The 204,977-nt window shown below is 39.6% G+C and overlaps 1 protein-coding gene and 1 pseudogene across 3 annotated transcripts; both read right to left on the bottom strand.

The window, feature by feature from the left end:
* Positions 1-1,513: 1,513 nt before the first annotated feature.
* CCDC141 (coiled-coil domain containing 141) lies at positions 1,514-184,407 on the bottom strand. 2 transcript variants are annotated; one of them, XM_080669118.1, is made up of 24 exons: positions 184,175-184,407; positions 181,416-181,538; positions 149,849-150,040; positions 146,013-146,121; positions 134,794-135,047; positions 121,959-122,075; positions 89,661-89,855; positions 74,623-74,795; positions 60,415-60,559; positions 58,678-58,797; positions 56,219-56,410; positions 52,449-52,628; positions 47,247-47,426; positions 46,544-46,669; positions 44,322-44,510; positions 43,077-43,253; positions 38,817-38,966; positions 30,299-30,439; positions 29,325-29,519; positions 27,542-27,725; positions 24,041-24,153; positions 19,749-19,865; positions 5,560-6,413; positions 1,514-2,220 (listed from the first exon to the last, which is right to left on the bottom strand). In XM_080669118.1, exons 1-24 carry the CDS (start codon positions 184,274-184,276, stop codon positions 1,953-1,955), a joined length of 4,596 nt encoding a protein of 1,531 aa, XP_080525244.1. In that variant the 5' UTR covers positions 184,277-184,407; the 3' UTR covers positions 1,514-1,952. The 2 variants fall into 2 exon arrangements, with proteins under 2 accessions (XP_080525244.1, XP_080525245.1); XM_080669119.1 differs by having other exon boundaries at positions 1,527-2,220; positions 6,186-6,413; positions 19,749-19,862.
* LOC308249518 (thiosulfate:glutathione sulfurtransferase-like) lies at positions 95,084-98,602 on the bottom strand (annotated as a pseudogene). The gene is made up of 2 exons: positions 98,298-98,602; positions 95,084-95,319 (listed from the first exon to the last, which is right to left on the bottom strand). The product of its transcript is annotated as a thiosulfate:glutathione sulfurtransferase-like (transcript).
* Positions 184,408-204,977: the final 20,570 nt, after the last annotated feature.

The raw sequence follows: 204,977 nt of genomic DNA, 5'->3' as shown, positions 1-204,977 counted from the left end.
CCAAAGGATTAATATTAACACGCATGCAACAGGTGAAGCAAATCGGCAAGTCCCCATCCCCTAAATACCACAGATTCAAACAAGCTGACAAAATGGGAAAGGAGATCCCACTAAAGTATCAAGACAGAGATAGAGGGTGGGGCAAGAATTTGTTCCCTGGTCCTGCCTATCTGCTTTGGACATGAATAGATTTCACTCTTTAGTTTCAACATGGGAATAGCAGCTAGGCGAGATATGCAAAATACTTGGAGCTGGACCAAAAGGATAGGAGAGTTAAGAGACCATGTATTTCCTGAGATGCTGTGTATATAAGCTTTTAATAGGTTTATGTCAAAAATTAAAAGGAAATTAAGAGATTTAATATTTTAATTAAACTAAATATGGAGTACAAGAAAACAAATGCAACTTCTTACTCAACCACACACTTTGCATCTTCAGTTAACATTCAGTAACTTTTAAATATCAACTTGAATATATTACATTTAAATATTTTATTATTTGTAGACAGTGGTATAGCAACATGATTAATTCCTTCCCTTCTTCAAAAAAACTATAATGAATTATTCTTTCAACTCAAGATTTTACCCTAGCATGACAAGACTATTTTTAAAATCTAAAAAATAAATGCATCTCTTATTTATGTCTATTTTTAAAGGAGCTAAAATGATGACCCTCTTTTCTAAGTAATATATTTCAGAAAGCCATAAAACATTCTTCAATATCACAGTGATAATTATAAGAAAGAATAGAATTCATCTTATGTAATTTACTACACACTGTTCCCCCGCCCCCAGATCATACTAAATGCATCCTCCTGAATTTAATTTCAAGTCTCTGCAAAGGATATAGTCTTAAGAAATCAGAAAGGAATTAAAGCTCCAATTCATAGAACATTTTCTCATATGTGAACAGTTGGAGATCACATACTAATACCACTTCTTTAATTTAATATTCTGAAGAAACAACATCTGAAAGAGAATTAGTAGACAGGAGGCAGTGTGATAACGAATTACATTAAACAATATAATTACCCTTTGTCTTCATAGCATGCATTTTTTAATTTTATAGATTTTTTTAAGATATGAAATGAAAACTCTCAATTATCCAAGAGGTAGATGATGACCTTATTTTCCAAATGGAAAACTGAGGCACTGATATGCCTTAGCATAGGCTGCAAACATGGTCAGCAGCAGAATCAAAACTAGAAGCAGGCGGAACATGGCTGCCTCACACCTGCCAATGGAATGACAGGAATAACGTTGGTCCCTCCGCATTGCCTGTGTTCCATCTTATTCTATGACAAGCATAGCTTTGGAACCTTGAAACTCCATTTAAAGTTGGAGTTGAACATCTATTCTCCAATGGCAAGCTTGTGAGATCAACATGAGGAACGGTTATTTATGGCAGCATCCTCAGACTCAGGAATGTGGACTATGTTGAAACATAGGATATATTTCAATAAATGAGGTCAAGAAATGAAAAACAAAATTAAAGGACACGTAACGCAATAATGAAAATTACAACTTCGGTTCAATATTTCTATTGTTATTCCACAAAGAGATGAATATGAGTACAATTAAAAATAATTTTTCAAACAATTGGATTTGAAATTTGACTCACATCTCTATGCTATGAGCCTTGATCTGCATGCTCCTAAATTAGGAAGGAACAAACATAGCATAATTTTGCTGTTTTATATTGAACACAACTCTCTCTAGAATACAAAAATGTACACTTATCCAAGGCAAATAATTTTCTAAGCTCCTCAAATAGATTAAAGCACTAAAGAAAACCTGATTATTTCACTGAACAGTGGTATTAGCCAAACAAGCAGTATGGCCGGAAAGGAGATACAGTTGGTGGGGGATGCTTTGTGGGAAATGTAGGAAAATAAACAGCAGTATTGTCCTCTGGGCTTGCGAGAATGACGTCCATGGGTGCCAACGCCACAGTTACTGTCTGAGCAGCCAGTACACGAGCGACACACTAACATAGATGACGCACAGCATGATCCAGTTTATCCTTGTGATTGGCGGCCTGCGGTTACCTGTCACGTGGAGGATGACATTGGAAGAGAGAATGCCACTAGCGTTTTGGGCCCGAGCCACATAGAGACCTGCGTCTGCCCGGCACACCTTCGGAATGAACACCGCATGTCTCGTCTCCTTGTGTGAAACCTGTAAGTGTCCATCTGCAGGCAATTTCTGGCCCTTCTTGTACCTGAAGCAGAGAGTCAGTTTTTAAAATCAGGATCACTGTTCATTCACATCATATCCAATTTCTAAAATCCATCACCACGGCAATGTTTTCTAGTAGGAGCAGGGGCTTTGCAGCTACCACAGATTCCAAAGGGGCTGTGGTAGCTGGTGGCCAGAGAAGTGCCTGATCGGCTCAGACCATGTTTTTAAAAACCAAATTTTTTGACAGCAGTTAACAATTGGAATGTTGCATATGAAAATTTAGATATCCAACTAATCCCAAAAAAGCAGACCATCTGGTCACACTGGGGCTCCATTTGCACATAGCAATTATCTAGAATGGGAAATGGTACCCTCCTGTTCAGCCCCCTCATTCTTTCAGCTGTGATAGAACAGCAGTTTGTGGGTCTGGAACCTGCATTTGAGTGACCCTCATCTGCCCCATTATATTCATCCCATATGATCCACATGAAAATACCAATGTGCTGTGTTAGAGGAAGGTACTTATACAACATTTCCTGGAGAAATGAGTTCATTTAATTAATGAATTAATCTCATTAGAAGAAAATTGTTTTTAATTATAAAAGGCATTTATGCAATTGGATTATTACTATTAATGACATATTTCTAAAAGTTTCCTATGAACATGAGCACTTAGAGGCATATTTTTTATAAAGCAAATAATTTATTTTGTATATTCTAGATTCTTTACTTATCAATACCCACATTTTTCTACACAAGAAGTGATGACAAACCTGAATCGTTTTCTGTTCTCATGGCTTAAGTGATAATTTTTCATTTTTCCAAGTATCCTAAGAATGTATGATAGCTCTCCAATTGTTAATGGAGTAAAATTGCAAATCTGAGGGTAAGATGTTTTCTCACAATAGTCCTTCAGTATTATACTAGGTGTACCAGTTAATAATGTGGATTTTTTCAATAGATGGAGTTACACATATGTTAATATATATGCAATTTGATATGTATGCTATTTGGTTGTATTGACAGCAAGCTTCAAAACTTCATATGTCAAATTTGCTGAAGATAGATATTTTTTACACTTAAAAATGTTGAATTTTCTTGCCAAAAAAAAAGAGCATTTGCGGGAAGTTTTAATTCATTACTTTATTTTGAAGAAAAAGTTAACATATACTTCGGGAAGCTTATGGTGAACATGCTTCATCTCAAGATACTTGTGAACGCTGGTTTAAATGCTTTAAAAGTGATGATTTCGATGTGAAAGACAAAGAACGTCCAGGTCAACTGAAAAAGTTTGAAGACCAACAATTACAAGCATTATTGGATGAAGATGTGTGTCAAACTCAAAAACAATTTCCGATCATTTACAACAATGGGAAAGATTTTAAAGGAAGGAAAATGGGTGCAACATCAACTGAACGAAAGACAAATGGAGAACCAAAAAGTCATCAGTAAAATGTTTCTTCAATGGCATGAAAGAAAGTCTTTTTTGCATCGAATTGTGACTGGCGATGAAAAGTGGATTTATATTGAGAATCCCAAATGCACAAAATCATGGGTTGATCCAGGTCAACCAACAACATCGACTGCAAGGCCAAATCGCTTCGGAAAGAAGACAATGCTCTGCATTTGGTGGGATCAGGAAGGTGTGGTGTATTATGAGCTTCTAAAACCAGGTGAAATAGTTAATACTGATTGCTACTGACAACAAATAATCAATTTGAACCATGCTTTGATTGTAAAACGAACAGAATGGGCCAGAAGAAATGGCAAAGTAATTTTGCTTCATGATAACGCACCATCACATACTTCAAAACCAGTTAAAGACACGTTAAAAGATCTTGCCTGGGAAGTATTAACCCACCCACCGTATTCACCAGACCTTACTCCTTCAGATTAACACTTGTTCTGATCAATGGCACACGCACTTTCTGAGCAACACTTCAAAACATACGAAGAAGTGGAAAATTGGGTCTCTGAATGGTTTGCCTCAAAACAAGAAAAGTTCTATTGGGATGGTATCCACAAATTACCTGAAAGATGGGGGAAATCTGTAGCTAGTGATGGACATTACTTTGAATAAAGCACTTTTGATGTTTCTCTTGAAATTATCTTGTCTTCTTTGATTACAAAATCCGCCATTATTAACTGGTACACCTAGTAGTTGCAATAGTTCTTCAAAAATATGTACTAACCAAGTTATTTGTTATGTGGACAAAAATAAGAAACACTTCAGACAACATTTTTCTTTGGGGTAAACTGATATTTAATGATGAATTAAATATCTTTTAAATTCATAAATATGAAATTCCTGTTCTGTAAAAAACCATGCAATTGTAAAAACAACAAAATAAAACAAAAAGCATAAATGCTGCACTGTAGCACAAGTGCAATTTCTTTTAATAATCCAAGAAACCAAAGTTTTCTCATAAATTCTTTAGATAACCAACTCACACTTCAAGTACCACCAGTGGGCACACACAATTACTGACACTGATCACTTAATATCGATTTAAACATTATGATAAATAAATGCTGTTTTAGTTATCATAGTTTAGAAACATGAACTCGTGCCCACAAATTTAAAACTTTGTCCTCAAATAAATCTGCTTAAGGTTGAAAATTTTCTAAAATGTTTAAAAGTAACCCAAGTATTGAGAAAGTTAAGAACTGCTTTCATAGCAACAGTATGTGATTCCAAACCTGTATTCTGCAGTTTACTCCTATTAAAACAAATAGGCTAAAAATAATAATGTCTCCAGAGTGAAATCATATTGTTTACAGCTCAGTTATTGCACCACCTTTCAAAAATGGGTTTATTGCCCGTCACTGCAAGTAACTGTGAAAGAAATATTTTTATTCCACATCTCACACTGAAGAAATGTATAAAAAGAAATCTTAGTGAAACTAACAAGGACTGCAAAAGTGACATGAGTGACTGCTGGGAAGAGAAAGAAGTTGAGATAGGCAAATGAAAGAAAGGGGGAAAACCAGGTTCTTATGTGTGTTTTTTAATTGAATAAGGGATGTTAAACCAAAAAAATGTCATGCTTATGCAAAAATAAACAATAGGAAAGCATTTCAACTCACCATCTTTAGAAATGTGGAATGTTAAATGGACACAAAAAGAGCACAACGAAGTCACAGTGCTTTAGGAGTTTGTTAAGTTATTATTTTATATGGCTACTTTTTTGCTTCAGGGGATTAGCCATGCTGCTCCTAAGATGAGAGTTGGGGGTTGGTGTGAGGGTGCATCATGCAGAGTTGCAGTGCTGGCGAGTATTAATCAGCTATCCCTGCACCTGTCAGTTAGTGCCCACGAATGATTCCCTCAGTGATTCAATTTGTTTCTGGTTAAGGCTCATCATTATAGGCTACCCACCATGTCAGTGTAGGCTCTGGAAATCCTGTTACTTCAACTTCCAAAGTCACTGGAGAACCTTCCACGACAGTGACATTAGACTGGAGCCTGGAGAAATTGGGTGCCTGGCCAGCTAGGCTGACCACGCTGTTCTTTGCTGATGTGCTTTTAATCTCTTCCTGGGAAACCACTTGCCTCTGATAGACCCGGCTGGGGCCTAATTGAAACCCGAGGCCCGAGAGCGTGTCCTGGGAAGCATGCAGCCTGTCTTGGTTTTTAGTGCCGTTATTAGCAGCATGCATTTCCTCCCGTGTTTCTAGCACACTTTCCCGAGCCCGTGGGTGCTGCTGGCAAGCTTGCTCATGCACTCCACTCGGCATGCTCCCAGGATGGTCAGCATGGGTTTTGCTGATGGCTGTACTCTGTTCCAGAAACCCTCTGGAGGTGAATGGGGGCTCAGCTTTGAACTGGGGGGAAGGCTTCTCAAAATGACTTGAAAATGTTTCTCTCTCATCATTGCAAGTATCAGCAAAAGCAGCAGGTGGAGGAAGGCCACACTCCTGGGCCTCCCCTGGACCACTGGCCCCCATCTGCATCCTGTCGCTGCTCATGTGAAGGCTGAGAGAGGGGCTGGCATGTTCTTCTACCTCCATGTCAGAGGGTGCGAAGGGGGAGCCGGGGCTCCCTGGCAGTGGAGGCAAGGAGATGTCATCGGGTGAGACACACTCATGTTCTTCTGCAGGAAGCGTGTCCGCAGGCAGGGGCAGGCCTTGGACACCACACTCTTGGCCAGAGGAGAGCCGCGGCAGGTCCCGAGGTAGCTGAGCCTCACCTGCTCCATCGATGGGCAAAATTCCTGCCTCCTGCACCTGCTCCTTCAAAACAGACAAGCCAAAGCTTTCGTTTAGTCATTGGTTTTCTTTTTCCAGGCCTCAAACTCAACTTCAGAGAGGCGACTTGAGAAAACCCACAGTGGGGTAAAGCGGGCCCTGGCTCAAGCATTAGAGCACTTAAAACCACTTGTCTATTTAAACTGGGCACAGTCCCCTCCCATGACTGAGGAATCATAAACTGACCTCCCATCTCCGAGTGAAACATGATAGACCTTTTGAAGAGAGAACAGCTTAGTTATCATCTCTAATGAAGCGCTTGGACTGGATAAATGTCTCTTCAAATCATAACCTGAGGAGCCTCCTTTCACCAGCAAATTGTGTGTCGGTTTATCTGTCTACACTCCACGTGAACCCCGCTCCTACACATCAGAAGCTCCCCTGTTAGGTCAGATCTGAGACTCCACTAGAATAGCCCCCCTCCTTCCTCAGGAAGTCATTCTTTTCATTTTATTTTTTTACTAGAGGCCCAGTGCACGAAATTCGTGCATGGGGGAGGGGTGTGTCCCTCAGCCCAGCCTGCACCCTCTCCAATCTGGGACCCCTCGAGGGATGTCTGGCTGCCCATTTAGGCCAGATCCCAGAGCCAGACATCCCTCTCACAATCCAGGACTGCTGACTCCCAACTGCTCGCCTGCCTGCCTTCCTGATTGCCCCTAACCGCTTCTGCCTGCCAGCCTGATCACTCCCTAACCACCCCCTGCCAACCTGATTGATGCCTAACTGCTCCCCTGCCAGCCTGTTTGGCCCTAACTGCCCTCCCCTGCAGGCCTGGTCACCCATAACTGCCCTCCCCTGCAGGCCTGGTCACCCCTAACTACTCTCCCCTGCAGGACTGGTCACCCCTAACTGCCTTCCCCTGCAGGCCTGGTCCCCCCCAACTGCTCTCCCCTGCAGGCCTGGTCCCCCCCAACTGCTCTCCCCTGCAGGCCTGGGTTCCCCCAACTGCCCTTCCCTGCAGGCCCAGTCGCCCCCAACTGCCCTCCTCTGCCAGCCTGGTCACCCCTAACTGCCCTCCCCTGCAGGCTCGATCACCCCCAACTGCCCTCCCTTGCAGGCCTGGTCCCTCCCAACTGCCCTCCCCTGCTGGCCTGATCGCCCACAACTGCCCTCCCTTGCAGGCCTGGTCTCTCCCAACTGCCCTCCCCTGCTGGCCATCTTGTGATTATGGCAAAATACACAGAACATAAAATTTACCATATTAACTATTTTTTAAGTGTACAGTTAAGTGGCAGTAAATACATTAAATATTATTGTGCAACCATCACACCAATCAGCTCTAGCACTTTTTCATCTTTCCAAAGTGAAACTCAGAACCCTTTAAACAGCAATCCTCCCTTTTCTCTCCCACCAGCCCCTTCCACTTTCTGTCTCTATGAATTTTACAACTCTAGATACTTAGTCATTTTTGATGACTGGTTTTATTTTCTTAAAGCCCCTTAGTTTTATTCTCACATTGAGAAATATCTACAGAGAGCCTGTGATATACTAGGTACTGTGCTAGGCACTGGAGAGATGAAATGGTGAGCAAAAGGAAATACAGCCTCTGCCCTCATGGAGATGATAGCCTAGTGGGGAATGTAGACATTAACGGAACCGTCGCACCTTATGACCTTTCACAATGAAACGCACAGAGATACAATAGAGGAACACCTGCCACTCATCTTTCTGTCCCAGGTGGGAACATAAGTTGTGCCAGTCATCACCTACTGCTCACATTGTCCTATTATTCCTCCCCGCGAATCCACATCTATCTCTGGTTTAAGAAGTCCTTTGGCACAGACGCAAAAGAGCAGTGAAGCTGAAAGGGATCCCACCTATCCCAAGCAGCTTGTACACAGGCTTCTTTCTTTGCCTTTCCTCAGCATTTTGGATGCATGTTTTACTTAATTAACAATGACTGGTTTTTGTTCCAATGCTCTGGCTTGCACATAAGAAACTTATGTCTTGCCTTGACCTTGAGTTCTTCGTTTTCACACATAGTCCTGCTCCTGATATACTTTATAAGTGATTTTTGAGAAATAAATGTGTTTTTAGGTTGAAGATTAGAAGTAAAAATAAAACAATGCTCCTCCTACTAGCCTACAGACATGACTTGTTTTCAGAGAAATCATAAACCCAGCTTAGAGAAAGTGGTTTTCTTCAGCCATTTAAGAGAAGTTTGCATTTTGGGTCTAAGTCCAAAGTTCTTAAAAGTCCCTCTAATTAAAAGAATAAATAAATAAACACATACCCAGTAGGTAATGCCTCTCCTTTTTTTGGTTTTCCTACTACACCTTAGCTCTGCCTCTTTTTATCTTTTCCTGAAAGTAGGTTTTTTTCACCCTTTTCTTAGGGACATTGATCTAACTTCCCATTCAGTCTAAAAATCTTCTCTATGCCATCTGGCAGCCTCTGTTTGCACACTTTTCCTGAATGGTGCTTTCTTTGAAGATAATTCTGTGCTTTACTTGTCTTAAGAATCTCTTTCTATACTTAGCAAAGAGCTGCCTTCTCTCAGTACCCACCAATGGATCTGCATGGCCTCCTGGAAGAACAGAGATGTCCATCTGTTCTTCTCTTAAAACAGCCCTTTGCTATTGGGAGAACTGGTCCCACAGCCCTCCAGTCTCTGTCTTTGTACTAAAAAAAACCCAAGTCTTCTTCTACCTTGACTCCTGGAACTCTCATCATCCTGACCGCCTTCTGGAGGTCCTGGTCCTACGGCTATGACCTGTTTCACAGGGAAGCAGAGACATTTGTTGATCTAAGCATCACCCATGGGCAGGCAGCTCTTTAATGACTCCTTTGAGTAACCTATGGCTCTCCAGAAACAAATAATGTTTTTAAAATGTGTGAAAATTTTCAAAAAATTTAGGAGAGAAACTAGAATAAAAGTCCAGGCCAGTCTCCCCACTCCTCACTCCCTCCTGGAGAGGAACTGACTTACCTAATTGCGGGTTTAGTAGAAGGGACCCAACAATCGCAGCTCTCTCTTTGATGTTCTTTATTTTAGATCTGCATTCCACCAAATGGGTGCATTTACATTGGCTATGAGGCATGAAAAACCCCTGGACAGGAAGCCTGTGGTTGTCTAGCTATGCACCCAAGTGTCTGGGTAGACAAAAATGTCTAAATCAGAGATGAAGTTTTGGGAAACCCTCTAGATAAGTCCCAGTTGTGTCCTCCAATCCAGCTTTTACTGGTTACTGATTCCTGACTGCTGAGTCTCACTTTCAGACTGTGCCAAACTCAAAAAGGCAATCCAAGAATATTATTTTTCACTCCCTACAACTCCTAAAGCATAAAAAATACTTTCTGCAGAAAATAAAACTACCTGATAACTTCCGGCAATAAGAGAGTTTTCTCAAATCTTTTTAAAGGAACTTCTCAACTGATTAATATTCCCTCTAAATATGTTTATTTCCAGGATTCATTTACTTTCCAGAATGGGAAGCAACCAGATTATCTCTTTGATCTATATATGTTTTTATTAAAGTGATTGTACTTTTTTTTGTTTTTATAAGAACCACATGGGACTATGAATTTATACCGAGTTTTTATTTTATTTTTTAAATTTTATTTTATTGTTTAAAGTATTACATATAGTTGTACATATATCTCCTATTTTTCCCCATTGACCTTCCCCAGCCTCTCCTACCCCCTGTCAGATGCCCTCAGCCCACCCCCACCCCCAGTGTCTTGTGTTCATTGGTTGTGCTTATATGCATGCATACAAGTCTATATTGAGTTTTTAAACAACTAAAATCTTGTACTTTCTCTGTCCATTAATATCATTGATAAAAATGTTGAACACTGCATAGGTTAGGACAAGGCCAGATGTCTCCCCCTGGCAAGGAAAGCTGTCTTCCAGGGTGACATTGATAAACTACTTGACACTCTTGGGTACAATTATCACCAGACCAAACTCTCATTCAGCTCACATTTTCCCACTTAAGAGAGATAACATGAGTGTGTTTATCAAATGACTTCCTAAAACCATAATAAATTTTGCCTATGGCACTAATCTAGAATTGCCCAGTAAATAATCATCTCAGAAAGCAAAATAAGATGAGTTTAATACAAGTTCTTCTGAGCAAATCATGTTGTCTTTTGGCATTTCTGCCTTAATTTCAAATACAAATAAGCTTTCAGTTTTAAATCATTATGGAATTTTATAAACATTCTTTCTAAATCTCACTGAGTTATACATTCCTGTATCTACTAGTTTTCCTTTATGATAATGGTTCCCCAACATTCACGTACACCAACTATTTTTTCATATTTCACCACCATGAAACTGTGTTTTTTTCTGTGGAAACAGTGTGTGTGAGGGTGTGTGTACGTGTGTGTATTTCTAGAAAAAGGAGGTTAATCTATATATTTCAGCACCGATAGGGCATATTTGCATCACTCTGATTAATTCTGGCAAAAAGGCTGGGCAATTGATCTAATTCACTATAAAACTTCCCATTCTCAATGTATTTCTCTTACAGCCTTGGTTGCTCTTTGTCTTTTTTGTTGATTTCTTTCTCTTTTCCCAACTTCTAAATATATGAATAACAAATGATCTTGTATTTATGTTCTGTAATATTCTCTATATACCTCCCCCTCAAAGATCTCATTCACTTTCACATCTAATGACCAGTTAACTTTTATTTAATAACCCTAAATCTATAGCCTCAGATCTTTTGTCAGCATTTCTGAACTTTCATTTCCATTGATGAACATAACCACTTGGATTTCTAATCATTGCCAAACAAAATGAACACATAATACATGATATTCTACACCCACCAAACTAAGAGTATAGCACCAATCCTCAAAGTACATGGAGTGGGAAGCCATCTCTGTGGTAAATTTAAGGAAACACCACAAGACTTTACCTTCCAAAATATCTTAATCTTATCTTAGGTTAAGTACAATTAAATGAAGCTAAGTATGAAGTGGTGAAAAAAAGACATTAAACATAGGGCTTGGTCTATGAAAGGCATTTCTAGGAATTTGGAAGGGGCTTTGAGCAGCCAAGGAGTTGAGTGGCACCTTTGGGCACTTGGAGTGAACAAGATAAAGGAGAACTGAAGGTGGTGAACAACAATTTGTCTTCTTCCCAAATTTTTCCAAAGCAAATGTCTCAAGATCATCTCCCTCTGCCCACCTAGAGATTAGGATTAGAGGAGGAAGGCCAGGGAATGTCCTCACCCAGGCTGATAAGAGCACTCCACTGAACTGTTTGCTATAAAAGTAATTCCATGGAGATGAAAAAATGGTGGCAGAATAGACAGATGTGTCCTGAGCCTTGTCCTGGAGCAGATAGAAAGAACAGCTGAGTATTGCACGGGGAGTGTTTGTTGGTGAGTCGAGGGACAGCTATACTCCAGGAGATGGTGGGGGACTGCTGCACGGGGCTCCCCTGACCGGGCAGCCCCCATTGCTGCTGGGTTCCCTCCTGGAGTGACCCACTTGGACTCGGAGACCGCGCCAATTTGAAAGGGAAAGTGTATGTTATCGGGAGCCTGAAAATCTACAACTGCGGCACCCACCGAACAGCTGCGAACCCCAGAGCACCGGTCTCCAGTTTGCGCAAACACACGGATTCAGAGGAGCTCTACACTCCACCACGGAAAGGAGAGAGAGAACTATATAACCAGACACCCAGAGAAGAGAGACCATGGGGACACAAAGAAACAGCCCGCATATGAAAGAAAAGCAGGCATCACCAGAAAAGGAAGTAAACGAAATGGAGGCAAGCAACCTGCCAGAGAAAGAATTCAGAGAAATGGTCATAAGGTGGCTGAAAAGAATGGAATACAAATTTGACAATATGTGTAAGACCAAGAGGAAATGAAGAAGAACCAAGAAGAATGAAAAATGACATCGTTGCTGTAAAGAACTCAATAGAAACCATCAAGAGTAGACTAGAAGAAGCAGAGGACTGCATCAGTGAGCTAGAAGACAAGGTAGGAAAAAACACCCAAGTAGAGCAGCTTCTAGAAAAAAAAAATTAAAAAGCAGGAGGAGAGCCTAAGGGAACTTTGGGACAACATGAAACAAAACAACATCCTCATAATAGGGGTTCCAGAAGGAGAGGAAACAGCAAAGAATAGAAAACCTGTTTGAAGAAATAATGACAGAAAACTTCCCTGATATAGGGAAGAAAAACCCCACACAAATCCAAGAAGCTCACAGAGTCCCAAGCAAAATGAATCCCAAAAGACCAACGCCAAGGCACATTATAATTAAATTGGCAAACACCAATGACAAAGTAAGAATCTTAAAAGAAGCCAGAGAGATACAGAAAGTTACCTACAAAGGAACCCCCACCAGACTAGTGACTGATTTCTCAACAAAAACTCATCAGGCTAGAAGGGAATGGAATGAAATATACAAAGTCATGCAAAGGAAGTGTCTGAATCCAAGAATACAGTACCCAGCAAGGCTATCAATCAAAATTGAAGGTGAAATCAGGAGCTTCACAGACAAAAAAAGGACTAAGGGAATTTATTACCACCAAACCAGCAATGCAAGAATTGCTAAAGGGTCTGCTGTAAAAAAAAGAAATAGGAAGCAAAGAAGGAATGCAGGGGTAAAGAATAAAAATGGTGACAAAAAAAGCACCTATCAATAATAACTTTAAATGTAAATGGATTAAATGCCCCAATCAAAAGACATAGGGTAATGGATTGGATAAGAAAACACGAGGCATCTATCTGCTGTCTACAAGAAACCCACCTCAGAAAAAAAGATGCACACAGACTGAGGGTGAAGGGATGGGAAAAGGTTTTTCAGGCGAATGGAAATGAAAAAAAGCTGGGGTAGCAATACTTATATCTGACAAATTAGATCTCAAAGTGAAGGACATAACAAGAGATAAGGAAGGCCACTTCATAATACTAAAGGGAGCAATCCAACAAGAAAAAATAACTGGTAAACTTATATGCACCCAATACAGGAGCACCCAAATACATAAAAAAAACTCCTGAAGGATATCAAGGGAGAGATTGACAGCAATACAATCATAGTAGGAGACTTTAATACCCCACTATCACCATTGGAAAAATCCTCTAAACAAAAAATCAGCAAAGAAACATCAATCCTAAATGACTCACTAGACCAGATGGAATTAATTGACATCTTCAGAACATTTCACCCCAAAGCCACAGAATATACATTCTTCTCAAGTGCACATGGGTCATTTTCAAAGATAGACCATATGTTGGGTCATAGGCAAAGTCTCTTCAAATTCAAGAAGATAGAAATCATATCAAGCACCTTCTCAGACCACAGTGGCATAAAACTGGAAATCAACTACAATAAAAACAATCCAAAAAAATCAAACACATGGAGACTAAACAGCATGCTATTAAACAATGACTGGCTGACCAGAGAGATTAAAAAAGAAATAAAAAACATCATGGCAACAAATGACAATGAAAACACAACAATCCAAAATCTATGGGACACAGCGAAAGAAGTCTTGAGAGGGAAGTTCATAGCTCTACAAGCCTACTGCAAAAAACAAGAAACAATGGTAATAAATTACCTAACCCTACAACTCAAAGAGTTAGAAAGAGAGCAACAAGAAAAGCCCAGTGTAAGCAGAAGGAAGGAAATAATAAAGATCAGAGTGGAGATAAATGGCATTGAGACCAAAAAAACAATACAAAAGATCAACAAAACCAAGAGCTGGTTCTTTGAAAGGATAAACAAGATTGATGAACCCTCTAGCCAGGCTCACCAAGAAGGAAAGAGAGAGAACCCAAATAAACAAACTCACAAATGAAAGAGGAGAAATAACAACAGACCCCACCAAAATACAAAGGATTGTTAAAAAATACTATGAACAACTCTATTCCAACAAACTGGACCACCTGGAGGAAATGGACATATTCCTAGAAAAATACAACTTTCCAAAACTCAATCAGGAAGAATCTAAACATCTCAATAGGCCAATAACTATGGAAGAATTTGAAACTGTCATCAAAAAGCTTCCAGCAAACAAAAGCCCAGGGCCAGACGGCTTCACAGGGGAGTTTTACCAAACATTCAAGGAAGAACTAAAACCTATCCTCCTCAGACTATTCCAAACAATTCAAGAGGAAGGAACACTTCCAAGCTCATTCTATGAAACCAGCATCACCCTAATACCAAAACCAGACAAAGACAACACAATGAAAGAGAATTACAGGCCAATATCCCTCATGAACATAGATGCCAAAATCCTCAACAAAATTCTAGCAAAATCGGATCCAGTAGTATATCAGAAAGATCATACACCATGACCAAGTAGGATTTATCCCAGGAATGCAAGGATGGTACAATATCCGCAAATCAATAAATGTGATACATCACATAAACAAACTGAGAGATAAAAATCACATAGTCATATCAATTGATGCAGAAAAAGCATTTGACAAAATCCAACACCCTTTCTTGATAAAAACTCTCAACAAGGTGGGAATAGAAGGATCATACCTCAACATAATAAAAGCCATATATGATAAACCCACAGCTAACATCATACTCAATGGACAAAAAACTAAAACCATTACCCCTAAGAGCAGGAACAAGACAGGGATGCCCACTCTCACCACTCCTGTTTGACATAGTACTGGAAGTATTAGCCATTGCAATTAGACAAGAAGAAGAAATAAAAGGCATCCAAATTGGAAAAGAAGTAAAGCTGTCCTTATTTGCAGATGACATGATATTGTACATAAAAAACCCGAAAGACTCCATCAAAAAACTAATAGACTTAATAAATGAATTCGGCAATGTAGCAGGATACAAAATTAACGCCAAGAAATCTATGGCATTTCTATACACCAATAGTGAACTTACAGAAAGAGAGACTTAAAAAGCAATCCCATTTACCATTGCACCAAAAAAATTAAGATACCTAGGAATAAACTTAACTAAGGAGGTAAAAGACCTATACGCAAAAAACTACAGGATATTGAAAAAAAAAGATAGAGGAAGACATAAACAGATGGAAGAACATACCATGTTCATGGACTGGTAGAATCAACATCATAAAAATGTCCATACTACCCAAAACAATCTATAGATTCAATGCACTACCCATTAAAATACCAACAGCATATTTCACAGACCTAGAAAGAACTCTCCAAAAATTCATCTGGAATAAAAAAAGACCCCGAATAGCCACAGCAATCCTGAGAAAGAAGAATAAAGTAGGAGGGATCTCTATACCAGATTTCAAGCTGCACTACAAAGCCACTGTTCTCAAAACAGCCTGGTACTGGCACAAGAACAGACATATAGACCAATGGAATAGAATAGAGAATCCAGATATTGAGCCAAACCACTATGCTCAATTGATATTTGACAAAGGAGGCATGAACATACAACGGAGTCAAGACAGTCTCTTCAATAAATGGTGTTGGGAAAATTGGACAGATACATGCAAAAAAATGAAACTAGACCACCAACTAGACCACCATACACAAAAATTAACTCAAAATGGATACAGTACTTAAACATAAGACGGGAAACCATAAAAATTCTAGAGGAATCTACAGGCAGAGAAATCTCAGACATATGCTGAAATAATTTCTTCACCGATACCGCTCCTAGGGCAATGGAAGCTAAAGAGAAAATAAACAAATGGGACTTCATCAAAATAAAAAGCTTTTGCACAGCAAAAGAAACCATCAACAAAACAACAAGAAAGCCCACTGTATGGGAGAATGTATTTGCAAATGTTATCACTGATAAAGGTTTAATCTCCAACATCTACAGGGAACTTAATAAAAGGAAAATAAATGATCCAATAAAAAAATGGGCAACGGACCTAAATAGAATCTTTTCGAAAGAAGACAGAAGGAAGGCCAAGAGACACATGAAAACATGCTCAAAGTCACTAATTATCCGAGAGATGCAAATCAAAACGGCAATGCAGTACCATCTCACACCTGTCAGAATGGCAACCATCAACAAATCAACAAACGACAAGTGCTGGCGAGGATGTGGAGAAAAAGGAACCCTCGTGCACTGCTGGTGGGAATGCAGACTGGTGCAGCCACTGTGGAGAACAGTATGGAGTTTCCTCAAAAAACTAAAAGTGGAGCTCCCATTTGACCCAGTAATCCCACTTCTAGGAATATATCCCAAGAAAGTAGAAACACCAATCAAAAAGGATATATGTACCTCTATGTTCATAGCAGCACAATTCACCATAGCTAAGATTTGGAAACAGCCTAAGTGCCCATCAGCAGATGAGTGGATTAAAAAACTATGGTACATCTACACAATGGAATGCTTCGCTGCAGTAAAAAAGAAGGAATTCTTACCATTTGCAGCAGCATGGATGGACCTGGAGAGCACAATGTTAAGTGAAATAAGCCAGGCAATGAAAGAAAAATACCACATGACCTCACTCATTCATGGAAAATAAAGAACATTATAACCTGATGAATAAAAAGATAGATACAGAGGCAGTAAAGCACCGAACAGACTGTCAAATTACAGCGGGAAGGCTGGGGAGTGTTGGGGGTGGCGGAGGCGGGAAAGAGATCAACCAAAGGACTTGTATGCATGCATATAAGCTCAACCAATGGACACAAGACACTGGGTGGGTGGGATGAGGGCATGTGAAAGGGGTAGGGGAGGTTGGGGGAAGGTCAATGGGGGAAAAAAGGAGATATATGTACTAATATATATAATATTTTAAACAATAAAAAAATAAAAATAATTAAAAAAAATAAAAGTAATTCCATGCTACTGTTTTATTAACCATCATGAAAACAGATGAATGCAAAGAGGGGAAAGGTTTGGCACAGGAATCTACAGTATCCTTACAAAACAGCTTATTTATATGCAGCAGTTCCTTGGAGCTTCCTCTGGCCTTGTGGAAAGAGTTACATGGCTGAAATTCAGAAGAACTGGGCTGCGTGCCCGGTTCTAACACTACTTTGCTGTGATTTTTGGAGGGCAAAATATATCATCTCTTTTGGCCTCAGTTTCCTCAACTGTAAAATGAGATTTGATCAGATGATTGTTAAATCCCTTCTAGCACTAGAATTCCATAACTCTAATTGCTGGCATCGCAAGCCTTCATCTTCTACTGAACAGTTCTGTGACTTTAGGCAAGTCTCTTAATACTCTGCATCTCCATTTAACCTTAGGAGTTTTCACATATTATTGTGGATTTAGCTTCGGTCTTCACCTTGGGGTTAAAATACCGTCACTAATCTGTTAGCAGTGCAATGAGCATTGCATTTACTGAATTGCCCAATTCCACCTGCTGCATTTTTTGGGTCAGAAAAATGAGAAGCACTTTACTATCTCCAGGAGAAAATCTTGTGATTAATACATTCTTGTAATATGTTGGTGGAATTGTTCTTTCTGACTTATATCATTTCCCAAGGAAGATCAACACAATGTAAGGGTATTAGAATTGAACTTAGTGATACCTCAACAACCTTTTTATGTGTTGCTTCTTATTATCTGCCCACATGGTGCTTTGGGGAATCATTACATCTGACCTATAATATAAGTGATAGAGATAGTCAGAGAGTAAATGTGATATGATATTTAGAAGTGAAGATTACTACTTCCTTTAATTTTGCTTTTACCAATTATACTGAATGTATACATGAAATCATGCCAATGAAGGTTCTTGACAGCTATAATTGTGGACCTTCACTTTCATCCTAAGTAACTGATGATCTATAGTATCTTTTACTTTATATGAAAATAAAAATGACTTTTGAATGAAGGTAAATCTCTTTTTTCTATTGAAAGGAATTTGTTCATTTAACTCTTCTTTCAAACAAAATAATAGCAAGAAAAAACCATTTTTTACTACGTTTTGATTTGGTAGCAATGACTTCCACTTCTAATCTTAGTAAATGTGTGTGGTTGACAATGTAAAAAAATGTGCAGAATTACAAAAAATACTATGGTGTTGGATTTAGTATGTTTTAGAAACTCAGTTAAGAAAATGTGATACATTTAATGTTGTTTATTTATTATTTTAAGTAGCAGATTTCAATCAAGAGTGATTTTGCTCCCCAGAAGATGTTTGGCAATTTCTATAGGCATTTTTGGTTGTCACAACTGGGGGGGGTTGGGGGACTACTACTGGCATCCAGAATAGAGGCCAGGAATGCTGCCAAACATCCTATAAGCAGAATGCTTTAGTCCAAAATATCTGTAGTACTGAGGGTTGAAAAACCCTGATTTAGACCAATCAGCGTAACCAAAGACTAAGATATAAGATTAGGGCCCAACAAGTTGTCCAAGGTTTGCCTCAGAGAACAACCAGGGTCACCGCACCAAAAACAAGGCAGCTTGCTTAATGATTCTTATTGTCTGAAGGTTATATAATTAGACTAGATCTTCACATACATTTAACCCATGGAAAAGGACATATAAACAAGCTCTGAGAACTGTATTAACTCCAAGGAAACATAATTGTTTGTTTGTTTTTTTTTCATGAAATGTGCACAACAATTGGGGAGATTTTTCTTTTTTTAAGTCTTGGGTCACACGAAATATATTTTATAAATTTGGGGTAGTTGAGAATAGTGTTGATTCTGCTTGTTACTTGAGTCTCTTGGGAGAGGGAGAACAGAGGGAGCAGGCAACTTGGCAAAGCAAAGAGTCCAGAGGTAATTATAGTCCAGCAGCTATGAATAGAGAGTGAGCAACTTATGCCGAAACCCATACTGATGTGATTTAAATAATATATTTGATATCATGATACATTTGTATTCTGTGGGTATTTGCAGTTTTTGCTACAGGCTTAATTTATCTGTGATGCATAGGACTTAACGTAATCTAAACATTTCTCTAAATAGTTTAGTATTCATGTTTCAGTTGGGTTCTATATTTTAGTGTCTGGAAATATCTTCAAGGCAGATTCTCTGGGAACAAGATACTGTCTGATTTCATATATTAAGGTTTTCTAATAGTACTGTAAACAATAAAATCATAGCTTGGTGAGATCATAAAGAGGGAGAAATAAAATCTGACTTTGGGATTGACGAGAAAGGACAATGGGAAAGGCAGCTAAAGATGGGAGAAATAGAAATGGTTTGGGGTGACAGTATGGTGTTTAAATGGCTGCCTCAGTGTCAATGTAAAATGCTGTGGTTCTAGTATTCATTGGGAGGGACGCAAGGAAAGAGCATTGAGCAAAAGGACTAAGTAGGGGATAGAAAGGCAGTAAGGGCACTTGCATTGCATTTATATTGGGAGACTTGATCCATATAGATAAGAAGGCTTCGATACACTTTTTTTTTTTTTTGCAATGGACAATGACTTGAACATCAAAACAGAAGTAATGAGTATCCAAGGCTATGTAGTTTTCTTTACCTTATTCATTTCTTCATTGAAAACTGTCTGCTTATTTCTCACTGGTTCTTTCAGGAGGTCAATGCAATCATCGTGGAAGTCTTCCGAATTCAGATTCATCTTTACAGCACCTCCCTGCTGTACAAAGTGATAGTTAGTGAGCGCCTGGGCCAGAAAAGTTGGAGGGACAGTGCCATATAATAATCACTTGGAAGAAAAAAGGCCACCTGCAATCTTTTAGTGAATATATTCCACACAAGACTGATGTCCTCCCATAAGATTTATGAAATTACCCCTCCAAGTTCACAGGTCCCCTCCTATCTCATTCCTTTGATAAAGTTCATTGCCAATAAAAATTGGTTGTTTAAAGGCCCAGAAGGAAAAAAAAAAGTCATTGTTACAATAGAATGCACCTGCAGGAGCATTCTTTAGAGAAAGGTGTGATTGTACCCTGCAATTTAAACCATTAGGAGAGTTTGGGGGAGCAGCAATGAGACAGAAATGACTAAGGGTGTCTGGTGTAGCAAAAAAGTAAGAAATACAGAGAACTTAAACAAGCAAAATGCTTGTGAGACTCATTAAAGGAGGGAGAAAATATCACTGAATGTTAAAAAACAACACACACAATTGAGAACAAAGGACGATATCTTGCTCCTGCATTTAATGGGGTTCTGTCTTAGTCATGGAGGTAGAGGGGGTTTGCAAACTGCTGTGGAGCCAGCGTGAGGGCTGAGAGGACTTGGTGAAGGTGAAAAAAGATACGGGTACACAAGTGACAACACCAGTTTAGAATGATGATTCTACTGCAACAGAAGGGTCTCTGTTCCACCTGGAACATGGTCCTTGCATGAGCCTTCAAGAAACAGGCATGCCCTTCAAAGTACACATTCTACACTGACTCAGAGGATTAGGGGGATACATTATGGGGGATATTCAGCTTTAGCCTTAATTCTAAAACCTAAACTAGTTTATATTACTGGTCACTCTGCATTAGTACACACTTGATACCTAATTCCAAATGGCAGCTGTTGTAGAAAGAATGTTAGATCTTAAATCATATCCAAGTTCAAATTCCAGGTCCACCACTACTGACTGGGAGCCCAGGAAAGCACTTTCACCCTCTCTGAACTTCCCTCTGAAACAAAGAAAACATTTGCCCTATCTCCATTGCAAGGTTATTTGGAAATCACTGATGTAATTATGTATGAGAATCCTTTGTAAATCTCAAATTGCTATACAAATAGAAAGGATTATTATCACTATTTCAGCCTCAACAGGGATGTCTGGGCCTACTTTTTAATAGCTCCTAAAATGAGCCAAAGTATCAAGCATAAAAACTAGTCACTTGGGCTTCTCCTACAAACATCTGTAAGTGCTAGAAAGCATTCTCTGACAAGCTTTTGTTCAGGCTCCAACTCCCAAGCGCAATACTGATGCCGGTTTCTCTTGCCAGAAAAGCCTCTCCTCATTTTTAGCACCTGATTCAACCTTTCTGAGCTATGGAATGATTCTTCTCTGTACTAATCCTTTGAGTTTGTACTATAAATATCAAAACCCTTTCTGGACAAGTTGCTTTAGGCAAAATATGGTGCAAATGTGTGGGTGCTATATTGAAGAGAGCCATGCGTTTCCTCAGATATAATCAGGCAGGCGACTTAGGGATGGTAATGGTAGTTATATTGATGATTGTGTCAGGAAAGAGCACAGTGTTAGGAGAGACCAGAGAGGAAGTGACACCTAAGGAAGGTGATGTGGAGGAGGCAGTGTTTGGCTTTGCCCATGAGAGATGGTAAGATTCGGAGAAACAGAGAAAGAAGGTCATGTGTTTGAAATAAAGATTTGGAAGCAGGAAACCTGGGAATGTGGGGGCAGCAGACCAGTGAGACAGAAACTTATAATGACTGTAGAACCACAGTGGTTTAGAAAGACCATCAGCCTCAGAATACCGGAAGGCTTTTAATATGAACTTTATTTGTAGTGAAGTGTTTTCAATGTAAAAATGACACCAGCAGGGGGTGGTTGGGGTGGTGATGGAGGGATTGAGCAAAAAAGAAAAAGAAAAAAAGAGAGAGAGAGAGAGAGAGAATTCATAGACATGGACAACAGTATGGTGATAGCAGGGTGAAGGGGGATTGAGGGGTGGTGAAGGTGGAAGAGAGCATAGAGGGGATAAATGGTGATGGAAAAACTAAAATAAAAAATTAATTAAAATAAATAAATAAATAAAAATGACACCAGAAAAACTGTATTCAGGAAGGACAATCTAGCTGGAATGTATAATTAAGAGGCTCCTGACTAGTACAAAAAAGAATCTAAGTGATGCATAGGAAATTAGAAAGAGAGGGTCTAATCCTTACTACAAAGGGTATAGAAGGCATAGGGAATGAGGAAGTGTAGACAGGGAACAGAAACAGCTTTCAGGAGGAATATCCATGAAGGTGAAAATCTGGAAAAGGCTATAACTTTAAGAGAATGGATTTTATTAAGTGGATCTCACTTGAAGATGCACAACATAATTGGGAGGGACATTGTAGACAACAGGGAGCAAAGCTTCAGAGAAGCAGTGATTTTCAGGCTGTGTATCAGAAGTCAGGAGAAGAGACAGATCCTCAAGGGGTGGCGTCGAGGTAGGGAGGAAATGATAACTGTTGTGAAAGATAATATATGATATATGGCACTTTCATACATTACTGGTGGCATTATAAGTATAAAACATTTATGGAATGCAATATAAATATACATATTAGAAACATTAACAATTAATATTATTTCATATACACATATGTGAAGCATTAATAATTTCATACCCATTTACCCAAACCTGGAGAATGTATGCATAAATAATAATACAAAAGAAAGAAGGGGCTATATGCATGAAAATGTTTGTTGTAGTGTTATTTAAAATGATAAAGAAGTTTTAAAAAAATCTAGATTCTTAACCAAAGGTAAAATGGTTGAATTAAAAGGTTGCAACCTATATTGAATGGAATTAGTATTCAAATTTATGAAATGGAAATTCAAACAGAAAGATATGTTTGCTAGAAATAACTATAATTCTGCTTTGAATTGTAAGAGCACCATTATGTCTCAATAAGAACAATGATCACAACAATAATCATGGGTGTCTTCCATAGTGTAAATGAATCACTGCCTTATATCCACTCATCTTCTGATGGGCACTTGGGCTGCTTCCAAATATTGGCTACTGCAAATAACACTGCAATAAATACAGGGAGCATATATTCCTTTGAATTATGTTCCAAGTTTCTTCGGATATATTCCCAGAAGTGAAATCACTGGGTCATAAAGCAGTTCCATTTTTAATTTTTTAAGGTAATTCCATATTGCTTTCCACAGTGGCTGCACCAATCTGCATTATCAGCTGCATTTTTATACACCAATAATGAACTATCCCCCTCAGAAAGGGAAATGAAGAAAACAATCCCATTTACTATTGCATCAAAAAATAAAATAAAATATCTAGGAATAAATTTAACTAAGGATGTAAAAGACCTGTACTCAGAAAATTATAAAACACTGAAGAAAGAAATTGAAGAAGATACAAATAAGTGGAAGCATATACAGTGTTCATGGATAGGAAGAACTAACATTAAAAAGTCCATACTACCCAAAGCAATCTATAGATTCAATGCAATTCCTATCAAGACACCAATGGCACATTTCCCAGAACTAGAACAAATATTCCAAAAATTTATATGGAACCACAAAAGACCCTGAATAGCCACAGCAATCTTGAGAAAAAAGAACATAGTTGGAGGGATCACGCTACCTGACACCAAACTATACTACAAGGCCATAGTAATCAAAATAGCATCGATTTTCTAGTCCATGAATAATGCTAATGATTAGTTTAATATTTCCATGAAGTTAATTGTTCAATGAACATAACACCTAAAACATAGTTTTATTTTCTCTTGGGCCACAATCTGGAGAGAAAATAAAAACTTACATTCATTATTTATGAATAAAAACATAAGGTTACTTAATTCAGACTTTAGTTTGATTTTAATGGTACACATTTATCCTTTAAAACATGATCCATGAAAATGTAAACGAGACACCTTAATTGTGTTTAGCCCTCATTCTCAGCAATGTGTTTTCTCTGCAGTGATGAAAAAGAAACAGAATTAATTATCAGAAATACCCAAATAATTATGTTAGAAAACTGTGAAACAAATGTGCACATTATGTCCCTTGAGAATTTCCTTTAGAACATCTTTGCACCAGAAGACACCTGATGAACACATTTTTATTTATACCACTTGAATGTACATATTCTGGGAAGACATTACCTTCAGCTTTTCTTCAAGCTCTGTGAGAGAGCCGCATAATTCAGTAATAGATTCAAGAACCTCTTTGTGTTTTGCCACAATTTTTTCAGTACATTTCTGCCCTTCTTCAAAACCTGGGAAGGAGAAGGAATAAAACTATCTTTAAAAGTCAAATCCTTGGCAGAAAAAACAAAACCGGTTTTAATTCATCTCCCCAGTGTCTGGTGTAAGGTCTGGTAGATAGTAAGTGCTTAATAAAATATGTGCTAAACAGATAAATAAATAGAAGCATTTTTGAGAACCAGGTATTCTAGAAAAATGCTTACATTTACTGTATCATGTCTCTTTTATGTAACCTAAATAATGTTGCTATATTAATATTCTTAAAGCTGAATTCCAATCAGTTTTACCCAATTCAGAAGGTTCAGTGGTTCTTTAGTACCTAGAGAGTATGTATTCAAGGCCCTCAATAATATGGGTTTAACTTGCCCCTCTCAAATGTTTATCACCCTAATTCTCTCACATATTTCATCTCTGGCCAAACTGAACAAGCAACTCTTCCCTCAAAATCCTCACAGCCACTGGGCATTCTTTCCTGTACTGCGAATGCCCTTCTTCCATTCCATTTCCGCTGTCAAAACCCTACCTACTTTTTCAAGCTCTACCTAAGTGCCAACATCTTTGTGAAAATGTTTTTAATCTTTCCCAAATGTATTTAATCTCTCCTGATTAGAATAATAATGAACATGTCTACCAAGTAGTGAGTGCATAGGCACTTCATATGCATTATCTAATGTAATCCCCCTCAAGTAGGTTCTCTTGTATTTTACAAATGAAGAATCTGAGGCTCTAAAGAGCCTCTTCAGGTAACCCCGAAAATAACTGGAGGACCAGGGATTCAAACCTGGTCTACTGGAATCCAAAGTTTAGGCTGAACTCCACTGCACATCATTATGGACTGAATTGTGTTTGTCCCCAAATTCATATGCTGTAGTTCCAATCCCCAGTATCTCCGAATGTAACCCTATTTGAAGATAAGGTTTTCAAAGTGGTAATTAAATTAAAAAGAGGCCATTAAGGTAAGGCCCTAAACAAATATGACTAGTGTCCTTATAAGAACAGGGAGAGACAGCAGGGGTGTGTGTGCACAGAGGGGTGTCCATGTGAAGAGGCAGCAAGGGGTGGCCATCTGCAAGCCAAGGAAAGAAGCCTGAGGAGAAACCAACCCTGTCAGTACCTTGATCTTACACTTCCAGCCACCAGAACTGGAGGAAATAAATTCCTGTTGTTTAAGCAACCCAGTCTATGGCATGTTGCTATGGCAGCCTGAGCTGACTCATACACACACTTTATACCTCTCTCACTGTATTTACCATATCATGATTTCTAAGCCTAGACCATGGATTCTTGAATGAAGGAACTAGATTTTATTTGTCTTTATATTGCTTAGAGCTCCTAGTACTTAATAGGTACTCAGAAATCTCTGTGATAAATTTACTTGCATTAAAATTCTGGGTTCAGTAATGTTTGGGTGACCTACAAGAATAGATGATTTAATATTCCTAAAGTATCTTACTTGATGAAAATTTTTTAAAATGCATAACTTCCATATTTAACAGGAAACGACTCATACTGTTCTTTCTTTTTTTAAATTTCTTTACTGATTAAGGTATTACATATGTGTCTTTATTCCCCCATTACCTCCCACCCCCCCCATGCTGTTCTTTCAATGATTCATTTATTCATCAAATATTTGTTAAGCACTTAGTATGTACCATGAAGCAGTGAACTAACGGGCAAAATCCCTTCTCTCATAAAGTTTATACTCTGGTAAGGGAAGGGAGAAAACATATAAATAACTGTATAAATGTCAGTTTGTAATAAGGGTCAGGAATATAAAACAAAGCAGGATACAGAATCATGCATTCTGTGTACTAAATTTGAATAGGCACTGAAATACAGTGATAAAATATACTTTCCATGCCCTCAATGAGCTTATGGTCAGTAGAAAAGACAAATAAAAAGGCAATTATGCTACAGTGTAAAAAATATAATACTAGAAGAAAACATATACAATGCTATGAGGACAGAGTGCCTCCAAAATTTTTGTTGCAACTCATAGAATAACAACAGTAAGGATGTGACATCATATTAGTTTTCATTAACTTTTCAATCTGTATTTTATTATTTTGATGTTTCTACTCTTTTCCTTTGGAAAATCATTAACAATTCAGTCACAACAATTTAATATTAGTTATTGCAGTATTTATTGTTCTACAAATTTTTAGGTCAATCCATGGACAGTGTGCTCCATGTAATAAGAGAAAATCCCCATCTGTCATCAGCTTTGGGCATCCAAATGAAGCATTTTGTACCACCTGTTGCTATCTTCTTTTGGGGATGAATTTGCCTGGTCACTGGGAGTAAGTCTTGGTCTCATAGTTAATAACGTCTGGGAATTGATGAAACATTCCTCACTGCTCTCAAGGACTGTCATTATCCAGGGGGCATCTTAAATGGGAGCCCCCTTTAGCTAGAAGGACTTCTCAGATAGTAAAGCTAACAACTTAACCTCTGCTAGTCATGGAGAAGAGGAAAGAACCCATGAGATGATAATCTTAGTTTTCCCATTTACTCCACAAGTGAGAGGAAGGCAAGAGAAAATTTTCCATCTTTCTTATGTCCACAAACCATAACCATGATAGAAATGAGAAGGCTATAGACTTCAGACTTCAGTCTTAGCTTGATACTTACTTAAAGTATCATGGGAAATTTGTATGTTTTTCAAGGAATCACACTAGTGGAAATTATATATATATATATATATATATATATATATATATATATATATATATATATATATTTGGTCTACAAAAGCTGAGTATTGTCCTACTTTTATTACCCTGGAATTACCCTGGAGATGGGCAACAAGAATGAGGGAGAGAGGAGGACAGAGAAGGAAGTTTACATAAGGTAGTTAAAAATCTGCAGACTGAAGTTTCATCCTCTATTCCCCAGTGTTTACTTTTGCAGGTTTTGAGCTCTTATCTTGAGCCTTTTCCCTGAATAGGTTGGTGTAGAGAGGACCGTGAGGACTTGTGACCCTCTACTTTCTGCTAGATTAGATTCAGCATAGGTTTGTTTCATGGGAAATCATGGCATATTTTAAAAGAGATCTCACCAATTAACCAAAGAACTGGTATGGATATATGCACAACCCATGGACACAGACAATAGTGTGGTGAAAGGCCTGGGGCTGGAGGAGGGTGCAGGCTAAAAAAACTCACTGGTGAAAAGAAGGAGACATCTGTAACACTTTCAACAATAAAGATAAAAAATATTTCATGTAAAACCACGTGAAATACATTAAAAAATATCTATTCACACTTATGCCTTTAGCTAGTCATGGCCTTAAATAAGTTTTCTATTTCATGTATGAGGGGGGGAAAGCTTTATGGAATTATTAAAACACCTTTGAAATCCTAAGAGAGAGAGAGAGAGAGAGAGAGAGAGAGCGCTCACCATATAATCGCTGAGCAAGGTCACTGATCTCCTGAATCCTTTCTTCTTGCTGAGGCACTGAAGGCGTGATAAACTTATTGAACTGCTGGTGGAGAATTTCCACAGCCTCCTTTGTCTGGCATTCTGTGGAATATTTTCCAACTCTTACAACTGTGGCACTTGCATCTTCACACCAAAAATGACACTAAATTAAAACAGAACAAAGCATAGATTAAAGAGACACCATCATTCTAATGTTCTTTGCTTTGGTCACTGAAATATCAAATTTAAATTTCCTCAAACTTTATGTTCAAATTAGTTTGAATTCTCTAAGTCTTAATTTAAAAAATCAAAACATGATCATATACTTTGTACTGGGATATTAGAATCAGATAAGAAAAAGTATGAAAATTCATTTGATTTTCTTGCCTTCTTAAATTTGTCTGAAGCATAATTCCTAAGAGGAATGTTGCATATTTGCAAGAACAGGCAATATAAAAAGTGTATGGCACTAAAAAAATCCAAACATAACCTAAAAGGAAATTAAAAAGCCCAAACACAAAATCCAGCCCAATTTACTGAAACCATTAACAATAAAAGAATAAAGTATTGCCTGATTATCACTCAAATAACTTCTCTTTTAAGAATGAGATGTAGTCTATGGATTAAGGAAATATTATCTAAGGAATAGCATTTGACCTTTTTTGTAATAGAAGATAGTCATATTTTCAAAGCACACTGGAGAACTGAGTTTCTTCACTAAAAATAACCATGATGGAAGGAACATGTCTGACCAAGGCCACAAGCTCTTACACTGAGTGGGAAATAGAAACACATGACTTTGTTAGGAGCCAGCTTTGAATAAGTGCCACAGAGCTACAGCAAACCTATGTGTTATAGAAGAGTGATCATCTGGATCCTTCTTAATTTGGTGTTAAATCTAAAAACTCTACTGCATCAGTGGTAAATAGAGGTGTTTGCTGTTTTATTTTAAATCTCAGAATAATAGGCTACAAAGAACACTCAAGAACTTCGAGTGCAGAGTTTCTTCAATGTAAGTGTGCTGCCCCACTGGTGTGGCTCAGTGTTTGAGCGTCGACCTTTGAACCAGGAGATCATGGTTCAATTCCCGGTCAGGGCACATGCCTGGTTGTGTGTTTGATCCCCAGGAGAGGGCATGCAGGAGGAAGCCCATCAATGATTCTCATCATTGATGTTTCTATCTCTCTCTCCCTCTCGCTTCCTCTCTGAAATCAATAAAATATATTTAAATATGTGTGTGAAAATAATAACTTTAACTTGTCAAATTTTATATATTTTATGTATACTCTTCCATTTTATCCTTTTGACAAAACAAAAATAACACCAATAATAATTTTTATACCTGAAAAATCCAAGTATCACCCTTTCTTTCTAAAAACTTTCATATTCTGTGAAGTAAATAAGTCATTTTGAGTATTTTAAACAGATATCCAGCAGTGAACATAATTTCGTGATTATTAAACATCTTGAGTTGACAAGGTTATGGAGAAATGAGAAAGAAACTCTCATATGTTGCTAGTAAGAGAAAGTTAGTCAAGTCTTTCTGAAGGGCAATTGGACAATACAATCAAAATGTTGTAACATTTACCCCCTTTGGTTCAGCAATTCTACTTTAGGAAATTGTCCTAAACAAATAATCATGGAAAGAAGAATGATGCATGGGCTTAATGACAATAATAGCTACTACAGCATTGTTATAAAGTATCAGAGTGATTTTCTAGGACAGCATTACAGTATGGACACCACGACAGGAAGCAGGTACCTCTTCTATCATCTCGTGGAGGTGCTCGGTCAGGTCCAAATTCTTCTTGTAATCTGTTACAACTTTATCAAACTCATCCACATGTCTTTGCAAATCCTTCATGGCTTCCAAAAGGACAGTAACTTTACTATTTGGGTAATTTAAGAAAGATTCAGGAGTCTTGTTCTCAACTTTTTCCATTTTCCTTTTCAAAACCTGTGCCAAAAAATAAAATTTTTTAAATAAAATTTAATTTTTATTTAAGAAGCTAGCTAGTGATTAAATATTGGAGAAACACTTGGGAAAACTGTTTGAAGCTTCCTCCATTGTAATATATTAAAACTATAATTTATTAAAATGAATTTTGGAAAGAATGGACTTTCTTCTAGATAGTATATTGATTCAGCACTCAGCAAACATATAGAAAATTAACTACAGGCCAGGGTCTATTCCAGATTTTGAGAATGATACTATGATTAAAAAAATAAGACAATGATCATAAAATCAGATATTTTATTGTCTTTAGTAAGTTCACTGTCTCCTGGAAAAGGCATTCAAATAATCTAGTCTATAGATGTGATAATCAAGGTAGGTGTACCGAACTATAGAAGCAGTGGAGAAAGGTCCTTACACAAGCAGGTGTGAGGGGGAAAAAGAGGATGTACAAAAGGTATATGCATGTATGCATATGTGTGTATGTGTGTGCATGTGTGTGAGTGTGTATGTTTGTGTGTGTTGGGGGCAAGAATGGAAGCAGAGAGGCTAGGTAGGTTTGGTAGAAACCATTCTGGAGCTGCTTTCAAAGATAAATCAATTTATTATATATTTTACATAAAAAACTTAAATTTCTATAAAAATGAATAACTGTCTTTTCAGTCCCAATGCTGTAAAAAAAAAAAAAAGCCCAAGGATTAGGCATCTAGAATTGAAATGAAAAATAATTTTGCAATAACTGTAGTAGTGCATGCAAACACACACACACTTTTTTTCATTACCTGTATTTTCTCAGCATACATATCAACTTGTTGAATTTGATATTTCAGAGCCTTCAGATTCTTAGCTTTTTCATTTTTCTTAGTGTAATTAAACTTCAAATTGTTAAATTTCTTTTTGATATCCTTGAATGATTCTCTGAGCTGCAGGTCAATAAAAAGAAAGAGGTGATTTCCTTAAAATGAGAACAGTAATATTCACTTGTAATAAATGAAAATATCTAAACACTTAAAAATATTCATAACCTTTAAAATGTGTTCAGTGATTTTCAATAGAAAACATGTCTGCTAAGTGAACATATAATATGAATTTAAACATATACCCAAAATATAAGTAATTATAAATTTGTCTTAGTACTTTTAGAGTTTAATTTATAATTAGCCTTACTGTTATAGAACATCCTTTGGCCTCCAACCAATAAAGTTTTTAAGATATCATGAACTTTAGACAACTCTAATTTTCCTATTTGTACTTATTTGGTATCATTTTTCCATTCATTCCATTCTCTCTGTGTTAATATTAATATTTCTAGCTCCCAGAGCTCTCTTACAGTCACCAGGTAGAAATTGATTAAGGCTCCAAGGAGCTGTTCATGTTGCAGAGGTCAATGGAGTTTTGACATTGGGACTATCGGATATTGGTGAGATTAAAGAAGATACCCACTTTGAGATTTAGTAGGAAAAGGACTTATTTGCCCCAAACAATAAAAAATTATTTCTCCTGAGCAGTTTCCAGAAGAGACTCAATTCTTAGATATAGGCCATTAACTTCAGAGGTCCTTCCCAAATGGAAGAGTAACAGATGTCACCACTTATAAAATGCTAACTTGTATAAACAAATATATGGTTGGAAGAGAACTAAGGCACCACGGCAGGGGAGAGACGTAGGTCTCAGGCCGCCTCCAGTAGGCTCCCAATAACCAACCATTATCAACTTGTCTTAAGATGTGAGGGCATTTTAAACCTGCTAGCCTTCATCACTCAACACTAGGGAAAGCAGAAAAACTACCAAATCAACTGACAATTGCGAGAAGTAAGCTGTTAGTTTTCAAGTAACTTTTTAGGCAACGATAGAAAATAATAACACAAATTGGTACCTATAAAAACAAAGTATTTGGCTAAACACTGAGAAACAAGGCATACATTGTGACAGTCTTAAGAACAAACAGTTCAACTTTACCAGTGAAGCAAAATTTTAAGCAGTCCAGTTCCCTTGAACAAACTGCTTTCTGGGCCCCTCGTTATATTCAGGAAGAGTAAACATGTGGACAGACCACTCTGTTTTTATATTATCAGCAAAGAAAAGTACAGAGAAAAGGTAAACCTTAGATTACATGTAAGCATTTTAACATCAAGAATGAACAACGTCATGGTTGGTAAATTTGAGCTATGATAAGGAAAGTCAAGAAAACATTAAAATTCTCTTCAATGACAGCAAATAAATTATTTGGGAGGGAATAAAGGCTGTCTACTTGCTAGATTTTAAACTTGTAACATAGAAAGAAACACCTGCCTTAGAAAATGCTTGCTTTCTCAAAATGCTTACTTCAAATTGTGCATACTATAAAAACAAAATTTTGACCTTACCTTTAACATGTTTTGGAGACAATGATCTATAAAGCTCTAGCAGAACTACATACATGGAAATTATACTGATGGAAGTTTTTCATCTGACACACCTCTATTTAATCAGCATTGTTTTTTTATATGGTAAATTAAAGTGTTGAACATTAGTTTTAAGCTACAAACTAAACCAAGCACATTTAAACATTTAAACTGATAAATCAGTAATATTCTAAAGGAGCAGAAAGAACTATAGCTTCAAAATTTGAAAATGATTTCTCTATTAGAACTCAGGAAAATATTTAAAAGATCATACTCAGTATATTTATAAAATAACCAATTAATATTTAAATTATTTGACATTTGATGTTTTAAAATGTATATTTAATTTTAGAGAGAAAAGACATATGAGATTAATTTTATGGGGCTGAGACATAAAGAGACTATATCCTGAATTACTCACATAAAACTTTGAAAGGAACTTTTTTCTGTGAAGTAAAAATCAGCAACTATTGGTATATTAACTACCACACTCAAAGAAACCAAAACCCTTGTATCTTTAAGGAAACATGGTCTCAATGGGGAGTTAGTTTTTAATGAATACAGAGTGTCCTGTTAAGATGATGAAAAAGTTCTGGAGGTGTACAGGGGGATGGTTGTACAACAATGTGAATATACTAATATAACTGATCTATATCCTTAATATGGTTGATAGTAAATTTATGTTTATTTTTTATCACAATTAAAAATAAAATTTTTGTTTTTAATAAATTTAAAAATAAAGTAAAAATAACATTTTCTATTTCTAATATATTCCATTAAAAAATAAATTACGTTATTCTTATTTTTTCCCTTACTGGGACATGACATATACAGTGTGGGGCAAAAGTACAGTTGTGAGTACATGAAATAGTTTATCCTTGTGTTTTTATTTATCAAATTATTTTATTTCCATATGAAATAAATAAACCTACTTTTGCCCTAGCCTGTGTCATGAACTTCAGTCCAGGAAAAGGAAGAGGGGCCCTGCCATCCCTGGGTTACATCTGCTGTTTAGATGGGAAAGATCAACATCTATTTGAAAATAAGTGATGAATGGAGAAAGGCTTAATCCTAACCCTTTAATTCTAAGCCATGAAATTTTAAGTCTATTCTGGATGAATAAATTGAAGACTGATAAACAATGAGTGCAATTTCATTTACATTGGTTTCAGAATGTAAGCACTTGCACTGAAAATGACCTAAAGGCCAAAGAATGTTCATGGCACTGTGGGCATGTGACATGGGATCGGCTTCTCTCTGACACATGAGCTCCTCTGGCACTTTTCTCTTTGGGTCCCACTGGAAATCCATCTTAAATCTTGTGCCTTTCCCAGCTGGGATTCAGGACCGCTGCAGATACAAGTGGGAGGCAGCTTGCATGAACCACCTTTCAGCAAAAAGAAATCTAGTCATGCTTACTTTTCTTACCTGCACCTTTCAATCTAAAAACTTAACTTCCCATCTAATCCCCACGTAACCTGTGATCATATTTTTAAAGGAATTGAGAGCCATGGTCACTTCACTGTGGTATCATTGTTCATGCAGCTGTTTCTAACTTTAGCTAGCTTGTCAACAATGGGGAATGGTGGCGATGGCTAAGACAACTACTGCTCAACTGGAACACATAAGCCACAGAAAACACCAAAGCTTGGGGCAAGATGAAATCTACCCAGAAATATTTAAATGTTGTTACAATTCATATTCATAAAAATTTATGAAAGTCCTAAGTAAATCAGAGGGATATTTTTTTTTCCTAGTGAATAGTATGATTTCCCTACCTTCCCACTTGCTCATCTTTGCTATAGAGTAAGCAGACTAAGTTAATATAGCTATAACTAAGGGGGGAATAGGAAGACTTTAAAACTGTAGGTCTTTTGACACTAGCAGAATGAGCATCTCCACCAAATGTCCCAGGGAGCAGTAAGCCTCTCTCAGGGTTAGGAATGAACAAAGCTTCGTTGAGAAGAAACAGCAGGGAAAGAGGCTGACGACAACGAGACCGGCTTGCTATTCTTAGTGCTGGTTGAGGCAGTGTTGGCACAAGAATGTATTATTAGTGAGCCTGTTGCTGACAAGGCCAATTTATGTAGGGGACAAGGGACATTTTAAAACTAAGGAAATACATTTCACAAAAGCCTTTCATTAGAACTATGGCACATGTTTGGCCAGAAGTAAAAACACAGAACAAGTAGTCCATTTTTTTAATGTCCATTTCATGAGCTTCATTTCTTGCCCACCATTGTGCCCAATCCAGACAAAAGCTTTCTGATTGATGCTCATTTTAGAAAGAGAAAGCTGCAATGTTGTCATCTCCCAGGGATGCTTGGATTTGACATGAAGGGACCCAAAGACTCACAATTTAACCGGAATGATTTGTTATACAATTAGTAATGGCAGATTATTAAGCCTTAGCACTGGGGAGATTTTGGGATAAGACCTTTTTCCCTCCTTCCATAAAGCAACTACACCGCTGTCTTGCTGACGGCCAGTCTTGTACCGGCAGAAAGTAGAGGGCTTGGAACGAGAAGACAGTTGCTTCATTTTAAATTATAGGTGGCAGCATGTCTCAGTAGTGCCCATTTTATCCACCCTGCAAGATTTGTGTCCATAATGTATTTAAATTTTATTTTCTGAATATAACTATGATGTTACAGTTTAGCTCTCTATATCCTTTAGAAAGAAGAGGCATTTTGCAGATGTAAAACACCAAACTTTAACAGATTTTAACCATATGAGATGGACATTTCAGAACAAATCACAATAGTTCCTATTCTCTTACACATATTATTGAATGGACCCAGGGTGGGGCCTGACTACTGGTGGCCGTGACTGAAGTCTCAGGGGCTTTAAGCTGCCCTGGGCTCTGATTCCTGAGCACTTCTACATTCTTATGACCCTCCTGCCACCACAGGTAGCCATGCTGATATTTACTGAATGACAATAATTTAGGTTTTTCTCTTAAAATGGTGAACTAAGGCTATCAATCTACAAAAATAATAATTTTCTGTGCTGTCCCCATCAGGTGTTTTACTCATCTGTACATACATTTTCTGCTTCTTTTCTTGCTACAGAGTGACTGTCCATGGTCATTTTGTCAATGGCAAATCACCATGCAATGTCAGGAGGCTTAATAATTGTATATGTGTCTATAGCTGCACTATTTCCCTATTCTAATTTATCATTTCTAATCATTATATATATATATATAGTCATTTTCTGTTTCCTTTCTGATGGTTAGATGTTGCTACAGTGCAAAAAAAATTTCAGGCTAAGTAATATAATTATATGAAAGCTTCTGATTGCAAATTTGAGAAAATGGATAGCAACCCAATTCTGTCATTACTATTCTTTTCAGCAAAGTAATTGTTTGTGGTCTACAATGAGACTCTAGCTACAAATTTCCATTAACATCATGTAAATGTAGAGGTAATTTTTTGATCAGATTGCAAGAAGAAAACATGCTCAATATTAACTTATTACATTTCTAAATGAAGATGGTAAAGAATGAGTAATGGTGTTCTGTCATGTAATATGGCAGAGAATGTCTATAATGCTTTGTGTATTAATAGCTTATTTATAGTGTCAGGCGATAAAACATAATGAAATTCAACATTCATGCATACAAACATATCTTTGTGGGAAATGGGTGAGAAAAAAATCACAAAATATGTCAGTCTGAAGGCTGTGTTTTCTAGTAGGAAGACATGGAGAAAATGAATTTTCATAATTACCCATGTCATTTCGTATATGAAATTTAAAAACTAATATTTTAACCAAAGATAATCAAGGCACAAAACCATGATCCTTTGTCTTTAAGAAATTATCACATCACATTTTTAAAAATCACATTTTACTTTATTTTGCCTTGAGATACCACATCCTTTTCTAAGGGCCTTTCATGTAGTTAAAACCATATAAGTTAGTTACGGCAACATCAAGAAAGTAATTTTGGTTGAAATGACCAAATTAACTGCTATTGTATCAGATCATACAAATAGCCTATGTCATATATGCCACCGAGTAAAGATAGGAAAGGAAAGTATAGAAAAGAGGTACATTTGATATCAGATGTGCAGTGATTGAATGAACTAAAACATTAACTGAAAGGTGAAGTCTGAGTTTAGCAAATGACAAGTGTGCCAGTAAATGAGCCTCTGGCCCAAAGCTGACTCCTGACATTCTCTGAGCTGAAACTGCAGTCCTATGGCACAATGTCAGGTGAAAACTATCATATGCACCTCAGTTTTCTCATCTGAGGAATGAAGATGTTAAACCAGACATCCTTCAAAATTCATTTCAACTCAGAGTCTGTGAACTTGCAAGAAGCCCTTTAAGAAAACAATGAAATATTAGAAGAAAAACATGTTTTCAAATCAACTTAAAAAATCAAATGCTATGTATGGTCTAGTTCCCTGTTAAGGTACCCAACTTTATTTTTTTATACAAAAAAAAAAGAAACAAAGTAGTGGAACATGTTGCTTTTAGTTTTACAAAATGTTTGAAGTATCTATACCAAAATTTTAATGATGATAAAAATAATAAAACTGTCTAGGTGTCAAATATTCACTTGGAATCAGCCACCTGTTTGCACTCTGATATTCATAATACAAACTAGAACACACATATCTTTATTTTACTAAAGGGCACTGAAAATATTACTTCTAATTACTTTCCCTTTTAGGCTTATGCTTGGAAAGGCCAAGGTAGACAACTACCCTGTGGCATGCCTAATATATCTCTACAAGAAAGGAAAGGGGATAGAGGACCAACAATGTTCAAAGACCCTTTAAATGTGAAAGTATAACCTACATCAAAGATTAGTTGGGTCTGAAGTAGAAGCAAAGGGGAAGAACAGGTCTCTTAATATTTAAGATCATGTTAGAGTGACATCTGATTCCTAAATCAAGCTTGCACATATCTGGTTGCTCATTCCTGGGAAGGTACAGACAATCCTGGGGCATCCCTACTATGACTGGAAGAGTGATCTGTTGTCCTTGCCAGCTGGCTCCCAGCACGGGCTCATCACAAGGCAGCCGTATAAACAGAACCCACTGTGGGAAGGGCCTAACCAGGGAGACCCAGCACCACAAATGCCACAGCGCTTCAGGGAGGTGGACACTGAGCAGTAAGGGACTGGGAATAAGCCTTAGCCAGCTCCACTTGTGGTTTTCCGTAGAGGCTGAATATCACAGCAGGAAGAGCAATTTTCAGCAAGATAAAAACGCGTTACCACGAAGAAGAAGGAGGAGAAAGAGGAGGAGGAGGAGGAGGAGGAGGAGGAGGAGGAGGAAGAGGAGGAGGAGAAGGAGGAGAAGGAGGAAGGAAGAAAAGAAAGATGGGGAGAAGGAAGAAGAAGAAAAAAAGAAAACTTTGGGGAAAGATAGTAAACACATTGTTTTCATGGCTGCGAATCTAAATTATATAGCCTTGGAGAGAATAATGCTCTCCTAAGGTTGCTTTCCTTATTAACGGCAGTACAGAAAGCAGAAGAGGCAATTCTACTACCTAGTGGGCAGGATACACTATGAGTTTAACCCTGAATGAATCTTTAGCCCCAAATGACTGCCTGGAACAGCCTCTGAGTAGAAACTACAGTCCTGCAGCACATTGCTAAAATGAACGTCATTATTGATTTAGTTGTTGCTTCCCTCCTGTTGAATGGGATCTAAGTGGCCTCTCCTGCTCTGTTCCCTCTTACTTTCCCTCTAGGGGTGCTTGCCTCTGCCCTTACCTGTGGTTTATGAAAGTGTGGCCTGCGGGAAAGGGCTCTTCAAGTTCAGTTACAAATACTCTAATGTTTGATACATTTTGGGCCTACAGCCTATAAACTGGCCATGAACAGAACCTTCAAGTAGGTTCACTTCCTTCTCCCTCACCCTGTTTCCTAATAGATTGGTGACTAATGGACTCAGAGACAATTTGCTTAAAATGGGGATAGATCTGAAATCATGGAACCTTGTGTTCTGTCAATCCCCAGTCGAGAATTGGGACCCTTGCTATTCTGAACAAGAAGGGCTTTGAATGGAAAGTTTAATTAGGGAAGGGTAGTGGTTATGGTCCAGTATGTATCTGGGGATTGTGGGGTCAAGTAGAATTGAGGGAGAGGAGGTCGAATTATGTGATAGAGGAGTGCATTGATGTGAAAGACAATTTTCATCTGTTCATTATTTTTCTCTAGGAGTTGTTTTGCCAGAAAAGCCATTCTGAATAAATAAAAAATAAGATATTTGACATTATAGCCTCTGAGGCGAAGAGCCCACTCTCCTGGCCCTTAGCATCTGCTCCACCATGAGTCAATGGCACTTAAATAGAACCTCAGCAGGCGGACAGTGTCACCCTTCCTGCCCCGACAGGCTGCATGCACTCAACAGATATGTGCCATAAGGGTTTGAGGGTGGTAGAAAAAAGCATACAATAAACTGTAACATTAAATTCTAGGTTTTCAATGCATTGACAATGTACTGATTTCAACAGTTTGGAAGCTTGAAGTTTACTCAACGTTGAGTTCTGAGACCATTGCTCCGTGGATTAAAAGTCAAGACTGTGCCCTGGCTGGTGTTCCTCAGTGGTTAGAATGTTGGCTCATGCACCTAAAGGTTGAAGGTTCAATTCCCAGTCAAAGGGCATGTACCTGGGTTGCAGGTACCCAGTTAGGGCATGTGCAGGAGGCAGCCAGTTGATGTGTCTCTTTCAGCAATGTTTCTCTCTCTCTCTCTCTCCCCCCCCCCTCCCCCTTCAACTCTCTGAAAAGCAATGGAAAAAATATCCTTTGGTGAGGGGAAAAAAATTTTTTTAAATGTCAAGAGTGAAAAGAAAGTCTCCTGATTCTATGTGTGTGTATACGTGTAAAACATGGAGACAAGTGTTGGCTCAGAGAGGCTTTTGGTAGTGTGTCGGTCTGACCCCTGCCACCAACCTCGTTTATCTCATCCCTCGTGGCGCAGTACTGCAAGCTGCCGGCCAGGGTCCGCCCATGCTCCTCAGCTCTGGCTCGCCAGTTCATGCTCTCCCCCTCAAGGATGTCCAGCTGCCGCTGCAGGTTCTTTGCAGACACGTTAGTGCAGCTCTGAAAGCGAAAGAGAAATAGCAATAACAAAGGGAAAAGGCAAAGCAGCAGGGAGTCAAGTAGGCTATTTACCTGCATTAGGAAACTCATGAATGACATTTTAAAAAACAGGCTCCTGAAATACCTCCAGCATATTTGAACATAAGGCTTTCAGAAAGAAGCCAGACACCCACCATGGTGGGAAAGGCAAACTGTTCGACTTCAAGTCTTGAAACCAGTTTTGAAGCCTGCTCATCACACTAGCTCCTCAGAGACACCACTCATTACAAGGTGTAATTTTTACCTCAAAAGGCAGAAATCAAGCATTAGGAACATTTGGCTTCTGCGCAGTAATTTTCCTGTCAACTGGAGCTTCAACTCAGGTTCATTATGCAAGTGCTCCCTCCAATCTCCACTCAGCAGAGGGCTGCCAGGGACAAAGCCAGAGGTGACTGAAGAACAATTTGCATTATTTGTGCAAAGTGAGGCGTCTTACTTCTTTCTTTTTAAAGTAAATTTACTAATAAAATAAAACTCTTTTTTTAAAAAAGCCCCTTCTTGGTAAAAATAGATTGCATTAACAGATATTTTTATTCCTAGATCTTTTAATTAAAAAAATACTTTAGGTTCAGTGCATTCCATAGAGTTTAGTGGATACTTAAATGAACTTTAAAATAAAATTGTCCATTATTTTGATTAATATTCTACAGAATAAACATAATCTTCTTTTCCTTAAATTGGGAGTTTAGAGGATATATATATATATATATATATATATATATATATATTAATAATAGAGGAATATGCAAATTGTCCAGGACTCATCACAGTAACAGTAACGACTGAACAGCAGGCTGCATGGGGCAACCAGACCGGCAGGGGGGTTAGTGAGGGACAACCAAATGACTGAATAGCAGGCTGTGGATGGGCGTGGGGGCAGTTGGGAGTGATCAGGTCATCAGGCAGAGACAGTTAGGGGTGATCAGGCTGGCAGGGGGGAAGTTAGGGGTGATCAGGTAGGCAGGCAGGTGAGCAGTTAGGATCCAGTGGTCCCAGATTGTGATAGGGATGTCTGACTGCCGGTTTAGGCCCCATCCCCAGGATCGGGCCTAAACTGGCAGTCAGACATCCCCTGAGGGGTCCTGGATTGGAGAGATTGCAGGCTGAGCTAAGGAGAACCCCCCCGCCCTGTGCACAAATTTCATGCACCAGGCCTCTAGTGTGTGTGTGTGTATACACACACACACACACACACACACACTGAGTGGCCAGATTATTATGATCTCTGAATGCCCAGAGATCATATATATAGATCATATATATTAGAGGCCTGGTGCATTAATTAGTGCATGGGTGGGGTCCGGCCAGCCTGGCCAGGGGGAGGGGACATGGGTGGTTGGCCGGCCTGCCTGCTAGTTGAACTCCTGATTGAGGAGACAATTTGCATATTAGCCTTTTATTATATAGGATATACACTGAGTGGCCAGATTATTATGCGTTCAGAGGGCATAATAATCTAGCCACTCAGTGTGTGTGTGTGTGTGTGTGTGTGTGTGTATATATATACATATATATACATATATATATATATCCTATATAATAAAAGAGTAATATGCAAATTAACCATCACTCCGCTACCCCCACAACCCACGCCCACCAGCCACGCCCACCAGCCAATCAGGAACAAATATGCAAATAAACCCAACCAAGATGGCTGCAGCCACAGAGAGCAGGAGGGAGGCATGGGTTTCCCTGGCAATGGAGGAAGCCAAGCTTTCCCCCTGCCCTTGCCGGCCTAGGCCTCCACTCAAGGCTACAAAGTTTCAATGATAGAAGATACATAAACCCAAACAGAAATGGTGGCAGCCACAGAGCTAGAAAGAGCAGGAGGCTAGGGTTGCCCCAGGTGATGGAGGAAGCCAAGCTTTCCGCAGACCCTGGCCGGCCCAGGCCTCTGCTTAAGGCTACAAAGTTTCAATTATAGAAGATACATAAATCCCCCAAAAAATGGCTGCCACCACGGAGCAAGCAGAAGCCTTGGCTCCGCTCCAGGCTACAAAGTTTCAATTGTAGAAGATAAATAAACCCCAGATACCAGGGCCTCTGCTTGGGTCGCCAGGGGGCGTGGCCGGCCTGCAAACCACCACAGGCCCCTCGCCCAGGCCACCTCACACCCCAAGGGAACCCCCACCCTGATCTGGGACACCATTCAGGGCAAACCAGCTGGCCCCCACCCATGCACCAGGCCTCTATCCTATCTAATAAAAGAGTAATATGCAGATTGACCATCACTCCAACACACAAGATGGCTGCCCCCATATGGTCAAAGATCCTGCCCCCATGTGGACACAAGATGGCCACCACAAGATGGCCAGCAAGGGAGGGCAGTTGGAAGGGACCAGGCCTGCAAGGGAGGGCAGTTGTGGGCGATCAAGCCTGCAGGGGAGGGCAGTTAGGGGTGACCAAGCTGGCAGAGGAGGGAAGTTGGGGGTGACCAAGCCTGCAGGGAAAGGCAGTTGGGAGGGACCCAGGCCTGCAGGGGAGAGCAGTTGGGGGGGACAAGGCCTGCAGGTGAGGGCAGTTAGGGGTGACCAGGCCTGCAGGGGAGGGCAGTTTGGGGCAAACAGGCTGGCAGGGGAGCAGTTAGGCCTCAATCAGGCTGTCAGGAGAGTGGTTAGGGCAGCCGTGGGCAAACTACGGCCCGTGGGCCGGATCCGGCCCGTTCGGCTGTTCTATCCGGCCTGCGGAGCCGAAAGAGTGGAGGGTTCTCTTGCTCTCCCCTCCGCTCCTTTACTTTGAATTTATATTAGTTCACACAAACACTCCATCCATGCTTTTGTTCCGGCCCTCCAGTCCAGTTTAAGAACCCATTGTGGCCCTCGAGTCAAAAAGTTTGCCCACCCCTGGGTTAGGGGGTGATCAGGATGGCAGGCAGAAGCGGTTAGGGGCAATCAGGAAGGCAGGCAGGCGAGCAGTGGGAGCCAGCATTCCTGGATTGTGATAGGGATGTCTGACTGCCCGTTTAGGCCCAATCCCAGGGATCGGGCTTAAACGGGCAGTCAGACATCCCTTGAGGGGTCCCAGATTGGAGAGGGTGCAGGCTGGGCTGAGGGACACTCCCCTCCCCCATGCACGAATTTCATGCACTGGGCCTCTAGTATATATATAATTTGAACTTAAAATATACATATATTTTGCATCAGAGCCCAATGTGCTGTGTATGAAAATTTGGTCCGGAATGATTTCCTTGTCTTTAGACACCTCTGTAAGGTTCACCCATCCTGTGGAATCAAGCAGTGCAACGATAGTGCCCAGAGCCCTTGGTCTCCACCCGGGGGCTCTTTCATGAGGGTTTTTATGGCTAAAGCAGCTTCTCTGGGCCTCAGGTTCTTCATCCATAAAGTGAGTGTCCTGGGCCGGGTGAGCTCTAGGATACCTTCCAGATCTGCAGTGCTAACACAGCATATTGTCCAAGAAATAAAACAGGAGCCACATGAATAATTTTAAATTTTCTAGTAGTCATATTAAAAAGTAAAAAAAAGGTGAAATTAATATTCAAAATAGAGTTTAATCAACTAGATCCAAATGTCAACATTTTACCACATAACCAAATATAAAGATATTAATAAGGTTTTTTGATACTAAGTGCTTAAAATCTGGCATGCATTTCACACTCACAGCACATCTCAATTTTTGCTACATTTCTATCAGAAATACTTTATCTGTATTTAATTTTCATACTCTCTGGTTTTAAATGGGAATATCCAAGTTATTCCAAACATATTTAAAAGTCTTCCAATAACTACATTGTAAACTTTTAAAATAAAATTAAAAGTTTAGTTCCTTAGTTGCACTGAGCACATTTCAAATGCAAATAAAAAACTAACTGCTGTATTAGAAAACACATCTCTACAATTTTTTAAATTAGCATGAGAATAGATGTGTTAAACAAGACTTTTATAATCAGATTTTTCTTCTTTTGTTATAGATGGTAGAAACTCACCACTGATAACTGCCCCCGTGTTTTAATGCATTTTTAAATGTGACATACACCAGGCAGTCTGCCTGGCTTCTCCGCTATGACACCCCAGCTATAATTAGGGATGAGTGATGGTGTTCTAAGTGGCTTACCGGCCGCTGCGCTGATGAGATGATGTCCACTCCCAGGCAAAGGGCCAATTTGTGGAGACGGTCTATATGTGCCTGCTTTTCCTGAGAGCGGCGGAGGCGAACCTGGGCATCGTGTGCGTTATCCAGTTCCTTTGGCCGCTCTAGAAACTCCAATTCTCTTGATTTGAGATGTTCAAGCTGGAATACAGAGCATTTACAATTAACTTTGTTTCATTTTGATGGAGACAGATTTTTAAAGCCTATTTCCTATTACATATTTTCCTAGCTGGTCAAATGCTGTCAAGTCCATCTATAATTATTAGTGGTATAACCAAATAAGAGTGACAATGCTGCAAACCTATAAGGTAAAGCTGAGGGGCTAAAGTTGTCATTTCTATTAAAGAAGAAAACACTCTTTTTTGGTTATAGTCTAAAACCTTAGAAACATCTAGGTCTATGACCTGAGTAAATTCAGAGGCTGTTTTAAAGAGATATCAATACATCTCTATTTTCTGTTAATAAAGGCTATTAACACATTGCGGACCAGTAGTTTTATTGCTAGCTTTACCCAGTGGCCAGATAAGTTTCTATTGAACGAGTACAAAAATGTTTTACATAAATGTTAAAGGCACACTTTAAAATTAAATAACCATTGCATTTTTAAGTTATTTATTACATGTTCTTACAAGCTAATATCTTTTTAAAGTATGATACTGTGTAAAACACTGTGTAATATGAAGCGAGAATTCTCGTGATCCGTCTGCAATGAATTTTACTGCATACTCTATGATGTCAGGTACCTGAGATACAAAAAAAAAAAAAAATCGAATTTGTTTTCTTGCCTCAAAGAGCTTACACTTGAGTTTGGGTTAAAAAATTATTAAAAATCAAGATGCTACAATGACAGATAAGTGGAGTAACTAATGAGAGTTCTAGAAATTTAGAAGAGAGGAAAGTCAGTCCAAGCAAGGTAAGATCATTGGCAGGAGCGGCAGGGTTTAGAGAGTCGGGAAGAGAGAAAAACGCCTGTCAGATAATGGCAGCCTGGGAGTCAAAGAGTTGGAGACATGTGCACTGTCTTTGAGGGACAGAGAGGAGCTATTTGGCTGAAATGTAAGGGAGGATAGAGGTACAGTGAGAGAGACCTTGGAGGCCAGATGTGGAAAGCTGCTAATATCAGAGTAAGCAATGTGGCTTTTACTTATATAATAATTTATATTTCACTTTAGAATGGAGGGTCTTGCAGACATCTATGACAATTCTCACCTCTTCCTTGATTTGGTGGAACTGGACTGTCTTATACAGTATGTCCTCGTAGTCCTGGATCCTCTCTTTCTGTTTTTGATGGAGTTGAATGAGGTCCTTCAGCTGTTGGTACTTCTCTTTCACAGGGGCTCCTTTGCCATTTAACTCTTCTGATTCTTTTACAATGTATTGAACCTCATCATTCAGTTGCTAAAATGTTGACAACCATAAAAGAAATCCAGCTTTCAGAGAGCTCTTTACTTAATAATGGACTATATGAAGATCTAAATAATCAACCATTCTCTCATTTGTTAACAAAAACTTCTTGTGGGCCTCACCCCCTCTCCTGCAAATTCAGGTATTGTGCTTGATGATAGGGGTATATTATTTCATCCCTATCTTCTCAGATTTTTTTTTTATAATTGTGAGCAATGAAAAAAAAAGTATATCAAAGTTAGGTGGTGAAATGAAAGGTCATGTGTTTCTATAGCTCACCAAATATTGTAGTTGTCTGCTAAGTAAATGTGTTTCAGATATAGTTCTTAAACATATTTTTATTGATTTCAGAGAGGAAGGGAGAGAGAGAGCGATAGAAACATCAATGATGAAAGAGAATCATTGATCTGCTGCCTCCTGCATGCCCCCTATTGGGGATTGAGCCCGCAACCCAGGCATGTGCCCTTGACTGGAATAGGACCTGGGACCCCTCAGTCCACAAGCCGACGCTCTATCCATTGAGCCAAACCAGCCATGGCCAGATATTTTATGAAGCCATGAGCCTCTCTGATATTTAGAATCAGGTGGTTTGGTAATAACACCAAAAGAAACGAAGTATAAAAATATATTAGGGGAATTGCTTGTCCTCGTGATAAAAGAATGATCAGAATGAACCACAGCTGAGTAGCACAGTAGATATGCTGCTTCAAAAGTGGCCGCCCCTGAATCCACAAATAGCCACCTCAATTAGGGAGGGATAAACTGCCTTCCCTTTTACCCAGCACTACTCATACATCCCTCATAGAGTTCCAGATCCTGGGGTAGAATTTGCAAAGCGTGGACAACTCAGAGAGCAAGCCACTATAATTTTGGATTTTTCAGCAAAGATAAAAATAATGGAAATGATTTAGGCTAAGGAAATAATTTGCAGAAGAGTGACCTAATAAGGGTCTTCAAGTTTAAATCAAGCAGGTGGGCATTAAATAATACGCATATCACAGAGACAGAGCTAAAGAAGCTAGACAGTAGCTAATGTAGAGGAGTTTGCACATACGCACACTCTTGCATGTGTAGGGCATGTGCACACAAGCACACACAAAATGCAAATAAGCGTACAACACAGGGCACATCAATAAACCTCACATATAGGCTAATTGGATTTTCTAAGAGTTCACTGTGGGCTACAATGTTTTGTGTGTGTGTGGGGGGGGTTGATTATATACTATATGGGTTTGTGGGAAATGAATGTAAATTAGATATTCTGTAGAAGAATCTTCAGTCTTCTAATTCTGGAGTTCTTTATAGCCAACACTTAGAAAGTTTTAACAAACAGAAACACAGGTATCTTAACTTTGCAGCAAAGAACAAGAACCCAGTCCGGAGGATTACATGACTGGTGACCATTTTTGGCAGTTGTGTTGAGTTTAGGAGTGGCAGCAGGTGGGGTATGGAATGCATTAGCAGTCAGGGTCTGGGAGCATGACTCATGGTTTTATCTCTCACATCCTGAGGGCTCTCTGAGAGGGAAAATAGGTGAGCACAGCAAAATTCCTGGGAAAGTGATAGGAGCCTGGGGTGCCAGAGAGTGGAAACAGTGACATCACTTTGGACATTTCAGGGGCAGAGGCAGCTTAGCCTCTGTGTCATAGGGTGCTCATCCTTGTTCTGAGATGACTCAATCTAAAACATGGCTATACCCCTTAGAAAATGACTACAGTGCATATATGTATGATGAATACATTAATAAGAAAATAATTTAATGTAAATTAAAATAATCTAAGATAAGACTACGATTAGGACATTTTACAGCCCAAATATTTGTGTATCATCAAATACAGAATAGTGCAAAAAAAAAAAACAAAACAACAACATAGTAAGAAAAGTGTGTTTTTAAATGGATTTTTAGACAAGCAATGCTTTTTTTTTTTTTAAAGTAATTCACCAGTCAAAATTAATTAGGTAAACTGAAATTGAATGGTTAAAAAAATGTTTTCCATTCACCCAAGTCTATCAGTTTGTTGCTTTACCTGGAACTGAGGCTTCATTGCCTTCCAGTTTTTCCTTAGACCTAAAATGGTCTGGAGGCTCCCTCCAAGGTCAAGTGCAGACACAGGCATGAGTGCTTCCTGAAGAAGTTTTAAGTTGTGAGTAGTCTGAAATAAACATGGGATGGTTAAGCATGTGTTTTCTTTGCCACCATCAGCAAATACATTATGATCATCCTGGTGATGACATGGTGTGTCGTCAAACTTTTCAATCGCATGAAAGTACTCATGACCTCGAGTGAGCTCCTGGTTCTAAACCACATTAATGAAGAAAAGCATAAGCCCTCTGTTTCCCTTCCTTCATTTGGTCTTATTGTGGTAAAATATACATAACACAGTTGAGCATTTTAACCATTTCTAAGTGTGCAGTTCAGTGGCATTAACATTCACATGGGTGTGCAACCATCACCACCGTCCATCCCAGAACTTCTTCATCATCCCTAATGCAGCTCTGTACCCATCGGACACTAACTCTCTTTCCTGCCCTCATCTCAGCCCCTGGTGACTTCTAGTCTAAATTTGACTACTCTAGGTACTTCACATAAGTGGAATCATATCATATTCATCCCTTTGTATCTGACTAATTTCACTTAGTATAATGTTTTCAAGGTTCCTCCACGCTGTACCATGTGTCAGAATTTCATTTCTTTTGAAGACTGAATGTCCCCACTGCGTGTTCCCTCACCTTTCTAAGTTGCTCTTTGAACGCTCCCCACTGCTGTTTCACAGGCTTGCTTGCTGCAGCTGTAAGTCGCCATGCCATCCGAAGGTGGCCGAGTTCTTCCCTTTCAGCCTTCTGACTTTCCATAGTGTTCTCCATAATGTGCACTTTATTTTTCACATTTAATATTTCATCCTCTTTTGCCTGTTAAATTAATAATCCATATAATGGCTTTTCTTTCCCAAGAAATACAACATTTTTTCATATACCTACTCTAGGAGGCAGACAGGATCACAACCAAAGCAGAGCACGGACGGTTCTAATAGAAAGACAAGACAGGAGCGCGCCTGCTCAGGGGCATGGCTAGGCTCTCAGAACCCATGTTGCCTGCTTGGGCCCCAGGCCCTGAGTTCTCCAAGCACCCAGTGCTGCTGGAGTCACCTGCTAAAGTCTATTTCCTGGGGTTCAAGAGGGTGACTGGATGAGCTCCTGGATACAGAAATATTAAAGTGAAGATTACTTTAGTGCATATGTTTTAAAGTGCATTCTACCTTTCATTTTAACACTCTCAATAGCAGATGTCACAACCGCAGTATCAGGGAATGGGAGGGGGCAAGTTGCTCTGGGCCATCTTTTCTTAAACTACTCCATTGTATATATTACAACGATTTTAAGTTTCCCAGTTCCTCAAGTTACTTCCTTTTGTGAGAACTGAAATGTGCATCTGTATCTTTATTTTTGTATGTCTATCGTGCAACCAGAAGCACAGTATCTAAGTTTAAAGACTTCCCTTCCCAACTTCTAGATGCTCTGGCTGACTGATTTGAAATCCTTTAAACAATGGTTTAAAAAAGGGGGAAATTTAATTGGAGGAAGAAAGATAAGAGAGGCAAAGAGTAAGATCATGTGCTATTTTACGTACAAACATCAAAAAATGCAGAAGAATATTTGTTTGGCAAAACCATGATTTTTACTTTGATGACCAGCTGTTCTCAATAAATCCTTGACTTTCTAAGGAGCAAATGTACATGGATTTCTATAATGACAATGATAACTAAGTATCTAAAAAGTCAAGGGACCTCTTAGATTGTAGTTAGAAAATGGTGTCATAAAACTGTAACAGGATATTTTAACAGGATATTTTAAAATAATAAACCATCTTATTTTCAAATTAATTTAAATGGCATTAACATTGCATATTTATATTCCTATATTAATTTAGACATTATAAAAAGCCAATTAATTGCAAAAAAAGATAATTGCAGGTCCTAAAGAGATTTTTGGCCATGAATTTGGGGATCTAGGAATCAAATGATACATTCTGTAATTATGATTAACAAGATGCTAAATATTATGAAAGATATTTGATAACTTCAGCCAGATCCAACCCAAATCATAATTTTAATCTATGCTATAAATAAAGTTAGGGTATCTTTCACCTTTTATTAAGAAATTACTAATCAAAATGTAATGTAATACAGAGTTTAATGTAAATTTGGCCCTTGCAGCATGCCAACGACAGCGGTACTCAGCAGGGAGTGATGTCTGAGTGAGGTCTGGAAGAAGGAGAGGTATGGCAGCATTTGTTGATGTCTGGCTGGCAGGATCCAAAAACAGTGATCATGTACTTGGCAGACTTAAGTGCTTTGACCTCTCAGGAAGATTAATCTACTGGAGGTCTAGTTAGTAAACATACTATTCACTCTACTTCTGTGGAAGGGCATGGAAAACTTTGCCATAACCTAGCCAACAGGGCACTCAATTCTCAATTTTCCATTTATATGCAGGCACAATAAATGGTTTTCTGATATCTTGCTTTTTAGATACCTTGATAACAGGAAGGCGGTACCCCAAATAACATCTTGGCGTTCACCACTATGAATTTGTAAATTGGCACTTTTATCAAGATGTCTGCCAGATTTCTCACTTAAATCGGCTTCTCTAATCTTGATGATTTTTAGATGAACTGAAAATTTTTTAATTTCCAGCTTGAAAATAAGAGCCACGGCAACCCAATCAAAAGTGCAACACTCAGCGGAAAATGCCAGCTGGCATTCTCCCTTCTTAACAGCCAAACTGGTTACCACATTTCAACAATAATGTTTGTTTAAAAGCTGAGCGCTCCAAAAGATATGGGAATAAAAAATGTGTTTCACTTGCTTTACCAACAATTCCCTACCTCAGAATGATGCTGAAACAATGAAGTTAACTATTATGTGGACCATAATTCTTATCAATAAGGAGGAATTTATTTATCATATGACAGTGGTAAGGAGCTTAGGGTAAAGGATTCATTTTTTTAAACATAACACCTGACATTTGATAAATTTTCACTAGTCCTACCAAGATAGGACTACATAACTGGAAAGCAAGAGAAAAGGTAGACAACTCCAGATCCAGATGTAGGAATTAGCTGACACACACTCTAAATGCCCATGATTAATATAGTTTAAAAAGTGTCCAACTGGTGTTGCTCAGTGGTTGAGCATCGACCTATGAATCAGGAGGTCACTGTTCAATTCCCGGTCAGGGCACATGGCCCGGGTTGTGGGCTCAGTCCCCACTAGGGGGTGTGCAGGAGGCAGCTGATCAATGATTATCTCTCATCATTGAAGTTTCTGTCTCTCTCTCTCCCTCTCCCTTCTTCTCCCTTTGTTATATATAACAAAGGTGGAGAATGAGAATGAGAGGATAGGAAAGATAATTTAATCAGCAATTGAAATCCAATGAGAGAGAGAGAAGAGAAAGACAAAAGACTCATGGACACAGACAACAGATAGTGATTGCCAGAGGGAAGTTGGGGAGGTAGAAGAAGATAATGGGGACTAAATGGTGATGGAAGGAGACTTGACTTGAGGTGGTAAACACAATACAACATACAGATGATGTATTGTAGAATTGCATACCTGAAACCTGTATAATTTTATTAACTAATGCCACCCAATAAATTAAAAAATCAAATGGAAACTACAGAACTAAAAAGTAAAATGTCTGAAATGAAGTTAGTAATAATTAAGCAAAAAATGCAATTTGCAAATATTTGAATTCTCTTAAGAGTGCAAATTAGAGAAGTACACAATCGAGAGATGGAAGAATATATACTGAACAAAGTAAAAATGTAAAAGATAAATAAATGGTAGATAGATAGATAGGTAGATAATATGTGTTCTCAATATTCCAACTGAAAAATAACAATTGTTTTTACAAAAAGCACCTGGATAACATGGGCAAATTGCTTAGCAAGTTTCCTCTGATGCTTAAAGATAGTATAAGATATGTTAGAACTGTTTCGTGTATATTTTGTTTCCACACAAATTGAACGAGAATGGCTTTCAAACAACAAAGGTTGAAACAAAGAAGATAATGCCATTCTCGCATGATTTTTAAATTAAGGAACTCAAGCCTTAGGTCTTGAACTAAAAAACAAAGAAGAGAAAGAGAAAATTGCAGTTGAAAGTAGATGAGGGTAGTTAGACAAAACCTAACTCTTCCAAATGAATTCAGGCTCCAGACTGAGATTAATCACATTCCAGAGTACGGAGAAAATTGTAGATGTCAGTTATCTTTGCAAGTCTACAGAAAATAGGAGAAGGGCCAGACAATTAGGGAAAGAAAAATGCCTTGATTTTCAAAGGGAGGAAAGACTGGGCTACATAGTTTACAGATTGGAAAGCTTTACAGTGAAAACCATGCAATAAGTTCATCATTGAGCAAGCAGTTTGTGAGCACTTTGGAAATAATCTCCTGGTCACTATGAGCCAACCTGATTTCTGCCAAATTATTTTCATGCAATTGATAGGATGTTAGGTAGATATAGAATTAAACCCAGGAGAGAGAGCTAATGTAGTAGATAGCAGATGCAAAATTAGTTTGACAAGATGGAATCATGGGTAAAGATGAACAAGATGACATTGAATAGAAATAAATATAAAGACCCACATTTGTATGTAAAAGATAAATACCTGACACAGATATAAAATGGGAAAGACCTAGCTTGGCAGGAATTGTAATAAAAATTCATGGGAGTTTTATTCAATCACAAGTTTAATATGAACCAGCATAGTGAAATCATGGCTAAAAATTAATGAATAACCTTAGGTCTCATTAGTAAAGAATGATGTCCACTTTGTTGTACTCTGTGTTAAACTTGTACTTTACTTTTGGGTTATATTTTATGAATGACTTTAACAAACCATAAAAATTTGGGGGAGGGAGGATCAGGATGGAGAGAGAAATGAAGCTGCCTCATAAATGACAGAAAGGATTTGCATGTAGTTCGCTGCAGAAAGGACTCAGATTAGATATAGCAATTATTTTCAATGTTTGGAGGACTTTCACATGTAAGAGAAATCAAATAGGAATAGTCTCCCCTTACCTTGTGCAACTACAGAGGGTTAGAACCAGGTATGAAGTCAGATTTAACTTAACATTTTAAAAAAATGTTTTCTAGCAGCTCTTATTTTCTAACAATGGAATGAGCAGTTTCATTAGGAAGATACTTGAAGGAGAAGAGGATTAGTCATCTTTTAAGAATTCTGTAGAGAACTTTATATGGGTCAGAGGTTGATAAAAGGATTCTAGAGTATTTTACAGATATAAGTGGACAACTAAAGTTTAGGATACATTTGTAAATATGATGGAGCTTCACTATAGAAAGATAGGCTATAGGAAAAAATTCTTCAAAATGAAGATTCAGCCTAGATGTTAACGTGAGCCACTGGAAATGTTGTCAGGACTTCGTTGCAGGCTATCAACATAACTTAGAAATCTAGGGTGAACTTCCATGTAATAATAAAAATGTTGCGTTTGGATTATAGACAATCTTTCTTGTAGATAATTATAACTTATGAGAAGTATAGAACTAAATAAACACAGACATGCTAGGCTTTGGCACTGCTCTAGGTTGAATGAAGCTAAAAAGAACTTTCTAAACCAGCCTTGGGCAAACTACGGCCCGCGGGCCGGATCTGGCTGTTCTATCCGGTTCTCTTGCTCTCCCCTCCGCTCCTTTACTTTGAATTTATATTAGTTCACACAAACACTCCATCCATGCTTTTGTTCCGGCCCTCCGGTCCAGTTTAAGAACCCATTGTGGCCCTCGAGTCAAAAAGTTTGCCCACCCCTGAAACCCACCCTGCTGATTGATAGTTGAAGTTTTGAATTTATAATTTTGACTTTGACAAGTAATCCTTGCAGAAGGTGTGACTCACATAATGTTATTCTCACCATATTTATCAAATTAAGGAACTCAAGCCCTAGGTCTTGTACTAAAAAACTCCTTTTTAAAAAGAGCTGCCACTGCTTCTCAGCCGAGTCAGACCAGTGCGTGGCTTCTGCAGTACCCTCTTCCCTCCCCGGGCTTTCAGTTCGGTAAAACTCCTTCAGACGCTCACATTGCTCCTCTGCCTAAGAGAGAGAGAAAGAGAGAATATAAATGCAAGATAACACTTGCAAACATTTTTAAAGAAAATGACACAAGATTCCGATAAAAGCCTATGTAAAAATTAAATGGAAGCTACATTTCAGAACTTTTTTTCAGAGAAAGGAAGAGAGATAGGGATGGTGGGAGAGAAACATCAACCAGTTGCCAATCTTACATGCCCCAGCTGATAACTGAATCTCCAACTTAGGTATGTCCCTGACTGGAAATCAAACCCACATGACCTTTTGGTGTACAGGATGATGCTCCACCCAACTGAGCCACTGTGGCCAGGATTCTTTAAATAACTTAAGTATTGTCAATTTATTAAAACAATATGAAAATCTATCTAAGTTGTTTACAGACTGGACTACTACTGGGTAGTAAATAGAACTAACAAGTTTATTATCTATAAGACCTACTTACTGTGACCCAAATCAGATTTATATATTTTGTATAATGTATGTTTTGCAATTGGGGACAATTTATGTCAAATACTGGTGTGATAATATTTAAAGCTGAGTTTTATAATTCAGAAGAAAGCCAAAATCAATCTGAACAGGGTAGAAACTTCAGTTGATAGTTAGTCACTGTATTTTAAAAATTTTAACAACATTCTTAATTTAAATGAACTTAATAAGAGAGCCTGCAAATGGCCTCAGAAACAGAAGTGCTCTCTACATTTCCCATGTTCTATTTATTCATGACCCTGTTTTGCTGATTCTTGTCTCCTCAGCCCAGAATGATCTTTTCTCAATTTTGTGTTCCTACACATCCTTTATGAGCTAGTTGAATTGCTACCTCCTCCAAGGAGTCTGTCCTACTAAGAATTAGCATTTATTTCCTTGGATTCCCAAAGATAGTTCTGGAAGAAAGATAAACAAAAGCAAGTTATTACAACACAAGGACAATATACACACAATGTTATGGGCGTAGTAAGGAGGGACCATTTTTAAATTATTGGTGAACTGAAACCACAGGTGGGTGGGTGTGTAATTTTCATAGGAAAAAAATGTTCAAAAGTGAACACAGGCAAGGACTCTGGGACCCTCCATACTTCAGGAACAGGGAACCAAGTTAGGAAAAAGAAGAAGGGACAGATAAAGAAGCAGACACAGTGATTCCACTTATGTGAAGTATCCAAGTAAGGCAAGTCTATAGAGATAGAAAGCAGATCAGTCCTTGCCCAAGGCTGGGAGTGGAAACAAAGATTGACTAAAAAGTGCACTGGAGCTACTTTTGGGCTGATGGAACTATCCTAAAACTAGAATGCAGTGATTGTTGCACAACTCAATAAATATAATAAAAATCATTGTACTCTAAAATAGATGAATTGTATGCTGTGTAAATTATACTTAAATAAACCTGGGGGGGAGGGAGGGTTTAAGCCAAAGGAGGTAAGAATAACTGGATTAAATAAATGTGGCAGAGAGATTAAGCAAGATGAAGACTGAAAATAGAGATTTCATTTATCAATCAGTAAGTAACTTATAAGGACATTTTCAATGGAGTGAAGAGGTAGCAGATGGCTGGATTAAATTGCTGTGGGATGAGAACTGGGGAGAATGAGCAAGTAGAGACAAGAAATGTCATCTTCCCATTGTCAAGTCCAGATGTAAAGGGAAGGAAAGTATAGAGTGGTTGTCTTCATGAGGGCAAGACCATTTGGGCATAACTGTAGACCAAAAGCAAGGAAGTAATGGAAAAAGCAAATTTCAAACATTAGAGGAGGTTAGTAGAGCTAGATTCTGAAGAGTGTGGGAACATACAGGGAGGGACTAATTTTCTCTTAGTGCTGGACAGAACTAGAGACTTGACTTTATTGGCGACAGTGGAAGAGGGGTGAATAAATCAATTGGTTTGGAAGTCCAAGGAAGTCAAGGCAGTTAAGCTCAATGGATTCTTTTTTGTTGTTGTTATTACATATGAAGTAAAGGCACCAGCTGAGATTTAAGTATGGAAACTGGGATAAGATGTTTGAAAATTGCTACTGAATGGGTGCCAATAGGGAGCATATGGGAGACCCAGCTGAGGCAGAGACCCATAAATTTATAACAGCGCCAATCAGCACAATTGTACGATCAATTGTATGATTTTCTGCAGCAGTGTCTGGAAGCTTGGAAAGAAAAGTTGAGTAAACAGAGTGTTGGATTAATCTAGTATTGGGAATTGGCAGGGTTCTTCAGGGTGGAAGGCAGGAAGTTGAGGGCATGGAGAATGGAATGCAAATGAGTAACCATGAGCTGGTGAGGAAAGAAGGAAAACCTGAATGGGAAGGAGAGTGACAGAGTCAGAGCGCTGCCAAGATTAGGACAGAAGGCTCTGCCAGCTAGGAAAATCAATTAAGTGAAAGCTGGGAAGAGGAAAGAACATAGGTTCTTCTGAGGAAGTGGTGTTTGCAAAGCTAAGGGTTCAGCCCTAAACCCACAGCTCCAGGGGCCAGAGTAGGTCATGGAAGTAGAAACTGAACCAGAAATCAAGGAGGTATGTTTTTGGCAATAAAGATGCAGAAAACAAACACTTCTTTGTACCTTTTCCACCATTTCAAATCGTGAGTAAGAACATTCATCAACAGGATACTGCTGTTGGTTGTAATACCTCTGCTAAACCAAGAGAATTTGGAGTTAAATAATAGAAATGACAAAAGATGGAGTGAAGATGTGGAAAGGAGGCAGCAGTTACCCAAGATTTTCAGCGACTGGGCATGGCCTTCCTCCAGAGGAGCAAGAATTCAGAATATTATAGACCAAGAGCTGACAGAGGAAGGCGATGGCAGAGTGGGAGGTAGGGTGAGGGTGTTGACAGGGTGGGAGTGAGAAGATGGAAATCTAGCATTCTAACTAACTTTGGTTGGCTTTACCCCAGAGTGACCCTGCTGGCTCTACCTCCCACTAAACCAGTGCCTGCCACCCTGAAGAGAGGGGGATCCGCATAAGCCTGGTGCACTAGGACCAGAGTTAAATGAGGTGGGACCCTAGCATTATCTTCAAGCAACCGGGACCTCTGAGAGATGGAATCCTAGTCTAGTAGAGGGAATTTTACAGATTATCTAGTACAACCCTGTCAAAGAGTGCCTCAGAAGAAGCTCTCTGAAGCAACTTGTTAAAAGGCATCACACAAGATAGATCTAAGTTTGGACCCCAAAGCCCATAATTTCTGATTATGTGTATGTTAAATGAACCATGTGAATTGCTTAGGTATTTAAAGAAAACCATGCAGAAAACAAATACTTCTTTGTACCTTTTCCACCATGGTTTACAAGATGGCTTATTTTAAAATAATTTTATGCTATATTTAGGTTAGTGTAAATATTTATGGGCCAAAGTAAAAAGTATTCTAACACAACCACTTTGCTTATTTGCATGTATATCTACACATACATACTTGTATTGTGTTTTAGTAAAATGACTTACTGCTTTAGTTTTGTATGGTGCCTTGGTGAATCAAGGGCTTATAAGTGAGTACATGCACTGGGGTGGACTATATGGGACAACCCACCAGGGCTGCCATCCCCATAGGACGCAGGAAGCTGACAGGGGCCACCTTGTTGATAAAGGAGAGCACATAGGTACTGTACCTCCTCTGATGACTTTAGAAATGCCACATAGGTCTGCAAGACTTGGGACCTGGAGCCGATGCTTTGGCCAAGTATGTTTAATTCTTCCTCTAGCCATTTAGCTTTAGAAGAAAGTGATGCCACTTCATCAAGTTCAAATTCATTTTTCTCTGTCATAAGTTTTGTGGCTGCTTCTAATTCATGTGATGCTTCCTATGAAAGCAAAGCACAGAGGGTCAGAAGCTGACAGGGGAATCATGAACATTCACATTTCATTACCTTCTGCACATCCATCTATAACAGTTATTAATTGAACTTGTAACCAAGACTCTCCTCAATAAAAGGAAGGCACAACTTTCTAAAATTAAAAAAAAAAAAGGTGTCTTAAAATAAAAACCGTCTCAAAGTATTCTTTCAGTCTATCAGCTACACTTCTTATTTAGAGCATTCTAAATTCTGTTACAAATAAAAGTTGTTCAGTATGAAAGGTGGTAAAACAAAATGGCAAAAACATTTTAAATAATTTAAATAAAATAAGTATAGACCAGAATTGTTTTTGAAATTAACAATAGCTGTAGCAAATTCTTAAAGTAATTTTGTTATATACAAAATGGCAAGTTTATAGAAATTGTTTACTCATTTTTTAATTTATAAAAATGATATCGATTACACAGTCTTGTTTGAATTGCTATCTAGAAGGATTTTTAAACAAGTATAGGGAATTATTAGATATGGGGTCGAAAAAGCTTAAAGAGCCCTAACCGGTTTGGCTCAGTGGCTAGAGCGTCGGCCTGTGGACTGAAGGGTCCCAGGTTCGATTCCAGTCAAGGGCATGTACCCTGGTTGCGGGCACATCCCCAGTAGGGGGTGTGCAGGAGGCAGCTGATTGATGTTTCTCTCTCATCGATGTTTCTAACTCTCTATCCCTCTCCCTTCCTCTCTGTAAAAAAAAAAAAAAAAAAAAAAAAAAAAAAAAAAATATATATATATATATATATATATATATATATATATATATATTAAAAAGCCTAAAGAGTCAGTGAATTTGACTTGCTTAGGGTCGCTCTTCTGTGTTTTATTTTGAGTGCAATTTGTGGCATGTGGAATCTAACCACTGATGAAATGAAAGAGTAAGTATTATAGGCATTACAGATACAATTGCCATAGAAAGCCACATAAGATTTCATGTGATACCATGCTAGAAATCAAGCAAAAATGAAAGAAAAAGCTTCATTCTCATTTGCAGCAAGAAGGGATGGCTTCCCTACTTGTGTTTAATATGCTTCCCAAGTACTACACTGAATGATGGTAATTTTAATATACGAGTGCTGCTTCCAGACGGCACTCGGGGAAGGAGGAAGCAGGGGGAGTTTCTTCCTTAATTCTAAAAATTTTGGAATATATATATGAATTCAGACATACATTTTATTTTAAACATTCTAAATAATGAATTACAAACACTTCATTTAACAAATGGGCTTGTCTGTGAGTTGTGGGTGCGGGGTGCCTCTGTGAAGGAGGCTATGCTGCCGAGGACTGATGGGGAGGCACAGCCACCCCTGCTGACTTGGTGAGCCAGGGCCACAGGTGACTCACTTTCCTAAACACCTGGGGCAGGTCTGGAGCTACTAGCAGGAATGTTTGAACCTAAGTCCCATGGGAAAGGGGGGAAAGGGAGTTAGAGAAGGTGCTAAGAAGAGGAGGGCAATTTCTGTCTCCTAAGGCTTAGTGTGCAAACAAGATTTGCCTCCTGGAATCTTGCATTAACACATGTCGCTTCTGGTAATTTTCTTTTGTAACTTACTCTAGTAGAAAAATTACAAATAGTCTTATAAATGCACTCTCCCTGCATCTTCTGGACCCCCAAAAGGAGTGTCTAACATCTTCAGGCCAGGAAAAGGGGCTAAATGAGTGTTTAATACCAGGCTAAAATGCTGAGCTTCAATGAGCTCAAACTCCCTAGGACAGTGGTCGGCAAACCCATTAGTCAACAGAGAGGCAAACCGTGGCTCATGAGCCGCATGTGGCTCGCGAGCCACAGTTTGCCGACCACTGCCCTAGGAGGTGCATGTTTAAATATAGATAATTCAGGTACACTTAAGAGTAGGAGTTTTTAAGTCATTATTTACCACAATATTAATTTAGAATTACAGCCCTCATGAGAACTAGGACTTTTATAGCTACCAGATATAAAGAAATCATCTTGCCCTGGCTGGATTGGCTCAGTGGATAGAGCATCAGCCTGTGGACTGAAAGGTCCCAGGTTCGATTCCAGTCAAGGGCATGTACCTTGGTTGCGGGCACATCCCCAGTGGAAAGTGTGCAGGAGGCAGCTGATCGATGTTTCTCTCTCATTGATGTTTCTGACTCTCTATCCCTCTCCCTTTCTCTCTGTAAAAAATCAATAAAATATATTTTTTTAAAAAAAGAAATCATCTTTACAAAATCATAACCATGATAATGATTCTCGTTGTATTTACCTTAGCTTGGATATCTAGTTCCAAATATTTACGCAAAATCTTCTCTGACTCAGAAAGGCTGGAACCGACATCCATGGCATTGGAAACTACTAGACTGATTTCCTGAATTGACATTTCCACCTATAGGAAAAAAGAACATATTGTAGCCTTGTTAACATGTATTTGCATATGTATAGAGAAGGTAAATATTACTCTACACATTCCCATTATACTTTAATGTAAATCAACATTAAGCTAAAAAATTTTAAATATTTTAGAATTTCATATTTAAATTAGTAATGCTGCTCTTCATATGAGGTAATGCTGCTGACCTACCAATAGAGGGTGTATGTTTTAAAATATTTCATTATAGCAATGAGATAAAAAGCAATCATCCACACCCTCTAAGAATTTGTTATCTGTATTATCTAGACAGGATAATGTACTTGCCAACACATATGCAGAGATGAATGTATGTGGTTAATTAATTCACAAGCACTCACTATAAGTTAAATGGTGCCCAATTTACTGGCACATTTTGAGATAGAGGTCTAGAGCATGGGTATTAGATCATCTTATGGGTTACTATTTTTAGGGCTGGGGGATCCTGAGGCAGCACCAAACCCTGTAAACGTGATAATAAAACAGGAACAAACTTAGGCAATTTAATTGATGAATGTGAAGACTGTACACATGAAAAAATGAATAAAGTGACCTTTAAAGGTTCTATTCCATTCAAGTCACTGCCTTCATCTGGGCTCTCACTAGAGACCATACTTCCCAGATCAAATGGGTTCTGAACTGGCAGTAAGACAATAGCAACAGCTGTGTGAGTTCCTCTTGTTTTCCATCACCACCAACTTAGCTTGAGTCTCAAGCTCTAGGGAATGTGGCTCCACAGCTGCTGCCATATTTGGAATCTCCCTGGAACCCTGGCCTCAGAACTAGGCTCAAATTCCCAAGTTTCTGGACCAATAACAGGTGGGGTGACAATTTAAATAGGACATGGTTAACTAATGACCTCTCCTGTGAAGTCTAATTCTACTTGTTTAAGTCAGGCATATAAATCCATTGTATTATATGAAATTATCATAAAAAATTTGAGACATTAATATCATTGAGATATTATTAGTTTTTGCTATAATTCCACCTACAGGTAACTAACTTTTTATTTAGTCAAATAGTAGCTGCCTGGTTTCATTCCTCTTTGAAAATAGAAAATAAAATTCTCGCATACCAAGACATTCTATTCACTCTGCAGAAAGGATTTCCAAGTGTGAGCTTATATTCAGAATGACCATGTCCATTGCACTGGCCTAGTTCAATAAAATACGATAATGGCAATTTATTCCTGGAACTCCTACAACTCATCATTTTTGTTATGTATCGAATATCCTCATGTTCTATGGTTCCATGTTAACTAAAACTTACGCATGCAGAAAGTCATGTAAATCAAGGACACCATCAAAATATGCACATGGTTAGAACTGCTTTTGTGTATACGTGTTCATGGCTGGGTGGCAAGTAGGGTTACATATAGTTTTGGCACCCTGGGGCAGGGATGGATGATGAGCAATGGTAAATTGCAACTCTATTCTGTTCAATTGTAAAACCTAACATGGACCATGAGAGAAGCCTAAGGAGACATCCCCCTATTCTCCCTCAGGCCCACATGTGCAATTACCACACCATCTATTATCATCAAACAAGGGGTTCATCTAAATAGTATTTTAAGGAGGACATATTTTATGAAACTACCTTCCTCAGGTAGCCCTCCACTGAGGCTGCTAACTGTTGTTTCTTGAGAGCAAATTCCTTGTGCGCTGAACACTGTCCGGTCAGATGATCCACTCGTCTCTGGATGCATCCCATCATCTCATGGACGCCGGTCATCACCCGGGAGCTGAGTGGAATAGCCAGCTGTTAGTTCATTCCACCCCCATCTAGAAGCCCCAGGGTCAGGGAACATTTGAAAGTAGATTTGCTCTTTCATGAGAGGTACAAGTTGGTAAAAGTTATCAAACTCAGGCTTTAGGATAATCAAAATTTAAGTAGCGATGGTCCCAGTACAGAAAAGAACAAAACCAAATTATGTTCCTTTGTTTAAGTCAGTCAGTCCTGAGAAAAGATGAGTTGTGGGTTTTACAACCAGGTCTAATCTTCTCTAAAGGTTTACTCTTCATATTTCTCTGAGAGATTTTAAGGACCTTATGGCAAAAAGCACAGTGTGCTTGCCAAGACTTTTCCTGGGGGTGTTATTTTAAAGCTGTATTTATCTAAAGGAGCTCTTTGAATAGAAATGTGGATCAGCCAATTAACAAACATTGGCTAATCCAATAAGGTAAAATATTGATGTAACACTAAAGAACTTGTTCTCCACGATTATGAATGCTCAAGGCTGCATCCATTAGAAGAAAACCAAGTTATCGCCAACAATTAGGAATCTAATGTGCTTGTTCACAAAAAAGAAACCCAGCCTCACATTGTCATTTCTCACCTGTCCTGGCCTCATGAGAAACTGGAAAGTGACATGAGAGCTCATAAAATGAAAATGCCTTTAAAACAACACATGAACTTAGAGTTGGACCCCATTTGCTGCGTCTAAAGATAGATCAGCAAGTTTCCTCATCATTTCCAACGTGGGCCTGGCAGCAATGCAGGACAAGCAAAGAACACTGTGATGGAATGAGCACTCTGTACCTTTTCAACCTATTCCTAAGACAGAGCCTCTCCTACCATGCAAGAAGCTGAAGTCTTTAATTTCCTGTCAGTCATTTCCTTCAAATACTAATAAAGATGAACACGATAACTCTTAAATTTAATTACCCAAAGTTAAAAAGATCTTGGAATGAGGTACAGATTTCAGAAGTTTTACCTCAAATAATTAATTTATGACTCTGTAAAAATGAATTTAATTAGTAATGAAATGAGGGCAAGGACTGAGAGGTAAAGCAGCATCACAGGAATGGCAATGAGGCCGCTAAAGAAGTGAGAGAATCCAATCCAATGAATATGAGATTCAAGTGCATAATGTGGGTGTCACTGAGTCCCAGAGAAGTTTAATTGGGGGATCTTATTCCTGACACATAATGTTCCACAAATATTACACTTAAAACAATCAGTTTGTCGGTTAATAACTCAAAGATAGTGAAGAGTATAATCAAGAAATCAGGAGAGTTTTAGAAATAATTCTTATGATACTTAAGTCCACAAAATTCTGTAAAAGCAGTATACTGGTAATGCTAATCATATTTTAACTAGGTTTTAGACGTTGGGACATTATATGCTAAAAAAAAACAACAACACTTAAAAGTCCAATTGTCCTCTATCTTATAGGCTTCAAATTTTCTACAGTATATTCAAATCTGGAGTGAGAAAGATAAACAAAATAGTGAATAAGCGCTATGAGAAGACTGTACAGAGAATAAAGTTTGTGAAATAAATGGGTAAACATTTTCTAAACACAATGATCGAGTACTCACTGTGGCAAGTCACCATTTTTAATGTTTTGAGCCGTCTCTTTTCTAATTCTCATAACTGCCCTCTGATCTGGGTATAACTGTCATCTCCATTCTGCAGATGAGCAAACTGAGGAACAGAAAAGCTCGGTAGCTTTCCCAGGTCACAATTAAGTGGCCAAGATAAGATTTGAACCTGCTTATCTGATTTCAGAGTCCACACTCTTTACCACTTCATAGCGCCTTTTCTGGGTCTGTTACACATGATAGAAGGGTGAGGGTATTCTTCCTTTCAAATTTCACTTTCCCTGATGTTGAGTGTTGATGGAAAGAGGCTGGCATGTTTTGAAATTGGCTAGCTTCTCTTCGACTGTCTGTAGTTTCCAAAGTAGCCACTAGAGGGACACAGGACCAGCACAGAGGAAGGAAACGGAAACAAAACAAAACCAAGCATCCCCTCGGTAAAAATAATGCTCTTTAGCAACTTACAATTTGAATTTTGATAAATCAAAAAGGTATCCCTCCCTCTATCTTTGGAAGGACTATCCATTCTTGATTTTTCAATGACCCAGGAGATTTGGTCTCATTATGTGGAGATTTGTGCCTCATCGGGTGTATCAATCGCATTGTAAATTCTTTACAGAAAAGGACAGCATTCTTTTTCATTCACATATCTCTGCAGCCCTGAGCACATAGCCTTGTAAGTAGCAGGTTAATAAATGTTTTGAAAGGAAATAAAATACACTTTGATCAATATTTGAGGGAAGATAAAACAGATTTAAGGAACAAGAACACATGCATAGTCACTGTATAAAAATGTCACTAATAACCATTTTCAAACAATGACGACTTTGCCCTTTGCCCACTTACAGACGCTTTCGGCTATCCGAAGACTGCCCAATTTCTTCCTTGATGGTTTAGCATTTATAGTTAGGTGGACTGGTACTTCCTCGATTTCAGGGATGAAGAACCTTTTTCTGCCAAGGGCCATTTGGATATTTATAACATCATTTGCGGACCATGCAAAATTATCAACTTAAAAATTAGCCTTCTGTATTTGGTCAAACAGTTAATTAATTCACCCTTACTGCCTTGTCAGGGCCAGACCAAATGATTTTGTGAGCCTTATACAGCTCGTGGGCCGGACAGTTCCCACCCCTGCTATTTGAAACCTTAGGGTCAGACTGAATTGCCTTGGTTCTCTGTGCATTGCTGCCTGTCCACTGTGTACACCACTCTTTTTTTTAAAATATATTTTATTGATTTTTTACAGAGAGGAAGGAAGAGGGATAGATAGTCAGAAACATCGATGAGAGAGGAACATTGATCAGCTGCCTCTTGCACACCTACTACTGGTGATGTGCCCGCAACCAAGTTACATGCCCTTGACCGGAATCAAACCTGGGACCTTTCAGTCCGCAGGCTGACGCTCTATCCACTGAGCCAAACCGGTTTTGGCAGTACACCACTCTTACTTGGGGCTTAGACCGCTCCCTCAGTATGAGAAATTCCCCATTATCTTGCTTATCTTAGCCAGCTCCTATTTTCGTCTTTACATCCTCAGCTAGATCATCTCTGTCTGTTCTGGCATTAATCTCTTCCCTCTCCCTGAGTCCCAGCTGGAATATACTAGTATCTGTCACACTCCTAACCCCAGGGCTACCCCCCATCTATGCCTTCTTAGTGAAAACCTAATCTGCAGGTTACAAACTGCCCCAATTCCATCATGTTTAGTTAGAAACTTTATACACTTATCCCATACTTTTCCTTTGAACATTCCAAACATTTTAAAACATGTATAGCAGGCACATTGGTGATGTTCTCAGAGCCTGTAAAGCAGATGGTTTCATCAAAGGGCAAACATGACCTCACTCTGCCAGCAATTCTTACATGAGCTGAAAATAAATGAATAGATTTCCACCAGTCACCAAGGAACAATCCTGTGAAATAAAAGATGGGATAAGAACTAAGAGCAAGTGACAGAAACTTGTTGAAAGAAGGGCCCTGTCACTTTGTTCTGATTTGGGAGCAGTGTGGCTGCCTCTTTGGGTGGGAGAGTGGCTGACAGTAGACTAGACATCCAGGTCTAAGGATCTATGGCTCTGTGATTTCACTGGAAATACTGGCTGGTCTTTGAGCTTTCTCTATAAGGAGGGAGTAGATGGTACCTGTCTGTATGAGTGTGGGGTTCATCAGATTATTCCCGATGTTGATTTTGACTTCTTCAAGCATCACAGATACTCAGAAATAACAGACTGAGGTTTTTGCAGACATTTGTCAGAAACTGCATCATGGGAACTTTTTCTCCCTTGTTCATTGAGGCAGTAGAGGAGAGGGCAGAGGGAAGAAAAATGATTGATTTTTTTCCCACCAAAGAACAGAGACATATTGACTTCTGGCTCAAATAGACTATTCTATTTGCTGTATGGAAGCAGTTGCCCTGTCTTTGCGTCTGTCACAAATAGGGATTGGGGGAGGGGAGCAAATCCCAATGTTAATGTGTTCTAATGACTCTTTCCGGAGGACAACACGTTGCTTCTAAACCTTTCATAAATTACCATTGGCAGCCCATCTGGACGAGGAGCTGAACCAGATGGTAAGCGCTTGACAGCTCACTCTCTCTCATCAGAAGGAATCAGCTGATCACATTTTTCTTCTTGTCCATGGACAAATTATACTTTGAAAATGGAAAAAATATATATCTTCCTTAGCTTTTAGCTCACTGCTTCTCTTGGCAGGGACCCAAACAGTGTCCCCTCATGTTTATAATTTTCTGTATTTTGGAGGAAACAGCAGTCATCCTCTAGTTCTCATATCTACTTTGAAAAAGTGCCATTTGTTCTGTACAAGTGAAATGTCTGTTTTCCCTTTTTTTTCTGACTTAAGTTATGCATATTGAGAATCCCTCCCTACCGAGCAAATCTCTCTCTCTCTCTCTCTCTCTCTCTCTCACACACACACACACACACACACACACACACACACACACACACTATTTAACATACACACAATGATAAAGAAACTGAAAGCAGTGAGTGGGGCTGAAGCTGCAGCATGTCTGGTTCTGGTACAGATGCATCAGAGATGTCCACAAGAGGCCACAGAGACCTACAGGAAGGCTACCATAGCTTGGATTCTACCTGAAATAAGCAGCAGGGAAGGGATTCTCCCTCCTTGTAAAAGAAAGCTGAAAAATGTAGTTCGGTGAGCAAAGAAATCAGATACAGAGGGGCAGTCAGGAGCCACCTCTTGATCCCCTCGTGGTTTTCAGAAACACATCTCTGAGAGCCAGTGTGTCTCATTGGGAGCTAACGGGATGCCAATCAAACAACAGAAGACTGAGTCTGGACTGGGGACCCTATGAGTTCAGGTGGAAGTCACTGCAAAGCTGTAAAGGATGAAAGAACAAAAAGGAGAGAACAAAACCAAGGAAAATAAAGCAAAACAAACAAACACGTCCCACTCCAGATGAGAGTACAAACTAAAATTTCAGGACATATGAGAAAAAGACATCCTAAGAAAAGCCACTAACCAATTGAGAGATAAATGTACTCTATCTGAAATGAAAATAAGTAGAACAACCTGAAAATGACATTACCACAAATACAACTGAGCTCATCAGAGAGACAAAAGAAAACCCAACACCCATAATAACAGAACAAGAAACTCTGAAACAAAAACAGTCAGAAATAAACACAATATTGGATATGAAACAAATGAGTTAGAAATCCTGAAAATGAAAAAAAAAATGTAGTTATGAAAACTAAAAAAAATAAAATAAAATAAAATCACTGAATGAAAACAAAGGGGAAATTACAACAAAAGAGAAAATTAGTCTGAGGGATTCACAGAACACAGCATGAAGAGCTGAAGGAAAGAGAAATATGAAGGCGTTCGGAGACCTGAAAGACAGACTGAGGGGCTCCAACACTGCCTGGAGCTCCAGGAGAAGGGAAGGCACAGCGGAGAGTCAATATTCTAAGACATAAGGGCTAACAATGTCCCATGCTTGATGACATAAATCCTCAGATACAAAGGGCACAGCAAGAACTAAACAGGCAAATGTTCTCATTTGAGATAATTGGGAAAATATAAAAATAGATTTGAAAGCAGAGCCTTCCAAACAGTTTCTCTTTTTGCCATCCTTCCCTGCCTCTCCCCTCTGGAGTCAGTGTGATGCCAGATGCACAACTTGGATCTGACTTTCACTCACTTCACATTATGTGGTGAGGATTCTCTCTGTCTTTGAATATTCCTCAAAAAACACTGTGTTGATGTGGGCTTAGAATATTTCATGATGTGCTTGCCCTTAATATATTAAAACATTTCCCTATTTTCTGAAAATATTTAGGCGGTTTTTGATGCACACTATTGGAAAGAGAATGGTAATGAGCATTATATTCATAAACATGTCACTCATCTCTCTCTCTCTCTCCCTCTCTCTCTCTCTCTCTCTCTCTCTCTCATATTCTTTTCTTCTCAAACCCTCTAGTCTGAGACAGCTTCTCTGTAGTGACCCAAGGCAGATATTTCTGTGCTGCCCCTTGAGCCAGGCCTCCTCTGCCGGCACCATAGTTCCAGACCTTCTCACTCTGGGGTCCTGGCTACTTCACATCACATCATCACCTTCATAAATGAATAAGTTCATTTTGCAATGACGGGCTCCTAGATATTTTACAAGAACCTAATCTAGTTACTCCTAGATTTAATGGAAAAGGTGAACTTTGGGTGCCTTTCATACTAAGAGTTCCAGAATTCTGAAAGCCTGGACGATGTTACCAGGCCCAGATTTCAGTGATGACATTTACTCAACCTCTGAAAAGAATAACTTAATATAGACATGAAAATATTGGAAAGTGGCTGAGTTAACACTGTCATAAGAACTTTGTAATTTCCTAAATTTCAGTATGTGACATTTACCATCTAAATGCATCATCATCAAACTTTTTTAAAAACAGCTATTTTAAGTTCTTAAATGCTCAGCGGGATTCCTATAAAATGCAACTATAAATGACTCTATTACGCAAAGGAAACTTCTGCTTTTGTTTCTTTGTTTAGCTTTTTAGAGGATGGAGAATGTCTTTGTTTGTTTTCCACTTAAGATCTTTAAAAATATTTTTACTGTGATATAGGCTTTCCTTTGATGCCATATCAAGTCCCTTGACATTTCAAATCAAGTCACCTAATATGTAAATGCTAAGATGAGGAACGTAAGAGAAGTTTCCTCCATGGTTTCAGCCCCGCAAAGTGGTTCATGGTCTGGATAAGGAAAGGATACCATCACAAGTCAAACAACTGAGAAATGATTCAAACGTCGCAGAATGAAAAGTGAAGCCATGAGACAGCTGACCAACACAAAGGAACTAAGAAGGCATTGTGTGGTATGTGATTGTGCTCATCTTGGCTGGAGCATGTAGACCCTCTGCCCGTCTTAGACTATAAAACTCAGCAATGGCCCTCAAATCTCACTCCTTCACTTATCCTGTCCTGATCAGGTTAAGGATGAAAGAACAAAGAGGAGAGAACAAAACCAAGGAAAATAAAGCCAAAAACAAACAAAAGCAAACACTTTGTGTGTGAATGTGTCTCCCTTCTCTAAAAAAGGCATCCCCAGCACCCACTGTCCCCATGACTTCCTCATGCCTGGAGCACACTCCCTTGATGTAGGTATTATTCCCTGACTGGCTGTTAGTAAGGTTCTGGAGACTCGGCTTCAGGTTTGTATATGTATTTGACTGGCCTTGAAGCCTGGTGCTGGTCATATTAGATGCTTTACACACACACACACGAAGAATTTTCAAATAAACTGAAAGAAAGAAAACCTTTGGAAGGCGAAACTTAACTTGAAACTAGAAGATAGATGGCGTACGTACATTTCAATCACACTAGAATAAAAAAAGAACCCATGTTCACTAAGTGGTCAGGATGCCTGAAAGGAATAAACAGAGAACTAGCAGCCTAATTAGCATAGCGATTCAGACCTGCAGTCCAGGCCTCTCAGGTGACAGGTTGTAGGGCAAGTTACCACACCTCTCTGTGCCCTAGAGTCCTCATTGGCAAAGCAGGGACAATAATCACAGTGGTGCTGATACCACAGGGTGGTTCTGAGGATTTAATTTGTTAATGTCTAGATGTACTCACGTGTTTGCCACTCTTGCTAATCGTCATTTGAACAGTCTCACTTCCACCTAACTCTTTGACCCTGCCTTCACCCCACCCCCTTGTCCCCACTCCTCCAGCAACGTGGTCCTTTCTGTTACACCTTGGCTGTTGCTCTGCCAGGTGTGCTCACCCCCAGCTATCTGCATGGTAGCTCCTCTAAAGAATCCTTCCCTGACCAGTGTCCAAGGGGTCTCCTCCCCACAGGCACTCTCTGTCCCAGTTCACTTTTATATTTTTCCATAGTGCTGGCTGTGTAAGAGCATCTTATTTATTGATTTATTTGTTAGCTGGCTGCTTCTTCCTACCAGAATATAAGCAGCGTGAGGACAGACACTTTGTCTGTCATACGTCATACTTGGGAGCACTGATTTACAAAAGATGCTCAATAATATTTTTGGAATAAGCAAATAGACCATATCGTGTCTAAGTTCATAATCATCCACACTATCAACCAAGGGAAGTAGAGGGAACCAACATAGATGATAATTGTGGAAAGAGAAAGCAAAATCCCAATTACTAGTAAGTCCTATTTTTATTTCTCTGTAAAATTTGGAAGTATGAAGACTTAACATTAAGGAAGTAACACTAAATGCTAGATCAAAACAGACGACACTTAAAGTTATACCAAAACAAAATATTCCACAAGGATGAGGTATGTTATATACTTTGTAGACAAAACAAAGTGGTTCTATGGAAAGTAACCTCACAGGGTCAGCTGATCATAAATTCCTAACTGGGCAGATTGAGGTGGGTAGTCACACCCAGGCATCTAACTTCTTTAGTAAAAGGTTTATGTTGGCCTTATGCCTTATCATTGTTTCTGTGCATCTTTGAGATGCCTCTTTTCAGACCCCTCCTTCTAATTTGTGAGCCACCCTTTCAGACACCTTGTTCTAAGACATTACCACCCTCAAGAGAGCACATAATCTTAACCAATCTGTAATCCAACCCCTGCCTTGCTCTCTCGCACCTTCAAGCAATCTTCATTAAGTTCCCTCCTTAATTTCAAGTGCATAAAAAAAACTGCAAACTTTTATTCTCCAGGAGCATTTGAGATCTTGCTCCCCAGCATATGTCACCAGTTTGGCTCAAATAAACTCATAAAAATTTTCTACAGCAAGCATGTCAAACTCGCGGCCCACGGGTCGCATGCTTTCTTTATTTGGTTCATGTTAGCCTTTGAGTTGGATATGCTTGTTCTACATGTTTGGATGTTTTTAGGTTGACAGCTTAAATTCACCACCACAAGGTAGGATGAAAAATGGTACAGTCTTTTCTGCAGGGATAGAAATTGAGTTGATACTGAAGCAAGTTTACTTGTAAATCTTCAGTTAACTTTAGTACACAGAAAAAGGCAAGTGAATACTTCACCAGGTGGCCTGGTTTTGCTGGATGTTTGCATGTCTTAAGTTCTGAGGTGGAAGTTATACTAACAAAAAGGTTCTTCATTTTGTCCAATCATGGAAAACTTCACCCTCACACAAGGTCTCTGAACCAGCACTTCCAATCGCTGTAGCTTCCTGTGGCTTAATAAATGCAGAATTCTGCTTGGTAGCAGGCCACCTATGGTCTAGCTTTAGATTCAGTGCTCAAAGGTGATACTAAATGAGGCCTAGGAAGAGATGAGGAGGGCCAGAAGCCAGGAGCTTTCAACTCCACTGACAGTCTAAGTTTGACCATTACCACCTATTATTATAGGTAACTTGCATCCTAACTAAGAGCAAAGGAATGCACGAAAATGCCTTTCGAAGTAAAGGGTATTTGGATTGGGACAGATATTCCCTGTAAAGATTACAAACTATTTAAGGACTCAGAATTATCACCAGACTAGTGACCCTATGCATGGATTAGTGCACATTGAAAGGAAATTAATTAGAAGGTGGCCAGTGGGGCAGGACTGAGCGAGATGGTCGGACACACCCTGGAGCCAAGCTCCCATGGTTCCTCCCTGGCGTCTGTGGAGTGAGTGAGGTCTCTCTGGTAGGTGGGGTCCCTGGACCTGGCCTGCGGGGATTGGGCCAAAACCGGCTCTCTGACATCCCTCGAGGAGTCCCGGAGTGCAAGAGGGCACTCTGTAAAGTTGCTGCCGTACAGGGTGTGGAATGTAAACGCAAGTGTGCAGTAAACCAGATTCGGGACCGACAGTGCCCCAGCAACAACACAACGAAGGTGGAATCGCATGGGCCCGTGAGGAATCGGGCTCCCTCCTCTCTGGTTTCGGGGTGCATCACCTGAGAACCACTGCTGCCAAGTCACTGTAGCTGAGCAGCTCCTGCGTTGAGCGTCTGCCCTCTGGCGGTTGGATGGTTGTACATAGCATATTAGCCTTTTATATAGTATATGGATTATAGTGAGGAAATAGAAAAGGCAAGGAAACATTTAAGTAACCATTATTTCCCTTGTGAGGCTGCTCCAACTTCAAAGGTGTTTGATTCCAGGATAGGAAAGCAGTGTGGACCCATTCCAAATAAGATAGTAATTACAGAGCAAAAATGGCAAAGGTCTCAGATGTACTGGGAGGCCTAATCTCAGACAAATGTGAACTCAGATAAATGAGTCCTGCTTTGTTTTTTTTATTAAAAGGGGAAAAAAATCAGATCTAATGGTCTCTGAAATTTCTTTCTGTCCCAATGCTAAATTCTGCCTTTCATTGCATTAAGATAAATGTTTATCTGTCCTACTTCAAATATAACCTTCCCCAGTTACTAAAATGAATATGACTTGGTGAAGCTGACTCTATTGTAATCATTTGAAACAACCACGTGACTCAGTATTTATTAGCTTTTAAAACTCTTTGTATAGAAAGTAAAAAATATAAGTGAACCAATTATTTATTGGGTACTCTTCCTGTGCCAAGAGTGGGGTTATCTCATTTGATTTTAAAAACCAATGCCCTGGCCAGGTGGCTCCCTCGGTTGGAGAGTTATTCCCTACACCAAAAGGTTGCAGGTTTGAGTCCCAGTCAAGGCACATACCTAGGTTGTGGGTTCAATCCCTGTTTGGGGCACATACAGAAGGCAACCGATTGATGTTTCTCTCTCACATGGATGTTTCTCTCTCTCTCCTCCTCTCTCCCTTCTTCTCTCTCTAAAATCAATAAACATGTCCTCAGGTGAGGATAAAAACAAAACACCCAACCCTCTATGAAATGCATAGCTCCATTTTACAGATAAGGAAACTGGGGTTCACAGAAAACAAGTTTAAAAGTCATGACATGGTTTGGGCCCTCAAAATGCATGAAATAGAACTCTTTTGACACCAAAATAGAACTCTTATCCACGCCAGTTTTCAAACATCTGGTAATAGGAACCTCCGTGTTTTGTGTCCTAGCAGTGTGGCTGTCATTCAAAAGCCTAGGAAGTCACTGGAATGTTCAAAAACATGGACTTGGCACTGTTGAAACTGACACTTATCCCCATTGCCACCAATCAAAACTCCACTTCCCTCCAGCAGTGGCTGCAACTTGAAAACTCCTTCATAGGTTCTGCTTCTTTCCTGTGATGGTGACTCAGGTCATTGAACAGATAAATCATCAGATGAGGAAAGGAAGTAAGTCCCAAACGGAATGCATGGGGTCGAGGTCAGGAGCTGCATGTGGCTCTAGTTTGCAGCTGAGATTCTAATGTATTTCAATTCGATTTTTAATGGCTTTCTATTCTACATCTACCTTCTGAATCAAAAATGTCCTTTGCCAAGTAACAATTTTACTTTACCTTCAGTTCTTTCTGCAACAATGGAAATAGTATTTGTTTATAAAATATAGTGAAATCTCAGGGCAACCAATCACCTTGGAACAGCTATAGAAGCTCATATATCTAGGACATTGACAGAAACCATACTATGAATTATTTTTTAAATCCAGTTACCTAACCATTAATTAGAGTTTCGTGAAATGGTCCCTAATTATTGCTTTTTCTAGTAAGGCTCAGTCAGCAGTCTGAAGAATAGAACTATAAATGCCTCTTTAAAAAATATATAAATAAATTTAGACTAGCGCAAAAAAGAGGAAAAGAATGAGACCAGCTAAGTAAATATACATGGCCAAAAACAGTCACTAATACCCTAAAGATAGAATATAATATAAAAATATAAAATAAGAGTATTTCTCTTATGTTTAAGTATGAAAAATAAAGCATTACCGAGTAGATCAAACAGGATCAAGTTTAACAAACAGGATCATAACAAATTACGACCAACTTTCCAATGTTAGGAGTTAAGCATCAAATTGAATAGGGAATTTCAGTTTCTAGCCAAGAAGCAGTGACTGGACTTACCCTCACAACTTAAATGACCAGAAAATAAACAAAATATGTGAACCAATGGTTCTCATACATTGCACAACAGTGATCCCTGAGAGAAGGGAAATGAATGAGGTGGGCTTATACATGCATCAGTTTATTGGCTGGAAGGCAATTACCAGATCAAAGCTCAGGGAAGTAGAACCCAAATGGAGCCCAGAGGTCTTGCTGAGTTGAGGGGACAGAGATCAGACCTCGGGGAGGCCAAGGCACCTAGAAAAGCTGGAACACCAAACTACAGACAGATCTCCAGAGATCTGGGGAAGGGGCTTTGGCTACCTCCTGACCTACCCGTTGTGAAGAGACTGCCCACGCCCAGGGAAAGCCCTATAAGCAAAGAGTAGCCTGGATGGAGAAATAACATTGGTCTGTGCTTCAGACTCACCTGCTGAACTGACATGGGACCATTCCCCAGTTATAACTGGAGACCCCACTACTTAATACAGTCACACATGACTCAGGACTCAGATCATGTCCAACATGTCCCTGAGTCCAGGCACACGTGTCTGTGCCACCTCATAGGGCAGTGGTCGGCAAACTGCGGCTCTGTTGACTAATGAGTTTGCCGACCGCTGTCATAGGGTATCTTCTAATTTATACATTCTGGGAGGCTTCGCCGTTAGCAGGGGAGGGGAGGGAATCAGCTCCTGTATCACATTTTTGGGTCAGACATGGACACACTGGGGCTCCGGGGACCAAGTGTACGCTTTACTTGATGCATATGGCACGGAGCTAAAGAAAAGAAGCGTTACTGTCCTAAAACTCCTGCAGTAGCTATAACTGTTGGTAGCTTTCCAAAGGAGAGAACCATTTGCCCTTCTCATAGCCTCAGCTTCTTGGCTCCACCTGGAAGGCCTTGGATCATTTCTGACCTTGGCTTTGTATGGTCCCATAGCAACCACCACAAACCCTGGCTAAATATCTGTCTGGACTCACACTGTCTTCTGGAAGGAAAATTCCCTAAACCCAAACTTACCCAATCAATACTTTTAAACACGTCTAACAGAGCAGGACAAAGAAATAGAGTAACTTTACTATATTCCACCTGTCTCATTGTTCCTTAAATGGAATTTTTTTTTTCAGAGATTGTGGACATGGAAGATAAAAAACTGGACTTAACCCACTGGCACAAATCTTTTTGTCTCTCTGTCAAAATGTAAGCACGGCCTTCGTTTCATCCTAGCCAATATCTACACCTTCATCTCTTTTGTCAGCTAATCCCTGTTCTTCCTCATACATTCCCATTTCATTCTCTTTGTTTCTCACATTCCTTTTCTCTCCTCATTCCCACTCAACTCTAGACTCACAATGATACACTCACCAAATGTGCTCATAAAAATGACCAGCCCATGCATACTGGTGAAGAGCATGGGGTCTAGGGCCCATTAACATGGATTTAAATTCTGGATCTGCCACTAACTGGCTGTGTGTCCTTTTGCAAGCTTGTTAACTTCTCTGTATCTCAGTTACTTGTAAAAGCTGAACGTTAATAGTGTGTGCCTTGTAGAGTTGCTGTGAGGATTAATGAGGCTTTTGGCACAGTGCCTGGCACATGGTGGGCCCTTGATAAATATGAGCCATTGTTATTATTAACGATGTCTCCCTTTATTTGGGGATTTGCTTAGTGAGTTACAAAGTCATTGATGAAAGGGGATTCTGGTACTTTCGTTTTTTTCCAGAGAGGAAAAAAGAAACAGGGTAGATTTCAGGCCCGTGAATTAAAAGGGAAGAAACCCATGGAGGAAAGAAAAAGCAATGAGACCTAACGGCCTGTTTCTTCTTTTGCACTTTTGTTCTCCTCTCCTCAGAAACCCATAGAGGAAGCTTTAGCACCTTCAGATCCTCAGGCTCAAACTATGGCCTCACTTCTGGCTGAGCAATACTGTGTTCAGAATCACTGCTGACCAAAATCCAGTAGATCCTTCTAAGCCATGTCATAATATAACAAAGCATCAGAAGCAGAAAAAAATCATGCAACTTATTTTTTAACAAGTTGTGGAAACTGTGAAAAGGCTTGCTGCACAGACGAAGAAATAGCCTTTACTCACCTGCAGGAGTCCACTTGGCTGATTAAGGCTTGTCCCTTTTGCAAAGCATCAGCAGTGCAGCCTTTAATTTCTCCGTGTAATTCCTCATGCCTGGCTGCCAAGACAGGCGGACTTAAACCCTCTGACTTAAGGAGCTTAAGGTAAGCCTCGACTCTTCCAAGTACATCAAACGCCTGCCAAAGAAAGCAAACTTTCATTTTCTGCTTTTCTAGTTTAAAATCTACATTGATGTGTACATGAAATACTAGCGATTAAGCTAGCCTGTTTAATTTATTAGTTTAATCAAAACCAAAAACAACAAGTTTAGTCTTGGAAAAGAACTGCATAGTTTTAAGGCTCCATTTAGAGAAACTGATCACAGCTTAGTTCAGCATACATAAGTGTCAACACCTTAAAATCACCAAAATAGTTTACCTTGAGAACATACCTAGACAACAGTTATAACAGTGTAGAATTTATTATTTGCACATTCTGAACTGCATACAAATAATGAATGAAATAGTTTTTAAATATTATATAGACTTTCATAACCTGAATGTCTCTGTAATATTCTTAAAAGAAAATTTCCCAATAAATTGCACTTTCAAACTGAAACACTGCAGGGAAATAGCCCAAAACTTACTAATGTGCTTTTGCCCTTGGCTATCCAAGTAGAAGACCTTCTGCCTACTCCATCCATAGACATCCATCTCTCTACAGAGAAGATTAGAATTTGGATCTGAAGCAGTACAAAATTAAGAGCAAGGTAATATTTAGCTTCCAACATACAAATTGATTATGCAGAAAAAACATATTTTTGCAAACTAAGATATTGTCTTGCGAGAAGATTTTTGAATTCTTTGATTTTCTTCCTTTATTAGCAGATCAACGAACAAGCATGGGGGATTCAGTTTATAGAATTAACAGAAAGTAATGTTTTTGGGCATTATGAAAGAAGAGTATATGATAACAAGAAAATAAAAGAGGACTGTGGTAACATGAGGGAGAGAGAGAAAGAGAGCAGAGTACAGTGGTCTTCATGGGTCTCCTCATAGCCCATCTCTGAACTTGAGCCTGGAGAGCAGGAGGAGTTAGGTAAGGTGAAGAAAAGCTGAATCGCAAGGGAGCTCTTGCCGTGTTGCCCTCCGGCACTGCTGGAGGAAGCCGCCGTTCAGGATGCTTCATACCAGTCTGGAGAACCTACCCCAGTCAGCTTGACAGTGCCACTGACAGTTGGGGCGCTGAAGTCCACCCTCCCTGGATTGCTGAGCTGGAAGCCAGTGAGCTCAGCAGGGGCCTACCAGGTGGATGGAGTAGGGGGACCCCACAGGAGCAAGGAGAGCAGATTACCTTGTGAGTCTAGCACCACGGAGAGCTGAGAGAGAGCAGAGGAGCCGGCTGGGCTGATGGGGAGGGACACAGTTTAAGCCAAATGTAGGAGATACAGCTGTGGAGCACCCATGCCTGCCCTGGCCACCACCTTAGGAGTGAATTTTAATGGCAGAATTGGAACTGGAAAAAACTGCATTTACAAATGATATCTCTCAAGTACTGTTGTATTACATATACACTGAGTGGCCAGATTATTATGATCTCTGAACGCATAATAATCTGGCCACTCAGTGTATATCCTATATAATAAAAGGCTAATATGCAAATTGTCCCCTTGACCAGGAGTTCGACCAGCAGGCAGGCCGGCCAACCGCCCATGTCCCCTCCCCCTGGCCAGCTGGTCAGATCCCACCCATGCACAAATTCATGCACCGGGCCTCTAAAATATATATATATATATATATATATATATATATATATATATATATATACACACACACACACACACACACACACACACACACACACACACACTGAGTGGCCAGATTATTATGCGTTCAGAGATCATAATAATCTGGCCACTCAGTGTATGTTGATATTCTGTTCTCTCACCAATGTGCTCCTGTCTCATGAATCTGCTCTTTCTGTTTATTACTTAAAATGCTTAAAAATGAAATAATTTCTGCCAGCCAGTGTTGCTCAGTGATTAAGCATCAACCCATGAACAGGAGGTCAGGGTTCGTCCTGGTCAGGGCACATGCCCTGGTTGCAGGCTCAAGCTCCAGGAGGGGGCATGCAGGAGGCAGCCAATCAATGATTCTCTCTCATCATTGATGTTTTTCTCTCTCCCTCTCTCTGAAATCAATAGAAATATATTTTTAAAACAAAAAAAATTATTCTCATTTATTTAATAGATGATAGCAAGTAATAATAATAATAATTACAGTTTAATGCAAATTATGTGCTCCTTCTATACTGTTTGCTTCACAATTATTTTCCATCATTTGACAAATATTTTTTAAAGTCTGCTGAGTTTCAAGCACATTGTCCTTCACAGCCCAGGGAGGGAGTTGGAAAGTATCCCCATTATATGACTGGGGAAACTCAGTCCAGAGAGGTTAAATAAATCGCACAAAGTGACACTTCTACTAAGTGGCAGATTGGTATTTGCACTCAATTTGTCTGGCCCTGAGGGCCAGCTCTAAAACCAAGGGCTGTGGCAGCATGTGGCAAAGACTTACTATGGGAGGCTAAGAAAGAAGGGACATTTCCAAGAAGCCTGTTAATCTTAGGTTTAAAAGGTAGGATTTTTAAACTTACTTCTTATAAATAAGTGTCTACCCTTCCTTCTTACCTGTGAGGAAAGATACAGAGAAAGGTTGAGTGACGTCTCTTAGCTATATAGGACTTTATCTAAAAGAGAAATTGCTTTACTGAAGAAACTTTGAACCTAAAGAACTCTTCCTCATCTAATCCATTTTCCCCCTGCAGGTGGCAACAGAGCCAAGATGCTATTAGAAAAGATGATGTGAATTACTCTCTTGATGGTTCCATAACACATGGAAACACCACCTGGCAAAAACCACTGTTTCTGGAATGTTGTTTTATATTTTAAACTAGTGGCCTGGTTCATGAAATTCGTGCATGGGGGGGGGGCAGGTTGTCCCTCAGCCCAGCCTGCACCCTCTCCAATCTGGGACTCCTTGGGGGATGTCCAACTGCAGGTTTAGGCCCAATCTCTGTGGGACATCCCTCTCAAAAGCCAGGACTGCTGGCTCCTAACCTCTCACCTGCCTGCCTGCCTGATCGCCCCTAACCACTGGGCATACCGACCTGCTCACCCTCAACTGCCTCCCCCTGCCAGCCTGGTCTCGCCCCCAACTGCCCCCCCCTGCCGGCCTGATTGCCCCCAACTGCCCCCACCCTGCCGGCCTGCTCACCCCCAAATGCCCCCCCCTGCCAGCCTGATCTCATCCCCAACTGCCCCCCCGCTGGCCTGCTTGCCCCCAACTGCCCTCCCTGCTGGCCTGATTGCCCCCAATTACCCCCCACTACCGGCCCGCTCACCCCCAACTGCCCTCCCCCGCCGCCAGCCTGATTACCCCCAACTGCCCTCCCCTCCTGGCCTGATCACCCCTAACCGCCTCTGCCTCGGCCCTGACACCATGGCTTTGTCCGGAAGGTCTCCTGGTCTAATTAGCATATTACCCTTTTATTAGTATTGATTTTTATTGCTTAGTATGAATAAAGCAGAGTCTCTTATTAATCAAGGGTTAGTTTTAAAGTTAGTGCTTAAAGCAAAAATCTGTTGGATTCAAAATGACCACGGATTCCCTTAAATCACACTTAAAGTTGAGTATATATAAACTAGTGCTCATACTAATACATGGTCACATTTAGGACTGAGGGCCACTGAGCTACACAAAAGGAAAGAATAAAGGGAGAGTCTGTTGTATGCCATTGTCACAGCATTCCCTTTTGTCTTCCTTAAGATAATTGTCAACTTCCTAGGGTGAATGAAAAAGGACAGAGAATCCCAAAGTGCTTTTCCTTGCCTGCAAGTTTAACTCCACTCTGTTTTAATATTAAGCTGTTATGAACGTAATTAGGGTGTGATGGTGCACGTGTAGTAAGTACTCAGAAAATATTTGCTGGCTGTTACTCTAAATCTTGAGTGATGGCTCACATCTTTCAAAAGCCACCGAGAAGTGCATGGCCACCCACCTGGGTCTCTCCTCTGTGGCCCACTGAACAGCTGCTAGTCTCACTTCAGTGGGTTAGGCATTGGCCTCACCTTCACAGGAGTTAGATTCTGAAGCCACGTGCACATTCAATGTACGTGTGATGTGACTCCACCTCGTTTCTGAATACTATCGTGAAAGTACTCCTTCCTAATAGCATGGAAATAACTGGAATGGCTACACATTCACTGGAAGGAGAAGGTACTATATCAAATGCCAAGACAGTCCATAACTTAGAAAGAAAATAGCCAAATTTTCTTCCAGAGTTTCTCTCTCAGAAAGACCAAGTGTCAAAAGCATTTACTTATGAATTGCTCTATATATCACACTTACTGGAATGATGGCAGTAGAAAGGAGGTGAGGGATTTCATTCCTTCTTTAGCTCAACAAATACACATCTTTGCAAAATACTTCCTATTGGTAACATAGGCTAGAGTCTACAAGAGAGCTGATTCCTTATCCTTGATCCTCACCTAACCCTATTGGGAATAATCTATGAACACAGAATTAAACTTCTTCATTTTAAGAGGAGGCCTCCTTCAAGAAGGTTATACTGTCTGTGATTGTCACATGCAGAGCTCGCTTCTCATATTCCTATGTAAAACTTGATGAGGAATCCATGTGCCAATTCCAGAAATGATCTAAGTATCATTGCTCTCACTTAATCTGCTCCCAAAATAGAACTGAGCGCTTTCCTGTCCACCGTACCCATAAGGAACCTGACACACTGGGTCCAGACTCAAAGAATCCCTTTGTTGCACACACGGTACAGAGCAGCTTCTTCCTGGTAAGAACGCTGTGACCCCCACGTAAGCTCCTTTGCCATTAATGTTTCCCTTTAGTTTTTTTCTTCACACCCCCCTCTTCCTTCAAACCTCGTATGTGCTGGTCAAATAAAGGTTTTATGACTGGTTTAGAAGAGAAAGGATATGCACACAAGTATAACATTTCCTCCCTCTAGGGCCTAGCTCTTCTTGACTATTTTGTGCGGCACCAGTCAGTTCTCAGGCAGATAAAAAGGAGATGAACAAGCTCTTTTTGGCCCTGGTTTAGAAAAAAGCAAAAAACTAAGAAGTTGATTGGTTTCTCTTCCTTAAGATGCTAATAAAGATCTTTCTTTTTTCCCTTGTTAATATCCAAAGCAGGCTGCCCCAAATAAAATAGAGATGGTATCAGGACATGGCACATTTGTGTGTGTTTTTAAATATCTACGAGATTAGTAAGTTAAGCAAATCATTTAGCATATTTCTTATACCATGCTGTTTCACAAAGGTGTTTAATAAGTAATACTGTTTGCTTCTTGACTAATTTGAAGAGAATCAATATAGAAACATACACACACACACACACAAAAAAAAACAAACAAACAAACATTGCAGAACCTTGAAAATTTCTTTCAATGAGTCCAAAGGCCAGAAAATGAGTTTGGTTGGAAACTTTATAATTACTAAGGATACAAATTCAACTGAGCTTTTAATTAGAGCATGGGGTCAGTTTTTATGAAGACAAAAAGGTGCAGTGTTTTTCCTCAAGATCACCTGGGGTAACTTCTGATGGCTCCCACTATGGCAAGCGGATTCTTATTTCAGGCCTATCCAAATCCCCCCAAGCTTTTCAATGCCATGATGGTCAAGGGCAAAGGGGGATATGATTTTCAGCTCCCTATTTTTTTCTGCCCCTTACTGGTGCTCCGGCTCCTTCCTTGCCTCCCCAAGGTTGATGCTGCTGGGCCCAAGAATCCCTTCTGTGTTCTCAGTGTAACAAGGTAGATTAGAAATGCTAATGACAGGTGTCCAAAATTAAGAGTACCTAAAGCAGCTTTTGGCTTCACAGTCTGAAAAGCTGAAAAAAACATTGGAAGAGAGAGTCTGGGATTGAAAGTAGCATGTACCTGAGGCAGTTTATCAATAAGGAATGTAGGAAGTTTATGTATGGATTACCCCTTACTTACTCTGAGATAAATCCATCTTAGAAATTGATAAATTCGCCGAAACCGGTTTGGCTCAGTGGATAGAGCGTCGGCCTGCGGACTGAAGGGTCCCGGGTTTGATTCCGGTCAAGGGCATGTACCTTGGTTGCGGGCACATCCCCAGTGGGAGGTGTGCAGGAGGCAGCTGATCGATGTTTCTCTCTCATCGATGTTTCTAGCTTTCTATCCCTCTCCCTTCCTCTCTGCGAAATATCAACAAAATATATTAAAAAAAAAAAAGAAATTGATAAATTCAACCCGTAAGTAGAATTTTAGATGGCAAGTCCCTATTTATAATTTTTTAATTCTTTTATCTAAAATGACCTAAATGGTTTTAGGATGAACTTGGGAATAGTAACATGGGAAAATGTCCATTTACGATATGCAAAGCATTTTTTTTCATTTATTCAGCAAATATGTATTGAAGTCTATGGAGCATATACTCTGCTGTGTGCTGGGGATATGAAAATGAGCAAGAGCATTTAAGTCATGTTACAGGAGCTAATGCAGTATTAAATGAAAACATAATGACAAAACCATGTCTAGCACTTAGTGAGGGCTTAGCTCTTCTATGCACACTAGTCCTGTATTAATTCATCCAGACAACACAATGACTCTGTGAGGTACATATAATTATTATTTCTATTTTACAGATGAAGAATCCAGATGCACAGGGAAGTTAAATAACTGCCCAAGGCCAGAGAGCTAATCCATGTCTGAGACCAGATTCATACCCAGGCAGCCTGGCTCCAAACTCCACTCTGTCATTTCAGAAAAGTGTCACACTAGCAAACATTTCTGAGTTTTCACTTACTACTCCACCATTCCATTTATTTATACTTCAGTGCTGCCCTGAAAAGATTCTGTACATGTATCACCAATTATAAGAACTTTTATTTCTGAATGATATTCCCTGAAGGAGATAAGCATTGTTAGACCTATTTCAGAAAAGAGGAAATTCAAGCTCAAAATGTAAATTGATTTGTCACACAGTCATGCATTCAACAAATCTTTGAACACTAGGTGGCCCACGAAAGTGATTAAGACATAATCTCTTTGTAAAGAGCACAGAGAAATACTGAGGGAATGGTAAGAAATAAGCAATTAATGCTGCATGGAGAGTCTCAGAGGAAGCGATTTGTGTGATGACGAGTCGCCTTGAAATCTGAGTTCCTCATGTACTGATTAAGCTCCCCTTTTTCAAAGTGCTCTCATCCCAATTTCCTTGGATCGATATAATCTCTTATGATCAATGTAAGGTACTTGGCCTTGACACTCTATAGTTGCTAATATTTCACTGTTTTAATCATTCAAATAATTATTGAGAATCACTACCTGTAAGGCACTGCTCTAGGTGTTCTGGTGAAAATGAAGTGAAATGAACATGTTTCTTACCCTTGAGGAATTTTACTTTAGCAAAGGAAAATAAATCTACCTAAAATGGCTTTTATACAAGGGAGAAAATTGCCATGAAAGGGACACCAATTAACACACTCAAGACTTAGAAGTGAGTTTATAATTTTATTGTGAAAGATTCTCATGAATGAGTGATAATAAAATCGAGTGTCTTACCCCTCAGTGTGGCTCTGTTGGTTCAAGCATCATCCTCTACACCAAAAGGTGGCGGGTTTGATTCCTAGTCAGTACACATACCCAGGTTTGTAGGTTCAATCCCCAGTCAAGTTACATGCAGGAGGCAATCAATCAATTTTTCTCTCTCACATCGATGTTTCTCTCTCTCCCTTCCTCCCTCTCTCTCTCTCTCTCTCTCTCTCTCTCTCTCTCTCTCTCTTTCTCTCTCCCTTTCTCTAAAATAAATAAAAAGATAAAATTTTAAAAAATTAAGTGTCTTTATTATAAGACTATTAAATATGGACTGAGTTGTGGGCTCTCATGAGAAAGGTAAGATATTAAAGTATTCCTTGATTTCTATAATTGTTTCTATTAGATATGCTTTAATAATTCTATGCTAATAATTTAGCCATAGTTATCAAATATTTACTGTGGTTTAAAAAACTTGTCCCTGAGCTATAAAACCAAAAGTTTCTAAAACATTCTCTCAGAGGGAGGTAGGAGGGAGAGTAAGTCAAGATATCACTTGCTTCTACAGGAGGAGGTTTGTCTCATCACGCCTTTTTCAAATTCTTACTATCTCTGCCTATTTAAGGACATGTCCAGCATGAGACAGAAACTTCTTAGCATGCTATTCAAGACCCTTCCCGACAGACGCCTGCCTGCATCTACCACTTTGGTCTCCTATCACCCTGGGCTATACCATACACTCTTGGCAAAATGAATTACCTGAGATTCCCTATACATGGCATGGCTTTGGACCGTGCAGTCCCCCCCCAATGCCTTCTTGCCTCAGCCTTCCAAGTCTAACTCAGTGATCACCTCCTTGACACTGTTTCCCCTGGGCCAGGTGAAGGCCCTGTCTCTGTGTGGCCTAGTGCTCTGGGCTTACTCCATTGAAGCTTTTCCCACAGCACATGGCACTCTGGCCCTTGCATTTCCTTTAAACTAGGCACAGAGGGTCTTGAAGGCAAAGATGGTATTTCTGTTACTTTAGCTCAACTACCCATACAATGCATGAGAACAGCCGATACACAACATATTATCAGAATGCAAATGTGAAAGAAGGGAGGGAGTGAAAGCAAGTTGCTTTAATTTTTTCTAAGAAAAAGGGAAGTTATTCTGAAAATAAGAAATCTGAGGCTGCTTAAGAATTATGAAACTGACAGTAATGATACCTTCCTTGATGTCTAGTGACAATTAGCTTAATTTCTTGAATTCATTTATATCACTTCAAATTCCTTCTGGCTAATATTTTGCAGGTCCTTTATTTGGACAAGTTTCTTCTTTCACTCCACACAACAACTGGCCATTTTTAATGAATAGTTCCCTACATCTGAGCTAAAATGTATCTATTTTGGAAAAGGTAGAATAGTGTATACATAAATGAAAAAAAAATGTACTAAATTCCATGCTTAATTATTTTGTTTTCATCTGTAACTATAATGTTGCTGTAGACATTGCATCACTGTAAATATCTTGAAAAAGTAACATCATCTTTTTAAAAGACATTAACTTTCCAGTGGTGATTGCAGAAGCAGTGGAAGCCCGACAGCCATGACATTTCCCACTGCTTTTGGTGTGTTCCCGGGCTGCCACCGCTTCTGCTGCTCCTTTGCTGTTAGGCTGGCCACCCAAGAGTCAGGCCGTGTGGTTTTGGCCTCTCTCCTCTGATTGATTTCCCCAGTGAAATCATATGCCTGAGGATGGAAAGCGTGGGACATAAAACTTTATGACTAATCAGCCATGTTTTACAGCTTTGGGTTCAATCATCGTTGTTATATAAATAGAGACACTGTTCTGCTCTTGAAACCTATTATGCATTTTTATCTCTGTTTGATTCAAACCACATTCTCTAAACAATGATAAATACATTTGGGCAATCAACACATATTAACCAGCACTTCTTTTTTGTGAACATGCTAGAAATATAATAAACAATATATAATCATGAAAGATGAAAATATGGGGGAATCAAGATGAGTTACTATCATAGGTGCTATGATCCTATTTCATGACCATGTCCTCATAACTCTTAGCAAGATCTAGTAATTAGAGCCCTAGCTGATTTGGCTCAATGGATAGAGTGTCAGCCTGTGGCCTGAAGGGTCGTGGGTTCGATTCTGATCAAGGGTACATTCCTGGGGTGGCGGGCTCGATCCCCAGTAGGGGGAGTGCAGGAGCCAACTGATCAGTAATTCTCTCTCATCATTGATGTTTCTATCTTTCTCTCCCTCTCCCTTCCTCTCTGAAATCTATAAAAATTAAAAAAAAAATAGTAATTAGAGAAACTCTTTCTTCTCCAATCAGTTATCATCCAATATTGACAACCAACCCCTACTTGTATTTGTTGCTAAGTGATTTAGCAAATAGGTCCAGCAAATACAGCCGATGAAAGGATAAGGAAGTATCTCAGGTTCTTGAGCTCTATGGCCCAATCTCCACTTGAGTCCAACGGCTGGTTTATGGAAAACATACTTAGCAATACTCCCAAGATCCTGTGTGCTTACATTGCCACCTACTGCTCACTCCAGGTACACCTCAAGCCAAAGGCAGTGGACGCTCTGGGTAAGAAACAGACTTGATTTTGAGCCTTGGGTAATCATCAGTCCTTAGCAGGATTAAGAAGTAGTCAAAGGCAGTGAGTGGGTGCTGCTATCAATGTGGACAATTAGTGATAATCATATTTTATTGAATTTCACAAATTGTAAATATGTTAGCTTATAGATTTTTTAAGATGATTGTTATACCAAAAACTAGATAAAGTAGTGAGAATTTTGTAAAATTTGGAGATTCCATAATATAAATCAGAAATAAAAATACCATTTACAAGTTTTGAGAAGTTTCCTTCTTTAATTTAATGGATTTATCCACTGCTAATTTGTCATTTATTACTTCTTAATAATATAATAAGTAATTAATTTCAAGAGTCATAATTAAGCATCCCCGTTCCAAACTGCAGCTTCTATTTTTTGCTGAGGTAAAAGTACCCATCACCTTTCACATGGAATTCTTAGCTTTGGAGCTGGAAATTATTTCCTTGATGCTTAGAAAAGGGAGAAAGAATTCTACACCTTTATAAGTGCTCTCGACCATAAAGAATGACACAGTATGAATAACTTCCAACTGAACTTGTAATTTGAATGTCGGGGCATTCAAATGATGAAACGGGATCTAGAAATCAAGTCGGTAGGGTTGAGAAATATGAGCTTTCGAGATCTGAGCTGAATTACTATATGAGTTGGAGAAAGTAACCACTTAGTTCTTCATTTAAAAAAATTACTATTGCAAAATATATATATATCCTTCTTTCTTCTGCAAGCCCAGGAATAACATTAGGGTGGAAAAATTTCCCTGGAAAGGTAATGAATAGTACGAGCAGAGAAAGCAAGAGCCAGAGAGAGAGAGAGAGAGAGAGAGAGAGAGAGAGAATGAAAGAGAGAGAAGAAAAAGAACTCTCCATTTTGTAAGCCTATAAACTATAGGTCTGAACTAGAAGCATTGTTTTCCCATAGCAACAGGTTCTTTAACTGTTTTCCTTAGAAACAGAATTATTGATTGGCAGATGATCCCCTTATTTTGTAGAATGAGGGTGCAATGCAAGTTAAGAAGTCTTTTCTTCAGCCCTAATCTGTTTGTCTAATTGGTTAGGGCATCGATCCATGGACTGAAAGTTTGTGGGTTCGATTCTGGTCAAGGGCATGTACCTGGGTTGCAGGCTCAATTCCTGGCCCTGGTCGGGAGGCAACCAAACTATTTGACACTCTTATATCGATGTTTCTCTCTCTGTCTCTCCCTTCCACTCTAAAAAAAGAATCAGAACCAAGATGGCGGCATAAGGTATACACCTGTACGTGCTGCCTCTCACAACCACACCAAAACAACAACTAAAAGACAAAATGACTATCACCCAGAACCACGGGAAAGCTGGCTGAGGAGAAGTTCTACAATTAGAAGGAAAGAAAAAAGCACATTGAGACTGTAGGAGGTGCAGAGCTGCAGAAAAGCAGAGGTACGGAGGCACGCGAATCGCGCTGGCAACTGGGTGCACTGTTTTTTTCAATCGGGAAGGGAGATACAAGCTCCCTACTGCTCTGAACTCCAGTTTCCAGCAAGACTCTGGGAACCCAGACTCCTACAGGGAGAAGCTGGATTGTCTGGCAACAGGTTGTAAAGTGAGGGTGGCTTTCTCGCAGAGGTGCGTGCAGCAATCATTGTTTAATGCGCTGGGGCACGGGACGCAGGGCACGGGGACACAGAAACACGGAGACATGGAAACACAGAGACGCAGAGATGGCTGACTGGCAGCCAACGCTGGTTGCCATGCCCCAGTGATTCCCTGAGACCCCGCCACACCCAATTTACAAACCCACCCAAACTGTGCACAGTGGCTTTTGCATATGAATGGCCTGCCCTTTCGCAGCTTAACCTAACAAACTGCAGCTGGGTTAGACAGCTCCAAAACTTCCAAACCTCAAACAAAGAGGAGAAAAAGAGGAGAAATCTGCAGATCTCGCTGTAGCTCCTGCTGGGTGGCCTCAGGCAGTAGCTGACTTGCACTCCTTGGAGATTCAGGAACCAGTGTACCTTGAGACGATACCAGATTTCAACTCCTCACATCCATAAGTGACACACTCAAGAGGCAGACTCAGTGAGCACCAAAGCCCCACTGAAGCAAGTCCTGCCCCATAAGGGTGTCTCCAGCACAGCAGTTCTTCCATTATAGACACAGCGGGTCCTCACAGCCAATTGGCCTGGAGGTCAATTTCTCCTAGTGTTCCAACAGCAATCAAGGCTTAACCACAACAAGACTATGTACCCATCCCACAAAGGGGTGCACCAAGAGTGTTCACCTCAGGTGATTGGGGAGGCTGAGCCACTGGGCCCTATAGGTCACCTATCACACAAAGCCACTCCATCAACACAGGGAAGCAGCAAAAATGTGGAGACAAAGAAACATGTCACAAATGAAAGAAATGGAAGAAAGCAAACTACTGGATATAGAGTTCAAAACCACAGTTATAAGGTTACTCAAGAATTTTCTAGAAACCTCCGAGAAACTTAGTGAGACCTTCAAGGATCTTAATGAGAATGCCAAAAAAATGGAAAAGGACCAGTCAGAAATTAAGCATACACTGTCTAAAATAAAGAATAATATACAGAAATTCAACAGTAGACTAGAGGATCCCAAGAATCAAATCAAAGATTTGAAATATGAGGAAGCAAAAAATACCCAACCAGAAAAACAAAAAGAAAAAAGAATCCAAAAATATGAAGATAGTGTAAGGAGCCTCTGGGACAACTTCAAGCGTACCAACATCAGAATTATGGGGGTGCCAGAAGAAGAGAGAGAGCAAAATATTGAAAACCTATTAGAAGAAATAATGACATAAAACTTTCCCTACCTAGTGAAAGAAATAGATTTACAAGTCCAGGAAGTGCAGAAAACCCCAAACAAGAGGAACCCAAAGAGGACCACACCAAGACACATCATAATTAAAATGCCAAGGGCAAAAGACAAAGAGAGAATCTTGAAAGCAGCAAGAGAAAAACAGGTAGTTACCTACAAGGGAGCACCCTTACGAATGTCAGCTGATTTCTCAACAGAAACTATGCAGGCCAGAAGGGAGTGGCAAGAAATATTCAAAGTGATGAACAGCAAGAACCTACAACCAAGATTACTCTATCCAGCAAAGCTATCATTTAGAATTGAAAGTCACATAAAGAGCTTCACAGACAAGAAAAAGCTAAAGGAGTTCATCACCACCAAACCAGGATTATATGAAATGCTGAAGGGTATTCTTTAAGAAGAGAAAGAAGAAGAAAAAGGTAAAGATAAAAATTATGAACAACAAAGTGACAACAAATACATATCTATCAACAAGTGAATCTAAAAATCAAGTGAATAAAAAATCTGAAGAACAGAATGGACTGGTGAATATAATAGAATCAGGGGCATAGAAAGGGAGTGGACTGACAATTCTCAGGGGGGAAGGGAGTGTGAGGGGTGTGGGAAGAGACTGGATAAAAATCTTACACCTATGGATGAGGACAGTGGCGGGGGGTAAGGGCATGGGGTGGGGGGGTGAAGTGGGTGGAGGGGAGCTATGGGGGGAAAAAGAGGAACATCTGTAATAATCTGAACAATAAAGATTTATTTTTAAAAAATAAAAAAAGAATCAATGGAAAAATATCCTCAAGTGAGGATTCACAACAACAACAACACAAAAAAAGTCTCTTCTTCAGAATCAGGGCTGCTGAACAGAAACTTAGCACCTACCATCTGTTTAGTTAGCTCAGTGACTCCAGTAATATGCCATTTGTTTCTTCTCTTACAACAAACACATCCCAAGCCCAAGCAACAAATAATTTGGCAATAAATATCTCTTTAACTGTAACTCCAGCACCTCCATTTTGGAATTTTATTATTCATCCTTTTCAAAATGTTTCCTATTAGTAAAAGAGTTCACAATTAAGTAACTATGTTGATATATACCTGGATATTATATTCAGAGCATTGATGTTGTGACTTTAAATCACACTGTACAGAGCTTCTAAGGGCTCCCCATTCATTTCCTGCCACATTGTCCAGTTTTTAAAAATTCAGTGATACTTAAGGTATCAAAAAATTCCAATAAGGCAGTTTGAAGGGGTATATTCAAATTAGGACTGGTAGAAAAAAAATTTCAAATAAGGTCGCCAGCCCCAGATACTGAGCCCTATACAAGTGATGTGAACAAGTAGACATCACCATATAGCAGGAGCCACCCACCATAATCAACAGTAAATGAATCAGCCAGGAGAAGCAGAGCACTTCTCCATCAAGAAGACCTGGAGACGCCCAAAGAGAGCTCCCTTCAGCTGACTTCAAAAACCAAGACCCAGGCATGCAGGTCAAGTCAAATCTTTGTTTCTAGATTTAGGATTTGTGTGTAGAAGGTTTGCACTATTCATATTTTTTAACCTGATAACGGAAAGAAGATTTAAGAGTGAGAGCGAGAGCGAGAGCGAGAGCGAGAGCGAGAGAGAGAGAGAGAGAGAGAGAGAGAGACCTTTGAGTAAAAGCTTCAAGATATTTTTTGTGGTTTGTTTTTTTTTAACCTTGGAATATTTTATAATAATTCCCTTCCTCCATGAGAAGCACTACAGTGGTGGGCACAATTATCTCCCCTACCCCCAAACAGACCAACGACAGCTTTATAAAGTCCTATGAGGAATTTTTTAAAAGTGACTTTTTACATGTCAAAGCATTGAATCTCTTAGTTTTGAGAACCAGATAATGGCCCTGATAAGACTATAATTTAAAAGCTCTTCTTTGCTGTCGTCAGTTTTGCAGCTCTTCATGAAATCTCCGTTTCTGTGATGTGCTCCAGCCCATTGAAGTAATGGGTCTCTTACTGAACTGCCCCATTTACCTAAAATGACCACCTTGATCGCACACTGACCTCGTTGGCGCTGTTAAAGAAACCATTCGCCTTTTTTAACCAGGTTTTCCTCTCCGCCATGAGCTGACCAAATTCCTCTTGGAGCCGATTCAGCTTCTGGTTGGACAGCTGTAGGTGTTCTTTCTCCACGTGGTCCTCGGACAGCAGAATCTCAAGTGCCTCGCTCTTCAGCTTCTCAACAGCAGCATGCCATTCCTACGAGAGATCACTGTCTTCAGTCCATTTCACACTCCCTACCCTTTACCATCCCCGGCAAGAGTCAGAGAGCATTTAGATGTGTTGAACATATCATAACTTTGTCATTATACTTTCAAATCAAGAAGGAGTAAATGCTACATTTCAGCTACGAGTATCAACGTGTAGATTTAAAAGAGAGAGAGAGAGAGATTGAGAGAGAGAGAGATAACACAGAAAAGAGGCTAAAAAGGGAGAGGAGGTGCTAGTAGAAGGGGGCAGGTCATTTGGGATGTGTGACTGATGGAGTGTCTGGTTGCTCTTAACACGGGTCACTCCCATCCCCGTTAATGTGACCGGAAAACACACCGAAATGGAGTCAACAGCAATTCTCAATTTCTAACTCATTTTGACCTTTTACTCATTTAAATATAAAAAAGTCTCCCACGGTTCAGTCTCACTGCCAATGTGGGCAAATATGTACAAGAAAGGAAGGGACATCTCATTTTTTATGGCTGTTGTTTTTGCATCTGCCTACACTTAAAACTGACATTAACAGCTGTTATTCTCCACAAAATTAATCGTTGTAATTGTGCAGTACCCCCTCCTTCCTGGCCTGTTTCACCTCTCAATGCTTCACTCTTAATGACATATACACATTTCAGAAAATGAAAAGAGGCAGCTTTTTAGGTTCTGTTGCATGAAGATAAAAACAGTAAGGAGAGAAGAAAGAAAACAGGAGTTGGTGTCAACCGAACACATTAACAGTCAATTTATTTGAAGGGAGATTCAAATTTCTTGCCAAGAACTGAAGCCAGATCCATTCTCATCTGTGAATTTTCTGCCTTCCATCTTAGCTGAGATCCAGTGCTAACATAGGTTGTTTGTAAAGCATCTGAAATTTAGCACCAAATTTCAAAATGGCAGTCTGACTCCATCCTGGCTTGTTCCCTAGTGCAAAATATTCTATTATTAAGTTACGTTTATTATATTATATTGGATAAAATAAGTATAATTTTACTGCAATTTACCACTACTAGTTCGATTCATTCATTTCACAAGACATACCAAATACTATGTACCTGGCACTAGTCTAGAAGAGATGTCTTGGGGAATATAAATAAAGTATAAAACATAGCTCTTTCCTTTAACAATAAATACATAAATTGCTATTTTATCTAATTTTTATATATACTTACATTGCTAAATATATATATATATATATATATATATATATATATATATATATATATCTGTAATATATATATGTTGGTCCTACAAACATATACACAGAGACAATCTGGTAATAATTAAATGACAATTAGTGGGTCTTAAAAGTAGAAAGAGTACATATGATTTTATGGACTCCAAAGAACCTATTCCAGTATTTGTGCAAGAGAATGATATTTTGATCAATGGATACAAAAGTAAGGACAGTAGAACCCAGCCAGTGTGGCTCAGTGGTTGAGCATGGACCCATGCACCAAGAGGTTACCAGTTTGATTCCCAGTTAAGGCACATGCCCCGGTTGTGGGCTTGATCCCCGATAGGGGGTATGCTGGAGGCAGCCAATCAATGTTTCTCTTTCATCATTGATGTTTCTATCTCTTCCCCTCCCTTCCTCTTTCTGAAATCAATAAAAAAATAAATTTAAAAAATTTTTTAAAAAGAATTAATTGACATAAAAAAAGAGTAAGGACAGTAGATTAAGGGATTGGCATTTTTTTAGTATTTGTTATAAACCTGTGCCTTGTATGTATAAACCTCACAAACTTCAGTTAGATGTTATTATTTTTCCAGTATTTACATAGGCTCAGAGGAGTATGTTGCTCAAGGTTACATATACAACAAGAAGCAGAATCAGGACTAGTCCACAGGTGTGTATATAGTGCTATATTCCAGGGAAGTGAGGATAGAGAAACTCCAAAATCTCCCAGGTTCTTAGTGAGTACAAAAGCAATACTCTTAGGCATGAAGAGAGGCTGTGTGAGTTCTCAAGATCCTTAGTTAAAGTTATTTTGTCCCCACTGAAGGACAGCTAGTATGTGCCATGACGTTCTTTCATAAAGAACTTTGCAAATATCCCGCCAACTTAAAATCATTACCTTAACTTTTCTGAGAAAGAGCAAATATTTCCCAAGCAGTTAGCACACTCCTGGCACACATAATAGGCCCAATTAAATGTTAGTTAGTCCCACTTTTCTTCTCATCAGTGTTATCAAGGTTCATGAGTACCCTGACATTTGTTCTTTACTTATGGGTATTCTTGTTTCCAGTTATAAAATAACAACAGTGGGAAGAGTCTCCAAATGGTATTAATCAGTAGTAATCAAAATAAACAAAACAAAGCAGGTTTCTTTACTGCAGTACTTCTCAGAATCTTTAACATGTTCATGTACACTGAGACTCCTGGAGGGAAACGTGGTATGAAATACTTTGAACACATTTTTTTGACCAACAAACCATTTATTTGCTAATCATCTCGGGGGGCCAGTGCTGCAGTGGGAACAGTATTGGGAAACACATTGTTCTTGTGGCGAAGAGCAGCTGGATCACCTACCGGATCACCTCTTTCACAAGTCTTTCCGTTTCCTTTGTTTTGTCCCTATTCCTCCAACTCCTCAATCAGTCCATTTCCTGGCTTTTGTGTCCATTCTCTCCTTTTCTGTCAGTTCAGACTTGTGGGCATTAATCCCCAATGAACTCAGGTGAAGAGGTGCTTAATGTGTGATAACAGAATAAAGCAGGTAATTCTTTTTAAAAAGTTCCACATTGACCAGAACCTTCTGTGCTCATTAGAGGACTACCACATAAGAAATACAGAAACACTGGGGGAGGCTGGGAAAGCTAGGGGGAAGGCGAATGGAGACAAAATTAGGATGCGGAGAAATACGCTCAGCCTGGACAACACTAAGCTCTAGGGTGTTGGCTTAACTGTCTGCCAAACAGTAAGGGTTGATTTTCCTTTCTAAATGCCAGCACTGTGCCACATGATTTACATGCATTATCTCATGTAATCTTCACCACACCCTTACAAGGTAGGATCTAGCATTATCTTCATTTTACTGATGGGGTAACTGAGGCGGAACTTGCCCAAGGTCTCAATGACAGTAAGTGACAGAGTCACAACTCAAACTCAGGAGATTTGACCCTAGAATCTGCTCTCTCAACCAGTATCCTGCCTTAGCTCTTTATAGAGGTTACATACAGTGTGTTTTTTTAAACCACAGAAAGATTAAACATATTAGCTTAAAATTATAGAGGTGAAACTTCCAGAAGGTTTGGATAAGGCCATGAAAATGATCCAAGTCGTATATGGCCCTGGGATTTTCCGATTTGAAATCAGAAACCTCTTTGCTTCTAAATAAATGCAATGCTATTATAGATATAATTGAGAATTAACAGCTCAAATTCAAGCTTCATTTTGCTTAGCAACTGTACCAAAATAATAAAACTCTTTGCTATGCATCAGAAGAGACTATCTGTTCTCTAACAGTGTCATAAACCTGCCTGTAGCATACATTTTGCAAACAATATTAGAGAGACTTTTGGAGGAGAGCCACATCTGAAACCCCACTGTAACCTGGTGCTTCACGTTGTGCTATAAAAAGTGGGCTGTGACCTTCCAGGGACACAGTAAAGGACCATTTTGTGCTCCTTCTCTTTTCTTATTCACCATCCCCAGTCTTCTTAATTCCATTTCCACATGAACTCTGTGGGTATTAAATGAAGCTGGGTCTATTCTATATTTCTCTTCAATCTTCTAAGAAAAATTGGTTCTGTTTTCTTTGGGCAATCGATAGGCAGTTTCTGATGCATTTCTATACCATTTTGATGATGTATTTCTCCAGTCGTTTTTCTTAGGGGACACTTTTTTAAGATAAAACTTTCCAGAGTCATCTTAATTATCAGACTATTTTAAAACTGTCATTGTCATTGTTGTCGAGGCCGGAGGAACCCACTGGTGATAATCTTGGTCCGTTTTCTCTAAGCCTTGGCTGCCTGCCTGCTAAGTGTTCAACCTCTGACCGAGTTTCAGTCACTTTGCAATAAAAATATTTCCAGTACCTGTCCCCACCAAACACCTGCCATTTCCTTGGCTTTTCAGTGGGCCGGGGATGCATGCGTTTCTCTGGCCCAACAAAGCCGTGTGGCACAGTGTGCTCCTGGCCCGGGTGTGTCCACAGGTCATGCCGTTATTTTCCTTTCTCACTCACAGTAGTAACCCTTTTAAACTGTACATTTCAGTATTCTATTTGCTGAGAAAATTGAGCTTCTCTTGGAACTCTTGATTGAAAGGGCACTTTTAAGAGGATTAGTGCTGATAGACGAGAAGGTGAAAATAATTTCTTCTTTCCCTTGTTTTTTTTTTTTTAACAGTCCCAGGTTAGCTCTTCAAATGAAGTTATGGATTTACGGATTGGCATAAAAGTATCCAGAAAGTAGATTTTAAAAGGTAAAAAATATTAGCTATACCATTAGGAAAGACACAGTAGAATCACAGCATGTTTTTGAGCTTTTTGGGTTGTTTTTTTTTTTTCACTTGAGAACTTATCTGTACATGGGGAGATTTAATTAATGGTTCAACCCCATGCGGTGAATTATTTGCAGTATACAGTTGACTTTAGAATGTAACTTTTAAGTGGGAGAAAATGGACAAGGAGCAATAGAGAACATATTTGTAAACTACTAAGAAAATTTCAGTGGTGAAGAATACCAGCCAAAATCACATCTGGCAGAAGCACGTGTCAAGCTCACTGGCAGTTCCTGTTAGCAGGGCTCTGCCCTAGACCTTCGCATTAGGTACGGCCCAGTTCTTGTTTGCTCTCTAAGTATACAGTCCCATGTGGCTCAGCCCCCAGGAGAATCAGCTCCCTGACACAAAATCCTAGACTTTTACATGACTGCCTTAACAGATGGTACAAACAAATTAACCTGGCAATTTTCATCAGAGAACATTTGAAAGTGTGTTTTGAGCAGGGATTCTTTTAGAAGAACTGTGGATGCTTTTGGAGATTGGCAGCGAACCCTGGAAAAGCTGAAACTGATTGTGTTGAGTGGGATCACAAACTGGGCCACAGTTTCCTCTTATGCTCCCTTTCCCCGGGCATTTCTACTTTGACTCACACAAATCAAGGGCCATAAAAGAGAGATGGGCCTCATCCCGCCAGCCACTTGACCTTTGCCCTCACTGTGCTACATTTAGCAGAGGCTCAGATTGCAACAAGGAAGAACTGTAATACTGAGCATCACCTAGAGATGAAAGCAGTGTGGTGTTTCACCTCCTGGCCATAGGCAGGAAGCATAGCTACCCCTGAGGGTAGAGCTTTCCGGTAAGGGCAGAGAACTGCAGCTAGAAGTGCACTTTCCATCGCAAACTTCCTAAGTGGGCTCCCGCGGGGCACTTTGCTTTTCTGAGCCTTACCTCCCTGCAGTGCATGGCAGCCACCACCACTTTCCCGGGCTTCTGCTCCTAGTGAATCATCTGTAAATTCAATGTTGAATTGGCTATACTTCAAATTCCTGGATTTTAGGCCCGACCAAAATTTTAGTTTTTAGCTGTATTTTCCATAAATTAACCCTGTCAAGGATTGGGACTGACAGTGTATAACAGAAATGACGGATATCACCAAAGTAATTTTTGAGTAATAGTTGCTATTTTCTTTTTTTTTTTTTTTTCTCAGTCCATTCAACTATTCCTAAAGCCGCAATGTGGGGGCAGAAAAAGCTTGGAAGTTTGTTGTTTCCCTTATTCTATTCCATGCTTTGCCACTTTGGCTACACAAAGCAGGGTGCTTGTTGCTAATACTGAAGCAAATGGATGTGTGGCAGAACAAATTTTAAAATCCTAACAAATTGCACTCATGAGCAAGTCTTCGAAATGATTGGAGCAGCAATACATTTACTTTTTCCTTTCGCAAATAGTTCAACATAGTTTTTAGATAAAAATGTAATTACATGGGAGAAAGTTTCTCAAGAATTTGTGCTTTCCAAGAATCATTCATTTTTCTTTATCATCTGGTCCTTGTTTTTATTAAATTTCTTGTTTCTCTTCATCACATTTTCTCCAAGGTGATTAAGTAAGAAGCAGAGCCATATTGGGTGGGTTTGCATTTCCATTTTTAATCAAAATTAATAAAAGACTAGCTGACCAAATTATTTTTATCTAACAGAATTTATCTACAATCAGATGGTGCCACTGGCTGACTACATGGTCCCAGTTTATACTGATGTTCTCAAAGGACTTACTGCTGTTGGAGATATCTTCAGGAGCCCAACATGTAATTCAGTTGTGGAGAAATTAATAGGTATTAATGTTCACTTCTTGTGAATATTTCCCTAAATTAAATAGACTAAGTTGAGAAGGGAGGTGGAATCCACATATGTTTTACCCACATGAACATCAGATACAGACTAGAACAACACCTCTGAAATCTGGCTATTGGTATCTCCCTAGGAAATTTTAAAAACACATTATTTCCACGCTCACCCCACAACCCACTGATTCACAATTATTATTGGTACGGTGGAAGAGTGTGTATTTTTTAAAATATGAAGCATTTTATTTGAAATTAGAAAAAAACAATAATACCTATAATCAGTCAAATTTTGAAACCACTGTACTAGAATATTCTAAAATATTTAATGAATAAGTAGCGATAGACCTAGAATAGTTTCTGGGTGATTATACCAATAAGTGGAGGGGCTATATTATATAATAATAGTCTTAACCTTCAATTTTTAACTAATTTGACTCTGTGAAAATTACATTATTGTATTAATGACTCCCAAATCTAAAATTTAATTTCAGTTTTACAAATCAGTTCATTTGTTTAAAAAGTATTGTGTTGTGTTAAGCTGTGGCAAATAAACATTTTTACCCTTATATTCCTTAAGTGATTGATACATCATAAGTTTAAAATAGCCCTGGTGTGTCTATGGCATACCACCCTGAATGCACCCGATATCGTCTAAAACAGCCTTGGTGCAATGTCGGAGATCTTAGCCTTAATTCACAAAGAAACAGAAGAATTTCTACTTTGTACTTTCTTCACATTATTGTGTCAAAGAAACTGATGATTTTAAAAGGAAGCAGAAAGGTGTTGTTTTTTTTAAAGGCAGGAAGGTTCAAAACTGGTTAGATTTTGCTTTCCCAAACTTTTCTATATACCTATATGCCTATCATTAACTTTCTCTGCAAACATTTCATAACCACATTTATAATATTTGTGCTCTATACCTTTATTATAGGAAAAATCCTACTTCTAATGGTTTGAAAGAAATTGTCTTCTAACAAGATCCAGTCAAGGCTAGAATTTCTTCAACTCATCTCCCTTTGTATAGGCTCTGGTTTTTACCTAACCACTATGTACATGCACAGGACTCTTACTCCACGCTCAACGATCTGTGAACCAGCTGCAAATGACGATAGGATGGGCACTCTATAACTCTCCTACACTGAATGTGACACAATCTAAAAAGCATTATTTAAATTATTGAAGTAATACAAAGGAGACAATTGTAAGTTCAAATAGAAAACAAAACAAATATTGACTGGAAAGATAAATCAGTCCTGAGATGGGGAATCTTATAAGTCCTCTTATTGAATTTTAAGTATGGGCAGGAGTTTCAACTGGTGAGTCTAGAGTAGGGCTGGGGAGAAGGCAAGGTGGGACTAGAGATGAAAAAGAAATTTTTTTATTATAGGCCTTATGCACTTTTAATTTTTTAAAACCATGAAAATATATGGTCAAAAGGTAAATTAAATATATTGAGAAAGAAAGAAATGTAATTCACCAAATAAAATAGAAGAGAAAAACCATATGACCATTTCAATAGATGCAGAAAAAGTCATTAATAGAATTCAGTGTCTATTCATGGTTTCTTTTAATGCAAAATGAGAGGGGAAAAAAATAGTCAAAAAACAAAAAAAATATAAAAAAAACTAGATAAACATCATATTTAATGATGAAGTATTTGACACATTCTATTCAAAGTCAGCAACAAGACAGAGTGGTCACTATCACCACTGCTAGTCTTCATTTTACTGTATTTAAAGTAAATAAATGTATTATGAATAGCAACAATGAAACATCATTGCCATTATTTGTAGATGTGTGATTTTCTACATATACAAACCAAGAGAATCTAGAAAAATAATTTAAGTCAATAATAGAATTCACCAAAGTTGCTATATATGGGATCAATATAAGAAAATCTATAACATTCCTATATAGCAGCAATTTTCAACCTTTTTCAACTCATGGCCCACATAAACTAATTACTAAAATTCCGATCTGAAAAAAAATAGGTATAATTTTAATGATTTGCAAATAATAATAGTAATACCTACCTACCTCTTTTGCTCCAAAGTGACTTTTTTTTTTTTTTTTTTTAAGATTAAACACTCTTTATTTGGTGCTTTTGCGTGCACAGCATTACAAGGCTTTGGGGTGGGCTCACCTTCTCCCCAGCCTCCTTTCTGAAACCACTCCCTCTAGGCCCCAGCATAGTTGCGAGCCCTCTGTATCCAAGCCCCAGGGCCAGCTGTGTGGCCTGCAAGCCCCGCTTGCCCATCTGACAGAAGAAAACGAGGTTCGCATCTCCCAGCTTCAGCTTCTCCAAGGAGTACAGAGCCTGGGATGTTGAGTGCCACCGGGATGGTTCCCGCGCCGCCTCCTCCCAAGACCTCACATGGATGAGCCAGGCCTGGCTCTGGGCCAGGAGCGAGCAAGCTCTGGGAGCCGGACGGTGGGCCCTGCGGCCATAGCACACGCCCAGGCAGCCAGGCCCCAAAGTGACTTTTAAAACAGCCAGTTGTCGATACTTGTACATAAGGACTTCTGGTACCAGGAATCAACCAATCAGATGCAACCTTATGATGAGACGTTACCAATAAGATGTAACTCTGTTATATTACCTATATATTTATGGTTCAAAACAGGGCATTCACACTGGGTTATTGTGTTGGCTATTGTCATTTTTTAATTTGACAATCTAAGGGAAAAGAAGTTAGTGCCCTCGACTAAATAGCCATATATTGCATGTTTTAAAATTTCTTGCTGCCCACAGGTTGAAAATTGCTGCTATGGAGCAACAATAGCCGATCACACTTCCTAAAAAAGATCCATTTATAAGAGCAACAAAAACTATGAGATAGTAATTTGTTCGTTTAACAACAACTATTTATTGGGCAGGCCTACTCTATGCCAAACGTTCTTCTAAACAGGTCAATTAGTATGGTAGTGGGGTGAGGGGGAACTCCAATGTTAGTGATGGCGGTGGTGTATTTTATCATGTATTTCATTCTGTTTATCACCAATCGACAACAAATAGGCACATCATCTGGTTTGTTAGAAGGTGATAAAGCTGTCAAATAGAGACAAGAAGAAAAGGTTCGGGACTTGTGGGTTCCATGAAGGGCAGGAGTCCATGTGCAGTATTGAATGTGGTCTGGGTAGGCCTCCATGAGTATGAGATTTGAGCCAAGATGAGGAGGAAGTGAGGGGATGAGCCACTGGGCTCTCTGGAGAAAGTGCTTTCTCGGCAGAGGACACAGCTAGAGTGAAAGCCCTCAGATGAGAGTTTCCTTGCCTGGTTGGAGGAAGGGCCAGGACACCAGCTCTGGGGAGCCCAGCGAGGCAGGAGGAAGTAGGAGGAGCCGCAGTGGGAGAACCTCGGTGGGGGCAGCAGGAGGGCCATGTCAGCAGGGGCTTGTAAACACTGAAGTGTTTTATTCTGAGAGAAGTGGGAAGCTGCTGGAGTGACACGATGGTATTTAACTTTAAAATAAATAAATAAAATAAAGCCACTGGCTGTCATTTGAGAACACAGTGTGGGAGAGGGGTGCAGAGATGCAAGCACCATGATTCATGAAGGGGCTGTAGCAATTGGCCAGGCATGGCTGGAGGTGGCTCATCCCCCAGGGTAGTAGTGAGATCATGAGAAGCAACAGGATTCCAGGCTTATTTAGAAGATACAGCCAGGTGATTTCCTGTAAAAGGAAGGGGAGCCAAGACTCTTTGACCGGAGTAACTGGAAAGACTGAGTTGCCCTTAACTGAGTTGAGAAAAACTAGGAGGAAGAGATTTTGAGTGGGAAGATGAGGGATTCAGTTCATGACATCCTGTCTACACTGTGTCTGGGAAAACTGTGCTTAAGTTCCTGAAGTCAATACTCACCACCTGCATTCACACACGCACACACACACACACACACACACACGCACACGCACACACACACACATTCCATTAGCGAATGCTCCCATGGATTCCTCCCAAATACTCCCTAAGCCTCTTTAATGAGAACAGCCTATTCAAAAGGACTGTGAAGAAAAGAGGCTTCAAGTTGCCTACAAGGAAAATAAGATCACAAATCTAAAATAATTAGAACAAACAAAAGACCCAGTTGTTTTCAGATACATTTTAAAACATGCAGACGTGTGTGTAACAATAACAACCAGTGGTTCCTCTTATTCCTGGAACAGAATGCAAAAGCCAGCTACCTTGTAGGGTGAGGTGATGCTGCCCCAGGATCCCAGGTAGCAGGAATACCTCAAGGAAATGGGTTGCAGCCCTTAACATGTTTAACACAATCAGTTTTCCAAAGTACTGCATAGTCATAGATAAGAAGTGACAGTACTTTTCAGGATGGGCGGGCTTGGGTAGAAATACATCCATACCAGTTGTATCACGTTAACATAATTTCCCTTTACTGTTTCTTGTGACAATTCACTTCATTAGTCACCATGATTAATGATGTTCCCCCCCATATAACCCACCCCCTGGAAGCCATCAGGGAGCCAGGTCTTTGAGCATTAACTAACCTGTGACTGCAGGCAGATGTGGACCACTTCCTAAAAATAAACCCTTAATTTTTTTGCTGCACACTCCTGTTTGTCTTATTGGGTCTTGATGCTTACAAGCAAATAGACCCCTTGAGTCTGGTAATAGTTGGCAGACATTCACACATCAGTGTGAATCAGATTGTTTTCCTCCAAACACTTGAGAACTGTAACACTGCATCCATCTTTCATGAAGTTTTGCCCATCATTTCTCTGTTGCCTCAGAACCAGGAGTCTTCCCATAGAATTTCATTGAGTCTGTAGTCTTGAAGATGGTCACGCAGTAGAGAGTGACTCATGACTTCCCAGCCAATCTGCAAGTCACTTATAAACAACAGCAATTTAGAAGTCCAGCAAGGGCTGACACAGCGTAACATTTTGCTGCCAGCTTCTATTTAGTAGAGTCATCCATTGACCCAACAAACACTAGCTGCATTTATTTCCATTTTCCCAGAACCCTCTACTGGGTGCTGCAGGAAATCCAGAAATGAATATTTCATGGCCCCTGTTTTTGAGAAGTTCACAGCTGTGGGGAAATCAGGCATGTAGAGAAATCTGACATGTGAATGACTGAAATGCCAGGAAGGATGAGAGAGAAATCTGACATGTGAATGACTGAAATGCCAGGAAGGATGGGGAATATTCTTTAATTGAGCAATAAGCAATGCTCCACGAGAAAAGGAGAGAAAGGTAAGTGCTAAGAGGATCAAAAAGCTTCCTAGAGAAGGAATCTGTACTGATGCTGACACTCAAGGCTGTCAACTAAGATCTGCACAGGTTTGCCCTCAAGTCTAAAATGGAGACCTGGAGCTTTAGATGGACCCTCTCTGCCCAATGTACTGACCTCTGCTGAAAATAAGACAACAGGCCCCCAAATAGAGTCATTTATGCTAAGCCTCATGTCACCAAATCAAGACTAATCACAATTTCAACCTCTCCTAGAAAGGGAATCTTAACAGGAAGCACTTGGTCAACACTAGTGAGGCAATCTGCCCAAGAGACCCCTCCACCCCTAAAACAGTGACCATGCCATGAGTACCTGCTTTTGCTAGTGTAACTTCCTTGTCCCCACTCCCTTCTGCTTATGTAAGTCTTTCATTTTGTATAGATCATCAGAGCTCCTTTCTATCTGTTAAGGGAAGGTTCCTGATTCATGAATTGTTGAATAAAGCCTATAAGGTGTTTAATATATACTTAGTTGAATTTTGTTTGTTTTTTAACACTCAAAATATTATCCAAGCATCCTGATTGTGGGTGCTTTGTCTTGCTTCTTGGCCAATTTCTGTTGGGCCCAATCTCGAATTATATACCAAACTCTGTTTACAATTTCTGTTTCTGCTTAACTTTGCTGACTCACTTCCTGATACTTTGCCCCTGGTTCCACTTTGCTAGCACACTCTATTCCATTTGAGTCTCCTCCTTTTAGGTAACCAAATTGTGACTTCAGACTATTCTTGGTCTTTTGGCTTTTATCTTTTCATGTCAATTCTAACACTATAATTTATGATCAACGTTGAACAAGAAGAAAAAGAAAATAAGAGAAATTCAATGCTGAGGGGTCAGACTAAACAGAGACTCAGAGGTAAGAAAGTATGCGGTAAGCATGGGAATAATAAGCATCCAAGCTTGGAATCAGAGAGACTTACAGGTTGGGGAGCAGGCAAAGGGCAGATCAAGGTGGGATTTAAATGCCACGAGAATAGGTGAGGAGTGTATTTTTATTTTAGCTAACCCATGAAAGGCCTGTCAATCATAACATCTCAAGCTCAGAGTTTGGATTTGGGGTTAGGGAAGAGGAGAAATGGCCTCTGATCAGACTGAAGATCCAGCCAGGATATGAAGGTCCAAAAAGGCTGAAATTCTATTAGACAAAAAGTAAAGGAAGGAATGTTTGACTTAAACAAAGAGATAAAGCCTACCCACCCTAGCTGGCCTGCTCACAGCTATAAGGGGTGGTTTTGTGCTTGTGTGAGCCCGGAAGGCAATGACTTTCTTCATGGTTCCAGTGAGATTTAGTGAAACCACAAAATTAGGGAGCAATCAAGCCAGCTCTAAGAGCCTTATTTATTAGAGTAAGTCTGGGTGACTCAGTGGTAGGCAATGCACCCATGATCCTATGCTCTTTAAAACCACTTCTCTTCTTGTTTATAATAAACTTTGCTCTTCTGTTAACAAAGGTGGATATCCTAGCCGAGCAAAAAGCCGAGGTTTGGGAAAACTCTTGATTGGAATATCTTTCTCTTGTGAGGATATTCTCCTTTCCATTCTCACCATTAAATCCTAACAGTGTGGGGGGGCGGAAAATGCCATCAGAGTTTGTAGTGGAGATGCTTGAGAGAAAAATGGCTTAGTCTCAGCTTGCCCAAAGGCAACTTTGATGACATCATAAAGAATTAATTGCAGAGCATCAGCCTGCGGACTTAAGGGTCCCAGGTTTGATTCCAGTCAAAGGCACGAAACCTTGTTGCAGGCTCCTCCCCGACCTCGTGCTGGAGGCAGCCAATCAATGTGTTTCTCTCACACTAATATTTCTCTCTGTCTTTTCCTCTCTCTTCCACTCTCTAAAATTCAATGCAAAAATATCCTCAGGGGAGGATTAAAAAAAATAAATAATTAATTAATTTAAAAAGAATTAATTGCAAAATGGAAAGACCAGAGGCCAGAAGCCAGTTAGGCATGTGGCAGGATAATTTACTGTGTTATTCCTATATTGTGCTATCTGCCCTGTTTCAAGAAGATAGTCAATATTTTCTTTTTTTTTTCAATTCTTTATTGTTGAAAGTTTTACATTTGTCTCCTCCCCCCCGCCGCATTGACCTCTCCCTGACTGCTCCTGCCCCTCAGCACATGCCCCCATCCCCCTATTGTCTGTGTCCATTGGTCATGCTTATGTGCATGGATACAAGCCCTTTGATTGATCTCTTACCCCTCCCCACTATCCTCCCCTGCCTTCCCTCTAAGGTTTGACTATCTGTTCGATGCTTCTATGTCTCTGGATCTATTTTTTTTCATCAGTTTATGCTGTTCATTATATTCCACAAATGAGTTTCTTTTGCCTTGGTGAAGTTTATATTAAGGTCAAAGGCAGAAGTTACCTGCAAGTCATTTCCCCTCCTGTCTTTTGTAAAAAGACCAAGTCAAATGAAGACATATGATAGCTGTGGTGAAGGAGAAAAGGGTAAGTGTGAGGGGCCATTGAAAAACAGGGAGACCTGGCTAGCACGGGAGAGAAGGCTGGATGCAGGATGAGGCGTGTGGAGGTTTATGGTCTTCTCAGAGCATTGCCATGAGGCTCCCACGGGCATGGCTGTGTTTCCCCTAGGGAGACTGGCATTTGGGCCAGCCTGGGACCCCAGACAGGCACAGAAGCAGCAGAGCCGCTGAACTGCAGTCTCTATACAGGCTGACACAATGATTGTTTCAGAGGGAACCAGAGTAGACTGATGACTACAGTGCTGTGGTGCTGTATGGGCCCAGGAACCGCTGCAAACCCTGGGGGAAGGGGACTCCAATAACAACAGATATTGAATGTCCCACCAGTCAGAGGATGGGAGCTCAGAATAAGGCTTATATTGAATAAAAAACAAGTGACATTTCATGCAATTATTATAGTTTGTAGACTCAGATTCATAGTACTACACAACGTAATTGTAATAGTCTCTGTTAAGGATTCTGAGAGCCCAAACTAAAGTGGTGGTTCTGGGGTGAGAAGATGAGAAGGAGATAAAGAGGTAAGAACTGACTAAAACTGAGAGATGAGCAAAGTGAGGGGAGAGAAAGGATGAGGATCCTAATGTGACCCTGAAGTCTCTCTAACCTGAAGGACTGCAATGTCTTTAGCCAACAAGGAAAACAGGAGAAGGGTTGAAGGGGAAAAGAATGATTTTAGTTGAATTAGAAGTACCAGCAAGAAATCGATATGTAAATCTTCAACAGGAATTTCTAAAAAGAAGACTGGAGTTGAGAAAAGATATATGACTTGGAGATTTTTTTAAATACCTAGAAATTATCAAGATAAAAGTGCTATTGTTGTCCTGGGATTAGATAAATCCACGTGAAGAAGTGAGATGAAAAAGGAGCCAAAGATTAGACATTCCAAGCAAAACAAGAATGGGGGAGGAAACGGCATGGAAAGATTTGGAAGGAGCCATCCCAAAGATGAGAGAACTAGAGAAAGTAGTGCCTCAGAGGACAAATGCATCAAGACCTTCAAGTCATCAGTTATTAAGAAAGAACAGCTTCTCATAATGCAGTAAGCATGTGAGGGCGGCCTCGGAGGCCGAAAATGAAGCACTCATAGTAGTGTCTTAGGGCTGTTGTAACAAAGTACCACACACATGGGAGCCTGAACAACAGAAATTTTCTCTCTCATAGTTCTGGAGGCTGGAAGTTTGAAATCAGGGTGCCAACAGGATTGGCTCCTTCTGAGGGCTGTGAGGGAAGGACCTGTTCCAGGCCTCTCTTCTGGCCTCGCGGATGGCCAACTGCTCCCTGTGTCTCCACGTCTTCTCCCTTTATGCATGCCTGCCTGTGTGTTCAAATTTCTCCTTTTTAAAAGTATATTGAATTAGAGTCCACCCTAATGACCTCATCTTAACTAATTACATCTGCAGTAACCCTATTTCCAAATAAGATCACATTCTGAGATACATGAATGTTGGGGGACACATTTCAACCCATTACAATAGTTTAAAAAAAGATGGGTTAGTGTTTTAAGCAACATTTTTGTTTCCAATTTTGTGAGAGATCAAAATATAACTGAAGGAAGAAGAGGGTAACTGGAAATTGAGGTATTAAGAATGAAAAGAGGCAAAATATAGAGATGGGAAAGGAGGAGTTTAGAAAAGTGGATCAAGGCTTAAATTTGGAAAAAGAGGAGAATCGAAAGTAAACAAAAGACGAGTAGAAAAAAAGAGGAAAAAGGGCAGAGGGGAAAAAAAAAGTCAAGCAATTTCATTTTGTATGACTAAATGACTCTGAGGTTAAGTAAAGTCTGGGGAATTTTTAAAAAGCACGGAAGTTTTGGACTGATTGTTATGGGGAAAGGAGCAGAGAATTAACAGATGATAAAGAAAGGAATTTGTAAGGCTAACTGATAATGGATCATTTACTTTTTAAACAAGTAAAATCAGAAAAAGTATTCTAATTGATTCATCTTCTTTCAGATATAGGAAGAAACAGAGAAAATGGGTGATTGAGTTTCCTCACAAACAGCCTTGCCCATGCTGACCAGGATAAGGAGGGACCAGGAAATGATGAAAGGAAAGGGAGGTGAAGAGAGCAGGTTTGGGTGGTGCCATGGAACCAATATAGCCACATGGCTGGGAAACTGAAGTGAAGGCCTTTGCAGTAAAGAACATCAAGGAACTCTAAGGCCACAGCACTGAATATCTTGGGGTGGATACTGAAGTAGCACAAGAAGGTTGCAGGGATTTAGTCTGGTGTCTATGTTAAGCCATAAGAAAGTACCTTCTCAGGTGCCCACTTCAAGTAGAGTCAATTTCACTAGCACTATTATGATAGCAATATTACCTTGAGTTATAATAGTAACTATAAAGGGTTAGGCTTTGTGGGAATGTTTCTTTCAGGGCTATCAAATAATTGGAGGAGGAGGAGAAGGAGAAGAAATAATATATACAAAGAATTTTTTTTAAAGTCACAACTTAAAAAAACTAATGAAGAAAAAAAATTTTTCTAAGCATTTACACTTTTTAAAAAAACTTTAGGTGGTTTATTTATTTATCTTTAGTGTTGAAAGTATTACAGATGTCCTTCCCTTTTTTTTCTTTTGCATTGACCCCCTCTACCCTGCACCCGCCCCCCGAAACCTTCACCACACTATTGTCTGTGTCCATGGGCTATGCATAAATGCATGTAAGTTCCCTGGTTAATCTCTCCCCAACCACCCCACCCTCATCTTCCCTCTGAGATTTGTTATGCTTCTATGTCTCTGGATCTAGTTTGTTCATCAGTTTATTTTGTTCATTAGATTCCACATATGAGTAAGATCATGTGATACTTATCTTTCTCTGACTGGTTTATTTTGCTTAGCATAATACTCTCCAGATTCCTCTATGCTGTCTCAAACGGTAAGAGATCCTTCTTTTTTTACAGCTGCATAGTATTCCATGGTGTAAATGTACCATAGCATTTTTATCCACTCATCTACTGATGGGCATTTAGGCTGTTTCCAGATCTTAGCTACTGTAAATTGCACCACTATGAGCATAGGGGTTCATATATCCTTTCTGACTGGTGTTTCAGGTTTCTTAGGATATATCTCCAAGGGCAAAGGAAACTAAGGAGAAAATAAACAAATGGGACTACATCAAAATAAAAAGCTTCTGCGCAGCAAAAGAAACCATCAACAAAATGAAAAGGAGCCCACAGCATGGGAAAACATATTTGCCAATGATACATCTGATAAGGGGTTAATTTTCAAAATATATAAGAAACTCATACAACTTAACAAAAGGAAGACAATCCAATTACAAAATGGGCAAATGCTTTAAATAGACACTTCTCCAAAGTGGACATACAGAAGGCCAAGAGACATGAGAAAATGCTCAAAGTCACTAATCATCTGAGAGATGCAAATTAAAATGACAATGAGGTATCACCTGTCAGAATAGTTAATATTAACACATTAATATTAACAAACAACAAGTGTTGGCAAGGATGTGGAGAAAAGGGAACACTAGTGCACTGCTGGTGGGAATGCAGAATGGTACAGCTACTGTGGAAAGCAGTATGGTGATCCCTCAAAAAATTAAAAATGAAACTCCCATTTGACCCAGTGACCCCACTTCTAAGCATTTAAACTTAAAAGCTGTTGAGGATTCCATAAGCAAAGTGACAGCAGGTAGTTTTAAACCTAGTGATCATAAAATACAATACCCTTTATTTGCTCTCTTAACTCATTCTCTTCTTAGATGGGCTTAAGTATTTCCGAAGGACTTTCTAAATCAAAATTTCCTGCCCTAGCCAGTTTTGCTCAGTGGATATATCATTGGCCTGCAGACTGAAGGGTCCCAGGTTCGATTCCAGTCAAAGGCAAATGCCTGGGTTGCGGGCTAGATCCCCAGTGTGGAGCATGCAGGAGGCAGCCAATCGATGATTCTCTCTCATCATTGATGATATCTCTCTCTCCTTTTCTCTCCGAAATCAATAAAAATAAATAGATAAATCAATCAATCAAACAAAATTTCCTTGTAAATGAAAACATATGGTTCACTAAGCTTTACATTAACTCACAAGTTAAGGCTACAGTAGTTATCAATGTAAAACTCCCACTATTTTGTAGATTTTCCCAATGCTTGCAGACAAATTCAATACTATATATATACATATTTTGCCTGTTAGTAATAAAAGTATTTCTAATTTATGTTCTATGGGAAAAAAATGACATCTGCTCTTAATTGGGAAGTTCATTTAAAAATCAGACAAGTAAAACAAATTATTCACTAAAATGAAGACAGAGGCATTGAAATGCACTAATGCAGGTGTCTTTACTGTTTGGAAATTCATTTCATTTCTGCCTTTGGGCATTGCAAATTCAGACCCCACTTTATTTTTAAAATTAGATAAAACATTATAAAGAAACATACTCTGCTTCATTTTATAGGTTTTCCTTATAACCACCAGAGACTTGAGCAGATTTACTGAAGCAATATGTTTTAAAGCAGTTTTACCATTTTTTCACATCCCTTCAGTGAAGGAATTTGGAGAATGTAATGGAAGCTCAAATAGCAGAATAATCAGCTTCTGTACACAGGTTACTATGTGCCGCAATGAGAAAAAATAGCTCAACAATGTTTATAAAGCACTTGGAAAATATTTGGATAACCCAGAAACTGTTATAAGAACTCTAGATATCACTGTGCACTCCCCGAACCACTCAAAAACACTATAAGTAGCTCCTTTTGTACTAAATAGTTCATGTAAGTGCTATTTCTGAGGAAATATTTCTATTCTTAAAAAAAGGATTTTTGAAAAATTTATTTTTTTAAATGGCTGCTTAAAATTTTTTTTCATTGATTGATGTTATTTTTAATGGCTGCTTTTCTAATTTTTAAAAAATTAATTTTAAAAAGAGAGAGGAAGGGGAAGAGAGAGAGGGAGAAGGAGAGACAAGCATCAATTTGTTGTTCCACTTCTTTTTGCATTCATTGGTTGCTCCTTGTATGTGCCATGACCAAAGATCAAACCCACTGGCCCATTCCCTGCAGCTCCAACAGAGAGGAGATGGGTACAAGCGCAGTAAAGTCAGGGTGATGTAGGGAGGGTGTCAGTCAATCACACCCGAGAACAGAAAGGACTGGCCAGAATGGGCATGACCACTGCAAGCCTATTGGGAATACATAATCCCCTAAAAAAAGAGTTTGCTCTCTTGTGAGTTTTGGCTTGTGGAGCTCTCTTATCCCTGCTTCCTTGCATTCACCTGTATGGCCCATGCAATGGATTGATGAACTGCAGTGGGAAACACAGCCTCAGCTAGCCTCAGGTTGCTCCTACATGGAACAGAAACTCTGAACACTGGCTCTAAGTCTAGCCTTCTTAAAGCCACAGTTACACTTCTTTTATGGCAGGACTGAAGGAGGGGGGACCTTGGAAACTCAGAGACTTAATTCCACGCAAATAAAATCACTCCTTCTCCCATGTGAGTCTCAGAAAATTCTTTTTTGGGCCAAAACCGGTTTGGCTCAGTGGATGGAGCGTCGGCCTGCGGACTCAAGGGTCCCGGGTTCGATTCCGGTCAAGGGCATGTGCCTTGGTTGCGGGCACATCCCCAGTGGGGGGTGTGCAGGAGGCAGCTGATCGATGTTTCTCTCTCATCGATGTTTCTAGCTCTCTATCCCTCTCCCTTCCTCTCTGTAAAACAATCAATAAAATATATTTAAAAAAAAAAAAGAAAATTCTTTTTTGGGGGGGATGTTGCAAGAATTCCACTCCCATTAGCAACCGATGGGGACAAGGACCTCTCCCCACCAGTAACAAGAGAAGCCAGACACAAAGGCCACTCACTACATGACTCCATTTATATGACATATTCAGAAAAGGTAAATCCATAGAGACAGAGGGCAGATTAATGGTTGGGAGGAGGGAGGAAGGGATAAACTGTTTGATGAGTATGGTCTTCTTTTTTGGGGGGTCATAAAAATGTCCCAGAACTACATAGTGGTGATAGTTATACAACATTGTGAATACACTAAAAGTCTCTAAAGGTAAAATTTATGTTGTTTGTTTTACCACCATAAAAAAAAAAGCCCATATTATGTTGTGGTTGTATTGTGCAAGGCATTGTGCTAAGTACTATCGTATGAGCACATAATTAATCCTCACAACAACTCTATCAATTAGACACAATTATTACCCTCTTTTACAAAAGACAGAGACCAGGTTCAAATATGTAAGAAGTTTGCCCAAGAGTACATCAGATATAAGCAGAGGCCGGGACTTAACTTGAGGCCTTGGGAGTGTACCATGCACTCCACTGTCTGAAATACTATGTTGCTGCCTCAAATACTGTATGATATAGCTACATGGTTTAATAGCACCCAATCATTAAAAATATTTTAAATATGCATTTGAATAGAGAAATTCTTATGACATAATGATAACTGGAAAAATCACACTGCAAAAGAACACATACACATTTTGTATATAAACACATACACATATGGTGTATACATATACACAGATAGTTTTGGAATACTCAATATTATGTATGTTTTATATTTCCTTCTCATTTTCAGTCATAACTACATACTACGAGTGATTTTAATTTTCTTCAGTTTTTTATTTTAGAAAAACTAGAAAGTATTATGTAATCAGAAAAATAAACATATTTTAATATATTTTTATTGATTTCAGAGAGGAAGGGAGAGGGAGAGAAAGACAGAAACATCAATGATGAGAGAAAATCATTGATCGGCTGCCTCCTGCATGCCCCCTTAGGGATCGAGCCTGCAACCCAGGCATATGCCCTTGACTGGAATTGAACCTGCAACCCTTCAGTCTGCAGGCCAATGCTAGGGCAATAAACATATTTTTAAAGAGCCGCTTTTGATGAAAAATGTTGTAGGAACCTAGATGACAGCGTAGGTAAATGCCTGTACACTTCACCTCCCACAACCACATCAAAATTACAACTAAAACACAGAACAACCATCATACAGAACTGCCTGAAAGCTGGGAAGTCCGACAACTAGAGAAGTGAAAAAGAAAGCATGCTCACACTGGTAGGAGGGAAGGAGGCACAGAACCAGCTGGACCAGCACCCACATATAGCATGTTTTTAATCAGGAGAGAGATTGCATATGCAGAGGCTGCCCTTGAAGAGCAAGGGGTCTCAGCCCCACATCAGATCCCAAGCCCAGGGTCCCAGAACTGGGAAGAGAAGTTCCCATAACTATGGGCTGTAAAAAACAGTGGGGGTTGGGGTTCATTCACATGGAGGCTGCTGGACATCCAGTAGTTCCTTTTAAAGGGCCAACACACAAACGTAGACTCGCTTCCTCCCAGCTCCAGCACCAGGGAGAGGCTCTGAGGGACCAAGACACATACAGGGAGGAACTGGATTGTCTGGCATCGAGGCAGGTACGTGGGGAACAGCTTTCTCGCAGACAGCGGTGCTCACAAGGGTCATTGGGACCTCCCCCGTCGCAGGGCTGACTGGCAGCCATATCTGTTTCCATCAGCTTGGCCCACACTGTTTGCTCCACCCTGGTGATTCCCTGAGGCCCTGCCCATCCAATTTGAAGTCTCACCCAACCTGTATGCAGAAACTTGTCCATATGAATGGCCTGTCCTGGCTCAGGCTTCAGATTTTGCTAGAACCTCCCAAACAAGTTGCAGCTGAAGGAGAATGGCCCAAACCTACCAATAAAAGGCCCAACACCCTGCAAGAGCACGAGCCTGCCTTGCTTCACAGCTGGGCCTCACCTGGGCACCTCCAAGCCCAATATAAATATCTCCTGCGGGAGTCCCCAGGCAGTGGCTGACTCTGCACCTCCCTGGAGGCCCTAGAGCCAGTGCACCTGGTGGACTGCTTCAGAGCATAGCAGATTACAGCTCTACATATCCACTCAAGAGGCAGACTCAATGAGCACCAAAATCCTACTGAAGCAAGTCCTGCTCCATAGGGGTATCTCTTGCACAGCAGCTCTCCCACTTTTAGCCACAGCTGGTCCTCACAGCCAACTGGCCTGGAGGTCAATTCCCCCTAGAGATGCCGACAGCAATCAATGCTCAACTATAAGATTGTGCACACAGCCCACACAGGGGTGTACCTAGAGTGCCCAGCTCAGGTGACTGGGGAGGTTACTGGGCCCTACAGGACACCTACTACCCAAAGCCACTCTACCAACTCCAGGAGACATAGCAGCTCTATCTGATATATAAAAAGAAACACAGGAAAGCAGCCAAAATGGGGGGACAAAGAAACATGTCACAAATGAAAGAAATGAAACCAAGCAAATTACTGGACACAGAATTCAAAACCATGGTTATAAGGTTACTCAAGGATCCTCATAAGACCTTCAGGGGGCTTAGTGATATTTTCAAGAATCTTAGTGAGAATGTCAAAGACATGTCAAAGGACCAGTCTGAAATTAAGCATATATTAACGGAAATAAAGAATAATTTACAGGGATTCAACCATAGAGTAGAGGATTCTGAAAATCATATCAACAATTTGGAATATAAGGAAGCAAAACAAACAAACAAAAAAAAAAAGAAACACCCAATCAGAAAAGTAAAAAGAAAAAAAGAGTCCAAAAATATGACGATAGTGTAAGGAGCCTCTGGGGCAATTTCAAGGTACCAACATTCATATTTTGGGGATGCCAAAAGGAGAAGAGAGATAATAAAATATTGAAAACCTATTTGAAGAAATAATGACAGAAAACTTCCCCTACCTGGTGAAAGAAATGGACTTATAAGACCAGGAAGTGTAGAGAGTCCCAAACAGGAGGAACCCAAAGAGGCACACACCAAGACACCTAATAATTAAAATGCCAAGGGTTAAAGACAGAATCATAAAAGCAGCAAGAGAAAAGTAGTTACCTACAAGGGAGTACCCATACACCTGTCAGCTGATTTCTGAACAAAAACTTTTCAGGCCAGAAGGGAGTGGCAAGAAATAGTCAAAGTGATGAATGGCAAGAACCTACAATCAAGATTACTCTACCCAGCAAAGCTCTCATTTAGAATTGAGGGTCAGATAAAGAGTTGCACAGACAAGAAAATGCTAAAGGAGTTCACCACCAAACCAGGATTACATGAAATGTTGAGGGTTTTTCTTAAGAAGAGGAGGAGGAGGAGGAGGAGGAGGAGGAGGAGGAGGAGGAGGAGGAGGAAGAAGAAGAAGAAGAAGAAGAAGAAGAAGAAGAAGAAGAAGAAGAAGAAGAAGAAGAAGAGATAAAAATATGGACAATAAAATGGCTATAAATACATATCTATCAACAGTTGAATCTAAAAATCAAAATAAATGAACAAGAAATCTAATGAACAAAACAAACTGGTGAATAAAATCAAATCAGAGGAATAGAAACATGGGACAGACTGAAAAATCTCAGAAAGAAGGGAAGATTAACCAAAGATATTACCTGTGAACACAGACAGTAGGGTGGTGAAGGCCTGGAGTGGGATGGGAACTGGATGGAGGGGGGCAATGAGGGGGAAAACTTGGGACATCTGTAATACTCTCAACAATAAAATTTTTTTTTTAATGAGAAAAAAAGAGCCACTTTCTTACAGTGGTTCTATGATGATAATTATGCATTTAAATTATTCAAATAAGCTTGCGAGAGATTTTGCTTTATTTCATCATCTCATAGTTATATAAATATTTTGTAACTTTAAACTCGACTTTTTTCTCTAATAAAGATTCCATGGGACCTAAGCACTGGTATTTTTTTAATATCTCTAAATAATATTTTTGAAGAAACTAGAGGCCAAGATCACAAATCCAATTTATGAAATCACCCAGCTACAACTGGAAAATATTTTCAATGACTTGGAAAATCAGATTAGATGATGAATCATGGGAGATGATTTTAATCTTGAATCTGAGGACTATTTCTACTATAAGTAAAACATTGAAGATGATGTTTCTATACACAATTTTCAGATTTATTTCTCCCAGAACTTAAGAAATTATTTTTACTCAAGGACTTTCTAAACAATACATATTCATCTATGAACATCAAGGAGAATATGAACCTACATGAAATATATAGTACAAACTTTTAAGTCAGTTCCTCTTAAACTTTACTGTCAATTCAAATTCTCTGGGATAAAATGCAGATTCTGACCTAATAGGTTTGCTGGGTGAAGTGGGAGAGTCTGCAGTGCTAAGATGTCCAGATGTTGCTGCTGTTGCTTCTGGGAGCCACACTTGAATAACAAGGCTATGTCTCTTTAAGCCTTTAAAATGGGGATTAATGACCTCCATCTCAAAAAAAGACATCATGCCCCACCTAAAGCCACTCTCATTTAAACAACAGTTTTCTAAGTGACTGTCCTGATTTCAATACCACTCCCTTCCATTCTTATCATTCACATTATTTCCAAAGCAATCTTCTAAAATGCAACCCAGTTAGCCCAGCCGGCTTGGCTCAGTGACTGAGTGTGGACCTATGAACCAGGACGTGACCAGTTGGGGCATGCCTGGGTTGGGGGCTTGATTCCCAGTGTAGGGCGTGCAGGAGGCATCTGATCAATGATTCTCTATCATTATTGACGTTTCCTTCTCTCCCTTTCTCTCTGAAATCAATAAAAATTTTTTTTTCAAATAAAATAAAATGAAAACCAGTTTAAGTTACTATTCCACTTGGATGGTACCTTATTGCCCATCACAAGTCAAATCCAAATGCTTACAGGGCCAGGCACATAATGTAAAAACATAAAGCAAATGTGGGAGGGAAAGTAGGTAAAGAGGGATGTTGAGGCCTGTGGCAAAATGGAGTGCACATGCTTTTTCTAAAGAAAATAATTACACAAGAGCTGCAGTGTCTATACGGAAAGGTGAGCCTGATACTGCCAGATATATCAGGGTTTGGTTTTTTTATAAGGAGTGGGAAAGCATCTTTTTTGATGAAAACTTCAACAGTTTAAGATTGGCAATGAATTTTTTAAAAATCCCAATGCCACAAACTACATATAATCTCTGAACATGAGATCAGCGTTTTTCCAAAGCCCCCAGGTGATTCTAGTGTGCACCCACTACAAAGGGCCTGAACTCGACCAAGGGCCGAAGCTATAGAAGTGAGGAGACGAAAATTACTTTAAACTGAAAATGTCTGAACAATTCACAGCCACAGAAAGAAACATTTCCTAGACTTAAGCAGTCTCCTGAAAATACAGTTGCCATTGATACCCTTCCCAGGGAATTTCCTGACTGAAAGAAGGCTGACCCTTATTAGTATAGGAGGTACAGATTCAGCTGCCATAAACTCTCCCACTGGGAAACTCCAGCCAGGAAGATAGACTGCCCATCCCAGTAGCATCAAAAAGCCCAACCAGGACCTTCCATACGCTCCCACTGATGCCCTAAATTGAAATATATATACTTATAATATATACTTATAATAGGGTAATATGCAAATTGGTCAGGACACCATCACATAACGACCAATCAGCAGGAGGGCAGGGCAGCGAGCTACCTGTGGCAGAGAGCTACAGAAGGCCAGGCAGCCAGCTCTGTGTGGTGGAGAGCTACCAGCAGCAGTGGACGGGGCTGCCAGCTGAGGCAAGCGGCAGCGAGCTACTCGTGCACGGATTTGTGCACAGGGCCACTAACATACACATATGTATCTTTACTTTGGACTATTGCACAAATTTTCCATTATTGGGAGCTCCCCTGTGCATGTGTGAGAATAAAGCTCTTTTACTCCTGTCCATCTATCTATTGTCAGTTACTCTGCAGGCCCCCAATCACTGGACCCAAATTAGAAGAGGAAAAGTTTCCCTCCCAACAGAAGTACAGGTTGGTTCCTGAAGGCCATTTTTATATGAACGTTATTTCTGATGTGTGGTAGGAGGAATGATTATGCCTCCTCAGAGGAGATAATAAAGTATTTGTTTACATATTATTTTAATACATCCTACAACTAACTCTGAGCTCCAAAGGTTGAATTCAAGCCTTGGGGCATTAAAGGGATACATGATAAAATTTAAGAGTATTTAAGGTCCTTAACCAAAGGGGCATTTATAATCATCCATATCTGCTATTTCTTTATCTGTTACATATGTAAAAGGAAAATATTTTTTTCATATTTTCTTCAATTTTATAATTTAATAAAATATAATTTAATACAATTACCCATAGTCAAAGTTTGTGTTAATAATCCTTTAATTCGATTATTTCAGCACATTCTGAATAAGGTATCACATTTATTAAGAGATATGAAAGTTGCTATATTTCTTATTTGAGTGCATTCCAGCAAGAGAGAGGCACTTTCAAAGTTTTTCTGAAAAAACTAATAAGCAGTACAGAACAGTTCCTGCTGTGTGCTTTAGCTGTGGGAAGCAGAAACACCTACTTCCCCTGGATTCCCAGATTATTTACATGAGTTTCACTAATGAATCCCCAGCTTGAGGCCTTATTTCTACGTTAAATCTCCTTTGAAAGGAACATTCCCCCTTCTTCTCATACTCACAACCAAATAAAAGTCCAAAATGTAATATGCTTCTTCCTTTTTAAGGACACATAAAATTCGAATCCTTCCCTAAGAACAAGGAATGAAACTGTTGAAAACCACAGATGAAAACTATTTGAACATTTACGTCATGGGTGGGAAAGTAAACAACATTTTTGGAGCCACTACTGAAATGTGGATGTTTTAAAAAATAGTTTCTCATTGAGTTGTCATGGCTAGGCTCCTCCTTACTCAGAGAGGTTAAGTGTACCCAAGATTGCATAGTGAGTGACACAGCAGGAATTTCAACCTGTTTTTTTCACGTAGATGCAACCTGTTATAACATTACCAGGAGCACAGCGTGCAAAATCGCGCGGCCGCCCACCCACCCACCACCCTGCCTTGACAGCCTAACCTCTCCACGTAGAGCTCCAGCATGCCTGGCCCAGCCCCTTGACCCCTCTGGCCTTCTCTGGCCACTTCAAGCCCTGTCCTCAGTCCCTCAAGTCGCCTCGGGCTGGTCCCACCTTCTCTGGGCGCCTCCCCACTTCCGCCCATCTCTGGAGCAACACGGTGGTTCCACCCCATCATGGCCCTGGAGGAGAGCATGGAACACTCCAACCTGCTGCTCTGTGCTCCTTCCCCAGGCAGGTGTAGGGCGCTCTGAGTGAGAGCAGTGGGTGGCGAAGGACTGGTGAGGGGGGCGCTATGTGCTCTCACCCCTGCCCTCCCGGGCACGGGCCTCCTCCAGGCACCTCCCCGCTTCCACCCCATCTCCGGGAGTAACACCCCACTGCACACGGCAGGCAGCCTCCTCCTTAGCGGTCGTGACTGTGACACCATTAGGACCAATTAGCATATTTCCTCTTTATAGATAGATAGATAGATAGATAGATAGATAGATAGATAGATGTAGATAATCTCTATTTTTAGAAAACTTGTTAGTCCAGGTGGGAAGAGGTTCAAAAAGGTAGTTAAGGAAAATGGTTAACCATCTACATTTGCTAGGTCTTTCCAGAGATCTTAACATTATCAATAGGACCAGCTTCATTGTCCAGTGACCTGTACCACCACATAGGACCCTGTGCTCAGAAGGGTCCTGTGCTTGGGTTAATGTTGTGCTGTTGGTGCATTAAAATTCCAATAATATTTGCCCTGACCAGTGTTGCTGTGTGGTTAGAGCATTGGCCCTTGCAATGAAAGATCTTGGGTTCGATTTCTGGTCAAGGGCAAGTATCTGGGTTGCAGGTTGTGGGGAGGGGGCAAAGGAGAGCAAAGGGGGAGTCAACCAATTGATATCTCTCTCCACTTCCCCCCTCCCTTCCACTCTCTCTAGGAATCAATTGCGGGGGGGGGGGGGGGGGGGCGGGAATCCTTGAGTGAGGATTAACAAAAATAAAAATAAATAAAACCTCAATAATTTTTAAAGGAAATCTCTATATTTTCATTTTCACTGAGCTCTATAAGTAATACAGCTGGTCCTTCCTGTGAAGGACAACAAGTGAGAATAAAGCTTATAGATAAGAGAAGCTTCCTGGAGTCGCCAAAAGGTGGCGAGTCTCAGTGTCAGGGTCACTGGCCATCTGGAATAGAATAAGGTTGAGTGCCATAGGCAGGAGATAAAGTCTGGCCCAGTACTAGCAAGCAGTGTTATGGGAAGAAACAATGAGATCTATGCCTTAGACCCATTTTTGCAAATTGGAAACATGTAACTGTATATATTTTAGGAATGGGAATATGTCTACAGACACATATTGAACCCATTAGAGTGCCTGTGAGAATGGAAATGTGACGGAGATAGAGAATGAAGGGAGCAATAATAAAATATAGCAAGAGAATGGCCAAGCCAGAGATTTATAATAAATTTAAGAGTTTGTATAACTCCACTCTGGGGAAACAAATTTTTTTAAATAAAGAAAGAAAGCCCTAGCTGGTTTGGCTCAGTGAATAGAGAAGTGGTTCTCAACCTTTCTAATGCCGCGACCCTTTAATACAGTTCCTCACGTTGTGGTGACCCCCAACCATAAAATTATTATCAACCTGAGAACCGCTGCTGTAGAGCCTAAGACCATCGGAAAACACAGATATTTACATTACGATTCATAACAGTAGCAAAATTACAGTTATGAAGTAGCAACGAAAATAATTTTATGGTTGGGGGTCACCACAACGTGAGGAACTGTATTAAAGGGTCGCGGCATTAGAAAGGTTGAGAACCACTGGAATAGAGTGTTGGCCCTCTGGTTGAAGGGTCCCAGGTTCAATTCCAGTCAAGGGCATGTACCTCAGTTGCAGTCTCAATCCCTGGCCCTGATAAGGGTGAGTGTGGGAGGTAGCCAATCAATGTGTGTCTCTCACATCATCCCTTCCACTCTCTATAAAAATCAAAATCAATGGAAAAATATCCTCGAGTGGGGATTAACAACAAACAAACAAATAAATAAATAAAATAAAGATAATGAGTAGATAGATAGGTAAAAGGAAACTGAGTGGTTACCTCAAGTCACCAGAGAATCATAAAAAGAAATTAAAAGAATGTTTCTTTCGTCTTCACAGTTAAAAGGGCTGAATAAACATGAATCAAGCATACCAGGAACTGTTCTAATGCTGGGAATACCCAGGTGAGTGAGACACTGTCTCTACTTTTCAGAAGTGCCATTATTTCCTCTTTTGATCAGTTCCACTCCTTTTGGCCAGCTCTGAAGAGGTGTTTTTTACATTCATGTTGTTTTAAATCTAACAAGCACAACTGATATTGTAATCTGAATCCTATCTTCTTTATGGAACCTGAAAGTTAAAGGGGAGTTTTGAGGTCACCTAGGCCCACTTTCCACAGCCTCAGGAAGCTCTTCTCTGTCTCAACTCACGGAAGATTCCTTCCCTGTAATGGTCATGTTTGGTTAGCATTTCTTTCTTATGGAATCACTGTGGATACATATAACCTCTGGGACAACTCCCCTTAGTCTCTCTTCTCTGGCTTCAACTTTGCTAGGACCTTTAACTCTTGTCATAGACAGACTGGTCTTATCATTATTTTACCTTATTCTGGAACAACCACCCTCTCCTAACCAACTGCCCAGATCCCATCCATCTGCTCAAACCCCATTCTTCTGGAAAGCTGTGGTGGGTCACCCCAGAACAGAGGGCCACTCCATCCTCTGCATTTACACTGATTGAGGGGCCTCTGCTGTCTTGAATAACCAGTTATCTTGCCATTGGATTATCTAGTGTCCCAAATGATGGCAAGTGTCTCAAAACCTTTTTATCAACAAGTCATGCTTGACTACTCATCTCTACTGGGTTGACCCAATCTAAATAGCTATTCAATATTTTGGTAATTTTTTAAAGATGGTATTGATATTGGGAGTTCCACTGGCTAAACCACAGTTTGGATGGAAAATCTTATCCCATAAAGAATATTTCAAGATAAGCAATAAAATGGACTCCCCAGTAAAGCAAATGTATACATTTTTTTAAGGAAATAAATTTATTCTCAAGGAAGACAGAGAGAAATAGTTTTCTCTCTCTGTTTCTAAAATCAGTTCAGCTAAAAAAATAACTACTTATTTGATTATGCTTTAATACGCAGCTGATCCATGAGATTTTTAACTGGTTTCTGAGAGGCTCAGGACCCTGAAAGGAAGCAGTTGATTTGTCTGGAACATAATGGTGTTTATCAGGAATTTGTACCTTTTAAAAATAATATTTGCTTTTAGATATTCATATGGTTTAGCTTCTATACATAATCAAACTGTGTAATCCTGTAATATGAATTCAGGTTTCATATAATAAAGTATTTTTCAGCTAAAGGTTATTAGGTTATGAAAAAGTTAAAAATAAAAAAGCATAACTCTGATGTCATGTATTTTTAGGTTTGTGCAGGAAAAAATTGAAAGGAAATGTACAAAAATATTAAGAATGGTTATCTTAACAATGGCTATCTTTGGTTTGAATGATTCACTTTTATTTTCCTTATAGTTTAGAAATTTTCTATGATGTAATTTATATAATAAAATATTTATGTTTAAAAATTTAATTCTTAAACCCCTTATGTCTGCAACATTGGGATAATGGTGAAAAGAATGTCTGTGTTTTTCTATTTATGGATATCAGCACTACAAATGTGGAATGTAAAGAATGATAAAAACTGTGTCCTACTAGAACTGAGATTATATGCTAACAAATATTCTACTCCAACTATCCTCAAGGCTGTATGAAACCACAGTCCACAGTTAACAGTGAATATAACCCTAAAGGAGGTCTACATTACGTGAACATGCCATTTTTGTTTGTTGTTGTTTTTTTTTTTTGTTTTAAAGGAAGCAACTCCTGTATACAATTGAGGTTGTTTCTTGTGCTTACTAGTTAGGGATTTTGATAGAATTTTCACTGATAAAACTTGTTTGACACACACAGAATAAATCCTTGTATAATTTTAAAAAAATTCGTAAGTAGAGACATTTTTAATGAACTTAAAAAATCATCAGTCATAAGTCTTTGTAATTGCATCTTTTATCAGTTAAACAAGTATTCAAAGCAAACACTTTGAATGCCTCTGCATACTGCAGTGTTCAAAGAGAAGCAAAAACAAACAAAGGCATCATGATTCCCATAAGGAAACTTCAGTCCAGATCAATGCAATCTACTGCTTTTCCTGCCCCACCCAAATCCCATCCTCCCAAACATGTAATATTTATTTGGTTTGTCTTCCTTATTCTCAACCATTGTCTAGAAGTTTGGCCCATTGTTTTCCAGAGCTTCTTGACTGGGCTGTACTTATAACTACCAGCCACCCAACATATTGATAATAGAAAGTTCCCTATGCCTGATATTGATTCAAGTATTCACCGTTCCCACTCAGTCTACTACATATAGACTTTTGTTTTCCTGCAGATCAAAACGGAGCACCTGTAAAGAACTCTGGAAAGTATTCATAAACCCCACATGTACACAGGCGTCCATTTCCAAACCAGACAATGCAGAGGGAGCACTGTCACGTGGCTGCTCTGCCCCTCCTGCCTCAGCACTTCATGGTTCCATTTTGCACATTCAAACACCTGCAAGTGGTTGCCCAGCTGGTAGCCATTAATTTGTGCAAAACCAAGAAATGTGAAGCAAATTAAGGGATTGGGGAAATATAAATGGAAACAGCAAGTAAACTATATCTGGAAATCATACTGAGACCTCAGTGTAGAAAAACATTTTTTTTTTTTTTTTTAGAAAGCTGGCACAGTAGAGTGGAGTTAGGTAAGACTTGCAATCAAATTCCAACCCTGCTACTGACAAGATATATTACACTTAGTAAAGTTACCTTGCTTCTGTAAGCCTCTGCTTTTAGTTTGTTTTGATCTGTAAATTGAGAAAAAATAATACCTACGCCTTAGGGGGTTTGCGATAATTTAGATAATGCATCTCTTACACTTAATGCAGTGTCTGACACATAGTAATTATTTTAAAAAGATAGTTTTGCTGTAGAAGGTGTTTTGTTCATTATTATTTTAGAAGAACAAGCTGTGGACAGTGGTATTAGCTAATGCTATCAGAATCTTTCCTATGTAAATAGTGGGTTATTCAAAGAGAGTTTTTAGTGCCTCTCTAAATTACCTGCATGTTTCAATTATTTTTTAATGTGTCTCTTACCTTTGCTTTTATTTTTAGTTCCTCGTGCTTACGGATTAGCTCCTCATTATCTGAAAGTGATGAACCGAGACTTTGTTCCCGTAAATCTCTTATGGTTTTCTGAAACCAACAAGTAACCTAAGTAAAAAGCAATAGAGATCAATTTTCAAATTATTAGAACACTGTGTAAAAATTAAGAAATATTTCTTTAACCTTTCAAAACATAAGCTACATCAATTTCTCTTTGGATAAACTCATCTCATGGTTAAATAATTATGGTGGGGTTTTTATGTGTTCTTCACTCAACCTCTACATGCTTCAGAGAAAAAAAAACCACAAAGTAATCCCTGAAAAGCATGAAAATAATATATCAGTTCAGATTACATAGCATGAAGAAAGTTATTCGAAATCTCCTAACAAAGAAGAACCAAAATAGATTCCCACGCAGTCTCTGAATCATGCTTGCTTCTAGAATATAAATCCCCTTTCCTGGATAAGAATGTGAATCTGAACACAGTTACATAGACCCACACGAAGGTAATTAACAGCATAACAGCATATGTAGAATTATATTTCTACTATAAAAAGACAATGCAAAAATATTGTTTGGTGCAGTTGCTCGAAATCTGTGTTTCAGAAAATAAATGAAGAAATTATTAAAACTCTGATGACATTATAAATGGGGCATGACTCAGATTCATTTAGATTTGATTTACAATACATACCTTACACTGTTAAAACAACAAATAGCAAAGGACTTGAAAGATGTAGTACATTTTTAAATGATGACTTAAGTTGGCATTGAACTGATGACATGAAGTATCTGGCTGCAGATTCTTTATCCAAATGAAAGGAAAGAGACTTGGATTTTTACTCTCAAATCCTATACAGTGTGGTTGCATGATCACATCATTGCTACTGATTCCTAAGAGCCCACAGTTTAGTAGTTGCTTTTTGGGCATCACCTCTATTTCCCTCAACAACTCTATAACAAGCATGATATCATCATTTTAGAGATGAGAAGAGCTTAAGCAGCTTACCCAGGGCCACATAGTAAGTGACAGAACCAGGATTCGTCCCCAAGCCTTCATTATTTCAAAGTTCATGTTCTTTCCACTATGCCCTGCTGCCATCCTTGGCTATGCTAAAGTCTTATAACCATGGATATGAGGGGGAATTAGTTCAAACCTGAAAAATTAATCCTGACAGTCCATTCAAAATGGTGGACACTGCACTATGCTCTCCTCAAGCTTAGGCTGTCTTGTCTACAACAGCCTCAGGATTTATTTGATCTCCTATAATATGGACAAATGTTTGAAGCAGGTGGCCAAGGAGAAAACTAGGTTAGTCATGGAGCTCCACACAATATGTACACACACACACACACACACACACACACACACCACAGAAGTTGAGTTAGTGGTTACCTAGAATAGGACATTCCATTACCATTACAGGGCTGATACCACAAAGCTGGTTATGAAATCAAAGGTTCTATTCTAATGCCTGGCATTTCTCAGCATGGAATAGGCAGTAAAATATGGGGTAAGAGGGCTTCTCTGGCTTCCTTCTAACTGGAAATCTTTGTTAGCCATCATTTTAGGCTGCCATCGATGCAAAGGAAAGAATAATGATGATACTGTAGCAGTTTTCATGTGAAATGCACCTCATTTTCTTCATAATATTTGGTAAGCTGTATATAATACAAACATTAGTCAGTCCCCATATCTAAAACATAATGTTTATGTATTACAACTATCTGAAGATAGTCTGTCTTTCTGGTATCCCAATTAGAAATAGATAATATGTATAGTGTGCACATTAGAACACACAGAGTACTTTATCAAGAGCTATAACATTTATTCATTTATTTAATTTTATACAAATAATTTCTCACAAAAGGTGCAGTGAGCCCATATAAAAACACAACTAGAGAAATGATTTAAGGGTTTCATCAAAGCAAAATGAATCGTGACTATAACCAACTTTCAGAGATCATTTAATGTATTAAGTATTGGGAGTAAGTTTTATTTATTCTTAGCTCAGGGGAGAAGAACTCTGAAATCTCAAGAATGCTTCAATAGAGAAAGTTAATATAGAATCTGAGTGAATAAAAGTGGGTACAAACAGGTGTTTGTTAATCTCTAAAAACAGGTGAGAAGCCTGAACCCTCAGTAAACCTATTTAATTTTGTGAGTCAAAGACTTGTCATCTAGCACATGTCAGTGGTGATGAAAGCAGGAAAGGAATGAGTTGTTTGGTTTTTAAAAGGTATCTACTGACCTCATCCCTACATTTGGCAAATACTATTTCAATCCCCAAAGAATACTATTCCTGTATGGCAATACTGTTCCCTACAAGTGAATGCAGTTAAAGGTCTGTGGTGATATTCCATATATCCTGATCACATACCTGCCTGATGAAGCAAACTGACTCTCGTTTTTACTACTGAATGCACTCTGGGGAGAGACGTAAAAACAAGTTGGCATAAAACTCAGAAGTAAGTAGTTCACTGTGTGGGTGTTACAGCTCAGTGAGGCATTCACACACATGTGCAGCCTCTTAGGTTAGATTTACTATGTGTGCCATGGGACATATGCAGAACAGGCTCTCAGAGTCCTTCTTGTAAAAGCACAACACCCTAAATAACTAAGAGCTCGTCAACCATAATATTCTGCCACCCCGTAAATCAGTCATTGTGCCCTGCACGTACCTACTGCAGACAGCTGCACAGATATTCCAAGAGCAATTTTTATAAGGGTGTAAATTATATCAGCTGCTGAGTGGTAAGTACAGTAAGTGATGCATCAGGACATTCTATAGAACATGGTCCCTACAAAGGATAAAAACATGAACCAAGGGTTGGTGGAAAGAAAAGAACAAAAAGCATTCAGAGTATGCACTGGAAATCAGTTCAAGGGAATGATAGTTTAAGGAGGAAGTAAGAACATTTTTTTTCCTTTCTCCAGTTCCCACCTTTCAGCTTGATGTAAGTGTTGTGTTCATGGTCATTCCACTGGTTTGACATGACATGCTAGATCCTTAGTGCCCAGAGCAGGTAGAACTAAGGTAGAGAAGGAGTGGGGCAGATCTTTTTTACAGGGGCGGGGGACTACCTATCTGAGAATGAAGGAAGACAGAGAGAAAGGAAAGGAAAATCAGCAAAGATGCAAAGAAGAAGCGATCAGAAATGAAAACCAAGAGCTATCTTGGGTATTAAATAAGGTGCCAGAAAAACTCAGTCAAATGGTGTAGACCTGCACTGACCTATGTGGTAGCCAATAAGCACATATGGCTGTTGAGTGCTTGGAGTGTGACAAGTCCAAATTGAGATGTATAAAAATACACAGCAGATTTCATAGTCATAGTTTTAAAAATTAATAAACATATCTCATTAAGAATATTCATATTGATTAAATGTTGAAATACTATTTTGGATATGTTGGATTAAACACAATATATTATTGCTTTTCGCTTTTTTATGAGTCTTTTAAACTTTTTAATGTTTCTTTTTCACTTTTTTAATGTGGCCACTACAACTTTTGTTTTTATTTTATTTTTTGTTAACCCTCACCCGAGGATATTTTCCCATTGATTTTTATAGAGAGTGGAAGAGAGAGAGAGAAACAGAGAGAGAGAGAAAAAAAACACATCTATGTGAGAGAGACACATCGATTGGTTGCCTCTTGCACGTGCCCCGACTGGGGCCAGGAATGGAGCCTGCAACCGAAGTATGTGCCCTTAACTGGAATTGAACCTGCTACCCTTCAGTCTGCAGGCTGATGCTCCATCCACTGAGCCAAACCAGCTAGGGCATGGCTACTACAACTTTTAAAATCACATATGTAGCTCTGGCCAGGTGGCTCAGTTAGTGGAGCATTGTCCCGTACATCAAAAGATTGCGGGTTATATTCCCAGTCAGGGTACTTACATAGGTTGAGGGTTTGATCCCTGGTTGGGCATGTATAGGAGGCAACTGATAGATGTTTCTCTTTCACATCAGTGTTTCTCTCTTCCTCTCTCTCTTTCTTCCTCTCTCTCTCAAAATCAATTTTAAAAAAGCATATCCTCAGGTGAGGATTTAAAGATAAATAGATAAATAGATAAATAGATAAATAAATAAATAAATAAATAAATAAATAAATAAAATCACATACATGGCTTGCATTATATTTTTATCAGATGGTTCTACAACTCAAGGATTTTTTTTTAATATATTTTATTGATATTCCACAGAGAGGAAGGGAGAGGGATAGAGAGCTAGAAACATCGATGAGAGAGAAACATCGATCAGCTGCCTCCTGCACACCTCCCACTGGGGATGTGCCCGCAACCAAGGTACATGCCCTTGACCGGAATCGAACCTGTGACCCTTCAGTCTGCAGGCAGACGCTCTATCCACTGAGCCAAGCCAGTCTCAGCAACAACTCAAGGATTTTGAGAAGATCCTTATTTGTAGATCTAAAGACTGAGTTTTAATTAGAGGCTGTTTAAAATAGTGAAATCAGGAAAATAGTGGGATGAAGCATTGGTTGGTAAGCATGATTGGACCACTGGGTAGGGGCACTGAAGTTCAGCTAATGACTCTTCCAAAGAAGTTTATTGGCTAAGTAAAGAAAGGATCAGGTGATAGCTTTAAGGAAAGCAGGGGTACCAATAAGGCTTCTCCCACCTTTTAAAAAATTTTTGAATAGATGAGACATAAGCATTTTTTGCAGAAACTGAAGATGCATGAAGGAGGATTAATGTAGGAATGTACCAGAATGGGAAGGTTGGAAGTGAGCACTACTGAAGGTAGCTTTCGGCCAGGAAAGACTAGTCTTTGCTTGTTGAATAACCCATCCCCACATTGACCCCCTAGTTGGTAGATAAGAACAAAGAAAGTAAAATAAATGAACCCTACCTTCACAGAGAGGTGTCAGGTACTACTCTAGGCAGGTTACAAGTGACCTTATCCAACCTTTGTACCCCTCCTATGATGAAGATATTTACTTTTGCAATAGATGAGGAAACTGAGACACATACAGGTTAAGCAACTCACTTAAGGTTACACAACCAATAAGAAGAAAGTCCCATGATTGAACACAGAAACGCCACAGTCAGAATGTATGGAGAACCAAAGGGTTCCAGAAAAGAGAAATGGTTCTTATTAGGCTAGTTTTTGAATGTTCCTAAGACAAAAACCAAAATGCAACAATATATTTATAAACTCTAATTCTAACATGGAAATAGGTCCTGTGTACAACCATGGAGCTCAATGGACACAGTGCATTGGAGAGAAGGAGTGCCTCAGAGGAAGACACCAGCTGTGGGCAGAGGAGGCAACAAACACAAACTGAGAATTCCTGTTCCAAATGATACGTGTTAAAGTCAGAACCAAAACATGGGAAACACATGAAACACATAGAAAGTACTGTCTGATGATCAAGGATAAATGACCCAAGTGGCAAGAAGGTAATCATCTGCAGCAACCCAAAGTGATGCCTCAGACTGAATAAAAGCATCATCGTCCCTTTCTCTGCAATTTGTCCTGCAATCTGAGATCAGATCTTATTTTTGATCGTTAAAACTATGTTGCAGGGGTAAGCTAGCAATAAACAATTCAAACCAGAAATGCTTAAGGGAAGGTGAAAATATCTTTCAAATTAGTTTCATTTTCTTTTCCATGTATGGGACAGTCCCAACAGTTCCTGCCAAAGAATCAGTTACTATTAGAGACACAAAACAAACAAAAAACTGATAATGGGGGCAAGGGGATCAGTTATTTATCTTCTTTAACCCAAGACTTTTTAATAATCTCTCTTCCAATTACCAAAATGCACACATAGACAGAGGTGTTTTCAACTATAGTTGAAGGCCACAGGTGACAGGTCTAATGTCTACTTTGATTTTGAAGGCATGTTAGTATTAAAACAACAATATTAGTGCCCATAGCTCTTTTTCTTTTTACTGTAGAAAAAACAATTTCCATTATATTGCATCAGACGATCTAGTCAAATGCACTCTGTATTTAACTAGGCAATAACCAGACTTCAGACATTCATTTGCTTCATTAGGTGGTAAAGTATTAAGAAGCATTTAAGCCATGTCACTGATGTTTGTACCTGAGGACTTGGAAGCAGAGGAGAAAAGAATTATGCCAAATATGGATTGGGTTTTTTTTAGATACATTCTGAGACTGACCTCATTATTGGCTTGTTGTTTTGGACTCTATCTCAGAGATTCCAGGAGGACAATTTTCTTTTGTGGAATTTGGAAGCCTTCCATGAATTACTGAAGTCAACGGGAAGATATTAGTATTCCTTAGCAAATTATCGAATCCTAGTATTCTCTGTTGATGGGTATCAAGAAAGCTAATATATTATATTATTTGTCATAGGCAAAAATTGTTATTTTGTAAACAGCTTTACAGATCGTCTACCTCCCTGTCTGGAATCATAATTTTATGTATTTAATTATTCTGACTTGTGTTAACATATCATTCCTCTTCCAACATTTATATTATAAGAAACTTGGCACTAAGGACTTCCCTTCCCTAGATTGCTTTCAGCTCTTGTTTATGTTTAGGTAGGCTCTTACTACTCAATGGTGGAAAGCTGTTTAGTCCCATGAATAAAATCAGTACAGTGGACATCTCTGGACCTGAATTTTATTTCCAGCATTACCTTTGACTCATTGCTGGGAATCCTCCCAGCAGTGGGGAAAAAAGTCTTCTTCTTCTTCTTCTTCTTTTTTTCCAGAAAAGAAACAGACCAGTCTAGTGGCCATGTGCATCTCTGCCAAAGATATGTAAGGCATGGTTTTCCCAGTATAACTTCGGGATGTACCTTAGGTGATGGGGAGCCATTTATATTCAGATAGAGAGAAAGAGTTAGAGAGAGAGAGAGAGAGAGAGAGAGAGAGAGAGAGAGAGAGAGAGAGACTAACTTACAGGGCTACTTATAAGTAGTAACCTCCCCAATTCCTTGTTTATGTAGCCTAATAGATTGCATACTGAAGCTTTGACCTAAACCCTGGTTGTTGGGGGAAAATGAGAGTTAGAAACTATCATATTGATAAGATAAATAACTGCTAAATTATAAAGGATGTTTTAATCCTTCCAAAGTGTGCCATTTATTGTATTTGCTTATGAGTCTCCCTACAAAAAAGCATTAAAATTAATAGGGTCCCTTTGCTTGTCTTTGGGGACTGAAGGATGGAGTAGAGGAAGGAATGAGTCCCTCTCCCTGGCCAGTTTGAGATGGTAGCAGTATTGAAGAAAAAATAAAAGCCAACAACCTCCAGCACCAGGGGCAGGAAAGGAAAGAAGCTCAGGGTGTGGAAGAAGATACACAGGCAGCCCCAGGGCAGAGCAGACAGCTCGAGTAGCAACAACTGACTGTCATACAGCAGAAGGTTGTGAGGTCAAAGTAATGCAGAGCCTTTCCCAGAGAGCACACAGCTTTGTTATCAGTCCTATCACTGCTGAGAATGTAATTTAGTTATGGTGTGTATCGCCCAACCCTCTTACCAACTGGTGTGGGGCTTAAACAATTGTGCCTAATTAAAGTGCTATTAAGCCATCAGTCCAATTGAACAATACTATATATAGAAGTGACAAACTAAGCTTAAGGAAAATGTAATCAACTGTAATAAGTATAAATTAGGTAAAGAAATAGCCAAAGAGTGGAGAAAGTTAGGGAGAGGAAAATAAATTTTTAACTTTATTATACAGATAAAGTTGACCTTTTTTGAATAAACTCAGCTGGATACCAAGCCATGAAATGGTATTTATTTACCATTAACATTATAACATTTTAGAAAGATTATCTAGTAATTTAGAGAATTGGTGTGGGATCCAGTGAATATGTAGGATTTTCTGTGCTGGTGATTATCTGATAAAGCTCAGAGAGTGTCCACCGACATGGAGTGAGATGGTCAACATTTGAACACTTGAACGCTTACTGTATGCTAAGCTGTGCTTTAAGAAATTTTACATATATAATGTTGTTTATACTCACAACACATCTATAGATAGCTATTATTATTATTTCCAGTTTACAGAAAAGGAACATGAGGCGCAGAGGCTAACTAACTTGCCCAAATCACATAGCTAGTAAGTGTAAAAGCTGGGGTTGCTAGCCATGCCGTCTGCACCAGACTACCTCCTTTAGGACCTAGGATATGTAGTGTCATTGAAATAAGTGGTGGTTAGCATGCATTTGACTTAGGAGGTGTTTCTGTTGTTTTCAAAATCACATGCTTCTTCTACAAACACCTTAAGATACTTTGCATTTACTCTGATGTGTCTTAGAGTGAATTCTAGAAATAGCTTAGGTGCTAAAATAAAATTTTGTGATAAATTTTAACCTATGAGTGTTCAAAAGTCATGTATGTTATTGGGCTCAAATATTGAATACCAGTATCATCAGGATAATTCAATATTTGATATGCCAGCCAATGTTAGAAAGCTATATTCAAAGAAAGATTTTCTTTTAAACTCTTACTATGCGCTAGTCACTACACTAGGCACTTTTATATTATTTCATATCAGTTGAAGCTGGTCAATCATCCAAGCTCTAACTCCTAGTTAGAAGGTAGTATCATATAAAGTGTGTGTGTACGCAAAGTTTTATAGCAGCCCACCAGGTACCAGACTGGTGCCCTGAGCCTGTTATCATTTTAATTGCCTATTAAAAACGAATATAGCCCTGGCTGGTTTGGCTCAGTGGATACTGAGCGTCGGCCTGGGGACTAAAGGATCCCGGGTTCAATTCCAGTCAAGGGCACATGCCCGGGTTATGGGCTCGATCCCCGGTGGGAGGCAGTGCAGGAGGCAGCCAATCAATGATTTTCTCTCATCATTGATGTTTCTATCTCTCTCTCCCTCTCCCTCTCTAAAATCAATAAAAATATATATTTTTTAAAAAGGAATATGATTATATATGGTTACATAATTATTATATATGTGGTATAAAACCTTGCAAATGTTAATTCTATTTCCCTCTTTCCTCTACAAAGATGTGTATCTTATAAGTATATGTGATCTGAGGGTAAAAACAGATGATCTGTCCTCATGTCTTACTTACTATTCCTCAATGTCCTTGACATTGTCTTGTACAAAGAGACTATGAATAACTTAGTTTTAATTTATCTGTTTGTCTCGCTTATGCCTGATTGGAGCAATTGAAAAAATTACATTCATAAATCTTCTTGCCAAGATAATTAATTATGCACAAAATACTCCAAGCTGCTTCTGATTTTCATTAATGAAACAGCAGATTATATGCAAAATAAGATGCTGCTGGAATTGGAGTAAATGGTTAGCTGCTCATCTTTCAAAGTAAAACAAGTGCACATTTTTACATCTGAAAAACAATGATTCAGAAAGAACATTCTATGATCATATTTATCAGACCATCATATTTCAATTAAGATAGAAAAATCTGTGGTTTTCATTTGTTTGTTTGTTTTTTCCTTGATTGATTTAAATCTTAAATTGTCATTGTTCTGGTCATTCAATTTTCTCTCAAAGTTAAATTAGCTAGACTGTTATAGTTCAAAAGCATTAGGCCATAATAACTTAGACACAGAGCAGCACTAAATGCGTCTTTTAAATGGCCCTTATGAGAGGCAATACATCAGACATTCAGACAACCACATTATTACCCATCAGTCATCTTTGCTCTAATTTTCTACTTACTTTTCCTTTTTCTTAAGTGGTTAAAATGATTGACAAAATGAGTACTTCATTCATGTAAAGTTTGACAGCTCCTATGTTCCCTTACAATAAGTAAAGAACCAACAAAAAATATTTGCCCTCCAATTAAGTATGTGCCTTCGTATCAACTCAGGTTCCACAATGTTCTATCAAGTAGATCATCCAGGAACATGATTATCATAGAACCCAAATTACTAACAGAGTCACACCCAATTTGGTGAACCTGCTGCTATTCTTCACCATTGCATCATCAATTAAACTTCAGAATAGATCATTCAGAAAAACTAAAAATTAGGTAAGATAATTATGCTTGTATCTACCTGGATTTTAAATTATTTCTTTGTTCACATAATTACAACACAGTAAGCATTAATTAAGAAACTAAAGAGACTCTACTTCCTCACCAATAAGATATTTTTTTTTAATTATGGTAATTCAAGCAGTGTAATATTATACCCATTAAAATTATCTATTGTACTTTTGACACAAGAATATGTCTATGATTTTTTTCAATTTAATAAAAATAGGTAATAATACAGTATGCTTAGGTTAATTCCATTAGTGTTTGCTTGCTTATTTATCCATTTCTTTAATGAATGTGTGTATGTTCCTATGACAGTGCTCATCCTATATAATAAAACCCTAATATGCAAATCGACCGAACAGCGGAATGACCGGTCACTATGATGCGCACTGACCACTGGGGGCAGACACTCAATGCAGGAGCTGTCCCCTGGTGGTCAGTGCGATCCCATAGCGGGAGCGCCACTCAGCCAGAAGCCGGGCTCACAGCTGGGGAATGCAGCGGTGGTGTGGGAGCCTCTCCCACCTCCGCAGCAGCACTAAGGACCCCTCAGGGGTCCTGGACTGCGAGAGAGCACAGGCCGGGCTGAGGAACCTCCCTCCCCCCCCCCCCCCCCCCAGTGCATGAATGTCATGCACTGAGCCTCTAGTGCTGTATAAAGGTCTAAAAGATGACAGTATATCAAATGCTCATAGCAATTACCTATATGGAAGTGATCTCACCTACATTTTAAACAAATGGGCATTAAGTCACAAGCAGAAAAAAAATATCTTTCTGTTTTGAACTATTCATTGAGTACCCATTGAACAAGTATGGCTAAGATTACAAAAGTGACTTCTATTTGATCCATCAAACTCAAAATAAATAATAAATTAGCCTTTAATGCAAGACCAGTCTTGACTAGCTTGGTGGTAGATGGAGGTACAAGCGGGGAAGAGTGATATGTGTTGGGCTTTCACTATCCTTTTCAGACATGATGACCTAAATGACTAATTATAATATAGCAGTTATTATGAGCCAAGTAACACTCTAACTACTTGATAGAGAATAACTCATTTGATAATCTTAACAACACTTTGAGGAAAATACTACTATAGCTACATTTTACAGAAAACTAAGCCTCTGGGAACTTAAATAATTGCTCAGTTACTCATCTGGTAAGTGACAGAACCGGGATTTGAACCCAGCCAATAGTCTGGCCCCAGGATCTGTGTTCTTACCAGCCCACAGAGACGGCAGTTACCTTTACTGATGACTCCAACTGCTGTCACTGGTGTTAGCAAGAGAAAAATGTAACATGGAGCGTTTTAAGATTAAGAACCTAAATTTTATATTTAAAGAAATGATTAATTTATTTATTGACCAATTTTATTAAAATTTAATATTTATCCTTATCATTATTGTTGAATTGCTTTTGGCTCAAGATTGTTAGGAATGGAGTCCAAATGAAAGCCTAATTCTTTTAACCACAAGTTCATTCTGAAAGCCTTAATATACCTATAGCAGCCTCTGACAATGAGACAATAGGAAGAAGCCTTGGCCCAGGCGAGGAAGGACAAGAAAACTTGTCCTGAGGCTGTTGTATTCCTTAGTTTTTACACAAATGAATTAAAAACTTACATCCAGACAAAATCTGCACGTGGATGCCTATAGCAGTTTTATCCATAATTGCCAAAACTTGGAAGCTACCAAGATGTCCTTCAGTAGGTGACAGGATAAATAAACTATGGCACATCCATACAGTGGGATAGTATTCAGTGCTAAAAAGAAATGAGCAATCAAGCCATGCGAAAAGCAAGAAGGACTCTTAAATGCATATTTCTAAGCAAATAACCCAATCTGAAAATGCTACACATTAGATTATTTCAATTATATGACATTCTGGAAAACACAAAACTATGGAGTTAGTAAAATGATCAGTAGTTGCCAAGGATTAGGAGAGAGGGATGACTAGGCAGAGCACAGAGGATTTTTAGGGCAGTGAAATTATTTTGCATACAACAATGATAGATATATGTCATTACACACTTTTTCAAATCCACTGAATGTACAGAGATGAGCAAAAGTAGGATTATAATTGTTTGTATGGAAACTAATATAATAATTAATAAATAATACTACAAGAATAAACACTGTGTTTCCCATACTCACAACTATAAACCGACTTTTGCCCACCAAGAGCGGACCCTAATGTGAACTTTGGGCTTTGGGTGCTGATGTGTCAGTGTAGGTTCATCGATTATAGCAAATATACCACTCTAGTGCAGAATGTTGATAATGAGGGAGATTGTGCATGTGTGGAGACAGGGGGTACTCTGTGCCTAAAGTCTGGGTAATGTGTTCTAATAAGCCTACAAACTCATCATCCTCCAATCCCAAAGCCCTCTAATCACTGAGCATCCAGCCATAGACTAAGGTCATATTTCTTAATTGGTACCAGACCATTCTTCTAAGAACAATACTTCCATTTTGCACTGATAGACTTTTTCACTGACATTAGTAGCAATCTAGAACAATTTAGCACTATTATGCCCCTCCAACTTTGAAGAAAATTGCAGTTAACATTTCAGAATTTCAAAGAAATGTATCTAAAAGTAGTGACCTGGAAGGAAGTGAGAAAGAGAATCCAACAATAGTCATTTCAAAACTGCCCATAAATTCTCCCATTTATGAAATCAATATTTTAATGAGAGGAAATAAAATATATTTGTTGTTACATTACCTGCTTGGAAAAAACAACATAGTAATAATTTAACCATGACAACTGAGAAACTACCCAGGAATAGCTAGTCCACATAACAACCAGACTTCATTAGCTGAGGGAAGACATCATCAGTGCCCCTTTGGATTACCTGATTTTCTTGTTGGTCCCACTGACATATCTGCAGAACCTGACTCAATTCCTGCCGCTGTTGCTTCAGGTACTTGTCTAGTTGCCGTCTCCTGTCTTGTAGAAGTTCAAGAAGATTGTCGATCTTCAGGCAGCTATTACGAGCTCCCTGAATCAACTCAGGACTTACATTAGGTCCATCACACTTGAATTTTTCGATGAAGTCAGTGAGTTGTTGACTTTTGTTTAAAAGCGCTAGAGATCGTTCTAAGAGTTCTAGAAGAAAGTTAGAAAGAAAACAGAACAGTGATATGAGCAAGCTTTTAGATAGTAATATTTTTGACTCTTCATATAATTTAAAATAAATATAACCTTCATACTAAAATAAGGAATTCAAATGTGTAAACATAAAATGCCTACAAATAACCGGTCAAATACCTTGGTCTGACAATTACTTTAGCACTAACTGCCAAATGATAGGATGCTGGTGTTTAGTGGTAACATAATTCAGCAGAAGGAGTGGGAGTAGAAAGACTGGGATTTGAACACCAGTTCAGGTGGTTTTCAGTAGTTTGATGCTGGTTAAGGTGTCTACTCTCCTTGGAGTGCTCTATATTCTGGGGTGATAAGACTAAAGCTGAGATTTAAAGGCTAATGACGGTAGTGGCCAAAAACTCAATGAATGTGGTGGCCAGAGGCTCAGACGCCAGGGCTTATGGCAAGGTGGCAAATGCGTGATCAGTCTAACAGGATCAGCTGTCACCAGTTCTGATCAACTGTTGACAGGAAAGAATATGGGTTTATTATTGATGGAGCTCCATTTTTAAAAGAATTATAAATATATATATATATTTATGTGAAAGGTCCTGATTTTAAGTATTTATAATTTACATTTTAATTAAAAATACTGAAAATTAAACAAAATATGTTTCTCTGCCAAATGGGCCATCAGTTTGTGTCCTCTGGAGTGAGCAGGATTGTGGTTTGGGTAACATCATGTAGAAATGGGAGTTTAAGCATAAAATCAAAGGATCACCAAGGGACAGAGTGTAAAAGGAGTTGAGAACAGCACTATAGAAGCAACCATACTTGAGGATTAATTGGAGGAGCAGTTGGGCAACTGTCTACTCTCCACGAGCCAGAAACCAAGGAGACAGCCATGACACATCCTCCTCCCTAATCTCACCGTTATCAAGACCTAACAATATCACCCTCTAACTCCTGCATCTACTTTTCTCCAGCCCCACTACAAAAATCATCATCTGTTGCCTAAACTTGGCCAGTCATCTCTCAATTACATCCCCGCTCCAATACATTCATCCATTCTCTATAGATTATCCAGACAGATCTTTTCTAAAATACACTATGTCTCACACACACACACACACACACACACACACACACACACCCTTGAAACAATGGTTTCACATTTCCTTAGAATTAAGGACAGACCTCTTACTATGATTTCAGGTCTTACATGGTCTAGCCTCTCTCTTCCTCTTCAGATTGTCTCCATATCTCTACCCTTAATCCCTATCTTTTGAAAATACCTAACACATGCTATCCTCCCTCCTGTACCAGAACTTTCACTGTCCTCTGCCAGGACCACCTTTCCCCTCAACCCTTGTTTTTTCTACCTTCATTCTATTCATATTTAGGTCTTGGTCTATTGTCAGTTCTTCAAAAAACAAATAAGACTGAACCAAATACTCCTATTAAGTGCTCTCATAGCACAATATTGCTGTCATTGGCAGCTCTTATCATGGCTATAGTTTTAAATTTATGTGTTGCGTTAGTTGTCTGTCTTTGCCATTAGCCTCAATACAATATGAGGACAGGGACCATGACTGTATCCCCAGCACTTAGCATAGTGACTGACATAGGAAAGATGTTCAACTTATATAGAATGCTTGAATGAAATCACATATATTAAAAGAGGGGGGAGAATTGGGAGAATTGTAGATGATGGAGATCAGCAGTCCTCCAAGGATGTAAAAGAGAGACATTGGAAAGATCTGGGGTTCTATGATGGGTGTAATAGAAACAGAAGCCATTACCAGGTTGAGACATAGGAAGGTAGTGTTGGAGTGAAGTCAACAAGACAGAAAATCTTTGAGATATTTATTCTTAGAAGAAAAATAAAGACAGAATATCAGCTTTTTATTTTTAGGATGAAAACTGAAGAGCATCCAGAGAGTGAGTAGACATCCCACTATGAGAGATGGATTAAACCGTATCCACTATACTTCAGCATTCTAGCATTCAGTAGTTAACTACACAGCAATAATCAAGCTATGGTAGTTGGGCTGGTTGTCTCTTTTCACTGACAACTGGAGAGCTGGAAGAGAGCATGAGATAAGTGAAGATACTGTGAAGAGCCACCTTGAGATGAAAAGGAAAGAATTTGAATTGTTTATGCCACGCAACCTAAATCTGTCTAATAAGGTAATAAATGGTGTTATCTGCTCAGAGTGAGGAAGGTGTGATTATGTGTAGTGGGCAATTCAGTTGGGAGTCAATAATGCAAGAAACAAACAAAAAACAACCACAGGCTTGAACCAGGATAGAGGTTATAATTCAAATAGAAGAGAAAAAATCAGAGAGAACATTAAAATTAGAGTAAATCACTTAAACAAGGAAATAGAAGTAGATGTGAACAAGACAAGAGGAACAGGGGCCAGAAAAAGCCTATCTATATATATAAAACCCTAATATGCAAATAGACCAAACGGCGGAACAAACAAACAATCGAACAACTTGTCCCTATGACATGTGCTAACCACCAGGGGGCACGCACGGAATATGGTGGGCGTCGGCCACGGCAGGATGGTGGAGCAGGTGAGTGGGGACACCAGACAAAGGTGGGGCACTGGTCGCTGTCATCGGGGTGAGCCTCTGGTGGTTACTGAATATTCTTTGCTCTAGTGCACCACGGTGCCACCCAGCACTCACACCTGATGCTGGCGCCGGCCCCACTCGCACCTACTGCCAGCACCTGGCACCGGTCCTGATCACTTGGCACTATCAGTGGGTGCAAGAGGCAGCTGCCAGCCCCGATCATCCCTGAGGGCTTCTCCACCTCCCCCTGCTCCTGAAGGACAATCGGGGCACCAGCCACCACTCACACCTGCTGCTGGCACTGGCCCCAATCACTCTGCGCTGTTCCACATTGCTCCACACCATCAGCAGGTACGAGCAGTGCCAGTGGTGTCAGCACGGCAGCTGAAGCGGGGCTGCTGGCAGAGAGGGGGCCGGGGGAGGGGTCCATGGTGGGAGGGCTGGGCAGGGGTGCAGAGAATGGGCCGAGACCCACCCCTGTGCCCACCACAGCCTCTCGGCCCACAGTTCCTTTCAAGGTGCATGAATTCATGAACTGAGCCCCTAGTCTGCCAGAACAGGTTCTTCTGTGGAAGGAAAAGAAACACTGCAGAAACAAGGTGAAGACAAGTTACAGAAGCTGTGCCCACTGAACAGAAGGGTTTTAATTTGTTTAACCTGAACATAATAACCAGTATTATTAATTATAATGCAATATATATTACACACACACACACACACACACACACACAAAGCATGGGCAGGTGGCAGGGTTTCCAAAGGGTATTTCTTTTCTTTCTTTCCATAACTAGCTCTTACACACTAGACTACACATGAGAAAGGAAAGCAGGACTGTAGGTGCTTGCATAATGACAGTGGAATAAGCCAACCTGCTCTGGTCCCTACAAAATAAATATAATTAGCCAAAATTTCCATTTGCAATCTTTTTCTGGTTTCTGTTTCAGCTCCTGTCAAAATAGTATAACCACTACCACAGTATCACCGGGAATACAGCCTCCTGGGCCTAAATTAACTTGTAAAATGTACCCAGCCTAAAATCGGTCTGTTACTGCTACCAAGGTGATCATTAAAGTGGGTAAATTGTTCCCTCTGTCAGTTCCTTCAATTCTTCCTCTGTCAGTTTCTGACATTTTACTTTTATACTGTTTGTTTTCCTGGCTATTTATTCCTTCAGTTGATCATACAAAGTGCTGTACTTTTTCTCAAGCTACACTATCTAGATATACCATGACCTTCAGGACATACAAAATCTCTATAGTGCATTTATTTTAAAGATTGTATTTTTTTTGCATTTACAAAACCTTATTTTCTGACATAATACCTTGTAATGTGAGGCTATTAGATACTTAATTAATTTCAATTCTTTGTTTTGATTGTCATACTAAAAAAGTAACATTAATGTATATTTGTCATAATTATTAAGTATAAATAGCAAATTCAAGATAGATAAATGGGGAATGTACACAAGTTAAGTGAATTTATAGCTTTATACTCATCTTTCCAAATGAGTATTTTCTAAAAATTATCAAGGTCACAGTCTTAGCATTGAGGTCATGGGTGATGTTTCTTCCTAATACCTTTTTAAATATTCCAAATATTCCTCTGTGGAGTGGTGTTTCTTAAACTCATCCAATGAGCATTTTTAAATATATACAAAAGTAGAGAGAATAGTATAATGAACCTATACCTGTTACATTTAAAATATATAAAACATCTCACGAATAAGAAAGTAATAATATGATTGTTCCTTCAAGGAAGCTTCTTCAGTATTATGTTTATTTTAATAAGGCAGTTTGAAAACTAAAGGGTGCAATTGGGATCCTTCAACACTTAGAAACAATTTTCTTCTCCTCTGTAGTTCCTTGTTTATTACTCAAATTTCCATCATTCTACCTTGTCTTACATTAGAATTATCCTATATAATAAAAGCCCAATATGCAAATTGTAGCCTTGACAGGGAGTTTGACTAGGAGTTCGACTATGAGTTTGACCAGGGGGCGGGGCAGGCAGGCCAACTGCAGGAAGGGAGGCCCCGGCCAGCAGCTGTCAGCCACTAGGGACTCTATCCATGCATGAATTTTGTGCACTGAGCCTCTAGTATACAAATAACACTCAATAATCATACTTTGGGTTAGATGCTCTTCTAAGTCCTAGAGTATCAGAGATGCACTAACCCCTGCCCTCCAGAGTCCCACAATTTGGTGATAGAGACAAATAAGGAAATAAATTATTACTGCACAGCTTACTAGATGGTATAGCACAGAGACCCACAGAAGCACAGAGGGAACCCACCAGTAAATGTGAACCTGCCCCACCCTGTACACATGAGCACAAGGGCCATGTACTCCCCAGACATATGACTCTGGGTTTCTCTCCTGACATAGGTTCAAAATATATTGTTTAACTAGTGGCCTGGTGCATGAAATTTGTGTACATTAAAATAGGATTAATTAGAGGAAATAATTTAATATTGCTATTTGCCCTTTCTCTATAATAGAAGTATCAGAGATGAAAGAAAATTAGTAAAATGTATATGAAAACCTTCCTCCTGTCAGAGTCTGGGGTGCACCACGGGACCCAGAGTCAAGTCCTTGCTCACCCACATGTGCCTCAAAATCACGTGAGACCCAGACCCAGCCACGCCCGCCCCCCTCCAATTGGGCTAGATCCAGACCCAGCCAGTCCCACCCTTGTCAAGCCCTGCCAGGCAGGGGGTGTAGCTTCAGATCCTCTGGCCCAGCACCAAGATGGGGGCCTTGGCCTGAGGTCCCCCAGCCCAGACTGGGGCAGGGGGCATGCCTTGAGGTCCCCCATCAAGCCCTGCTGGGTGGGGGGCATGGCCTGAGGTCCCCCATCAAGCCCTGCCAGGCGGGGGGAGGGGGGGCGGGGCTCAGCTTCAGGTCCCCCAGCCCAGCACTGGGAGGGGGGCGCAGCTTCAGGTCCCCCATCAAGCCCCACTGGGTGGGGGATGTGACCTGAGTTCCCCCGACCCAGCACTGGGGGTGAACCTTGAGGTCCCCTGTCAAGCCCCGCTGGGTGGGGGGCACATCCCCTGTTAAGCCCAGCCAAGCAGAGGAGTGCAGCCTCAGGTCCCCTGGCCTGGTGCTGGGGCAGGGGGTGTGGCCTGAGGTCCCCCATCAAACCCTGCTTGGTGGGGGGCACGGCCTGAGGTCCCTGTCAAGCCCAGCCAGGCAGGGGGCACAGCCTCAGGTCCCCTGGCCTGGTGCCAGGGTGGGGGGCATGCCCTGAAGTCCCCTGTTAAGCCACACCTGGTGGGGGGCGCAGCCTGAGGTCCCCCGGCTTGGTGCTGGGGCGGGGGGAGCAGCCTGAGGTCCCCTAGCCCAGCACCAGGATGGGAAATGCACCTTGAGGTCCGCCATCAAGCCCCACCGGGCGGGGGCCATGGCCTCAGGTCCCCTGGCCTGGTGCTGGGGCAGGGGGCGAGGCCTGAGGTCCCCTGTCAATCCCCACGGGGGCAGGGGTGGGAGTAGCCTCAGGTCCCTGCTGATTGCTCCTTAAGGCTCCTTATGGGAACTTGGCCTCAGCTGTGGGTGCAGCCATCTTTGTGACAGAGTGATGGTCAATTAGCATATTCCCTCTTTATTAGATAGGATTACATGTTGTGGAATTGAGGGAAACCAGGCTGGTAAGTGGTCTGGAAACTATGCTTTCTGGAAAACACCTTAGCTAACTAGACATGTTTCATCCATAGGAGAGAAGACTTAGAGAGCACATATTAGTCTTCACCATTAAAAGGATTGTCATGTGGAAGAGAAAACAAACTTATTCAGTAACATTCCAGATGGGAGAAATTTCAATTCATTCATTCTGGTTCCGACTTCCGCAATGTTACAGAATCAGTCTCTTACATACAAAACAGCCTTGGCATTGGTGAATAAGGAAAAGGCATAGGTGAAGCCAATTGAAATAAAATTAATATTAGAGATAATATTTTTATAGTTGCATCATTAACTTTAGTCATGCTAACATTCACAATTTGTGCTATTCACTCATCAACAGTTCAGAACTTTGATAGAATTGCTAGCTGCATCTATAGATATATTTTTATTGAAATATAATTGGTTATAATAAGTTTCAGGTGTATACTAGTATCACAGTGATTCAATAGTTATATACATTACAAAATGATCACAATAAATTTAGTTATGACCTGTTGCCATACAAAGTTATTATAATGCTAGAGGCCCAGTGCACAAATTTGTGCACAGGTGGGGTCCCTCAGCCTGGCCAGTGATCGGGGGCTGATCGAGGTCGATCAGGGCCGGCTGGCAGGTGGGAGGTTGGCTGGCCGTGGGAGGTTGGCTGTGAGAGCGCACTGACCACCAGGGGGCAGCTCCTACATTGAGCATCTACCCCCTGGTGGTTGGTGTGTCGTCATAGTGACCAGTCCACCGGTCTTAACAGCTGCTTAGGCTTTTATATATACAGATTATTGACTATATTCCCTAAGCTGTACATTTACCTAAGCCAAGCTATGGAAGCAACCCAAGTGTCTATCAGTAGATGAATGGATCAAAAAGATGTGAGATATATATAGTATTATTCAGCCATAAAAAATAATGAAATCTCTCCATTTGCCAGAAGGGGAAGGGGCTAAGGTAAGAGAAATGGCTAAAGGTGATTAAGAGATAAATTTCTAGTTTTAAAATAAATAAATTATAGACGTATTTTATTTTCTTAAATTTAAAATAATAAATATTGCTAAGGTCTGAATGTTTGTGTCACCCTAAAATTCATATGTTGAAACCTTAATGCCCAATATTAGGAGATGGGGCTCTTGGAAGGTGATTAGGTCATGAAGGTGGAGCCATGTGAGGCTACAGTGAGAAATGTGCAACTTGGAAGAGAGCTCCCACCTGACCATGCAGGCACCCTGATCTGACTTATAGCCTCCAGAACTGTGAGAAGTAAATACCTTTCATTTGCAAGCCACCAAGTCTGTGGTATTTTGTTATAACAGTCTGAACAGACTAAGTTAGATATGAAGTCCTTAACTTAAAATCAGAATTTTGTCCTTGAATATGCATTTTAAATCAGCTAATCTTAATCATATCCCACTGAATTAGCTGTTTAGCAAATCTCATCTATCCCCATTATATGAAGCCACCATTGAGCATATGAATTGGGAGCCTGGTCAGAGTTCCCTGTAATCCCTGTGCTTCAAGTATCACATAGAGGAACACAAAAATGCCACGAGAAACATGTCATCAGGGTGGCAGAATATTTTTTCATCACAAAAATAAACTACATTCCCTGTCCTCAGCATGCATCTTCATCCATCTCCTCAGGTTAAGAGGAGGCCGGGTGGACACCGGCAGACTGTACCAACGAAAGGCAGGTCACTGGTGCCCCTGTCAGCCGGATGCCAGGGCACTGCAGTCCAAGACCTGCACGCCAAGCTCCCTGTGCCACAGACCCAGGTGCCTCTGAAAGAGCCAACAACAACAAAACAGCATTAAGGCTACTCTCCCCTTCCAGCTCCAACCCAGAGTATTTACGGAAAATCTCACTTCTACCACCCCTCTGGATTGCCTCAGTACTGAACTTCCTCAGCAAAAGCATCAATCACTGTCAGGTTTCCAGAGGTAAAATTGCTATGTGATGATCATGTTGGTGGCATGAAGACTGAATTGAAACCATAGAATGAATCTCAGTGACCTGAACTCAGACTCACTTTCCAGTATCCTAAGAGAAATTGTTTATGATTCTGTTGGCCCTCTTTGGACCCAATGAGATTGCTGCTCCTGTACAAACGTGAGCAGGCCGCTGCTTTAAGGATGTTCTTTTTGATGCTGTTTATAATCCCTACTAGTGATAGGTCCTAATGAACAATAATCAGTTAAAATTACATGTCTATATGTGGTAGCATCTCATAAAAATTTACACAGGAAAGACTGAGTTGTTTAATTTTTAGAGTTTTAGAAAAGTAATGATCTAGTATCTAGAGTCCCTTTGGTGGGTGATAGAAACAAAAAATCTATTTGTGGCTTTAAAAAATACCTTTTGTCCCAGTCCAGCATGATCAAGCTGGTCAAGCTAGACACTGAGTTAGAATTGTGACAAATGAATTCAGGAAACCATCCACTCGCACCCAGTTCTATTTGGCAGCAATAATTAGAAAAATGCATTAGGAAGGAAAGAAGTGTTGTTCCTATCTAACCTGCTTCTACAGAAAGATTCCAGTAAACAGATACTGTTCCACAAATGGCTTCCCTACTATAATTCTGTCCACCCCAAATTCTGGAAGGGCCAGCACAGCCCTAACCGGTTTGGCTCAGTGGATAGAGCGTCGGCCTGCGGACTGAAGGGTCCCAGGTTCGATTCTGGTCAAGGACATGTACCTTGGTTGTGGGCACATCCCCAGTAGGGGGTGTGCAGGAGGCAGCTGATCAATGTTTCTCTCTCGTCGATGTTTCTAACTCTATCCCTCTCCCTTCCTCTCTGTAAAAAAATCAATAAAATATATTTTTTTTAAAAAAGAAAGAAAAGGGCCAGCACACAAATTGTTGGTCAACAATTAGACTATAGTTGTTCAGAGGGAATTGAAAGTCTTTTTATTACATTTTTTTAATCTGGGATATCTTCACTAATCTTTTCTTTTTCTTTTTTTACTGCAATAGTGAAAGAGGGATTTTCCTTATTCAGAGCTGTTATTTAAAGTTGACCTCAATTTACTGTACCTGAGAAGAAACATTCACTGAATTCAACCATTTATTTGACCAAGAAATATTTCTTGAAGATCCACCAGGTGCCAGCACCTTGCCAGAAGCTGAGGATACACAGATGAACACAATAAAAATGGCCCCTGTCCTCAGGAACCACATCCAGAAGACTGAGAACTCCAAGGGTTAGCAGGATCTTTCAGAGGCTGGCCCTCTACCATCTCCTTAGAACCATTTACAACCACTTCTTTTTTGCAGAAGATGATCAAGAAAAGAGCTTTCTTTAACCTTTCTTGGAATGAGCTGAAGTACACATAAACAGATAAATTAAAAATATATTGTCCTGTCCAGCCAGTGTGGCTCAGTGATTGAGTATCGACCTATGAACCAGGAAGTCACGATTCCATTCCCAGCCAGGGCACATGCCTGGGTTGCAGGCTTAATCCCCTATAGGGGGTATGCAGGAGGCAGCCAATCAATGATTCTCTTTCATCATTGATGTTTCTAATCTCTCTCTCCCTCTCCTTTCCTTTCTGAAATCAATAAAAATATATTTAAATATATATATACTAGAGGCCCAGTGCATGAAAATTCATGCACTGGAGTGGAGGGGGGGGGGGTTGTTCCTCAGCCCGACCTGCCCCCTCTCACAGTCCAGGAGCCCTCAGGGGTGGGAGGCAATCCAGAAATCAGGGGATGGCAATGCCCCATCACACCTCTGCTGCTGCCACTGCCAGCTGTGCAAGCCTCGGCCGACCCTGGTTACCTGCACCTCGGGCCGGCCCTGGGCGGCTGGGCAACCACCATCCAAGGCTTGCCTGTGCCTCGGGCTGACCCTGGGTGGCTGGGTAGCCAACATCTGAGTCTTGCCTGCGCCTCAGGCATCGGCTGGCAGCTGCCATCCAAGGCTTGCCTGTGCCTCAGGCCTGCCCTGGGCAGCTGGGGGGCTGAGGGGACTGGGGGACTCCGGAGGCAGGCATGTGGGGCAGGCCCAGCCATGCCGTGCCTGCTGCCCCAGCAGGGCTGAGGGGACTGGGTGCCGCCATCTTCTGGAAGTGGGTGCCTCCATCTTTGAGGGCATGGCAGTCAATTAGCATATTCCCTCCTTATTGGCTGTGGGTGCCACCATCTTTGAGGGCGGGGCAGTCAATTAGCATATCCCTCTTTATTGGCTGTGGACGCTGCCATCTTTGAGGGCAGGGCAGTCAATTAGCATATTCCCTCCTTATTGGCTGTGGGTACTGACATCTTTGTGATGGCATGAGGGTCAATTAGCATATTCCCTCTTTATTAGATGGGACTAGAGGATCAGTGCATGTAATTCATGCACTGGGGGGGCCCTCAGCCCGACTGTGCCCTCTTGCAGTCTGGGAGCCCTCAAGGGAGTGGGCCTAAGTTGTCCGTTGGACATCCTTAGTGCTGCCGCGGAGGCTGGAGAGGTTCCTGCCACCGCCGCTATGCTCGCCAGCCGTGAGCCTGGCTTCTGGCTGAGTGGTGCTCCCCCTATGGGAGCACACTGACCACCAGGGGGCAGCCCCTGCATTGAGCGTCTGCCCCCTGGTGGTCAGTGCACATCATAGTGACCGGTCGTTCTGCCATTCAGTCAATTTGCATATTAGTCTTTTATTATATAGGATATATATATACTGTCCTACATGAGCATTCTCACATTAACATCTCTATTTTAAAAGCTCATGGGAGGAACACACATATTTCTTGCCTTTGGTGTGATGTTCATGAAGCTGAAGAAGTGACCTTAAGGACTCGGCAGTGTCGAACTCCTGAGTGCTCTGGAGGAACTCTTCAGCTTGATCTATTTTAATAGCAAACTGCAACAGAAACACAGGGGAAAGACATTTGAAAAGCCAGAAATCAATATGCCACTTTAATTATATGAATTAATGCCTGGATGACTCTGTATGTGCTTGTGTGTTTGGGTGAGGATGTGTGTTTGTGGAGCATGTGCTGGCTTAGGGTGCTTGTGTGAGGGTGCGCATTCACATGTAGTCAACTTACAAAAAACCAAGGCAAGAATTTTTTTGTCATTCTTTTGCATTCCTTTCATACCTGGAAATATGTCATGTATGCTGAAATAAGCCAACTTGTTTACTATTCAGATGTATGTTTAAATTTTCAACTAAAAGTTTTGTGTCCTATGTCATTAATATAGCCATTTTAATATTATAAGGCAGTTTGTACATGAATTACCACAAAGTTTGCTAGGAGAAACCAACAGAAGTTTGGCTAACCAGTGGTGACATAATTATAAGTAAATTTAACTTAAGAAGCCATTTAGAGGGAAGGTTGAAAAACAGGTTTTTTTCCTCTATAATTAGACCTAGAACTGAAAAAAGCAAGTTTCAAAATAATACATAGTCTAATCCTTTTTCTAAACTTGATCTCAGCCAAAAGGCCAAGAAGCAATGTCTAACCCTGTTTTATATAAAGCCAAATATATATATATATATATATATATATATATATATATATATGTATTTGTAAACTAAGTGGTCTGAGAAGATATACACCAAAGGGTTACATTTATGAGAAGAAATGGGATTGGGTATGGGTTAAGGAACGTAAAAGTTTACATCTATAATTTGTAATTTTGTTTGCATTTTTGTAAATAATTTTATGCATAATTTATATAATAAAATAAGATTTGATGCAGCAATAATGAAAGTTTTCTCCTCCATTTCAAAAAATAAAGAATAGCAATTTGACACCCTAAATAGTGAGGAATATGACTGATCTCTTCTTCTGTGTTTCTCCATGGAGGAAATAGAAAGGGCAGATGCTTGCAGTAATGTTAAAATCCTCAGGAGACTCATCTTAGAAACAAGCTTTAGAAAAGGGCAAAACATCCTTGGTTATGCTATTATAGTATTTCATAGTAGCAGACAAAGAGCTGGTTTGTTTTAACACTAAAATTCAAAGGTAATTATTATACTTTATTAGAGCATTTAATCAACATGTTCACCTTTGGACCAAGTGTAGGAATAAACTCATTAAGGCAAAGTATCATGTTGAAAGACAAAATCCTATCACAGTGCTGGTCTTCCTATTCAAGATTTTTCCAAACTATCATTTTAAATTTAGTGATTTCCAATATTTTTATACAACTATTTGATTAACAATATTTGTGTTATGCCTGGCCAGCGTGGCTCAGTGGTTGAGCATCGACCCATGTACCCAGGAAATCCCGGTTCAATTCCTGGTCAGGGCATATGCCTGGGTTGCAAGCAAGATTCCTAGTGTGGGGCATGCAGGAGGCAGCCGATCAATCATGCTCTCTCATCATTGATGTTTCTCTCTCTCTCTCCCTCTCCCTTCCTCTCTGAAATCAATAAAAATATATTTTTTAAAAATCTGTGTTATGATCATTGCAATAGCCATATAAGACCCAGTTATAAATGGCATGGAATGATGAAAAACTAATGAGCATGTCTCCTTTGGAAATACAGGGCAGGCCTCCACCACCCTGTCAGAACCTGATGGACACCTGCCATTGTCACTGAGGGACAATGTTTCTAAATTGAAACACTATGTCTGAGAAGAGAAAAACCTTTCTGATGATTAAGTCTATGAGCCAGAAACTGTCCTTTGATGATTATCAACCATGCAATAAATCATTTGTAGTTCTAAAGAACTCTTGAATGCACATAGTTCAATAAGGGAATCCCACCCACACATCATTTACATCTCTAATGCATTCCATTTCTAATAACTGATTTTAAAGACATTCTTTAAGCAGAAACTTCAAAGAAAAATAAAAAAACAAAAACCCTATACGTTATTTGTTGTTGTTTTTTTTCCCCTGTAGAACATTACAAAAAGTTTTGGAGTCACTATATTTCAGAGCTTGTTATGTTAAATTTTAAAAATAAACAATTTTACTCAGAAAAAAAACTTCCCTAAAATACTATTAAGTGTTATCTTATGGATATTTTATTTTCTTCCCTTTTCTGCTTTCTGTGGCTTGTACAGAATAGAAATGGTGATGGGGAAATTTTTTGAAAGCTCTATTCTTAATGTCACTCTTTTTTTTTAATCACTAATGAAAATTGCCTTGGCATTCACAAGGAGCAGGGAAGATGATGTAGGAGTTTGCCTTCAGCTAAGTATGAAGTTGTCCACAAAATTGGAAGCAAAAAATTCAAGAAACAATTAGCCATTTCACTAGGAATCAGAGTTTCTGGTTGAATTACAGGTTAACTTAGTACTTCTTTTTATTTTATGTAGTACATAAGAGTCATTTCTCATCATAGAGAAAATCAGGAAGCATAAGTGCTACTACACAGTGAGAAACAAATATTCAGCCTAGTGTTTAAAAATGATAATTTCTTGTGCTCAAATGAGCTGAATGTAAAGGCAGTTGACACCAATACCCCACTTACTTAGATAGAATAAATCAAATGTATCTATAATTTGACCTCTATGGGTATATTTCACCTGGTTATTTCTTTTCAGAAAAGAAAACTGTGCATAGAACCTTTTCCCAAGATGATCTGTAAAATGAATTGTGAGTTGGGCTTCTGAGTGCAAATTGTGGAAAACAAACTTTCAGAGTTAGAAGGTTTTTGTTCCTCCTTTTAACTTTTAATGGAGTTCGTGATGCATGAGATTGTCTACCCCAATTTTTATGTTCTATTACTAATCTTCTTTCCTTCATTATTTTGAATTTAAGCCCTGAATTTCCAGTTTGGAAATGTCATATTTTTCAAAGCTCATGCTTTATCATAATGAAGCAGAGCTCTCACATCAAAATGAATGTACTGCCACTTGACAGAGAAGTTAAAAGTGAAATTTCCAATAACTGTCTCATACCAAACATAACATGTCTTTTGATGTTGTTCTTTGAGCCTCACATTTTGAAATTGGGAATCTCAAAAAAATTGCAGAATTTAAGAAAAAATCATGGGGGAAATGACCTTCTTAGGCCCAGGACTTTTCCTTCCCTTACGTTTTAATGAGTTCAAGCCATAGGAACTCAAAGCTATGCCTTTAAAAAGTACTTTATGAAATGCTATGCTTATAAGTCAGACATTCTGTGGAATATTCTGCAATTCCCTTTGCATAAGCAGCAGACCTTTCAATCAACAACTTTTAGTCAATAAGAACACTTTCCACCACCATTTCCTATTAATCCTATAATCAGGGAAAATTGTTTGATTTAGTAATTATGTTAGTGTTTTCTACACAGGGAAATATATCATAATGACTTATAAGAGTTCCCATTTTCACTTAATATTTTACTTAATATTAATGAACTATACTTAGTTTTTAAACATTTGAAGGCCTACATTTAAAATATTAATATTTATCCTCTGACAAACAAAAAATTAGTTGTTATGTATATATATATATATATATATATACATATATATATATATACACACATACATATATATGTATACACATACATATATATATTTACAATATCTTGGTTATTCTGCCATTTTTTGCAATGTCTATTTGCAGAAATAAACTATTTTCAGGAGTGCTATTCATTTGCTGTGTTACAGAGAAGGGAGACTTTTTAAAAAGAATACAAACCTCCAAGGCACTTTCAAAAAATTCAGAGGTCAACCTGAGGAGCTCCCTTCTTCTTTCAAGCATGGAGACCAGGGCTGCCCATGCTTCGCCCAGGGTGCTGGCCATGGCATCATACACCTGACTCTGATCCTTGTTCTCTTCAGCTGTCTTGTCTGCTTCCTGCAGGAGTTCCCATACCCGATCTTCCAAAGCCTAAGTCCAGGGAAAAAACAAGGTATAAGGCAGAGGGCCAGCCAATGTAAAAATACAGCATCACATTTCAAACACTTGGATATTTGAAACTGTATGTGGTGCAGGAAGGTCTAGAAGAGAATTTATAAACTCCGATTGCTATGCAGGCAGGCAGATCAAGCAGGCATGATGGAGCAGTGGAGATTATGGTAAACCAGGGGGCATGCCAGGCTGAAGGCATTCACATCTATTGTTCAAACACTAGCGATTTATCAAAGGTGCACATCTACATTCCCAGGGGTACAGAATATTGTGTTAACCTCACATTACAAAAAAAAAAAGGCTGCCCAGCCTGTGTTGCTCAGTGGTTGAGCATCAACTCATAAACCAGAAGGTCACATGACAGTTTTAAACATGTTGGTGCTTAACAACAGAGCATTAAAATATGTAAGTAAAAACTGACATAACTATAAGGAGAAATAGACAAAGCTACCATTATAGTTGGAGACTTCAACATATCTCCATCAATAACTGAAATATCCAGCAAGCAGAAAATTATTAAGGATATAGATATAAACAACATCCCCAGTCAACTGAGTCTAACTGACATCTATAGACTACTATATCCAACAACAGAGAAACACATTCTTCTCCAGCTCACGTGAAACATTTACTATGATTAACTATCTGCTGATTTTTACCTAGGCTTTTTCAAATGAATTTTACTTTTTTACTTATATATTCCTATATGTTTTGAATTGTTTATGAAAAGATATTATTTTTATCATAGGAGGAAATAGGATGTTCATTTTTGCAACTATGTAAAAGAGACCTATTCAGAAAAACATGCCATTGCTATACTGAAATAGCGGACCCGAGTTATTTCCAATTAAAATTCTAGAACAGTTTTTTTTTTTCCTTCCTTAGACTTTCAAATTATATCCTCAGACATAAACATTTCAACTATATTATTATTCCCGGCTATTTGCTGTCTCTTTCTGTAAAAGGATTATACCCTGATGCCTTCTAACATCAGACTTGTCCATGTGACTTGCTTAGACTAATGAAATGTAAACAGTTTTGTGTGCTACTTCTGAACAGACGTTTTAAGAACCGATGAGGACCCTATCATGAAGATATGAAAAACTGAATTGTAATTAGCATGAAGCAAACATGTAATGTAAGAAATAAAATCTGTGACTATGAGCCACTGCCGTTGGGGGATTATTTGTTACCCTACGATTGCCAGATAGATTGACAAATGTAAAATCATTTGTTAGACATTATACATTCAAGGTTCTCTTGTGCTTAATACAGAAGGAAAATAATTCATAATGCAACAAAACAAAATATCTAGACCAGAGCCTGACAATCTCATAGCTAACTCAAAAAAGTCTCAGGCAGATTGTGTTGGACATGCCAATGAGTTCTTCAGAGACATCGACTGAATATGTGTCATCTCTGTTCTCTTTGGTTTTTAGGCTAAAACAAACTGATGATTATCTAAATTGCCAAGAGAGATAGACCAAATGCATATACTTTCTGTGTTTTTTTAAATATATTTTTATTGATTTCAGAGAGGAAGAGAGAGGGAGAGAGAAAGATAAAAACAACAATGATGAGAGAGAATCATTGATCGGCTGCCTCCTGCACACCCCACTGGGGATCAAGCCCACAACCCAGGCATGTGCCCTGACCAGGAACCGAACCATTACCTCCTGGTTCATAGGTCAACACTCAACCACTGAGCCATGCTGGCCATGCGCATTTTCTTTCTTATACAGTTATTTGAGAGCATGATATCTAGGCATTTCCTTCCTCTGTGAGAAGCTTTAGATTACCTTAAGACCTGATTAATTTTGTATTGTGCATGTGTTTCACTTCATACTTTTTATCAGTGGAATAACTTAGCCTCAGTTTCCACATATAATAGCCCAAGAATATGTAAGGAAAAGAAAAAGATTATATTAGGAGTTTTAATTTTAAGATATGTCATTTGTATGACAAAGACTATAGTAAGAAATAAAATTAGGAGAACTTAATAATTTCATGCTGGAGATGCAGAAGAGAATAAGAAATAATAGGCATTGAATTCATTCTAGAGCAAAAAGCAAGTGAACACTTAACCTTTTAGTGATATTTTTCAGATTTGACATGAAGGTGATAAAATAAATCTGAAGTTGGTTATTTCCATGGCTAATAAGGTTGTTTCTGGAAATATTTTTATATAGAATTCTTTCAGCCCTCTTAAACACATATGACTTAGTTCTTCTTAATACTGTTCTTTTCCCACTTAAGTGACACTTTATAAATAAGTGATGCAGAGGTTTTGGGGGCAAGCAGCTTGGAGCACTACAATACTGGCTTCCAATATTTCCCATGACCTCCAATATGAACTGCAAAATGTTCTATTCTCTGGAATTCCAAGGCTAGAACATGATTGCAGAACTCTCTGGGTTTAATTTGGTGCAAGTTGCACTTTCTTGGAGATTTTTCTTCAAGAAAGCCAGCAGACATTTTGCTTTAAGGATTGGCAGAGAACAGCTCTAACTTCTCTTGGAATTTAGATTACTCTTGGGTGCTGGGACCAGAGGCCAAGTGCAGTTCAATGTTCCCCAGGGCCTACCAAACACCATCTGAAATACTGGAGGAGAGAGGGATTCAAACAGAGTGAACTATGCAGGATTCATAGAGCAGGAATATTTTTCAGCCAATCCCAAATCTCAGCATAATGATCAACTGAAGTGTATTTCTGTGAGATTCCTGAAATGGAGCATGATCTGAACCCAAAGCCAAAATACAGCATCTGGGTGTTTGATATACAACATGTGAGTCTCTGTGATATGTCTTCAGCTTTGGTAAAGGTGTTTGGGAGGCTTTTAGTTCTTTAAGTGTTCGATTTCCTACGGTTGGCCATGTATCATGTCACCCTATTGGTCAGGCCTTCCCTTCTCAATCTGATGTCATACATATGCTGCCTGCACTGAGGAAATACTGTTCTATTTTATTGCCCATTGCTGAACCCCCAACAAGATTAGCTCTTTCTCCCCACCACCGCCACAAGTAATAGGATATCATCATTTAGACAGCCTGAAACACAAATGCAAGTCATGTACTAATAGGGAGGGCTAGAGGGCATAAGACCCCATGCATGCTCAAAATAATGATTTCAAGTCTGTAAAGGAAACACAAAAACGTAAGTTCTATCTGGCTCAGATTTATGACTCCAACACCTATCACTGGTTTTCAACAATAAATGCCCCCAAACGAGTGTTTGAAAACATGTTGAGGCATTTTTAGTTGTGACAATGTGTTTGTGTGGCTTGTGGGGGAGGGGGTTGATGAAGGATTGTCCCACCAATCAGCAACCCTACTGAGAAACACGGACTGCACTGCACATAGTAGGGGCTTAATAAATGTTCGTGGTCGAACTTGTGGAAGAGGTCTAAGAAGTTTTTTTCCCTTTCTCTTAAAAATCATTTAGTTTTATTTCACAGGCTGTTAGAGGAGAGTTGAAAGGCCAATTGTTTCCATCTGACATCATCTTCAGGAAGCACAACCCAGCACCATCCTGGAGTAGCACAACCCAGCACGATCCTAGAGTATCAGCACTCCATTCCTTTTGGAACAAACCTTTCCGTAGTTATTAGAAAAAGTTTTCTTGGACTGGACCAAAATTTACCTCCTCATTCTCTAGATTGCAACACATTCCAGCTTTCTAATAGTGAAAAACTGCTGACAACACCTTACACGTCTTCTCTCTCTCTCTCGTCTTATTTAACAGTCCTGAAGAGTTCCTTCAAAAGTGCACAGGATTTACATACTATAAAAATTAAAAGCAGCAAGCTGGAGGATATGATTTTGAACAGTTGAAGCGAGCCTGGTGCTTCACTCCATCTCTTCCAACTGCCTCTCTCAGATGCTGTCAGCTATAGATGGAGTTACTGTCTAAATGGAGGGAAGAAGCTCTTCCAGCTTGAAGACTATAAAAAATCATTAGGCCAAAAGGTGAATTAGTATCTGAAAACACATCTAAAAGAGAAGAAATCTCCTTTTGCCATGTCTTATTTATCATTGCAGTCATAATACTTCAATACAATTAGTATTTGTATCGTCTATTACAATTAAAAATTTTATTATCACTAGAGTATTTATAACATCCTCAATCAACAGGCATCTGTAGAAACTATTTCACTTAAATGGAAAATGTGTTTTCTATCCTCCAGTGAAGCTAAAACCAAACTGTCACTTGTTCAAATACAATAATAATCTCAATGACTCTGTTGGTTCAGAGAAGGTAACACCTAATGGAATCTGAAGTTATTCAAGAAGGTAGTCATTCATCCATGCTCTCCTTCATTCAGCAAGAATTTATCAATCATCTCTTAAATGGTACAAATTGTGTTAATAGATATAAAAAATTGAGAAGGGGTACATCTAGTTATGATTGTGTTGTTTTCCTTTCTTTCTTAATACTCATCCACTTCTCATACCTGCATGGCTTCCATCCCCACCATCTTACTGAAATACATATTCTTGTATTCGTCACAATGACCTCATATTTGTCAAGGCCAACAATCCTCATTTAATCACTTCTTTGTGATTAATACTGTTATGTGCTCCTTAAATGTTTTCCCTTTCATTTGTTTTTAGTACACTCTGCTTTTCCTTCTGTGCTTTGGCTCTCTTTCACAGATGCACTTTCTCTGCCTATTTTTAAATGCCTAGTTGTTCCAGGAGACAATTGTCTTTGCTCTTTTCTTCTCATTTAACAAGTGAGTGTCAGGGGAGGGGCTGAGGAAACTATATCAAAACCAACTGTGTGACTTTTTCAAACTATACTTAGCTTCTTCCACAAGTTCTAATGTGGTCCTGGGGACAGAGGGCAAGTGACCCCAACGTTTGAATGGACTATCACAATGAGCCACTACTACTAATTAGATTGGCTCCATCTAATACATAGGAGGGTGGGGTGGAGAAGAAAGAGTAAGCATCATAGTTCCACACCTCTTTCCAAGTGAATGCATAAATGTTTCAATGGCTTCCCATGGATTTTAAGATAAAATTCAAAGTGCAAGCATAGTAAGATACTCAGTGCTTGATTCCTTTCTAATCTTACTTTGCTCTTTCCCTCACACTGTTCTTTAGCCTTCTGAAATTCTTGTGGTTCCCTGACACTCATGCAGCCTAATCTTTATGCTACAACCCAGAATGCTCTTCTTTCTTGCCTTGCACTCTTCCCACTCCCTCCTGTGCCTCACCTATGCCTAAATAATTCCTTACCATCCTTCAAGACACTGTTCAGGGGTTAACTCTTTTAACAAGCCTTCCCTTACCCTCATCCTCTTTGGGTCTTGGGTATTTGTCCCTCTAAAATGCCTTTCACTATCATAGCAATTGTTATAGTGAGTTAATTTCTTAATTTTCTGATTATGAAAGTAATGTCAGTTCATAATTCCATATTAAAAATGGAAGAAATTTTTAAAAATAAAAATTACCTATAATTCCAATGGCCAGAGATAATCACCATTATTATTCACATGGTTTTACGTAAACACACACACAGTGTTAATCTTGTTAAGGAGCCACATCATTCCATTGTAAACTGGAGAAACCCATCTTGCAAATGAGCTTTCACTTCCTATTTATGACTTTCTGTGTGAGGTGGGTGGTCACCCCGCTCCCTTTCTGTCCCTGAAGAGTTAAACATACTGGGTTCCCACCTCTCCAGTCTTCTCTAAACCCCTTAGACCTTCAAGCCCTGCCACCTGCTTTGAAATATAACACAGCCCTCCCTTCACCTTGGTGCCATCTTTAAATGTTAAGGAAGTGGCAGTTGGGTTACACAAAATATCACAAAGAAAAATTAGACACTGTCTGAGGTGCAAAAAAAATCATTCAATATATGTTCAAAGTCTAAAGAAAAATAAATAAATTTCTTATCCCTTGGGGGGAAAAGGACATTTTCAGACTTAAAAAAAAAAATCTGTTCTCAGATTGAAGAAACCTCAGGGCAGTCATCAAATAAAACACTGAGATTAATTGACAAAAACAGTAATAATGTGTTTTGTTTTTTTAAGCTTGTTGTTAAACAGAGCAAAATGGAATGCCCAGTTTACGGGTAAGCAGACTTTATGTTGACAATGAGATATGGAGCTTCTAAGATGAGCCATCCATAAAAAATGGCTTGCCTCAGGACTCGGTCAAGGCCAGCTTAATTTAAGTTTTCCTCTCCCACTTGGTTAGTTATTAAACTCAGGAAAGTATTTTGGAATTGGATCTGAGAAAAAGACACTCTGGCAAACATCATAAAGTTGGTTATTTAAAGAGATGCTAAAAGGCACTCCTTTCCCTTTGGGCCCCCAAAAAATAGGAAACCAAAGATATTTTGTGATACTTAAAAATGCACTCTGTCTTTTTAAGTGTAGCTTTGAAATCGCTGGTTTTAAGTATAGCATATTTTATGGACATTACACCACCTCAACTGCCATGCAGAGCACAAAAAGGATTATGAATTTTCTCTTCAGTGGAGCATTAAATGGTCCCCTGAATAGCAATTTTCCAAAAGAGCAAATACATGTTATATAGACTGCATATGTTTTCCCAACACTGCAGAGTCTACCTGTAACACAGACTGAGAGATACAGGTAGAGTCTCCAGTTCATGGGAATAATCTCAGGTTTACCACTAAACTGAAGACAATTTAGGATACTTGAAAGCAATTAATGAAAATTTTGGAAGACTTTGAAAATATTAGTTAAGTTATATTATTTTTGTTAGTTCTCTTCCACATAACACCACAGATCTGTTTTGGTTTTTGCTGCTCTTTTTAACTAGAATACTTTGCACTTTCTTTTTTTTTTTTTTTTTTTGCCTATCCCAAACCTGCTAGCTTTCACGTCCAATTCCAGAGCCGCCATCTCCATGACACCCTTCTATTCACTGCAGCCAAAAAGCAGTTTCTCCTTCCTCCATATTCCTTTCTCATTTTATTTCCACCTTTCTAATGTGGATGTTATATTTCACTGCATAATATAATTGCAAATGAGCAAGTTTTAAAGTAGGTGGATGATTAACTAGACAAGAGCAAGGACTAGCTTATCCAGTTTTGTATGCCCTTCCAGACAGTATGATATTTATTTTTTTAAGTTATTTGGGATGAATTAACTGAAAAAAGTAATAGCAAAAGAAGTAAAATCAAGTGCTTTAAATCCATATTTGGAAATGGGTCGTTAAATATTTTTTCCTGATAATAATTCCTTAAGAGCAAATATCCAGTTTTCCATAGATCATAAGGTCCCAAAGCCAGACCACACCCTTCTCCCTTTGGCCTCTCCTGGCTCTAAGTTCAGGTCTCTGTGCTTTCTCCATGTTTTGCATGATTTCAAAATATAACTGTGTCCTACGAGCCAATGTTACAAGTTTATATGGTTCTGTCTACTTGTCATTAGAAGACAAAAGCCTATTTGGATCATAACACTTAATACTCCCAAATATTTCTGTCATCTTATGGGTCTCCCTAGAGACCCATAAATATATTCACAGTCTATACTACTAATAAGCAAAGCACTTTATATATATTTTAAAATACTGCCATAACCTTTACTTCATACATGTAGAACATTAATGTTGAGAGAGAATCACTCATTAGAAAGACCTATTGATACCAGGGCATCACTACTGTACTCTTAGATTGCTCATTACCACACTTTGTTTAGGGATTGTGTGGGGAGGGGCATACTTACTAAAATAAAGGGGTAGTAGAAGGAGATCTTGGTGGTGAAGGAATCTTCTGTATGTTGACAGCAGAGGTGGTTACATTAATCTACTCATTATAAAATAACACAGAGCTGTGCACATACATTATACCAATATCAAATTTCTTCCAATGGTTGTAACCTACAATTATGATGTTTTTATATTACATCGTAATTGTATAGGTTACAACCATTGGAAGAAACTGAGCAAAAGGTACACAGATCCTTTGTGAATAAACTTTGCAGTCTCCTATGAATCTAAAATTATTTCTAAACATATTTTAAAAATTAAAATATCCTATCTAATAAAAGAGTAATATGCAAATTGACCATACCTCTGCTACACCCATAAGCCACGCCCACAAGCCATGCCCACAAGCCAATCAGGAACAAATATGCAAATAAACCCAACCAAGATAGCTGCAGCCACAGAGAGCAGGAGGGAGGCTTGGGTTTCCTGGCAATGGAGGAAGCCAAGCTTTCTGCCTGCACTTGCCGGCCTAGGCCTCCACTCAAGGCTACAAAGTTTCAATGATAGAAGATAAATAAAGCCCAACAGAAATGGCGGCAGCCATGGAGCTGGAGAGAGCAGGAGGCTAGGGTTGCCTGCGGCGATGGAGGAAGCCAAGCTTCTGCAGCCCTGGCCTGCTTTGGCCTCCGCTTAAGGCTACAAAGTTTCAATTACAGAAGATACATAAATCCCAACAGAAATGGCTGCTGCCATGGAGTGAGCAGAAGGCTTGGCTCCACTCCAGGCTACAAAGTTTCAATTGTAGAAGATAAATAAATCCCAGATCCCAGGGCCTCTGCTTGGGTCGCTGTGGGGGGGGAGGGGCATGGCCGGCCTGCACACCACCACAGGCCCCTCGCCCAGGCCGCCCCACGCCCCAAGGGAACCCCACCCTGATCCAGGACAGCATTCAGGGCAAACCAGCTGGCCCCCACCCATGCACCAGGCCTCTATCCTATCTAATAAAAGAGTAATATGCATATTGACCATCACTCCAACACACAAGATGGCTTCCCCCATGTGGACACAAGATGGCCACCACAAGATGGCCAGCAGGGGAGGGCAGTTGGGAGGAACCAGGCCTGCAAGGGAGGGCAGTTGTGGGTGATCAGGCCAGCAGGGGGGGGCAGTTGGGAGGGACCAGGCCTGCAAGGAGGACAGTTGGGGGAGATCAAGCCTGCAGGGGAGGACAGTGAGGGGTGACCCTGCCAGCAGAGGAGGGAAGTTGGGGGTGACTGGGTCTGCAGGGAAGGGCAATTGGGGGGTACCAGGCCTGCAGGGGAGGGCAGTTAGGGGTGACCAGGCCTGCAGGGGAAGGCAGTTAGAGGCAAACAGGCTGGCAGGGGAGCAGTTAGGCATCAATCAGGCTGGCAGGGGAGTGGTTAGGGGGTGATCAGGCTGGCAGGCAGAAGCAGTTAGGGGCAATCAGGAAGGCAAGCAGGCGAGCAGTTGGGAGCCAGCAGTCCTGGATTGTGAGAGGGATGTCCGACTGCCCACTGGGATCGGGCCTAAATGGGCACTCGGACATCCCTCAAGGGGTCCCAGATTGGAGAGGGTGCAGGCTGGGCTGAGGGACACTCCCCCAACCCCCGTGAATGAATTTCATGCACCAGGCCTCTAGTATAAAAATAAAATAAAATCTTGTAACTAAGTTAAACTGGATGGAGTGCAATGACAATAAGCATATATGGCACTCTTCTGGGCATCTGGGACTATATTGTTGCCCCATATTTACTTTTTATGCTACTTTTCATGTTATCTGTCTTCCTCTGAGGATTGTAAGTTTCAAGAGGGTGGAGACTTTTGTCTGTTTTCTTCACTGTTGAATCCCAAGAATTTAGATCAATGCTTGCATATATAATCCTATCTAATAAAGAGGGAATATGCTAATTGACCATAACACCCTCACAAAGATGGTGGCGCCCACAGCCAATAAGGAGGGAATATGCTAATTGACCACCACGCTCTCAAAGATGGCGACACCCACAGCCAAAAGATGGCGGTGCCCAGTCCCCTCAGCCCCTCCAGGGTGGCAAGCACACGGCATGACTGGGCCTGCCCCCAGGCAGGTCTGGCAACCTCCACATGCCTGCCTCAGGAGTCCCCTAGGCCCCTCACTCCCCCAGCTGCCCAGGGCCAGCCCAAGGTGCAGGCAAGCCTCAGATGGCGGCTACCCAGCCGCCCAGGGCTGCCTGAGGCTCAGGTAACCAGGGCCATCCGAGGCTTGCACTGCCAGCAGTGGCAGCAGCAGAGGTGTGATGGGAGCATCGACTTCCCCTGATCGCCGGGTCGCCTCCCATCCCTGAGGGCTCCTGGACTGTGAGAGGGGGCAGTCTGTGTTGAGAGACCCCCCCCCTCCACCCCTGCCACTCCAGTGCATAAATTTTCATGCACTGGGCCTCTAGTGTAGTCAATAAAAATCTGGTGAATGAGACAAGACAGCAGATCCACTGCTTTTCCATGTACAGGCAATAATTTATAATAATACATGAATTATACTCAGTCTCAGATTCTGATTATAAGAATTCTAAAAATCATACCAAAACACCTTTTTCTTTATCTTAATCTTGAGTTTTATTTATCCAAGTAATTGTAAGCACAAAGTTACTCTAACTGTTGCTTTTGTAAGTTCTAAGTAAACAAACAAAAATATGCCTTGTTAGCCTTGAAGTATTCAATTTGACTATGTAAAACACAAAAATGATTTTAAAAATATAAAGTTCTATTGTATTTTTAAAATAATAATATTGACTTAAAAAGTTGAAAACTATAGTTCAAATTCATCAATATAGCTCTTAGTATATTCACAGTAATAGGAAGATCATGCAAAAAGATAAGACAAGAGAAAATAACTTTGTGATCATTAGTAATAAAGATTTTCTTATTATCACTATCACTTAGAATTCAGAGAGTTCCATTGAATACATTTGTGTGTTTTAGTACAAGGATGCGTTTTGTTCTTCTACTCAATCACATAAGGAACTTCAGAGCCAAAATCCAAAAGTATAGTTTTACCAAATTTTGTCTTAGCACTGTATATGAGCTATGTGACATCCCCCACGAGGTGCCACAGTACTCCTCTGGCCAGGAGCACGGCCATCGCCAGAGGACCTAAGGGTCTTACTCCAGAATTATCCATGCTGACATGCAACTAGATTCAGGTCTCATGTCCCCATCAGGGACCAGAGCATCCCCATTGCTGGCTATTCTGTGGCAGCACTTTTTGTGGAATCAGGTATACCCTGCTTGATAGGATGAGGCTTGAGTGCTCAGCTTATTCCAGGAGGCCACAGGAGACAGCATAGTGGAAAGATCATGACAAACTAAATTTTAATCAGAGTGGGAGTCCCAGCTCAGCCAGTTACAAGCTCTGAGCAAGACATCAAACCTCTCTGAGGACCTTTTATTGGTTGTCAGAGGTGGGAGTGGAGGGAGTGGGTCAGAAGGTACAAATTTTCAGTTATAAAATAAATAAGTCAGGAAACTTAAAAACAAACCAAAAAAACTCATTAAGACTCAATTTCCTTACCTATAAAGAGGAGTCCAGACCTGGCCAGATGGCTCAATTAGTTGTAGCATCATCCCATATACCAAAAACGTTGAGAGTTTGATTCCTGGTCAGGGCACATAGTTAGGTTGCATGTTCAATCCCCAGTTGGGGAGCATGCAGGAGATGGCCAATCAATGTTTCTCACATCAATGTTTCTCTCTCTCCTTTCCTCTCCCTCTCCTTTCCTCTCTCTAAAATGAATAAAAATATCCTCAGGTGAAGATTAAAAAAAAAAAAAAAAAAAAAAAAAAGAGGAGTCCATAGCATACTCGTCCTTATTATCTAAGCAAAAAATGAGACAGTGTATATGAAAGCAGTCTCTAAAGTAAATATGTAGGTAGGCTATGCTATCTAATAAAAGAGTGATATGCAAATTAACCATCACTTCGCCACACCCACAAGCCACACCTACCAGCCAAACAGGAGCGAATATGCAAATAAACCCAACCAAGATGGCTACGGCCACAGAGAGCAAGAGGGAAGCTTGGGTTTCCCCGGCAATGGAGGAAGCCAAGCTTTCCGCCTGCCCTTGCCGGCCCAGGCCTCGCTTAAGGCTACAAAGTTTCAATGATAGCAGATACATAAGTCCAAACGGAAATGGTGGCAGCCACAGAGCTGGAAAGAGCAGGAGACTAGGGTTGCCCCCGGCGATGGAGGAAGCCAAGCTTTCCACACACCCTGGCCGGCCCAGGCCTCACTTAAGGCTACAAAGTTTCAATTGTAGAAGATAAATAAACCCCAGATACCAGGACCTCCGCTTGGGTCACCAGGGGGCATGGCCGGCCTGCAAACCACCACAGGCCCCTCACCCAGGCCGCCCCATGCCCCAAGGGAACCCCCACCCTGATCTGGGACACCCTTCAGGGTAAACCAACTGGCCCCCACCCGTGCACCAGGGCTCTATCCTATTTAATAAAAGAGTAATATGCTGATTGACCATCACTCCAACACACAAGATGGCTGCCCCCATGTGGACACAAGATTGCCACCACAAGATGGCCGCCACAAGATGGCCAGCAGGGGAGGGCAGTTGGGAGGGACCAGGCCTGCAAGGGAGGGCAGTTGGGGGTGATCAAGCCTGCAGGGGAGGGCAGTTAGGGGTGACCAAGCCAGCAGAGAAGGGAAGTTGGGGGCAACCAGGCCTGCAGGGGAGGGCAGTTGGGGGAGACTAGGCCTGCAGAGGAGGGCAGTTAGGGGTGACCAGGCCTGCAGGGGAGGGCAGTTGGGGGGGACCCAGGCCTGCAGGGGAGAGCAGTTGGGGGGAACAAGGCCTGCAGGGGAGGGCAGTTAGGGGACCAGGCCTGCAGGGGAGGGCAGTTAGGGGAAAACAGGCTGGCAGGGGAGCAGTTAGGCATCAATCAGGCTGGCAGGGGAGTGGTTAGGGGGTGATCAGGCTGGCAGGCAGAAGAGGTTAGAGGCAATCAGGAAGGCAGGCAGGCGAGCAGTTGGGAGCCAGCAGTCCTGGATTGTGAGAGGGATGCAGGCTGGGATCAGGCCTAAACGGGCAGTTGGACATCCCTCAAGGGGTCCCAGATTGGAGAGGGTGCAGGCTGGGCTGAGGGACACACACCCCCGTGCACAAATTTCATGTACCGGGCCTCTAGTAGGCTATATAATTATTCTAACTTAGTTGATGTATTTGGTGTTTTATGGAAATATTTCAGCAGTATAGCCCAGTTACATGCAATGCTGCCATGTTTCCTGATGGCAGCTAGAGTTAGCCATAAATGTTGATGGAACAAATTAGCTAATACGTGGTCTGATTTCAGGAATGTGAGGAAAACCCTGATATTTATGATAAATCCTTCTCCACATGTTGGCTAATACTAACTTTATTAGCAGAGAATATTTATTTTAACATAAAGCTTTATTTTTATAAAAATATTCATATTATTACCTGCCCTGCCCCCATTCTACAATTTTAAAAAGCATGTAGCTTAGGTGTCAATCAAGGACAAGAAAGCTTTTAGGGCCAAAAGAATCTCAAGCAGGTCTCATGAAGTAAAATGTAGCAGGATGGAAAGATGCCTGCTTCACTATTTGTATTTGAATGAAGAACAATTTATTGATAATTGAAAGAATGATTCTCTAATGGTGGAACTGGGGGCATAGAAACTGCCTGGATGGGAAAGTCATGGACACGTGAGGGCAAGAGCACACTCCAAGTGTCACCCAAATCACAGCAGCAGTGGGCTCTGCCACTTACTAACTGTATGAACTCTGAGTCTTATTTTTCACATCTAGAAAATGGGCATATTAAGAGTCTTTCTTTATAAGGATGAAGTGAAAAGATGTAAAATGCTGAGCACACTGCCTGGCCCCATTCCATCTTCCGTAAATGTTAGCAACTATTAGCACTGTCATCATCAGTAATGATTACCAAAACATCCTAGATAATAAAAGGGTAATATGCAAATTGAGCCTAATGGCGGAATGACCAGTCACTATGATGTGTACTGACCACCAGGGGGCAGACGCTCAACACAGGAGCTGCCCCCTGGTGGTCAGTGTGCTCCCACAGAAGGAGCTCCACTCAGCCACAAGCCGGGCTGACGGCTGCGAGCGCAGTGGTGGTGGCGAAAGCCTCTCCCACCCTCTCGGCAGCACTAAGGATATCCAACTGCAGCTTAGCGGGCCTTAGCCATCAGTTGGATATCCCCCAAGGGCTCCTGGGGTACCAGAGGGATGTCTGACTGCCAGCTTAGGTTTGATCACCTGCGGAGTGGGCCTAAGCTGGTAGGTGGACATTCCCTGAGAAGTCCTGGACTGTAAGAGGGCACAGGCCAGGCTGAGGGACCCCCCCGCCCCCAAGTGCACGAATTTTCATGCACCAGGCCTCTAGTAAGATAATGAATACTTAAGAAATTACATACTTCCTTTTTCAGGCATTTTATGTCTTTATTTCACTATCAACATAGGTTATACTCTCTTGTGTAAACCATACCTATTTCATTTAATTTTTAGTTCAGGCATACAGTAAGGAAGCAAAATGGCTCTCGGGCTTAAAATCTTTTTCTGATGCAAGAGAAACAAACACCCATGACCTAGTTCTGGCTATGAAAACCAAACTGCACATGCCTGTTTGATGGTGTTATCACCCTGCCCTGTTTGGATGGGCTGCCCCTAATCCTAACGTGCACACAAATAACAGAACAAGATTTCTGGTTGGCTTCCAGTTTGAAATACAAGCTTCAGCTAATGGGCTGCTGGAGACGGGGGGGTCACAGCTGTCCTGCGTGGAAGTAGCCTCTCACTGAAAGCTAGACCACAGCCCTCACCTGACGAAGAATTTTTGTGTCAACTCTAACATTCAGGGGTTCCAGTGCCAAAACCAAGTTAGTAAACTGTCAGATGGTTCTGTTGTCGCTAGGGAATGTCATTAACATAAGCAATGATAGAAAACGACAAAATTAAGAAAACCAGCTTGAAAAACTCTGACATTGTATTGATTCAATTTTGATTAAAACAAAAAATAAGCATTTTAGGGGGGTTAATTTTCAAATCAGAGCCATTTACTAATGGACCATAAAATCCGTTCACTGTGGAAATGTCGGAACTACGTTTACCTTCCATACAACTTAGTCCTTTATGATTAAATGTAAATAAAATCAGATATTTTCCTTTCCTCAATTTACTGCAAAACATTGGTTGTTCAAAAAAAATTCTTTTATATGGATCTAATAAATGATAGTATTTTAAAAAAGATTTTAAATGCACCCAAAAAGCTCTAAAAACTTACTTTTTATAAATGTATCTCCTTAATTTTTCAATCTTGGGTATTTGCATATAAATGACCCTTCCATGTCTGCTCTGTGAAATGAAGTAAATAATGCAATTAGAGATAGTCTACAGGTACATGGGATTATATTATTCTTGGTGCTTTCTATTGTTTGAGAGAGTTGACTGTACCCTGGGATTTGTTTACTAGTAGACTTCACTACCTCTCCCTCAATGTCTGTGGCCTTTTATGTGACTGAGAAAACAGAGTCCTGGAGGCCTATCAAAAATGCCATTGTGTTTTACTGGAGAACTTGAATTCTACTCTGCTTCCGGGGGAGCTGGTGGGGGTGGGGGGAGAGGGGGACAACAAAGAAAATGACACATTCCTTAAGACTTGATAAAAGCAAGAACCTGGAGAATTTTGTACCAAACAGAAGGATAAATAAATATGAGTATTAAACTAACATTTGCTCATAGGATGAAGCCAGCGACTTCTGACTTGAAGAGTCTGAGCTCTTCCTGACCCCAGAGACTTCCCACACCGCTTACTTCCACAGCCCCTATTTCAAGGTTGACCTTAAATGCCACCTTCTCCATGAAACAACTCCAGCTAATTAATCTTTTCCCCTGAACTTGCCTATAGTACTTTTACTATCAATGTCTTTCATCTAGGAACTTACTAGTAATTAATCATCTAGGGCTTAATATTGTGATTTCACTGTTATTTAATTACTTCATGGTTCTACCAGGGTCATTTTCCCCCTATGTTGTTATACATTATAAGTTTCTGGAAACCAAAAATGTCTCTTACATTTGCTTTGTGTCTTCCCACTCCCCAATGCCAAGCATGGAGCCAGGAACACAGCAGGCAGGGGATCCAGCCTAAGAGAGCAGAATTACCCTGAAGCTATCATGACTTGATCCCTGCAAATCCTGTAAGATCCATGGCTATAATGCTGATTAGAAAGTATTGAGTGATCCTTTCCATCAGATAAGGAGTGGATTTTACCTTCTTGTGACTCTCCCGAATAAGTGGGATGTTATAGTACCGCTAATAGTTGAAGGGCATTTTAGTGTGCTGAGCACAGGCATGGCACAGAGGCACACTGCTGGAGTTGGGGTCCCCGCTCCTCTGCTTCCCAGCTCTGTGGCACATGATGTGTGTGTGCATTAATCCTCATTTGTTAAATGGGGATTAAAAATAATAGTAGCTAACTATCACTCAGCACTTTGTGTGAAACCCAGTTCTAAATTTTTTAAGTATTCTAACTCATTGAATCCTCACACCCCATTTTATTTTTATTATTACCCATTTATTATTATCCCATTTTACAGGTGAAGAAACGGAGACAGAGGGAGGAATGCCTTTTCTAGAATTGTACACCTAAACAGCAACACTGGGATTCATATCCAGGTAGGCAGAACTTACTGGCTCAACTTCCACAGTGCATTCATGTCTCTCATAAAATTTACCTGACATGGTTATTTTCAGGATTAAACAAATTCATAGATTTAAATTTTAAAAAGTGGTTGACACATAGCAATCACTCAATGAAAGTCCATTGTATTATGTTTATACGTATGTCATGATACAGGCTCCAAAACTCTTACAACTAAAATTTACTCAGGTAATAACTTAAAATGTGCCAGCACAATCTCTGCCCAGAGGGAAGCTTACACTCTTAGGGGAACTATGTACAGAGATAAAAATATTAAGTAAGTCAATGTTAAAAGCAGCACTAACTGATGACTAAGAGCCCATTAGAGCTGCAAGGGGCAAGTGTGGATTGTCCTGGCCCCACCCAGAGTCTTATCTCTTAGGGCTCTAGATAGCTTCTTTGAATCCATACGCTAAACACGTTACATATGCTGACCTTGAATAAGCACCATATCAGAGTGTGAGACTGTGCTTATATAATGAGGCGCTGATTGAGAAGCCCAGTGGGGGCAAATGGAGAGAGATGGGGCCAAAGCTCAGGGAATGTTTCCCAGAGGAGGGAGACTCAGCATTCCAAAACTCGGATATCAATAATTCACTCAGAAACATATCCTCCAGCTCAGTTGAAAAAAGAATAATGACATAAATCAGAAAAACTAATAGTATGAATAATTTATCAATTCCACCATGTTCTCTTAGGAGCCCAAATGTTCTATACATTAATAATTAAGTCTTCTTAAAACCCTAAGAACTGTTGTGAGCAAGAAGAGTGAGGTATGCTAATACCATGAAATCATCGATAGTTCATTTTTTTACCCATTTTTATTGTGCATGTTTATTTTGTTACTACACAGACATGAAAGATTCCTGCAATTAGTAATGGATATAAGTGTTAAATGGATATAAGTGTTAATTCATTGATTGATTCATTCATTTATTCATTCATTCTACAAACATTTATTGAATAGACTAGAGGTCCAGTGCACAACATTCGTGCACTGGGGGATGGAGCGGTCCCTCAGCCCAGCCTGCGCCCTCTCACAGTCCGGGACCCCTTGGAGTATGTCCGCCTGCTGTCTTAGGCCCACTCCTCTCCCCTCCCCCGCCTAAGCCAGCAGGTGGACATACCCTGAGTGGTCCGTAGTGCTGCCACGGAGGTGAGAGAGGCTCCCACCACCACCACTGCGCTCGCCAGCCATGAGCCCAGCTTCTGCCTGAGTGGTGCTCCCCCTGTGGGAGCACACTGACCACCAGGGGAAGCTCCTGCACTGAGCGTCTGCCCCCTGGTGTTCAGTGTGCGTCATAGTGACCAGTTGTTCTGCCATTTGGTCGATTTGCATATTAGCCTTTTATTATATAGGATAATCCAAGCACAGTGCTAGGCCCTAGGGATAGAGACATAATTTTTATGCCAGCCAGATGAGAACTACCTTCACAATCTAATGCAGGAGATGAAAATGAAACATATATGGGCTTTCTGTGAGACAGATACTATAGTAGATAGAGATAGGCTAAGCACTACAGAGGCAACTCAGAAGAGGACCGGTCAGTAGCATATATGGGGAGCATCAAGAAGGTTCAGAGAGTAATAGTAACTTCTTCACCGTCACATCCAAAGGCAGATTCCTCAAACGCCTGCTGCTTCTGACACTATTCAATACTCTGTATTGACATTTCCTTTTCTATAATCTTTGTGATGAAACCCTGAATATTTTTGCCTCTAACTTCCCATGTCCCTTTCTTTCCCAAATCCATGATGGCCCTTCTGTTCAAGTCTCTTAATGTGGTTTTTTTGTTGTTAATCCTTACCCAAGGATATGTTTTCCCACTGATTTTTAGAGAGAGTGGAAGGGAGGGGGAGAGACAGAGAGAGAGAAACATGTGAAAGAGACACATTGATTGGTTGCCTCACACACATGCCCCAACTGGGGCTGGGGATGGAGCCTTTGACGGAAGTATAGGTGCATGCCCTTGACTGGAATTGAACTGAGCCTCTTCAGTCTGCAGGCTGACACTCTACCCACTGAGCAAACCAGCTAGGGCTTAAAGTGGTTCTTTAATGGTAATTGTTTCTTTCGGTTTGGGCCAGAGCTTATTTCTTAATGTGCATCGCAATTACTGCAAAGTGCTTTAAAAAATGTACACATGGCCCAGCCTTCCCCTGACTCTTTGGTTTAGGGTCTGAATATATGAGTCCTGTGTTTTCTTTTCAAGCTCCCAGGGGATTCGTAGGCCAGCCAGGAGAACTACCTTCTTTCCTCTGAGTGTTCCAAGTGGAGAGCATTCATTTTTATATTATTTCCTCTCATTGGGGTCCTGAACTGGCTATAGTTCTGGGCCTGGAAACAGCATCAGCCTGAGAACCCTGGAGCAGGAAGTCAGCATCCCAGACCTCTCTACCCATTATAAATGAGGTCAATTCTACAGCCGCCACTTGATCTCAAAGCTACATCACACTCCTCTTGTCCTTGGTCACTTGTGGAGGACCGTCAGGTCTTCTATCCTCTTTTAAATCCTCTCACTGCTCCCCTTCCTTCCAAACTTCACAACTGTATTTTATGAAAATACAGGTTCATAGTAAACAAACTTCACTAATTCTCACACTCCACTACTTAAATGAAGGTTGCTCACTTTCCCTAACCCATCCTAACAAAAGCTTCTTTCTCAATCAGCATCACTCTTTTGTTTCAGTCAAATTTATTAGAGGAATGGATGATCAAAGAACAATAAATTAATTACGTATAAAGTTATTATGAAATAATGCTTCCAGAATTCACAACCAGACAACTCACCATTTAATTACTACCTTCTGCTGCCAGCTTTTCAAGTTATATTAATACAAAGTCTTCTTTTCATTACTATAATGTTTATATAATTCATTTGTTTTAAATAAATTACTTTTTCAAGTAATATTAATTACAATAATACCAAACACATGCACAAATATATTTACACAAATATTTTTTATAAATATTACACTAGGAAAAATATTTCTACTCCTGGGACAGTGTCTAATATCACCACTTTACGTATTAATTACCTTCAAAATTTTGCTATTAGAAATATTTTGGCCTAGTTTCTTTCATTTCTTATTCCCCAAAAAAATCTCATCTCATAATTATCCTTTTCAGGTCCTACATAAATTTGCTTGGTTATAAGCAGACTTCTGAGCTAAAAAAAAATAAAACTATTTTTATTCCCTGAAGATTTAGTCTTCTTTCTTTTTTAAATCTGCTGCTGTTCAATATGGTAGCCACTAGCTATTTGAAATGTGGCCAGTTCAAACTGCAATATGCTATAAAGTACATACTGAATTTTAAAGAGTTAATACAAAAATTAAAAATATATCAATCATCTTTATAATGATTACATGTAAAATGATATATTTTAGATATATTGGGATAAATTAAACGTATTTTAATTCATTTATTTTTATTTTTAATCTTGCTATTGGATGAGTTTGGGTAATTTGTGGCTTTCTAAGAATTGGCTCATTTCATCTAAGTTGTTAAATTTATGTGCATAGAGTTATTCATGGTTTCCCATATTCTATTTTTAATGAGGTTTATATAATATTTTTAATAGGGTATATAATGATGCCCCAATTTTTCATACCTAATAGTACCAGTTTTTGTCTTCTCTCATTTTCCCTTTCTCAGTTTGACTAAAGGCTTATCAATTTTATTGATCTTTTCATTTTTCTATTGTTTTTCTGTTGTCAATTTTATTGATTTCTGCTTTTCTCTTTTTTTTTTTTCCTTCATTCTGCTTGCTTTGGTTTTAATTTTTTCTTATTTTTCTAGTTTCTTAGGGTTGAAACTTAGATTGTTGACTTGAGGAAGTTATGCTTTTCTAATGTAAGTATTTAATGCTCTGAAATTTATATGGGGCTATTAGAAAATTTAAAATTACATGTGACTTGCATTTGTGGTTTGCATATATTTCTATTTATTGCTGCTTTGAGAAGTATAATACATTAGCAAAGTGTCTTCTTTCCAACACATTAATAAATGTTTAATAGGAAATGGGATCAGTGAATCAAAGAATGTCAGGCTCTCAGAAAGCTGTCAGCACTAGCCTTGGGTGGTTTGGGTTTCTCTAGTCCTAATTATGAAAAAAACTTGGAATATGTTTTGAGCTGAAACTTTTTTTAAAAAAGGCAGGGCCACGTGGGGCCAGTTTATTACAGTTAACTACATAACTCTCTATATTTCTTGTCTATTTTTTCATAAAGAAAATTAAAACACACAAACCCAATGGGGAGCATTTAAATTTTAAAAAGATCACATCTTATGAAATGAAATTAGAGAGTTCGTGGTTCTTGAGTTCCCAGAATACTGAATAATTAGGATTTTTTAAAAGAAAATTAGATCCACATCTATATAATCTAAGTTAAGAAGCTGAAGGGTGAGACAGCTCTCTCACCTGCTCTGTCTTCTCATTTCTCTGGCTTGACTCAATATAATTTGTACCATGAGCAGGGTCCTGGGGCTTTAGTTCCTCACTCTGCTGTGCCCTTCCCACCACAATATCTGTGGGACCAAGCAGTGGGGAGAAGAGAGGGGAGGAAAGAATTCCTCACAAGCTCTGACATTATCGTTCCTCTGGTCAGAGAGAGGTTTCCCTCTCTCAGGTTTAGGCACCTGCTTAGCTGCCTCCACTTCACCATCATGGCTCCCTTCAGGGGACTGCCTGGGCTGAAGCAAAGAGACTAGAAAAACAAAAAGCAAAGCCAGAGGCAGGGTATCTACTCCCTTTCTGACCCATGGAATTCCTCTTTCTACTGCTCAGACCTGAAGAGAAGACGTTAGTGGAGTTTTTATGTCCACATCTGGTACGTTCCTCAGGGGGCCAACTTGCCATTGAATCCAAGTTGGGCAACATTGGAGAGAGAAAAAACAACACTGCTGGCCGGCTGGAATTCTGATCTCCCTCCCTAACCTGCCTGCAGGCTCTATTTTTCAGTGTCCTCAGCAAACACATTCTGTCAGGGTTTATATTGGCATTTATTTTAGTGTGTGTTTTTTTCCTGTTTTCTTTTTTTTTTATTTTGTCTTTGTTTGTTCTTACATGTTTGCTTTTAATGGAGTCTGGGCGGAAGGTGTTTAAGCTATCTTGCCTGGAACTGGAACCAGTATTCAATTTTAAGACAATTTTTTTAAAGACAAAAATTCTAATCTCACTCAAGTCCCTGGACCTCAGTATGTGGTAGGAGGGAGATGGAGGAGTTAGGTAATTTGGAGGACAGAGCTAACCATGGAACCCAAATAAGTTTGCCTTATTCTCCTGAGGACTGATAATTAGATGAATTTGTCATGAGAACGATACAGCCATGTCACTTGAAAATCTCTTGAGATTGACACATTAATCCATTAAAGGATATCTAAGACAAAGTCTACAGTTTGGAAAAGATGGGTTCTGCTCAAGCTAATCGGGTAGGTGTCACAGCGTACTTTAAACAAACAAAACAAAACCAAAAAAAATGCCTCTTTCTTGTTTAAGTGGAACATACACTTATGTCTTTTCTGGGGCAGAAAGAGCTATTGCCTTTTGGATAGAATGCAAAAGGTATATTTTTATCCTAGCATTTAATCTAGCTCAGCAGTATTAAAAACTGCTATCAACAAAATAATTTAACAAACAAAACAGAAACAGAGGCATGGATACATAGGACAGACTGACAGCTGTCAGATAGCATGGGGCTTGGGGGACTGGGTGAAAAATGGTGAAGGGATTAAGCAAATATATATATATATATATATATATATATATATATATATATATATATATATATATATGACACATAGACACAGACAACAGTATGGTGACAGCCAGAGGGGAAGGACGGTGAGGGGAGGTGGAAGAGGATAAAGGAGAGATAAATCAGCATGGAAACAGACTTGACCTTGGGTGGTGAACACACAATGCAGTTTGCAGATGATGTTTTATTGAGTTGTACTCTTGAAACCTGTATGTTTTTATTAAGCAATGTCACATCAATAAATTCAATTTAAAAAAAGAATGGGAGTGAAGGTGAGTGGGTCCTGAGCAACCTTCTTCCCCCAGCCACCCTCATTTATGTTTCTTGAACTGTCGATCAAATCTCAGACCAAGACCTTTTGTCATAACTAATAAGATTTATGGGTCCTACTTTCAGTAAAAAAGTTTGTTTATGAATTTATACTTTAAAGAAGAATTATTTTCTAAATAAACAATATCTTAGAGGCTCTAAGCCTATGATCTCAAAAATGCTAATTGGGGTCCTAGCTTTTGACCCAGGTTTCAAATAGGAATGTGTTTGGTGACAAATAATATTAAGCCCAACCAACTTGCTTAAACACCTAAGAATTGGTCTATGTCACAATTAGAAGCCCCAGGGCTCAGCATAATCATAAACAATCATAAACCATCAACTTACAAATGTATCCCCCTATTGTTGGACATTGTTTTGTTTCCAGTTAGGTTATTCTATTTAAAACAAAACAAAACATGTGAGCCCTAGCTGGTTTGGCTCAGTGGATAGAGCCTCGGCCTATGGACCAAAGGGTCCTGGGTTCATTTCTGGTCAAGGGCACGTACCTTGGTTGCAGGCTCCTCCCTGGCCCTGGCCCTGGCCCTGGTCAGGGTTTGTGCAGGAGGCAACCAATCGACACAATCGACGTGTTTCTCTCACATCGATGTTTCTCTCTGTCTTTTCCTCTCTCTACCACTCTCCCTAAAAACCAATGGAAAAATATCCTTGGATGAGGATTAACAACAACAACAACAAAAAGTGAAAATATTCTTAATATCATAGCAAAGCATCTTCATATTTATATCCTCACAGTAATGTTCGATGCTGTGGAAGATTATACTAAACCTCAGGCTTCTTGTTGTGACATGGACAAACTCTTGGGTGGTTAAGCCAGTATTGGTTGGGCTTTATGTTATTTGTCACCAAATAAACACCAAGTAAACAGCCATCATAGCTGTTGCCTTCTGTTCCAATATCTATGCTGTGTAATAAGCTATTGCATATTCTAATGACCTAAAACAACAATTATATATTTTGCTCACGATTCTTGATTTGGGAAGAGCTCAGTGGGGAAGAACTGTCTCTGCCCCACACAGGTCAGCTGGGAAACTCAACCAGGCCTGGAGAATCCACCTCTAAGATGGGTCATATAGCTCACTCACATGACTAGCAGGTTGAATGGCTGTCAGCCAGGATCTCGGCCAGGGCTGTTCCTGGGAGTTTTTTCCATATGGGTCTCTGTACAGTGCTGCTTGACTTCTTACAAGTTGATTGGGTTCCAAGAGTGACTATTTGAAATTACAGACATTAAAAGTAACCAGTCTCTTGAGACTGGGCCCAGAAACTACCACAGCATCATCTATGCTGTATTCTGTTGGTCAAAGCAGTCCCAGAGTCTGTCCAGTTTTAAGGGAATGGATATAGATCTCACTTCTCAATGGGAGGAGTACCAAAAGAATTTACAGCTATTTTAATCTACCATAATCTTCCTTTGTACTGGATCTTTCTAGAGCTGTCAAAAAAAAAAAAAGTTGTATTTGCTATAACCACACCATGCTCTGTTCCCTTTAGAAACATGGAAGATGTGCCTCTCTCTCCCTGAACCTGTGTCACTTGGGGTTTCATTTAAAAAACAAAAAAGGCAATGTGGTGAGTGCCTCATGTTTCCCACAGGCTCTTCGGCTTCTGCCAAGGTGTCCAACCTTGACCGCTGAATGAGGACAGAGACGAGATGAAGAGTGTCCACTCCAAATGTTTTACCCTTCAATCTCTGTGCCTAAAAGTTTTCCTCCTTATAGAATGCCCTCCCATCCAGTGAATCAACTCACATCACCACTTCATTAGTTACAATCATACTCTGAACTGCTGCTTAGTCAGAACTAGCAACAAGTTATTTCTTACATTCGCACTATTAATGTGCCTTAACTCCATGTATGAGAAGCCTATTGTCATGGCTCTCTAGCCACTCTTAAACCAACAATATTTTATAAGATGACCCAGGGCACTTTCCAAGTATAAAGAATGCTATTTGAACTTTATTTCATCCCACAGCCCTATACTCGTCTCTGGAAGTGAACATCTAGGAAAAGAATATCCTATAGACTAAGAGTTAGTTCCAAGTGAGGCAGGAAAAATCACTAAGAGATTCTGCTGTTTCATAGTTGTGAGAAGATTATTTTCATTTTTTAATGGGAAAAGCTCTCCATTTTAAAAAGACTAAAAGGGAAATTAAATTCCCCACTAACTTCCACTCTCCCAAGAGCCCTGTATAGTTCCTACCTTATCTCAGTGACCTTCTTCAAAATGATCAGTGAAAAATACGGCAGGCACCTTACATGTATAGAACACTAAGGCGCAGAGCCCTTTGAACCACACACAGATCAATTACATGTTGCAATCTGGAAGGTGCCAATTAATCTCTCCTCTCTCCCCTCAAGATTCTGTAAAATAGCCATCAAGGTCAGATAGGGACCAAAATATCTGCTCCTATTACTACTAAGGCTGGACTGGAGGATGGGGTTGATTTTGACTTTCTACTTCTTCCTCCCTAAAATCTAGTGCTTGGGACCTGCCTGTGGAGAGTATTAGGTCGGAGGTGCCCTGGGTGAGTGGAATGGTGGAATACTTCTGCAGAAGCAGAGAGTAGAAAACTGTAGCCCATGGGTAGTCAGGGTCTGCTTGAGCCCTGAGGCTGGCTTCCCATGGCGGCCACTTCTTCCCCTAGTCTCACTGATCAGGTAACACAGCCCCCTCACTCCTTCAGGGAAGAGAAAGGGAGAAGAGATGGGTGAAAGCATCTTCCCCAACATTTCTGAGAGAGCAGGATTTTCTAACTTGTGGGTCTATAGGAAAACAGGGATAGAGAGAAAATGGAGCAAACATTTAGGGTAAAACACCGCTATGATACAGATAATGTAAAATGGGTTATTCCTCTTCTAATACTGTCCTAAGGGGTTCTATCACATTCACAATACCCATACCATAAAATTTTCTCTAATATGTAAGTTCAAGTCATACAGCTTTACTTTATTAAAAGACATTCTTAAAAGACATTATCAAGAGAGTAAAAAGACAACTTACAGAATGGGAGAAAATACTGGTAAATACTACATCTGATAAGAGAATGATATCCAAAAGTTATAAAGAACCCTTACAACTCAACAACACACACACACACACACACAAAACAACCCGATTGAAAACTGTGCAAAGGACTTGAATAGACATTTCTTCAAAGAAGATATACAATTGTCCAATAAGCACAGAAAAATATGCTTAACATCATTAGTCATTAAGGAAATATAAGTAAAACCACCCTGAGATACTACTTCACACCTAGAAAGATGGCTATAATAAAAACAAACAAACAAACCCCAGAATATAATGTTTTGGGAAGGATATGAATAAATTGAAACACTTGTATATTGCTGGTAGGAATATAATATGATACAGCTGCTGTGAAAAACATTTTGGTGTTTTCCCAAATAGGTAAGCCGAGAAATGCCATATCACCCTGAAATTCCATTCATAGGTATATAACGCAAAGAATTAAAAACAGGTACCCAAACAGATACTTGTATGCTAATGTTTACTGTAGCATTTTACAATAGCTGAAAAGTGGAAACAACCCAGGTGTCCATCAGCATAATGATGGCTAAACAAATGTGTTACATGTCCATACTTTGGAATGTCATTCATTCATTAAAAAGGAATGAAGTTCTGAAATATGCTACAACATGGATGAACCTTGAAAACATCATAGACTAAGTGAAATAAGCCAGACACACACACATAAAAAAAAAACAAGTATTATATGATTCCCTTTAGCTGAAGTACTTAAAATAGACAAATTCATAGAGGCAGAAAGTACATTAGAGATTGCTAGGGAAGGGAGGAATGGGAGTCCTTGCTTATTAAGTTCAAAGTGATTGAGGTAATGAAAAAGTTTGGGGAATAGATGGTAATGATTTTTGCACACAATTGTGAATGTAATTAATGCCACTGCATTGTACACTTAAAAATGGTTGAAATGGAAAATTTTATATTATATATACAGGGTATCCCCAAAACATGTATACACACTTTAACAGCTGATAGCAGACTAAGCTCTGAACAAAGGAAATTCATTCTAAAATGCAACTGGAAATTTGAAAAAGCAGTTGATATACAAATACTGCCTTTATAATTATTCAAAGTGTGTATACATTTGGGGGGGAACACAGCATGTCCCAAAAAATGTATACACACTTTAACAGCTGATAATTCACTTAATTTTCACCCCTTTTTAGGTTTAACTGATTTGAAATAATGGGTGAAGCCAGACTAAGCTTTGAACAAAGAAAATTAATCTACTAGACTTTTAGTATGGGGATATATAAAAGATAAAGTTTACGGTACAAAACCAGCAACAGTCAACGAATGGAGGGCACACAAATACCAAACAAAATGATTCATGGTATTTGCAATTCAATTGCTTTGCATTATCAGCAGTGCCTGGACCAGAATGGCCATCAGTTTGAAAACAGGTATTGACCAAAAAAATTATTCATCTCTGTAGATTCTTTTAAATTTTGAAAAGGAACTGTATGTTAATAAACACTGACTTTATAATCATTTAAAGTGTATACATTTCTAGGGACACCCTATACTTTAGCACAGTAAAAATTTTAAACAATGAATTCTTAGTAAAAACTCCAGTTTATAACAGAAAACCACGCTATTCCTTATTTAAGGCAAGTTTTAATAAGACTTTTTTATCTTTACTACCATATAGTTTGACTATTCATTTCTAGCTACGTAACCTGAAATAGGACAAAAATAAGCATTCATTGGGTCAGAGATTTTGTCAAAATCAGAGAACCAAGAGATGTGTTAGTCAAGTCAGAGGTGAAATATTTTAGTGTTTTATATTCTACAGGGTCATTTTTCACTGAAAGTCACATTATCTACAAATATACGTAACTGTATACATACATATTCATATATCTACAAATACAGAGACAGTGCCAGAGGCTTTCTTGGTTCTATTATAGTTGTAATTCCTCTGGTGAGGAAGAACATTCTCAACAACATCCCTGAGGTATTTCCAACTCCTCTTTCCCTCCTTGAATCCCCTGAGGATGCAATGTCATAGTGGCCACAGGCAGATCTTCTTTACCTGGCTTACCTCTCCCTCTTCTCTTTCCCAAATTCCTTCTTTCTCATTATAAATAATTCAAGTATGGTTTGGGAATCTAGGTGCCCTTGGGAGTTAATGCTTTTCGCACGTTATTGCGTTTTCCCCACTGAATATTTTTTCTCTGGATACTCCACTGGAGTACACCACTGCAATGGAAATAAGATCTCTGGGGTATAGACAGACATTTCCAACATTAGAAACACTCATAAAAATTCAGTGTTTCCAGAATTTTTCCCTTTAGTCTTAAGTGACTAGGATTTGAGATGATTTTTCAATGGAAAGCAGAAAATAGCTTTTCTATCAAATTAAACATGCAAATTATACCAATATATTAATTATTAAAGAACAATTATACCACCTTTTCAAAAGGCAGCAGGCAGTTCCATACATCATTGCATTTCTCCCCCAAATTTCCTTTTCAGTTGTTTGAAGATAACTATTATTACGGTAATTTTTCAAATAAAGAACCTGAACCCAGAGAGGCTAACTGCTTTGCTTAAACCAGAGTGGACTCAGCACTGAATTCCTACATCCTCCCAATACTCGTAACATTGCACTTCTTTATAATTAGAACAAATTGCAAGAAGAAACAGACTGGAATGAACATTAGACATTAAATATTATTGGCTTATTGAACTACTAATGCCCCCATCATTTAAAAAGCTCATATTAAAACTAAGTTTGGTCCAACAACTTTCTGTTATAGGTTAAGGTTGTGCCTACCCTAGCAACATAATAACTAGTAAATTGGTTGATCTGTTCATTTTCAAAATGGAATTCACATTCACATTTTTTTAAATATATTTTATTGATTTTTTACAGAGAGGAAGGAAGAGTGATAGACAGTCAGAAACATCGATGAGAGAGAAACATCGACCAGCTGCCTCCGCACACCTCCCACTGGGGATGTGCCTGCAACCAAGTTACATGCCCTTGACCGGAATCGAACCTGGGACCTTTCAGTCCGCAGGCTGACGCTCTATCCACTGAGCCAAACCGGTTTTGGCCACATTTTTTGTTCTTTAAAAAAATCTTTTGTCATCAAATCTGAAACAGATTCCAGACCCTTTGACTTTGTTAAAACCAGTAAAGTGGAAAGTGATGCTACTATTTAGAGTTTATTTGGGATGGGGGGTTGGGTTGATAGTGGTAGGTGGGGTGGGCAATGGTATGTGAGATGAACATTAAGAGGTCATAGGCTAAAGGCCTATGTGAAGTCAAAAACCCTTTTCACTTGAGATCTTGTGTTCCTAAACCCACATGCAAAGAGGGAGTGTGGTCCCACAGTCTCATGATATGTTATGATACAATATACAATCACTATGAAGCTTCCCTCATCCCACAGATAAAAAACCTGGAGTCCAGAGGCGAGTCCATTGCCAGAAGACTGGTTTAAAAGGACATGACTCTAGAATCTAGAACAACAAGCACCTTTTGACAATGGATCCTGTTAAATGAAAAACCATTTTCCAGCTGAGCTCCTGGATCTAAGTATGCAAATTTGAATAGAGTTTTGGGGAGAGCTGAATTGCTGCACCTAAGAAAGCATTCTCCCTGTTGCAAATGGTAAGAACTAGAGAGCATTATGCTAAGTGAAATAAGCCAGGCAGAAAAAGATAATTATCACATGATCTCACTCATTTATGGAATATAATGAACAACATAAACTGATGAACAAAGATAGATCCAGAGACAGAGAAACATCGATCAGACCATTAAACCTCCAAGGGAAGGTAGGGGAGGGTGGGGGTAAGGGGGAGAGATCAACCAAAGGACTTGTATGCATGCATATAAGCCTAACCAATGGACACAGACAACAGGGGGGTGAGGGCATGAGGCGGGGGTAGGGGGGGTAATGGGGGAATAAGGACACATATGTAACACCGTAATCAATAAAGAAATTAAAAAAAAAAAGAAAGAAAGCATTCTCCCTGGAGTTGTGGGCCTGGACAGGAATGGAGTGGGGTGGGGAAAGAAGTGGCCTGAGAGATCCAGACTGCCATGAGCTTCACCACCACCCAGTCCAGTCCTTCAGCGAACCTGAAAATGATGGCTAGGTACCAACTATTAGTGGGACCTGGAGAAAAGATGTAGTTTCAAGTCCAGATTAATTTCAGAAACAGGTGCATATGCTGTTTTGATTCCTGGGTCAGTGCTCTTTCACATTATAATGTGGTTTTGTAGATATACAAAGGACTTCCTAGTGGCCAGGGATTTCTACCTTGAAGGGCAGCACTGAGCCCAGAGCCCAGAGCTAGGAGCTGTCTAAACAGGAACATCAATTCTGGAATCCATTGGCCCCTGCTTCAGCACTCATTCTTTCTTCAACTTCTCAGTCTGGTTTACTCAAATACTTTTACTACCGTCCAATCAGAAAACACTATTAGTATTATTCAAATGCAGATCAGATCTGCCTCTAAATCTAGGAAGTGAGTATAAATTCCAGCCAAGATGTTCAAAGAAGCCAGTAACATTAAAATACTAAAAACACTGAACATCTAGTCCTCCTGGGCCTCTGAATCAAACCTCTTTGATCTTGGGACGGCATTCACTTGCCTCTGATGGTTATTACTCACAGGGCTGGCTGCATCCCAGAGCTCCATCCTCAGAAACCACTTGGGGCCTAATGCTTTACCTGTCACTGTCTTAAAATTCTTAATAATCTTAGCTTTGAATTTGTGTTTTATGAGAGAAGTCCACTGGGACAATGGGGGAAGAAGTGGAGGATCAGAGCCTTGGGGCACATGTGGTCCTGCCTCCTGGGGATAGTCTGTATGCTATCCTGCCTGCTTCCCTGCCCCTGCTTAGTGACCTCTGCCATCTAGCCTGGCCTGGGTCAGGACACAGCTCCGGAAGAACAGGGGTCAAGCCCACACCCTGTGCACTGAGCCAGGGCCTAGGTCCTGTGCCTGGGAGTCTGTACTCACCCCACACATATCCTCAGGCCTGAAGGAGCTAGACATTAATTAGCAGAATATATATATATATATATATGTATATATATATATATATATACATATATATATATATATATATATATGATCAAACAAAACAAAAAACACCATGAATAGTCAAAAAAAAGCTTCATCCTGCTTTTTGAACAGGAAGCCCAAATTTTCATTTTGCACTGGGCCTTCTAGATGATAAAGCTGGCCTTGATTAGATACCTTATCTAGACATCACGAGCCAATATTACTTTTAGATTCTTAACTAAATAACCACAATACATGTGGAATAATGTATCTGATTTTACTAAAAGTATTATTTGGTATCAAGAACTCTTAATATTAAACAAACAAAAAATCAGATATTTCCAATAGTTCAACAGAAGGAAAACAAGCTCTATATTATTCTTGCCAGCAGGTGTCATTAACAATAGAAAGTCTGGACCTGTTGATGTGACCTGACAGTTTGATGTATGAAATAGAAAAGTGATGGAATTTTTTTTTTCACTGAGGCAGCCAGGAAAAAAAAAACTTACTTATTTCTCCACAGTAAAAATATTATTTCTTCATACTTTCTATCACATTGAGAAAGTTTTAAAAAATCTCGTTACTTCTCTCCTCTGTTGGTGTTTGCTCATAAGTAACAACTACAGTCTTTTCCAGGACCTACCTGGCACTGTGTTAAAGCAGCCAGTGATGGCGGAGGGATCAAGAGGACGTGTAAGATGCGGGTTTCTATTTCTGTGCACAGTGTATCTATGTCACAGCTTAGTATCTTTCTTACCTTGAGCTTGGCCAAAAGAAGTTCATGATCATGAAGGAGTTTTTTGGTTTCATCTTGACTGCTACCAATTTCTAAAATATTGGGCTGTGACTCAGCAAGCTGAAGTTGTACCCATTTGCCACACTAAAAATAAAAATGAAATGAAAAGCACTTTTAGTTCCTCTTGTTCTTTCCCCTTCACCCTTCTCCTTTTTCTGTTAGGTTTCCAGTTATACTATGAACACTTTATTCTTTCCATAGAGATGGGCCTTCATAAATTGAAATATAGCAGGTCTAATATAAATCCATGCCTTACCTTTTCTTTTTTTAATTCTTAAGATAAATGATTTTTCTCTTGGCACACTGTATTTAAATTTAACATTCCCAAATGAAGAACACATACAATAGATTATATATTATTGAATATTACAAAATTACAAAACAATTCACATAACTGTACATTCTCTCACTCACAAAAGTACTTTCCATAGAAATAGTGATATTCTACTCGGGCAAGTTGAATGCAAACTTCACCACAAGGGGAAGATTTGTAAATGCAATTTTGGCTGATCAGTGTCCTTACATTGACCTTACTGGTTTAACCAGAAAGACTAAGCAGCAGATGAAACAACTGATTTGCATCTTATTTCAAAGTTAAAACATAATATTTTCCAACTTTTGGTGTTGGGTACTCAACAAAGCATGTAGGAAAATGTCAATAAAATCAGACACATGTGACAACTGCCATTTGAAAGCAGCCGACTTGTTTTCCACACTCAGGACTCTCTCACCGCTCTAAGCACAACGGCTCATTGCAGTCCCTGAGGAATTACTTCTCTAAGGAGCAACAACTGATTAAGCAACAGGTACCATGAGCAGGCACATGCCCGTGGCTAGGTAAACTGCTGAAGAGAAATGAGAAAAACGCATGTCTATTCTAGGTAATTAGTGCCCTGAGACCGTGTGGAAACAAGAGGCCCATATACACTGAGTGGCCAGATTATTATGATCTCTGAACACATAATAATCTGGCCACTCAGTGTATATATATGTATATTAAAGGCCCGGTGCATAAATTTGTGCATGGGTGGGGTCTGGCCAGCCTGGCCAGGGAAAGGGGACATGGGCGGTTGGCTGGCCTGCCTGCTGGTCGAACTCCTGGTCAAGGGGACAATTTGCATATTAGCCTTTTATTATATAGGATATACACTGAGTGGCCAGATTATTATGCGTTCAGAGATCATAATAATCTGGCCACTCAGTGTAGATCAGATGTAGGCACTTCTTCCCTTTAAGATGGACTTTGCACTTTGAATAAGTTGGGGTTCGTTTTATATGGGATGGCAGTGAGCTTAAGGTGCTGAGGAGGGGAGACAAACGAATGTTCTTAGAAACACAGTTTGGTTAAATTAAGAATTTCCAGCGTGATTTTAGAGATTTTTTTTCTTACTGTCAATCTATTTCTGATTCTCCTATAATTTATTCCATGTGCATTATTCCTTATCCTGCTCTAAGAAATAGTTCATATTTGAGGGAATATTATCTTTCTTTTAAACAGTGAGTTTGCCTCTTTTCCTTCATTGCTGAAATTTTCAGATACTCAAAGCATCACAAAATCACATGCAAATTATCAATTTATGCTACTTTTGCTTCAGGCTTTTTTCCACGTCCACACATTGCCTTTGAAGAGATGAGAGGGCGAGAGAACGTGCAGAGGTCCTGCTTATGCGGGGCCAAGTCTCCGCAGCCCAGGAAACAGCCCAGCCAGGACACGCGGCCTTCGGTGCCCCAGAGCCCATCCTTCTGCTCAATGTCAAGTGTTGCTTTCCTGCTATCACTTCCACATGAACATAAAATTCACAGAATTCAGTGAAATTAACCAGGCCTCGCCATGCACCATGCACTAACAAAAGGCCAGAAAGTCACTCGATGAAGCCTGACGGGGTCTGGAAAGTAACCGGCTGGTAAGCGCCAGCTTATCTGCCTGATTCCCTTCATTAAACACTGAATTCCTTGGGTGGTGAATTGTCTAGATCCAAGCATAATGCTTCGTAGGGTTCTGCAGGCCATTTTCATAGGAAAGAAGATCACAGTAATCGTCTTCAACCTAAAGATGTGCTATCATCTTTGCAAATGGACAAATTGCTTGGCTTAAAACATGACATAAAACATAAGCCCCCAGTGGCTTCCACTTCCTGCTGTCAAGAGCCAATCTGATACATGCCCTTTGCACCTTCCCTGGCAGGGTCTCCATTCCCTCAGTAATGTGACAAGGATTTACCCGTGCCTTTACCATGTCACCACCAGCGCTAAGGAGGGCACGAGCCAGAGCCCCTTGTTAGGTGTTCTCTGGGTCCCATCCTGCCCGAAACAATGCCACCCCCTGTCTGTTAGGCTCTCCCCTTCCCTCCTCCAGCACACCCCCTCTCAAAAATCACCCGTGTTTCATAGGCCCACTTGCCTCTTCAGCCTGACAAACATGAATTTGTAATCACCCACGCCTTGCCTTTAAAAAAAACAGGCTGAAAATAGACGGTTTGTTTTGTTTTTCACCAAGCTGCTGTCCATGTTTCCTCACTAACTGAAAGAGAAACTGTAGTAACTGGCTGAAGCTTAATAGAGGTTTCTCTTCACTGCCACTTTAAGAAAGCAGTAAGTTGTGCTTGCTGGGTTATCTCCTATATGCTGTGTACTGCTGATTGTGTGGAATGTTCTTCGGGATTATCAACACATAGCCAGACGCCCACAGCCACACGGAGAAAAGAAAGTTGTCAGCTTACCTTTATGACAGCGATAACGATTTTGGAGTCCCCAGCCTGCACAGCCACTGAGCTGACTGTGGTGGTAGAAAACTCCACTTCAGGGCTTCCTGGGCTGGACATGGTCCTTTAGATGCCGCTTACACTCCGGGAAGCCTTTGTACAGATGTGCGTCTGCTGGTCATTTCAGAAGGCAACCACCGGGGTTACTTGGATTCATTCAGGGGAAAAGCTCAGCTCCCACTGATTGCTCTGCCAGAAGCAAAGAACAGGAGGTTAAAAATAGACAACCCCATTGAGTTTATCGAGAGAGAGAGAGAGAGAGAGAGAGAGAGAGAGAGAGAGAGAGAGGAGAACGGGAGAGAATCGCCACACCCCTAGTATGGTAACACTGAGTGCCTGTTATTTTTGCCATTATCTTAAATGTAGAGGGCAGTTTCTAGCTCCCTTCCTATCAGCTGATGTTTGATAGCAAATGGAAAAAAAAAGTTACATCCTGACAACCCAAGTTAGTTTTGCCATTGAATCTGTCTAGTTATAGTGGACTTTGAAACCAGCTAGTCATTGACTGGAATATCAACTTTTCAAGACTTTTGAAGACTCTCTTAGGCCAAAAAAAAAAAAAAAAAAAAGCTTCTAAACTGTACTTTAAAAATAAGTTCTGGTATTTGTTTTGGGATTAAGCAAGCCATAAAACTGCTTGAAATATATCTTTTTAGATTAATCTACTTTTCTAAAACTTACTGCCTTTTGTCAAATAAAGTTTATATGGGGTAGTTACATTTTCTCATAGCTTCAGATGTGTTAGGAACATTTAAAAAATATTTCAATGAGCATTTATCAGTAGATACCTACCATCTCAGGATTTATTTGTGACTACTGTACTCCATTGAACAGCACTTTTAAACTCAGTTATCACAAATACTAAGAAGTAATACACTTTGCTGTTACTTTTTAATTGCAGCAAGAATGTTTTTGTTTAATTAAAGTTTAACACTATGTATATTTTTCTACAATGAAATAAAAAATAACACTGTACTTCAGGTTTTATTTTTATTCTCCCTCCACTGCCTGTGCAGGAGAATTATAGACAGCTTCGAATCAGAGCCCAAGACTGGCAGATTAATTCTATTGCTAGAAACTCAGTGTGTGTCACAAGTTGCCGGTGGTATTAAACAGCAGCTGTTGGACCCCTTGTCAAAGAACAGCTGAAAATAACACTGATGTGTGGGTTAGAGGTCAGCTACAAACACATCAAAGATACTGACTCCACTGGAGCCATCAGAAATCTCTGGGACAAAGCCAGAACGGAGGAGATAGCTATAAACAGAGTTAAATGAGTCCACTCGCCATTTAAACCCTTAACTCCGTTTAAAAGCACGTTCAGGTTCAGGGCCAATGCTCAAAAGACTGAGTCAGCACCACTGCTTTGTTTTGCTAAGGTTCACGATAATATTATTGAGTTAAGGGGGGAAAGTGTTCTTACATATGTTTCGGTGTTCAGCAATCATTTTTGTTTCCCAGAGCACGTCAAGGCTGCTCCAGTTATGTAGCCATGACCAAGGGTCCTGCTCTCAGCATCTGCCTGCTGCTCCAGCGAGAGGAAATCAGTCCTTGGACTCCCTGAATGCTCCCTGATTCCACGAAGGGAGCATTTGGAGCAAGCTGAGACCAGATGCCAAGGCACCACGGTGTAGAAAAGATTGTCAACGGTATCATTTTATAGGAGGGATGGAGAACCTGCAGGGAAACACCTGACCTCTCTGTTGAGGCTGCCTCCATGTTGCTGGCAAGCACCTTCTGCTTGAGCAAATCGTTGGTCCAAACAAACCAAAGCAAACTGAATGAAACTAGTTTTCAGCTAATTGCCCTCAAGAGAAAAACCAAGAGTTGACGACTGTGCCACACCCTAAACTAAAATGCCCAAGCGGCATTGCTTAAGTCACTGTGTACATTGCCAGTCAGAAGAGCAAACAGTGACCCACACCCAAAATACACAGTGTTCTTTCACCCAAAGTTAATCCTATTGTTAGAAACTGAGTATGAATCGTAAGGTGCATCAAGGCCCTCAGGAGGCAAAGGGAACTTTGGCAGAGAGCTGCAAAGAGCATGGCTAGGAAAAGAGTGGTTATGTCCACAAAGCCCCACTTAAGGTGGATGACTGTGTAAAAGGCGTGGAGGGCAGCGTGGAATGTGTGGACTTGCAGGAGTGTTTTTTAAATCCTCATCCTAGGACATGTTCACTGATTTTTAGAGAGCGAGGAAGAGAGAGAAACATCAACCAGGACCATGACGGGGGATTGAACCTGCAAACTTTGGGTGTACAGAGCAACACTCCAACCAGTTGAGCCACACAGGCCAGGGCTTGAATCACTTTTTTCTCCCCTTCCCTTGCTTTCTATTTTTATCCTCTTCAGTGTTTTAGTCCCCCCGCCCTCCCTTCCTGGAGCTCTGTTGAGCAGACATCTCCATCCACATCTAACTCACGTAGAACCTTAACCTATGTTCTTCATCTGGCATCATACTTAACTATAAATTACATTATTAACTCTGGTAACCAATTTGGAGAGTAGTTAGTATAAAATATATTATACTAAAGAAATCAGTACACTATAAATGTTTCTTTAAAGCTTTTTAAGTTAGTTTGTTTATACTCTGCCTCCTCCCGCATCATTAAAAAAAAAAAAAAAAAAAAAAAAAAAAAAGTTCCAGAAAACAAAACAAAACAGAAAACCTTATAGGCAGTCTCATATCCTTTGAAGTTTATAGAGGATCTTGCAGAGGATATTATGCCTTCTCTGATTATCCCTCTGGGAAATGCCTGCTTTTATACCCACTGAATGTTAGTGAAATATCCTCCATGGGGAATCAAAAAGCTATAAATGGATTCTGTTGAGTTGCAAATAGCACTTTTTTCCCTCATTTTTTTTATTGTGGCAAAATACACAAAACAAAAAATTTACCATCTTAACTATTTTTAAGTATATGGCTCAGTGATGTTAAAAACACTCATAACGTTGTGCAGTCATCACCAACATCCATCTCCATAAATCTTAATCTTGTAAAACTTTATACTATGAAACAATAATTCTCCATTGCTCCCTCTCCCAAATTCCTGTCAACCACCATTCGACTTTCTGTCTCTATGATTTTGACTACTCTAACTATTTCATATAAGTGGAATCACACAGTATGTATCTTTTTGCAACTGGCTTATTTCACTCACTATGTTGTAACATATGTCCAAATTTCTTTCCTTTTCAAGGCTGAATAACATCCCATTGTATGTATATACATATATATGTATATATACGTGTGTGTATACATGTGTGCCTTTTAATCCTTGCAGACTACCTCACAGGGTTATTGTAGAAATTAAAATAGTTTCTTCCTTCACATAAAGTGCTTAGAGGAGGACCCCGCATTTAGCAAGGGCTATATTTGGAGTATGGTACTAGGCGCAGAATTTGTGCTTATAAATATTGGGCGGCTGATTGAATCATATTAGTCATACAGAAAAAAATACAGTTTTAGTACAACTTATCCATTCAGTATTTATTTATGCAACTAATAGTTATTGAACATTTGCTACATACTGGGCACTTACACATTAGTACAGCAGTGAGTAAAACAGCTGAAAATAACACTGATGTGTGGGTTAGAGGTCAGTTACAAACACATCAAAGATACTGACACCTTGAAAGGTGACAATTCTAGTGAGAAAAGACAAACCACAAACAATGAAATAAATAACCAAGATAAAAATCCACTATAATAACAGCTAAGGGAAAAACAACTCGTAGTGGTTTAACTAAATGGAATCACAAAAGGTTACATTCAGAATTTGCCAGAGAAATCAGGGAGTGCTTTCAGGGTATCTATTGGAATACAGACTAACAGGCATAATAAACTAAGGATGATTATAAAACAACTAGAGGCCCGGTGCATGAAATTCATGCACGGGGGGGGGGGGGGGGTTGAGGGGAGGGTGTCCCTCAGCCCAGCCTGCACCCTCTCCAATCTGGGACCCTTCGGGGGATCAGGCCTAAACCGGCAGTTGGACATCCTCTCACAATCTGGGACTGTTGGCTCCCAACTCCTCACCTGCCTGCCAGCCTGATCACCCCCTAACCACTCCCCTGCCAGCCTGATCAATGCGTAACTGCTTCCCTGACGGCCCGGTTGCCCCAACTGCCCTCCCCTGCATGCCTGGTCCCCCCAAACTGCCCTCCCTGCAGCCCTGATTGCCCCCAACTGCCCTCCCCTGCATGCCTGGTCCCCCCAAACTGCCCTCCCTGCAGCCCTGATTGCCCCCAACTGCCCTCCCCTGCAGGCCTGGTCCCCCCCAACTGCCCTCCCCTGCCGGCCTGGTCACCCCTAACTGCCCTCCCCTGCAGCCCTGGTCACCCCTAACTGCTTTCCTCTGCAGCCCTGGTTGCCCCCAACTGCCCTCCCCTGCTGGCCTGATTGCCCACAACTACCCTCCCCTGCCAGCCATCTTGTGGTGGCCATCTTTGATCACATGGGGGCGGCCATCTTTGACCACATGGGGGCGGCCATCTTGTGCAAGGGCATGAGGGTCAATTTGCATATTACTTCTTTATTATATAGGATAACAATAAATAAATTTCACAATATGGCAAAGTCAATAGGTTAGGGGCTCTGAAGTTAGACTGACTTAACCTCTTTGTGCCTCAGTTTCTTTATTGCAAATTGCAGGTAATGGGAATACCAACATCACATAGGGTTGCTGCAAGGATTAAGTAAGATAGTATTTGTAAAACACTTAAAATAATGCCTGGCATACAAGTGATGTTCTGATAGTTAAATATTATTATTTATAAGATAACAAATCTATTAAGGAATTTCCTAAAACTAATACTATCAAATAATTTGAAATACAATTTTAAAGTTAAGTTGACCTAAAACATGGTGGGCTACTTAAGTGGATTAAATATATTAGAAAGACATAAAATATGCATTACCAGAGAGGAAATAACCTCACAATAATCAGATGGTAAAAACATCTCTGGGAGTCATCATTTTCTTCTAGAGTATCATCTTTACCATTCACTTTAGCAAAAATGTTCCCTAACTCATTCTTTATATCTTGTAACATTCCTCCTGGCACCTCTCTGATCTTAGTAAAGACATTCATTTGCCTGTGAGGGTCATTACCCTTGTGGACTACAAGCATTCTCAGTTGCCATCTGTCAGTAAACTGAAGCTGCTCTTTCCCCTTAAAACAGCCCATTCTAGCCAACAACTTATTTCCATTGCAGGTATTCATTTGTTCATTCATCAAGTATGATTAAATACCTACTAAGTGTCAGACACTGTTCTAGATGCCAGGCACACATCAATAAACAAAACAAAGTTTATACACTGATGGAGCTTGTTTTATGGTAGCAGAAACATAACCAATTAGAAGACAAAAGTTATATATATATATATATATATATATATATATATATATATATATATATATATAAATTATGTCAGGAAGCAATAAGTGTTATGAAGAAAACTAATGCAGGGCAAGAGAGTAAGTAAACAAGGGAAGAAGGATACTATTTTAGGAAGGAGTCAGGAAAGGTCTTCAGAATAGATGAGATTTGAGTAAAGACCAGGATTAAGTTGAAAAGAGCAAGATACAGCGATATCTCAGGGAAGAACATTCCAAGTGGCTGGGGCATGCTGTTATATTTTAAAAGTATTCAGGAGGTCGATTTGGCTGGAGCTAAGTGAGGACTGAGAGAAGAGAGGACCCTGATAGAACAGGAGTCTGAGGTGATCCTGACTAGGGCCTTCTAGGGGCCTCTACATGCTGAATTGCTTGGGATAACCATGGTTTACACCTGTTGTCCTGGTGTAATTACTCTTAAGGCCTCTTTCACTGGCAAAATAGTCCAATTTGAATGATAAATTAGGTGGTAACCCTGTTCTTAAGCCAAAGTAAGGACTCTGGATTTCATTCTGAGTTAGATAGGTCATCATTGCATAGTCATCATATAAGAATGACATCATTTGACTTAATGTTATTAAAGAAACTCTTTGTGGAGAAGAGACTGTAGGAATCAAGAATGAAAGCAGGAATGCCATCACACCCAAACCACAAATGCCAACACAATGCTTCATTGGAATGTTTCTTTATGGACACTTAGACTTTACTTAAAAAGAATAACATATCCAAAATACCATGACTCCTTGTAAAGTTTTCATCCCATAAACTTCCTTATAAACATGTTTAATGACAAAAATCCTTAGCTTCTCCATAAAATCTGGGAGAATAATTAAAAAACAATTTATATACCCAGCAAACTTCCCTTCTATATGTGGTAAAGAAAACAAAAACAAAACTTAGGCAAGCTCAAAAAATACTTAGCTTGGTTAAAGATCAAAGATGGCTGGATTTATTATAATTTTAAGCAATGGTTTACCAAAAATGATGTGTGAAATTATATCAATATTTGTTCAATTATTACCAACATCTTTTCTTGAAGGTTCTCTATTTAGAGCAATGTATGATTTGGAAAACATAAAATATATATGTAGACTTTAGTTAAAATAAATAGCAAACATGGCAATTACTGATTTGGGAAAAGTCCTTTCTGAATGGGAGAACTATATACTAACTTCAAGCTGGAATATATATATTTTTTAAATCACTGAAAAGCTTTCATGTACAAAGGTTATTTTTAAAATTTTAATTCACAAGACTTCGTACCTGTGTTGAGCTTAGGCTCCAACATAGCAGGGTTCTCTTGCTGATATAACCCCTCTCGACATTATGAAGTGTCCTGAGAGTTACCCTTGAGAAGACAGGGCCATCCTATGAGAAGACAGGAATCTTAGTCAAGTTGACTTTGGAAAATTACATTTTCTTTCTTTTTCCTTGGTGTTGCTCCACTCCAGTTGAGGCTGAGAATTTCCATCCCAGAGGAGTCCCCAGGGAGGCCCCTGGGGCAGCAGTAGTTCCAGCGCCTGGGAAGCCAGCAGTGACACTGAGGGTGAGCTGTCACTTCTCCAAGCAGCTACAATTTTTTTCAAGGAAGAAAAAATAGTATAAAACTCAAGGACATAAAAATTGAATACCCTAAACAGGACAGTAGTATCCATGAATTCTAAGTTAAATAAAGGTGTGGGTTTTTTTTAATGAAACACAAAGACATAAAGAAATTAATATATATGTATATATTTGTATAATAACATGCATATGCATGTAGATTCATCCTATCTAATAAAAGAGTAATATGCAAATTGACCATCATTCCAAGACACAAGATGGCTGCCCCCATGTGGACACAAGATGTCTGGCAGGGGAGGGCAGTTGTGGGCAGTTGGGGGTGACCAGGCTGGCAGAGGAGGGCAGTTGAGGGGGACCCAGGCCAGCAGAGGAGGACAGTTGGGGGAGACCAGGCCAGCAAGGGAGAACAGTTGGGGGGGACCCAGGCCTGCAGGGGAGGGCAGTTGGGGGGGGACCAGGCCTGCAGGGGAGGGTGGTTGGGGGGGGGCCATGCCTGCAGGGGAGAGCAGTTGGGGGGGCCAGGCCTGCAGGGGAGAGCAGTTGGGGGGGAGGGACTAGGACTACAGGGGAGGGCAGTTGGGGGGGACCAGGCCTATAGGGGAGGGCAGTTGTAGTGATCAGGCCAGCAGGGAGGGCAGTTAGGGGTGATAGGGCCAGTAAAGGAGGGGTGACCAGGCCAGCAGGGGAGGACAGTTGGGGGGGACCAGGCCTGTAGGGGAGGGCAGTTGTAGTGATCAGGCCAGCAGGGGAAGGCAGTTAGGGGTGATAGGGCCAACAAAGGAGGGGTGACCAGGCCAGCAGGGGAGGACAGTTGGGGGGGACCCAGGCCTGCAGGGGAGGGCAGTTGGGGGGGACCAGGCCTGTAGGGGAGGGCAGTTGTAGTGATCAGGCCAGCAGGGGAAGGCAATTAGGGGTGACAAGACTGGCAGGAGAGGGCAGTAAGGGGTGACCAGGCTGGCAGGGGAGGGTAGTTAGGGACAACCGGGCCAGCCGGAGAGCAGTTAGGTGTCGATCAGGCTGGCAGTGGAGTGGTTAGGGGGTGATCAGGCTGGCAGGCAGAAGCTATTAGGGGCAATCAGGCAGAGGCAGGTGAGCGGTTGGGAGCCAGCAGTTCTCTATTTTGAGAGGGATGTCCGACTGCCCGTTTAGGCCCAATCCCGCACATCCCTCAAGGGGTCCCAGATTGGAGAGGGTGCAGGCTGGGCTGAGGGACACTGCCCCCCCCCCCCCCGCCCCATGCACGAATTTCATGCACCGGGCCTCTAGCGTTATATATAATAAGGCTCTTTTAAGTAGTGCTATCATGCACTTTCTCAGTTGTTTGAGGTGATGTTTCATTATTTACTGACAGTTTATTGGCATCAGTTTAATGACAAAGCCATGTTTTAACAGAATTCAACTGTAGATTATAGTTTTTAAAACTTAACCGAGCTTCTAAAAATTTACTATCTAGCTTTTGAAATCCACATCGTCATTTCAAGTAAGAATGCCTCATACTAGTGCCCACACAGAAGTCCCTTGCTTCGGGAATCTTCCTTTTTGTTCATACATCACTCACCCAAGTCATAGAATCCACATGAAAGACAATGATTGCTGGGAATGTCCGGAAGGATAAAAGAAGTTACTAACACCTGCAGGAAAAAAGATATTCATATACTAGGGCTTTCAGGAAAAACAGGAAATAAGATGAGAGAAACTCACAGAAACCTGGAAATAAAAAATGGAAACGAAAGTAGCAGGTCATTTGTGCCCCACCCTACACAGCTCACACCACCATAAGCAAACTGGTTTCCTATCACAAACCCACCCTCATAAAGGAAAGGCTTCAAAAGCAGTCCTTTTATTTTGTTTAGATTCCACTCTGGCATGTCCCTGCCCTAAGCTACGGCTGATAGCCTCACTCCAAATGTTTGCTGAACTCCCTCTGAGCACAGGCCCTGATTTTATCAGCGCCATCCTCACCAAATCCCTTCAGATTTATAAAACGTGTAACCACTTAATCTGGGCTCCCAGCAGCTTTGTACTGTAGTCAGGGGAGGACTATTATTGCTGTCATCTGAGTTGGAGAACTGAGACAACAGAAATTAAGTGGCTTATTCCAGTTCATGAAGCAAGTGAGTCAAGAACTCAGCCACTTCCCTCTTGGTCTCTTGCTCCAGTGTCACAGGGAAGTAAGTTCTTCCAGCCTAGTGTTAGATCAAAATTTATACAGATGTCTGTGCACATGTGTCACGCAGCTAGTCTACAGGGTTGAGCACTTGCTGGACCAAGCTCACCGAATCAGAACACTACACCACGCACCCTTATGAGGCCACAGCAGAAGTACAAAACTCATTGTTGTTCTCAGTTTTCCCCACTAGAAAACTAAGGAAAAAATACATGTGAAACACTCTGACAAGAAAATTTATAACATAGGAAATATACCAAGCTAAAATGTCCTGGAAATGGGAAGAACCCTCCTAAAGAATTTCCCAAATCAAGGTGAGCAATCATAATACAGAAGTTTTATGCATGGATATAAATCAACATTACAATAAAACTGCTTTGGGTTGTCATCGCTCTTCTTCCTATTTCTTGTTTTGGTAAAATAAAATCACATTATTAAGGATTTATCACATAAAAGAATGGAAATCAGTCCTTCCAGTAACATTCCCTATAGGATTGTTTAGTGATTTGTATAGCCATTTGTATGAATTATACCTTGATATTTGTTTTTCCTATACTTTAAACGTGTAATGAAAGCATCTGCCATTCAAATAACTGTTTAAAATCTATTTTATGTAATTTTAACTTCTCAAATTTCTAATTCTATTTTCATAATTTCCCCAACCTTTACACAGGTAAGTTTAAATATAAATAATTAAAATAAGATTTGTGATTTTTTTGGATTTTTAATTTCCATATATCTCACTGGTAAATTTAAGAAAAAAAATTCTAGGGGGAAAGGAAATAGCTATATTTAACATTTATTTTGAAATCTCACAGTATGTTGAATATTTAATCTATATTTGCCATTTCATTAAATTGCCAATAGTATATCATGGACTGAATTGTGTTGTACTATTAAATAGGTTTTTGAAGGTATTTTGGAAAAATATTTAAATTTCTATGGAGATGTTTGAGGATACTTTGAGGTAGCAAAACTTTAGACTTAAAATATTAGTATTCCTAATTTTTGTCAGCCTTATCTATAAATATTATAGGCTAAGTGACCCACCGTATGTCCAACCGACTGACCAACCGGTACATATGACGCGAACTGGCAATTTAAAAATAAACATTGACTCGCGCATGCACGATACATATGAAGCTCTCGCTGGCGCCAATCGCACACGTTTTAATTTTATAATGCTATATTATATATACTATTGTGACATGTAATTTTTTGCAGTAATGTAATTACCGCATGAATCTTTCTCTTTTTTTATTGTTTAAAGTATTACATATATTAGTACATATAATCTCCTTTTTTTTCCTCATTGACCTTCCCCCAGCCTCCCCTACCCCCTGTCGCATTCCCTCATCCCACCCCCCGCCCAGTATCTTGTGTCCATTGGTGTGCTTACATGCATGCATACAAGTCCTTTGGTTGATCTATTTCCCTCCCTCCCCAACACTCCCCAGCCTTCCCGCTGTAATTTGACAGTCTGTTCGGTGCTTTACGGATCTTTCTTCTGATTAATTTTCTTTCAATGTGCACGAATCTGTGCACTGCACCACTAATTGAGATATAATTGACGTATACCGCTATGTACGTTTAAGGTGTGTGTGTTGATTTGATACACTCAGATATTATAAAATGATGACCACTGTAGCATTAGCTGGCACCTCTATCACATCACACAATGACCACTTATTTTTTGCAGTGAGAATAATTAAGATCTACTTTTAGAAACTTTCAAGTATATAATACAGTATTGTTAACTATTATTACTGAAAGAGTTAAAGAGAATAAAATGGGGGCAGAGTTACCTTATTGTGCTTAACAAATATCTTGCAGAAAGCTTGCAGCCTTGAGCTCAGCATATCCTAGATAACCACGACATCTGGCGCCGGGAGGAACCAAGAACAGACGGGGCCTGTCAGTCAAGCTCTGTACATCAGCAGAACTGCTTAGAACCAGCAGGAGCTAATAAAAACCTGCCTCTCCCTTCAGTCACCGCTGGTTCTTTTTTTGGACTCAGTCCACCTGCACCCAGGTGCCCGAAATAAAAGTTCTTTTGACACATTATGGCCTCATGTCATAGGTGTGTGGCCCCACCCACTCCAAACCTTTCAATTACTATGTTGTGCATTAGATCCCAGAATTTATATTCTAACAGGAAATTTGTATGCTTTGAGCAACCAGTATCTCCCCATTGCCCCAATCTCCCAGCCCCTGGTAACCACCTTTCTATTCTCTGTTTCTATAAGTTTGGCTTTTTGCAGATTCCACATATAAGAGATATCATATTTGTCTTTCTCTGGTTTATTTCACTTAGCAATAAATATGGGAGTGCAGATATGTCTTGTAGATCCTGTTTTCTTTTCCTTTGGATATATACCTAAAATGTGAAGGCTGGATCATTTGGTAGTTCTATTTTTAATTTTTTGAGGAATCACCATATTGTTTTCCATAGTGGCTATATCAATTTACATTCCCAGCCACAGTGCACAAGGATTCCCTTTTCTCTACATCCTTGCCAACATTTAGCTTTTGTCTTTCTGATGATAGTCAATCTGGCAGGTGTGAGGTCTTATCTCATTGTGGTTTTTATTTGCATTTCCCTGATGATTAGTGATGTTGAGCATCTTTTCATGTACCTGTTAACCATTTGTATGTCTTCTTTGGAAAAAAATGTCTATCCGTTCTCCTGCCTATTTTTTAATGAGTTGTATGAGTTTTTATATATTTAGATATTAACTGCTTACCAGATATAAGTTTTGCAAATATTTTCTCATTGCCTTTTCATTTGTTATTTCTTTTGCTGGACAGAAGCCTTTTGTTTGATGCTTGTGCTTTTGGTGCCATATTAAAAAAAACATTGCCAAAACCAATGTCAAAGAGCTTTTCCTCTAAATATCTTCTAGTTTTACAGTTTCGGATCTTCTGTTTAAGTTTTTAGTCCATGATGAGTTCTTTTTTTGTGAGTGGTGTAAGATAAGGATCCAGTTTGATTTTTCTGCCTATGGTTATCGTCTTCCCAGCACCATTTATTAAAGACTCTTCCCAATGAGTCTTTTTAGCCATGTATTACTTGACCATACATTTGGCTGTTTATTTCTGGGATCTCAATTACATTCCATTGGTCTGTGTCTATTTTTATGACAGTACCATCCTGTTCTGCTTACTACAGCTTTGTATTAGTTTTATATCAGGAAGTATGATGCCTCGGTCTTTATCCTTTCTCAGGAATGCTTTGGCTATTTGGGGTCTTTGGGGGTTATACAAATTTTAGGATTTTTAAAGTATTTTTGTGAAAAATGCCATTGGGATTTTGATAGGGATTACATTGAATCTATAGATGATTTAGGGTTGTATGAACATTTTAACAATATTATTTCTTCTGATCTATGAACTCAGGATATCTTTCCATTTGTTTGTGTCTTCTTCAATTTCTTTCAACAAAGTCTTATAGTCTTCAGTGTACTGATCTTTCACCTCCTTGGTTAAATTTATTCCCATGTTTTATTATTGTTGATATTGTGAAATTGTTTTACTTTTCAGTTATTTTGTTGGTGTATAAAAACACACTTACTTCTGCATGCTGATTTAATATCCTGCAACTTTACTAAATTTGTTGATTAGATATAACAATTTTTTGGTTGTTAGGATTTTCTCAATATAAGATCATATAATCTACAAGACAGGCAATTTTACTTTCTGATTTGGATACCTTTTATTTCCTTATCTTGAAAGGATGAAGAAAGTGATCGCTCTGGTTAGGACTTTCAGTATGATGTTGAGTAAGAGTGATTAGAGTGCTGGTAGACATCCTTGTCATGTTCCTGATCTTAGAGGAAGAGCTTTCAATCTTTCACCACTGAGTATGATGTTAGCTGTGGGCTTATCATATATGGCCTTTATTGTGTTGAAGTGTGTTTCTTCTATATTAAATTTTGAGTTTTTATCATGAAAGGATGTTATATTTTGTCAAATAACTTCTCTGCACCTGTTAAGATTATCATTTTACCTATAACTCTATTAATATGGTATATATGGTGTATCCCACTTATTGATTTGCATGTGTTGAACCATCCTTGCATCCAAGAGATAAATCCTGCTTGATTATGATGTATGAACCTTTTAGTGTGGTATTAAATTTGGTTTGCTAACATTTTGTTGAGAATTTTTGCCTCTATATTCATCAAGGATATTGGTCTATAGGTTTCTTATAGTGTTCTTATCTGGCTGTGCTATCAAAGTAATGCTAGCCTTGTAAAATGAATTTGGAAATGCTCTCTAATTTTTTTGGAAGAGTTTGAGGATTGGTATTAATTCTTCTTAAATGTCTAGCAGTATTTACCAGTGACATCTGGTCCTGTATTTTTCCTTGCTGGGAAGTTTTTGATTACTGACTCAGTCTCCTTGTTATTGAACTGTTTGAATTTTTTATTTCTTCATCATTGCGTCTTGGTAGGTTGTCTCTAGGAATTTATTCTAGATTATCCAGTTTGTTGGCATGTAATTGTTCATAATTGCCTTTATAATCCTTTCTACTTCTGTGGTATCAGTTGTAACGTATCCTCTTTCATTTCTGATTTTAAGCCTGTATTTTTTTCTTAGTCAAGCTATAAAGGTTTGTCTGTTTTATCTTTTCGAGAAAACCCGTTTTATTGACCTTTTCTATTGTTTTTCTGGCTTCTCATTTATTTCTGCTCTGATCTTTGCTATTTCCTTTATTTTCTTAACTTTGGCATAGTTTGTTTTCCTTTTTCTAGTTCCTTGAGGTATAAAATTAGGTAGTTTGAGATCATTTTTCTTAATCTAGGCATTTATCACTATAAATGTCTCTCTTAAAACTGCTTTTGCAGCCCAGCTGGTGTGGCTAAGTGGTTGAGCATCAACCCAGGTCACAGTTTGATTCCTGGTTAGGGCACATGGCTGGGTTGTGGGCTCGATCCTAAGTAGGGGGCTTGCAGGAGGCAGCCAATCAATGATTATCTCTCATCATTATCTCTATCTCTCTCCCCTCTCTGAAATCAATAAAAACATATTTTTTTAAAAAACTGCTCTTTGCAACATCCTATAGATTTTGGTATGTTGTGTTTTCATTGTCATTAGTTTTAGGGTATTTTTTATTTTTTATTTTCCTGTGATTTCTTCTTTGACTCATTGGTTGTTCAGGAGATTCTTCTTCCTACTTTTGGAATCACATTTGCCCACCTCAGTTGGTAGGTACATGGACAGAATGGGAGGTTAATTTGGTTATATCATCAATCACCATAGATCATGGATAGATTTGGCTAAGTGGGGCCAAACAGGCCAGGTCAAACAGGTTGTAGAACATATAAACAAATAATATGGTTAAACAAATTTGAGTTACTACTGCAATGTGATACTCCCTCATCATTGGCATCCACAGACTGATTAGGCTTGGGTAACATGGCTGAAGCAAAGGGACATACCAAACCCATTGGTAGAATCAAACTCATTTGTTTAAAAAACAAAACAAACAAAAAAACCTTGATATCAAGGAACTGGAAGGGAGCTCTTTGGTTCAGAATGTACATTCAGGATATAAATAGTATTTTATTTAAAACCAGTCCTCAGAATTACATCTCCTAACTACTTTTGGATTTGCAAATTTTGTAGATGCAAATAGTCAGACCAACTCATGGAGAATTGCAAAGTCTCTTTCTGTGCCCTCTCTCTGTTCCCTCCTGCTCTCCTCTGCCAGGATGTACACCACCTGCCATGGGCCCCTTGCCTCACTAGCACTCACTCCATGGCTTACCTGGTTGTTAAGCAGTCCCCACTAGGGGGTTGTGTTTTAATCTGTGCTCGTTGACAGGGAGTTGAAGTATGACCCCTTCTAGATGGGGAGTCTTTACAAGATTAAAGTTTTTACATTTGGAATGTGGGCCCTCAAAAAGCAAACCTGTAGTCTTGTCTACTCTCTATTCTCTTATCATTATGCTTGTAGCCCTTCAGGAAAAAAAGCCCTAAAGGTATAAGGCTTGCTAATTTCCAAATTATGGAAATTCTAAATTCATTGTAGCCATTCTGGAGCTGCTATTATTTATAGCATAATATGATTAATTCTGTTATTTTAAAAATAGCTAATTTTGTTCTAATATGCATTCCCAGTCCCAAATACACATTGACTTTCTAGGTCTTAAAAATGAACTTATTGGTAAGAACAAACAAAATTTACCCACTACCCATTAATTGAGAAACTAATAATTTCTAACAATGTAGGACTTAGGACTTAGTGAAAGCCCTGGATTTCTGTGCCAAGCCTGATGGAGGTTGTTGGAAACCAAAAAAGCCTAAGAGAGAGGGTATTTAACCTCTGTCTTCTAAAACTCCAGATTATCTCAAAATAAAGAAGTTACATTTTAGTTTTAATCAAAGATTTTAGAAAATGTTGGTAAAAATTTAGTTTTACAAAAAAGTAATGTGGATAAATGCAGAATTCATTAGGTTATGTTAAAGAAACCAGTATGACTTAATTCTCCCTAGACTTTATGAACAATCTTTATTAACAGAAAACAAACTTATTATCCAAAGTGATAACACTATCAAATAAATACATATAAAAATCTGCTGCCATTAACTATAATTTTAACATTTTATTGCATTTACAATGTATAGAACATTATAAGGATTTACAGTAGAGGCAAAATATCCCAGCCCTTAAAAGTTGAATAGGAAAGACTGGATGAAAAATACATAAATATCTTTGAACATGAGCATTGGAAAAAGAATTATGATTTTATAAGCATATACAAATAACTGCTTTATGTAATAGAACAGGAGAGAGGGTAAAACACAATGGATAAGTCATTAGGGTGTGAAATAACAGTAGCTGGGTGATACTGAAAAAAAAAAGACAACACTGAAAATAGGATTTGTAAATGCTAAAATGCCCTGCAAAACATAGCTATCCCCTATGCACAACCGTGAGGTAGAATTCTTCCCAGCCATTTTTTGGGTTTCTTGACTGCCATTTGGGGGTCCAGATGGTTCTCTCTCACATTGCTGTACCTAGGACTGACTAATATACATGTTTTTTTATTACCCATTCTGCTCTCATTAAACAGAAATAATCTTTTCTGTTCAATTACCAATTTTATTTTACCTACTGAAGATGGGTGGCAAAAGTTAGTAGCATGAACAAATCAGTATTGTTTCTTCTCGCTAACATATCACCATACTTGGGTAAATGCTTTAATCTCTCCAAGAGTGAAACTGATGCTAAAATTTCAGGTGCAGGAACCCCTTGGGGACTGTTTTGGGCAGACAGGTCTTTGCTTCCCTCAAAAACACCAACTGCAAAACCGTGAACAATGTCAATTCTATCTGAAAACAACTTCTAGTATTTCCAAATATGGATCATAAAAAAAGTTTATACCTTTCTACACATCCAAAAACATAATGAAAATCCAACACACAGTACAACCACATTGGGAAAAGGTATGGCCGTTTCTTTTTAAACTACCCAATGACAAAGAAATTCTAATCCTAGGTATGCACCCAAGAGAAATGAAAGCTTGTGTTCACATTAGAGTTATGTTAACAATGTCTTAGCAGCTTTATTTATAACTGCCACTACTGGAGACAGCCCTGGTATTCATAAAGAGGAAAACAGATAAACTGCACTATAGTCATTCAATGGAATACTACTCAGCAATAAAACTGAAATGAACTACAAATACACCAAACAACATGGATAAATCTCTCAAACATGGTACTTCTAGAAAGAGTACATGCTGTGTGATTCTATTTACACAAAGATCTAGAACCAACAAATTTGGTTTGTGAGAGAAAAAGAACAGTGGTGCCTTTGTGGAGTGGGGTGGAAAGGACCATGTGTGAATTTTCTGATAACATTTTATATTTTGATAGCACTGGATTGCATTTGCCAAAACTCACTGGATGCACACTTAAGACTTAGTCATTTTGTTGTGTCCTAATTTTACATAGAAAGCATAAGCAAATGTTGAACTCTAGTTAATGATGTGGTATGTAGAAGTAGTTAGTATGAAGTGTACGGATGTCTGCAACTTATAATGCATCAAAAGGTGATCTGATGAATTAGATGGACAGATATGTGACAATACAAACATACTTAATGTGAACTAGCATCTAAATGGTGAATACACTATAAAATTTTAACTTTTATGTTTGAAATTTTTTTATAATAAATTGTTGGTGAGAAAATCCAGGATACAAGCTTACCAAATAATGCTGCTGAGAATTTCATTATCGATCCCATGTTAATATAACTACTAAATTCTTCCAATCAGTGCCAATTTAGAAACTTAACAGCATGTGAAAGGACATTCCAGAGTGTGAGGTGAGTAATGAGTAATATATATAATTACATTCTAAGCAAATTTGTTCACTGTGTAGACTAAAATAAGAACTAAGATGAAGAAACATTCTCAAGAGAAAAGCTTAGAAATTGTTTTTACCATTTCTGAACTAAAAAAGAACCAGGGTAATTATTAGAAAAGACGTGTAGACCCAAAACACGATGTGAGGCTTGGTCTTAGTGAACAGGCCTCTATGTTCTGCGTGAAAGGACATCTGAATCATCCTCCTGTCTCTGTGAGGGACAACTGGGGGACAGCCTAGAGAGGTAGCATTTTACTAGTAAATACTTCTAAGGTGCCTCTTTCAGATTCACTAATAATGGATTCAGACTTCAATAGCCTTTTTTCAGAAATAGTTTTTCACAGGCCTGACTAAAAATCCATTAACAACACTATTCTTACCTCAAAGTTGGTTAACTATTTTTAGTTATCTGCTAAGAATTCCTGTATCATTATATACAGGTATTATATGTACTGCTCCATAAGTATCCTCTAAAAAAACTAATCTTAACTATGTAATTAGTCATGTTACAGCATCATATCTGTGAACTTGCTTTCTTAAACATTCCCCTATTATGCTATCTCACAGAGGACCCCCTTCGTCCTATATCTGTCATAGCCTTTTTCTATTGTTATCACTGCTAAAGTTTATCAAGCTTTCTCTTCTCTAAACGTAACAGAACCAAGGGTGGTCTCAAGTCATGTTTTTTACCTCATTATTGGGATACTTAATAAATATAAATATATTAATAGGTCTGTGCTCCGGTTGTTTCTATAGATTGGTGCTGGCTCAGTAGGATCCACTGCCAAGTATGATTTTCTTTTACTTATTAATGGAATTGTGTCATGTCCTGTCAACTTCAAAGCAGGTGATACTCTTCACCTGTCTTGCATCTTGCTGTTCTACCACCCTGCCATAAAAAAGAATTAATCTGTCAGATTTAAAAGTCTTGTTATTTAACGATGAGCTCATCCACCTTAGTATTTTCAGTAAGCAATTCTGAATGTCAGGGAAATAGAGCTTAGGGAAGCGAGCATAAACAATGTGCTATTTCCACATGACCCTATGCTTGTCATCTGAGGCAAGAGCAGAATTAAAGAATGCCCTACTTTCTATTCTGAAAAGATAATTATACTAAAAATTTCCATTTTGGATAACATTTTAGTTTTCAAAATACTTTTTAAAATATGATTGTATTTCACTCTTGTTATTATTTGATATGATGACTGTAATTTACAGATCCAGGGAAGAAATTTAGTGGTTTTTACCAAGGTCAGTAAATGGCAAAGCTAGATTTTTAAGTCAAGTAGTCAAATTCAACTTGCATTATATTCACTCTAATTATTACTTAGCGTTTATGATCTTGCCATCATTTATACTTCTTAGCAAAAACTACTTTCCAGTAGCACATATTGAAGTCAAATGTCATGTTAAATCTGTACTTCATTTTGCCTTAGCAAGGTATTTGTTAACCCTACAGAAGAGTACTTCCATTCCCAACTGAAGCTTTTTATTTTTAGAACTGAACGTTAACACTGGTAAGCTTGCTAATTAGGTTAACTGTGTTCAGCTGTGTTTTAGCCCACCTTTTTAATCCTAGAGAAATTTCCTTTTGGGGTTTAAGCAAAGACATCCCAATCATGTTAATATTGTCATTGATGATATATACTGATGTTAATTTCCTGTATATTTTTCCACTAATGTCTAGAGAGAGTGGAAGGGAGGGAGGAGGGGGAGAGAAAAGAAAAACATTGATGTGAGACACATCAATTGGTTGCCTCCAGGGCCAGGGATCGAGCCTGCAACCGTATATGCCCTTGACCGGGAATTGAACCTGAGACTCTTTTGTCCGATGGCCAACACTACCCACTGAGAAAACTGGCTAGGGCTGTACCATTTTTAATAGGTTCAAGATATGGAGGAGTTTAACAACCACAGTACATAGTAATATCTATCCAATCTCTCTGGCAAGGAACTTGCTAAAATGTAGTCAAGAATTCTGAATTTTCTCCAAAAGAAGACTGTATAGTGAGATAGGTTCGGCTAATCTCACAATCATGCCATTGGTTACAATGGGTTTACATCAGAAAGTATGGTTTGCTCAGCACTACCAGAAAATTGTCACATTCATATTAAGCAGTATGCCACTAACTAAATAATAAACTAAATAGCACACCATATGTCAACTGATCAGGTGATGAAACAAACAACAAACACATTAATCCTAGGTAATATTTGGCAACAGTGGCCAATTTAAATGCCTATAAAGTGAGAGAAGTATCCAGTCTTCTCCATAGCAATGAGTCCTAGACCTAAAATCAACATCCTAGCTGGCAGGCTGAACAGTTTCATTTGTGTCACCATTGTCACCCTAGCAGAATAAGGTCATCAACGATGAGGACTGGGAACAAAACCAATTTTATCTGAGATGAAAGTAATCATCTTTGCATTATAGCACTGCTAGGTTAGACATGTGTAAATAAGTGCCCAAACTACCAATACTGAATTTACACAGGAGCAAATAAATACATGGTAAGAAGGAAAAGCAAATCCCCCAAATCAAACCAAACCAAACCAAAACTAGCCCAATTAACACTTCAATAAGTCCCTGAGATGGGCTAAAGTAATGGAAAGTTGTGGCATATACCAATTAGAAATGATGGTTCTTTCTCCATTTGCCAGCCAATGCTAACTTATTACATATAAAAAGTTTGTGATTTCAAAGACTACAGTTACTTCCTTCACATGTACCCTAAATGAACTATGAAATAAAATCACATTAGGGCATTGTTGGGTTTTCATCCATAACGGTATGTGTATATACAGATTGACATATAGAAAGTAGCAGCAAATTTACAAATGAAGAGCAACAATATTTATTATGTTATAAGCATATTCAGCTTCATCTGAAATACTCAAATTACAAATAACATTTCTACATGCTGCCTTACTTTACTTTTGCTGTAGTCAGGATAGCTTAAGGCATATAAAAATTAACTCATTTGATAAGCAGGTGAGTTGAGAGTAGACGTGGGAGTCTCATTACTTACAATCCAGTCCATTTCTAGCAGTCTTAATAAAAACATTCCAACTACTCCAAAATTCAGAAGAAATAGATATTGGGTGTAACCGAATATCTAAATTAGCTAATATCAAAGTATCTAAAATACCAAATGACTTCCTTATGAATAGATCCACTCACAACTCAGTCCTAATGTTAGAAAATACGTTTGAAACACACCTCAAACTACAACATGAGGGATTATTACCAATGC

The sequence above is a fragment of the Plecotus auritus genome, assembly GCF_963455305.1.
Source record: "Plecotus auritus genome assembly, chromosome: 5".
Taxonomy (NCBI): domain Eukaryota; kingdom Metazoa; phylum Chordata; class Mammalia; order Chiroptera; family Vespertilionidae; genus Plecotus; species Plecotus auritus.
The sequence above is the reverse complement of the archived record's forward strand: the minus strand, read 5'-3'. Positions and strand labels throughout refer to the sequence as shown.

Coding starts and splice junctions, on each gene's coding strand:
- CCDC141 (XM_080669118.1), bottom strand. CDS start 184,276: ATGTCCAGCCCAGGAAGCCCTGAAGTGGAGTTTTCTACCACCACAGTC. Junction 29,520..30,298: donor TGTATGCTGAGAAAATACAG/GTAATGAAAAAA, acceptor TTTTTGGCACAG/GTTTTGAAAAGGAAAATGGA. Junction 27,726..29,324: donor TCCACGAGATGATAGAAGAG/GTACCTGCTTCC, acceptor GTTTTAATTTAG/TGTCATTTTTGGTGTGAAGA.